Consider the following 263,344-nt stretch of genomic DNA (forward strand, 5'->3'; position numbering starts at 1 on the left):
GCCCCCACATTACTGGAGAGTAGAGGAAGTTCCTGCATTGGGCTGATATGTGAAAAGTGCCCTCTCTGGGGCACGCATGCCACATCTTCATCAGCATGCCTCTAGTAGCTTATTCTGCTGTGGGAACCACATATCTTTCTGGACGTGGGGGCTCGTTAATAATCTTACAAATGTTATTTGCCCACATCTACAAGTATCTCCACAGCAAGCCTGGGAGGTAGGTCCTTATTTTGTAGATGAAGCTTGAGGCCCAGAGGACTTCAGTGATCTAGAGCTAGCAAGCCCTATGATGAGATGAGAACCTGTGTTTTTCCAAATCCAAGTTGCCCTTCCTAAGGCCTTACTTCTATTTGGATAAAGTGGTTTATTTTTTTAATCTTTGACCCTCATAAACTCCCTGTGAGGTGGAATGCAGAATCGCAGTATAACTATTTTTGTCCTTATTTTATAAGGGTAGAAAATGAAATCTGAGAAAAGTGAGAGGTTAGGAAGAGGGGGTGCCCCTGAGCCTCCAGAGCCTTCCTCACAGCCCTCTATCACCTGGTACCTGGTATTGGGGGGAGGGGTGGGGCCAACCCTAACCAAGCAACTCCCCCCCCACCCGACCTTTTGATTTGATTAGATTTTTGAAAATGTTTTCCTTCCATGGCTCATGTTCTCCCTCCCCACCTCCCAGAGTGGACAAGCCAGTCCACTGGCTTATACATATATTTGAGAACTAACTCAACTACCTTATAAGAAGAAAACGATCTTTCCTGAGCCCAGAGTCACCCACCAAGTTCCCTTAGTTTGAGGAGATGACCCGAACCTCCTCAGGGGAAGCCCTCAGACAGTCTCTCCCCACTTGGCATCTGCTGCAGAGCCATTCGGCCCCCGGGGACACTGGTGGCCGCAGTGCCCATTTCCTTCCTAATACATGATCTCAGTTTCCACTTAGGAACAAATAGTCAAGTCCTTGTAGCCTTCCATCAATCCTGGTTGCCTCTTGAGCAAGTTCTGATTTCATGCACAAGCCAGCACTTGTCCCACCTTTCAGCCCGTGTAGTAATGGACCCCTTGGCTCCCTGACTCCACCCTGCCCCTCAGAGCCTTGGTTTGGGCCAGTCCCATCGACCCCTGGCAGGCCCAGAATTGCTGAAGCACAAACGGCTCTCTAGGTTGTCTTCTTGGAGCAGAGAGCTGAAGGGACTTGACCACGGTCACCTCTTCTGTGTACCCAGCAGTCTTTGAGCAGGCTTTTAAGGCAGAAACAGCTTGCTCCATTAGAGAGAGTACTGCACCTTTGTGACCCTGGCTTTACATCTGCAGCCCTCAGAGAATTGGGCCACAAAGGGCAGAAGAGAGCAGGGACAGAGCCAAGTGAGGAGATGGGACAAGAAGAGGCCTGGGTAAGGAGTAAGGCCACAGAGAGGGTCCCCATAAAAAGTCCTCAGTTGAGAAATTAGGTTAAGCCTAGAGCTGGAAGGGAGCTCCAAGCCCGTCCTAGTTCAAGGCCCTTCCCCTGTTTACAGACGAGGAAACTGAGGCCCAAAGGAGCCTTGTTTTGCTTACAAGATCTCACAAGCCAGTGTCACGGGTGGGTTTTATCCTAGGACCTTCCCTCCTTTGGGCAGCTAGGTGGGACCATCGTGCACAGATTGCAGGGCCTGGAGCCAAGAAGACTCATCCTCATAAGTTCAAATCCAGCCTCAGACCCATCCTAGCTGGGTGACTTGGACAATGCACTTAAACCTGTTTGTCTCAGTTTCCTCATCAGTTAAATGGGCTGGAGAAGGAAATGACCGGAAAACCCCAAATGGGGTCCTAAGAGTCGGACACGACTGAACAAAAACAACCCTCCTCGTTTTACAGGTGAGGAAACTGAGGCCCAGGCAAATGGATTTATCTGAGGGAACACCGAAAGCGTCTTCTCCACTGACTGGGGGGGGAGTGGGGTCCAAAGGACGCTTCTTCCAACAAGAACCTCCAACCCAACCCTACAGCACATTGGGCGGGGCGCCTGCCTAGGAGCCACGTGGGGCCTGCGAGAAAGCCGCGGTCCCACCCCTGCCGCCGGTCTTCGGATCTACCAATGGGCAACTGCCCCGCCTGTCCCTTCTGCGTCTCCATGGCGGCTCGGGCGCTTGGCCTCTGATTGGCCACCCCTGGAGGGGTGTGGCACAGTAGCGTGATGACGTCACTGTCGTGCCACGTAGGCGCCCGACGATTGGCAGGGAGATGCCCGGACATGGGTGGGCCTCGGCTCCCGGCCCCTCCCCTTCCACCGGAGCGGCCGCTTGCGGCCTGTCACAGGCCTCGGACCCGAGGGGGTGGCCGTGGGCGGGGGCGGGGCTGGAGCCCGAGCCCGAACCCGATCCGGACCTGGAGCCGGAGGTAAAGCGGAAGCCGGAGCCGGAACCGCGGCCGGTGAGGTGGTAGAGAGGGGAGCTGGGGCCTGGGAGGGGAGGGAGGGAGGGAAGCCGGGCCGAGCTTGGGGTGGATGGGTGGGGGCGCCCGCTGAATCCCGGTCTCCCTCCCTGGCTTCAGGGCCCTGCACGGGCGCGATGAAGGCTCTGATCCTGGTGGGCGGCTACGGCACCCGGCTGCGGCCCCTGACCCTAAGCACACCCAAGCCGCTGGTGGACTTCTGCAACAAGCCCATCCTGCTGCACCAAGTGGAGGCACTGGTGAAGGTGAGCGCGGGGGGCGCCCCCAGGCCGGCCCAGCCCGGCCCGACGCGTTTTCTGTTCCCCAAGTCCCGGGCGCCTCAGCCACAAACATCATTCTGGCGTCTTTGGCCAGGAGGGGCCAGAAAGAGGTGAAGGCTTGACCTCGAGGCTCTGGCCCAGACTCAGGATTGGGAGGGCTGGGTGGGAAGCGACTGCCCAGTGACCGCCCCAGCAGAGGGACCACTTTGGTGCTGTCTTCTATAGGCAGGAGTGAACCATGTGATCCTGGCTGTGAGCTACATGTCTGAGATGTTGGAGAAGGAAATGAAGGAACAGGAGCTAAGGGTGAGGATCTGGAAGCCCTGGGTTCCGGGGAATGGGGGTAGGTGGGGGTGTCCTCACCCACTTAGCTGCCTAGGGCCCCACCTGGAAAGGGTTTGTGGGGTAACATTCTTTTCTGGGAGGATTGGGATTGCGGAAGCATTCCTAGAGCTCCTACTATGTGCCAGGCGTGGTGCTAAGGACTTTTACAAATATTTGAAGTAGGAGGGAAGGCCTGGCACCCAACCAGTCCCAGAGACACTAGAGGAAGGACTGGGTGGGGAGTTGAATACTGGAGAGACTTCCCCCTCTTGACCCAGGCTGCTCTGACTTTTCAGCTAGGGATTCGAATCTCCTTGTCCCATGAACAGGAGCCTCTGGGAACAGGTCAGTGGGAGACACCTGGAAGGTAGAGGCTTTGCTGGGGGGTGCCTGAGTGGGAAGGATGGTGGGTGAGGACGGGTCTGGGGGCTGAGGACGGAGCTCACCCTGAGCGTCTGGTGCCCTATGTCCCTGCAGCGGGGCCCCTGGCACTGGCCAGGGAGCTGCTCACAGAGAATTCGGATCCCTTCTTCGTTCTCAACAGTGACATTATCTGTGACTTCCCCTTTGCTGCGATGGTGCAGTTCCATCAGCATCATGGGCAGGAGGGGACCATCGTGGTGAGACATCCCCTGCCCCCCCCAACTCCCCTCCATGGTAAGGAGTGGGTAGTGACATGAACCCAGCCTCCTTACCTTTGCCCCTGCTGGCTCGCCTGCTTCAGCCCCACCCAGCCCAGCCAGTCATTTCCCTTCTCCAGAAAGTGCCTCTGACTCCAGTGTGGGTGGTGTTGGTCGGCCGCCCCCTGCCTCGCCTGTACACCCTCTTGGTGTGTTTGCCTAGATCTAGACCTGCTTCCTGGTCTCTTCTCGCTGCAGGGCCCCCACTCGAGAGCAATGCCGAGAGACCCCGAGAATGTGCCGGGTTAGCGTTATCCCTCCTCCTCCTCTCCCAATGCAGGTGACCAAAGTGGAGGAGCCCTCCAAGTACGGCGTGGTGGTGAGCGAAGCGGACACGGGCCGCATCCACCGATTTGTGGAGAAGCCGCAGGTGTTCGTGTCCAATAAGATCAACGCCGGCATGTACATCTTTGGGCCCAGTGTGTTACGGCGCATTCAGGTGGGCCGACAGGGTGGGATGTGGTGGGAATGGTCAATGCCAGGCCAGACTCCCAGGGCACAGGGCAGGGCTGAGCCTCTCCATCCCCGCAGCTACAGCCCACGTCCATCGAGAAGGAAATCTTCCCGGTGATGGCCAAGGAGGGGCAGCTGTATGCCATGGAGCTCCCAGGTAAATGCAGGGCTGGCCTGGGCAAGGTGGGACGTGGTGGGACAGCCTGGTCAGGCTCCCTGTACCTGTGCCCTTAGGTTTCTGGATGGACATCGGGCAGCCCAAGGACTTCTTGACAGGGATGTGCCTCTTTCTGCAGTCGCTGAGGCAGACACAGCCCGAGAGGCTCTGCTCTGGCCCAGGCATCGTGGGCAATGTGCTGGTGGTGAGTGGGAGGCCCATTGGAGCACCTTCTCCCTGACTCAGGCCTAGAGGCTGGCCAAGGCTGAATGGATTTGATCCTGGAACTAATGGTGGAGCCCAGGCGGTCCTTTCTGGCCACTTCTGTGCCCCCTGCCTGGTTCAGGCTCTCCTCCGCTACTGTGAGGCTGTTTCCTTCTGGGTTCCCCACTAGACAATGATCACACAGCTCATCTACAGGCCCAACAGCGGAATCCGCACTCATCAGCTCGGCATTCGAGGCCCCCACAGTTTAGTTGCAGCTTACCCTTCAGGCTTTATTGCTCACTTTCCCTTCATGCATCGTTGTCCAGCCAGACTCCTCTCTTCCTCCCCCTGGATGTTTGCTGCGCAGTCCCGGTGCCTCCCCCGAGCACTCAGTGAGGCTCTTCTTTGCTCCCTTCCCTCTGGCCGGGCCCGGGTCACTTTTCGTCAGTGTAGCGGGAGAGCTGAGCCCGGGAGGAGGCATTTAATAAGTGCTGCTGAGTCCATGAAAGCAATGGAGCTCCCAGTAAGTCAGGCCTGCGGCTCTCTGCTCCCCCCAGGATCCCAGCACCAGGATTGGCCAGAACTGTAGCATTGGGCCCAACGTCAGCCTGGGCCCAGGCGTGGTGGTGGAGGATGGCGTGTGCATCAAGCGCTGCACGGTGCTCCGCGGGGCCCACATCCGCTCCCATTCGTGGCTTGATTCCTGCATTGTGGGTTGGAGCTCCCGTGTGGGCCAGTGGGTGAGCGAGGGGCGGGGGGAAGGCGGGGGGGGGGGGGGGGAGGGGCGGGGAGGCGAGCTCCCTTCTGAGGCCGCCCCCTCCCCAGGTGCGCATGGAGAACGTGACAGTCCTGGGAGAAGACGTCATCGTGGGCGATGAGCTCTACCTCAACGGGGCCAGCGTGCTGCCCCACAAGTCCATCGGCGAGTCGGTGCCTGAGCCTCGAATCATCATGTGAACGAGGGGTGCGAGGCGCGAGGCTCTCCGGGGCGCCTCGGGCTGCGTGAGGGGAGGGAGCGGGCCCAGCGGGGAGGGGGAGGCCCTGTAAATAGCTCTGTTTATAATGTAAGAGTTTAAACAAAGCTGGAGTTATATTGTTTAACAAACCCTGGCTGTGTGCTGCTGACAAACGGGGAGGCAGGGCTGTACGGAATAATAATTTAATCTCACACCTGTAGCGGGCCCTCCCCACCCACCCTGGGAGGACCCCCGGCCTCTCCACACTGGGAAGGGCAGCGGCAGCGGCAGCCGCCCCTCGCAGGCTTCCTCCCTCCCGCCCCGGCTCGGCTCGGCACGGCAGGCCCTGGCTGGTGAAGGAGCTGCCCACAAAGGGAGGTGTATAAATAGGGACGGGCTTGGCCCAGCTCCCCAGCCGAGGCCCTGCAGGGCGCCCTCCGCCAAGGGGCCTAGGACGAGGAGGCTGGCTTCTCGTAGTCGTCCACGCCGGTGATGGTGGCTTTGCAGAAAAAACAGTCTTTGTTGTTCATCAGGTGCTGGTTGATGCAGGCTCTGGCGGGAGAAGGGAAGGAAGGGGCTCAGGGCCAGTCCAGGTCCTCCCAGCAGCCCGGCCCAGCCTCCGCCCACCCCCGGTCCAGCCTGGGAGAAGGCAGGCCCCATACTCACTTGCAGGACTTGTGGCCACAGGGCCGGAACAGGGCAGAAATGGGGTGGGCATAGCAGATGGGGCACAGGTCCTCCTCACTGGTGGGCTAGTGGGGAGAGCCGGGTGTCAGAGGGCCCCCAGTGGGTCCATGATCCGCCCCAACATCTATTCTCCCGGCTCTCCAGCCCAGGGGCCCCAGGAGGCCGGCAGGCTCACTCACCAGAGTGGAGGCGGCCGCCTGCTTGGACTCCTCACTCAGATGGCCCAGCATCTGGTCCACTTTGGCCAGCTCCTCCCGGCTGATGTAATCCGTATCTGGGGAGAGGGAGGGCAAGTCTGGGCTGTGTCCCTACTACCCTGGCCAGCATCTTTGCTCTCCTCCCCAGCCCAGGAAAGGGGGGCCCTGCTGTCACTCTCCGAGGCATCAGAGCTTAGCTCTTCCCCTGGCCAAGGTCTGGAACGGGGGCAGGTGGTGAGGCTTCTCCCAGAGCCTGGGGAAGGGAGCGAGGCAAGAGCTGGGCAGCCTGAGGAGGCCTGGGACAGGCGGTTTACAAGATTCTTCTCTCACAACTCTGAGGCAGACACAGCCAGGGCTGTTATCCTTTACTTTGACAGCTGAGGAAACTGAGGCTCTCGAGAGCCCAGTCTGCTGAAACCCTTCCTGAGGCCGGAGCTGGATTCCCACCCAGGGCTGCTTCCTTTGGGCCACTGGAGCCCGTACTCACAGCTCTGCAGGGAGAAGTGCTTCCTCTCTGAAGGGGGTGGTGTGGCCCCAGGGGCAGGGGCTTCTGGCTGGCCCAGGAGGTACTGGATGGAGCGGAGCTGGAAGCAAGGGTCTGCCAAGAGCACTTCGGTGGCTCGCTTGTTACTGGTGGGAGTAGAGGCACAGTCAGGACTTGCACTCACCCCCGACTACTGTCTGCCCTGACCTCACTGCCTCCCCCTGGAGTTGGGGTGAAGGGAGGATGCATGGTGGCAGCAAGTCCTCGTGTGCCAAGGAGGCCAAGACACTGAGAAGCCAGAGAAAATGTGGTTCGGCACCAGGACGCAGACAATTCTCAGCACACTGGCCCCAGGTCCCCCAGTCTAATCCAGAAGGCCCAGGGCCTTTAGAAATCACCTCTAGGGAAAGGATTTGCCCAGGGTCACACAAAGCACTAGTAGTGGCTGCCTAGGGGGTAGTGCTACAGTAGTCTGAGGCAGAGAAGCACAGACCTTGGACAGAGCCCAGAGTCCCCAGCTTCCAGCCTCTGCTGCTCTCTCTTTCCCACTCAGAAATCAGGCTCTGCCCTCCAGAAAGCCCACAGGGCGGGCAATTTTCCTGCTGGCTCACTCTCTTCCCCTGGGAAAGCCTCTACTAGAGCTGGAGAGGACAAAAACAGTTATATTCTTCCATACCTGGACCCAGAAACCCATTTGAGGGCAGCTCAGCAGAGCTGAAACAAAGTTGAGGCCTTTGTTGCCCAGAACTTCCAGAGGCCACTTGGGAGGTAGACTGGGAGCTCCATGACCTCTTTGTGTCCCAGGCACTTAGAGCAGTACCTGGCATGTAGCAGACCCTTAAAGCTTTCTGGACTGACCAGAAGAGGAAGACGGGCATGCCAGGGGAAGGCAGATGTGTTTCAAAAGCCATAGAAGCCTCAGGGATGTACATGGTGCTCTGGGCAGACCAAACATGGAATGACATTTTCAATTCTGGAAGTTACACTACAGGAAGGATGTTCACAAGCTGAAATGTACCCCAGAAGAGGGCAGCCAGGATGCCAAGGGGCACACAATCCTGGATGGATTAGAAGTGCTCAGCCTGCCAAAGCAAAGACTGGGAGGCAGTGAGGGAAAGAAGACCAAGAGAAAGAAGTCATAAAAGACTGCTGTCATAAGAAAAGCTTTAGGGGCCTGCTTAGCCCCAGGGGGCAGACCTAGAAGCAGTGGATCACAGGGAGGAAGTTTTGTCTCCAGGGAAGAAAAACTTGCCAAGATGGAAGCAGCTGGCTTGATAGGTAGTTTTCATTCATGGGGATCTTTCAACAGAAATTGGATTAGTATTTATCTGTCCAGGGATAGGTTTGTGCCTCCATGACTCATGAAGGCCTTTCCAACTCTGAGAATGGATGAAGATTAACAGTTGGTCCCAGGGCACCAGCAAGTTGGCATTCCAGCTCCTGGGGCTAGCTACTCTTTTCCAGCCTAACCTATCGCTTTCTCCCTCTGGGCTAAATAATATTCTGCCTCCAAACAAAGCCTTCATCCCTTCCAACCTAGACTAGCAATCTCTCCAGGATTCAATGAATAAAGAACCAAATGGGAGGACCCCTTGGTCAAAGGGACATGCCTAGCTGCCCAGAGATACATCAGGACAAAGCCTTTGATTTCAAACAAAGTGAGAGCCAAATATCATTCCTGGCCTCCCCAGAGAAGTGTTCCAGGGATACACCTATCTGAGACCATAGCAGTGATGGTGAACCTTTCAGAGACATGCCATGTCTTGACCTGCCCCAGGCTGAGTGCAAGTGCCCCTCCCCCTTACCCCACACAGGGGAGGGAGAAAGGGCTCCCATTGGGCTGCTGGGTGGGGGGTCAGGTAATGTGAATAGTTTGTCAGGTGTGGTGGAGGGGATGGGGAGCAGCTCCACCCAAGTTGCTCTGCCTTTCTAGTAAGGAACTCTGGTAGGCAACTGCTCATGTGCCCTTTTTTTGAACATGTGCCATAGGTTCGCCATCACAGATATAGAGTATACCCCCCTGCTCTCATTGTCACACTGAATTACAGATGGAAGTAGGCCATATAGGGGAAAAGGGAGACAGACAGGAGGTCTGAAGGCAGGCTGCTCAGCTCTGGGCACATGGAGCGCTGAAGGAGGTGGTCTCCCAACCAACTTGAGGGCATTCATTATCTCTGGAAGCTTAAGGGCCAGTGTGCCCAGGTGCTGCTCTTGGCAGCAGGAAGAAGAGATATGGCAAATCAATATGGCAAAGTTACCAGCAATAAGCTGTGACCTCAAGAACGTCTTTCAACTCCCATCAAGCTAAGAGGGAGCAAAATTGGAGGTGGAGGGCACTGACCAAGAGATTCAGCCTGAGCAGTTCATGCTTAGAAGATTAATCAGAAATGGCTCTCAGGTTATCCGAGTCACACAGTATTCCAGATTATTTTCTTAGGGACAGGTTTGAACTGGGATCCATAAAGCAAAGAGAAAGTAAAAGGGAATGGAGGGTAGGAAAGGCAGCTAGGTGGTTCAGTGGATTGAGAGTTGGGCCTAGAGATAGGAGGTCCTGGGTTCAAATTTGGATTCAGACACTTCTTGCTGTGTGACCTGGGCAAGTCACTTAACCTCCATTACCTAGCCCCTTACCACTTTTCTGCCTTGGAAAGTATGAATTAAAAAAAAGTGGGGGGGGGGGATAAGGGCATCACAAAGGATCCTCTTTTAACCAAGGGGGGCAAGGATGAGGTGTTCATAGGATCCCAAAGGCTCAGAGTTGGCAAGCAGCTTTGACATCCAACTTCTCCACTAAGGCAAGAATCCTCTCTTCAGACTCCTTGCCCAGGGAACTCCAGGGACAGAGACACAAACATGGTAGAACTTGGGCCATCAAACATTTTCAGGCAGCTCTGTTAGTAAATTCTTCCTTCTCTTGGGCCAAAACTAGCTATCTCCCCCACCCCCACTCCCAGCTCCATTGGTCCTAGTTCAGTTCTCTGGGGCCCCCAGAACAAGTCTCTAATTGGTGGCAGCCCTTCCTTCCAAAGCTTGGGGGTAGGACTGTCCTCCTCGAGTCTCCTCTTCTTCGGGAAGTCTCCAGTTCCTGAGACTGCCCCCTTTCTGCCTCCCAGCCTGGTGCATTTTGATTGAGAAGCCCTGGTTGGGGATTTCCAGTGCGCCTTGGCCAAGGTGTTGCGTTCCCCCCCTTTAGCTCGCCTCCCCTCATTTCCCTAAGTACAGACAGTAAAATACTGTCATCACCAGGGACTATTCCGCAGAACCAATGAAATAATGTACACAAAGCAGCTGCTAAACCCTAATGAAATATGGAAATACTAATGAGGGCCATCATCCTGGTTGCCTTCCCGACACACCCCGCCAGTGTGGTGTCCCGAAATGGACCCAAAAGCCCGTGCGTGGTCTGCCGGGCCAGCAGGGCCCCTTTCCCTCTGCCCCCTACCATCTCCCTTCCCCATAAAGCTGCCAAAGTCAAATTTGCACTGTCCTATGAAAGGAAGATGCTGGACTCAAGCCCAGGGAGCCTTGCGGGCTCCTGCTGTCCTCTGGCGGCCAGCCGGAAATTGCAAGCCATTCATTAATTTCCTCCTCCTCCTCCTCTTCCTTCCCCTCCCCTCCCCTGCCCAGGACCAATCGGAGGCCCGGTAGCCCCACCTCCTCACCCTACCCAGCTGGGCCGCCAGTGTAAATACCAACAGACCGAGCAAGGGAGAGACAGCTTGAGAGAGCAAGGAGCAAGCGCTAAGGCAGCTGAGAGCTGAGACCCCGCATGCGAGCAGGGTGCAAGATCACATCCTGCACCCGGCAGCTGCTCCGACCTGGCCAGGAGGTGAGGCCAAGGGGTTCACTGGCCCAGCCGTCCGTCGGGCTGGCATGATGCTGGGGGACAGGGTGGGGGCCGTTCCCTGTCGTGAAGGCTGAGCGCAGCTGCTCCCGGCTAGGCTGGGACGGGATGGCACTGTTGAGAGCCGGGTGCACTCGGCTGAGGGAACAGCCAGCATCCCTCTGATGCCTGGGTTTGCCCCAGGGGATCGCACTTTCCCTGGCTTTTGTGGGTCCGCCAAGCACAGCTAGCTCACGGGACATTTTGTATCAAAGTCGTGGAAGCCACGCCGGGAGGATTTGTTCCTCTTCCCACTTCGAAGGTTGCCAGGAACCCCCAGGCCAACTCCTGGGGTGAGGGTGGGATCTGCTGTCCCGGGGGCTGGCTACCCCCATCCCCACCCCGCTATGGCCTCTCTGGCATTGGTCGGGATGCTGTGGGCGTGGCTCCAGACGGTCCACGGGAACTACGGGGACAACGTGTCCCATGCCCTGCACCACTGCCCCAAGGTGTGCATCTGTGCCTCGGACCTGCTCAGCTGCTCCAACCGAAACCTCCACGTCGTGCCTGCGCCCCTGCCCGTCATGACCACCACGCTGGACCTCAGCTACAACATGCTCCCCCACCTCCACCCCGGCTGGCTGGCCGCCCTGCCCCGCCTGCGCAAACTCCGCCTGGCCCACAACCAGCTGAGGAGTCTGGCCCGGGGCACCTTCCACAACGCCAGTGGGCTCCGCTGCCTCGACCTGTCCTCCAACGGCCTCCACGCCGTGGGCCGCCATGACTTTGAGGGGCTCCTGGAGCTGGAGGAGCTGCTGCTCTACAACAACCACATCGGCTCTGTGGAGCGCGGTGCCTTCCGCGGGCTGGGGAGCCTCAGCCGGCTCTACCTGAGCTGCAACCGCCTCACGGAGTTCTCCTTCCGCGACCTGCACGGGCTCAGCCCCCGGAAGCTGCGGGTCCTCGACCTCTCCACCAACCGGCTGGACAGCATCCCCGTGAAGGAGGTGGTGGCCCTCCCCGCCTTCATCAAGGACGGCCTCTATCTGCACAACAACCCCATCCGCTGTGGCTGCAGCCTCTACCACATGCTTCTGCGCTGGAGGCAGCGCGGCTTCCGGTCGGTCTGCGACTACCTCGAGGAGCACGTGTGCGTGGCCTTCGAGGTGCCCTCCTCCCGGGTGCGCTTCTTCACTCACAGCAAAGTCTTCGAGAACTGCTCCTCGCTGGGCCCCAGCCCGGAGCGGCCCGACGTGCACCTGGAGGTGCAGCTGGGCCAGCCGCTGCTCATCCCCTGTGACGCGGGCGCCCCCGCCACCCGCTATGCCTGGGTCTCCCCAAGCAATGAGCTCGTCGTGTTCCCGGGCAACAAGGACAACTCCATCCGGGTGCTGAGCAACGGCAGCCTGTCCATCCGGAAGGCGCAGGCCAGCCACGCAGGGGTCTTCGTGTGCCTGGCCGCCGGGAGCCGCCTTCACCACAACCAAACCCACGAATACAACGTCACGGTGCGCCCCGCCCCGCACGAGTCGGAATCCTTCAACACGGGCTTCACCACCCTGCTGGGCTGCGTGGTCAGCCTGATCCTGGTCTTGCTCTATCTCTTCCTGACGCCCTGCTCCTGCTGTTGCCGCTGCTGCCGGCCAGGGCCGCTCATTCCGCCCCAGGAGTGCAGCGCTCAGTCCTCCATCCTAAGCTCTACCCCGCCTGCTGCCGACGGGCCCGGGCGCAAAGCCAGCACCCACAAACACGTGGTCTTCCTGGAGCCCGTCAAGGAGGGCCAGAATGGCAGGGTCAAACTGGCCGTCAGTGAGGACTTTGACCTGAGGAATCCTAAGATCCTGCAGGTCAAATCGGACTCGGAGTCCATCAGCTCCATGTTCTCCGACACGCCCATCATGTCCTAGCAGGTGTCGTGGGGGGGCAGTCCGGGCCTGGGGCGGGGGTACAGGAGGCCCACCTAGGTCCGTAGTGCTGGGGTTTCCTCTTTAGATCAATACCTCTGCTGTTCCATCTGTCAGCCTTGCCTGCAGCCCATCCCCCCTCCATTAAACACAACGCAAACTTGCCAGAAAGGAGGCCGGTAGTGGCAGCTGCCCATGGACTCAGTTTCTCATCAGGACCAGCCCAGAGGCAGGGAGAGTAGGGAAAGGTGCAGAGTGGGGCCAGAGTCCTGTCTGTCACAGCTGAGGCACCCCTCAAAGTGGGGAAGAAAAAAGGCCCAAAGATACAACTAGCTGCTGTTTCCCTGAGTTCCGGGCCAGACCATCCAGGTCAGGGCATGGGGAGAAATTGTCCCAGGAATGGGGAGGGAGCCAAGCTTCTCTCCGCGTGGCCCTGTGCTGGGGGTGGGGTGGGGACGCTCTACAAAGCACCTGCCCCTGGCCCAGCCACTGGGATGGATCTCTAAGAGTCTTCTATCCATCACCCAGAGCAAACAGTTCGGACCCCCAAACTGTCTTTCCAGACCTCTGGGGGCTGAAGCTGAATTGAAAGTTTCTCAGCTCCCAAGATGCTTCCAGGCTCTTGAGGTCACCCCCCCCCCCCACCTCTATGGCTGAAAAGAAATCCCAACAGTTCACCGGGGGGCTGGAGCTTGTCTGTACAGCCTCAGTCTGAGCACTCTGTCGGTACTCCCCCCCAAGGGCTCTCACAGACCTAGGCACCATGGAAGCCTTTGAAGTCTCCTTCAGGACAGGAATAGTTTCCTCTTAAGAACAGTCTCTGCCTTTTACAGCATTAATACCTGGGCTAGCTCGCCCTGCAAGAAACACGGGGCCCAGGAGACAGAAGGAAGAGAAACCGTCACCTAAGGGAAGCAGTGTCACCATTCCTGGGCCCTGATTGTCCAGGAATTTATCTACCGGAAAATAATCAGCCCCCAGACTGATCCAAGTAGGGGCATGGCGGGATTCCTCAAGGTCTTTCTTAAAGCTGACTTTGCATTGGACTCCCCCTGTAACCAGAACCGGAGAGGGAGAGGGAGAGGGAGAGGGAGGTGAATGAGCTGGTCCTCTGAGTACAACTCCACTCCCCAGAAAGAGAAACTTGCCCAAATTGCTGAATATTCTGGCAGCTGGTTGCAAATCCCTGAGCGAATACTCCTATTATCCCCCTTTTCCCAGTCCAGAACCTGTTCTACATTCTCTATGCTAGGTCTCCTTGATAGCTCTACAATATTTAATAAAGGACCCAAGGACAGTCACTAGGTAGCCTCTTCATTCACCATAAAGGCAACTTGAATTAAAAAGGCCTATTTTTCTAAACTTCTAGTCTGAACATCTTTCCTACCATAATCTTTGGGGGGCTAGCTGAGGGGCCCTCCTTTCTTCCTTACCTGGATCAAGGCCCAAGTAGTCACCGTCTAGGATAGCAAATGTTTGGGAGCAAATAATTTATTTTCTCTGGACTTTAACTTCTCCATCAGTAATGTGGGCAGATTATCTCCTACTCTGTAGAATAATATATAAGGTCAGTGGGAGTCTTGGGAGGTGGTAAAACCATGAGATTGCTATAGATTTTCTAAGGACTTAAAACCTCCCTTCTTGGGGTTAGTAGAGAGATACTATGTTCACTGCCAAAGGCTGGGTCTTCTTGTGGTCTGCTGGAATACTACTTGTCACCCACATGACCTAGGCCAACTCATATCCACTTTCTGACCTGGTTTCAGCATCTATAAAATGGGGGCGGGGGGCAGGGATTGGACTTGAAGGTTCTTTCCTGTTCTGAGTACAATAATCTTAATAATTACACATCCCTAGTTTGGCCTAGTTTGAGTTTTCCTCTTTCACTATCACTTCCCTGCTCTGTTCAGGGATCTGAGCCAACCTCTTGGCCCCCCAGTGCCTCTAAGCATGACTGAGGTAGAGCGATCTGGAATCAGGAAATCTAGGTTCCAATACCAGCTCTCTTGTTTAACTGTTGATGTGACCATGAGCAGACCCTTTCCCCTTTCTGGGATTCAGACCATTTATAAAATAAGTGGTTAGATGAGATGATCTCAAAGGTCACTTCCAGCTCAGATGATTTTAGCAAGAGAAAATTACTCAAAAGAAAACCTGAGTGGGAAAGTCAGGAAAAGGAAAACAAGACCCAGATGCTTAGAAATGGATGAGTTTACAGAGCACAGCCTTCTGTTCCTGCCATATCTACAGTCTGGACACAAAAAGGATTGGTTAGTATGGCCCAAGGGACAGCCTGCCCCTGTTCCTCCTCCTTCTGCAGCCTGTCACAAATTCCTCTGTAATTCATCCTCCTCCCTTCTCCCAGACTTCAGCCTGTTCACCTGGTCAGAAGAAAACTAGGTTTTAATGAGTTTATAAGACATAACAGGGGCAATGATGATATAAACATGCATATATTTCTCCATGTATGCATGTACATAAATAGGGGAATATTCCAGAGTATTATTAAACAAAGGGTCATGGGATTTAGAGCTGAAAGGTTGACATGATCACAGGCTCTTAGTTTATGCCCTGGAAGAATCCCGTGAGATCATGAGCAGCCACTCATTTTATAGATGAAGAAACTTATCCCAAGAAAGGGTAGTCATTTGCTCCAAGTCACATGGGTAGGAAGACCAGAGCTGAGACTGGAGCCCAGACCTTTGACCTTCAGAGAGAGAGGTAGTGCTCTCTCCTGTAGAACATATCTCACAGAGAACTTTTCCCCTCCAACCTTCGAGGCATCTCTCCATCTCTAGTGATTTCTCATCCAAGCAACAGTGATGGACACTCTTGACTTCCACAATGCTGTTGTCCTCTCGGACAAGTTCAGAAAGTCCTTGAAATTGGCTCCTGTCACACATGAGGAAGGAATCTTTCTGGGGCATTCTGTCTAGGAGTTTTCCCTCCCCCTCTCTTAGCTTTGTTAAACCAACCCCATGGGTTGATGTCTCTGTTGTCTGAAAGCTCCCAACTGGAGCTGCCTCAAGATAATCTACCTGAGCCAGCAGCTCCCCTATCATGCTGGGGTGGAGGCTGGAACCCTAGAGAGCAGGAGACACTCATGGAGGGCTTCTGAGTAGAAGATCTGGCAGGCAAAGGATGCCATATAGGCTAGAGAAACCATTCAGCAGGTATTGTAACCACCCTCCCTCCTGATAGTGAATGATGAAAGAGAGTCAAGGATACCCAGTGGGCAGAGCCCTCAGTCAGGTGGCTATTTCACATCCTTAGACAAATTATTTACCTTCTCTGAATGTTTGTTTTCCTGTGTATAAACTGGGGGAGATTATTCCCTTGTGGGAGTGTTAGAGCCTTGGGAAATGGGAAGAGAGTAGGTAAACCCATGTAATTACTAGAGATTCTCTAAGGGATTAAAACTGATTTTGGGGGTTTGCCAGAAAGCCTGGTGCTCACCGCCAAAGGCCAGGTCACAGGAAGGGATGCCAGGAGGGAAGATCTTTCAGCACTAAGGGAAATTTCAGGAACAAAGATGGGAAACATTTTAAAACTGAAAACCCATATTCTGGCTGCTCCTGCACCCATTAACCTTCTCTCTGTCCACTTGTCCAAACAAACTAAGGAAGAGCTGACCCATTCATTATGCCCACAGTGTGAGTGAGGTACAATAAGAAAGGGAGAACAGGACTACAACGTAAAACCACAGAATATATTCCAAAAGAAAAAGGGCATTTTCAGATCATCTCTGCCAGTTCTCAGGAACACAGAAGTTAGAGCAAAAAGGGACCTGATGTAGGAGGCTAAATAACTTGTCCAACATCATAACAGTAGTAAGTGGAAGAGCCAGAATTTTAACCCAAGACGTCTGGATCCAAATCCAGTAGTTTTACACTATCCCAAAAAGTCTTCTACCAGTACAGACAACTGAAGGCTGGCAGGGCCATAGCAATACATTTTATGACCAATAATGGAAAGAACACAAAGATGGGTTTAAAGAGGTGAGACCTGAGACCTCCACATATTCACACCTCCTAGAAAAAGAGGTGAAGAAACTGTATCTACTCTCAGTTTAAGTATTTGCAGAAGAATAGGTTTTTCCATATCTGTTTAGTAGATTTCCAGGTACCAGATGAGTCCCCACTTATCCAATACTTCGCTTCTTTTGGGAAAAGGAGTCTGGACTCCTTTCTGCCTTTGGATTCAGGAGAAAGGAAGTGAGTTTTCCAGGCCCCTGCTCTTGCCAGGGGAACATATTGCCTCCCACTTGAAGCTTTTAAATGTCAGGTGTTACACAAATACCAAGGATTATTAATAATTTAAAAACCACCCGATGAAATATGGTCACAACCAAGCATCCTGGTAGGAGCATACTGGACTGGGAGGCAATATAGCCTGATTCTGGCTCAATATTCTGCATTTAGCAAACCTAAAAATCTAGGGCAAGTCATATAAGCTCTCTGTGCCTCAGTTCTTCAATTCTATTAAAGCGCAGCCCATGCTTCCCAATGGATATGATCAGCCAATATATATGCAGTACCAGGATTTCCCTGGAATTGAGCAATTCTAAATGGGTAGTTTAAAAAAAACAAAATAAAATATAAAACTGTTTCACTCTACCATAGGGTTGGGCTGGGGACCAATAGGAACTTAGGCTAGCATCTTTCTCCCTCCCTCAGGGAGGTCAGGTCTGACATTGCTAAGTCCCTGGGATGATACTTCAAACCACACTGTCAAAGGACATAGAGTCAATGCCAGCTCTCGTGCCTTCAAGGTTCCCTTGGTCTTTGCAGTGGAATAGAGTGGCCTTCCTGGCCCCAGCCCTGCCTGTTCACTGACAGGCAGAACTCTAAAAATTTAATGAGGGTCCCTTAGGGATGCAGCAGGCTCTCTGCAGCACTGTCAGACAACCCTGCAGCTGCCCAGATCCAAGGTCTGAGTGCCCCAGGCAACAGACTGAGTGCCAAGAGCAGAGTTGAGAGGATACATGATGGTGTTCTTGAGAGCTGGGATAGGATTACCCTTCTCTTATAGTCAGTGGAAACTGGATGTTACTACTTCACTACCTGACCAATATTTGGGAAGGTGGGCTTCCCTCATGGCCAGGGCCAATTTGTGAGCAATTAAGGAGCTGAAAACAAATAGCATGGTCATGGCCAACGTTTAATTGGTTCTTTGGGGTTTTTGAGTCTCAAGGTGTGCAAACAGACAGAGTTAAACCCTGAGAAATAAGAGAAAGTGCCCAAGGGAACAAGAGCAAAACCAGGAAAGGGTGGCAGCCATAAAGAGATCATCTTAGAGGACCATCAGCTACAGGCAAGACCAGCCTCAGATATGACTTTGATGGGAAAAGGGGGAGCACTCAGCCAAGAAAGCTGTCCTGGCAGGTAGGAACAGATGGGAAAATCTGGGAAATATTCTCAAGTTCTTGGAACCAAAGCCCTTGGGCTCTGTTTTATCAGGCTATTTCTTTCCCCTCCCAATCCTTTCTGAACATTTTTGGGAACTAAGGGCAAGAAGGGGCTTATCTTCACCCAAGTTGAGAAATGTGAGGGCCTTGAGGAGCCTAGAGAGCTAGAGAGTCAATTAACTCAGCAGCTGAGACACAAGGACCTGCAATACTGCAGGGGAGTCCATAACACTCCATAACACTTTCTTCCCAACACCCTGGGAAAGAGAAAGCACAAGTGTATGTATCATTATCCTCATTCTACAGAGGAAGAAACTAAGGCTCAAGGCCACATGGCAGAGTGATAGAGCTAGGACTCCTTCTACCATAAGGTAGTATCTAGGGTGAAATATGAGTACTGTCCCCCTTCCTTCCTGAAGTATTTCTCCCCAGAACCCTTCCTTGCCTGGGCCATGTTACTGGGACAGCCTCTTCCAAATCTAAATCCTGAGACCACTGTACAGGGCACTCCTGTCCCTTAGAGAAGCCTGACTAGCCTGAGTCATCCCACTGGTGCTGGGGGGAGCCTGAGATGGCATGGCAGCTACTGCTCCCATGAGATAAGACAGCCAGTCACTCGTCTCAGTCCAAAGGACTTGCGGCCCCTGCCTCCACCTTCTGCTGCCTTTCAAGGGCATCTCTACACTTCCTGACTGTTAGTGCTTCTGACACAAAGCCTCCCCACACTCAGATCCTCTGAAGGTGACACATCTCTTCGAAATGTCTTGGCCTAAGGCCTAGATATCTGTTCCCAAGGATCTGATCGCTGGACTTCGTATGAGGCAGGCATCCATAAATGTTTGTCGAGTGAAGGGATGAGGGAATGCACAAATGCATGAACACCACATCTACACTAAAACCACAGTCTGGGAAGCTGTCCAGGCTCTCCCAGCAGAAAGGGAAGGCACACCTATGCTACCGAGGTATTGGACCAAAGAGTGAAGAGCCAGGAAGGACCTTTGGAGATAATCCCGTCTATCCGCTCATTTTGCAGATGAGAAACCAGCCCCACAGAGGGGGAATGACTTGCCCAAAGTTATGCAGTGAGTTTGTGCCAGTTCTCTGAATCCAAATCCAATGTCCTGAGCAGATGAAAAACACTCTGGCACCCTCTCTTCCCCCACATGTGTGCAGACCACACATACATGCACGCGCTCCCCTCCATATCTTGGAGAGTTCCTAGGTCATCAGTAATACAGAACAAAGGCACAGCTGGAACAACATCTACACCATAAGCCTGAGACCTACCCAGGCTGAAGACTTTCTCATCTCAGAACTGATGCTGGGGAATGCCAGCTGTGACCTGGAGACAGCAACTCAACTGGCACATCTCCTCTGGAGGGAGAGGATGGCCAAGGGCCTGTCATAGCAATCACAGAATTCAGTGCCGGAAGAGATCTTGGAAATCATTGAGTCCAACCTCTTCCGCATAGAGATGGGAAGACTGAGTCCCAAAGAGGCAAAATGTCACCATTTCCAATGTCCAATGTCACATAGCTAGTGACATGAAAAAGCTAAAATGAATCCAAATCTTTTGACTCCAAACTGAGTGCTCCTGCCTAATAAGAATAAATAGCCAAGATTATATAGCAAAGCTGTTCACATAAATGATCTCACTGAATCCCCACAACAGCCCTGTGAAGTCGGTGTTATTATCCTCATGACAGATGAGAAAACTAAGGATAAAGGATTTCCAGGGTCAAAAATCTAGAAAATGTCTGAGGCGGGATTTGAACTCTATTTTTCTGGACTCCCACATCTAGCATTCTACTCAGCTATAGCATGGGACCACATCTGCCCCTTGCTCAGTTTAGCCCAGCATCCATTGTTCTCCTGAGTGGGTCATCAAAGAACTAGCTATGCTGATGGGCCGGGGATGAGCTGGTTTGGGGCAGGGAGGGGCAAGAGTCCCTTATTTATAATTGCGTAATTCTCTGTTCTAACGAACACCAATCTGCATCAAATGATATTCCATATGCTATATGCAAACCAGAGGCCTTTCTGGTTCAATGAGTCCTGTCAAAATCAGAACCATCCAACAGTACCTGTGGTCATTCACCATTGCCCATGGAGAGTCATAAACAGTGAGAACTTCCCAGGTGAACTGTGAGTCTGTTCTGACTACAGAGAAATAAATGCCTCGGGGCCAGAAGAATGAAACCCTGGGCTTCTTGGGAGGAGGGTGAGGGATGGAGGAACAATGAGATGAATAGTACTAATGGCACATTAAGATTTACAAGGCACTCCAATTGCCTGCACTAGAAGAACTGGCCACAGTATCCCATTGAGGTGAAAGGGACATTTGAGGTCCATTTAGTCCAAGCCTCTCATTTTACAAGAGTTAAGTGGGGCCTGGAGGAAAATGAATTCCTCAAGGACATAAAACTGATAGATGACAAAGCTAAGACTCTTTCCATTGTAGGACACTGCTAAAGCCTCCTCCTCTGACCCTTCCTATGCCAGTGTGATGCCCTCCCTCACAGTGGCTGCCAATTCCTTCTCTGGTTCTCCACCTTTCATCTCCACTTCCCACTCCCTCACCCCACACTGGCCAGAGCCTTAATAATGAGATTTCAGACAAGCCCAGGGGGTGGGAAGTAACTCTCCAAGCCCCACACTTCCATGGCTTCTCCTAGTTAGAAGCCTTATAGATCGGGCTTCTGGAAGGATACTTCTCATAAAAAGAAGTCTTGTTCAACATTAGGAAAACCATCCACATAATTGACCACATCAACAAGCAAACTAGCAAGAACCACATGATTATCTCAATAGATGCAGAAAAAGCCTTTGATAAAATACAACACCCATTCCTATTAAAAACACTAGAAAGCATAGGAATAGAAGGGTCATTCCTAAAAATAATAAACAGTATATATCTAAAACCAACAGCTAATATCATCTGCAATGGGGATAAACTAGATGCATTCCCAATAAGATCAGGAGTGAAACAAGGATGCCCATTATCACCTCTACTATTTGACATTGTACTAGAAACACTAGCAGTAGCAATTAGAGAAGATAAAGGAATTGAAGGCATCAGAATAGGCAAGGAGGAGACCAAGTTATCACTCTTTGCGGATGACATGATGGTCTACTTAAAGAATCCTAGAGATTCAACCAAAAAGCTAATTGAAATAATCAACAACTTTAGCAAAGTTGCAGGATACAAAATAAACCCACATAAATCATCAGCTTTTCTATATATCTCCAACACAGCTCAGCAGCAAGAACTAGAAAGAGAAATCCCATTCAAAATCACCTTAGACAAAATAAAATACCTAGGAATCTATCTCCCGAGACAAACACAGGAACTATATGAACACAACTACAAAACACTCGCCACACAACTAAAACTAGACTTGAACAAATGGAAAAACATTAACTGCTCATGGATAGGACGAGCCAATATAATAAAAATGACCATCCTACCCAAACTTATTTATCTATTTAGTGCCATACCCATTGAACTACCAAAATACTTCTTCACTGATTTAGAAAAAACCATAACAAAGTTCATTTGGAAGAACAAAAGATCAAGGATATCCAGGGAAATAATGAAAAAAAACACATATGATGGGGGCCTTGCAGTCCCTGACCTAAAACTATATTACAAAGCAGCAGTCATCAAAACAATTTGGTACTGGCTAAGAAACAGAAAGGAAGATCAGTGGAATAGACTGGGGGAAAGCGACCTCAGCAAGACAGTATACGATAAACCCAAAGATCCCAGCTTTTGGGACAAAAATCCACTATTCGATAAAAACTGCTGGGAAAATTGGAAGACAGTGTGGGAGAGACTAGGAATAGATCAACACCTCACACGCTACACCAAGATAAATTCAAAATGGGTGAGTGACTTAAACATAAAGAAGGAAACCATAAGTAAATTGGGTAAACACAGAATAGTATACATGTCAGACCTTTGGGAGGGGAAAGGCTTTAAAACCAAGCAAGATATAGAAAGAATCACAAAATGTAAAATAAATAATTTTGACTACATCAAACTAAAAAGCTTTTGTACAAACAAAACCAATATAACTAAAATCAGAAGGGAAACAACAAATTGGGAAAAAATATTCATAGAAACCTCTGACAAAGGTTTAATTACTCATATTTATAAAGAGCTAAATCAATTGTACACAAAATCAAGCCATTCTCCAATTGATAAATGGGCAAGGGAAATGGATAGGCAGTTCTCAGATAAAGAAATCAAAACTATTAACAAGCACATGAAGAAGTGTTCTACATCTCTTATAATCAGAGAGATGCAAATCAAAACAACTCTGAGGTATCACCTCACACCTAGCAGATTGGCTAACATAACAGCAAAGGAAAGTAATGAATGCTGGAGGGGATGTGGCAAAATAGGGACATTAATTCATTGCTGGTGGAGCTGTGAACTGATCCAACCATTCTGGAGGGCAATTTGGAACTATGCCCAAAGGGTGCTAAAAGAATATCTACCCTTTGACCCAGCCATAGCACTGCTGGGTCTGTACCCCAAAGAGATAATGGACACAAAGACTTGTACAAAAATATTCATAGCTGCGCTCTTTGTGGTGGCCCAAAACTGGAAAATGAGGGGATGCCCATCAATTGGGGAATGGCTGAACAAACTGTGGTATATGTTGGTGATGGAGTACTATTGTGCTAAAAGGAATAATAAAGTGGAGAAGTTCCATGGAGACTGGAACAACCTCCAGGAAGTGATGCAGAGCGAGAGGAGCAGAACCAGGAGAACATTGGTCACAGAGACAAACACACTGTGGTATCATCGAACGTAATGGACTTCTCCATTAGTGGTGGTGTAATGTCCCTGAACAACTTGCAGGGACCCAGGAGAAAAAAACACCATTCATAAGCAAAGGATAAACTATGGGAGTGGAAACACCGAGAAAAAGCAACTGCCTGAATACAGAGGTTGAGGGGACATGACAGAGGAAAGACTCTAAATGAACACTCTAATGCAAATACTATCAACCAAGAAATGGGTTCAAATCAAGAAAACATCTAATGCCCAGTGGACTTACGCGTCGGCTATGGGGGGTGGGGGGGAGGAAAAGAAAATGATCTATGTCTTTAACGAATAATGCTTGGAAATGATCAAATAAAATATATTAAAAAAAAAAGAGCAGAAAAAAAGTCTTAACTTCCATTTCTTTTTTTTTTTTAATTTTTTTCCTTAACTCCCATTTCTGCAGTGCTTTAGGGTTTACAAACTGCTCTCCTTAACAACATCTCCAAGAAGTATGCTATTATTTTCCCCATTTTACAAATGAGGAAATTGAAGCTAGGGAAGGAAGCGATAGCCTAAGGTATTTCAAATGGAGTTGGAGCTCAGACTGAGATCCACTGGCTGCAGTGCCCCAAGCTCAGTCCTCTCTCTGTGCTCAGAAGCCCTGGACAGAGCAGCATGGAAGCATTCTTTTCCCCATAGTTCCACATTGGTCAAGTTGTGAGAGAATACTCTTACCAAACCAAAACCCCCAAATAAAAACCCCCAAGTAAAACAAAGTAAAAAACAGGCTTCAGTCTGCATTCAGGCTCCATCAGTTCTTTCTCTGAAGGTGGACAGCATTTTTCATGCTAAGTAGGAAGGACTCTTTCTAAGCCTCCAGGACCTTCCTATAGATCCTGGTGCAAAGAGGAATACCACTGGCCTCCTTCTCTCTTGCTTCACAGTAAACGATGCCATCCCCAGACCTCTTGACACTTCAAACTCCATGTGAATGTTGATGTCCACACTAATTCCTCCTGCCAGCTCAAGTGGGACTGCTCCAAGGCCAGGGATGAGTGAGTATGGGTCACCAGAAGGAAGGCCTGGGGGAGCTGCTCCTTAGTATAGGCAGACCTCACTAAAGATGAGTTCAGTAAATGCACCCAATAGGCCCGGGAGAACAAGAGGCTGCAGAAGATTTGCCAGTGAAATGACTCCATCTATTATCAAGTGTTCTCGGTAGGGTAATGAAAAATACCTAAGGGGAAAAAACTTCCTGGTAACTGATTCTGGGCCTTGGCCTTGCTTTATGGTCTGGGTAAACCCCTGAGCCTATATAAGGGGGAAGGGAATAAGCATTTACAGAGCACCTACTACATGTCAAGCACTGCACTAAGTCCTTTATGAATATTATCTCATTTGGTCCTCAAAACAACCCTGAAAGATAGGTGCTATTATTATCCCCATTTTATAGCTGAGGAAACTGAGGTAACAGAGGTTAAGTGACTTGCGAGAGGCACAAAGTTAGTAAGTGTCTCAGTTTGGACTCAGTCCTCCTGACTCCAGGCCCAGAGCTCTATCCCCGGCACCACCTTGCCTGCCTCTCTGAAAGCTAAGAGTCCAATCATCCTGGAGCCCTGTGGGAAGCCTGGCTCTAGATTACTAGGGGAAGTCAAACAGCTGCCTAATGAGACCACTGATGCTAAGGCAGGCTGGAGGCTTGTGTCAGTCTGGTCTGTGCGTAGGAGGCCCTGGAGTGCAGGGGCCATTCCTTGGGAGGCTGCCTTGATTCTTTGGACGTCTCTGTGCCCAGACAAGTTCCCCAGGAAGTGAGATGGGGGTGAGGAATCCGCCAAGACACGATTCAGATCCCCTATCAGCTTGTCATAGTCGCAGATGGCAAACAGATACTGGCCCCAACTACTCCCTTGAAACTAAACACTGTTCCTTCAACTTCTCTCTTCCATTTGGAGTCCCCAGACTTCCACTGGTTCAATGTGAAGAGTTATGTGCTTCTGTCTGCCTCAAGAGGCAAATACGAATGAAAGAGAACTCTTAGTATCCTGCAGCCAGACTGCCTGGGACATGGTTCCTTTGAAACAGTAACACAGGAGCTCTGGGTAGGGCTGCCTGAGGGTCAGTACATTCCTCTGGCCCCAGTGGCTGAATAAAGAGAAGACATCACAGAGAGCAGGTCTTATTCCCTCGGTCCAGTCAATTTGGCTAAGAGAGTAGCATGAAAGGGAGCCTCAATTTCCTGTAGCCACAGACCCTTAATCATTACTTTCACAGAAATCACAGAATTTTAGAACTGTTAGTCATCTCGTTCAGTTCATGCCCCCTGCCAAATTCCTGATATCTACCTCCACTTACAGCTCGAATGTGAGAGCCATCCAAACTGGCACCCAGAACTGAACATAATACTTCATCCGAGTAGAGAAGGACTCTCATCTCCTTCATCCTGAAAGCTGTGCCTCCCTTAAAGGAGCCCAAGATGGCCAGCACATCCTACAGCTGACATAACTAGGGTAAAGATTATTTATATGTATATCCCAGACTATTGTTAAACAGAGGGTCATGGGATTTAGAGCTGAAAGGGACTTTACTGTCACCTGATCACAGGCTCTTGAATTTAGCCCAGGAAGAGTCCTGAGAGATCATCGAGTCCAGCCACTCATTTTATAGATGAAAAAAAAACAAAACTTCATTCCAGGAAAGGGCAGTCACTTGCTCCAAGTCACAGGGGCAGAAGACCAGAACTGGGAGTGGTGCCCAGGTCTTTGGGCTTCAGAGGCAGCGCCCTCTCCTCTAGAACCCCCCCCCCCAACTTTCCTACCATCTCTGTCCAGCTCCATGGCCTCTCATTTGACATGGGGACAAGACTGCTATTTGTCTCGAGGAGCTGTGCTCCCTATTTCTGCTGCCCTCTCACAAAGGTCCATAAAGTCCCTGCAACTGGCTCCTGTCACATGCTGTTGGGGAGTCTGCCCAGGGGCTTCCTCTTCTTCTTCCCTGTGATGCTAAAGCACCACCACATGCTGAAGTCTCTGCTGCCTGAAAGTTCCCAGCTGGAGCTGGCTCTGGACAATCTGTCCCTGTCAGCAGCTCCTTTTTCATCATCTCCTTATCGAGGGGATCCAGGGCTGGAGACTCTAAGCTTGCAGTCGACTAACTTAAGGGGTGCCATAGAGTAGAGGCCCCAGCTTAGAGTCAGGAAGACCTGAATTCAAATTCAGTCTCTGATCCTTACTAGCTGTGTGATGCTGAGCAAGGGACTTTCCCCACCCTGCCTCAGTTTCTTTATCTGTAAAATGGGCATTATAATAGCACCTATCTCTCAGGGCTGTTGTGAGGATCAAATGAGCTAATATTTGTAAAGCCCTTAGCAGAGTACTTGGCACATAGGAGCATGACAAATGCTTGTTTGCTTCCTTCTTTCCTAAACCCTCCATATAGATTAAATATATATATATATATATATGATGCATATATATATATGTACATAGATGCATTAAAAAAATCCTTACCTTATGTTTACAATCAGTACTAAATATTGGTTCCAAGGAAGAAGGACAGTAAGGGCTAGTCAATCAGGGGTAAGTAACTTGTTCAGGGTCATATAGTATCTGAGAAGTATCTGAGGCCTGAGATTTTAACCCAGGACCTCCTGTCTCCAGGCCTGGCTCTCTATCCACAGAGCCACCTAGCTTCCCCCATCCATGTTTTTTTCTTTCAAGAAGCTCCAATAACTTCATACCTCCCTCAATTCTGTGTCTGTGAAGTTGTTTTTTTGGACCCAAACAGAAGACTTCACATCTATCCCTACTGACTTTTATTAGCTTTAGCTCAGTGCTGTAGCCCATCAAGCTCTTTTTGGATTCTGACCCTGTAATCCCATATGTTGGCTTGCTCTCCTTTCTTTGTATTATCTTGCAAATTTGATCAGTGTGCCATTTAAGTTTTTATCCAAGCCATTGATAAAAATGGTCCTGGCACAAATCCCTAGGACTATGTCCTTTGCTAGAATATTCTTACTAAGTTGACAGTGAGTCTCAGTTCTTCAAATGGTTCTAAATTTATATAATTGTATTGTGTTCTAGTTCACTTATTTCCACATTTTCCACAAAACAACAAGATAGCATTATCAAATGCTTTATAAAAATATAAGTAAACTCTATTGACAGCATTCACCTGATTTAACAATTTAATAGCCCAACCATAAAAGGAAATAATGTTAGTCTGGCATGATAAGTGCTTCATGATGCCTTACTAACTCTATAATCTCTGCTTCCTTTGCTACATAATGACATTTATATAGCACTTTATGGGCTATCAATAATCCATTTAATAATCCATTTATTGAACCATTTTTGAATTTTCCTAGGAATTAAAGTTCATTGACCTATATATTTTTCAGATCTGTTTTCTTTCCGTTTTTGAAAGCTAAGGCAATATTCATTCTCCAGTCCTGCAGAAGTCCTCTTGTTTACTGTAATCTTTCATAGTTCAGTGACAATGGCTCAGAAGTCACATCTGCTACTTCTTTTTGTACCTGAGGTTGTTCATCTGGGCCATGTGACTTGAATTAATTAAGGGCAGCTAGGTGTTCTCTTAATATCTTCTTACTTGTTGTGGTATCAACTCCCTGTTAGTTATTTATTCTGTCAACTCCAACACAAAGATAATTCTCCTTGGCAGGAAAAACAGAAGCATGATTAGAACTGAGCAGTTCTGAATTCTTTCTGTAGTAGGATATCTCCATTCCATCTTCAACTCTGAGCAAGGATCCTATTATCCCTTCTGTGGTCCTTTTCATTCCTCCCAGCAAGCAAAGGTAGAATTTTGTTGAGCTAAGCTTCCCTCACCAACCTCAGCTCACTGGCACTGGACACTATTTTATAGGATTCTACAATACTGTTCTATTCATTCTATTCTTGTTTCCTGTCCTTACTTCCATTTTCTGCACGTGCCTTTTAAAAAACAAACCTCTAAATGAGAGAGAAAAATCCCTGTGCAAGACTTACATTAGACTTCTCAGACAACTCTCATGGGGGACAATTTCCTCCTCAGAATTCTCATTGTTATTCTTAAGAGTTTCCCATCCCTTCAGGTCTGACTTTATCCACTGACTTTTAGCACTGAAACATTTTCAATACTTCTTAATGAACCCTCCAAAATCTGCTTTCTCCAAATCTCCAATTCATACTAGGCTATGCCCGGCTTTCTTCCTCACTATCACAAACTCTAGGAGGGAAAGGTTACTCCTTCCATTTCCCACTCCCCTCTTAGTAAGAAAGCTAGAATCATATCCAATACAGAAATTCTCTTTGTTGGTTTCTGCAATATTTTGAAGGATGCAATTAATCATTAAGGCCAGTATCTTGCTTTTGGCAGACAAAGAGTTGAAGCAGATGTCTGGATAAATGAAGTCTCCTAAGGCTGATTCTGTGCCAGGCTCGTGACCTGCTTTTCAAACTCTTTTTATCCAAATGGTCTGTGGTACACTCTGATGACAAAAATCACTTCACCCATCTTCCACTGCTCTTCACCTAAATATTTTCCACTAATCCCCTATTCATATTTTCTTGCTCTATAGCGATGCCTACCCCCATCCTGCTTCTTCTGAGGGAGATAGATCCATCTAGAGTCACTCTACCACATCTTGATGAGATCTATAAAGTAATGTTGGCTTCTTACATTAGGGCCTCTAGTTCCTCTTGCCTATTGCCTATAGTTTTGGCATTCATAAACAGATATCTGAGAAGCCCTCTGGGTGCCTCATCTGCTGTTCTTCCTTCACTGTAGCTGCTTCCTAGGTGTCTAGGGAGAGGCACTACTTGACTTCTACTACTGCCACCATTTTAGTTCCAACTCTTATCCCGTGATTTCTAGTTTATAGTCCTCTTGATTGGATTTCCAATACACCTGACAAATATCTATGTGAGTGACACATATATTGTGAGGTATACTCTATCCCTGGTAAGGAGTCTGTCCTCCCTATGTTTCAAGCTGTGATCCATCCCCAAGACCAAATCACATTATCAATCACCTTCTTAGCCAGATAATTCTTCACCAAACCAATTTTTTTCTTTTATATTTTATGTCTTTCCAAAGGCAACAGTGAGGAAAACACAATGTGTACCCCTGTGTATTTAGTTTCTTGCTCAAGAATTCAAAATCTTTGGCAATACTTTATGGGTTCCTTCTGGCAGTATCATTTGTGCCCACATGAATCACCAAAAGTGGGCAGCAGTTACATGTTTTGATGAAACTTAAGAGGTTTTGTTACATTTTAGATATATGTCCCAGGAAGACAATAGACTTCCATTATTGTTATTAGCAGGTAGACAAATAGCTATCTCAGTGCCTTTGAGCAGCCAAACAAATTTCCACATGCTTTGTAAACCCCTTCTTCCCAAAATCTGCTCCTCTCCCAACTTCTCTATTTTTGGGAATGGTCCCATCTTTATCACTATCACTCAGGCTCAGAATAATTTTTAACTCTTCCTCTTCTCACCCGTTGCCTTGTCTTATCAATTGTCTCTACTGCCCCAAATCTCTCATTATCTGTTCTACTTCTTTTCATTCCATCACCACTCTAGTTCAAAAACCTTTATCACCTCTGCCTGAATTACTATAATCCTCTAACTAGTTTCTTACTGCCATGCAATCTCTTCATATGCTTCCTTAGCAAGTTTTCTAATGTGCCATTCTGATCATGTACTTTTCTAATTTAAGAATGAAAACTTTATCCAGTGGTACTCCATTGTGTATGATCCTGGCATTCAAGGGCCTCTAAAATCAGACTCTACTTTCCCACCCTTGCCTTATATTACTCCACTCACATATTCTTCAGGTAAATTCAACAACATTTGTTAAGCACCTACCAAGAGGCACTATGGAAGAATTGGGTTCAAATCTTGCCTCTGCCCCTTAATATCTATGTGAATTTGGGCAAGACACTTAACCTCTATAAGCCTCAGTTTCCCAATCTATAAAGTGATGAGGTTAGACTATTTAGCCTCTGAGATCTGTTTTGTTTTTACATTTGTACTTTTCCTCCTATAATCTCAGTGTGGCACAGTACCTAGTCCATGGGGATACAAATACAAAAATATAAATTTGAAGGGATATAACAAATAAGACATATAAATACAAGGTAATTTGAGGAAGGAGAAAACAATAATTGGGAAAGTCATGGAAGGCTTTGTGGAGAAGGCAACACATCTGAGCTAGGTGCTTAAAAATAAGGATTCTTAGAGGCAGAGATGAAAAACACATTCTAGACAGGAAGCAGAGCTTATGCAGATGCATGGAAGTGAGAGATGGAAAACTGAGTCTGAGAAATACCCCAGAGTCTGGGTAGAACACAGAGTTTGTGAAGGAGAGTAATGTGAGATAAGGCCAAAAGATAGCTTGGAGCTAGATTGTTGAAGGTCATTTAAATGTCAGGCTAAGAAAAGGATTTTCTCCTCTGAGCAACAGGAAGCTCTTGAAGGTTTTTGAGCAAGGGAGTGGCAGAATCAATTTTATGCTTTAGGAAGATTATTTTAGCACCTGAGTGGAGGATTGATTGGAAAGAGGAGAAACCGGAAGTAGGAGGCCAATTAGGATGCTATTTCAATAGTCCTCATGAAAGATGATGAGGACCTGAACTAGGGTGATGACAGTGTGATTAAGAAGATGTTATGGAGACTTCCGGTCAAGATGGCGGTGTAGAAGCAGCTAAAGTTCAGACCTTGGAAACCCTTCCTTACTGATTGCAAACAGAGTGTTCCTAGGACACCGAAATTCAAGCTGAACAACAGGATAGACCTGGGGAACCCTCCTCCTGGACCTGGATCAAAAGGTACTGCACCCCAAAAGCCAGAACCCTAGATCACTCAGATCTAAGGGGTAGGCAGAAGGAAGGTCCCAGGACCCAACCCCCCCCAACCCAGAGTGCTGAGCCCATGGCAGCAGCAGGAACCTCAGGGCTCTGAGGACTCACCTTGAAAGCAACCTGAGCCAGTCTCCGGGGCGCCCAACACAGACGGCAGGGAAACATAGAGAGAGGGGGGAAGCCTGTAGCCCCCTGGCTGGGTCCTTCCATCTGAGTCTCAAGGGAGGTCCCAGCTTTAGGGCACCAGCTGAACCCAATCCCATCAGGAGCCCTCAGAGCTACTGAAAGGACAGAAAACTCAGGGCTGGCAAAGGGGTTGCTCCTAAGAGCCTACCTTGAAAGTAACCCAGGCCAGTCTCCCGGCATTCAACACAGACTGTGGAGGAGGAGGTTGTGTTTTTTTTCTTCCTTTTTTTTGGCTCCGGGATCATTCGGCCCACCCCACCTGAACCTAATCCCATCAGGAGCCCTCAGAGCTTCTGAAAGAACAAAACCTCAGTGCCAGTGAAGGGCTTGAAAACAACCCAGGCCAGTCTCCAGGCATTCAGCACAAATTGTGGAGGAGGAGGTTTTTTGCTTCAGGGCTCATTCAGCCCAAACCAGGTGAACCTAATCCCATCAGGAACCCTTACAGCCCAGGCAAGCCACTACCCCTCCCCCCCTTAGAGAGCAGGGTCTTCTGAAAGAACCAGCTGAACCTAATCCCATCAGGAGCCCTCAGAGCCCAGGGAGGCCATGCACCTCCCCCCTTAGAGAGCAGGGTCTTCTGAAAAAAAACAGAAACCTAGAGGCGAAGTCAAGATGGCAGCCTAGAAGGAGCATAGACCTGGCAGCCTGGCCAGAGCTTTGGAGATCCTCCATATTTGCTCCATCCGTCCAGGAAGTTTGAAACTCAGAGTAAACCTAGCCCAACTAAGCTGAACTCAATCCCATCAAAAGTCTCCAGAGGATAGGAAAGCTCAAACCCCCAACAACCCTCCCCCAGAGATTACACACCAAGAGATCTTCTGTTAAAGCTCCAAGAGGGGAGACCAATAGAAGTCCCCCCAAAAAACAAAAAAATGAGAAGAACAAGAGTACAGACAAATACGGGGAGTAAAGAAGGTGTGAATTTGAACAAACAACAGAAACAGAAGAAAGAAACTACAATAGACAGCTACTACTCAGCAAATGGAACAGAGGGGGAGAAATCAGCAAACGATAAACCAGAAATCCCAGCAAATTGGATACAGGCTGTGGAAGAACTCAAAACACAACTAAGAGAGGCTGAAGACAATTGGGAAAAGAACTTAAAAATTAAGATAAGTCATCTGGAAACAGAGGCACTTGAACGAAAACAAGAAAATAGTGTCCTGAAAGCCAAAATCATCCAGCTGGAAAATGAGGCAAAGGAGATGAAAGACGATCTTCAAAGAAAATCAGACCAGAAGGAAAAAGACAACCAAAAAGCCAGAGATGAAATCCAGTCTTTAAGAACAAGAGTAAAACAACTAGAATCAAGTGACCTCAAAAGGCAGCAGGACACTATAAAACAAAACAAAAAGAATGAAAAAATTGAGGAAAATGTGAAGCATCTCATTCCCAGATGATTTAGAAAATCGTTCAAGAAGAGACAATTTAAGAATAATTGGACTACCAGAAGACCACGACAAAAGAAAAAGCCTGGACATAATATTAGAGGAAATTATCCAGGAAAACAGTCCCGAGATCCTAGAACAAGAGGGGAAAGTGGAGATTGAAAGAATCCACAGATCACCCCCTGTATTTAATCCCCAACGGACAACACCAAGAAATGTTATAGCCAAATTAAAAAACAATCAGAAGAAAGAACAGATATTACAAGCTGCCAAGAAGAAGCTATTCAGATACCATGGAAACACGGTGAAGATAACACAGGATCTGTCTGCATCCACACTGAAGGACCGAAAGGCATGGAATACGATATTCCGGAAAGCAAGGGAACTAGGCCTACAGCCAAGAATAAAATACCCATCAAAACTGACTATATTCTTACAGGGGAAAGTATGGTCATTTAACACAACAGAAGAATTCCAAGCATTCATAAATAAAAGACCAGACCTGAACAGAAAAGTTGAAGTCCAACCACAGAACTCAAGAGAATCATCAAAAGGTAATTAAAAAAGGGGAAAAAACAACAACAACAAAAATTTTTAAAGAGACTCAATAAGTTAAAATGATATGTATCTCTATAAGAAAAGAGGTCATTGGCAACTCTTAAAAACTGTTGCTATCACCTGAGCAGCTAGAAGAACTACACTCAGAGGGAACAGTGACAAACTGTATAGGATGAAAGGACAAGACATAAATAGGTATATAGATATATGCATGCATAAATACATATACATGTGTATGTATATATATATATATATATATATATATATATATATACACACACATGACTAAAGCTAAAAAAGAAAAGAGGTTATGACCAAAAGAAATGGGAAAAGAAACAAATGGGGGTAAATTTATATGTCACAAAGAAGCTCATGGCGGGAGGGGGGAGAACATCGATACACTGGAAGGGTAAAGAGGTTGGAGATAGGAAATACTCAACTCTTATGTACTTTGAAACTGACCCAAAGAGGGAAGAACAATCCAATCCATTGGGGAAGAGAATAGATTTGCGCCCTATAGGGGAGTAGAAGGGTAAAAAACAGACTGGTGGGGAGGGAAGCAGTACAAGGGAGGGAGAGGGTGGGGGGGAAATTTTAAAAAGACTACAGGGGAAAATAAGGGAGGGAATAAGAAGGGAGGGGGGTAGAAAGGGAAATACAAGGGGGGCAAATTTAAAGTAAATCACTGGACTAAAAGGCAGAGCTGAAGAAGAAAGGTTAGAAAAAATGCCAGGGAGTCCACAAGTGACAGTCATAACTTTGAATGGGACTGGGATGAACTCACCCATAAAACGTAGATGAATAGCAGAATGGATTAGAATACAAAACCCTACCATATGTTGTCTTCAAGAAACACACATGAGGCGGGTAGACACCCACAAGGTCAGAATTAAAGGATGGAGTAAGACCTTCTAGGCCTCAACTGACAGAAAGAAGGCAGGAGCGGCAATCATGATATCTGATAAAGCCAAAGCAAAAATAGACCTGATCAAAAGGGATAGGGAAGGTAATTATATTTTGTTAAAAGGGACTTTAGATAATGAGGAAATATCACTAATCAACATGTATGCACCAAATAATATAGCACCCAAATTTCTAATGGAGAAACTAGGAGAATTGAAGGAAGAAATAGACAGTAAAACCATATTAGTGGGAGACTTGAACCAACCATTATCAAATTTAGATAAATCAAATCAAAAAATAAATAAGAAAGAGGTAAAAGAAGTGAATGAAATCTTAGAAAAATTAGAATTAATAGACATATGGAGAAAAATAAATGGGGATAAAAAGGAATACACCTTCTTCTCAGCACCACATGGCACATTCACAAAGATTGACCATACATTAGGTCACAGAAACATGGCACACAAATGCAGAAAAGCAGAAATAATAAATGCAGCCTTTTCAGACCACAAGGCAATAAAAATAATGACCAGTAATGGTACATGGAAAACCAAATCAAAAACTAATTGGAAATTAAACAATATGATACTCCAAAATTTAGAGAAGAAATCATAGAAACAATTAATAATTTCATCGAGGAAAATGACAATGGCGAGACATCCTTTCAAACCTTTTGGGATGCAGCCAAAGCGGTAATCAGAGGTAAATTCATATCCCTGAGTGCATATATTAACAAACTAGGGAGAGCAGAGATCAATCAATTGAAAATGCAAATTAAAAAACTCAAAAGCAACCAAATTAAAAGCCCCCAGCAGAAAACCAAACTAGAAATCCTAAAAATTAAGGGAGAAATTAATAAAATCAAAAGTGATAGAACTATTGATTTAATAAATAAGACAAGAAGCTGGTACTTTGAAAAAACAAACAAAATAGACAAAGTACTGGTCAATCTAATTAAAAAAAGGAAGGAAGAAAAGCAAATTAACAGCATCAAAGATGAAAAGGGGGACATTACCTCCAATGAAGAGGAAATTAAGGCAATCATTAAAAATTACTTTGCCCAATTATATGGCAATAAATACGCCAATTTAGGTGATATGGATGAATATATACAAAAATACAAACTGCCTAGACTAACAGAAGAAGAAATAGAATTCTTAAATAATCCCATATCAGAAAATGAAATCCAACAGGCCATCAAAGAACTTCCTAAGAAAAAATCCCCAGTGCCTGATGGATTCACCAGTGAATTCTATCAAACATTCAGAGAACAGTTAATCCCAATACTATACAAACTATTTGACATAATAAGCAAAGAGGGAGTTCTACCAAACTCCTTTTATGACACAAACATGGTACTGATTCCAAAACCAGGCAGGTCAAAAACAGAGAAAGAAAACTATAGACCAATCTCCCTAGTGAATATAGATGAAAAAATCTTAAATAGGATACTACAAAAAGACTCCAGCAAGTGATCAGAAGGGTCATCCACCATGATCAAGTAGGATTTATACCAGGGATGCAGGGCTGGTTCAATATTAGGAAAACCATCCACATAATTGACCATATTAACAAGCAAACTGACAGGAATCACATGATTATCTCAATAGATGCAGAAAAAGCCTTTGATAAAATACAACACCCATTCCTACTAAAAACACTAGAAAGCATAGGAATAGAAGGGTCGTTCCTAAAAATAATAAACAGTATATATCTAAAACCATCAGCTAATATCATCTGCAATGGGGATAAACTAGATGCATTCCCAATAAGATCAGGAGTGAAACAAGGATGCCCATTATCCCCTCTACTATTTGACATTGTACTAGAAACACTAGCAGTAGCAATTAGAGAAGAAAAAGAAATTGAAGGCATTAAAATAGGCAAGGAGGAGACCAAGTTATCACTCTTTGCAGATGACATGATGGTCTACTTAAAGAATCCTAGAGATTCAACCAAAAAGCTAATTGAAATAATCAACAACTTTAGCAAAGTTGCAGGATACAAAATAAACCCACATAAGTCATCAGCTTTTCTATATATCTCCAACACAGCTCAGCAGCAAAAACTAGAAAGAGAAATCCCATTCAAAATCACCTTAGACAAAATAAAATACCTAGGAATCTATCTCCCGAGACAAACACAGGAACTATATGAACACAACTACAAAACACTCTCCACACAACTAAAACTAGACATGAGCAACTGGAAAAACATTAACTGCTCATGGATAGGACGAGCCAATATAATAAAAATGATCATCTTACCCAAACTTATTTATCTATTTAGTGCCATACCCATGGAACTCCCAAAAAATTTCTTTACTGATTTAGAAAAAACCATAACAAAGTTCATTTGGAAGAACAAAAGATCAAGGATATCCAGGGAAATAATGAAAAAAAAACACAAATGAGGGGGGCCTTGCAGTCCCAGACCTCAAACTATATTACAAAGGAGCAGTCATCAAAATAATTTGGTACTGGCGAAGAGAGAGAAAGGAGGATCAGTGGAATAGACTGGGGGCAAGCGACCTCAGCAAGACAGTATACGATAAACCCAAAGATCCCAGCTTTTGGGACAAAAATCCACTATTCGATAAAAACTGTTGGGAAAATTGGAAGAGAGTGTGGGAGAGACTAGGAATAGATCAACACCTCACACCCTACACCAAGATAAATTCAAAATGGGTGAATGACTTGAACATAAAGAAGGAAACCATAAGTAAATTGGGTAAACACAGAATAGTATACATGTCAGACCTTTGGGAGGGGAAAGACTTTAAAACCAAACAAGACATAGAAAGAATCACAAATGTAAAATAAATAATTTCAACTACATCAAATTAAAAAGCTTTTGTATAAACAAAACCAATATAACTAAAATCAGAAGGTAAACAACAAATTGGGAAAAAATCTTCATAGAAACCTCTGACAAAGGTTTAATTACTCAAATTTACAAAGAGCTAAATCAATTGTACAAAAAATCAAGCCATTCTCCAATTGATAAATGGGCATTTCTCAGGCAGTTCTCAGCCAAAGAAATCAAAAATATTAATAAGCAAATGAAAAAGTGTTCTAAATCTCTTATAAACAGAGAGATGCAAATCAAAACAACTGAGGTATCACTTCACACCTAGCAGATTGGCTAACATGATAGCAAAGGAAAGTAATGAATGCTGGAGGGGATGTGGCAAAGTAGGGACATTAATTCATTGCTGGTGGAGCTGTGAACTGATCCAACCATTCTGGAGGGCAATTTGGAACTATGCCCAAAGGGCGACAAAAGAATATCTACCCTTTGATCCAGCCATAGCACTGCTGGGTTTGTACCCCAAAGAGATAATGGACAAAAAGACTTGTACAAGAATATTCATAGCAGCACTCTTTGTGGTGGCCAAAAACTGGAAAATGAGGGGATGCCCTTCAATTGGGGAATGGCTGAACAAATTGTGGTCTATGTTGGTGATGGAATACTATTGTGCAAAAAGGAATAATAAAGTGGAGGAATTCCATGGAGACTGGAATGACCTCCAGGAAGTGATGCATAGCAAGAGGAGCAGAACCAGGAGAACATTGTACACAGAGACAAACACACTGTGGTATAATCAAACGTAATGGACTTCTCCATTAGTGGCAGTGTAATGTCCCTGAACAATCTGCAGGGATCTAGGAGAAAAAACACTATTCATAAGCAGAGGACAAACTGTAGGAGTAGAAACACTGAGGAAAAGCAACTGCCTGAGCACAGCGGTTGAGGGGACAGGTCAGAGGAGAGACTCTAAACGAACACTCTAATGCAAATATTAACAACATGGCAATGGGTTCGAATCAAGAACACATGTGATACCCAGTGGAATCACGCGTTGGCTACGGGGGTTGGGGGGGAGGAAAAGAAAATTATCTTTGTCTTCAATGAATAATGCATGGAAATGATGAAATAAAATATTATAAAATTTTTAAAAAAAGAAGATGTTATGGAGATAAAAACCAAGATTTGACAATTGACTGAATGAGCGAGGTAAGGGAAAGGGAAAAGTCAAGAATGGGTCAGTAGAAGAATATTTGTTCTTTAGACAAATAAGAATTACATCTTGACAAATAAGGAAGTTTAGAGAAGGGGAAAATATGAATTCCATTTTGGACATTTTAAGTTTGAGATTCTGATGGAACATATAGATAGAGATATCCAGCAGGTAAATGATGATTTGAAACTAGAGTTTAGGAGATATGGGGAGGATATAGGAAGTTGGGAATTGTCTGCATAAAAATGATAGTTGGATTCATGGGAGCAGATGAGATCACTAAAGGAGAGAATGAAGAATGAGAAGAAGGCCCAGATATAGGAAGACACCTTGTTCAGGGGGAAGAAGCTAGGTGATGAACAATCAAGGGAAACTAAAAAGGAATAGTTAGAAAGGAGTGGAAACAGGAGAGAGCAGTGTTATGGAAGTCAAAGGAAAAGAAAATATCTAGGAGAAGTAGTGGTCAAAAGTTAATTATGTCAAAACATATAGAGATGTCAAAGGTGAAGTTTAAAAATTAAAAAAAAAAGACCACTGGATTTAGCAGTTAGGATTTATTTAGTAACTGTGGCTAGTTAACACTAGTAAACAGTGAAAGAATGAAGAGTAGAGAGAAGAGTAACAATAGATAACTAGAGTTTGACAATGAAAGGGAGAAAGAATATAGGAAACTATTTTGAGGAGCTGATAGGTTTAAAAAAATGACTAAGGGGGCAGCTGGGTAGCTCAGTGGATTGAGAGCCAGGCCTAGAGACGGGAGGTCCTAGGTTCAAATCTGGCCTCAGACACTTCCCAGCTGTGTGACCCTGGGCAAGTCACTTGACCCCCATTGCCTAGCCCTTACCACTTTTCTGCCTTGGAGCCAATACACAGTATTGACTCCAAGACTGAAGGTAAGGGTTATTAAAAAAAAATGACTAAGAGAGAGCTGATAATCAAGGTGGGATAGATCATCCAATGAATGCTGTCAAATCCCTTGCCTCCCCATTCTATGAATTAGTATTGTCTGGAAAACTCAATTCCCACCACCTGTTAAGTCTTCAAAATGAGATCCATTATACCTCAAGAGTTAGTCTAACTCTTCACATAAGAAAAATCAAGTGGATGAAAAATATTGTCTAGTCTATGACATGCAGTTCAAAGAACTGATTTAGATCTGAAAGGGACTCTAGAGGTCTCTGAGTCTAGATATAGAGACAGCTCATTGAACTCATCCATAAGTATATATATTATAGTAAATGAACAATAAGATAAGTCCAAAATTTAATAGGAAAAGAAAAGTGGGCAGGATTAGTTTTGGCAAATTATGTGATGCTTTTAAGGACTCAAAACTTCTCCCTGAAACAAAGGTCAATTTTTAAAACATTAACATAGTTCTGGGAATGCTGAATGATTGCAAGTCATGGAATACCAGTCTCCAAAGAATTAAAACTGCAGGTCACACAAAAGACAAAGAAGAAGCACATCACAGATGTGAACATGCTACAAAATATTGCCAATGACAAAATGTGTTAGATGTTATAAAAGAAATGTTATGACTATAAAAGGAGGTGGGCTGGCCATGCAGCAAAAATGAGGGATTACCAATGAACAGTCACTGGTGTCTACTCAAAATCAAAAGATCTTTAACCCCAAAAGGCAAAATCAGGAACAAATGGTAAAAGTTGTAAAGACATGAATTTAGCCTTGATGTCAAGAGAAACTTCCTAACAGAACTAAACAAAAGTGAAATGGGTTCTCTCAAGAGCTGGTGGGTTTTCTCTCCATGGAGGTCTTCAAGCATGATCATTTGTCAAGTATATATTGGATTCTTTTTTGTGTATGGACTATACTACACAGCTGCCAAAGTCCCCTCTAGGTTTCAATTTCTATGATTTGTGACTGACAGGAAAGGCCTCAGCATGTAGAGGATTTACAGGAGGGCAAAGATAATCCTCAAATGCACGGAAGAGAAAGTATTTCCCCCATTAGAATGTAAAGTTCTTGAGAGCCCAACTTTTCTTGTATCTATCTGCATATTCCTCAGTGTTTAGTACAGGAAATTATACATAGTAGATCCTTAATAAATTTCTGTTGAAGCCTTAGGTTATTTCTCTGGATGTAGAGTCTAATCTCCCTCCCTAGAATAAGAGCTCCCTGATATTAAGGATCTCTTATCCACAACATCCAATCTGAAATTTGGAAAAGGACTTGTCATGATGTCAAGAATTTCTATAAGTCAAGAATTCCCAGGCCATGAGCTTCCAAAGGGCTTCACTTTATACACAAACACCTACCACCCAACCCCATTCCCAGGTCCAGTCAGAGATATCCTTTCTGTGGTGACTTTGAGTTGCCCAAATGCAAATTACTGGACCCAAAATATTAGAGACTTGGGCAACCAGAGAGCCTGGGGATGGGCATGGAAACACAGGTACAAAGTTTATCTTGCAAGGTAAGCAGTCACAAAGGACACAATAGGATGAGAAGTAAATCACACAATATACTCACCCCTCCACATCACTGTCCACTAGGAGACGGACTAGAATGCCAGTCACAGCGACAAGAATTGGATAGTGGTCTACGCTCTCTAAGCCTAGGGATGAGAGAACTGTTAGGTCTCATCCCAGCTTCCCTTTTTGCCTTTTTTGCTTGAGAAAAAAGCCCCAATTAGCCCAAATGTTGATTTAGGTGGCCTCAGAAGTATTCCTGAATCCTGGGAGGGAATCCCTTTTCTTTAATAGCAGACACTTTAATCCCGAATTCCCCAGGTATCTCTTCAATAATCCCCTGAGGGCCTGCATAGGGAAGACATATTTGGAGTAAAATGGATAACACCAACTCCAGGTGCTCAGGATAGAGTGAAAGATGTAGGAAAACTGTGTTCCACCAGCTCCCTGCAATCTGGGAGAGCCAGAAAGTGGAACTCTGAATGGGAGCTGGGCTGAGATGAGATGCCTAGGCAAATGTCTCTGAGATGGGATTTGAGGTTTTATTTCAGATTAAATAACAGGTTAGAGAGGGGCTCACCAGGCAGCCGGAGGTTAACCACTCGGTCAAACAAGTTTCTCTCTGCTGTCACACGGTTCAGGACCTGGTTCAGTAGCTGATGGGAAGAAAGGCGGTGAGTTAGAGGGGAAGCCTTAGGCTGTGAGCTAGAGCAGCTACCCTGGGGAGCTGTCCTCTTACTGCTCCCACTAAGCAAATGAGGCTCCCTGATTTGAACCACTCCATGGTCCCTGCCCCCTACAATACAGACAGGGAATCCTCTTTTTGCTTTTTCCTACTTGGGTCATCTATCCTTGTATTTGTGAACTTCTGGCATGTTTTATGAGGCATTTTCCTCCTTTCCCTTTGTTTGGGGCCATTTTCTTAGGTAATCATGGTAACAACTCACTTCTACAGTACTTTAAGGTTTCCAAAGTGCTTTGCTCTTAACAAGCCCTTAAGGTTGGTACCACAAGTACTGTTATCTCTGTTTTACAAGTGAAGAAGTTGAGGCTCATAGGCTCCAGGACTTGTTCATGATCACACAACTACTAAGTGCTGAAAAGAATTCAAATCCAGACCTTCTGGCTCTGAGTCTAGGGCTCTTTCCACTCTAAGACTGTGCCTTGACATAGTAAATAAGTAGGGACCTAGGAGTGGAAAATCAAAAGCCTACCTGCAATCAGGAGGCTTCCTGTTTGCCTAAGAATGATACAGGGCTAGTTAGCACATGGATGAACTCAGTTCAGAATGCACAAGTGGACTACCCTAAAAACATATCAGGAAAAGAAGGTGGCAGTACACAGGAGAGGGCTACCATTCTCTTTTAGGACAGGACAGGAGCTTAATGCCAGAGAACAAAGGCTATTGGCCTAAAGAATCAGGGGAGGGGAGCTAGGAAGTTTAGTGGATAGAGAGCCAGGCCTGGAGATGGGAGGACCTATGTGACCCTAGGCAAGCCACTTAACCCCCATTGCTTAGCCCTTACTGCTCTTCTGCCTTGGAATTGATACTTAGTATTGAATCTAAGTAAGAAGGTAATGATTTAAAAAAGAAAAAAAGAAAGAATGGGGACAAGCAAGACCTGGAGCCCTTTAGCTAGAATAGCTAAGTAACTCTGGACACCATCCTGCCTGTTCTGAGTCATCTTTTGGATTACCTGCCTCCCTAGTATAAGTATGTCTGTACAATGTCACAGGGACTAAAGGATGCAAAGAGAGTTTGCAATTAAAAGTGACTTAATCTATTGAATGATGTGGTTAGCCTTGGGTTGTCCTGCTCTATGGCCAACAAGGCTGATGGGCAGAGGACTTTCCCCAAAGAGAAATGGGGTCATTTCTGATTTTTGTGATATCTGAATGATGAAGGACCCTAAATAGAAGAAATGGTTATCCAAGAGACTGTAAGTACAAAGAACATGGATCCCAAAGAGCCTCAAATGACGGCCAAGGCAGCAACAAGAAACTAAACAATCAACAAGTATTTATTGAGCACTTAAGGCTATGCATTGGGCTAGGTGCTGTGGACAGACAAAAATCAGAAGTCCATGGCCTCAAGAAGTTTACATTCTACTAGAGTCAACATGCGCATGTGTTGTATGTGCTAAATAGATATGATCTAAAAAGAAAATGATGGGAGGATCAGCAAAGACTTCATGTACAAAGTGATACTTGAGCTGTGTTGAAGGATATAAAAAAACCTTGGGAAATGAAGATGAGAAGGTGGTGCATTCCAGGCATGGAGGGATGTTAATGCAAAGACACTAGGGTGGGAGATGCTGTGTACGATGAACAGAAAGATCAATTGAATTGGGCCATGGAGTGTGTGAAGGGGAGTGATGGGTAATATACTTGGAAAGGCTATGATGCACTGTAAGGGACCAATACATGAGCTTGTATCAATTCCTACAGGTAATAAAGAACTACTGGGATTTACTGAGTAGGGAAGTCATGGGATCAGAGATGGGTTTTAGGAAAGTAATGACCACTGTGGGTTGAGGATGGCTGGAAGCAGGGAAAGACTTGAAATAGGAGGACCAATTAGGAAACTATTGAAATAGTTCAATTGAGCTTTAACTAGTGTGTGACTATGAGGATGAAGAGATCAGATATGAGAGATGTTGTGGAGGAAGACAGAGCAACCAACTGGATATATGGAAGAAGTGAGAGTGGGGATGCAAAGATAGCTCTAAGGTTGGAAAACTAAGTGACTGGAAAGATGGTTAGAAAAAGGGAAAAGGAGTGAGTTTTCAAGGAAAGATAATCAGTTCTGCTTTGGACATACCGTGTTTGAGATTGCTATAGGATATCCAGTTCAAAAAAACTACTAAACAGAGATATTCTGAAACTCGGGAAAGAGACTAGTGTTGGATACTCAGGCAAGAAGCATTTATTAAATGCCAACTATGGTCAGGCACTGTACTAAGCACAGATCTAGGAATCATCTGCACAGAGATGATAACTGAATTCCCAGAAGTGGATGAGCTCATCAGATGAGACAGTATAGAGCAAAAAGAAAAGAGGAGATCCCCACAACTAGTGGTGGGTGGGGTAGACTTAAAAGTTGCAGTCAGACAAACAGGAGAACCAGGAAAGAGCAGTGTCACAAACATCCAGAGAACTGAAAGGTTCTAGGAAAAGAGGGTGGTCAAGAAGGATGAGAAAAAAAACCCCATCAGATCTGACAACTAAGAGAATACTGACAACTTTGGACAGAGCATTTCAGTTGAGGTCAGAAGTCAGATTCCAAAGTTTTGAAAAGGGGCAAAAGAAGAAGTAAAAGCGATGGACACAGAAAGCTTTGTATAGAAGTTTGGCAATGAAAGGAGGAAGAGACAGAACAACAAAATGGGAGAGAGAGGCATGTTTGTAGGCATCAGGAAAGGAACCCTAAAAAGGGAGAGAACAAAGATGGAGGTGGGGAGGGTGGGGGGACAAAGAGAGATAACCGTGGGGAAAGAAGAACCAGACAGACCACAGCTGAACTAATGAACTCAAGTGACAATGTCCAGCCTTACCAAATTGAAGGCATATATAAAATTACACAGATCAAAATAAACATCCTTGTGGGACATCCTAAAGAAATGATTGGGTGAAATCTGGGGATAAGCAAAGCCAGCAGCCATCATGGAGACTGGAGGAGAATGGAAGGAAATTTAATGTTCACAAAAGTATTTATAGAATGTAGGCAGGCTTTTGTATCTTAGAGCAAGCCCACTCCCTATACTTAGCTGGAGCTATGGAGGCTCAAGAAAACACTGTTTGCTCTACATTCCTCTGCCACCTATTTCCGAAAGCCATATTTGGGAGAGAAGAGAAAGAAGGTAAAATCAGAAGCCAAAATACACACAGCTCAGTGAGATAACATGTACAGTGGTAAAAGCACTGGCTCTGGAGTCTGAGGACCCTCTAAATTCTACCTCTAAAGTTTATTCCCTCTATGGTTTCCTCATCTATAAAATGAGTGGCATGGATTGGGGTGGGGGGTTGGCACTCAGAATCTAAGATCTTCCAACACTTTTCCTTCATAACAAAAACATCTAAAACCTGCTTCTAATCCATAGTGAGGCAGGACGGATATTAGAAAGAGCCCTGGGTTGAGAGGCAGGGGCATGCCTTGAGTCCTAATCTGCTACTGGCTACATATGGGGCCACCCTCAGGCATGTCATTATTCCTTTCTAAGTTTCAGTATCTATATTTGTGAACGGAGGTGATTGTATCAGATGAGCTCTAATTATGTTGGAGTTAATGCCTTAGTTTATTTATTCCCATTATATTTATGTGTATATGGGTGTGTATACACATACCCAGAGAATATACACATAAACACAGATATACATGCCTATACACACACAGCTATTTGTCTCCTCCATTAGCATGCAACTGTGTATGAGTTGCAATTGTATCATTTGTTGTATTAGTATTTCAGATGTCTAGAACAGTTCTTGGCATATAGTAGGTACTTAATAAATACTTGGTGATTGACTGATTTCTAAGGTCATTTCCATTTGAAAACTAAATAATCTTATATGGGTAAAGATCTAGGGGTAATTAGCATGACAGATCGCTGAGCTTCCAAAGGCAAGAAAACCAGAGAGTTTATAGCCTTAAGCCAGGGCTTAGAATTAGCAAGATTCCTAGGACCAAAGGACAAAATTTCTTCCCAAGGAGTTCTATCCCAGGAAGCTGCCTTGGCATACAGCCCAGACTGGATCTAATAATACACTGCTCCATGGCTACATTATTCCCCCGGGTTTGACTTGGAGAGGTCAGTGAACTGTGAGGCTCCACATCCATACTATACATTCTGATGTCCAAGTCCACCAAAAGGAGGGATGGCAATGCGCAGCAGGGGAAAGACAACTGGCTTTAGAGTATGAGGAACTGGGTTTGAATGCAGTCTGCCACTGACTGACCAGCCCTAAGACTGCCACTTAATCTCCGGGAGCCCCAGTGATTGCACTACCTACCTCACAGAATTATTGTAAGGAAATGCTTTGTAAACCTTGTTTGGAAATGTGAGTGCATGTTGCTATTATGCTCGTTTCACTCTGCACTGCTAGAGTGCGGAGTCAAGAGCTGCTACCGCCTCAGCCAGGCCTTGGTAAAGCAGAGTGGCAGTTCCTAACAGTCTGTGCCAAACGTTACTACAGCTATTGTACTGGGGGTCCCGAAGAGGCTGGGAGAGAAGGACAAGGGCTCCCCCCCTCCCTCACCAACCTGTGCCAGCCTCCGGAGCAGCAGTTCAGAGGAGGGCCGGTTCCAGTCTAGGAAGATCTCGGGGGCCAGGGTGACAGTCATCTCCAGCACCCGGAGCAGGCTCACTGACAGGTCAAAGCAGGTGGCGCACACCTTCAGCTGACGACTGTCCACAAAGTTCCTTTCCAGGCGCTCGGCTGCTTGTTGAATCTGAATTCCCACCCCCACCCCCAGCCAAGGGCAGGATCAGCAGGGCCAGCTCCCTTGGTGCAGGGGCATTTAGACATCCCCCAACTCTAAGATCTCGTTTGTCCTCTCTCTCTCCCACTTCCCCAATGATATCTCCAAAGAGCTCCTCCTTGGCCTGCTCCTGTGGCTGGGTCTCCCCCAGGTTGTGTGAGGGGGTGAGGATTTGAACAGGTTTCCAGGACCTATAGCTGGGCAGACCTTAAATATCTAGTCCGACCTCCTCATTTTATACCTGGAGAAACTGAGACCCAGAGGAGGGAAAGTGCCACGTCCAAGGTAACAAAGCATATGGACATGGTCAGGACTTGACCTCAGGCCCTCTGATCCCAAATCCCATGCTCCTTCTGTGCTGGCTCACCTCCTGGATCATGCCAATGAATTCAGAGAAGGCCCAGTTGAGCTGATTGAGGACACTGTTGAGGAAGCTGGGTGCCATTTCCCGATCACTCCGCAGCAGGTCAGCCATGTGCCCCTGCAGTAAGATAGAGGGGCAGGGCTCTGCAGACAGAAGGAAAGCAGGTGGATTAGCCTCATGGACCAGCAGTACAGAGAGGGTGCATCCCAGGCCTCATCCCTTCAAAAGAAGGCTTCAGTCGGATCTCCCACCCATCCCCATCAGTCCACCAGCCTGACACAAAGAGAAGCCAGGGGCCGTCTTGCCCCACTTCCAGTGTTTGGGGCACTTCTCTGCAGGCCAGCTCCCAGCACCCTGAATATGAATGGCCTCCATGTCTTAATTCATGCCAAAGTTCAGGCCTGAGGTTTGGCCCTCATCCTGCTCTGTTCATTTTTTCCTTGCTTGCCTCTTCTACTACCATATCTGGCCAACTAAACTGGACAGCACTGGATTATAGATTTAGCACTGACAGGTCACATGATCCAGAAGAGAGTAGCCAACTGTCAAAAAAAATCATAGACTGAGAGCCAAGAAAGGACCTCAGGGGTCATCAAATCCAACTCTCTTATTTCACAGATGAGGATACTGAGGCTCAGAGGTTAAGTGATTTGCCCAGGTTCACACAGTTCGTGTATATCTGGGGTAAGATTCAAACCTAGTCTTCCTGACTCCTAGCCCAACATTCTGTCCACTATACTGTGATGCCTCTGCCTATCCTGAGCACTTTGGAATTCCCCTGGAGCCCAGGGAAGGCCCTGGGCTTCTTCCCATTTACTCTAATACTTGATAGTCTTACCACAGCAAAGTAGGGGCCCATCAGTGCCAGTACCCAGGTTGAGGGTCAAACAAAAAAGCAGGAATCTTTCCTTTGAGGTGTTTATGGTTCCTCCTTCTGGACCTTGTGAAACAGGTTTACCTCTAAAGACCAAAGGTCCCCAAGCTGGGGAGAGATAGGCTTCTCTGCCCTGGGAAGTGCCACCAGTTTGGCTGCTTCTCTCTGATGCCTTTCCTCTCCTTCTCCCCCCTCTTCCCCTCCCTTCTCCTCTTCTCTCCATCTTGCTATCCTAGCTCTTGCCATCCCTGCCACATTTTGTTTTAGGCATGCATTTGGCTCCAGGCCTGACAAGAAACTCTCTCCACAGCACAACTTCTCTATTCTGTTCCTGACCTTGAAAAACTCTCCGTCAGTCCTGCTCTGTCACACCTCATTCATCACCGGGAAGCCCTGCCTTCTTCAGCACTCTCACAGATACTCCATTTCTTCAGCCCTGCCATTTGAAAAGGCCTGTCCCAGGGTGCTAACTCTAGTGTGTTCCATCAGGGCTCTGCCAGGCCCCTAACCCCAGAGTTAGAATGGATATATTTTAGTCCTCCAAGCCCAAGGCTATACCAAGTTATCTCAGGTTCCCCCCAGTCCCAGGATCATAGCTGGGCTTCCCAGTCTACCTAGTCCTATCATTATAATGGAGGTTATTTCAACAAGGTGTTAAAAAATGATATACTTTAGTGTTGGAATAGGGCTATCTCAGTTCTTCACCTTTAAAGCCCTACTATGACTATTCTTAGTGTTCTAAAAGGATTAATACACCTCAATCCTCCAAACCCAATCATAAAACATGCTGCCCTCACTTTCCTGGGCTATATAATAGGGCTCCCCTAGGTTGGCTGCACTCAGCAAAGTTATCCCTAACCTTTGTAACCACTATAATGCCAATTTGTTTTTGTTTTTTCCCTCTGTCCTTCAGCATTAGTAGTGTAGGCTAGGACTAGGTCTGTTATGGCCCTAGGGTTAGGGCACTAGTTCTCCTGTATTCTCACACTAAACTTCTGAAGGAATTGACAAGCAGTCAAGGAACTCCCTAAGAAAAAATCCCCAGGTCTAGATGGATTCACAAGTGGATTCTATCAAACATTCAAAGAACAGCTAATCCCAATACTATACAAACTATTTGACATAATAAGCAAAGAGGGAGTTCTACCAAATTCCTTTTATGACACAAACATGGTACTGATTCCAAAACCAGACAGATCAAAAACAGAGAAAGAAAACTACAGACCAATCTCCTTAATGAACACAGATGCAAAAATCTTAAATAGCATACTAGCAAAAAGACTCCAGCAAGTGATCACAAGGATTATCGACTATGACCAGGTGAGATTTATACCAGGAATGCAAGGCTGGTTTAATATTAGGAAAACTATCTATATAATTAACCACATCAATAATCAAACCAACAAAAATCACATAATTATCTCAATAGATGCAGAAACAGCCTTTGACAAAACACACCCATTCCTATTGAAAACACGAGAAAGTATAGGAATAGATGGGCCTTTCCTAAAAATAATAAACAGTATATATTTAAAATCATCAGCAAATATAATCTGCAATGAGGATGTTAGAAGCCTTCCCAATAAAATCTGGAGTGAAGCAAGGATGCCCATTATCACTTCTATTATTTTAACATTGTACTAGAAATGCTAGCAATAGCAATTAGAGAAGAAAAAAGAAATTGAAGGGATTGAAGTAGACAATGAGGAGACTAAACTCTCACTCTTTGAAGATGATGGTCATCTTAAAGAATCCTAGAAAATCAATTAAAAAGCTAGTAGAAATAATCAACAGCTTTAGCAAAGTTGCAGGATACAAAATAAACCCACATAAATCATCAGCATTTCTATATTTCCAACACAACTCAGCAGCAAGAGTTAGAAAGTGAAATTCCATTTAAAATCACCCTAGACAATATAAAATATTTAGGAATCTATTTGCCAAGACAAACACAGGATTTACATGAACACAACAACTACTACAAAATACTTTTTCCACACAATTAAAACTAGATCTAAATAAATGGAAAAATATGAATTGTTCATAGATAGGATGAGCTAATATAATAAAAATGACAATCCTACTCAAATTAATTTACTTATTTAGTGCCATACCTATCAAACTACCAAGAAATGTTTTTATAGAATTAGAAAAAATTATAACCAAGTTCATTTGGAAGAACAAGAATATTAAGGGGAAAAAATGAAAAAAAATGAAGGAGGGGGGAGCCTAGCAGTACTAGATCTTAAACTGTACTATAAAGCAGTGGTCTTCAAAACAATATGGTACTGGCTAAGATACAGGAAGGTGGATCACTAGAAAAGACTTGGGGTAAATGACCTCAGCAAGACAGTGTGCAATAAACCCAAAGAACCTAGCTTTTGGGACAAGAGCCCACTATTTGAAAAAACTGCTGAGAAAATTGGAACACAGTATGGGAGAGATTAGGTTTAGGTCAACATTGCACACCCTATATCAAGATAAATTCAGAATGGGTAAATGACTTAAATATAAAGAGGGAAATTATAACTAAATAAAAAAATAGTTTACCTGTCAGACCTATAGGAAAGGAAAGAATTTAAGACCAAGCAAGAGATAGAGAATATTACAAAATGGAAAATAATTTTAATTGCATTAAATTTAAAAGGGTTTGTACAAACAAAACCAATGTAATGAAAATTAGAAGGGAAGCAACAAATTAGGAAAAAATCTTTATAACAAAAACCTCTAACAAAGGTCTAATTTCTCAAATTTATAAGGAGCTAAGTCAATTGTACAAAAAATCAAGCCATTCCCAATTGATAAATGCATAAGGGAACATGAATAGGCAGTTTTCAGATAAAGAAAGCAAAACTGTCAATAAGCCCATGAAAAAATATTCTAAATCTCTTATTCGAGAAATACAAATCAAAAGAACTCTGAAGTACCAACTCACACTTAGCAGATTGGCCAATATGACAGTAAAGGAAAATAATAAATGTTGGAAGAATTGTGGCAAAATTGGGACACTAATGCATTGCTGGTGGAGTTGGGAATTAATCCAGCCATTCTAGAGGGCAATTTGGAATTTTGCACAAAGCGCTTTAAAAGAATGCTTGACCTTTGATCCAGCCATACCATTGCTGGATTTGTACCCCAAAGAGATAATAGGGGAAAATACATGTACAAAAATATTCATAGCCTCACTCTTTGTGGTGGCAAAAAACTGGAAAGTGAGTGGGTGTTGTCCATCAATTGGGGAATGACTAAACAAATTGTGGTATCTGACAGTGATGGAATACTATTGTGCTCAAAGGTATAATGAACTGGAGGAATTCCATGTGAACTGGAAAGACCTCCGGGAATTGATGCAGAGTGAAAAGAGCAGAACCAGGAGAACATTGTACACAGAGACTGATACACTGTGGCACAATGGAATGTAATGAACTTCTCTACTAGCAGCAATGCAATGACCCAGGCCAATCCAGAGGAACATATGAGAAAGAAGGCTATCCACATCCAGAGAAAGAACTGTGGGAGTAAAAACGCAGAAGGAAATCAACTGCTTGATCACATGGGTCGATGGGGATATGACTGGGGTTATGATTGGGGTTTGGGCATTAAAAGATCATTCTACTGCAAATCTGAATATGGAAACAGGTTTTGAACAATGATACATGTAAAACCCAATGGAATTGCTTGTCAGCTGGTGGGGGGGGGCGGAGGGAGAGGAGATGGGGTGGGAAAGAACATGATTCTTGTAACCATAGGAAAATATTCTAAATTAATTAATTTTAAAAATATAAAAAATAATAATAAACTTCTGAAGGAACTTGGGCTTCTACAAAGCTGATACATTCATACTTGAAGTAGTTCCACTCAGTATAGCCTGAGCTATGGTCTATCCTCACTCCAATTCCAAGCCAACCCAGCCTTACTTCCTCTTCTCAATGCTCCCTGACATCCATTATTTCTACCCCTGGCTATCATAGAGATATCTTCCTTCAGCTGAAAGTTTGTCTTCCTAGCCTGTGGTCAGGGTTAGTGGGAAGAGCCCTGTCACTGTTTGGCTGAGGACAAAGATGGCACTTGGGCCTGGTCATACCCCCCTGGCAGTGACATCTGTAATCAGAGCTCCTGGTACCCTCTGTTCTGAGTGGCAACAATAGGAGAACCAGATAGCCTCTCTCCCTGGCCCCTCCCACTGAAAATCAATAGCTCCCACTGCAGCAGACTCCAGGCCCAGCATGAAGCTCACATTCCACCCTGGGGACAGGCTGGAGGCATCAAGGCTCAGGCAGAGGTTCTCATGGATGAATAATATGACCCTGCTGTTGGCACACTGGGTGACCTTAGATAAGTCATTTAATTTCCCAGTGCCTCAGCTTCCATGACTGCAAAATGGGAAAGCAACACTACTCTACCTAATCAGAATACCATCATAAAGAAAATAAAAGCAACTTATAAGGTGTACACCTTTAATGTATGCTAAACATAAACAAATGTAAATGATTTAAGAGTCACAGCAGAATTCCCAAACTACAGGGAATCCACAACTGATTTTGACTAACTTAGGGTACATTATAAAATTAGCGTCTTGTGTTTTCTGACAGTGCTTTTTTGGGAAATAGAGAGGAATGGAGAGAGAAATAAATATGCATTTTTTTTATTTTAAACATTATTTTATTTGGTCATTTCCAAACATTATTCACTGGAAACAAAGATCATTTTCTTTTCCTCCCCGCCCCGCCTCCCACCACCTTTCCCTCTCCCATAGCCGACGCACGATTCCAAGGGTTATCACATGTGTTCTTGACTAGAACCCATTTCCCTGTTGTTGATATTTGCATTAGAGTGTTCATTTAGAGTCTCTCCTCAGTCATATCCCCTCAACCCCTGTAGTCAAGCAGTTGCTTTTCATCGGTGTTTTTACTCCCACAGTTTATCCTCTGCTTGTGGATAGTATTTTTTAGATCCCTGCAGATTGTTCAGGGACACTGCATTGACACTAATGGAGAAGTCCATCACCTTCGATTGTACCACAGTGTATCAGTCTCTGTGTACAATGTTTTTCTGGTTCTGCTCCTTTCGCTCTGCATCACTTCCTGGAGGTTGTTCCAGTCTCCATGGAATTCCTCTACTTTATTATTCCTTTTAGCACAATAGTATTCCATCACCAACACAGACCACAATTTGTTGAGCCATTCCTCAATTGATGGGCATCCCCTCGTTTTCCAATTTTTGGCCACCACAAAGAGTGCAGCTATGATTATTCTTGTACAAGTCTTTTTCCTTATTGTCGCTTTGGGGTACAAACCCAGCAGTGCTATAGCTGGATCAAAGGGCAGACAGTCTTTTATCACCCTTTGGGCATAGTTCCAAATTGCCCTCCAGAATGGCTGGATCAATTCACAACTCCACCAGCAATGAATTAGTGTCCCCACTTTGCCACATCCCCTCCAGCATTCATTACTTTCCATAGCTGTCATGTTAGCCAATCTGCTAGGTGTGAGGTGATACCTCAGAGTTGTTTTGATTTGCATCTCTCTGATTATAAGAGATGTAGAGCACTTTTTCATGTGCTTATTAATAGTTTTGATTTCTTTGGCTGAGAACTGCCTGAGAAATGCCCATTTATCAATTGGAGAATGGCTTGATTTTTTGTACAATTGATTTAGTTCTTTGTAAATTTGAGTAATTAAACTTTTGTCAGAGGTTTTTATGAAGATTGTTTCCCAATTTGTTGCTACCCTTCTGATTTTGGTTACATTGGTTTTGTTTGTACAAAACCTTTTTAATTTGATGTATTCCAGATTATTTATTTTGCATTTTGTAATTCTTTCTAAGTCTTGCTTGGTTTTGAAGTCTTTCCCTTCCCAAAGGTCTGACATGTATGCTATTCTGTGTTTGTCTAATTTTCTTATAGTTTCCTTCTTTATGTTCAAGTCATTCACCCATTTTGAATTTATCTTGGTGTAGGGTGTGAGGTGTTGATCTAAACCTAATCTTTCCCACACTGTCCTCCAATTTTCCCAGCAGTTTTTATGAAATAGTGGATTTTTGTCGTATACTGTCTTGCTGAGGTCACTTGCCCCTAGTCTATTCCACTGATCCTCCTTTCTTTCTCTTAGCCAGTACCAAATTGTTTTGGTGACCACTGTTTTATAATATAGTCTGAGATCTGGGACTGCAAGGCCCCCTTCCTTTGTATCTTTTTTTCATTATTTCCCTGGATATCCTTGATCTTTTGTTATTCCAAATGAACTTTGTTATGGTTTTTTCTAAATCAGTAAAAAAAATTTTTGGAAGTTCCATGGGTATGGCACTAAATAGATAGATGAGTTTGGGTAGGATGGTCATTTTTATTATATTGGCTCGTCCTACCCATGAGCAGTTAATGTTCTTCCAATTGTTCAAGTCTAGTTTTAGTTGTGTGGAGAGTGTTTTGTAGTTGTGTTCAAATAGTTCCTGTGTTTGTCTCGGGAGATAGATTCCTAAGTATTTTATTTTGTCTAAGGTAATTTTGAATGGGATTTCTCTTTCTAGTTCTTGCTGCTGAGCTGTGTTGGAATTATATAGAAATGCTGATGACTTATGTGGGTTTATTTTATATCCTGCAACTTTGCTAAAGTTGTTGATTATTTCGATTAGCTTTTTGGTTGAATCTCTAGGATTCTTTAAGTAGACCATCATGTCATCTGCAAAGAGTGATAATTTGGTCTCCTCCTTGCCTATTTTAATGCCTTCAATTTCTTTTTCTTCTCTAATTGCTACTGCTAGTGTTTCTAATACAATGTCAAATAATAGAGGTGATAATGGGCATCCTTGTTTCACTCCTGATCTTAATGGGAATGGATTTAGTTTATCCCCATTGCAGATGATATTAGTTGATGGTTTTAGATATATACTGTTTATTATTTTTAGGAACAACCCTTCTATTCCTATGCTTTCTAGTGTTTTTAGTAGGAATGGGTGTTGTATTTTATCAAAGGCTTTTTCTGCATCTATTGAGATAATCATGTGGTTCTTGTTGGTTTGCTTGTTGATGTGGTCAATTATGTGGATAGTTTTCCTAATATTGAACCAGCCCTGCATCCCTGGTATAAATCCTACTTGATCATGGTGGATGACCCTTCTGATCACTTGCTGGAGCCTTTTTGCTAGTATCCTATTTAAGATTTTTGCAGGAGGAAAAGAAAATCTTTGTCTTTAATGAATAATGCTTGGAAATGATCAAATAAAATATTATTTTTAAAAAAAAGGTTTTTTGCATCTATATTCATTAGGGAGATTGGTCTATAATTTTCTTTCTCTGTTTTTGGCCTGCCTGGCTTTGGAATCAGTACCATGTTTGTGTCATAAAAGGAGTTTGGTAGAACTCCCTCTTTGCTTATTATGTCAAATAGTTTGTATAGTATTGGAGTTAGCTGTTCTTTGAATGTTTGATAGAATTCACTGGTGAATCCGTCAGGCCCTGGGGATTTTTTCTTAAGAAGTTCTTTGATGGCCTGTTGGGATTTCTTTTTCTGATATGGGATTATTTAAGAAATCTATTTCTTCTTCTGTTAGTCTAGGCAATTTATATTTTTGTAAATATTCATCCATATCACCTAGGTTGGTATATTTATTGCCATATAGTTGGGCAAAGTAGTTTTTAATGATTGCCTTAATTTCCTCTTCATTGGAGGTGAGATCCCCCTTTTCATCCTTGATGCTGTTAATTTGCCTTTCTTCTTTCCTTTTTCTAATTAGATTGACCAGTACTTTGTCTATTTTGTCTGTTTTTTCAAAGTACCAGCTTCTAGTCTTGTTTATTAGCTCAATAGTTCTGTCACTTTCAATTTTATTAATTTCTCCCTTAATTTTTAGGATTTCGAGTTTGGTTTTCTTCTGGGGGTTTTTAATTTGTTCGTTCTCAAGTTTTTTGATTTGCATTTCCAATTCATTGATCTCTGTCCTCCCTAATTTGTTAATATATGCACTCAGGGATATGAATTTTCCTCTAAGTACTGCCTTGGTTGCATCCCAAAAGGTTTGAAAGGATGTCTCGCCGTTGTCATTTTCCTCAACGAAATTATTGTTTCTATGATTTCTTCTCTAACCGATTTTGGAGTATCATATTATTTAATTTCCAATTAATTTTTGATTTGGCTCTCCATGTACCCTTACCGATCAATATTTTTATTGCCTTGTGATATGAAAAGGCTGCATTATTTCTGCTTTTCTGCATTTGAGTGCCATGTTTCTGTGACCTAGTGTATGATCTATTTTTGTGAATGTGCCATGTGGTGCTGAAAAGAAGGTGCATTCCTTTTTGTCCCTATTTATTTTTCTCCATATGTCTATTAACTCTAATTTTTCTAAGATTTCATTCACCTCTTTTACCTCTTTCTTGTTTATTTTTTGGTTTGATTTATCTAAATTTGATAGTGGTTGGTTCAAGTCTCCCACTAATATGGTTTTACTGTCTATTTCCTCCTTCAATTCTCCTAGTTTCTCTATTAAAAATTTGGATGCTATACCATTTGGTGCATACATGTTGATTAGTGATATTTCCTCATTGTCTATACTTCCTTTTAGCAGAATATATTTACCTTCCCTGTCCCTTTTGATCAGGTCTATTTGTACTTTGGCTTTGTCAGATATCATGATTGCAACTCCTGCCTTCTTTCTATCGGTTGAGGCCCAAAAGGTCTTACTCCAACCTTTAATTCTAACCTTGTGAGTGTCAACCCGTCTCATATGTGTTTCTTGAAGACAACAAATGGTAGGGTTTTGGGTTCTAATCCAATCTGCTATTTGTCTAAATTTTATGGGTGAGTTCATCCCATTCACGTTCAAAGTTATGATTGTCATTTGTGGATTTGCTGGCATTTTGATATCTTCCCCTAGTTCTGACCTTTCTTCTTTAGCTATCTCCTTTTGAACCAGTGATTTACTTTGGGTCAGTCCCCCTAGTCCCCTCCTTTGATATGCTTCCCTTTCTAGCCCCTCCCTTTTTATGCTCCCTTCCCCTCCCCTCTTTCCTTCCCTCCCTTTTTATACTCCCTCCCCCCTCCCCCTCCTTAATTTTCCTTTCTTTCTTGCCCTGTTGGATAAGATAGAATTCAGGATCCCACTGGATCTAGATGTTCTTCCCTCTCAGATTTTATTTCACTGAGAGTAAGGTTTAAGTAATTCCACTTCACGCTCTCTTCCTCTCCTTCTCATATGAGAGTTCTTCCCCTCCCCTTCCCATGTGTATCTTTATATGGGAAAGATTATTCTTTTAAGTCCCCCCCTATTTCTTGAAGTAAATCTTAGTGTTTTCGACGGTTCCCCCCCTCCCTTTTCCTTTCTTTGCCCCCACTTTCCCCAAATCTTCTTAATGCCCCAATCTTTCCCTATGCATGTTTCTTCTAACTACTCTTATGATGCATACAATTTTTGAGAGTTACACAAAACATTTTCCCCACATATTAATATATATAATTTGATGTAAATGTAGTTCTTATAGAAGAGAGTTTGACTTAAAGAAAAAGATAAGATTTATCTCCTTTTTCCTTTCTTTCATATTTACCTTTTCATGTTTCTCTTGCTTTCTGTGCTTGGATATCAAATTTTCCACTAAGTTCTAGTCTTTTCTTAGCAAATGCTTGGAAATCTTCTATTTTGTTGAATGCCCATACTTTCCCCTGGAAGTATATAGTCAGTTTTGCTGGGTAGTTGATTCTTGGTTGAAGACCCAGCTCTCTTGCCTTTCTAAATATCGTGTTCCATGCTTTGCGGTCTCTTAGTGTGTTAGCTGCTAAGTCATGTGTGATCCTTATGGGAGCCCCCCTATATCTGAAGCTCCTCTTCTTGGCTTCTTGTAGGATTTTCTCCTTTTCTTGGAAGCTCTTGAATTTGGCAATTACGTTCCTAGGGGTTGTCTTTTGGGGATTTAGTATAGAGGGTGTTCTATGAACCCTTTCTATTTCTATTTTGCCCCCTTGCTCCAGAACGTGTGGGCAATTTTCTTTTATAATCTCCTGTAGAATAACATAGAGTTTATTGTTTATCTCTGGTTTTTCTGGGAGACCGATAATTCAGAGGTTGTCTCTTCTTCCTCTGTTTTCTAAGTCTGTGACCTTTTCAGTGAGATATTTTATGTTTTCTTCTAATTCATTAATTTTTTGGGTTTGCTTTATTAATTCTTGCTGTTTTATTATCTCACTTTCTTCGAGTTGCTTAATTCTGGTCGTTAGGGACTGGTTTTGCTTTTCAGCTTTGTCTGCCCTTCTATTGGATGCTTCTAGCTCTTTTTCCAATTGAGCAGTCTTATCTGTCAGACTGCTGATCTCTTTCTCCCATTTTTCTTTCCAGGTTTCCATCTTTTGGGTAAGTTCCAGTTTGAGATCTTCCAGAGCTTGTTGATAGTTTCCATTTTGGGAGACATGTTCTGATTTTTTTTGGATTTCATCCTCATTCTCTTCTTTTCCTTGGGTTCTCCCACCATAAAAGTTTTCAATAGTTACCTTTTTCCCTTTCTTCCTGGAGGCTTGATTTGGGGCCATGTGAGCCATCCCTTTGGTGGTTTTATTCCCCTTTCCTTTTTGGTCTGGGGTCTGGGTGATATGGGCGGGTTTTCTGTGAATTTATGTTGCCTCAGACTAGTTCTTCCCAGCCTCCAAGGTTTCTTAGAGCACTGGGCCCCTGATCACAGCCAAACTGCCCAGGTGTTCAGCTCCGCCCAGATAATCAGTGCGTGGTCTGCCCCTGGTGTTTAGCTCCGCCCAGATGCTCAGCGCAACCGCCCCAAGTATGGCTCCCTGGGCCCCCTGTGCTCAGCGCAGGATTCTCCCGTGAAACCGCCCTGAGACGTTTTTTCCTGGCAGTCCCCAGATCCCAAGGACCCTGGAGTGCCCCACCAGACAGAGACATTCCCCACTCACTCCCTGTCCCAGTGAGCACTCCAGTAGCTCACTCTGGTTTGGTGGGGGAGGTGGGGGGGGGGGAAGGGAGGCTCAGTTCACATTTCTGTGCAAGCTTTTCCTCCTTCTTATTATAGTGTGGAAATGTTCAAACCCCACGTACCTTTGCTTCTGTGGGGTACTGGGGAGTACTGGGGAGTCCTTCTGTTCCTCCAAAGGTGATTTTTATGCTCCTTTGATGTAGTCTATTTCATTCGGTGCCAGGGAGAGGAAGCGTGTGGCGTCTAGATTGCAGCCATGATTACCCGGAAGTAAATCTGCATCTTGTATATGTATATTTATATATGTCAAAGTACTGAGCACTTGGCCCTGTTTTGCTCAATATTTTTACCAATGGCTTGGTGTAAAGACATAGATGGTATGACTGTCAAAATTTGAAGACACCTGCCATCCCTCATCCTCTTCATTTGGCTTCTACTGTCTCTTCCCAGTACACATCTACTTGGTGACAATCACCCCCATGATGTCACTGGTCCTCATTGAAAATGAAGGACAAACAACTAGACTGTTAGCTTCCTAAGTGAGCAGTGCGTTACAGCAGCCAGAGGAGCCAACTCAGTCATACACTGGGTTACCAGAGCAAGCACCTGGCGTGTTTCTAGAATGAGGTGGTGGTCCCATGGTTAGGCCCATCTACTCCACCCAGACTAGGGCTGGAAGAGTAAGTCTCGGTCTGAGCACCAACAGGGATAATTAGGACCAACATATGGAAGTTCCTAGGAGGCAGGTTTTGAGTCAATATAATGAAAAACCTTCTAACCACAAAAGCTACATTGTCCTGAGAGGTGGTAAGCTCCCCACCAAAGGCTCTTCTGATGAAGAGTGGGTGACTGACTACTGAAAAGATGCACAAGGTGATCCTGCTCTGGCTAGGGGTTGCACTCCATGACTTATGAAGTTCCTCTTAACTTGAGGTGTTATGATTCTCAGTTTTCTCAGGTTGATTTCATTCCCTGAGCTCACAGCAGGTGAGACAGGTGCCAAATGTCCCAGGACCTAAAACACTACTCCACACACAGCAGGTTTGTTGAATTAATAAATACTACAAAGGAAGAAACACTAGCTGCAGATAGTAGAGAGAAAATCCTAGCCAACACTACAATTGAACTATTTAACTTATTATTCATGGTCTGTGTCATAAAGTCTTCACTTGAGACTCCACATCTCAGCTCAACAGGGCAACCAAGGAACAGAATCCCTACAGGAGCATATAGAAGAGAGGAATCAGGGGAGGAAAAAGCTCTCTCAGCCAGAGCTGAAAGAGAAGCCAGAGTCTCAAAGTACTGAAATGTGGGAGAAAAGGATAGAAGAAAGGATAGAAAGTAGAGAGGGGAAAGAGCAATAGAGCAAAGGCTTTAGAAAAGGTCAGGTTCAGAAATGAAAACTACTACATGGGCCCTAGGCTGGGACAGTCACTGACAAAGGGCATGGGAGAGGACAAAAGGCAAACCATAAGAAACTGAGGGGAGAGAGAGGAAGAACTTAAAATAGAAAGAGAGGGGGGTGGAGGAGTAGGAGGGGAACAGAGCTGAGATGGTAAAGGAAGAGACTGGAAGGCTGCAGGGGACAGTGGCCTTCAGAAGACAATTGCAGTTCAGTGTAGTCAAGCAAGCACAGATCTTCTGGTCAAAAGAGCCGAGTTCTAGTCCTACTTCTGTAACTAAAGCACCGTGTGACCTGGGTCAAAGCACCATAAGCTCAGAACCCAAAGAGAAGGGCATGAAGCTAAGATGGAAAATCCAAAGGCTGGAATGTTTTCACCAACTCCTACAAGTTGGGGATTCCTGAAGCATGTGGTCCAAGTAGTCTCTTGGGATGGGCAGTTTGGCTGCTTTGCCAGAACCCAGCAGCCCCCAAACAGGAAGTTAAAATGATGCCAAATATTTGGCAGAAAAAATTCAGGAAGAGGCCAAGCTCCTCTGACTAAAACTGGGACCTGGGCCACCTACTACCCTTGCCCAAGAACTCTGCCCTCCCCTTTCCTCCTTTTTTGCCCTTTTGTCCCTGTCTTCAGAAGCTCCAGATGTTAGTCCTCAGGTCATAAAGGAAGGCCTTCCTATTCTCAGTCCTTAAAGATCCAGTATTCACAGGGGCTGCTAGATAGCACCCTGGGTAACTTGCCATGCCTGGAGTTGGGAGGACCTGGTTCAAATCTGGCCTCAGACACTCCCTATGCAAATCACTTAATCCCAATTGCCTAGACTTTGTTGCTTATCTGTTTTAGAACTGCTGCTAAAATTGAAGGTATGAGTTCTTAAAAAAAAAAAGGATAAAAAGATCCAGGACTCACTCTGTAAGCTGGGGAGGTTGGCATCCTCTGGTTTTGTTTTCAGCAGATGAGGCAGCCTAGTGTAGCGATACCCAAATCCGCAGCCCTGGAAGAGAAATGCTCCATGAAGGTATGTCAGGTGGGGTCTTCCTTTGTTCTCTCACCCAGGATCCAGGCCTTGCCTCCCCTACACCACTGCCTTTTTACTACCTCTGACCTCATTAACTCTCAGCCCATTGGCCATGTTTGTCCAATACTTAAGCCAACTGTCACTCAGGTCCTACACTGTGGCAACATCTCTAGACCTCTGAATACATGCCTTATACCAATATGGTACCTCCATTGTCTCAGCAGATCCCAAATCTGACCTCCCTCTCTGAAAGCCCCAGACCCAGCTCCCTTTGCTCTGCACTCAGATACCTTATCCCATTCCTTTCCACACTCTCCCTCCCCATCTTGTTCTACTTGCTCTGCCCAGCTCAGTGCCGATGGGCACGAAGAGACATTTTCAAATGTCAAACTGACTCAATTTAGAAAAGACTGATTTTGAAAACATTTGAAGAGCCAGACTTTTCCTGAGGGCAGCATGACCTACATTTCACAGCACAAGCCCTACACTCAGTAGCAAATCTAAACAACTAGCCACAGGCAGGAGTCGCACTTCCTCCTTCTTCTGCACCCTGCAAGGGGCTCTGCACTGGGGGAAGAGAGGGCCAGGATACCAGAGCTATTACCCGCCACAGCCGCACAAGGATCCAATTTGTCTGGGCCCAGGGACGCTGCTCATATGGAGCAAGAAGGTTCTTCATCATGGTGATTCGTCTGCAAAGGGGATAGGGATCATGTCAGGCACTTCTAGACATCCCCCTGAGTTTCAGGAAGGATGTAAAAGCTCCAAGGATGGACATCCTTCAAGAATCCAGGGTGAGGAGATGACTGTTACATGGGAGGGCTCAATGAAGTGTATAAAAAGAAATATATAATGAAAATAACGGGGGTGTAAGAAACAAAGGGCACTGATGCAACTTAAAAATTAAAAAAGACACAGGGAATATGGGGAAAAATGAAGTATTGGCTTGTCAGGACTTTAGCATCTAAGTTGGGCTGAGAATCCAGGTGAACAGGCTAGGAGCCTACTAGGAGCTATCAGCTCATTAGCCCAGCATAGAGATTTATACCAGGAATGCAAGGCTGGTTTAATATTAGGAAAACTATCAGCATAATTGACCATATCAATAACCAAACTAACAGAAATCACATGATTATCTCAATAGATGCAGAAAAAGCCTTTGACAAAATACAATACCCATTCCTATTGAAAACACTAGAAAGTATAATAAAAAGGCCTTTCCTCAAAATAATAAGTAATATTTATTTAAAACCAACATAGGGAAGGTAGGACACAAGTATGTCAAATCACAAGTGAAACTAGGCAGAGTGGAGGGATGGGCTGTCAGTAAAGGGACAAGGATCAATTTCCTTGCCTTGCTGCAATACAGAAGCATGGGAAGAATATCTCATGTGATCTTGAGCCATTATGCTCATTCTAGTCTTCTTGTATCTCTGCAGCAGCAGCAGCAAGCTCATTTTTCTCCCCCTCTACCTCTACTTGCCCCCATCCCCTCTCTCTGATCTCCCTCCTTCCCATTATCCCTCCCACCAGTTACACAGCATCCCAAGCAATGGGAAGGGAGGCTCCAGAACTCACTGTTCCTCAGGTATCCTCTCCACAGCACGCAATGAGTGGGGATAACAGACATAGCTGGCCAGCGCTTGCATCAGGGAATCTCGGATGTCTGAGTGGTGACAGAAATGTCTGAGGACCCAGAAAGGGAGATGGGGACTGGAAAGGGTCATCATCTGACAAGAGGCCCAAGGCCACGTTGGAGGCAAAAAACCAAGGATAGGTTTTCTCAGTATCACTAGGCTAGAAGAAAAAGGCTACAGCTCTGGTTTACCAGGCCAAACCTCATCCAGTCAAGAATGCCAGGGCCTTGTGAGGTGAAGGAGACAGCCAGACTTGAGGGTCCTTTTCTGGGAAGCCAGGGTCTAGCAGATGGGCCATTCTATGGGATATGGCAGATTAGAAGGGCATTCCTTCCTACACTCTGGACTCTGTCTGAGAGGCCAGAGTCAGAGAGCACAAATAGCACCTTGGGCCTGCTTTACACCACTGACACTTGACAGAGCTAGGTTATGTCTCCTGGGACCTCAGAGGCTCCCTATTGCTTTTAAGATAAAACACAAGCTTCTCCACCTGAGCTATATATAAAGCCCACCCTCTTCAATTTGGCTCTCACCTACTCCTTTGGCCTTATTTTACATTACTCCCCTTTACATAGTCCAGGTTCTGGCTCAGACTAGTCATTCCTCAAACCTGCCATACATTCTTCCACCTCCATGAATATGCATTAGTTGTTGCCTGTGCTAGGAATGTGCTTCCTCCTCCAGACTACTGCTCAGAATCATTATTGTCCTTTGAGGCTCAGCTTGTTGACCACTTTCTATGGGAAACCATCCCTAACTATCCAATCATTTTTCTCCCACCCACCTCCAGTTGGTTCCTCTCTCTTCAACTTAATTTATTTATATAGATGTTGTACTCTACTGCAAAAGATCCTTAAGGAAAGGGATTGCTTGGGTTTTTCTCTTCATATTATTAGCACCATACATAGCACTTTACATAGAGTAGGCATTTAAAAAGTGAGCCAGGTGGCTCAGTAGATAGAGCACCAGGCCGGAGATGGGAGGTTGTGGGTTCAAATGTGACCTCATACACTTCCTAGCTATGTGACCCTGGGCAAGTCACTTAAACCCCATTGCTTAGCCCTTATTGCTCTTCTGCCTTAGAATCAGTACTTAGTACCAATTCTAAGACAGAAGATAAGGGGTCAAAAAGAAATATAATAAAATAACTAAATCCTTGTTAAATTGGATTAAAAGACTAAAGTTACCAGGAAATCAAGCCTTGCTGGTTTGCCTGACTCTTGGTCAGTCCAGGGTCCCTGAGGCAAACATTCTCCCTTGGCCCACTCCCAATACAGTCCCCTAATAAGTGAGAAAAGTATCTCACCTGTGCCCACAATTCTTGAGTCTGCAAAGTGTTTGGCTAGAATTGCAGCAAGGCGAGTCAGTGTCTCCTCGTAACCTGTGGAGAGAAAGAATCTTGGGCTTTTCAGCTCTAGGACCCTGGAGATTCTGTGCCTATAGGGAGAGTCTAGCAGTCTCCAAATATCTCTGCAGAGTGCAATGACCATCTATCAACATGGCCTCGCAAAGTTAGCAGGCCTCACTCTGCCCAATACACAAGGGCTCCATGTATGTGCCCAATACACAAAGGGCTAAGGGAACCCTAGGGATTTCAACACAGAGAAAGATATCTGATAAAGATGTACATCCAACAGGACCCTCAGAAAGAATTATCATTATTGGGGGGCAGCTAGATGGCTCAGTGGATTGAAAGTGAGGGTCAGAGATGGGAGATCCTGGGTTCTAATCAGGATTTAGACAGGTCCTAGCTGTGTAACTCTGGATAAGGCACTTAATCCCAAATACCTAGTCCTTACCACTTTTCTGCCTGGGAAACAATACACAGTATTGATTCTAAGATGGAAGGTAAGAGTTATTTTTTTAAAAAGTCATCACTATTTAAAATAAGATCAGAGTATCTGGACAGACATCTAGAGTTCCTCAGACAGACCAGGGAATAGGGATCCTATATGCTTGGTAGGGCTTTTCACATTTAATGCTAGTGTGATATGCATTTGCTCATGGTTGTTTATCACAGATGAGAAAACAGAAGGAAGCTGGGTTCTTGGGTACAAGATAGACAATGCTCTGCAAAGGACATCAGAACAATTTATGTATCTGCCACTGGATTTGGACATCATTTTTTCTATTCCAGGGTCAGCTAGAGACAGTAAAAGCAATGACAGGTCTAAACAGCTGTGTCAGACAAAGGATCATTTTAGAGTTGTCCATTTAAAGAATCTGGTACCACCTAGGAATTTTTTTTTTTAATAGTAACACATTCTCCTCCCCTCTCAACCTTAGCACTGGGTTAAGTAAAAGGAAATGGGTGGAGGGCCAAAGGCCAAGAGTCCTGCATGATTAAATACCTACATTTAATTGCACATCATATTTACTTTCCTTGTGGGCTAGGCACTGCTGCTCCTAGGCTTACCAACATTCCCACATCAGTCATAGGCACATTTCTATCTTTCAAGGGAAGGGTGCAAGATGTAAAGACATGTGGTAGGCTAGAAAGAGTATTGGATTTGGAGTTAGAACGTTTTTGTCTGAATACTACTACTTGCCTATGTGAACTTGGGCAAGTCTTGAGCTCTCAAGGCCTGTTTCTACAACTGTAAAAAGAGAGGCTAGAACTAGATGATCACTGAGGCCTTTTTCAATTCCAAGTCCTGGGATTCCCTGACAAAAATGAAGAATAACTTCCCTTCTGAGCCAGACAATGATTAGAAAAATGACTTGCAAAATTTGGGAAGGCTTGTATGAAGTGATATAGAACAAAGTGAACAGAACTAGTTATATGGTAGGAATGGGATAGCTAGGTGGCTCAGTAGATAAAGAACCAGGTCTAGAGATGGGTTCAAATTTGACCTCAGATACCTCTTAACTATGTGACCCTGGGCAAGTCACTTATCCCTTACTGCCTAGTCCTTATTACTCTTCTTGCCTTGGAATTGATACTTATTAACAGAAAATAAAAGGTGTTTTTTTTAAAAATACATATTTGTTACCATGATTTTTTTCCAATTTTTTTTCTATTGGGGGAGTTAGAAAGATGAGAAAATTGTTTTTTGTTAATTAAAAAATTTAAGAAAAAGGAAAATGTATCTGCATGTGTATCATGTACACTATTGACTAAATTTTAAAAGACCTCAGAGATCATCTAATCCAACTCTCATTTTTCAATGGAGGAAACTGAGGTTTAGTCACTAAATCCAAGTCTCTTGACTCCTACTTGGTCTCATATTCTTTCTCTTATATAAGTGATCATATCCCTTTGCTGAGACAGATAAGAACCAGGTGACTTTTCTCTACAAACTTAGGAAACAGTTTGGGATTTTGTACGTTCAACTCTCACGTACATGAAAAAGAATCTACCTTCTCAATGGGCAATGGTACATTTCAGGACAAAGAAACAATGGGGAGGAAAAAAGAAACATGGGAAGAAATCAGGAAAGGAGACCAGGGATATAAGGGCAGAAAGGGCCTATGGAGCAAGGCCACTTTTCTGGGGGGCTTTATTCCTTCAGTATTCAAGAAGAGCTACTCCCTAAGACCTCTGAGGCCAAGGCCTAACATCAGGAAATTCAGGGATTTCCCCAACATGAGGTAAAGTATTTACAGCAATGGCAGAACTGAGCCAAGCTAGGATTCCCTGACTAGACACATGTGCATACTTCTGGCCGATCAAAAAACCCAGCACCTCACTAATTAAAGCTTTGAGGAACTTAAGGCATTGGGACAGGGTTGTCAGCCTTTGCTAAGGGGACCCAGGTGTAGTTCACACAAGAAGCATCATTACACAAAATATATGCATGTACTTTGCATATACCTACAGACAATGCAGCCTAATTCAAGTTCAACGAATTAGGTTCAAAGGCAATTAATTACCACCAACCTGCGGATCATCCTCTAAATGTTTCTTTCTTACCCTTCTCTCACATCCAACTGCACTAGCCCATCTCCCCCAATCCAGAAATGGTTAGAAGCCCCAGCAAAGGTTAGGATGAGGCAGACTGTGACAACCACACCATGGAACCCAGTTAAAAACGGGCAGGTCAGAGGAGATGAGAGGAATGAGGGAAAGCACCCAGAAATCAAATCCAAAAAGGACAAGTCTAAGAGAGTCATGTAAGAGCAGCTCTTGCCAAGGCAACTCGAAATGCCAGGAGAAGCAAATAAATTATAAGGGCAATCATAGGATCCTATCAGGTTCTGTCACGGGCAACTAGAGCTTCCTTCTCCTTCAGGATGCCATGATCCCCTCTGCTTTGATAAGGGTAAGTATAGGGATTTGGTCATGATTCTTGACATGTCAGCTTCCTTTTCCCCTTGCTGGGACCCAAAGGATTTCCTAGAAAATCAGAAATTTGAAACAGGCTCTCTGTCTCCCTTTGAAGCTTCAATTCTAGCTTTATGTCAACGAATGTCCTGATCAAACCAGCCACTGCAAGTTTGTCCTAAGGCAGTCCTGTGGTCTGTCAGAAAGAACTGCTCTAAGTGTTCCAATGACCTTTGAAGAGCAAGTCCTCTGTAACTTGGAACCTTTGAAGGTGAATCTGTACCTAGACATTCTAAGATCTCAGTTAAGAAGCCTATGCCCATGGACTGTTTATAACCCAAACCATCTCCATCCTGGCTTCAGACAAGCACAACTTTAACCACTGCCAGTGTCAGAAACCTGCTGTCCCCCTCCTTCATCCTTCCCCATCCCCTGGTTATTTTCCAGTGGGTTATATCATTCCAATCTGTATTTGTGTCCTTATTTCTGTCTCCCAAATGGGGCCCAAAGCCAGCCTTTGCTGGGCCACAGCTTGCTGGCTTGTTTCTAAGGAGAAACATTTCCGTTCCCACTAAACCAGCCATAAATCAAACTGCCAGTATACCCTCAAGGAATAGGGCCCAGTTGCTTTTCACTGCCCTGTCTCCTGCCTCTCCTTCCTTCTTAGTCCTCAGAGGCTGTGGGCCCATAAGCACAGCCCAGGAGACTTCAAGTCCAGCAGGGCCAAGGTAACATGTTGACCAGGGCCTCTAACTGGCTATGGCTTGACCTGGAGTCTCTCAAACTATTACCTGACAACCTTAGTGCTTGTAGTGAAGGACTCCCACCCAGGGTACTCCAGGAGCTAATGCACACCTTTTCTGGGTAGAGACTTATTCCCACTCCCAAATTTCTACTGTCTCCAAGACTTCAGCCTTGCTGACTGTTCTCAGGAAACTGGAAATCAGGGAATGTTGTTTGAAAAATCAGGCCCAAGGTTTTAGATGCTAGTTTGGCTGCAACTGGCTGTCTGTCCCTAGGGAAAGACCCAGTTTGCATTCTGCTCATTTGCAATTGTTTGTATGCTACTGGGAGTGTTCAAAGTCTTTCCTGTGCATACTCCATCTCCTACCCAAGTTTAAGAGCTCACAAGGGCTGAGCAATGTCCTGTCAGCCCAGCCATGCCCAGAATACAGGGGTTTGGCCTCCCCAGAGGTAGGTGCAGATCTACTTCACCGAGTTTTACACATCAACAGGCAGATGACTTTGAAAGGTATTTTTACTGTCTCCTAGTTTAGGGTGTTCTCTCCCCTCCTCCAAACCTGGACCTCACTTACCTGGCAGCTCCTCCATGCTATTGACAGGGCTGAAGTAATTTTTGAGGGCACTGTAGCTATTCATGGCAACACTTAAGTAGAACTCCGGCATAAAGGCAAAGAGGGAGCCCGTGCGGTCCCCGTGCTCTATGGTGCGGGTGCAAACCCGGAGAAGCCAGTAAATGTCCTGCATCTTTTCCTGGGAAGAGGAGAGAACAGAGAGACTAGGCCAAGCAAAATTCCCAGCAATAGCACTGATGGGCCCAAGTCCATCCTGTTAGGCCAATGCCTAACAAAATATCTGAACACTGAGACAAGGAGGTGTACCAAGTAAGTGGCCTCTTAAGACATATATATATATATGTAGTACTAATATCTGGGGGTTGGGGGGATCTAATATCCAAAAAACCCAGATAGGTTGAAGAGACGGTGCATCTGGGCTTTGGTCTTTGATCAAATGTCACATAGGAACCATGAGAGGCTGGCATAGAGTTGGTTTAATACTAGTACCCAAGCAACAAAGAGGTTTCTACACTTTGTCTTCTCCAAAAATATCCCCAAAGCTGCTAAAGATGTTTCCTCTTTGTCATATTTAATCAGTATCCAGTGGCCCACATAGATCAGATACTCTGAGTTTTTAGGCATAAAATTGGTTTGGGTTTGGGGGGGGAGGTAGAAAAGAAATGTGGAGAAGAATGGCAAGAACAGCTCAAAACGTGGTTAAAAGACAAAAATAAAAATAACAATAATAATTAAGATTTTAATAGTGATTTGAGGTTAGCAAAGTACTTTACATAACATGATCTTGATCCCATGAGGTAAGAAAAAGCCCAGTATTTGGGGTCCGAGGATCTAGGTAGTGAGGTGGCACAGTAGACAGCACACTGGACTTGGAATCAGGAAGATCTGAGTTCAGATCCCGCCTCAGACACTTATTAGTATATTAGACCCTGGACAAGTCACTTAACAACTCTGTTTGCCTCAGTATCCTCATAACAGCATCTTCCTCAAAGGTTGTAGTAAAGATCAAATGAGATCATATTTGTAAGGCACTTGGCACAGACCTAGCACAGGGTAAGCAATATATAAATGCTAGCTATTGTTATTATTTTTAGGTTGGAATCCTGGCCTGCTACTTATTACCTGTGTAAACCTTGGATAAGTCTCTCAGGTCCTCAGATTCCTCATCTATAAAAACAGGGGATTAGACAAGATGACCTCCAAGGGTCCTTCCAGGTAGGTCCAAATCCCAAGAGCCTCTGGTTGCCATGTCTAGTAGGATCCCTCTTCCTGAGCTCCACAAAACTCTACCTTCTCCAACTCACAGATTCATTGTATAGATTAGCTGGGTAAGATGTCTTAGATGACAAATGTGGGGGTGGAGAGAAGGCTCGGCTTTTTGCCCAATCCAGCCACAAGAGATCAGATTAGTGTTTGAGAAGTTTAAGGCATCAGTGGTTTGAGGGAATAGAGAGACCACCCTGATCCAAATTAAGCCCCAACCAAACAGCCCTCACCTTGGAGTAGATGGTGACATTGATCCAGGCAAGACGGCGACTCAAATGATTCAGCTTCTCAGAGAAAACCTTCTGACTTTTCATCAATTCTTCCTGAATGTCTTTCCTCTGTTGAGGTCCCCATGAGAGGAGATTCAATAAATGCATCCCTTCTCCCTCACCCTGAACCATACCCACAGGTTGTTTGGTCAGAAACCCTACAGTACACCTCAGATCGACAATTATAACCCTGTCCAGCTTAATCCTGTTGTCCATCCTCCCTTCCCAAACAACCTAATAGCTATCATTGACAGCCTCATCCCAGAGAGACTGGAGTGACAAGACCCCTAAAATGGTGGCAATAGAAGAGCCCAGGCTTTCATGAAGGTTCTAGGTGACACACCCTCAGTGCAGAGCAAGGGCCAAAAGTGAATCCTTCTCTACAGACAATTTGTAGGGAGATCTCTTTTGACTCAATGCAAAAATGACTTACACAGAAGTAGATGCTTAATAAATCTCACTGAATCAAACAATCAGAGCTTTCCAAAAGTGGGATGGGCGGTTTCAATCAGTCATCAACCATCAACCATCAACCAATCAATAAACATCAACCATGTGCCAGGCATTGTGCTAACTGTTGGGGGCTACAAAAAATAGTAAGAGACAATTCCTGCTCTTGAAGAGCTCACAATCTAATGAGAGAGACAGCATGAAAACAAATATGTACAAACAAGTGAGATACAGAATAGAAGATAATTAACAGAGGGGAAGCACTAGAATTAAGAGGGACTAGGAAAGGCTTTCTTTAAAGAGTAGGATTTTAAACTGGGACTTGAAGGAAGTCAGGGAGGCCAAGAGGTAGAGATGAGGAAGGAAAGCATTCCAGGCATGGGAGACAATCAGAAAAAAAATGCCCAGTCAGAAGTCCTACTTTCTATCTGTGTGACCCTGGACAAGTCACCTAACCCCCACTGCTCAACCCTCACTGTTCTTCTGCCTTGGAACTAATACACAGTATTGACTCTAAGAGAGAATGGAGGGGTTTTTTAAATGCCCAGTCAGGAATTTTCTTGTTCAAGGGACATCTAGGAGGGTCATTGTCACTGAATCAGAGTGCAAAGTGGGGTATAAGAAGACTGGAAAAGTGTGTGTATGGAGAGGCATATTATTAAGGGCTCTGAACATCAAGCAGAGGATTTTATATTTGATTCTGAAGGTGGCAAGAAGCCACCAGAGATTATTGAGTCAGGGGGTAGAGAGCTCAGGAAAAGGCTGGATGGCCATCTATTAGGATGTTATTGATGGGGCTCCTCCTTAGGTTATGTCTGAAGTCCCTTCCACTTCTAAGATTTGGTCAATCTCTAAACAGCTCTACTGGCCATACATACAACCTTCAATTAAGGGAGCTTAGGAGACACCAAACTACCCCTGCTCAGTCTCCCAATATAACAGGATGAGGAAAAGAAGGAAGACAGTCAGGTCAGGAGGAAAAGGTACCTGGTAGCAGTGTCCCTTTCAAAAACTCAGGGCTATGTACCCAGGAGGTACTTAATATTTGTTGCCTGAATGAAAGAAAGAAAATCCCATGGGACTCCGACTGAATAGAGTTTTTTCAGAGTGAAAGGAAGTGTATATTGCCTCTTTGGATGTTTCTGACCAAAAGTCAGTCTTAGGGCCCATTGCCCCACAGGCTGTCTGTATACTGGGGGGAAGGGAAGGCGAAGTGACAGAGAAATTTCGATCCCTTGTGTTTGGAACTCTGATGACTCAGCAAGTGATAGGCACTTTCCTTTCAGATTCATAATTGATGCTCTCCTCAAAAACAGCAGAGCAGCAGCCAGCTCTCCCAAGCACTGCTATGTGTATGAGTTCCCAGACCCACACATTAGCACTTAGATGGACTGAGAGGACTTCCCTAACAAGGTGGGGGAAGGGGCTAATAGAGTAGCTCACTGCTCAGAAGCCTTGATGGCAGCAGTGGTCTGGGCCCAACAGCTAATAAGCTCATCTAGCTCAGTCACGGGCCCAGGGAAAATGCCAAACACCAGAAGTCCAGCAAGACTGCAGGCACAGTCTAATAACAAAGAATAAGCAAGAGTTATTTTTCTAAAGCAGGTAAAGGGCGTGAAGCAGATATCAAAGGAAAAGAGGAAAAAGGAGACACAAATCTGAGAACTCTGGGATCTGTAGAAGGAAATGGAGGCAGTTTTCTAGGAACAGAACATGATGCAAAGATGTGCCCTCATGATGGGAAATTAGCACTGTTCCTTTTCTTACAGTATCTCACTCTGGAGGGAGCTATAATATTGAGACAGCATGAAGCCTATAGGGACTTCCTGGACCCAAAGCTACAAGTCTTCAATAGGCCCTACTCAATACCCCAGCACTAAGACCCAAAAGACACTGTTCTTACCCACTTTGGACACCGGCTGAGCTTCTCCTCTGTGTCTTTCAAGGCCATGGCATACTCATTCACATCATCAGAAACACCCACCATCTAGAACCAAACCAGCACAGGGAAACAACTCCTCTATTTGCCATCTCCAGGGAAGCCAAACAACCCTGATGATAGCAAGTCCAGAAACCTTTTTTCATGACCAAACCTTTCCAAACTCTGCACTTTACAGGCTCAAGGTGAACATGCCACATGAGTTATAATTGGGGGTGGGGTGGGGCAACAAATAAACATCCCTGAGATTAGTCTTGCCATACTGCATGTACACACAGATGGCTCTACAGTCAGCCCAAAGAGAAGGATAATGATTTAGGTTTTAAGGGGCCTTGGCAAAGGTGATCTTGTCTGTCCTCCCTCAGACCAAACTGCTCACATAGTCCTATCTTACCCCACCCACCAGGGCAACTCCAGCTCAAGAAATCTTTTTTCCTCAATCCCTTCCACCCCTCCCCATCTGTCTCACTTTATTTTCTAAATTAGCTACAGGTGCATGCAGACCTTCTCAGGGCATCCATAGCTCTGGTTTCCAGGTGTGGAGCAGGATCTCTACCTCAGTCCTACTTGAGCCAGATCAGGGAGTTCTTGGTTGTCAGGTACCCCACTTCCCATCAAACTGTGCCAGGCGACCCAAGTCTGAACCCTGCTGGGATCAACAGAAACCAGTCCCCTGCTCACCTTCCCCAGCTGCTGGTGAACACTCAGGTTGTACATCATGATGACCCCATCCAGGATCTCTAGTAGGGAGTTCTCCGTAAGGGGCTGATCTGGCTCCTCCGGGGGCCTGCCCAACAATAGGCCCTCATTCTCGTGGCTCCCTTCAACTGCACAGGGAAGAGAGGCTTAGGAAAACGATCAATCTTCCTTGCCCCTTCCCTAACGCAATGGAGTAAGAGGGCTTCCCACTAATCATCAGTTACCTCCTTTCAAAGGCTGGTTTAGGCCCAACACTTCGTGCCACCCATATAAGGAGAATAGGACTCCAAATGGAAACAAAGCACAGTGCAACTGAGGACAGGTTTGGGGGTTGGGGTCTTCAAGTCAGGTGGTTTGGGGAGATGGGCAGGACTACACAAAAATTACAACTTAAATGGCTGAGCCATCTCTAATAAGACTAGGCCTGGATATCTATGATGAGGGGAACCACTTGAATGAAGGCTAATATTCTCTTGCCTGCCTTATGAACAATGGCTCACATCACTTTTGAATACAATTAAATTTAATAAGTATAAATGAAACATCTTATACTTGGTTTAAAAAAAATAGGACTAGAAAGCTAATAGAAAGCAAAAGTAAAATCTGACAGCCAAATAAACTAATGCATGCTTAGGCTGCATTAAGAGAGGCAGAGCCCAGACCAAAGAAGTTAAAAGTCCTGCTGCACTCTGCTCTGGTCAGACTGTATGTACTTGGAGTGCTATCTTCTGGGCACCCTATTTTGGACAGACTAGAGTACAAGCCTGCCATGAAGGAGGCAACTGAAGGAGGTGAGGATGTTTAAATGGAAGAGAAGCCTGAGCTGCTGAGGGTCAAGGGAAGAGTGATACATAATCACAAACTTCATATATTTGAAAGCTGTGATGTGGAAGAATGAATACATCTAGTCTAATTGTCCACAGAGGGTAAAACCAGAGTAATGAGTTGTAACTACAGAGGCAGAGTGCAGTACAATGAAAAACTTCTTCACGATTAAAATTGTTCCCAAAAGGAAAGCAATTGAGTTCAGGGTTACTGGACACCTTCAAGGGGACGATGTCAGAGATGCTAGAGGGGATATTCCTGCTCACATAGTTTGGAATATATGATTTCTGAAGTCTCTTCTAATGTGGAAGTTCTGTAATTCCCTGCTGAGTCCTGTAGAGTCCTACAAGGACTGCGAGGGAAAGCCCAGGGTAGAAGTATTCTCACAAGGTCAGATCTGGGCAAAAGCATCGGGGAAGAGCTATTTTTAAAGCATCAATTTCCTCATTTCATCTCCTCACTCCTGAAGGTGCTCTTCCCAAACCCACATGCAGCCATTAGTGGTCACCCAAAGCTTGAGCAGGGCTAGGGTAGGGTCTGAGGGGACAGAATATCTGGCTGAGGTCTGCCTGGGCATCAATCCAGGCCCTTAAAGATAAGAGCCTCCTAATGACCCTCTGTCCCTTCTGGAGTCATTGGCTCCTTATCCTGACAAAATACAAATGTCAGAGGAAGCAGCATCACTTCTAGGATTCCAGAGCCAACTGACATAGCAGGGGTCTGCTATGGCTGCTTCAACTACGAAGGCAGACCTCAACATTAGCAAGGCAAGAAGAGAGGCCCAGAAAGCGACTGACCACTCTAACTGCCCCCATAAGAAACAAAGGTATCTAACTGGCAGGCCATATTCCCTGATATCTGGACAACAGAACTCTTCCTTCCGGAGGAAAAGGTTAGATCTTAGTAAGAGTCATCGGGGTCCTTTGAGACTGGTTCTGTCAAACTCCAAACCCTCTTTTGAGCAGGGACCATAACCACAATGGGATCTGCCATCCTGGGTATAGGGGAATTTTCCCAATTAATGTCCTTTGCTGTCACACCAGTTCTTATCCACTTCTAATCTCGGCACTCTATGGTCTTTTCCTTTGCATAGCTTCCAAAATAAGTTTTCTAGTATAAATTCAACTATGTCACTCCACTATTCACAAACCTTCTGTGAATTCCTACAAGATAAAAAAAAACATCAAAACAAAAATCAATGCTTGAGCCTGGCATATAATAAGACTCTTGGATTCCAACCAACCTTTGGAGCCTTATTTTACTCCACTATCCTTCAAGAATTCTATAGTTTAGAACACTAGACCCCCTCACTGTTCCCTAAATATAGTATGCCATCTCCTCCTGTTGAGGCATTCACAGAGGCTGTCCCCTGAATATGCTTAAAACAAGCTACTTCCTAACCTCCCTCTATTGAACCTATTCTCCCTCCAAGGCTCAAATAAATTATCTTCCTTGATCCTCACAACTGAAAGTGAATCTTAGAGGCTCCCAGGTGGCTCAGTGGATTGAGAGCCAGGCCTAGAGACAGGAGGTCCCAAGTTCAACTCTGGCCTCAGACACTTCCTAGCTGTGTGACCCTGGGCAAGTCACTTAATCCTTACTGCCTAACCCTTACTTCTCTTATGTCTTAGAACCAATACACAGTATTGATTCTAAGATGGAAGGTAAGGGTTTAAAGAAAAAAAGAAAGTGATTCTTCACATCTGAAACTTCCTTCTACCTTTCTCTATATCTCTTCTTTGCTCTAGCATACCTTACCTTGTATTATATATACTTATTCATGTAGAACAGCACCAAAAGATTACAAACTCATTTAAAGAATGGATTGTCTAATTTCCAGTTGTGTATTCCCAAGGGTAAGTACTTAGTAGACCTTTAAAAGATGTCTGCTGAATCCTGCTGACTTGGACTGTCCAGCAGTTACTCAGAGCAGCCCCTAAGTCCCATTACATACTATCCTCCTCTGTTCTCTGCTCCACGTTCAGCGTTCGGATTTTCACTTTTTCCATGGTGCCCAAAGGCCTCCGGGGGTTCATGAGGCTCACAGCTGCTGTGCTGAGAAAGCGGTTGGCTCGGCTCAGTGTTGGGGAGCTGAGCCAACTGGGCCTGGCCAGGGCCCCTCCAATAGCTAGAGCAGCCACAGGGCGCTGAGGAAGAAGAGAGACCAATCACACACTGAGGCCTTCCAGTATTTCTGTGTCCCCTTCCCCACAAATAACCACCAGGCAGAACTTGACTAAAAGTCTCAAGTCAGTGAGGTAACTGTGGTGCTTAAGGATCAGAAAGAACACTAAATAAACTAGGAGAAGACATGTGTTCTCACCAGCCTTAGCACTTATAAGGAGGTAAAATCTTAGACAAATCATCTTTCTGAGCCTTATCTTCCAATTTAGTTATGAAGGCAAGAACCAGGAGAACTTGACACTATCTCCTGCATCCTGCACAGCAAGAATTTATTGGGTGCTTGTTGAATGAATAAAATGAGTGCCCTGACCTGCATACCCAATAGGAACGGTGAAAAGATAAAAGAAGATAATTGCTACAGATATGTTTTATAAACAATTAAACTCTGTATAACTGTAAGGTAGCATTCTTGTTCTGTGGGAAACAAATGGGAGAGAATGAATGCTAATCTAAAGGAAGAAGGCCAAGTAAGTTCTGTTTTCATGTGAGTCTTCAAGAATTCCCTAGGTCTGAGCATAAGGAAGAGGAGACATTCAGAAGGGATACTTTGTACCCCAAAGCAGGGGTGGGAGTGATGTCATCTGCACAAGAGTTGCTCTGCATCTAAGCCCCTGCTCTGGGAGTCCAAATTGGGATGCCTGGGAGAAGTCTACTTGTAGGTGACCTAAGATACCTAGAATAGAAAAATACTTTGGGGGTAAAGCCAAGGGGATGTGAGAGGCCCAAAGAGAAGGTAAGAAAAAGTTCTTAGGGAAGGGTCACCTGTGCAGTTGATGTAGCTGACTCCTCATCCTCATCAAGGTCATCCATGGTGATGGCTTGCAGCTCTGAAGGGTCGATCAAGATGTTTGCCTTTGATGCCAGGTCATCTGGGAGAAAGGGCATGGGGATGGGGGTTGGGCTCTGCCTTTGGGATGGTGGGCAGCAAAGCCTGGCACTGGTTCTGTGGTACACAGAGCTCTGGGAGAGCTGTCCAAGGTTCCCAGAGGGTGTAGCAGCCTCCTCAGGAGGTCGGCCTGAGCCACACTGACTTAGAGCACTGGGAGAGGTACAGAGTTTCTTCTAATGCCCAACCAGCAAGAAAAAAAAAAGGCTGCATTTAAAGGGAAGCAAGTGACTGAGAATACTTTTGTTTGTGCCTCTCTAATGTCCTTATCTTATATTACTAGCAGTGTGTTACAGCTCCAGCTATCTATGTTTGTGTATTACCCCCAATAGATCATAAGCTTCACCAGAGCAAGGAGAGTCTTCTCTAAACTCTACAGACTTCCCCCAGCTGAGCAATTCAAATCAAACCATTTATAAAGCACTTCCTATGTGCCTGGCACTAGTCTAGGCATTGGGGTACAAACACAATAGAAAATAGTCCCTAGGGGCAGCTAGGTGGCTCAGTGGATAGAGTTCAGGTCTGGAGATGGACAGGGTTTAAAATAAAGCAGTACTTGTATTCTGAGGGGTGACAGGGTGGGGTGCAACAACATTTATGTGAATAAGCATATGAAAAGAGAGCAAAAATGACCTGCAACACAGTAGGGACTTAGTGCCCAGAGATATAGCAGAAAGAGCAAAAGCCTGGGCATAAGGAGAGTCTGGGGCTGGCCTGAGTTTACCATTACCCAGCTGTGTGTCTTTGGTGCCTCCATTCTGCCCAGGGCCCTGGCTCCTGCGAGCCCAAGGGCAGAGAGAGGGCTTATTGGCCAGGTTATCTTCAAAGCCCAGGCACTAACTGCTGAGCCTATGCAGATTTGTTGAACTGGACTGTTTTGCCTGACTCCTGAGAATGTTGAGAAGACCTAATGAGATAACAGATGTTTCTTAAAAAAGAATTAAAAGCCCATACAAATGCAGAGTATCCTTGCCACCAAGAAACCTCAATCAGGAAACACATTCCACTCCCAATCTGTAGACTAAACAAGATTCTCTGGCTCCCTCTGCTGCAAAGGGGCCTGTACAACATGGGCAGAGTGTGAAAAGTAGTCTGGGAATCAGGAACATAGGAGCCTGGGGGAAACCAGGGGCCATGAAGCTGGCACATCCACATGCAGCATTCAGAACTATGGGTGTCTGGCTTTAGATTTTGTCCTTTAAGGACTTCCCTTAGAAGGACCAACTATAAGTCTGCATGTGAAGCCTGACCTAAAAAGCCAGGAAGATTCACTCTGCATAAATTAATTACCTCTTCTTTTTCTGGACTCTACTGAAGGCTACACTCCTGTAGGTTACACTCCACCAATTTACCATTTACAGTCATAGGCCCCTCCGGAATTTAAACTCTCTCTCCTTCCTCTGCCCTTGCACACCACACCAAAGACCAGGATTACAGTGCTGAAGGAGACCTCAGAGGTCATCCAATCAATGACTATCTGAATAGGAATCTCTGCTATGGAATTTCCAAAAAGTGGTCACAAAGATGCTACCTGAAGACCTCCAGTAATGGGAAATTCACTACTTCACAAAGAAGCCCATCTAACTTTTGGATAACTCTATTTATTAGGGTGTTTTTCTTAGTAAATATGTTCTCCCTAAATTTTCTCTAGGTTAAACATTCTCCATCTCTTCAACTAATCCACACACGGCACTAACCACCTTCTTCTGGCCACACTCTAGTTTATCAACATCCTTCATAAGTGTGGGACCCTGAATGGAACACAATCCCCCAGACCAGGGCCTATCATCATCTGGATTTTAGAGATCAGGCCTCTTAACACAGTCTCAGATAGTATAGTATTTATTTTTGGCTGTCATGCTACACCACTGATGCATACTGAGGTTACAACCACAAAAACCCCTGGGTCCTTTTCACTGAATTGTTGTCAAACCATGTCTCCCTTGCCTTGAAGTTGTATGGGTGGGGATTTTAGCCCAAGTACAGGACTTTCAATTTACCAGGAAATTCTGTCATCTTCTATTCAGAGTATTATGCTGGCCTGTTGAAATCTTTCTGGGTTTTCATTCAAACACTGGTTATCCTTCCCAGTTTATGGCTTTGGTGCATGATTTCTGTTTTAGAAAGGTCTGAGAAATCATAGGGATCAGAGGAAATGTCTAGTCTACCATCTTGTTACTCACATGACTCAGAAGTCCTTTCCTAATTTAATATCGCTCAAAAATTTGATAATCATGTTTGTTATGCCTTCATTGATGTTACTAAGAAAAGTGAATGGAATAGCAAATGTCAGAGCCTTGGATTACTCCACTGGAGACTACCTCTTCGTAGTCATGATTGCTTCACAAACTCTCTTTGGGGTGATGCACCCAAATCAATTTTAAAACCATGCTATCCTTTCTACATGTCTCCAGCTTGCTCACAAGCATGACAAACTATGCCTGAAATTCAGTAATGGGTTTGACAATGTCTATAGGATTCTCCTGATCTCCAAAGCAGTACTGTCAAAAGAAGGAAATGAGGTTGGTGTGGTATGACTAGTTCTTGAAGAATCCATGCTGTCTCCAAGGCTCCAAGGCTCTGGTGGGCCTTGCCTGCTCAGATGTGCCCTATAAGACCTCAGACAAACATACCTTTGAGGGTTTTCTTAAGATGAGACAGGAGGCCCCCCAGTCGCTGTAGATCAAAGTAATCCACTTTCCCATTATAGAAGAGTTGTGGGGGGACGTAGGCTTCTGTAGAAAGAGCAAGAGTATCTTGTCAAGAGAGAATTTGGATATCCTTTCTCAGGCTAGCAAGGAAAGATTTTGAAAGTCATCCTGATATATGAGTTTCTACATTCATACAAAGGAAGAGAGAACTCCAGGGCTCTACTCCAGGACTCCTTAGTTCTCTATTGGCTTTATCATTAGGGGAATTAATACAGGCTAGTGGAAAGGGTGCTAGATCTGTATCAGAAGCCCTGAGTTCAGATCCTGGCTTTGCCATATATAATCTCCGTACTTTTCAGCAAGTCACCTAAACTTTCCATGCCTCAGTTTCCTCATCAATAAAATGGAAACTTTGAGCTCTAAAGCTAGGATCCTCTTTGCCACAGAATGGGGAATACAATCAATCAACATGCGTTGATAAAGTACCTACTATGCACTAGGCACACACCCCAGCTAGGTGCTGGGGATATAGAAATACAAATCATGGAACAATGCCTATTCTTAAGGGTCTTTCATTCTAAAAGGAGAAAATAAGTATATGTGTGTATGCATATATAAAATATATGCACATATGTATTTATGTACAAATATGATGAATCTTCTGAAAGTCTCGGTGCAATTTAAAGTTATTAAAGCTAAAAATTACACTGACTTTATAAAATAAATATGAAGAGACTAAATGCAAGGAAATACAAGCTAATTATGTGCCAGGTAGGTTAGAGAGATAAGGCTCTATTAGAATCTGGGCTCTGCCTTGAAGGAAGTGAGGGATTCTATGGGCCTGGAGAATAGTTCTACAAAGGCAGGGAGAGGATAGAGGGCTGGATCTGAGGAACAGGCAGAAAAACAGTTTGGATGGACGGAAGATTGTGGGAGGGGGAAGAATGTTCATTGAGGCTAAAGAGATAAGTTGAGGCCAGGTTGTAAGGGGCTCTAAAAGTTGTAAGGGGCTTCTAAAACAGAAGGGTTAAATTTTATCCTAGAAGTAATAGGGAATCAATTGGAGCTGATTGAGTAACATGATTAGATCTGAATTAAAATGCTTTGGGCTGGAACTAAGGTGGTGACTGGGTGAGAAGAAGAGTCCAATTCAGGTAATGTGGAAAAAGAAAAGAGAAGATCTGGTAAGTGACTGGATATGTGAGATAAGGAAGAATGAAGAGTCAAAGATAACACCAAGGCTATGAACCTGGGTGACTGGGGAAATGGTAATGCATTTGTAGCAAGACGTAAGTTTGTAAGAGGGGCAAGTTTGGGGGAAAAGACAGAGTTCTATTTTGAACATGCTGAATTTGAAACTTCTCAATCCTGCAGTCTTTAACATTACCAATCACCCTCTCCTCCTTGATATTCTCTTCTCTCTAGATTTTCAGGCCATCACTCATTCCTAGTTTTCCTCCTATCTGACTCTTTCTTCTCTGTCTCCTTTACTGCCTCCTCCTCCAGATATGCCCCTTAACCAGAGGTGTCCCTCAGGGTTCTGTCCAGAGCCATCTTCTCTTCTCCCTCTAAACTACTTCAGTTGGTGACCTCATCAGATCCCACAGATTTAATGACCATCTCTATGCTGATGATTCCTAAATCTATCTCTTTCCTGCCTGTGCTAATCTCTCTGCTGATTTTCAATTTTGCCCCTCCAACTACATTGTAGACTCTTGAACTGCATGCTCAATGGACATCTTAAATTCAATATGTTCAAAACAAAAAACTCATTATCTTCTCCTTAAACCTCCCCCTTCCCACCTTCCGAATTGCTGGAGAAAGCAAGACCTCCCAGTCCCTCAGACTCCCAGACTATGAGTCATTCTATTCTCATTATTTCTCACCACCCATATCCAAACTGTTGCTGATGCCTGTGGATTTCACCTCTGCAGCATCTCTTGAGTATGGTCCCTTCTCTCCTTGGTCACTGAGACCATCCTGATGCAGACCCTGATCACCTCAGGCTTGGATTACTGCAATAGTTGCTCAGGATCTGCCTGCCTCAAGTCTCTCCTCACTCCAATCTATTCTTAGCCACTAAAGTGATATTCCTAAAGCAAGGTCAAATCATGTCACTCCCTCCTCCCTCAATAAACTCCAGTGGCTCCCAGTTGTCTCCAGAAGCAAATACAAAATGCTGTTCAGCATTCAAAGCCCTTTATAACCTAGCTTCCTCCTACATGCCTCTTAACCTCACTCTGAACTAAATTCTCTCTGATCCAGTGACACTGGTCTGTCTTCTGGGTGTTCCATAAACAAGAAACTCCATCTGTTGACTCTGGGTATTTTCTCTGGCTGTCTTCCAGGTTTGGAATGTTTTTTCCCTTCTACTCTGACTACTAACCTCCCCCACTTCCTTTAAGTCCCAATTAAAGTCTTATCTCTAGGTCCTCTTAATTCTAGTGTCTTCCCTTCTTTGAGTACTTCCTATTTATCCTGTCTTAAGCTTGTTCACCTGTTGTCTCCCCCCCCCCCCCAATTAGACTGTAATCTTCTTGAAACTAGGAGCTGTCTTTTGCTTCTTTTTATATTCCCAGGGCTTAGCCCAGTGTCTGGCCCATAGTAGGCCCTTCATAAGTGTTTACTGCTTGATTGATAGGATCACAGCTAGAGGATACCCAAGAGTTGATCTAGCCTTTTCAGACTCAGAGAGATTCCCTGACTTACACAGGTCACTCAACTAGTAAGTGTGAAGGAGGATCTGAACCCACTTCTTAGTTCCCAAATCCTACACTCAATTTATTTCAAGCAGTAGATTACTCAGAAGTGACACTGATCACAGAGGAAAGAAAAGTCCAATTCAGGTAATGTTGTGGAATTCTCTAGGAGTCTTTTATTTTACATACACATAAAAACCATTTAATTTACACAAGCATTGCCTGAAGGTAAATACTGCTCCCCAAATCCTTCATTGTTAAGTTCATCTTTTTAACATTTTCTTTATAAAAGTGGTGTTTTTAATGCCTTCTCTGGACCCAGGCCAAGTGAGTCATTTCCATAAGTAAAATATCTGCTGTGTTTTGTTTGAACAATGCTAGTGGGAAGGGTAGGGTCAAAAGCTGGGTGAGGTCTCCGAGGCAGCAGGTGACATTGAAATGGAACTCAGGAGAAGACAGAGGGTGGATATAAAATAACATAAAATTATAGATCTCCAGATCTCAGAGGTCATCTATACCAACCACTCATTTTGCAGATGAGGACTAGGAAATCAAGAGAGGTTAAAGGAGCTGCCTAAAATTAAGTAGGCAGTCGGCAGCAGAGCCAGGATTAGAACCAGTGCAACCTCCCTGATGGTGAGTCATCCACTTAGAGATAAAAAAAATTCATGGGAACTGAGAGAGTCACCAAGAGAAAGAAAAGACAGAGAAAAGGGAAGAGGCCCAGAACAGAGCCTTTGGGAAAACCTACAGTTAGAGGTCATCTGATATGTGATGAGGTAGCAAAGGAGAATGAGGGGGAGTGGTCAGAGGCAAAAGTAGAGGCAGGAAACAATTGCCAGGAAAACCCAGAGAAGACAGAGGATGGTTAACAACATTCAGTGTTGCAAAAAAGGCAAGAACTGGGACTGAGAAAAGACTGACAGGTTTGGGAAACAAACGATTGTTGGGGAGAGCTAGGTGGCTCAGTGGATTGAGAGCCAGGTCTTAAAATAGGAGGTCCTGCATTCAAATATGACCTCGGACACTTCCTGGCTATGTGACTTTGGGCAAATCACTTAACCCCCACCGCCTAGCCCTTATATAATACACAGTGCTGATTCTAAGCTATAAGGTATGGATTTTTTTAAAAAGTCATTGGTAACTTTAGAAAAAGTTTCAGTTGAGTGATGAGGTCAAAAGCTAGACTGCAAAGAGCCAAGGAATGAGTGAGGGGAGGAGAAATGGAAGCAATGAGTGTGAATAGCTTTTTTAGTAAGAGTTTGCCTGAGCAAAGGAAGAGAAATAAATTGAGGGGATGGTATGATCTGGTGAAAGTTTTTTTAAGGATCAGGAAGACCTGAGCATAACAGGAAAAAAAAATCAACAGCTAGGGGAGAAAAAGAGAAGGGAGGGAAGATGGAGGTGAGGAGAAGTATGGAGGGAAGGAGAGAGGGAAGGGGAGAGAGACAGAGACAGAGGGCAAGGGCATACATAAAAAACTTGCAGAGAACAGCCATCTCATAATCAGAGGCTTAAGGAAAAAAGGACATGAAAGATACTAAGGAGTTCTAAAAGAAAGGGGGAGGAAGAAGGAGCTCTCAGTAAATGACCTCAATTTTCTCAGTAAATTATGAGGCAACATCCTCAACTGAGCAAGGAGAAGGAAAAGGAGAAAGAGGAGGTGGTGGTATCAAATAATTCAGGACAGAAGAGAAAGTTTAGAATAAGTGCTGTGGGGAGTATGATAGGGAATTAATTAGGGAGAAATAAAAGAATTGACTCGCTACAGTGAGAGGTCCAGTTGAAGTTATATAACATTAATTTATAGTTTAATTTATAAAGGTTGTGAGACTTCTTCCAACTCCATTCAGGAATATGTGAGTAGGAGAAGAAGAGGTAGATGGTGGGAGTAATCTGAGGTTAGGGTGAGAGACACCCAAAAAGAATACCTGAGTGTTTAGGGTAATTTAGGACTGCAACTAGAAGCAAACTCTAACTAAGAAGAGGAGGTTAGAGAATATATAATCCCAGGAGGGCTCTTTTATTAGGCACAAATTTGACCCCAGAAATATACCCTCCAAAATAATTTTGTTTTTTTCCCCTGGTCTGCCAGCAATAAAAACTACTTCCAGTGGACATTATGCTTTAACAGAACCTCATAGCAAAAAGGGACCTCGAAGGGCAACTACTCCAACTTGTACCTTTATAAAGATCTCTACTACATTCTCAAGAAAGGCATATCTGACCTCTACAGAAAGATTTAAGCTAATGGGGAACTTACTACCTCACAAGACAACTCACTCCACTTTGGGATATCTCTATAATTGTTAGGAAATATTTCCTAGCTTTTTTGGGCAGCTTTTAGAATAAAAGCAGCAAGTAAGTCACTGAGAAGTACTTTCTAATCCTTAAGAGAGACCAGGAAGAGCAGACCCCAAGCAGACCTAGTAATGGTAGTGAAATAGACCCTCTATTTCATTCAAGAAAATCTATGTTACTGTATTTCTTGGGAAGCCAAGAGGGTCCTATTGGAGGGAAGAATAGTGAGAAGTCTTTATTTACCTCAGAGGCCTCAAATGGCCACAACAGTAGCAAACTCTGGGTATAAGCATGGAGACTTTAGGAATAAAAGCAATTAAGAGCAAGAGCCATTGAGAAGAGAATGTTAAAAGCTGATGATCACTAACTACAATTTACAAAGTGACAGAATTTTAGTGATTACAGGGCTCCGAAATGGAAGTAATATGATTAAAAAGGGCAGCTAGGTAGCTCAGTGCACTAGAGCACCAGACCTAGAGTTAGGAGCACCTGGATTCAAATCCAGTCTCAGATACTTCTTAGCTGTGTGACTCTGGGCAAGTCTCTTATTCCTATTTGTCTAACCCTTGCCCTTCTGTCTTAGGGTTGTTACTAGGACAGAAAATAAGAGTTAAAAAAAAAAGACATTTGAGAAAGTGTGAGGAGATAGCCTGTAACTGTGTTTTAAGCTATACCAAGCGGCTACAGCATGATATAGCATAGCATCCAACCAGAAGTCAGGAGGAGACCTGGGTTCTTGTACTGACAACTCTGCAGTTCACTCTTTCTATGGCCTTGGTTTCTCTGGGCCAGTTTTCTGCTCTATAAAATGAAGAGGTTGGCCTAGAAGCTCTCTAAGGTCCCTTTCATCTCTGACATTTTTATAAATATATAAATATTTGCTGAATTAACAGAAGAATTGACATATTGGGGGTGTTAAGATGAAAATTCTCTGGAGACTTTCTTATATTATAAATATTTATTAAATAATAAAAAGCAGGCCAGAGAAAGAAAAGGGCCTCTAGCCATGTGGTGCTGATCATTCCCTTAATAAGTCTTCTCCAAGAGCTGAGCTAAGAGTGAAGCACAAAGACCTACAATGGCCTTTTCCCTCTGAATTTCCAGAAAAAAAAAAAGCTCCCACTTCCTCTCATGACTCAAATTTATGCTCTTAGTGACATTCCTTTCAAAGTGTCTCCAATTGAAGGGCTCTGACCTCACTCTGGGAAAGAGATGGGTCTTGCAGATTTGAGATATGCAGATCTCTAGTGTGGCTCCCAGCATGTTTACTCCTCTCCTCCTCCACTATTTTTTTTATTATTTTTTTAAGCCCTTACTTCTATCTTATAATCAGTACTGGGTATTGGTTTCAAGGCAGAAGAGTGGTAAGGGCTAGGCAATGGGGGTTAAGTGGCTTGATTAGGGTCACACAGTTAGGAAGTATATGAGGCTAGATTTGAACCCAAGACCTCCGGTCTCTGGGCCTGGCTCTCAATCCACTGGGCCACACAGCTGCACCCTTTTATTCACTCTCTTGATTCAGGCAGAGGGTAGGGGCAAGTTACAAATTAACCCAATCAGAGAGTGACTTCAAACTTAATTCCAAACTCACCTTTTTAAAAAATCCAAACTTAATCTTGGGGTGCCAAAGAAAAGGGTACAGAATAGTGTTAAATTCTCACAGAGGGAACTATATTCTATTCATTACTGCAGAGATGACAGATAACATTCAACCTCAGAGTGTGAGCAGGGCCAAGTGTGTGAGTTCTTGGACAACAGAATTGAGAGGTCATAGGTTCGTAGAATTTTGACTTAGAAGGACCCTTGGGGATCATGCAGTTAAGAAATTCTTAATTTAGAGTTTTAGAACTTTTTTGTTTTGTTCTGTGTGTTTGTGGAGTAGGGGAGATAGAGAGGAAGAGAGAGGAAAGGAGGGAAGGTGAGGGGAGAGGAGAAAGAGAATTATGTTTTAGCATAATTGGTTTCCTTTGTAATTATGCATTTAAAAATATTCTTCTGAAAAGGGGACCATCAGCTTCAGAAGTCGGCCAAAGAGGACGATGACATAAAAAAAGTTAAGAAATACTTAGAGAACTAAGGACAGAGAGGCACATTAGCTTGCCCTTATAGTAAACAGCAGGTCTGGGACTCAAACACATCCTCTTCTCCAAATCTAGAGTTCTTTCTACTGAACCAGAAAATCTGACCACTCTGGGCAAAACAGTCCTCTCTACTCACCATGGGCCTATGAAGTGTTACTGTAAACAACATGAAATTATACTCAATGTAATGACCTGGAAAAATAAAAATCTAGATAATCAAAAAAGCAACAATTCAGTACTTATTTGAATAAATGTTTGCTGAACTGAATTTAGAAGGCACAAAGGGCTACTTTTCTTCTGCTTTCCATCCTGCCCCTCAAAGGTCACTTCCTAACCCTTAGGATCAGACAATTAAATTTTTAAAAAATTCTTATCTTTTGTCTTAGAATCAATACTATGTAATAGTTCTAAGGCAGAAGAGTGGTAAGAGCTAGGCAAAATAGGCCAGGAAGTATCTGAGGCCTGGTTCTCAATCCAATGAGTCACCTAGCTGCCCCAGACAATTAAATTTAATGTACCCTATCCAAGCATATGCCAACTGAGAGGCTAGGAAAGGGACACAGCACAGTACCAGAAAAAGTGAAAAAGAAGAAGCCTGATGGAGATGGAGGGTCATTGGCAATCTGGGAAATTAAAGCAATAAATGCTGCTGCTTAGTCCTCAGCCTGTCCCTTTTCTTTGAAGATCCTCACTTGATGACCCTCCATCTGAGGGATCAGGCGGATCAGAGGGAAAGAGGAAAAGGCTCTGAAAGTCTCAAATGGATCTGAAAAAGGGCACTAAACTCAGTGACTCAGTTTATAGGTAGCCAGGTCTTACAGGCAGCTAGGCGACTCAGTGGATAGAGGGCCAGGCCTGGAGACAGGAGATCCTGGGTTCAAATTTGACTGAAGATGTTTACTAGCTATGTGACCCTGGGAAAGTCACCTAACTCCCATTGCCTATTCCTCCCTCACTGCTCTTCTCCCTTGGAACCAATACACAGTATTGATTCTAAGACAGATGGTAAGGGTTAAAAAAAAAAAAACAAGTGCCAGGTGCAGAATCTAGATTATCTGACTATTACCCAGGAAAAATAACTCTCAGTGGTTCTACAACACAACTTGGTTCAGAAGGTTCAAGCTCCCTGTCAGCTTACCTTCACTATATGCTGCTGTTGCATTTGAAGCTTTGTATTCATCCCAGTAGTATCTCAAAGCCGTGATCAGGCGATGCAGGAAACATACCATGTACTCCGGCGGGCAGAGAACGGTCAGGTTCTAAAGGGAAGCAGAGAAGAAAATAGCTTGCTACCAGTTCTAGTGTTTCACAAGAGCAGCTCTGGCTAACATGCTCCCCTCTCTCAGCAATCCTAAATTCTTCAGTAAGACACTTCTCACAAGCTGCCTATCTCTCCCAAGACCTGTGTGGCCAGGTGGGCAGCAATATTAAGGCTGGTCCTGTCTGTACCCAGAGAGCCCCTCCTATTGGCATGGCCAAAGGGCAAAAGGAAATAGCAGGAATGATAAAGCCCTGCCCTGGAGCTGAGTGAGATAAAGATCTACTCTCATGGAGACCCTGCCACAAGTAGGAAAGAACAGGCCTGGAAGAGAAGTAATATGTCAGGGTGTGAAGGATGCCAGGATCTGACCCACAGTTAGCTTCCCAAGACACTCATTCCTCTGTTTAGAACCAGTCCAGGGGACTTTGCCTTTGACACCATAGCTTTTACACTTAAATTCTCTTATTAAATTTCCCTGATCCCTGAAATCTCAACCAGGTCTCAAACCACCTGGGGCTTCTTGGCTCCCTGGTTCAGAAGCTTGGTGCATAGAACCTGTCCCACTCCCAGTATTTCCGGGTTCCTTTTCTTAGCATTTCCTTTCTAATTCTTTTCTTATTTATTTATACATGTGCACATTGTTTTCCCTGATAGAATGTAACCTCCTCATGTTGTTTTTATCTTAATCCCCAGCACCTAGCACAGTGCTTGGCATGTTATAGGCAATTAATGTTTATTGATCTCTATCAACATTAAACCCCCAAAGATATTCTCCAGCGTTTATTTACAGGGGAGGAAAATATATAGATTTAGAAAACAACAGTTATTATTAATCCTTGGCAGCTACGCAGCACAGTGGGTAAAGAGTGCCAGGCCTGAAGTCAGGAAGACAGATTTTCCTGACTTCAAATTTGGCCTCAGACACATACTAGCTGGGTGATCCTGGGCAAGTCTCTTAACCTTGTTTGCTTCAGTTCATCTGTCAAATGAGCTCGAGAAGGAAATGGCAAAGTATTCTAGGATTCATGCCAAGAAAATTCCAAATGAGGTCACAGAGTCAGAGATGACTAAAATAAATGAACAACTACAAAATTATTATTCCCATTGTATAGATGAAGAAACAGGGTGGTAATTCAAAATTCCTATAAAATAAATCTACCCTATCTCAGATTAGTCCTAAACTTCCCTATCTGCCCTACTGAGCCACTGAAAATATACACACAAGTAACATTTGGGATTTGCCCATATGGGCTTTCTGGATCAAGCTCAGTAACTCATTCTTTTAATCCCAGACTCGTTCTTAGCCTGAAGGCCTAGTGTGTTGGGAGGCTCCACCCATTGAATGACCAAATCCTATAGTTCTTTAAATGTTTCTCTTCCCCCAATATCTTTTTAGTTATAATTTATATAATTCCCCTCAAAGCTTTTTATAGTCCAGTGAAACTAGACTACTCTGTCCCTGAGTGCACAATGTACTCTCCTCATGCCAAGAATGCCCACCCTCCCTTCCTCTTCCTCTTAACCATTTAATTCCTACCTGATTTCTGAAGATATATTCAAATGCTACCTATTCTAGAAAAACCTTCTGTTAACTCCATCTTCACCCTGGCTGCTTATGACCATCCTCCCATGGACCTTACATAGAATTTTGTTTACCCTCTTCTAAAGCATTTTACATGGATTATTGGGGCAGCTAGGTGGCACAGTGTAACAGCTAGACCTGGAGTTGGGAGGACCCAAGTTCAAATCTAGCCTCAGACATTTTTTAGCTGTGTGACCCTAAGCAAGTCATTTAACTCTATTTGTTTAGACCTTGCCTTTCTGACTTAGAGTTGTTACTAAGACAGAAAATAAGGGTGTTTTTAAAATGTATTATTGCATATTATGGCTGTTTTTTTCTTATCCCCCTACTATGTTATAAATTTCATGAAGATAAGGACCATGTATTATCTATACTTGATCTCTCTTAACACTAAGAAATAAATTGTATTTAATACACAGCAGGCACCTAATAAATGTTTCTTACACTACATTGTACAGGTGCACAGGATATTCCTATTACCTTAAGATCAGAATGATTCAACCCAACTCACCTAGATTATCCCAAAAGTGAGACATTCTAATTTGTACCCAGAATATTAATAATAATAACCCAGATTCCAAAGGAAGAATGAAGCTTTTGTGGTACAGATTTGCATGGCAAACAAAAAGCTAGTTCCCATCTGGGTCTCTCCCACTAATGTGGCACAAAGTAGGCAGGGCCCAGGGGGAAGCTCCTGATGATGTCATCAAAGAGTGCCTCCTGCCGCACAAAGACCAGACCAACAGGACTTATCCTAGGGCAGGGAGCATGACCTCACCCTAATTTATAATGATCATAATTGCTGACTTTTTTGTAGTGCTTTGATGTTTACAAAGTACTTTACACAATGTTATTTTTTTTAATACTCATGACAACTTTATTAAGGTTCCTATTGGTATTATTATTTCCATTGTTCAGATGAAGAAACGGGTTCATTTTGACCATGATTAGAAAGCTGTGTAAGTTTCAAGAGTAGGATTTAATCGCAAGTCTGTCTGGACCCCAAGTCCAGTTTCATCCCTAATTTGCACGACAGGCCATCAAAACAAGGCTAAAACCAGGAGTGCCCAGAAGCAAGGAATGTTGGAAAGAGCTGTCCCCAGACTGGATCACATGGGACTGAATACCAGTTGTGCCACTTATTAGGGACAGGGAGAGGGACTAGGGCTCTGATTTCTAGTATGAGTCCCTCCCTGGTGAGATAAGTCTCTCTACCAACACTGCTGGCCACTTTCCCTGTAACTTAGAGTCTTAAAGGCCACTAAAGCATTCAGAGCTTAGAGCACTGAGCAGGTAAATGACTAACTCGTCCAGTGTGTATATGAGACAGGACTTGAACCCTGGCCATCCTGGCTCCAAGGCTGGCTCTCTATCCCCAAATCATGCTTCTTTATTAGCTCCATGAGCATGGGCAAATCACTACCATCTCTGGACCTCAGATGAGGACTGTGACTTCTAGTTCACAATTAGAATTCTAATATCCCCCTAAAGCCTAGCTCCTGCCTAAGTGCAGGTCTCTGGGTCCTGGACTTCAAGTTCACAAACCCCCAGTTGGTGACCAGGCCACAAGACTCTTGGGAAGAAGAAGGGCTGCTGCCCACTGCAGGCCTCTCCCTTTAAAACTCAGCTCTGCTCTGCAATCAGAAGCAGCATGGGGTAGGAGGAAGCAAGAAGACTGAAGTCAGATGATTTCTGTCCCTAACTTCCTATGCAATCCAGAGACTCAGTTTCTTTATTTGTAAAATGAGATTGTACTAGATGATCTCTGAGGTCCCTTCCAGGCCAGAAGGAAACACAGACAAGCAGAACAGCTTTGAAAATTACATGTTGAATTTATTATATACTTAAAAGGAAAAGCAGTCTCTACATAATAGAGATTCACAGTGTTAGGTACAATTTTCTTTTTCTTTTCCACTTTCTATAGAGAAATGCTCATTTTATTTATTAAGTTATGAATTTTAAAAATTTCCTACTCTAGGTCTAGGGCAATCCATGAACTACTTTCTCTTCTGACAATGGCCTCCTAAGAAGGACACAGAAGAGGAAGGAAGGAATGAGTAGGGAAGAGGAAAGCAGGGAAGGAGAGACAAGGAGGGCAGTTAGCTAGTTCTCAAGCCTATGGAGGGTAAAGTGGAATGAGAATCGGTCCTGAGTCAGGGGACACTGTATTTGAATCTCAACTTTACCATTTACCGTGTTACTTTGAGTAAATCATCTTAAACTCCTTGACCCTTGGTTTCCTCATTAATAAAGAGGATAATAACACTTGTACTGCCTATCTTGGGATGCAAGGAAAGCATTTTGCAAATTTCAGTGTGTATAAAAAATTTGATTTATGAAGTCTCTGTTGGCCACATTTAACAGCAAAGTCAAACCCTGGTATCTCTCACCCTTTAGCCTCTTCAGTGTCCCCAGGGAACCAGTTCTGTGCCAGGCATGTCTCTTCTAGGCCCAGGTAATAGCCAGAGCTGCCCAAAATGTCTTTTGGCTGGTTACCAGAGCCTGACCTAAGAATGGGAGGGCCCTCCCACAGAGATCCCTGCTCCTGAACAAACCACTCACCCCTCGACTGCTGGCATTCTCTTGCAGGAACTTTCGAAACTTGTTCAGGAAAATGTACCTGGAAGCTTCACCCTGGGAGAGAAGCAAAGCTGGACTGGCAGCAAGAAGCAGCCAGGGAAGGGGAATCGATGGTCTCCAGCCTTCCAGCCCACTTACCACTTACCCAACCCCAGAAATATATGAGGTGTTCCTTCCTACAAACTTGGGCCCAATTGCATATCCCATATACAGCTGTTAGGCTGCTCCTTGAATAACTTCTGGGTTTTATCTCTACCAAGATGTATGAACTTATGTCTTCCCATCCTGGTACTAAAGTTACAGATATTTTATACTCTTTGCCCCAGAGTCCTTCCCAGTGCTGATATTCTCCCTCGTGCAAGCCCACTTACCCCATTATGATCTTTATTATTCAACAGCAATTTCAGGATCTGAACCTGGAGATCTTCCACCACTAAAAAGGTCAAAGAGACCATTGGTCCAGATGGCCTAAGTCAAGTCCCAGGCAGAACAGAGGGCACTGGCAGCAGAAGACTCCCCACCCCTCCTAAAGTAGTCAAGCTAACCCTGCTGGGCACAAGTCCAGAAACACTCCCCAGCTCCCAGATTCCTGATGGGAAGGATGCTACAGGTGGGGACAGGACTATGGAGATGGGGGAAAAGGAGATAAAGGAAGAGGTAAAAAGTCCCTCCCAAAGGGTGGTGTCCCCTGGAGTTCCTCTAGCATCTTCCATCAGGAAAGAAAAAGGAGGTAGCAGCCAGACCTTCGATTCGTTTCTTGAGCCTTTGGCAACCTCTCTCATATGCTCGCCGTCTCAGCCGCTCGTCAGAACTCTCTTCCTTCACCTCCTTCATCTCCTTACCCTGAAGTAAGGAATGAGAGGGCCACCATCAATGACTAAGAGCTAAGTGAGGGCAGGTAAGGAGGTAGCAGCCAAACAAGATCCCTCCAGGTGAAGCAAGGAACCCAGAGGCCTTCATGCCTCTGCTGTAATGGTGCCCTAAAGTTCTGTGACTGGACTGTCTCTTTCCTGAAATATAACCAAGTTAGGGACATCAGTTGTACTGGGAACCTTCTCCCCAGTGGGGCAGCAGGCTCCTAGTTCCAGGGCTGGATACAAGATCCATAGAACTGGCCAAGGAAGACATATGAGACCTCATTCAGGGCAAAGCTTGAAAATTCTGTATTTGACTGGTCAGAGAGCTTGGCTCAGACCTAGCAAAGCTCCGTATGGACATCATGATATCCCCCTGGTGTGTCTGTTCTATAAACACAGTCTGAGACACCCTTCTCCTGCACATAGACAGAGAATAAATAGCATTTCTGTCATGATCTTCTCCTAAAAAGGCCACCTGGATTTAGTCGAAAATACTGTCTGTTTAATGTTCTATACACAATAGCAGAAAACTGACAGGGTTAGAACCTTGGCTGACAGAGCAGCACCCTTCCCTTCTCCCTCTTGGTTAGGGGAATCTCTGAAATTAAGACGGGAGACAAGGGACTAAAAGTGGCCCTCCACGTTGTACCCCCCAATTATTGAAGGTTTTGTGACTTAAAAATCTCCTCCACTCCTTTCCAGTTCCCCTGACAGAGGACTGGGGAAAGATATGACTTCCTTTCCCACCTCTTAAAGAAAATGGACTCTTCTCAGTGCCCCTCCCCCATAGTGGTCTGGGGCTCTGTGGGAAATCTTCACTTTTAAACCCTACTGGCTGGCTAGAAGACAGAAGAAGTTTAGGCCCTAGAATCTCTGGCTGGCTCGGAGGGTGGTGGGGGCCAGGATTCTCTCTGTAGCTATTTCTGTGACATACTCTCACAAGATCCCCATTTGGCCACAGAGGGCTCTGCTGTCCAGTTAGGAGCACATCTAACTCTGACCAAGGGGCAGTGGGAAAGCAACTATCTACCTCTTTGCTGAAGCGATTGGGCCACCACGTGGTGGGGATGAGTTCCTGAAGCCCAGCCTCCTCCACTCGCAATGGACTCTTGATGTAGAAGAAAACCACAGAGCGGAGCACATCGAAGCTGTAAGAAGGATGGCTAAGGCTAAGGCCGGAGTCTTATGCAGTCTGAATGTGGAGTATATGGCAACTCTCCAAGCTCAGCCCCAACAACATTGGCTCCTCCCATTTCCTCCATCCCACCCACAACTGCTCTGAGCAGGCCAAACATCATATGAACTTAGAGACACAGAGGACTACCTTAAATTAAAAAACAATTTTTCTCTCTTGGCTTGTCAGAGTATCTGAACTCTATGCATTCCAGCTTTATTCTTTTGGGTTTAAAGAGGTCATCCAGACTCGAGAGTTCCCTGATCATATTTAAATACTTGAGAAGGGTCCCACTTTAAGTCTTAATGGGCAATAATCTGATAGGATAATCAGAAACTACAGCCTGAACTCTCCATATGTTTAAAAAAAGGAAATAAATTGCCTCAAAACAAAGGAAAGCAGGAGGAACACATCCCAGTGGGGTAAGAAGAGAAACCCAGGGGGGCACGGTATTTGTGGGAACTGGTAGAAATCAGATAAGCCCAACATATCACTATGCAGTCAGAGGCAATGAAGCAGCAGAATGGGAAGAAACCCAGTCTAAGTCACTTGGCCTGGGCATTAAATGGAGAGAGGGCACAAGACCAATGTACTTCCATGTGGCCTGAGGCAGAGAGGGGGAAGAAAGGGGGATCAGTTCAGCCTAATCCACTTAGGAAGGGTAGCAAAGGCAGCACAGACATGAGAACAACAAATTTCCATGTAGCCTGAGGCAGCAAAGTGGCAGGACAGGGATCAATCCAGCCTAAGTCACTCACCACAGGTAGTGAGGGCAGGGTGGGCATGAGTTCAGTGTACTTCTATATGGCCCATAGCAATAAAGCTGCAGAGCTAAGTAGCAGAACCCAACCCAAAAGACAACAGGGGAACTGATAGTACCAAAAGCTGAATTTAGTTGGAAAAAACAGCTGCAAGCCTCCTCCCAGCAAGCCAACAGGGCTACCCCCTCAACAGACACATACACAAAACAAAAGCAGCTGGGATTTCCCTAAGCATCAGAGAAGAGCACTCTACAAGCATGGAACAGTATACCCTCTACCCTAGGAACTGAGAAGAACCTCAACAAGTAGATAAGAAAATGGAACTCTCTCTCTCTCTCTCTCTCTCTCTCTCTCTCTCTCTCTCTCTCTCTCTCTCTCTCTCTCTCTCATATATATATATATATATATATATATATATACACACATGTATATATATATATATATGTATACATATATATATAGCCAGAAAAATGAGCAAAAGCAAAGGAAAAAACCTGACTTTAGAAAGTTACTTTAGTGACAGAGAAGATCAAAATATGAACTCATAAGATGGTAACAAGGAAACACATGAAACCTCAAAGAAAAATGTGAAAGGATATCAAGCCCCAAAAGAACCCCTGGAAGAACTTGAATAGAAGTTGAATAAAATAACAAGAGAATTGATAGACTCAATACCTGGGGGGAAATTCACTGAAGAAATCAACTCCCTAAAAACTAGAATTAGGCCAAAAGGAAATGGAGGCACAAAATACACTGAAGAAAACAATTCCCTAAAGACCAGAATAAACCAAATGGAAATGAAAACAAAAAGAAAAGTGAACAAAAAAGCTAAAGAAAATACCTTCTTAAATAGGATTAGCCAAATGGAAAAAGAAACATAAAAACTCAAGGAAGAAATAATTGGGTAAATAGAAGCTAATGAATCCATAAGACATAAGGAAACAAGAAAACAAAATCAAAAGAATGAAGAAACTGAAGAAAATCTGAAATACCTTACTAAAAAAACAACTGACCTGCTCCAGGAGAAATAATCTATGAATCATCAGAATACTTGAAAGCCATGATTAAAAAAAGAGAGAGAGAGCCTATATACCACATTACAAGAAATCATCAGGAAAAACTACCCTGATATCCTTGAAAAAGAAGAAAAAATAGAAATTGAAAGAATCTACCAATCATCTCCTGAAAGAGACCCCAAAATATCCCAATGCTATTATAGTCAAATTCTAGAACTCCCAGGCCAAGGAAAAAGTACTACAAGGAGCCAGAAGGAAATAATCCAAATCTCATGGACCCATAGTCAGGATTACACAGGACCTAGCATCTTCTAAAAATAAAGGACCAGAAGGCATGGATTATGATATTCAAAAAGGCAAGAATTACATACCCAGCAAAACTGAGCATACTTAAGGGGAAAAATTGATATTTAAGGAAGTAGAGGACTTCCAGACTTTCCTACCAAAAAACCAGAGCTAAAAAGAAAATTCAGTGAGCAAATATGACACTCGGGAGAAGAATGAAAAGACTTATAAAGTGAAAACTTAAGGGATTCAATAAGCTTGAATTAAGTATATTCGTACCTGGGAAGGTAACACTTGAGATGCTTAAGATATTTATGATATATTTGAAATACTTAAGGTAGTTAAAGAACTGAATATACCTAAAGTAATTAAGAACTTTATCACTACTGAAGCAATGAGGAATATACATAAAAAGAAAGGAGTATACTGAATAGGATGGGCTGATCCAAAAAAGAAAAAAAAATTAGGGATAGGAGAGAGGAACACATGGGGAGAAGATAAAAGGAGAAATAGGAGGAGGTAAACTAATTCTCACAAAGAGGTACATAAAAGTCAATACAGTGGAGAAGATAGGGAAGAGCTGCAGGCAATGCTTGAATCTTACTCAGATTTACCTCAACATGGGAATAACACCCATACTCAGTTAGCTATAGAAACCTACATTACTCTATAGAGAAGTAGGAGGGAGGGGGTAATAAGAGAAGGGGAAGGGGAAAGGACAAAGAGGAGGGCAAAATGGGGGAGGTGATGATCAAAAATGAAACATCTATGAATAAAAAAAGGCTGGTAGGAGAGAGAAGGATATACGGGGAAAATAAGGAGGGAAACATACAATTAGCAATCATAACTATGAATGTAAATGGGATGAACTCACCCATAAAATGGAAAAGGATAGCAGAGTGGTTTACAATTTGGTTACATAGGGTCCTGATTCCTATTTGCCCAACCAGGAACCCTAAACTCTCCTCATTCTCCCCAAATAAACCTTCACTCACTTTTGCACAAGTTTTCACAGCCATTATATCTCCCTAATTATCTTCACAGTAATCCTGGGAAACTGGTAGGGCATGTATTAATCACCCCCATTTCATAAATGAAGAAACGCAAGAGTTAGAGAAGTAATCCAAAGGTCATCTCCTAGAAGCTATACCCATAGGAGTTTCAAGTTAAGGTGAATTCTACTAAACTGGAAGAATGTGACTGCAATTACAGATTGTATTTGGTCATCAACAGCTGGCCAGCCATCAGCATGGGAAGCAGAAATCCAGGAAACAAAGAAAAATATAAAATGGCTGAGTGTTCTGTACAATCCCATTCTAAGTAAGTGTCAGAGTAGGAGGAAAAGAAAGCTAGCAGTGCTCAGTAATTTTGCAGACTGTCTAGAAACAAGAATTTCAGATGGTACTGTATGTGTTAAGAGATTTGCCCAAATAATAATAAACTCACATTCAAAGAATGTTTTTCTAAAGCACTTAAGGATCTGACCAGACCTGATTCTAATCTTTATCTCTTGAGTCTTTCCATTTATACTCTGTTGCCTTCTTCCACTCCACCAATCTATAGCTCCTTTTCCAGTCTTAATTTCTTTCCACAGTGCCAATGAAACCATCCATTACAACTAGCTATCTACCTGATAAGCAGAGCTTAGGAGGGTAGAGGGGAGCAGAGACATTCAGGAGAGTACAACCCGAAGTCAGTGCACCAATGACACTAATGTTCTCTCCCACTGAGTAGAACTTTGAGCTAATCCACTGTTTAAACCAAACAGAGATGGTGTCTGAAAGTTGTTTAGTTCTTTTGAGTTTCTCAATGGGACTTATGTTTTTTTGTGTGTGTTTTGTCAGAGGCTGCTGGAGACCCTGGAAGAGGCTAAGCAGAAAGATTGATTAAATAGACCAACCAAGAAATAGACCAACCAAGTGAGGGTCCATCTTCAAGAATTCCATTAGCCTGCCTGAGATCCAGAGCTTGGCAGGCAGCCACCTAGGATGGCAGAGCACAGGTCTGACTTCTGGTAACACTTTGTTCTGCTCTTTTCTAACGAAGTCATCCTGAAACACTGTCTTATCCTTATATGCAGCCACAAACTCCACAAACTCCAAAGAACCATAACATCTAAATTTTTCATTTTCCTCAGCACCTATCATATATACACAGTAAGGACGTCATAAATATTTGTTGAATGAATGAACAAATGAATGGAACACATGTGTACTGACATCAGGAAACTCCTGGCTGAGTCCCTGTTCCTCGATTGGGAAAGGCTGAACAAATTTTGGTATATGATGGTGAGGGAATGCTACTGTGCTGTAAGGAATGATAAACTGAAGGATTTCTATATGAACTGGAAGAACCTCCATGAACTGATGCAGAATGAAATGAGTAGAACCAAGAGAGTATTGTACACAGAAAGTGAAACATGTGGAACAATGCAATGTAATGGACTTTGCTAATACAAGACAATCCCAAGGAATTTATTAGAAAGAATGCTATCCACATCAGAAGAACTGTGGGAGTAGAAACAGAAGAAAAAACAAATGACTTATCATTTGTTTAAATGGATATATGATTTGGGGTTTTGGTTTTAAAAGATTATTCTATTGCAAAAAATTAATCATATGGAAATAGGTATAAGTGATAACATTTGTATAACTCAGTGGAAGTGCTTATTGGAACCAGGAGGGGGGAGAAGAGGGAAGAAAATGAAATATATAAACATGGGGAAATATTTTTAAAATGAAAAAAATTTTTAAAGAAAAACAAATAAAATTTTAAAAGACTAAACAACATTTTCTCATACACATCCCTAAACAATGTTAATTGGGGCAGTATGTAACTTAAATGCACGGTAGGGGGAAAAAAACTCAAAAAGAGGAAACAAAGTATAAGTCTCCAAATCCAAAATGAAAATGGTCAGTTTTTTAAGCCAAAAAATTAAAAATAAATCAACCATAGGATATCTTGTCCACTGACATTTTATGATTTATGCCCTAAAGTTCCTGCTAGTCATAACACTCTGTTATCCAGGCAACTCCTCATTCTCTCCTATTTTAAGGATGGCACTAGACCCTTGGAAAACAATTAGGAACCCAGCCTGACCTTCTGCTTCCCCTTTTTCCATCCAAACACAAATCTCCAACTTTGCACCTAGAGAAGAAGGTTGCTTCCTGAGAGTATGAACCCAGCTTGTGGCTCAGTGGCTTTAGCCCAGGTGGTTCCCACTGTTTATACTCAAAGAATCTAATGAGTGAGTAAAAAAACAAGGATACAGGACATTGTTAAGCAGAAACTTCCTGGACTTCTCATGCTTCAGTATGGCAATGGTAAGTCGAAGATAGTGCATCTAGAAATCAAAAGAAAATAAAAGATATAAAATTAGGGGCTGCTAAGTGGTAAAGTAGATAAAGAACCAGGCCTGGAGTCAGGAAGATCTAAGTTCAAATCTGGCCGCAGACACTTTTGGGCTATGTGACTGTGGGCAAGTCACTTTAAAATCTGTCTCTCACTCTAAATCTCACTCTAGTGCAAATGTAAAACCCGGTAGAATTGTATTGGGGGGGGGGGGTGGAGTGTGGGAGGAGGGAAGGGAAAGAACATGAATCATGTAACCTTGGGAAAATATTCTAAATTAATTAATTAAAAATTTTCAAATTAAAAAAAAATCTATCTGTCTCAGTTTCCTTATCTGTAAAATCTAGGTAATAATATGTCTAGGTAAAATCTAGGTAAAAATAGCTTTTGCCTCTCACGGTTATTGTGAGGATCAAATGAGATAATAATTGTAAAGTATTTGGCACAGTGCCTGGCACATATTATGACTGTCATCATCATTTTTATTGCTAAGTTTGGCTAGCAGGTGGAGAAAAAGGTAGTAGAGGTCATTAGGGAAAGAAATTTGGGGCTCAAATTTGGAGGGAATGATAACCCAGACTATAACCCAGGCTATAGATATCAATACTCAATGCCAGGGCAGCTAGGTAATGCCAGGCCTTGAGTGAGGAGGACCTGGTTCATATCCGAACTCAAATACTTCCTATCTGTGTGACTTGGGAAGTCACTTAACCCTAACTGCCTAGCCTTTGCTGCTCCTTCTATCCTAGAATTGATACTAAGATAGAAGATAAGCATTTAACAGAAAAATACTCAATGCTATCCATCTCTGCATCCTCATAGACCTGGCACTAGCCTAGTCAAAAGCCTGGTTTATCCCTAAGAAACATCGGGAAATTCTCATTGGGCCTCAGGGCTAGTTTCTGTGCCTACTCACCTGTAAGCTCAGGTCTGGAATGATGGGGGAAAACCTGTAGGCTCGGAGTAAAGACATCATCAGTTGCTTGAGGCACTCCTGTACCTCATAATCCTGAGGGGAGAAAAAAAACAAGGTGGAGCCCAGGGAGGGCTTAAGTGATGACCCAGAGCCTGATGAACCCAGCTATTGCTATCTGTCCATTGGACCATGATCATAATGAAGGGCTCTAGAAGAATTGTCTTGTTTTTACCACTGCCACCACCAACGATAAACACAGATTGGAGGCTCAGGGTCAAAGGATAGTCATATCCATTGATGGGATATTCAGACTTTCCAAATTCAGCCCCTCCAACTCGGGTTAAAGACCACACCAGAAAGAACTAGAAAGGAGGGCTCTACAGAGTCTAATGGTTTCTGGCTAAATACATTTGTGAACATGTTATCATTTTTCAACCTGCATTTATATGGAATTATCTCAGACTTCTGTAAATTGGTACCCTTACCCTTTGGAGCCCTATTCCTCATGTCAAAATCTTCAACTTTCACTACAGGAAAATCTGGCTAATTCTCTAGCAGGAGTCAGGACTAAGGTATTTTCTCAATTATGCTATATCCATAACAATAATTTCTCTCCTGCTTGTTCCCTGGTTGAGGGTTGTAAAGATCGAGACGAAGAAGTTTAAAAATACCTCATGGAAAATGTGGTCCTTCAAGAGAAGTGGGGGTTAGTGAATAGAATATCAAAAAATCTCATAAGATCTGGTTCTGAGACCTGGTTCTGCTACTTCCTGTGTGACCTGGGAAGAAAGGTCCTTCCCCACTCTTTAATACTTCTGCTTTCTTCTCTATTGAATGAATGGATTAGACTCAGCTATCTCTAAGATCCCTTTCCAGCTCTAACATTCTATAATGTTATAACTCACCTCCATGAGAAGCCACATAAGATCCAGGAGTTGCTGGATGAGTGGGAAAGACTCCACTGGCCCATCTTTCTCCAAGATGTCTAGTAGAAATTTCATGAGAACATCTTCCACCAAGTATACTTTACACTATATATAACAAAGAACAAGAGGTTGATGTTGATTGATGATGAACTAAATACTGAGATCCCAGCAGCAATTATGCCTCAAGGAGATGGCTTCTTATATTCCTGAGTAACAGGCTTCTATTTGCCTGAGTCAGACATTTATTGAAGTGCCTAGTATGTGCTCAACCCTGTCAGGAACTTAAAAAGATAAAAAGAAATATAAGAAACAGCCTCTGACCCCTAAAAACTTAAAAAACTAGTTGGAAAAACAACAAAAATATTAAGTTATCAGGGGGCAGCTGGGTAGCTCAGTGGATTGAGAGCCAGTCCTAGAGACGGGAGGTCCTGGGTTCAAATCTGGCCTCAGACACTTCCCAGCTGTGTGACCCTGGGCAAGTCACTTAACCCCCATCGCCTAGCCCTTACCACTCTTCTGCCTTGGAGCCAATACACAGTATTTACTCTAAGACAGAAGGTAAGGGTTTAAAATATATATATATTAAGTTATTTCCAAAGTTTTTTTTTTTGCCAATGGACATAATTTAGTCTTTCCATGGTCATTTTTCTCTTTTAAAAAATATTATTCATTTTAACAATTTTTTCTTGATTTCCAAATTCTCTCTGGCCCCTCCCCCACCTGCTGAGAAAACAATGTTATCAACTTTTGCAAAAATTTCCATATTAGCTATATCATAAAAGAAGCAAGAAAAATAAAGTGAGAAAATTATACTTTATTTTGCATGCAAGAATTCATCAGTTCTCACTCTTGAAATGGATAGCATATTTTATTAGTCCCTTGGAATTAGCTATTTTCTTTCACAGTTGATCATCATTACAATATTACTGCTACTACATACAATGTTCTACTTCTGTTCACTTCACTTCGTATCAATTCATATGTCTTCCAACGTTCTCTGGAATCATTTCTTATGGCAACAATAGTATTTCATCATAATCATACACCACAATTTGTATATTGCCAAACTGAAGGGCATCTCTCAATTTCCAAATCCTTCCCACCACAAGAAGAGCTTTTATAAATTGTTTTTTTAACTTATATGTCCCTTTTCTTTGATCTCTTGGGGATACAAATCTAGGGATGGTACTACTGAATCAAAGGATGTGTATGTACAGTTTTTCATAGTCCTTTGGCACAGTTTCAAATTTTCTCCAGTATGGTTAGATCAGTCCATCAATACTGTATTAGTATCCCAATTTCTCCATATCCCCTATAGCATGCCATTTTCCTTATCTGTCCAGTTAACTAATCTGATAGGTGTGAGGTGATATATCAGTTACTTTAATTTGCACTTCTCTAACCAATAACAGCTTTGATTTCTTCTACTGAAAACTGTTTGTTCATATCCTTGTTTTATTATCAATTAGGGGAATGGTTCTTATTTTTATAAATTTGATTCAGTTCCCTATATATTTGAGAAAGGAAGCCATTCATTGTCTATGATTACTTTTAGCAAAATGTAGTTTCACTGATTATCTCTTTTAATTACGTCTATTTTTGCTTTTGCTTTATCTGAGATTGTGATTGCTACTCCTGACTTTTTTAACTTCAGCTGAGGCACAAGAGATTCAGCTCCAGCCCCTTATTTTAATTCTGTGTGTTTTTCTTTATGTTTAACATTTGTCTCTTGTAAGCAACTTATTGCTGGATTTTTTTTGTTTCTAATTCATCATGCTATCTCCTTCCATTTCATGAGTGTGTTCATCCTATTCACATTTTAAAAGATTTGTGATTTTATTAATGGGGATACTATACCACCAATACAAAGCACAATCCTCCACACTTCAACAGACAGTTTTATAAGTTGCTATAGGGGGGCAGCTAGGTGGCTCAGTGGATGTAGAGCCAGGCCTAGAAATGGAAGATCTTAGGTTCAAATCTGGCCTCAGACACTACCCAACTGTATGACCCTGGGTAAGTCATTTGACTTCCACTGCTGAGTCCTTACCATTTTTCTGCCTTGGAACAAAAACACAATATTGATCCTAAGATGGAAGGTAAAGGGTTTTTTTTTTTTTAATGAAAATAAATTAAGTTGCTGTAGCCTTCCCTCCTCTTCCAAAAAAAACCCTTCGGTGAGAAGTTTACAAATTTTGCTAGACTGGTCCTTAGATAACAAGCAGAACATCACCTGCCTCATATATATGAAGCCCTTATAGTTTGTCAGGTCCCACCAATCTGGCATAAACTTTGAGAACTTGAAGTCACCCCCATGATGAGATAGGTATCAGGGTGGGTCTTCAGTGGAGAAAGTGGATGAGACTATGAGGACTAGAACTGTCATTTTTGTATCCTTGATGTATAGCTCAGTGCCTTAATAAATATTTGTTAATATGTATTGATAATAAGCAAGAGAAAACAAAATATACAATGATCACAATGTATACGAGAAGGGAAAAAATGAAACACAATGTTGTATAATGATAATTATCAAGCTTATTTCTGAAGATGGCCTGAGTTAATGCATCTCCTCTCTTTCTCTGAAGAGATGAGAGACTATGGTTATGGTACTGCATATACTATTAGACAGTTGATATAGAGAGATTGGTTTTGCAGAAAATAAATCAGTCAAAAAACATTTTATCAAATATCTACTATGTCCCTGATATATGTGCCATAGGGAGACAACGTGTGTGTGTATGTACATATAAGAATTCAAAAATAAAAGGCAAAATTGGGAGAATCAGTAGAGGCTTCCTCTAGGAGGTTCACAAGCTAAGCATCAAATGAAGCTAGGGATTCTTCAAGGCAAAAAATGAGGGAAAAAACACCACTTATGCATACAAGACAGTTTGTGAAAAGGTAGGGAAATGTGATATAGTGTTGTATACGAAGAATAGCAAGAAGGCTAGTTTAGCTGGATTATAAAATGTGCTAAGATGAGCAATGTATAAGCCTGGAAAAAAATGGCTGGGGCCAGGGATCATGAAGGGCTGTCAAAGCCAGAGGAGTTTATGTCTTATCCTGGAGTAGTAAGAAATCACTAGAAGTGACTGAGCAGGGGAGTGACAGTCATGCCTGTGCAGACCTGACCACAGCTTCACCCACCACCAGCCTATGATGTGATGACATAAACTACTTTCTGCAGTAGATGAAGGAGGAACAGAAAAAGAAGCCCAGCAAAGTGGAGAGTGCTAACTACGAAGTCAGAGGATATGGGTGTCCTGGACACTTGCCTCTTCTGTCTACTATTTGTGTTACCCTGGGTAAATCAGTTATCCTCCAACAACTGTAAAACAAAAGGGCTGGACTAGAAGGCCCCTCAAGTCCCTTCTGGTTCTGGAGATATAATCCTACAATCTGTGATTTTATAAACCTACCGAAAAATGGAAGGACTAAGTACACTTGACTAACAATTCATTTCAATGTTTCTTAAACAACATCTATGATGTTGGGCCCCAGGGATACCAAGACCAAACAAAACAGTCCTGGCCCTCAAGGAGCTTATACTCTATAGGAAGAAATGAGGTAGAAGTAGGTTTCAATACTTCTTGAGAAGAAGTTCCCTGTCCACACCCCCTCAGATCCCAAGCCAATATCTTAAACTGAGTGTGCAGTCAAGTCAAGTTCAGGATGAAGGGACCTCCAGCAAGAGGGAAAGGTCTGAAAGCTTGTGGCACTCACCATGAGTGGAGCAAAGTGGTTGAAGATGTGTGCTATGGTGATTAGCACTGTGGGTTCTCCCCGAAGCTGCCATGTTGAACTTTCCCTCTCCACCAGCTTCCCTTCCTGCAAAGAAGGCAGCTTATAAAGAAGTAAAAAAGATGGACCCTTAGCCCTCATCCTTTTATCTCATCTTAGTCTAATCCCTTACTTGAAAATAAATCTGGCTTTCTCAAGGTAAATGCTTCAGAGAAAGATCATCCCATCCCCTGGTCCAAAGACTCACCGCTGGGTCCAACCCCAAGTGTAGGACATTCTTCAGATAACCAAGAAGTTTATGAGCCTTGACCAAATCAGTAGTAGGGGCATCTTGTAGGGGTCGATAATCCTCCATTGGATATGTAGCAGGGAGTTAAGTGGGAAACACCAATCTGTACACAAGGTTGAAAGATGAGGACCCCAAACCCTCTTCTAGCCAAGCCAGGAAATGACCTGGGACTGGAAGTCTTGGGTCCAGATGTTCAGCAGATACCCTAAGAGCTTCAAACCTTTTGCAACAACAAGAAACTCAAGGTTGTGGCTGGAGGAGTCCCTAATTTGCTGTTGTGGCTTTTTGCTTGTTTGTTTGTTTTAAAGGATATCGCAGTGGCCGGCTGCCAAAGTTGAATGCAACAGACTCTTTGAAAGAGAGGCTGATAGCTGGAAAATAGGCCATTCCAGAGCCCCTGGTGATGTTGTCAAAAGCAGTTCCCAGAGAGACACCATTCCTGGGGCAGAACAATAAAAACAAGCATTTTTAAAGTATCTACTATGTGTAGAGCACTAGATTAGTTATCAGGGGAGACACAAAATTTAAATAAGACACAGTTCCTACTCACAATGATCTTAGAGAACAGAAGCAATTGCAAGTGTGAAACAGACAACCCCACTGGGCAAATTGTACCCAGTTAGAGGAAAGCAGAAAGAAAAAGGTGGAAGGCTGGGCAAAATGGGATAATCACAGAGATATCAGGGGCCCTGAAAAATGTAGGATTATACCTGAGAACCTCAGACTAAATCATACATGGGAAAAAATGGATATTATAAGGACAGCTGTTTGCCTCTCAATAGAGCATGATGTAATCCCTCTCAGGGTTTTGGGTCTATATCTCATATTGAATAAATATTTCTTTGAAGCTTCTGAGCTAAAGAAATGAATTGTGGTGTGGTAAGAACACTTGTCTAAGAGTCCTCAGACTTGGGCTCTAGCATTGGCTCTCTAACACTTAAACTTCTGAGACTTGGTTTCCTCATTTTACAAATTTACTTACTACCTCACAGGAGCATTATGAAGAGTTCTGTAAAGCTGAAAATGTCATAGATACATGAGCTCTTATTACCAACAGTTGGCACAGAGCCTTGCCTATGTTAAGTACCTCAGAAATGCCTGTCTAATGAATGAGTAAATGAACAGAAGCATATATGGATGAGTGAACAACACAAAAGACATATGTCATGGGCCTGGAGGATATTAGTGGACAAATGCTTCTCAGCACATCAAGGATACAAGATGTTGGGTACTCATGAGCCAAAAGGTCAAGGCAGCAAGAACACTGCCCCAGGCAGCTCTGTGCTAAAAAGGGCAGGTCAAACTTCCACACATCCAATATGGGCTAACTACTCTTTTCTTTAGGATCTATGGTCCACCTTGTCCTGCTCCTCCCAAAGTTCATTCAGGCTTTTCCTAAGAGTAAAGGTAAGGGTAAATGAAATTAATTCTAGCCATTCTTACTTATTCTTAGGCTAAGGAATTATCAGTAAGATAGTACAAACTCATGGCTCAATGATGCCTACCAATTGCTTAGAATACCCAAGAAAGTTTTAGGAGAGACTCCCATCTATTCCATTATAGCTCAGTAAAAATGTCACTGGCCTTGCTCAGGCTGTAATAATCAGGGGTCTTATAAGCAAAATCCAGTGGTTCTATTGCTCCATAGGAAAATGGTAGTCTACAGACTCTCAGATCTAGAGGGGCCTTATCTTACCTCTACAGGAATACTCACACATAAAATCATAAAACCATTAAAACTATTAAAATAATAAAAATCCGGGGTAGATGGATGGCTCAGTGGATTGAGAGCCAGGTCTATGGACAGGAGATCTCGAATCTGGCCTCAGACACTTCCTAGCTGTATGATCCTGGACAAGTCACTTAACCCCCATTGCCCAGTCCTTACCACTCTTCTGCCTTGGAACCAATACACAGTATTGATTCTAAGATGAAAGGTAAGGGTTTTTTAATAAATAAATAAAACAAATAAAATAAAATAATAAAAATCATTAAAACCTGAGTCAGAAGGAACTTATTTAGCCTGCTAGAAGCATAGCTCAACAGTCTGATATGGCAGGGAGCCCAGTATCTCCCCCACTTCTATCCAGGAAGGAATCTTAGCTTCAGGTGTAGAAAAGTACACAGTCTCTGAATCAAAAGTTTAAGATGCAAAAAGACTTACAGACAAAAAGAGATGATGCCCTCATCCAGGTCAATCAGACAACTCACAATGTCTCCAGCTGCCCAGGACTGTTCAGAGAAGGAAGAGATCATTGGTTAGATAGTCACATTTCAGAGGCTCACAAAAATATAGCCTATTTGAAACAATAGCACAAGCCAGGCTGGATAGTCAATGAAAAATAGTTTTTCACAACTCTACAGTAGAGCCCCAAGTTTCAAAACAGGGAAGGATTCTGATGCTTTCTAGGCCTATGCTTAGGATAAGTCTATCAATAAACACACCCTAGGTCCAAAGAAAAGCTGATACAAAGCCAAGGAACTAAGGGAACTCCCAACACCTGTAAATAAGACCTACTTTCTTGCCTAGAATCAATTCTCTACCCTCAGGTCCAAGAGCAGCAATGCACTAGTTCCCCCAATTTGTCCTCTATGGCATATGTTGAAATCTCAGGACAGAAGAGATGGGGAGTTATGGGGAGAAAGAAGGATGCAATAGACAAATGAGGGGCTGACTCAAAAACATTTGAGGGGCAGGGAGGAAGGTGGGAGCTAAAGTCATTGTTTAAACCCAGAAGTCAAGGTGGGATACTTCTCCAGAGGAGTCTGACAGATCCATAGCAGGACCTACTTTCCTCAGCTTCCAGGGGAATACTCACTTTTCCATAGTTAGTTGTGGTCACATTCCACTTACGCACTCTGTTACCATCATAAGCATAAGAGTCAGGTGTGTCTCCAACGCCCTCCTGAGAAGAAAAAAACAAACAATGAAAACATGAGACTTCACTCCTCCCCCACAACACAACAAACATTTCTTCAGTGTTTTCTGTGTGCAGGAGATCTGCTTTACAGGAGCACATTAGATTGGAAGTGGGATAAGATATCAATGTGGCTACAATACTCACTTACAGGATAAGTGCATTAGAAAATTACAAAATTACAAAAGAAAGTCACAAGTAGTCCCAGGATCTGCAGCCACCAGTTCTGCAGTTCAAGGACATGGAAACTGAATCACTGAGAATTCTGCTGCCTCAAGAAAGTAGGCCTCTTTCACAAATTATCCATTCCTACTGCTGCTCCAGTCACATATGTCCCACTATAAAGTCATTATTGACTCTTCGCTTTCTCTCAACCCTCAAATCCAATCAGATGCCAACTATGGTTGATTCTCAAAATGCTCTCTCCCCTCCATCCCCTTCTCCACACTCAAAATGGTGACCACTATCCTTCTCCAGGCCTTCATCATCACCTCTTGCCCAAACTGCTGATTAAAAATAGAAACCTGATTTGTGTTGTTTCCAAGCTTCTTCCCTCCCTGCCTATCCTCCACATGGTTTCTAAACTTATATACCCAAAGCACAAGGCTGAACATCTTACCTTCTTCTCAAGAGGCTTTGTGGAGTTCCTATTTGCCTCTAGAATAAGCACAAATTATCCTGTTTGATATTCTAAATCCTTCAAAATCTGACTCCAACCCTTTCTTTTCATAATTATTTCACTCTACTCTCCTAAGGCAGCTAGGTATTGGTGGACAGAGTGCTGGGTCTGGAGTCAAGAAGACTTAAGTTCAAATCTAGACTCAGTCATTTACTTGCTGTACAACTCTGGTCAAGTCATGTTGCTTTGGTTTCCTCAATTCTAAAATGAGAATAACCACAGCTACCTTCAAGGGCTGTTGTGAGGATCAAATGAGATAATATCTGTAAAGTGCTTAACACAGTACCTGGGTACATAGTAGATGCTATATAAATATATATTCTCTCCCCTCTCCCCTTCTACTTTGCCCTTCACATATTCTTTGGACTAACCAAGTTAATAAAAAACAGTCCATCTCCTACCTCCATATATTTGCCCTGAATTCTTTCCCTTTTAAAAAAAGATGCAGAAGTGTCACTTCCTCTGCTAAGTCCTTTCTAATCCCTTCAGGTGTTAATAACTCTCTCCCAACACCTCCCAACTATTTTGTATATTTTTGTGTATTTTGTATATTATTGTATATTTTGTATATCTTTTATATTTACTTATGAATTATTTTCCCCAAGTAGAATATAAGTTCCTGGAGGGTCAGACAGCTTTATTTTTATGTGGGAACCCTCAGAGTCAGGATGTCAATGCTTACTGATGAAAGGACAGAAAGGAAAGGTAGTGTGAACTTGGACTCATAGGTCCTGAGTTCCAATAGGAATTCTCACACTTTACCTATTTGTGTTACCTCAAACAAGTCATGTAAACAAATCATGTAAGAGGAGGGATTGGACAGAATGAGCTCTAGGGTGTCTTAAAAATGTAGATCTCTCAGGGAATGAAGTATGGAACAATGGAAGGTGCAGTGAACTTGGAGTGCTGAATGTAGAATTATGGGGAAGTCACTTAATCCTGCCTCTGGAAGTCACTTAATCTCTTAACTTTCCTCATCTATGAAATGAGAGATTGGACTAGATGACCTTTTAAATCCCTTCCAATTCTAAATTGATATTCTTATGAATGCCAGAATTGGTCTAATATATACCCTAGAGGCTGTTTCAAAGGGTTCAGAAAAAGGATGGGAAAGATCCTGTGACTTAAGATCATAGAGAAAAAACCTGCCAAGGAAATCTCAAAAACATCTGAAGGCATGAAGAGAAATAATTCCTAAAGAAACCAATATAGTTACACAAGGAACTTGCCAATAAATGTATGTTTGTTAAAGATAGGTGCAGAAGGTTTTAGAAGAGTACATAACAAGAAAACAAACACAAAGATGTAGCATAATTGTCCTAGATTAGTTCAAGTCACTGGGCCCCAAAATAACCATATTCTAAGATACTAGAGGGAAAAAAATAAAAGTTAAGTTGTGAATATTAAACCAGAATCAGTGAGCTCTGAAAGATCAAGGAGAATGGGGGAAGCACTAGATAACTTTAAAAGGGCAAAGGCTGTCATTTTTTTTTAAAGGAAAATGAGCTAAAGTCTACAAATTAAAGGTCAGTGAGCTTTTATTTGAATCCTGGCAAAATTCTAAAAGAGATGGTTAGTGAATACCATAAAAGCAATAATCATTAAAATCGTTTGGTAAAAAAATGGGAAAATTGATCAATGGTCCAGATTAGACAAGATCCAGAAGCAATTAAACATAATAGTTCAGTGTTAACTAGATCCACCTTTTTGTTCTCTATGTATTAAAATGTTTGATATTGATTATTATGTTCATAATAAAAAGCAGATTTTTTAAAAAGTTTAAAGGAAACAAGAATCATAAAATGCCAGCATGGCTCCACTTAAACAACTGCTTAGACTAGAATCTTATATTATGTACATGAGTACCAATTAGATACATGGCCTAAGTAGAAAAGGTTATATAATTTTTTTAAAGTAGAAGAGATGACTTTCTGTTAAGCAGGATAATTTTTCTTTTTAAAATTTTTCATTGATTTTTTAATACCCTAGTCATTTTCTCAATATATCTTCAAAATTAATTCCTCCCTTACAACAAAGGAAATGAGGGAGGCAGAGCCAATGTATCACTTCACAACTAGCAGATTGGTTAACATGACAGCAAAGGAAAGTAATAAATGTTGAAGGGAATATGGCAAAATTGAGACATTAATGCATTGCTGGTGGAGTTGTGAATTGATTCAACCATTCTAGAAGGCAATTTGGATCTACACCCAAAAGGCTTTAAAAGACTGCCTACCCTTCGATCCAGTCTTACCACTTCTGGGTTTATGCCCCAAAAAGATAATAAGGAAAAAGACTTATACAAAAATATTTATAGTTGCACTCCTTGTGGTAGCAAAAGATTGGAAAATGCGGGGGTGCTCTTTGATTGGGGAATAGCTAAACAAATTGTGGTATATGTTGGTGATGGAATACTATTGTGCTCAAAGAAACAATGAACTCCAGGAACTCCATACAAACTGGAACAGGAATTGATGCAGAGTGAAAGGAGCAAAACCAGGAGAACTTTATACACATATACAGATGGATATACTGTGGCACAATCAAATGTAATGGACTTCTCTACTAGCAGTAATGCAATGATCCAGGACAATTCTGAGGTCTTATGAGAAAGAACACTATCCACATTCAGAGGAAGAACTGTGGGAGTAGAAACACAGAAGGAAAACAACTGCTTGATCACATGGGTTGATGGAGATATGATTGGGGATGTAGACTCCATCACCCTAGTGCAATGTGAAGATTGGATTTGGCTATCTCCTGATTGTAACAATGAAGATACTTAGCTCTTCCTTTATTGTGAAAATTGAATTGTAATCCCCTATCTATTTTTAGATTTTAATCCCCAAAAGTGTTAACTCAGTATTTAAAGTAGATATAACCATTTTAACCAGGAAAAGGTATTAACTAACCACTAAAGGTATGAACTAACTACAAAAAGTGTGATCTAACCAAAAAAAGTATGATCTAACCAAAAAAGGTGTGAACACCCATTTCATACATTGAGTGGTTCTGGAGAGGAGCATCACTGTGATCAGTAGATGTGAAATTTAGGGGAGGTGACACAAGAGAAAAAGGTCTTTAAATAGAGGAAACAAAGACTGAAGAGAATCAGGTTTGGAGTGAAGGATCAGTTACTTGGAGCTGGAGGGAAGACAGACACTTGAGGAGAGACTGGAAGACAGACACTCCTGGAGGAGCTCATGCAGGAGATCTCGGACTGCTTTCTTTTTAGATGGTCACAGTGGGGAGTGTAAAGGCTGACTTAGTTCCTTGCCCTTTCTGGAGGTGTGAACCTCCAAAAAAGGCCCATCATCTTGAGACTCCTTTTCCTTGATTAGGGTCTTAGAATTTCTTCCTGGCTCAGAGGAAGCCAGAGTTTTCTCTCTCTCTCTCATTCCTTAATATCTTCCCTCTATTGTAAATAAAACTACCATAAATTCCATTCTACTTTAGTAATTCATTTTGGGATTTAGAAAATAAATCCCTGGCAACCACCAATTTAATAACAAGTCCAACCAAATAAAAATTTAACAGCAAATATCAATAATATGGAGTCTTGATCAATGTCACATGTAAAACCCAATAGAATTGCGCACTGGCTACGGGAGGGAGTTGGGAGGAAGGGAAGAAAAGAACATGAATCATGTAACCATGGAAAAATTTTCTTAATTAATCAATTAAATAAAATTTTAAAAATAAAAATGAAAAAGATGTACTATATTTCACATAATTTCTTCATATTTCTTTTGTTTATTCAAACTCTCTTTCACAAAGAGATGAATATGGAAAGATGTTACACTATTACATATGTAAAACCTATATCAAATTACTTGCGATCTCAGGGAAGAGGGTGGGTGAGAATTTAGCTCAAACTTAAAGAAAATGGTTAAAAAAATTTTTTATGTAATTGAGCTAAAAATAAAATCTTAGTAAATTTAAAAAAGAAACACACATATATATACTGGGGCAACTGGATGGTTCAGTGGATAAAGAGGCAGGTCTAGAGACAAGAGGTCCTGGGTTTAAATCTGGTTGCAGGCACTTGCTAGCTCTGTGACTGCCTAGCCCTTACCACTTTTCTGCCTTAGAATCAATACTTAGTATTAATTATAAGATGTAAGGAAAGGATTTAAAAAAAATACATACCAACACACTAATTCACTGGCCTGTCCATCCAGCTGCATGCACCATCTATTCCTTCTCTATCTAGTTCTTTCTACATGGACTATTAGGCAAGCTGATCAGGGACTTCATTGAGGAGGTCCTGTAGTAATTAAGGGTTTGGTGTATTTGACATACTATCAATGAGGGCAGAGGCATCCTCACCAACTTTAGGAATTCCTCCCATCTGGAGTATGTGCAGATATCTTCCAAGATAGAATCAAACACTTTTGGCAAGCATACATCTTCCTATTCTATGTCTCACTTGATATTAGTATCTCACTTGATTAGAATGTGAATGAATCACATTCTCTCTATGATAGCATCAATCAAGAAATCTTGCATGATGGTGATACATGTTTGAAAATCATCAAGGGACAGGAAGAGAATTTTTAAGGCAACATTTTGCTTCATTAAAATCAAGTACTTTTAAAAAAATGAGCAAAGTGAACACTTATTAGTCAACCTATATGACTGCGAAAATATGGTGCCAACCTCACATTTTCATCAGTGATGTCATAAAGATTTTCTAGCAATGAGAACATAGGCATATATGCTAATAGTTATTTATATCCTCCTGATCACTTTTTTCCTTTTGAAATAATGCTGTGATTTCCTCCCTCCCCCCTCAATTATTTGGCATTTTCCTCCTCTTTCAAATATCTTGAAAAATCAATTCTTTTATGCTTTCAAAACTGTCACCTCCAACAATTTTCTTCTCTACTCTGGTCTTACTATCTGAGATGACAAAAAAATAAGTCTCTAATGGCGGATTGGTGGCATTTTTTGACTGTTTTTTCTCCTCCCAATTTCACCTATAAATGTTCTTGGGATAACCTGACTTTTTACAGACTCATTTTTTCCTTCCATTGCTCTTCCCTATTTTCTCAGGTTGTACTCACAAACAATCTCCTCTTAACATTTGATAAATTGATACATTCTAGGTTTTCTATTTCAGCTCCTCTTGGACAGAAAATCACATGTTAGCTGCCTGAGAAAGCTTAAGGCCTCCTCACTGTGATGGTTACTTACACTGGGTAAACTTCTATAGGTAAGAGCAACAGTCATTTCCTTTATCCTTAATTATTGATCATCTGTAAGCTTTGAGGCAGCTAGGTGGCTGGGCCTGTCATTAGGAAGACCTGCATTCAAATCTGGCCTCTGACACTTCCTATCTGTTTGACCTTGGACAAATCACTTTAACTGTTTGCTTCAGTTTCCTCATCTGTAAAATGAACTAGGAAAGGAAATGGCAAACCAGTCCATATCTTTGTCATGAAAACCCCAAATGGGGTCACCAAGAGTTGGACACAACTGAAACAAGTGGAACAAGTTATTTATGTGTTTACCATATCCTGGAAACTCCATGAGGGACTAGTGGTCATATCTCGGATAAGCTTTCTAACCCTTATGGAAGCCAAAACAGGACTTTCCGCCATTAGATACTTAATAAATGGTTGTCATCTCAGACAATGTGATATGATACTATTTTCTCACAGACTGCTCCAGCTCTGGGAAGAGAGAGGGCAGAGTAAGTTAGGATAAAGTCAGACTATGTCTATGAGGGGAAGACAGAGGGCCTATTGCTATAACTTTAACTTGGCTTTTCTCAGGTAAAAGGGTCTTTGCCCTGGGGGCACTCCCAGGTATTTCCTCAACTCTGGAATTTGTGCACAGGCCTCTGTACTCATCAAGTCAAGTAAGCCCCAGTGAGGTTCTATAGGACAAGAGGAAAGTCTGAATACAAACACACCAAGTTAACTTACCTCCTGGTTGAATCGGCAATTGAGGGTGCACCAGCCGATTTGCATGAGGCCCTGGGAGGAGATGAGTACCTCATAGATCCATTTCCCTGGAAGAAAGTTGGACACATGTTGCTCCATTACTGAGGAGCTATTATTATGCCTCTGGTAAACACCACACTAAGAATCTCACCATGTTGCACTGAGAAAGGCTTCATTTCTCATTGGCAAGCCTCACTCCACAGAGACTGCAGGAGATTTCCAAGTCCTGCTTCCCCTTCATTTGATATGTTTAATTTGGCATTCAATAACCCCACACTAGCACATGGCACCTAAGACCTCAAAGCTCACAGAAAGATCAGCACACAGGACAAAACATTCCTTCATCTTTCTCTGTGGAGACCCTGTGAAAGCCTCTGCCCCAATCACATTCTCCCCAATCAGCTGAAGGTACTTACCTTTATATACACAGGTGGTGGCCCGGATGGAGCCAAAATTACTGTGTCCAATAACCTAAGCCAAGGAAGGAAAGGGATTTGGGTGCCCAGGATAAATCCCTAGCCACACTCCTTTCTGAAACAGACAATTATTGTTCCCCTTCAGAACTACTTAAAAAAAGAGAAGGAAAAAGTCTCTCCTGGACAAGAGAAGGGGTCCCAAAGCATCATCTCAATGAGAGCTGGTCAAAACCCTCATTATTCTTTCCCCTAATCACCATGCTCAAGAGTAGCAGAGATCTAGCCAGGTCCCTCCAGGTTAAGGAGGATTAGCATTACCATGGAACTTGTTTCTTTGGTTCATTAACTTCTTCAGGAAGGCCCAAACCATAAAAGGTTAACTCAATCCCCTGTGTACTAACCCTTAGGTTACATGCACCTTTCCCAAATGAATCATATATTCAAGGCACAAAGGTCAAAAGTAGCAAATTGCAGCATAGCAAAAATTAGGACAGCCATTACCCAAGGATTTCTACAGCCCTCCCTAACATTGACAGAGGTTATCCTATCTCCCCATTTCATAACCACCCCCAAACTCACACCAAGAAGGTCATCATCCACCAAGAGTAACCCCTCAAAGCCACTTGTGTGATCCAGGACCACAGTGGATGGCCCAAGCCGCCCTTCTACAACTTGTTCTGAAATAGAAAAGAAATAAGATGGTCAGCTGAAATCATCTAAAGCAAAACCAAAGATCTGAATGGACAAAAGACTGAGCTGTGATATCAGTGAGAAGGCTCTCTCTTGTGGTCAGTCACAAACCACCTCACCTGATAGGCTAAAATCAGACTGATTTTCTTAAGACATGTTTCAAAATCTCAGCTTTTCACAATATATGATGGGGGTAATTACCTATTTGGATTCCAGCAATATTCCCAGCCTAGGCTTTCTCCCTAAAACTAAAGCTGTCCAAAGTTTCTGTTAACAGCTTCCTCTTTTCTAAATCCCCTGTGAAACCCAAAACAAGTCCTGAGGTCTAACAAATAAGAAAGAAGCTATAAGAGGAGTATCTTGGGTTGAGAGATCCAGGTCTGTTCTGGGGGGCCTTTGTTGGGAAGGAAAAAATTTCAAGAGGCAGACATAGTTATTCCATAAATGCATAATACTCCAGGGATCCCAAGAGGCCCCATAGCCCCCCTTCCCATTTTAAGAGAACAGGGTGGCTCCATTAGCATTTTGCTCATAAAAGGTCCCAGTCTTTCAGGGCCCCAGCTCCTGTTTCATTCTAAAAGCTCTCATCTACTCCTATGCCTGTGAACACAGTGCCAAACTAATTCTCAGTCATCACCACCACAAGAGCATGAGTTTCAGACCCCTCAAAGACACTCTCTACCTTCACTCTCTTCAGCCTCCTCCTCCTCCTTCAGCAGCTGGTGCAGATGCTCCTGTAGGTTCTGAAAAGTCAGGAGTGTTCTGGGAAAAGAGGGTAAAAGGGAGACTCACTTCATCTATTCTAGGCAATGGGAGTTTATTGAGCCATATTTCCCAAACCCTGAAGAAATTGCAAAACACTAACAAGAGTCAAGGAAACCAGGGTTATTCCTCACTAATGGAGCCACATGTCCTGGTACTATAGGATATAAGCTCACTGTACATGGAAGGATTAAGAACAATGGCAATAAGTCCCAAAGCCATACAAATAGAATTTTAAAATAGCAGAATTAGAAGAGATTTTATCTATTCCACAAAATGGGTAACATGGAAAAATGTCTTATGTGATGGCACATACAAAATCTATATCAGATCGCTTCTTTCTGGGAAAGAGGGAGGGAGAGAAGCTCAGAAAATGGAAAAAAATTTGGAACTCAAAACTTAAATGAATGTAAAAAAATTATTTTACATATAATAGGGGAAAATTTTTTAAAAGATCTCAGAGGTCATACAATCCTACTCATATATTTTGATTTGATGTAAGAAAAACTTCCTAATACTTATAGCTGTTCAGTGGTGGAATAAGATTCCTTTGGAAGTAATTAGTTCTTGGAATCTTAAAAAAAAAAAGCAAGAGAGCTGCTATCTACTTGACAGTGATGTTGTAGAGGGGATTATTGCTTAGATATAGGCTGGACTAGATGTAGCTTCTGTGGGTCCTATCCACTCTGAGACATTGGGATCTTTGAAGAAGAATCCCCAACAAGTAATCAGCCAGCCTCTCACTTGAAGACAGTCAGTGATGGATGGTGAATCCACTACCTCTTAGGCTCACTCTTCTTCCACTGGACATTTGGATCATCTAAGCCAGTTTTCCAAGTACTTCCCCTCTTAGTCTTATCCTCTGTAGCCAAGAAAGCATCAGAGACTTAGAACATGAGCTAATCACTAGCTTGAAGGGTCCCAAGGCCAATGTCAGACTAAAAACTGAGTTAAATTAGAGAAATGAGTAGATTTAATCTACCCCACACAAACAACTGTCTAGGCTATTCTCAAAAGGTTTATTAAGGAGAACAAGAGGCTAGATTCTACTAGGTCACTCAGTTCTATAGCTAAAGTCAGAAAATCAAGGAAGGTAAACATGCATAGGGTAAAATTAAGAGGATGGAGTAAAATCTATTAGGCATCAACTGATAAAAAGAAGGCAGGAGTCACAATCATGATATCTGACAAAGCCAAAGTAAAAACAGATCTAGTCAAGAGATAGGGAAGGTAATTATGTCCTGATAAAAGGCAGTATAGACAATGAAGAAATATCAGTACTCAACATGTATGCACCAAATGGCATAGCATGCAAATTTATAAAGGAGAAACTAGTGGAGCTCAAGGATGAAATAGAAAAACTATACTAGTGGGAGACCTAAACCTTCCTCTATCAGAACTAGATAAATCAAACCAAAAAATAAATAAGAGGTGAGAAGTGAATGAAATCTTAGAAAAATTAGAGTTAGTAGATATGTGGAGAAAAATAAATAGGGACAAAAAGGAATACACCTTCTTTTCAGCAGCACATGGTACATTCACAAAGATTGACCATGTACTAAGGCATAAAAACATTGCAAAGAAGTGCAAAAGAGCATAAATAATAAATGCAACCTTCTCAGATCACAATGCAATGAAAATAATAATAAGTAAGGGTACATGGAGAGGCAAATAAAAAATTAATTGGAAATTAAAAAATACAATTCTCCAAAATCGGGTAGCTAAAGAAACAATTAATAATTTCATTGAAGAAAATGACAATGATGAGACATCCTTTCAAAATCTATGGGATGCAGCCAAAGCAGTACTCAGGGGGAAATTTATATACTAATTAGAAAGGGCAGAGGTCAATGAATTGGGCATGCAAATTAAAAATTAAAAAACTAGAAAGTGAACAAATTAAAAATCCTCAGATGAAGACTAAATTAGAGATCCTAAAAATCAAAAGAGAAATTAATAAAATTGAAAAGTCAAAGAACTATTTATTTAAGAAATAAGACTAGAAGCTGGTACTTTGAAAAAAACAAATAAAATAGACAAAGTACTGGTCAATCTAATTAAAAAAGGAAAGAAGAAAAGCAAATTAACAGCATCAAAGATGAAAAGGGGGATCTCACCTCCAATGAAGAGGAAATTAAGGCAATCATTAAAAACTACTTTGCCCAATTATATGGCAATAAATATACCAATCTAGGCAATATGGATGAATATTTACAAAAATATAAACTGCCTAGACTAACAGAAGAAGAAATAGAATTCCTAAATAATCCCATATCAGAAAAAGAAATCCAACAGGCCATCAAAGAACTCCCTAAGAAAAAATCCCCAGGTCCAGATGGATCCACAAATGAATTCTATCAAACATTCAAAGAACAACTAATTCCAATATTATACAAACTACTTGACAGAATAAGCAAAGGAGGAGTTCTACCAAATTCCTTTTACGATACAAATATGGTACTAATTCCAAAGCCAGACAGGTCAAAAACAGAGAAAGAAAACTATAGGCCAATCTCCTTAATGAATATAGATGCAAAAATCTTAAATAGGATACTAGCAAAATGACTCCAGCAAGTGATCATGAGGGTTATTCACTATGACTGGTAGGATTCATACCAAGAATACAAGGATGGTTCAATATTAGGAAAACCATCCACATAATTGACCATATTAACAAGCAAACCAACAAGAATCACATGATTATCTCAATAGATGCAGAAAAAGCCTTTGACAAAATATAACACTCATTCCTATTGAAAACACTAGAAAGTATAGGAATAGAAGGGTCGTTCCTAAAAATAATAAACAGTATTAAAATATTTAGTAGTACTAAAACCATCAGCTAACATCATCTGCAATGGGGATAAACTAGATGCATTCCCAATAAGATCAGGAGTGAAACAAGGATGTCCATTATCACCTCTATTATTTAACATTGTACTAGAAACACTAGCTGTAGCAATTAGGGAAGAAAAAGAAATTGAAGGTATTAAAACAGGCAATGAAAAGACCAAGCTATCACTCTTTGCAGATGATATGATGGTCTACTTAGAGAATCCTAGAAAATCAATCAAAAATCTAGTTGAAATAATCAACAATTTTAGCAAAGTTTCAGGATACAAAATAAACCCACATAAGTCATCAGCATTTCTATATATGTCCAACACATCTCAGCAGCAAGAATTAGAAAGAGAAATTCCATTGAAAATCATCCTAGACAATATAAAATACTTAGGAATCTATCTGCTGAGACAAACACAGGAACTATTTGAACACAACTACAAAACACTCTCCACACAATTAAAACGAGATCTAAAGAATTGGAAAGGCATAGATTGCTCATGGGTAGGACGAGCTAACATAATAAAAATTACAATCCTACCCAACTTAATTTACTTATTTAGTGCCATACCCATTAAACTACCAAAAACCTTTTTACTGAATTAGAGAAAACCATAACAAAGTTCATTTGGAAGAACAAAAGATCAAGGATATCCAGGGAAATCATGAAAAAAAAAATGCAGTCCCAGATCTCAAACTATACTATAAAACAGTGGTCATAAAAATAATATGGTACTGGCTAAGAAACAGAAAGGAGGATCAGTGGAATAGACTTGGGGTAAATGACCTCAGCAAGACAGTCTATGATAAGCCCAAAGATACCAGCTTTCAGGACCAAAACCTGCTATTTGATAAAAACTGCTGGGAAAATTGGAAGACAGTATGGGAGAGATTAGGTTTGGATCAACACCTCACACCCTACACCAAGATAAACTCAGAAGGGGTGAATGACTTTAATATAAAGAAGGAAACTATAAGCAAATTAAGTGAACACAGAATAGTATACATGTCAGATCTTTGGGAAAGGAAAGACTTTAAAACCAAGCAAGAGCTAGAAAAAAACACAAAATATAAAATCAATAATTTTGATTACATCAAATTAAAAATGTTTTGTACAAATAAAACCAATGCAACCAAAATTAGAAGGGAAGCAGAAAATTGGGAAACAATCTTCATAACAAAAACCTCTGACAAAGGTCTAATTACTCAAATTTATAAAGAGCTAAATCAATTGTACAAAAAATCATGCCATTCTCCGATTGATAAATGGACAAGGGACATGAATAGGCAATTTTCAGTTAAAGAAATAAAAACTATTAATAAGCACATGAAAAAGTATTCTAAATCTCTTATAATCAGAGAGATGCAAATCAAAACAACTCTGAGGTATCACCTCACACCTAGCAGATTGGCTAACATGACAGCAATGGAAAGTAATGAATGTTGGAGGGGATGTGGCAAAGTCAGGACATTAATGCATTGCTGGTGGAATTGTGAATTAATCCAACCATTCTGGAGGGCAATTTGGAACTATGCCCAAAGGGTGCTAAAAGACTGTCTGCCCTCTGATCCAGCCATAGCACTGCTGGGTTTGTACCCTAAAGAGATAATAAGAAAAAAGACTTATACAAGAATATTCATAGCTGTGCTCTGTGGTGGCCAAAAATTGGAAAATGAGGGGATGCCCTTCAATTGGGGAATGGCTGAACAAATTGTGGTATATGTTGGTGATGGAATACTATTGTGCTCAAAGGAATAATAACCTGGAGGAATTCCATGTGAACTGGAATGACCTCCAGGAATTGATGCAGAGTGAAAGGAGCAGAACCAGGAAAACATTGTACACAGAGACTGATACACTGTGGTACAATTGAATGTAATGGACTTCTCCATTAGTGGCAATGCAGTGATTCTGAACAACTTGAAGGGATCTACAAGAAAAAACACTATCTATATTCAGAGGAAAAACTGTGGGAGTAGAAACACAGAAGAAAAAGAACTGCTTGAATACATGGGTTGAGGGGATATGGTTGGGGATGTAGACTCTAAATGAACATCCTAGTGCAAACATCAACAACATGGAAATAGGTTCTGATCAAGGACACAAGTAATACCCAGTGAAATTGGGTGTCAGCTACAGGAAGGGGAGGGGCAGGGGAGGGAGGGAGATAATATGATTCTTATAACCAAGGAATAATGTTCTAAATTGACTAAATAAATTAAATTAAATTAAAAAAATAAAGTCAGAAAATCCTGTTTACATATAGAAGCTATATTTCCCCTTTGTTTCTGGGAAAAACTGATCTGATCTATAATACAGTTGGAAATGTCATGCCAATCCCTAACTTTGGCTAGATATAAAAATGGTAAAGGAAGAACAAACATCTCTCCCCACTACCTATCCTTGAATCAACCCCAAAAGATATAGCAGACCCTCCAACTCAAAGCTACCATGTACTATTCTACAGCATGTGTGAATCTTAAAATATAAAGGCAGATAATGCATGATGTCACCAACAGTCCCTCATCTCAGGGCAAAGGTAACCTCTGCTTTCCTTCCTGTCCACTGTAACCTTAACTGATTTCCCAAGAGTAAAAAGGTCTTGGTGTTATTCTTAGCTTCCCTGGCTGCTCTGACATGAGCTCAGCACCTAAGAATAGAGGAAGGAATGTAACTTTAGCAGGGTTTAGGCAATGTATTCCTGGGCATCATTCCCCCAAACAACTCTCCACAGAGCCCTAGGGCCCTACCCCTAGTAGCAAAAAATACCAGTCACTTTGGACTTACTGCAAGCCCAGCAATAGCAAATACCTGTCTGCAGTTTTTCCCTTTCTCCAGCTATCTAACTTGGCCTCATCAAACAGGAAAACCTGCCTGCAACACATTCTCAGGTGGTCCTTTTCTATAGCACAATTTTCATCCAATTGCCCTTTTATTACTAAAGCAAAAGGAGGGTTGTGGGATGGGGAACAACTCTCTACATTTCTATATTAGCTTCACAAGAAGGCAGCAGAGAGGCACTTGGACCCAGCAATTCTAAGCTTCATCCTGTATCTGGCTTCCATTACCCAGAAAGTAAGCTGCAGGAGGAAGCCAGGTATGATGACCCAACTATAACTTCCCTGCTGGCATGGTAGCCTGGCAGTGACTACTACCTGGGATTGCCACTCACCTACCCATTTGTTAGGTATAAGGGGAAGCTTCCTTTAAGTAAACCCAATACGGGAAAGTCTAGGCTCTTCATGCATAAGAAATTCACTTTCCAAAATAATCTCTCCAGCTGAAAATAATCTCTCCTTTCTCATATTTAATAGAGCACTCTGGCTCTCTCCTTTGCCTCTAGAACCTTCTCTCTTGCATCATATTTATCTATGAACACTGTACCTCATCCATTCTCAGCCTCCCCCCCCCAATTTTAAATTTCTTAAAAGCAGAGGCAATGTAATTATCTTGGATCCTGAGCACCAAATACATAGCAGGCACTTAAAAATGACTCTTGGGGCAGCTAGGTGGCTCAGTAGATTGAGAGCCAAGCCTACAGATGGGAGGTCTTGGGCTCAAAACTGGCCTCAGACACTTGCTAGTCTGTGTGACCCTGGGCAAATCACTTAATCCCCACTGCCCAGTCCTTACAGCTCTTCTGCCTGGAACCAATACAAAGTATTGATTCTAAGACAGAAGATAAGGGTTGTGTTGCTGTTGTTATTTTTAATGACTCTTCACTTTCCAAAACAAATTGCCTTTAAATAGTAGTGTGACATGGGAGAAAAAAGATTGGATTTAAAGTCAAGAGATTCAGGATGGAGGTCTGGCTCTGACAATAGCTCCATCCCTTTGAGCTCTTAAGCAAATTATTATTTCCGCTCTCTGAGCCTCAGCTTCCTCATCAGTAAAATGGAGATAACACTTATAAAGTATTGACCTCAGTGGATAAAATGAACTCATATACATTAAGTACTTTATAAACCATAAGTTATTTTGTAAATGTAAGGTAATAAATAGCAATAATAACTTATCAGTTATTATTATCAGCTAGGGGGGACAGTGGATAAAGAGCCAGACCTAGAAACTAGAGAAACTGGGTTCAAATCTGGCCTCAGATACTTCCCAGCTCTGTGACCCTGAGCAAGTCACTTAACCCCCATTGCCTAGTTCTTACCACTCTTCTGTCCTGCTTAGTACTGATTCTAAACAGAGGTAAGAGTTTTTTTTAAAATAGCTTCTTGATTAATTCCTATCAAGATGGTTATCCACTTACATGAGGCTACTCGCTAGCTGCTTGGCAAACAGCTGGAGAAGAAGAGGGCTTCCCATGACTCCAGCTGGCATTCTGACCCCACTATAAGGTCTGGCCTTGGATATCTCTAGGGTCCCCCTGACCCCCAGCCTACAATGAGACCTTTCTTTCTACTGAACTCTTAAAGCACTTACAGACTACATTGTTCCTTGATCATTTACTTTTGCTGCATTGCCCTGAATGTATCTTTTTACAGTGAGCATGCCAGATTATCCTATACAGCCTGGAAATTTAAAAGAAGGTAGGGGATATGTTTTCTATCATATTAACATCAGTAAAAGCCAACCTTTTTTCCCTCTGCTCTTGACTGTTAGAGAACATAAGTACCAGCTTAAAATGGTATTCTTTTTCAGTATCTACTCTATATTGCTTTTCATTTCAGCAAGATCTCAATTTAGAGGTACAACTCATACCTATCAATGACATATTCAGGCCCCTAAGAACCTTTTCTGTCTTCCTAAGACAGCTATAGCGCTCTACACATAGAAGGTACTAAATATTTATTAATCTTTTGTTATTGACAGAAAACCAGCTGACCAACCCCTACCCCACATGAAAGGATAGGTCCCAACAGCAGCAGCAGCTCTGGTATGATCTCCCCCAAACCAGCCTCATATTTGCTAGAGAAAGAGGGCCACTGTACCTGCTAGCAGTGGTAGAGGGGATCTCATCCAGACTAGGAAAGATATGCTGGAGGTAGTCATTCAGTAAGTCTTCATTGACAATACCTGTAGCACATGAAACCAAATGGGAAAAAGACAAGGGAATGGAAGTCATATGCTTAACAAGGTGCTAGGTCAACTGTGCAGTATTTAGTTACAACCTAGCTGAGCTAGGGGAATACTCAAGAAAGAAAGCCATATTGTGCAGGAAAGAGTTGGAGAAAAGGGAAACACTAAAGGACTGTTACTCAGGGAGTAGGGGACTAATTTATTAATAGCTGGGCCTTTTGATTCTTCTCCTTAAGACACTTTTTCAGCCTAAATGACTGTATTATTAAGTGCTAGCAACATGATCACAAATACTCCAGAGTTCCCTCCTCCATGGCTCCCCCTGGTTCTTGCCCAGGTCTCTTACCTGTGACTTTGGGCTTCTCAGAATCAGAGGTCAGTCTGTAACTCTTTTGGGTTAAAGATGTGCCTGACCCTTTTGACGACATTCTTCATTTCTCAGTGAACAGTCAGTGATCCTGGGGATGGGAGCACGAAATAGAGATTTTCTTGCACAACCATTACAACTCAAATTTGGTTTGTTTGGCTACATTTATTTGTTACAAAGGAGAATTTCCTGGAGGGGTGGGGAAGGATGATGCAGGCAAAGAACGAGTGGAAGTATTATATTATGGGGGTATAGGGATAGTGATAGTGATGTAAAAAAAAAGAAAGAGAAGAACATCAAAGTAACATTTTAAAAATACACAAAAGGGAGCAGAAGGAAGTTCAAAAGGCAATGAAGACAAGCAGGGCAGAGCTGGCATTACCAGGGTAAAAGGAATACATACTTTCAAACAATAGATTGCTCATAATAGCTTCATCATTTTCTAAACAGTCCTTTTTTCATGTCTTTTATATATGGAAATGCCTATGTCAGTTGATGCCAGTCAGTTTCATAAGAGAGAGTGTGTGTATATATACAAAACTCCTACTTTCTTTATTAGTATCAGTTCTAAGACAGAAGAGCAACAAGAGCTAGGCAATGAGGGTTAAGTGATTTGTCCAGGGTCACACAGCTAGGATATATCTGAGGTCACACTTGAACCCAGGACCTCTTGACTCCTGGCCTGGCCTTCTATTCACTTTCCTACCTAGCCACCCCGCTATAAGTATATATAGATATATAGATATTTTTTTTTCAAAAGAGTAGAAGCTAGGGGGCAGCTAGAGGGCTCAGTGGATTGAGAGCTAGGCCTAGAGAGGTCCTGGGTTCAGACACTGCCTAGTCATGGGACCCTGAGCAAGTTACTAACCCCCCCCCCCCCCTACCATTGCCTAATCCTTACCACTCTTCTGCCTTGGAGCCAATACACAGATGGATGGTGAGGGTTTAATAAGAAGATGGAAGGTATGCGTTTTAAAAAAATAGCAGAAGCTGCTTGCAAATAGTAGCAACAGTATATGTTGGCAACCAAAACAGGAGACTGCTTCTCACAGCCCTTGCCACTGCTTCTGCTTTCTGTGTTTTCCCCTGAGCATGATGGACTAAAAAGTAATGGAGAGAAATAGACTTCCAAGTCTACTGACTACTTGGGAGTTCAGGAATTCCTGGGTTCCTCAGTCAGTGCCAGCTGTCCTATTGGAGGCACTCCCTAAAACTACAATTTCTTGTAGGACATGACAAACAACTAGGTTGGCCAAAAGAAGAGGGGTCTTGAGCAAGCTTCTCAGAGAAAAGAGACAACTTTATGCCTTAAGTTTTTGTCGGGGCAAACCTCTGAGTCTTTTGTGTTAAAGGAAATAAATAGCTATCTGGTTCAAAAGAGAAAAAGAAGAGGGGGGCAGCTGGGTAGCTCAGTGGATTGAGAGCCAGAACCAGAGATGGGAGGTCCTAGGTTCAAATTTGGCCTCAGACACTTCCTAGGTGTGTGACCCTGGGCAAGTCACTTGACCCCCATTGCCTAGCCCTTACCACTCTTCTACCTTGGAGCCAATACACAGCATTGACTCTAAGACTGAAGGTAAGGGTTTTTAAATAAAAAAAGAGAAAAAGGCAATGTTCCTTGGTGCTGTTCCTCTGAGAGTGTAGAGAAAAAAGAAAAGGGAAGCTAGGACAGAGCCTTCAGTTACACCTAGCATTTCCAGCTAGGGTGTGGAGCCACTTTCCCTCTTTTGTTGTTATTCAATTGTTTCAGTTGTCTGACTCTCCATGACCCCATTTGAGGTTTTCTTGGCAAAGATACTGGAGTGGTTTGCCATTTCCTTCTCTGGCTCATTTTACAGAAGAAGAAGCTGAGGCAAACAGGGTTAAGTTACTTGCCCAGGGTCACACAGCTACTAAGGATATGAGATCAAATTTGAAATCAGGAAGATGAGTCTCCCTGACTTCAGACTCAATGCTCTATCCACTGTGTCACCTCACTCCTACTCCCTAACTCTAGGTGTAACTGAAGATACTACACTATTTCAGTGATCTCATTAATTCCCAGGAGTTTAACTATTATCTCCCTGCAGATTACTCTCAAATATACATCTCTAAGTCTACAGAAATAAATATCTAACTTTAGTTTCTCTCCTGAGTACCAGTCTCATAATATCACCAACTTCTTCCTAGACATTTCAAACCAGATGTTCTATAGGTACCCTAAATACATGTCCAAAACAAAAACCATCATCTTTCCTCTAAAACAACTGTTCCCAAACACCCTATTTCTGTCTAGGGCATCACTATTCTTCTAGTTACCCAGGTCTTCAGTTTTAACACTCTCAACCCCTCACTCTCCAGATCCTATCAGTCATCAATTTTCCCTTCTCTTCATTCCAATAACCACAACCCTAGTAGATTCCTAATTGGCCTCTCTGCCACACCTTTTCCCTTTCTATTCCATCACCTAAAGAACTAGGAAGACCATAATGCTAAAGCACAATTCTGATGGTGTCATTCTCCTGCACAATCAACTGTAGTTGATCAACTACACAATCAACCTCTAAGATCAGGTAAAAAATTCCTCTGCCTGGCATCTAAAGTCCTTTATAACCTAACTCCAAACTACTTTTTCATACATTATTCCCCTTCGCCACTCTGTCATATAAAACTGGTCTTTTTGCTATTCAGATATGCATTCTCCCCTTTCCATGCCTTTGTACTAGCTGGCCCCAACACCTGGAATGTACTCTTTCATCTCACCTCCATCTCTTCAATGTCTTAGTTTTCCTTAAAGCTCAGCTTACCCTAATATTAGCTATATGACTGGGCAAGTCACTTAACTGCTCTCTGCCTCAGTTTCCTTATCTGTAATATGAAGATAATAACAGCACCTACATCTCAGGGTTGTTGTGAGGTTCAAATGAGATAACATTAAAGTGTTTTATAAACACTAGCTACTGTGATTATCAATATATATTTTATTGTTTTCTTCACTCAGGCACTTTAAACCTCCCCATATTCCTTTTTATCTTCTACCTGTTATTTCTTATTTGCTATAATTTATTATGTTCATATGCCAGTTTCTTCAGTTGTTCCTCAATCTCTGGACATGTAGGTTGTTTAAAATTTTTGTTCTCACTGTGTGACCCTAGCTGTGTGACCCTAGGCAAGTCACTTAACCCCCATTGCCCTTACCATTCTTCTGCCTTGGAGCCAATACACAATATTGATTCCAAGATGGAAGGTAAGGTATTTTGTTTGTTTTTTGTTAAAGACCTTATTTCCTTTTTTTTTAATTTTTTTAGTCAATTTAGAACATTATTCCTTGGTTACAAGAATCATATTCCTTCCCTCCCTCCCCTCCCCCCACCAGGTAAGGTTTTGTTTTTTTTTTTAATTAAAAAATATTTTTTGTTCTCAATAAAACTCCTAGGAATATAAAAATAATAAACAATAATTTTCTTTTAAAGTTCAGCTTAAGTGCTACCTTCTACATTGTGCTACTGCCACCTGTGAAGTTTTACTTTGTATTTAGTTTGTGTGTGTGTGTATGTATGTGTATGTGTGTGTGTGTATGCAAATATTTTCAACAAGTTCTAAAATTATACACATGGGCATCTATGTGTATATGTGTAGTCTTCTCCAAACAAAATGTAAAATTGCTTAAAGGCAGAGACTGTTTCATTTTTATTTCTGCAAAGTGCCTGAAACAAAATCTTGATAACTGACTGTTTCCATTGTATTACTATGAATTACTATATTTTGGTTATCATAGGGTCTCCTTGGGACCTCTTGGGCACATATGCCCAGCAGTAGAATGTCTAGTCAAAGGGTATAAACAGTTCACTGAATTTCACTGCCTAATTTGAAATTAATTTCAAGAATGGACAGAACAATTCACAGCTCCTCAAACATGGGACTATTTCTGTATTTTGTCATCATCATTCACAATTTGCTAGATGAGGTAAATCTCAAAACTGTTTTAATTTGCATTTCTCTTTTGACTGATTTGAAACAATTTTTACATGATAGCTGGCAGATTGCATTCTTCTTTTGAAAATTTAAGTCTTTTAACCACCTGAATGTGTTCTTGGTTTTAAAATGTTCATATAAATTCTCTATATGTCTTGAATATAGGAATTTTATCAGAAAAAAATGATGCAAAGATATTTTTTCCACTTTGTAATTTACTTCTCATTCTAGGGGCAATGTTTTTATTTTATGCAAACATTTTAAAATTTTGTAGATTTCTCTTTTCTTGTTTGATTAGGAATTCTCCTAGTCATAAATTACCTTCTTCTAATTCTAATTTTATCACAACATGACCTTTTATTTTAGGTCATATATTCATTTGGAAATTATTGTGGCATATTTTATAAAATCTTGGTCTAAATAATGAGATACTATTATCAATACTGGAATACTATGTTTCATTGTTTCTGGATCTTGCTGACCAAGTCTGTCTTGCTGATTTTTATGTTTTAACTAGTAACAAATAGTTCTGATAGCTTACCCACCATGAAATAGTTTGAAGACAATATTATCCTTCATTCCTAATTTCATTATTTTTCTTAGAAATTTATGCCTTTTATCTTTTAAATGAACTTTGTTATTATTAGTTCTATAGTTGTATTAATTGTAAAACACTGTTCCTCTGATTAGCATAACACTAAACATACATTGAACATCATCATTTATATTTTATTAGTGAAACCTAAATGGAGACAATGAATATCCCTCAACTTGATTCTTTTTTTTTTTAATCCTTATTTTCCATCTTAGAATCAATACTGTGTATTGGTTCCAAGGCAGAAGAGCAGTAAGGGATAGGTAATGGGAGTTAAGTGATTTGTCCAGGGACATTTAACTAGGAAATGTCTGAGGACAGATTTGAACCAGGATCTCCTGTTTCTAGGCCTGGCTCTCAATCCACTGAGCCACCTAACTGCCCCTAAACTTATTTCTCTAAAATGTATCTGTATTTTTCTATAAGTTTTCAGTATTGTCTTATTAGTTGATACAAATATTTCATGCCTTTTGTAGTTATTCTAAATGAAATTTCTCTGTCATTTCCTTCTAGTTTTTGTTATTGCTACATAGAAATAGTACTTGTGGATTTCTTTTTGTATCCTATTTTACTGAAGCTACTAATAGTAAGCTTCCCTATTCTCTATAGTATTTTAAGTAGAGTATCAGGTCTAAAGATAGGGGTAACTTTTTATCTATTTTTCTGGTTTCTGCTTTTTATTTTTCATCTTATTTTACTAGTAATTCTAAAATCATCAGTGAGGAAAATATTAAACAGTACATATTCTTTGATCCAATAATCCCACTATGAGATTTATGTACCAAAGACATAAAAGAAATAAACATAAAAATATTTATGGCAACATTTTTGTGTTGGAAAAAAAAATACTGAGTAGGTGCCTATAAATTGGGTAATGGCTAAACATGTTATAGTATCTGAATGTGATGGAATACTATTGTGCTTTAAGAAATGGAATTTCAGAGAAACCTGGGAAGACTTATGTGAAATGTGCGGAACCAGAACAGTTTATACAATAACCACAATATTGTAAAGACAAATAACTCTGAAAGACTCAGGAACCTTGATCAATGCAACAATTAGCTCATGATTCTAGAGGACTCATGGTGAAATAGCAGGAGGTGAAATCTCCTGAGAGAGGGGTGACAGTCTCAAAGTACAAACTGAGACTTGTTAGTCAGTGTGAAAATGTTTTTTGCTTGACTATATAGGTTTGTAAAAGAGATTTTGTTTTCTTTGTTTCTCAATGGAGGAAGGAAAAGGAAAAGAAGGCATGTTTTTGTTGGTTGAAAAAAAATTCTACTCTACTATTATTTTGCCACTGAACCAGGTATCTTTTCCCTCCACTCCCAACTTTCCCCATTTCCTTTAGTGTGTCTTCTTTCTCCATTAGACTATAAGTTCCTTGAGGACAGGGGTGGTCCTTTTCTTATTTGTATCTTGAGTGTTTGGTCCAATCCCTAGAACACAGTAGGCACTTAATAAATGTTTATTATATTCTGGAGGAGACAAGAAGGTCCATACAATGCCAAAGTTGGGGACAGGGGGTCAGATCCAGTGCCATTTACACTGCACCTGGTTGAGTCTCTTTCCCAAAAATATCTCACCTTGACTTTTCTTCAAATTGCAAGATGAAAGAAATGACAGTTAGATGCATGGTCAATATGAAATGTCTTTTTTACAGTGATACAGAGATTTAAAAAGAAAAAAAGGACTGCTACTTCTATCCAAGATGTAATCAGAGAATCATAGAATTTGGAGTTGGAAGAGATCTCATAAGTCATTTTTTATAAATTCATTTTAAAGATGAAGAAACTGGGAGGCCAGAGATGCTACACGGGTGACCTTGGGCAAGCAGAATGCAGGTTTGAACCTGAGCTCACCCTTTAAATCCTCCTTCCACTTCAACACACTTTGCAGCAAGGCAGAAATAGTAAACTATGCTGCACTGAAATTTACTGTCTTCTGAATGAAATGTTCTAAGATAAGAGTTCTTAACCTGGAGACCATGGGCTTGTTTGTTCAGGGTTTTTTAGTAGTTTGGTAACTGTTTCAACATTGTTGGTTTCCTCTATAATGCTCTGTATTTTATCACTTACATTTTAAAAACAAGATTTTAAAACAAAGGCTTCACCAAACTGCCAAAGAATGTGTGGTGCAAAAAACAAAACAAAAAAAAAAACCATATTTATCAGCAAGAAAGAAAACGAAAGACAAGAAATCAGGAAGATCCTGGAACTCATGTTGGAAATTCATTCATTTAGCCAACTAAAAGAGAAGAAATCAAAGAGCATAAATAAGCAAAAAAGTCTTGGCAGAGACAAGAAAGGATTCTTAGTAGGAAAAGTCTAAATATTAATACTTGCTACATTCCAAAACAAAAATGAGCTCAGAAGAAATTATCTAGGAATTCCAAGTCACCTAAAAAACTCTTATCTAATCCCTAGATGTACTCACTGAGGGATAGTAGTTGCTTAAAGAAGGCATAAATGCTAGAGAAGTAGGGGTGCTGGGGGTCCTAAGAAAACTTGTGTTTCCCCTCCTTTTTGGTAGGAGAAAAACAAGAACAGGTCACCACCTAGACAAGGAGAATAAAAAGATCTGTTCATAGTCTGTCCTAGATAAGCTTAGCCAGAAAGAACTTTCCAGCACATTATAACCTGTTTATATCCCAAAGTTTCTCCTACACTTATCTTGTCTCCTCAAATAGAATATAAGACTATCTTCAATTTCTATCTCCCCCAAGTGCACACTGCAGGTATTTGATAAATAATTGTTAACTCTAATCTGCTTGGGAAGTATGGGCAGTAACATCAGTGCTCAGCTTCAAAATAACACATCAGTACTTGCTGCCAAGGAATAGCCATTGAAAATTCCCAAATGCTAGAGGCAGTGAGGAAAAGGCAGTGAGGCTACCAAATAAATATAAGGTTTTTAATCTGGTATTCAAGACTTCCTGAATCTGCTCCTAATTTGTGTTTCCAGCCTTCACTAATCCCTTCTATGTCAATACAAAGCCACCATTCCCTAAGACTGTCCTGCCCTATTCCCTTTCTAGACATTTGAACATACTACCTTCTATACCTGAGAGACTCTCTAGCAATCTCCTTCAAAGCCCAGTTCAGAGGCCACCTCTTCTGTGACATTTCCCCTGATTTCCTCAGCCAAGAAATGATCTCTCCCCTTCTTAAATCTACTTAATTTCAACTATTTAATTAAATCATGGATATAGGGCAAGACCTAGATCCATGATTTCATTGCTAAAGCAACGTTCTGAACGAGGAAACTCTCTCCCCTAATACAAGTCAATATCTTCTCTTTAACTCTGGGTCTTAGAGAGTTGGCTGGGCTACTAAAAGTTAAGTGACTTGCCCAGTCACAGAAACAGTGCATGTCAGAAGCAAAATGTAAAACCAGGCCACTATGCCACATTGCCTCTCATGATATTACTTATACTACTGAAGAAAGCTGCCTGGTATAGTGGGGAAAAAGCCAGTCTTGGAGTCAGAAAGAGCCAAGTTCAAATCTTGCCTCAAACACTAGTAACATGGCCATGAGCAAGTCACTTAACCTCTCAAATTCATTTTCTTCATTCATAAAACGGGCATGACAATAGAACCTACTTCAGAGTTATAAAGATCAAGACACATGACATGTCATATCATTAGCAAAGTACTATGTAAATGTTAAGTTACTATTAAACCTGTTGAGAAAGTTATCTGGTATCATCCTCACCTCTTTAGGTTTTTATGATGGTATTCTCTTCTAGTTCTTTCTACCTGCTTGTCTGCTCTTTTTTCTCCTCTGCTGGACTCCTTTGTCTCCTTTCATCTAGGACACCCTTCCTAACCATGGGTAATACCCAAATGTCTGCCTTAAGTCCTCTTATCTCCCTTGATACTATTTCACTTGGTGATCTCATCAGTTCCCATGGGTTCAATTATCAACTTTATGAAGATGATTCCCAGATCTCTATATTCAATCTTAGTCTCTCAATACTTTATCACTCGCTGCCTTTTGGACTGTTCAGACTACTATCTCATAGGCACCTCAACCTCCACATGTCAAACACGGTACTCAATATATTTCCCCAAAGCTCTTCCCAATTCCCCTATTACTGGCAAAAGCAGCATTATGTTCCAGGTCATGCAGGCTCATAATCTTGGTGTCATATTCAACTCTTCACTCGATTCCATATCCAACTGAGTCTTGTAGTTCCTACCTTCAAAACATCTCTCATGTATATCCTCTTCTCTCCACTCACACAGCTCTATCACCACCATGCTGATGCAGGCCTTTGTCAATAAGCTCTTGGTTGGTTTCTCTACTTCAAGTCTCTCCCCAATCTAATCAAACATCCACTGGGCTGCCAAAGTAATGTTCTTAATGACTGTGTCTGACTATATATAATAATACAATATAATATATACAATAAACTCTGGCAATTCCTAACTGTCTGGAGGATTCAAATATAAACCCTCTGTTTAGCATTTAAAGCCCTTCACGATCTGGTCCCTTCCTATCTTTCTAGTCTCCCCTATTTGTCCTTGACAGTATATCAACCAACTTGATGCCTTTTCACTGGCTGTCTACCCTCCATACCTGGAATTTCTTCCTCCTTCCTCTCTTGGCCTCCTTAAAAACTCAGCTCACATCCTCATTTCTGTGATCTTTTTTAGCCCTTCTCATTGCTACTCCCATTTATGCTGTATATATTTCATGTGTAAAAAGGAATTCACATATTTTCCTACACAAGGACATAAGCTCTTTTGAGAGTACAGATTATTTTTTCCTTTCTTTGTAATTCCAGCAGTTAGCACAGTGCCTGACACATAGTAAGTATTTAATACATTCTTTTTAATTGGTAGCAAGTGCTGATGTATTATTTTGAAGCTTATAGCAGTTTGAACCCTGATGTTACTGTCCACATTCCCAGCATCTGAAGCATTGTAAACAAGAGGTGCTCAACAAATGCTTGTAGTTGTTAAACTGAGAGAGAGATAGAGAAATGTCAGATCTTTCACATAAGCAAGTTGAGAATAGACCCCAATGAATAAAGTGGTCCAGAATTCCACCAGTGAGACAGAATTTATGCACACACAAACATACCAAGGAAACCACTGCCTTCTGCAGCCTTTCCACAGGATCATAGAGCTGAAAGAACCCTAAGAGCTCTTCTGGCCTACTCACTTCTCCAGCCTCAGGTCAGTGAGGCATAGATGGTGAATTACTACTTGCTCCTCAGCTGTCCACTCACTGTTACAGTCCCACTGGGATAAGAATTAATTCTTATTCCCATCTCAAATTTTTCCTGTTTTAATTTAAATCAGTTTCCTCCTATATGGTCCCCCCAGCACACAGGGAACCACTCCTAAGCTTTTTTCCTCATGTGTCATTCAAGTATTTAAAGGCAGCAGAGTTGATTCTAAAGTTTCTATCCTAACAACTCTAAACTCTTTAACCAGTCTTTTAAGGCCAACTCTTCTCTGGACCTTCTCCAAAGGATCTTCAACTACAGCACTAACATCTTCTGCTTCCTTTTCAGATGTGATCCTGAGAAACCTCTCAGTCCTTTGCCTTTTCCTCAGGCAGGGAGTCCTTTGGACAGAGAGTTTCAGAAGCCAGTGGACTCCACATAGTTTTTTGAGTAATTTTATTATTATACATTTAATGACCACCAAAAAACAAATATCCAAGTAATCGATGAAAAAAAATCATTCACATAAAACCTTAAACTTAAAAAACTCTTCAGAACTCCCTGGGTTTTTTAAGTGTTTATTTTCACACTAGCAAAATAAAAACAATATTGTCTTTGTCTCCTCACAATCTCTTCTTCTGTGGGTACACATTTGTTACTGGAGGTCTGGGCTCTACCCATTTTAGATCAAAATGATTTCCTAAGAGTTTTACTGTGTCAATTTTACAACCTCCCCAACTACCATCCAACTACCACCCTGGGCGTTCTAGGAACAACAGATGGGGGGAAAAATACTTGTGTTGGCAGAGTTTAACTTAATGAAGCCTGGGCAGTGTTAAGTAAACTCATGCTAGACCTTCCCATTTACTTGTCTCCAGCACTAGGTGTGTCTAAAACATTACATCTGACAGCTTGGCGCAAAAATGAACTCCACCCTAAGTAACAGATGTGTATTTATGGGACAAAGAATGAATAGTTTTGGCTCCTCTTAAAGTTCCCAATCCCCAGTGATGTGACCTAAAAAGCAGTGCAGGTATGTATGTGTTTATGCTGCCTCAACACAGAAGGAATTAGAAAGTCAGAACATAAGATCACTAGTAATTCCTCTGGAAACAATGTTTGGCCCAGGGGCCTTCTCATAGTTCATAGAGTTCCTACTATCAATCCTCATTCCCCAGAAAGTACTGTTTGGGTGAGAGGAGAAGGAAGATGAGTCACACAGGAGTACAACACCAAGCCCTGGTGGAGCCCTGCTTCTCAACCAAAGTGCCTTAGATTTTCACTTGGATCTGTTATTGTCTGCTTATTAGCCAAACTTAAGTTAGGACGCTAAAAACACACCTGAAACCCATTATCCCCAAACCAGGACTAATAGTGCCTTCAAAGACTGAACCTGCTGAAATAAAGGGTCAGAACTGGGTTCCAAGGAATAGGACAACAGATTTGAAATATCAAAATTCAGGAACTTGGGAGGTGGTTCGAGGAGAAAAGATCAGGAAGGAATAGAGGAGAAAGAATCTAAGGTCTGAAGAAAACAGGGGTAAAGTCCCACAAAACATTGTAGAAAAATTGGGGGAATACAGTTAAGTGTAGGTAAAACTCGAGTGTCAATGGAACCAGATTAAAATATAATTGACTAATATTTAACAAAATAAATAAAATATAAATAACATTACATTTAAAAACTAAGTCAATATGCAGGCTGCAAGGATCCTGATGTATAGATTACCAAATCCAGTTTCTATTCCAGTTTGACAATACTAGAATAGGCAATGAGAGATTACCTGGGAGACATCACACTGAAGGACAAGGTATTGCAAGGGATTAGACCAACTGGAGGATGTCACAATAGTGCCATTAGGGGTGAGGGAATGTAGATGAGTCAGAGTAAGGTTTTATAAAGAGGGTGATGGGGCCAGATAGAAAGAAATGGTTTGGGGGACATCATAGCAAAAAGTTTAGAGCTTTGGGGAGGTTACTTGTAAGGCAGTTGTAGAGTGTGGAAGGGCCAGAGCAGTCACAGGGTGGTAGGTGTAAAGAGGAATGAAGGTGATGTGGGTGACTCCCGAGACCCCACCCTACAGATAAGAGGGTCACTCCCCACTGCCCTCATCATCCCTTTCACATACACTTCACCATATTGTGAAAGGAATAAGACCCTGGAGAGGATGTTCAAGGTTGGGGAGATCATGAGAGCAGTGGGGGGAATGGTGAGAGTTACAGGGGCCCTAAGGGGGGGAGAGGACGACTATAATTTAGTCTAAACAATTGAGTTACAGAGAGTTATTGTGAAAGATGGAGGGTCCCAAGCGGGAAGGGTCATAGAGAGCTGCAGGGGGTTTAGTCATAATAGCTCAGGGGTCACAGTGCTGAGTGTGTAAAGGGATATAAAGAGAGAAAGAGGAGGGAGAGGAGGAGGATGGTGAGGGGGCTGCGGCGAGGATGAGAAAGAAATGTGGGAGGGACACAGCGTTCACAACTAAAGGTGCGAGAAGATGAAGGGTGTGAAGAAGGGGAATGAGGGAGCCAAGGGACAACTGCCAAGGTGTCTGAGAGGGAGGTGCATACAGTAAAAGGGTCCCAGGGGAGGAGGTGGGGTCCCCACTAAGACCGGGTAACAAGGGGAGGGAAGGTAAGTTACGTGAGGAGGGGCAAAGTTAGGGGGATGGGCAACGTAGAGGAGGCTCCCAGAGAGAAGGGCAGGATGACAAGATAGGGATTTGGGGTGAGAAGTCACCGCTGGGGGGGATACAGTGCGGGTGAAATGGGGAGAACCCCCGGTCAAGGGGAGAGGGAATGGGAGGTCCTGCCGAAGGGACACAGAACGGGGAGCGGAGGCCCCCCCGCGCTGGGGACAAGAGCGAGGGGAGAAGGGCACCTCGAGGTGGACATCCCGAGAGGAGGGGGCGACACCACCCCGTCCTCCCCTGGCTGACCGACGACTGTATCCTGGCCGGTCTAGGGAGCCCGCAGACCCCGCCTCCCCGGCTCTGGGGCCTCCCCGGGTCTCCGCGCCCATCCCAGCAGCCACACTCACCCTTCGCCTCGGCGCCTCACATAACATCCGCCCGGCCGCTACGGCTACGGATCCTGGCTCAGACCAAACTGCCTCCACAAGCGAAGCAAGCGTTGAGCCGCGCGCTTCGAAGCCACGCCTTTCATCCATCTCCTACCTCCCGCCACGCCTTCCTCGTCCCGCCCCCTGTCTCCCCCCCGCCCTCCGCTCCATAAATCACGCCCCATCCAATCCCCACCTCCTGTCTCCGACCAGCTGAAGCCACGCCCACCCCTCCCTCCTCTCTTGAGCAGGAACCCAAGTGACTATCCTGCCCCTTCTCCCTCCCCTGTCCTCCTCGCCCCGAAGCCACGCCCCAACCCTGCCCATTTCCCCCACCCCCACCCCGCCGACTTAGACAGGAGCTCGCGCCTTCTTTCTTCTGTGTGCTCTCTTGATAACTTTCAGCGGTTTCCATGTATTTGACTATCAGATGACCTTACAGACAGGCACACACATTTGTTTATATAAATATGTTCTTATAGTGTGCAGCACACATGGTGTCCCAAAAGTGTCAGTGCACTTCGCCTCCTTTCTATGTCTTTGCACAGGTCGTCCCACGTTCCCGACAGGTCCTTTCCCCTTTTCTCAGCTTGCTAGTCTCGGTGTAAGATAACAGTTCAGGCACTACCCTCTGTCTCCGGAACTTCCTTATATGCAACCACTTTGTACCTGTTCACTTCATGCTTATTGATTTGTGTGTGTGTTACATTAGACCCTAAGCAGCTTGAGGGCAGGGACTGACTTTCTTAGTAGGCCTTTAATATTAAATTGAATTTCATTCTTTTTCTTTTTTTAAATCCTTACTTTCTGTCTTATAACCAAAACTATGTACATTATCTGCACAGCAGTCAGTGGGGCTGCTGAAGGGGTCTTGGGACTCCTTTCCTTGTATTTTGTGTGTTCTTTTGTAATTTAGCTTTGACCTGGTATTGGAAAATGGATTAGGCTTTTGTACTTTTTGTAAAATTTGTAGCATGACAATCAACCAGTATAAATAGAATAAAACTGACTGGTGTAAAAAAAATTTTTTTAAAGGCAGAAGTGCAGTAAGGACTAGGGAATGGGAGTTAAATGATTTGCTCAGGGTCACACAATTAGGAAGTCTGAGGTGGATTTCATTCTTTTTTTTTTTAAACCCTTTCCTTCTATCTTAGACTCTATACTGTGTATTGGTTCCAAGGCAGAAAAGTGGTAAGGGCTAGGCAATGGGGGTTAAGTGACTCGACCAGGGTCACACAGCTGGGAAGTGTCAGAGGCTATCAGATTCCATTCATTGTCCTTTTATCCTTAGCACCTACTCCAAGGCCTGATATAGCAGAAATGTAATAAATGCTTGTTGACTGACTGGTTGATATCAAAAGCTCTACAGCTTGGAGAGGTGAGTTGCCCATTTGGGGACCACACATGCCCCAAAGTCAAAGCCTGTCCCTTAATGGCAGGGGTTCTCTGTGCGTGTATTCTTGCCCCTCTTGGTATATTCTCTGTATGTATGGCTTTCTTAACCTGTGGGAGAGTGTACCCATGTGCATGGAGAGAAGGCTCTTTTCCCATCATTTTATTCATCGGGCCATTTGATTAAATGGCTTTTGCTTTAAACTAATGCACCCTCTGGTTAGCTAGTCAAAGTAAATCCATCAATGGGGGCTTGTGAAGTATGGTTTTGGGTGGCTGCTCACCCTGTGACTTGAGGCAACTCATTTGTGAAGGGGGTGCCATGTGCAACATTAGACTCTCCTTCCTGGAACACTGAAGATGGAGATCGGGTCTGGGTCAGCAGTTCTGTCCACAGAAGCATAGGATGACAGGTAGGTGGTGCCATAGTACACAGAGAACTGGACCTGAAGTCAGGAAGCCATAAGTTCAAATTCAAACTCAGATACTTATTAGCTATGTGGCCCTGCCAAGTCACTCACCCTGTTGACCTCAGTTTCCATAAAATGAACTAGAAAAGGAAATGGCAAACCATCTCAATATCTTTGCCCAGAAAATCCCAGATGGGGCCAGGAAGAGAGACACGACTGAAACCACTGAACAAGAAGAATTTCAGACCCAGGAGTCATTTTATAAAAAACACAGAACAGAAAAGCATAGACTCTTAGGATGTGGACCTAAATGGGACCTCAGAGGTCACCCTGATTAATGTTCTTATATTACAAATGAAGAAACTGAAGCAAAATGGTGATGTGACTTGCCTCAGATCACCCAGCTAGGAAGTGTCTGAGTCCAGATTTGAACTCAGGAAAAAGAATCTGACTTCAGACCTGGCCCTCTATCCACTGTACCATCTAGCTGCCCCCTTGCCTAGAATAGGAACTTAATAAATATTGGTTAACCAGTGGAACTGCTTGTTGGCTACAGGAGAACGGTCAGAGGAGGGGAGGAAAAGAACATGGATCATGTAACCATGGAAAAATATTCTAAGTTAATTAATTAACTAACTAAACTTAAAAAAATAAATATTGGCTAAATTTAATCACATTCAATAGAATTAGAGTGAGGGCAGGGAGGGAACAGTTATGTTGCAGGGGATGAGCTTTGATCTGTTGAGAGTCTGAGGGAGAGAAGCATGTAGGGTAGGTATAAGGGAAGAGGGCCCTGGGTTCCTCTGTGGGTCTAGCCCTACCCATCATCTGGCAGCTGATAAGACTGAAGACATAGGATGATGATAAGGTCCTTGGGTCCTATGGTTAGCTGGTATGGCTGAGGCAGGAGGAACATCCAGTAGAGAAGACAAGGCAAATTAACACAAACATCTGTTATTTTTATTTATTTATTTATAAACACAAACATTTATTTTATTTTATTATTTACTGTATTTGTTATTTTATTTATTTATATATAATTTATTCTATTTATTTTATTTGTTTGTTTATAAACACAAACATTTATTAATTACCTACTGTGTGTAAAGCATTTGTGCTAAATGCTGGAGATTCAAAGAGAACCAGAAATAGGATCCTTGCCCTTAAGGAACTCATAGTCTAACAGGGAGGACTAGGTATATAAGGGAAGCTAGGTATCTCAGTGGATAGAGTCCCAGTCCTGGAGTCTGGTAGACCTAGGTTCAAAACTGGCCTCAGACATTTACTAGCTATGTGACCCTGGACAAGTCACTTTGTGTTGTTTGCCTCAATTTCCTCATCTGTAAGATGGGCATAACAATAGTACAAAGAGCAAATGAGATATTTGTAAAGTATTTAGCAATAGTACCTGGTACCTAGAAGTTAATATATAAGTGATATGTAGAGATATATAAATATGGCTATTTGTTATATAAACACTAGCAATTATTATCATTCTTTTCCAACATTTTTTTTCTTTTTTTCCCAATTAATGTAGAAAAAAATTTTAACAACTGTTTTCTGACATGTTTTTGGTTCCAATTCTCTCTCTTGCTTTCCTTCCCCCATCTCTGAGATGGTAAATAATCTGAATGATTACTATCATTCTTAATCACCGAGGTCTCAGTCTGTCAGAGGCTGGACGACCACTCACCCTGGGGCCAAAAAGGGTATTTCTTCTCTGGTACAGTGACAGAAGTAAACTTCTGAATTCTTTTTCAGCCCTGAGAATTTTCAGCCACCCAGACTGACTTCTGCTTGTCCAAGTCCAAATCTAGACCTGTTAGTCTCATGTGGAAAAGTCAGAGAATTTTGTGATTGAAAGAGATCTGAGAAATCATTTAGTCTGGCCCCTCATTTTGCAGAGAAGAAAGTTGAGGCATAGGATCACATATCCTGGAAATTTAAGAGCAGGCTCTCTGACAATGAGTTCAATCTTCTTGTCATTGTCATTAAAATGACAAGTCATGGAGAAAGCTGGGTGGTTCAGTGGATGGAGAACCAGGCCCAGAGAAGGGAGGTCCTAGGTTCAAATCAGGCCTCTTCCCAGCTGTGTGACCCTGGGCAAGTCACTTAACCCCCATTGCCCAACCCTTACCACTTTTATGCCTTGGAATCAACACATAGCACTGATTCCAAGATGGAAGGTAAGGGTTTAAAAACAAAAAAAATTTGTAATTAAAAAACAAAATGACAAGTCACTAGAGAAATCAGGAAGCTTCTAGCAGCAAGGGGTTCCAGCCTGGAGGACCTTTTTATCCTTCAATAGAGTTACATGGAGGAGACCTGGACCCTAGCCCTGAATCTTCCACTAAATCCCAGTGTAATGCTGAGTGAGTCCTTCTTCTCTCATCATCTATTTTCTCCTCCATGTAAAAAGGAAATTAGTATATATGCTTGTCAGTCAATAAATATTATTATTTTGTGCCAGGCTCTAAATGTTAGTACAACCCGGGGCTCAAGCCTATTTGCATAAGATTACTCATGAATGGATTGTTGTTTAGTTGTTTCTGACTCTCCATGACCCCATTTGGAGTTTTCTTAGCAGAGATCCTGGAGTGGTTGGCCATTTCCTTCTCCAGCTCATTTTACAGATGGAGAAACTGAGGCAAATAGAGTGGAAGTGGATTGCACAGGGTTTGGTCTAAAGCCAGATTTGAACTCAAAGATGAATCTGACTCCAGGCCTGGTGCTCTGTGCAATATTGGCACCATCTAGTTGCCCTTCATTCATGGAGAATGACTGACACAACCTTTGTGCCTCCTTGAGGGGTAGAGTGGTTGAGAACTTGGGAAAGGAGAGATCTTAGTTCTTTAGCTTCTAGAATAGGGGATAGGAGACACCCAGGTCTATTTTCTCTTCAGGAAAAGACCCCTGAAGGGAAAGAAAGACTTCAGGAAAGAGTCACTTATAGAGGAGCCAGTGCCTCAATCTTGTCCCTGTCCCAGCTTACCATGCTAGAGTCTTAGGAGAATTTCCTCTTGAGTGAAGACCTCTATCTCTTTCTCTTATGATCAAGCTAAGATATCTCTTTGCAGGGGAGGGGAGAGAATTCATTCATTCTATGTATTTAGGTTTATTTGCCATGCACTTTAAATGAAGTGATTTATTTGTTACATGGCAGTTAGATGGAGCAGCGGGTAGAGCACCAAACCTGAAGTTGGGAGGACTCTTCTTCCTGAGTTCAACTCTGACCTCAGATACTTACTAAGCTATGTGACCCTGGGCAAGTCACTTAATCCTGTTGGCTTCAGTTTCCTCATCTGCAAAATGAACTGGAGAAGGAAATGACAAACCACTCCAGGATCTTTGCAAGAAAACCCCAAATGGGGTCATGAAGAGTCAGACATGACTGATCAGCAACATGTGATGGTTTTCATGGAACTGGGCAGGGAGTCAAGACTTGCAATATATAACTTAGAACACTCCTTCCTCATTAAAAGTAGAGTAGCTTGAACTTATTAACTATTTCCCCTAGACCAGTAGTTCTTAAAATGTGATCCCCAGAGTTGGGAGTCCCCGAGACACTCTGGGGATCTAAGAAATAAAAACTATTTTAATAATACTAATTTTTTGCCTATTAAAATACCTCTCCCTTTTCCAACTATATCTGTGTGCAGCTAGATTTTCTTCATATAACCATAACATATAGCAACAGACTGAATGAAGAAGCAGTTACAAGAATCCAGCTGTCTTCTGTTAAAAGAAACATTAAAGAGATCTGCAAAAATATATAAGACAGCCCCACTTCTCACTAGACTGTTTTTGTTTTGAAAAATATAATTACTTTTCATAAAAAAACATGTTATTTATGTTTATATGTAACTGGTTTGGTATTTTTAAATTAATCAAATATTCTTACATGATCACTTTTCATTTCTAATGTAAATATCAATAGATAAAACCCACAGAAACAAGAGTTCATTAGGGTCCTTGAGAATGTGGAGCAGGGAGTGAGGTTGTATAGCTAGGTGGCTCAAGTGGATAGAGCACCAGACCTAGAGCCAGGAGGTCCTGGGTTCAAATGTGTCCCCAAGGTATTTCCTAGCTGTATGACCCTAGGCAAGTCACTTAACCCTACTTGCTTAGACCTTACTGCTTGTCTTTAATTGGTTCTTAGATAGAAGGTAAAGGTTAAAAAAAAAAGAAGGTAAAGGGATCCTGAGACCAAATATTTAAGAACCTCTAACTGGACTAGCAATATTATATAGATAGATGCAATTGCTGTGCCCCCCTTACCACTTAACTAATATTCTGCTCTCCTCCTAACTAGAATCAGCCACCCTTGGAGAGGGATAGGTGGAGGAGACTAGGGCCCTCTATTCGCACATCTATTTGAATCCCTTCTGTCACATCTGGACAGAGTCACAGGGATACACCCACAATACAACACACCCTATAGCAGCTTCACAAAGAAAGACAAGAACAGCTCCTCTCCCCAGGAGCACACATTCTAATGGGGGAAGAAGCATGTATGCAAAACACAGTGAATTGGAGGTATGAAAGATGAAGACATTAGCAGCTGGGGTGGGGGTGATGGGGACAGGAAAGACCTCCTGATGAAGGTGTAACATGAGCTGAGTTTAATGAACAAGGAAACCAAGAAGTGGGGTGAGAAGGGGGATCATTCTAGAGATGGGAGATGGAGGTTTTTGTGACAGCTTGAGCCTAGAGGCAGTACAGTGTATAGACAAAGAATGCAGAACTAGGAGGGCAGCCAGGTCCAGAGATGGGAGGTCCAAGATTCAAATCTGGCCTCAGGCACTTGCTAGCTGTGTGATCCTGGGCAAGTCACTTAACCCCCATTGCCTAGCCCTTATCACACTTCTGCTTTGGAACCAATACACAGTATTGATTCTAAGATGGAAGGTAAGGGTTAAAAAAAAAACAAACAGAAAAAAAAGAATACGGGACTTGGAAAATCAGAAGACCTGGACTGAAATCCCTGGCTCTTCCACTTCCAATCTGTGAGCAATCTTTCAATCTACCTGAGTCTGCTTTATCATCTCTAAAACAGGGATGATTACACTGCAAACTTTTGTTATTCAGTCGTTTTAGTTGTGTCTGACTCTTCATGACATTATTTGGGGTTTTCCTGGCAAAGATTCTGGAGTGGTCTGCCATTTCCTTCTCCAACACTACCAACCACATGGGGTTATGAGTTAAGCATTTTTAACCCTAAAATGAAATGGGAATTGGGGTTATTCTTAGTCTCAGCAGCCAACTTGCTATGTAAAAACCAGTTCATTGACTTTGTCTTTCTAAACCTTGGTTTTCTCCACTGTAAAATGAGGACAATAATACTTATACAGTCATCACAGGGGAGGGGGGGGGGAGTGTTAACTCCCAAACACTATTTGCACAGGTGAGACAGCTAGATGGAGGGCCAGACCTAGAGACTGAAGGTTCTGGTTTCAAATCTGGCCTTAGATAAGTCCTGTGTGGGCACCCCCACTGCTTAGCCCTTCCCACTCTTCAGCTTAAGAACTAGTACACAGTATTGATTCTAAGACAGAAGGTAAGGGTTTAAAAAACAAAAACACTATAAGCTAGGTGCTACTGTGGATACAGCATCAGGCCCAGAGTTGGGAGGGTTTGGGTTCAAATCTGGTCTCAGACACTTCCTAGCTGTGTGACCCATTGCCTAGCCCTTGTCCTTCGGTTTTAGAGATGTTACTAGGATGGAAAGTAAGTAATCCAACAACTATAAAATAGTCAGAATCATTCCTAATGTAAGGATGGGGGCAGGGAAGATTTGGAACCCTGACATGAGGACTGAGACAGAGCCAGTGGCAGTTGGAGAGAAGGGGCTTCTGGGAAGAAAAAAACTGACCTGAGGGATTTCTGAGGAGCCTCTGGGCTTCTGATCTGGGAACTGGAATCACCGAAGCCATCTGAGAGGATCCTATTTCTACCTTCAAGCCTATAATTGATCTTCCTTCAAAGAAACATCTTTTCCTCAGATGAGGGGTGGTTGGAGACATCTCAGACCCTAAGGGGGTTGGGGGGGGTGGACTCGCAGAAAGAAGAGCATAGCTCCCTTCCTGCACCTATTCCTTTTATAGTCTCTTAGGCCAAATAGATAGTAAAGTTGTAGAGGGATTGTTGTAGCTGGGACGGGACAGAGCAAGATTACATCCTTTCAGACCAAGGACCGTGTAGGAAACAACAGGGCAGCCTCTTCCCTCCTCCAGTCTACCTGAGATTCAATAGGAAACCCTTCACAAAGCAGGCAGATATTCGTCAAGCCTCTCAATACAATTTGAAAGGGGAAACTTCAAGAAGGACGGTCAGATCTCGCAGAGTTCCTGAGGCCGGAAGACCCCTTGTTGGGGCCCCCCTCGGGATCCTCTCTGACGGGTGTCATCACATCCCCCTCAGCCATTTCCTCCAGACAGCTGGCCGCCTTTTATCCCTGGGGAAGAGAGGCAGCGGCTCTCCCTCCACCGCCCCGTTCCCAAAGCCCGCTCCATGCTTCCCCGACACTCCACCCTGGTCAGGGGAGGAGAACCGTTATTATAACATCGAGAATATCCCTTTTCGCACCAATTGGGCTTCCACGCAACAAAAGCCCTGGCTAAGCTACAAGCACTGTGTGGGGACCGTTTGAGATCTACAACCCCGTCCACCGACCGAGAAAGCAAATAGACGAAACGGGATCATTTAATCACAACAGAACAGCAGCAAAGTAAAGAGCAACTAAGCGGCGGGGCAGACACGGTGCGGAGGGAGGCGGCCGTGGGCAGGGAGGGACCCTCACGTCCGGAACGCTCGTGGCTCGCGCCAGTTAGCACGAGTTACGCATAAATCTGCAGTTTCGGCATAAATGGCAGAATCTGTGCTCTTCGTCAGGGAACCATCCCGAATGGCTGGCCACCGGCTCTGTGAACCTTTGGGCCATACTGTGGTTCCCAGCGTTGGGCTGCTCTGCATTATGAATTGCTTATATTGTTCTGGATTTACCTTTGTTCTGAACTGCTAAGCGTTATTCATCACTTATAGCGGTTGTCTACTGTACAGTAACCCCTCCCCACCGTGTTCCCATTCCAGAAGAGCAGGGAGACCTCTCCGACACTGACAAAGGATGACGAGTGGGACAATGGGGGGGGGGGGACGGACATGCGTTCTAAGAGCTCTGGCAAGCCAGGGGACACCCCCCCCCCATCTGTGTATGCTCCTTACTCCCTTTCTGGTGTCTCTAAGTTCACCTATGACCTGTCAGACCCCAAATCATACCTGGAAAGCCCGAAATGCCCAGAGGTGGGCTATTCTGAGAAAAGGTCCCAGACCCTCAATAAATAAGCCCACCGTGATCCACACAGGAATTGCTGCTGCTATGCCCCGGGGCTATCCTGCCTGTTCCCAGGCTACTCTTTTAAACACCAAGCTATTCTATCATTCCACCATATTGTTTTAAAACTTTTCAAATAAAATTCTTTTCTTACTTCTGAATTAAAAGGAGTTTGAGCCTCCCATTCTTGGAGTGAGACTCTATTAGAAACTTGGGTTTGTTTCTCCCAAGACAATGGCTGACCTGGAGTCTGGAAGACTCATGTTTCTGAGTTCAAATCTAGTCTCAGACACAGTCTAGCTGTGTGACCCTGGGCAAGTCACTTACCTTGTTTATTTCAGTTTCCTCATCTGAAAAATAAGCTAGAGAAGGAAATGGCAAATCACTCCAGTATCTTTGCTAAGACAACCCCAAATGAGGTCATGAAGCCACAACTGAAAAGACTGAACAATAGCAAAACAATAAGGGGAAAATCAATTAGTAATCATTCTTTGTTCCCATTTCCACATGGATGGGAACTCAAACAGTGCCTAGACAAGCCACACTCCTGGTATTGACTCAAAAAAAGCTTCAGCATGATTCTATTTCTCAGCAGAACTGATATTGCCATCTGCTGGAGGTGTCATTTACTGCCGGAGTTTCTGGGAAGGAAACAGCATCAAATTTGGGGGAGGGGGGGATGACTACTCAATCAGCATGCCTAAGGGATAATTAATACCACCCCCCATAAGCTCTTAAGTTTGTCAGGCCCACAGCTGCATTCCATATAATCGGGGGCCCTTTAAAAGGCAGCAGTTAACAGTTTCTCTCTTTCCCTGCCATCCTTGTCCTTCCCTTCAACTGGAAGGCTCCTGACTCCCTCTGATTAGGATCAACTCCCATTCTGCCCCTGGAGGCTAGTTCGCCAGGACCTTCCAGAATCCAGACTTAGAAACTTTGACAAGCCCCAAAGAGGCTCAACAACCCCAGAGCCTTTCCTCCCCCTGCAAATGGGACCCTTTGCCCTGCATTCCTCCGTTCCCACAAACAGTATTTTCAAGAACTCTTTTTAGGGTTAACATTCTTGGAGGGGAAAGGAAGAGAGGGAGGAGCTCTGGGGGGCAGTCCATGAGTCCTGGACCTTTCCTAAATCTCGTGCTGCCTGGTAGATAGCCCGATCGGAGATTCCCATAGACAGATTTCACAATTTTGCTTCCCGGAGTAGGGGTGGGGAAGGCACCTCCAGGGAACTGTTTGTAGAGTGAGAGCAGAGGCCAAGTTATCTGGGACAGCTCCTATAGCTGGATGGATTGGGAAGGGATGGATGCTGGGATCCCTTCCCACTAGCCCCAGCCCCAGTGGATCTTTTCCCTCAAGAATCCTCCCTAGTCCCTCCCCTTTCCTTGGCCCAAGATAGGGAGCTGTTCTGGGTGGGGCTTGTCAGCAGAGGCAAGTACATTCTGAGATTGAACAGTGCGGGCTAAGGAGAAGAGACTCCGGGGACTTGATACAGCCTCTCCAGGGTTGAAGGAAGTGGGTGAGAGGGGCAGAAAGGTGCCCATGGTCAGCCTGATCCAGGAAATCCTAAAACAGGGAGAATGTGGCCCCTCGTGGTCCTCCTGCTCTCGAACCTGTGTGCCAGCACTTCAGGTGAGCTTCTTTCCTCTAATTCCTCGGGTGTGGGTAAAGGGAGGAAGGGAGGCCCCCAATACAAATGCCTCTGCCCTCTTCTCCAAGACTCTGGTACCTCATTTTGGCTCCTGCCTTAGTCCCTGTCTCCCTCTCTGTCCCTTTTTCTGCTCCTGCCTGCAGCAACTGGTAGGCACAGGCATGCATGCACATACAGTGTCTTGCCTCTCCTCCCTGGTTCCCTTCAACAATGGAATTGGGCCACCACTTATTCTATCCAACCCCAAGGGACCAGGCCACTACCACCACCTATGGCTCCAAGATGAGCCTCATAAATACACCTGAGCTAATAACAGGGATGTGTGCTCACACACACACACAGACACATACAGAGCTTAAGTAGGAAAACTCTAGGAAATTGTTGGACTTGGTACAAGCACCACAAACTTTGCTAGGGCTATGGGCACAAAAGATATCCTCAAAGAAAGGGAGATGGGAAACAGGGTCTTAGGACACCAACTTGGTGTCCTGCTTTGCGTCACATTTGATAGCTTCCTATTTAAACAAATTCCTGATCATTAGGAGCTAAGGTCAGTGGTTTCTTCATTCTGAGTGTCTGGGGAGTCTAGGGAAGTGGTAAAACTTTAGAGCAAACAGAAGGATGTTTTGGGAGAGCTCTGTTGAAAAAGAGCTTGGTGCTAACTCTCCCTAAGGTCCCCACACAATAAAACTCAAATCAACAAAACCTCTCTGAGCATCCTGTTAGCACTGGAAAAGACCTCCTAGAGTCTAGCTCAGTTTATTCTCTTTGTAAAAGGTCCTGTTTTCCTCCTTTATCAAATGAGACACTTGGTTTAGGGGACAACTAAGTTTCCTTCCAGTTCTAAATCTATAATCCTATGAGCCTTAGTTTTGCAGAAGAGGAAACTGAGGAGAAGTGACTCATTCAACTCTTTCTAAAATTGAGTGGACATGGATGGAGTCCAACTGTAAGAGAGTCATAGACTATCAAGAGATGGAAAGGACCTCAGAAAGAATGGTTAATCAACCCTCCCATTTTATAAAGGTGAAAACAGAGAAAACTAGAATGTATCAGGACAGAGGTTCTCCAGTTCTCCAACCATTAAAAAAATGTTGCTTTCTCATGGGAGCAGAAGGGTCCTTGGATCTTGCAGACCAGGGAGTTCTGTTCTCATGGCTCAAGCAACTCAGTAGAAAGTAGCAGATGACTATAACTAACAGATGTTTCTGATCTTTAGAAGCCTCTTGGCACATCATCATGATGCCCAGGAAGAGAGGGCAGCTTCTGGGAACAGCATCAGGCTAGGAAGGGCCCTACTTCCCTTCCTCCCCTACTCTCCATGACTGGACTTCAGGGGAAAGAAATCCTCCCCTGTGAATGTTGGCCCCAAACTCATCACCTACCAACCTAGTTCTTCTCCAAGGGCATTTAAGTAACAGGATGGTAAACTTTTGAGGGAGAGAAAATCAAAGGACTGGGGGATGGCAGAGGCATTTCCAGGAATGCATGGACCTCCAGCTGGAGGCTAAACAGGTAGTCCTCTCCCTGGCTTTCCTGATCTAGGAGCAGAGCCCATTGATCTACTTGTGGTATAAGACCATATTGAGAGCTCCTAGGCTTCAGGAATCATTTTCTTACCCAAAGCAGCCCTACAGGGACTCCTACTCTATCATCATGGGGGAGTCAACCATACTTTCAGTCGTTTCCCTGTCTCCTTGGCACCAGGACTTGGGACAGTTTGATAAGCCTGGGAAGGCAAACACTAGGGGATAGGAAAGTTTCCCAGGATCCCAAGTGTGGATCCTCCAGCAAGACGAGAGATCCTATTTCCTTTCCCCTGCTTTGGCCCTCATATTGAAGAGTCTCTCCCCCAAAGTTCAATCATGGAGAGGAGGACAGGAGGAGAAGAAAGGTAGGACCCTTCCTAGCCTGATACTTCCAGAGGCTGCTCCTTCTTCCATGGCATCTTGACAATATGCCAAGAGGTCTCTGAAGACATGACACATCTAGCAACCAGTCACTAGCATTTTTAACCCCTTATGTTCTGTCTTAGAATTGATACTAAGTATTGGTTCCAAGGTTCTAAGGCAGAAGAGTGATAAGGCCTAGGCAAATGAGGTTAAATGACTTAACTTGGATCACATAGCTAGGAAGTATCTGAAGTCAGATTTGAGCCCAAAACCTCCAATCTTCAGGCCTGATTCTCCATCCACAAAACCACTAAGCTACCCTAGTTACTAGCATTATTAAGCACTGTAAAAGAGAGAAAAGACAGGCAGTAGCTTTTGCAAAAGTCTGGTGCAAGACTGCAGAAGAGGGCTGTCACATGCATGGAACTAAAAGAGAGGTTCCAGAGTGTGAGGAAGATATAAAAGGAAGTTCAAAGAAAGTCAAAGACTCCTCCCAAAAAGCTTATAGTGTAATGTTGATAAGTTGTCCCTGTCAAATCATTCACAGGTCCCCAAGTAGGGGAAAAGGAAATGAAAGAAAATAAATGAGAACAAAGCAGGGATCAGGAGGGCTGAAAAAGCACATATACATCACATACAAACAATCACATATACAATGAAAGGTAATGATTTACAAGATAGTACTATGGATCTGGTTTACCCATCAAATCTAGACAGAGTTTTCTATAGGCTAATCAATCAATATGTAACCATCTAACCCAAATTCCCAAAGAACATATATATATATATATATCAGTGATTTTACAGGAACATTCAGTTACAGAGGGAGGGATTTGAGACCTCAGGTGGGGAGTGAACTATGTGTCTAACTTCAGCTGAGCTATGGCCTCAGTTTTTCTGAGAGTCTGTGTTTCCCAGAGTTTTGCATCATGGGGGGTTTTTCAGGCTTTGTCAAATCATCTGTGATTCCCTGTTTGCTGATTCCCAGGGCTGGAGTCTGGTCAGAGCTTGAGTTCTGTCCCACTGGCCCCACAAGACAAACTGTTCCCTCCCTCAGTCTCACTAGGCTATGGTTGGCTTCACTTGTCCACAACCATCATCCTATGCCTGGTGTCTACTTCTTTAACTTAAAGGAGTTCCAGGTCTCTTGGCCCATAAACCTTTCCATCTTGCAGAAATTTTCTTACTCCTTGGCAATTCCCCAGTCCTGAGACAGTTTTAATCACTCTTCCCTGCATGGCTTCTCCTGCAGACTTAGTCACATATATACAGATATTCCTATGAACATATGCATATATTATCAACAAGTGAAGGGACTAAGGGGCCTGCCTGACTGTCCCTCTCCATGGCCTCCAGGGACAAGGTCACCACTCAATGACTTCCAGTCTTTAAGTGCCATGGAACTGCACCACCCATCCCACCGAGTGGAGGCCTGGAAGACTGTGATGAATGTGGAAGAATGTGCACAGCACTGTAACCAACACCTGGACTGCCGGTGAGAAAAGATGGGAAAAGGAGAGGAAGAAAGAGACTAGAAGGGCCCTTGCCTCTCTCCTCAGGCTCCTAGGTAGATCCTTAGCTCCTTGTTCATCAATATCTTCCCCTCCCCACTTTACCTCTGAAAAGGAACTGGCCCTGGATTGAGGTCTTGGTGCCTGAACAGATGCAGGGATCTTTTGGCCTTTGGCCTCACGGCTTTCTCCTTTTCTAAGTTCTAAACTCCCCAGATCACCTTATCCCAAACCAGGTATTGAACCCCAAGGGTCATAAGATCATAGATGTAGAGCCAGAAGGGACCTTAGAGGCTACTGACTCCCTTCATTTTACAGATAAGGAGACAGACCAGAGGCTAAAGGATTCCAGGACATACAGCTGGGTCCTTCTGACTCAGAGTCTAGTGTGCTCCATACTGTTCCACAAGCTGCCTTCCCTGTTGGTCCCTGAGCCTACTGGGTTTCTTGGACTCAGATAGCAGCTACCCTTGCTTTGGAATGATTTTTTCTTTTTCTCTTGCCCCTTCCTAGACGTCCAAGTCTGGCTTCTGGACCCTCCTTCCTTTCTAGCCTATGTCCACCTACTCTATACCACTGGGGTGGGGCTTTCTAAGGTTTGCTTACCAGGCCAGAGAGAATTTGTGTGTTCAGAAACCATATACTAGAGGAAACTCATCTCAGATGACTGTGGAAGAAAATTACCCTATCATAGACTGGATATTAATAATAGCAATAATAACATATTCTGTACCACTTTTTTTTTAAACCCTTACCTTGGGGGCAGCTGGGTAACTTAGTGGATTGAAAGCCAGGCCCAGAGACAGGAGCCTGTGTTCAAACCTGTGTTCAAAGCTTTGAGCTAGGAAGTATCTGAAGTCAGATTTGAACACAGGCTCCTGAGAGTGGAACCAATACTAGGAACCAAAGCTAGGAAGTATCTGAAGTCAGATTTGAACACAGGCTCCTGAGAGTGGAACCAATACTAGGAACCAAAGCTAGGAAGTATCTGAAGTCAGATTTGAACACAGGCTCCTGTCTCTGGGCCTGGCTTTCAATCCACTAAGTTACCCAGCTGCCCCCTAGCCTTCACCACTTTAAGGTAAATCTAATACTTTCCTCATAGCAACCCTGAGGTAAGTAGAGTATGTATTATTACATGCATTTTATAGATAAGTAAATTTGGGCAGAGGAGATTTTTCTTGGTAAATATATTTTATCAATTACATGTAATATCAAATTTCTGCATGTTTTCCAAAATTATAGATCCAAATTGTCTTCCTCCCTTTCTTCCCTCCCCCTTCCCAGAGATGGCAAGCAATTCAATCTGGCTTATACATGTATCATCAGGCAAAACATATTCCCATATTGTTCATGTTTGTAAAAGAATAATCATATAAAACCAAAAACCCAAATAAACCAAAGTGAAAAATAGTATGCTTTGATCTACATTCTGACTCAAACAGTTTTTTCTCTGGAGGTGGGATAGCATCCTTTGTCATAAGTCCCTCAGATTGTCCTGCATCATTGCATTGCTGATCATTTCACAATATTGTAGTTCCAGTGTACAATGTTTTCCTGGTTCTACTTATTCTACTCTGCATCAGTTCATGTAGGTCTTTCCAGTTCTTTCTGCAATCATCTTGTTCATTTCTTATAGTAGACTAGTATTCTAATATCAATATGTACCACAGTTTATTCAACCATTCTCCAATTGATGGATATTCCTTTAATTTCCAATTCTTTGCCACTACAAAAAGAGCTGTTAAAAATATTTTTGTACAAGTAAGTCCTTTCCCCTTTTTCCCTTTATCTCTTTGGCAGAAGACATTTAGTGACCAGCCTAGGGTCACAGAGTTAGTATGTGTCTGAGACTAGATTTTGGCCTCAGGTTTTCTGAACTCCAGTGCCGGATCCATTGGGCCACTGATCTGCCAACTTCTCTATGTTCACTTAGCTAATAAAGTTTGATCCCCCAAATGTAATTTGATATAACAACCAACTAATCCTGCAAGCTTGTAAGAGAGACCCTTCTGATACTGATTGTCATTATAGCTAAAGACATTTCAGACTGCTCTGAGTTCAGTCATTGAGAACTCTAAAGAAATTCTGCCTCATAACTAACTGTAGTCTCTGTCTCACTTTTTTTTTTTTGCCCATGTAAGCCACTGACATACTAGCCATACCCCTCACCATAGTCATCTCCCTGGATTTAGTTAGAACCAAGAAAACTAGAAGAAGTAAATTCCAACATAGGGAAGATGAAAGAAGGAAGACCCTAGATTCAGAAATTAGTCCAATGAGGTATGAGAAAAGCCTAAAGAGATATCCTCCTCTAAACCTCGGTTTGAGGATCCAGGGACCAGTATGGGATTGTTTCTTTTTCTCTCCCTTGGTTGGTCCTCCAAGGGTTTCTCAAACTTGTTGCTCTCAGACAAATCAATACTATCTGGATTGGAAGTAGGAGCTCCAAGAATCTGTCACCAGGGCAAAAAATTGGAAAATGAGATGCCCCTCGATTGGGGGAATGGTTGAACAAATTGTGGTATATGATAGTGATGGGATACTATTGTGCTATAAGGAATGGTGAATCACTTGATTTCTATAAAAGCTGGAAGGACCTCCATGAACTGATGCACAGTGAAATGAGCAGAACCAGGAGAATATTGTACACAGAAAGTGGAACATTGTGGAATGATCAAATGTAATGGACTTTGCTACTAATAGCAATGCAATGATCCCAGGACAATCCTGAGGGACGTATGAGAAAGAACACTATCCACATCTAGAGAGAACTGTGGGAGTAGAAACACAGAAGAAAAACATGTGATTTGTCACTTGTTTACATGAGTATATGATTTGGGGTTTTGGTTTTAAAAGATTACTCTCTTATAAAGATGAATAATATGGAAATAGGTTTTGAGCGCTAATACATGTATAATTCAGTGGAATTGTTTGTCAGCTTCAGGAGGGGGCAGGGAAGAGGGGAAGGAGAGAACATGAATCATGTAACCATGGAAAATATTTTTTTAAAATAAGATTATATTTGAAAAAAAAAGAACCTGTTACTACATTCCTAGGTCCATGTATCAGGGGAAAGGGAGAGAGAAAAATGTTTCTGGGGCTTTCATCTAATGACTTACGACCATTCCCCCCCAGTGCTTTCCACTTTACCCCAAGGAACCAGGGATGCCAACTATTGTCTTGGACCCAACACTCTGATCAGACCCAGCTCCAGAAGAATGTGGAGTATGACCTTTACCAGAAGAAAGGTAAGTCCAGCTTAGGGACAGAGCTGGAAGGAAGCTTTGGGAGTCTGGAAACAGAGAAGAGAAAAGCCAGAGACCTGGGCCCCCTGTTGCAGACCACCTACCTCCCTAGATGTCAGGGAGAAATAATAAAGTCCACCAGAGGGCATTGCATAGGGTTATTTGCTGGGAATAGAATTCAGCTAAATAGAAGAAAATCAGGGGCTGCTGATGGACAACTCCTCCTCCCATTTATTCCCCTCCTCTGGGTCCTCTTGGATGCCCCAGCCCTTACTTCCTTGCACAGTGTTACTTATCTTTACATGCTCACTGAATTACTGGGCCTTCAATTGAATTTATAAAGCATTTTATAGTGCCAGCTTTGTTTGAAGAGCTGTCCTTGGTGCTAGTGACACAAAGCCATATAAAACCTTGCCCTTGGGCTCTTCTTTTTCTATTTTGTCAAAAATTTATAGAAAGGGGGGCAGCTGGGTAGCTCAGTGGATTGAGAGCCAGGCCTAGAGACGGGAGGTCCTAGGTTCAAATCCGGCCTCAGACACTTCCCAGCTGTGTGACCCTGGGCAAGTCACTTGACCCCCATTGCCTAGCCCTTACCACTCTTCTGCCTTGGAGCCAATACACAGTATTGACTCCAAGACGGAAGGTAAGGGTTTAAAAAAAAAATTTATAGAAAGAAGTTAAGTTTATTTCTAATAGTTACACATATACATACATGTATATAAAATGTATTTATGTGTGTATATACTTGAATAAGTATATGTATACACACATACATGAGTATGGTTAGTTGGTTGTTGTCCTTTGTACTCAAATAGGACCAAAATGACATTACCATGTAAGGATCATATATTGAGTATATGTGTATATTCACACATATTAATTATGGAAGAGTTAATAAAGGGTAAGCCAATCTTAGAATTATGAAGATCTGGGTTAAAAGCCTGATTCTGACAAATACTGGCCAAATAACCATTACTCTTACACTCTTAAGGAGTTTACAGTCTAATGGGGTTGGTGAATAGAAGAGAACCTGACATAAAAAGTAATGTGTTACAGTGAAAAGAGCTTGGAGTAAGAAGACCTGGACTCAAATCCCACCTGGATCATTTACTATTCATGAGATCTTGGGCAAGACTCTTAGACTCGTTGGGTCTCAATTTTCTCATTTGCTAAATGAAGGAATTAAACTAAATGACCTCTGAGGCCCCTCCCTAATCCATAACCACGATCCTGTATACAAAAATAGCCATAATACAAAGAGTAAAGAAGTAAAGGCAAAGAGGCAGCTAGATGGCTCAATGAACTGAGAGCCAAGACTAGAGATGGGACATCCTGGGTTTAAATCTGGTCTCAGACACTTTATAGCTCTGTAACCCTGGGCAAGTCACTTAATCTCCATTGCCCAGTTCTTACTGATCTTCTGTCTTGGGGCCAATACCCAGTATTGACTCTAAGAGAAAAGGAAAGGGGAAGGAAGGAAGGAAGGAAGGAAGGAAGGAAGGAAGGAAGGAAGGAAGGAAGGAAGGAAGGAAGGAAGGAAGGAAGGAAGGAAGGAAGGAAGGAAGAGAGGGATACAGAGAGGGAGAGGAAGGAAAGTAAAAAAGAGAAGAATGAGATCATTTTTGGCAGTAAAGAAGTGTCAAGGAAGACTTCATAAAGGAGCTAGACCCTCACATAAGCCTTAAAGGAAGGATGGAATTTCAGCAGAAAAGTGTTGGGGGAAGGAGGAGAGAGGAAATCTATTCCAAGCAAGGAGGGCAGTGTGAGTACCACTTAGATGTAGGATGGGAGAGAATAAGATGAGAATTATGGGGTAGCACTGTGAGTGGCCCATTTTGACTTGAGTGAGTAAAGTAGAGCATTATGGTCAGGATGAATAGATAATTTGGAGCCCAATTGCCAAGGACTTTTTTCCTCATCAAGATCAGGAATTTTAAACACTGGTAGGCAATAGGAAACAATACTTTAAAGATTTTCTAATTGTGATTTGGCGGGGGAGAACAAACCAAAGATGACTTGGAAAGCCTGTATGGAATAGGTTATGTCAGATAGAAGCAGGACAGGGAATGGGTTAGGCAGTTATTCCAATCAATGACACTCCAATTTGTTGAGTTGTAGGGTGGACCCAGCTTCTTGGAGCCAAACCTCTGAGTATTTGACTCTGTGGTAATGGGGTATTTCCCACAGATTATGTGCGGGATTGCATCGTGAACAACGGGATCAGTTACCGGGGCACTGTTTCGACCACTATTGGTGGCATCTCCTGTCAACACTGGAACCAAAAATTCCCGGCAGACCACAAGTTTGAGAGCTCTTCTGGACTTTGGGCTGGGGGGAAAAGAGGAGGGAGGGTGTTAGGGCAAGAGTCTGCTATTTCTCCACTCCCTCAAAAGGTCAACCCTTGGGCAGATGATGGCTGTGTGTGCTTTTCCCTTGAGAAAGGGCATCTGTATTCATTACTTAATTAGACAGAAGAGGTGAAGCCAGGACTGGAGTGGTAGAGCAAAATGGTCTTTGGAGAAGTTAGATCTGGTAGATAAAAAAACAAACAAACCAGGAAGAGGATCCTCCCCACTTCTACTCCTAATACCTCTAAGCCTGGGCTGTGTCCATGCTACCCTGGCCCTAGGGTTTCTATAAACAACTTCCCTTTTCAGAGGATCCCTGGGGTTTCAGGAGACACCCTCACATATACTATAAAATCCACTTTCCCTAGAGCCCTTCTTAATTCCTCTTTCCTTCTACCTTTGCCATGAGTAGGAACAGAATACAGAGACTTGGTGCCCCCTAAGCTGCCCTTCCTTTGGGGAATTGACCACAGAAGGTCAGGATTGGCAGGGATCTAAGGGATCCCTTAAGTCCTAAAGAGTAATTACCTTCCCAGCATCCCCAATAAGAGACCATCCAGGGCTCCAGTGATGGGCAGTTTATTAAACTCTAAGGCAACTAATCCATTCCACTTTCAGACATCTAATTGCCAGGAAATTTTTCCTTATGTTGAAGCCAAATCTGACTTCTTGAACCTTCTGTTCCCTGCTCCTAGGAAGTCCTTTGAGCTCTTTGGGGCCAAGCAGAACAAGCTTAATCTTTCCTCCCCGTAATGGTTCTTCACCCTTTTCCCTCCTCAGATATACTCCAAATTCCCAAAATGGCCTGGAGAAGAACTATTGTCGCAACCCTGACAGTGACCAGCAGGGCCCCTGGTGTTATACCACCAACCCCAAGATCCGATTTCAGACTTGTGGTATCAAGACTTGTCAGAAGGGTGAGTCCCAGGTACTTTCCTTTGTATCCCCACCACGCTAAGCCAGGGTGTCTGCTCCCTCTTCCCATTCCACCCCCAACATGTAATGGACTCCCTCAGAGCATCCATCTCCCATTGCTTCTAGGACAGGATAGAAGATGTAGCATCTTTAAGGTAAAAATAATTACTTGGATATAAACTCTCAGGACTCCCCCATGGCCCTGAAAAAGCCCTGGGGGGGACATCTTGAGAAATATATCATAATCATTCATGGATGAAGAGTGTGGTCTTGGGGAAAGAGCTGTAGACCTGGAATTAGAAGACCTGCGTTCAAATCTTGCCTCTGCTACTTAGTAGCTGCATGACCTTGAGTAAGTCATTTTACTCAGTGTTCCCAGGAACTCTAAGATTCTAAATTGCAGAGCAGGTGCTGGTCTACATTGGAAATGGGGGTTTCTTTACGTGGGAGTTTGCTAAAAATAAACACATAGGCCTGATGGCCCAGTCCTGGTACTATCTAGCACTCAGGGTGGCTGATAAGAAAACCCTATAAAAACGCGAGTCATTCTAATTATGTGACCCTGTCTCCACAGCTACCTGCTTCACCTGTAATGGGGAGGATTATCGAGGTTCTCTAGATTACACAGAGTCAGGTCAAGAGTGTCAGCGCTGGGATCTCCAGTATCCTCATAGGCATCCCTACAATCCCAACAAGTAGGATTCTGGGCTGGGAGGGGGAGTTGGGTACCAAGTGGCACTTCTGGGCAGTATGGGGGCAGGGAGTAGGAGGACAAGTCCTTTGGGTTCCTAGGTATGTATGCATGTCAGGGAGCCATCTGAGGCCCAGGGGAAGCTTAGCCTCATTGACACCATCAGCAGGTTCCCCCTTTCTCTCTGTCCTTCCTCCCCATCCCTACTAGAAGATGGGGGAAGACAGCAGGGATCATGGGATGGGCTCATTCTCTGCTCTCCTTCTTTGGAGCAGGGTGAGGGGTTCCTAAGACAACCATTACTCTTGCCTGCCCCAGGTATCCAGACAAGAACCTAGATGATAACTACTGTCGAAACCCAGACAGCTCAGAGCGCCCCTGGTGTTACACCACAGACCCACAGCGTGAACGAGAATTCTGCAGCATCCCCAGATGCGGTGAGTGAGCAATGTGTGTAGAGGAGAGAATCCTGACCATGGGGAAGGCTAAGCTATTGGGGGGAAGCCCATAGCTACCTCCACCTCCCCCTACAAGAAGGTACGGTGTATCTAGACTCTACCCGGTTCCTTAGAGCCGAGGGGTTAAAATGGCAGCTGGGGCTTGGGACCTTGGGTATATAGACTCATTGGCTTTAGAATTGGAGAGCGTCTTAAAGTCATCTTATAGAGGAGGAAACTGATACTGACAAGGGGAATGGGATCACCTAGGTAGTAAGTGATTGGGCATAGGATTTGGATGGAGATTTTCTGACTCTAAATTCCACAATCCTTTCCACCTCACTGTGATGTGTCTTGTCTGCAAGGCTTCACAGAGTACCTTTCCTGGGTCCATCCTTAGGAGGCCTGGCCCTAGGCTAAGGAAGGAATAAGACAAGAAGCCAAGAGAAAAGGAGGAGATTGAGATTGTTCCAATGAGTCAGCGAGGGTCCACAGAGGCCTGTGACCTCCCTGGAGGGGACTGGCATCAGGTCTCACTCTAAGCCCTTGCATCTGTCTGTTCAGGGCAAAAACGGCGACAGTCACCACCCAAGCACACCACCCACAACTGCTTCAAGGGAAAAGGGGAGAACTATCGAGGAACGGCCAATACCACGGCTACAGGGATCCCCTGCCAGCGCTGGGATGCCCAGACCCCTCACCAGCATCACTTTTTGCCTGAGAACTATGAATGCAAGTGAGTCTTGGAAAAGAACCAGACAGACAAACAGAAGCAGGGAGAGAGAGATAGAGATGGAGACAAGGAAAACAGAAACAGAACAAGACAGAGACAAGACAGAGAAGGATGAGTTGGAGTCAGACAGAGACAGAAAGAATGAGATAGAAAAGATGAGAGAGATGGAGACAGAGAGAAGACAGAGATAGATGTGCATACACACGCATGTGAATGTGAAAGTGTGTGATTGTTTATTCACACATAGTTGGAACAGCCAGACACTGGGCTCCCCCTCACTCCAACAGCTTCCTTGTTGCAGTGTGATCTTTTTATTCACATTTTATCCTTCCCCACCATACTCCATGCAGCAGTTGTTCTAAACCTTTTCTTCAAACCCCCAAATCTCCTCCCACATGACACCCTTCTGTAGACGACTTCCTCTCCTAATTTCCTGGAAAGGGTGAGGTTCTCTGTAGGATTTAGAGCTGACAAGGACTTTGGAGAAAACAAGTCCATCCCTGTCATTTAAGAACAGAGGGAGCTCAGATACTTCTGAGCTGTATGATCCTGGGCAAGCCACTTGATCCCCATTGCCAAGCCCTTACTGATCTTCTGCCTTAGAACCAATAGACAATATTGATTCTAAGATGGAAGGTAAGAGTTTGGGGGGAAAAAAAGAACAGGGAGGGAAGAGAGGACTTGCCCAAGTTACCTGGACAATAAGTAGCTAAAGCTTGGATTCAAACCCTGGTCCATGGACTGCACACCCAGCATTCTGGTCATTCTGCCAAGCTGATGGGAATGCTTTTACCACCTCTCTTCCACTCATCAATGTCTCTGTAATCTCTCTATGTTCTGGATGACTTTCTCCCTACCCCAGTCTCCAAAGAAGTAGCCTTGCCTCTAGAGGTGGTCCTGATTCCATTCTTGCCCATCTCCTGGACTTTGCCTTGTCAATCATCCCCTCCTTGTGTTCAGGGATCTCTCCCTCTCTGTTGGTTCCTGCCCTTCTGCTTACAAGTATGCTTGCATTTCCACCCTTGTCCTAAAAACTCATTCCTTCCATGCTTTCATACACTCCATCACTGACTGCCCAGTTGATGAACAAGTATTTATTACTCACCTCGGATATGGAGAGAAGATGAAGCAGCAGACTCCTTTTTGGATAAGATCATTCCTTGCTTCCTGGGCTGAACTTTGGGATCTTCCTCACTCTCCCCTGTCCTCAGCTGTAACTAGGGTGGGTAACTGGGACTTGGACTTGGGGCTCAAAATTTTAAGGGATGCTGGAGCACTTGTACTTTCTTCAACAGGCAGAAACAAATAAATTTCGTGTGCAGAGAGCAAGAATAATTGGTCACCAAATGGTCCACTTCCTTTCCTGCCCCAGCTCTTCCCTGTCCCCTTCCCTGACTCTTCCCTTCCCTCTTAGTAATTCATGGCCCTTAGTATCCCAGGATCTCTTTTCTCTCCCCTTCTCTTCCTGTATTAGGAGTATTATATTGTGAGTTCTCTTTCTCCACTGGAATTGTCGAACAAGTTGATCTTAAGATGCCTTTTGTGCTTCTTGCCCTAGGTGCAAGAATTTTTAGTTATTTATGTCTCCATCCCCAGGGACTTACGGGAAAATTTCTGTCGGAATCCAGATGGTTCAGAGGCCCCATGGTGCTTCACTTCTCGGCCTGGCATGCGTGTGGCCTTCTGTTTCCAAATCAAGCGCTGTCCTGATGACATCAAGATAGAAGGTGAGGCAGCACTCCAGCAAGGGCTTGGGATTGGCTGGAGGGCTCTAAGTGTCCCTATTCCTCCCCCTCCCTTCACCCCCCTCCCAGGCTGGTCACTTGGAGGACGGTGAACCTCTCTTCTTTGCCTTGATTCTACAGAGTGTTACTATGAAAATGGGGAGCAGTACCGGGGCTCTGTTAATAAGACCCGGAAAGGGATTATCTGCCAGCACTGGTCCCAGGAGACGCCTCACAAGCCTCAGTGAGTCCTGGGGCAGAGGGAAGGAAGGGTGTCACTTCTGGCTTCTTCCACACCCACCCTGCTTAAGCTTAGTCCCTACCTTGGGACCGACTGTCTAGTCTTTTCTCATCTCTGCCCATGGCTCTATCTGAGGATCTGAAGGGATGATGAAGGTCTTTGAGACCAAGAGAACTCTGGAGACAGATTGGGGGTGGGGAAGGCTCCAAGGGTCTGGAAGGGTGATTGGAATCTCCCTCTCCACCCCCCTACCCCCCATCTCAAGGTTCACGCCTACCACCCATCCACAGTTGGAAGAGAATTTCTGTCGGAACCCAGATGGAGACAGATATGGTCCCTGGTGCTACACTATGGATCCTGGAACCCCGTTTGACTACTGTGCCCTCAAGCCGTGCAGTGAGTCCCCCTGTATCCAATCCTAGCCTCAAACAGGCCATCCCATTTCCTTTTTTGTTTTAAACCCTTAGTTTCTGTTTCAGTAACAGCTCTAAGAGAAGGACAAGGGCTTGGCAAACGAGGTTTGGTGACTTGCCCAGGATCCCAACTAGGAGGTGTCTGAGGCCAGATTTGAACTTGGGTCCTCCTGACTCCAGACTTGGTGCCCTATCCACTGTGCCACCTAGCTGTGCCCCTCCTTCCACTTTCTTTATTGGTTTGCGAGGAGCAGAATATTTTTATGCATGAACCAACAGCAGGCATTTTATGGAACTTTGTGCCCAAGAAACACATCTAAAAGCTGGTCCTTGCCTTCACAAAGCTTATGGTCCCACAGGGAAAGTAAGACTCCCTACTAGAGACAAGATAAGGGAAAACTAAGACCCCATGACTGTGATCTGGAAGAGACCCCAGAGGGTAACCATTTTGTTTTATAGTTGAGAAAATTGAAGTAGGATGCAAACCCAGATCCTCTGACTAACTCTTGACCTGCTCACTATTCCATACTGCCTTTCAAGGACTGAGTTCTCTCCAAAGGGGGAAGAGATCCTGGTGGGCTGCTGGGGGTGGCGTGGGATGGGGATGGGGGAAGGTTTTGCTGCAGGGACTTTCCTTTCCCCTCAAACCAGAGGATAACCTGGGACTGGAATTTCTCACTGCCCTTGGAGCAGAATTTGACTGAGCTATTGCCTTTGCGACCTACTTTGATGTGATGACTTCTGGTCTTACCTTCCTTTTTTCAGGTAATGATCCAAAGACATCCATCCTGGCAACCTCAGGTGACTCAGGACCTGCCCACCCACCTGCCTACTGGGCGTTGTGAGGGCTAGAAGACTCTCGCCTCCAAGGACAGGCAGCAGGGAGCTGCTGAGAGCTGCAGAGAGCTCCCATCCCTATTCCCTCCCCACTTCCCCTGCTGCTTCTTTTAATTCTTACTTTCTGTCTTAGTAACAACTCTAATACCCAAGGGCCAGGGCTAGGCCACTGGGGTCACTTGGTCACTGGGCTGGGAAATGTCGGAGGCCAGATTTGAACCCAGGTTCTCCAGATCCAAGCCTGGCACTCTATCCACTGAGCCACCGTTACCCCTTTTCACTTCACTTCCCAAGGGGGGTCTTAGCCCTCTTACCCTGCTTACCCTCAACCCTCTTACCCATCCCTATTCCCTTCTGACTCCCCCCGCTTCTTAGGGTACCAGAGCCCCTTCCCCATCCCTGTCTCTTTTCCCTAACCCCTCATCTCTCTGCCTCCCTAACTCTGAGGGCAGCCAGGACTCCTCCTCCCCCAGGCCCAGCTCCCAACACTTTTCTCCTCTTTCCCTCCCTGCTCCCAGACCCAGTGCTCTTTCAGGAGTGTGGCAAGAGAGAGGAGAGGAGATCTAGGCTGTTGCGGGTTGTGGGGGGCCATCCTGGAAACTCACCCTGGACCGTCAGCCTGAGGAACCGGTGAGTTTGACCCCCCAAACATGTTGGAAGCTGTCATTGTTGGCTCTAGAAATGTGACTTGGCATCTTCTCTTCAACTTACAGCTTAAGAGTTGCTTAATGGTTCAATGACTTGCCCAGGGTCACATTGTCAGAGGTAGGGCTTGAACCTGGGTCTTTCTGCTTCTAAGTCAAGTCAATAAGCATTGATTAAGGAGAAGCTAGGTGGCACAGTGGACAGAATGTTAAGCCCAGAGTTGTGAGGACCTGGGTTCAAATCTGGCCTCAGATGTGTCTTAGTTGTGTGACCCTGGGCAAGTCACTTAACTAACCCTGTCTTTCTGTCTTAGAGTTACTAAGAAAGAAAGTAGGGGTTTAAAAAACTCTATTTATTAGGTGCCTACTGTGTGCCAGGCACTATATTTTAGGAGCTGACTCTATGGTCATTCTTTCATGCTACCTTTGTGGAAAAGGCTTCTGACCTTGTAGAAGACCATGGACCCAAGTCCTTTGGGAGAGCACCTTTGGGTGATCTAAGCCACTGTGTGAGGGGTTGGAGGGTGGAGTATGTTCTTCCACCTGCATTGATGACTCTGCCCCAACCCACCCACCTATTGTATCCTAGGCAAGGCCAGCACTTCTGTGGCGGGTCTCTGGTGAAGGACCAGTGGGTGGTCTCAGCTCTCCAGTGCTTCCCATCCTGGTAAGGGACCTTTTCTGCTTTTCAAGGAATCACAGGGCACTTGGTTTAGGGCTCTGTCCGAGGTACCTTGCCCACCCTTAGCCCAAACCCACCTGATTCATCTGCCTACTTTTATACGCCAAATGTAAAACCAATTCCAGTTTTAACCTTGGGTCTACTCAACCCATTTCCCAAGCCAATTCTTTTCTCCTGATCACATTTCCCCCCTTTTACAAGGACTTATTTCCCTCCAGTCCACGTGTTTCTTACTCATCTCCCTCACCAGACTTGGAAGCTCCCTAATGATAAGGGTGGGGAAGGAGGAATGTGTTTGCTCTGGCTTCAGAGAATCAGTGAATATCCCAATTCTTTACCTCCAGTCATGCCTCCCTCACTGGCTACGAGGCCTGGCTGGGCACACTTTTTAAGAACCCTCAGTCTAGTGATCCTGGACTACAAAAGATCCCCCTGATGAAGATGGTGTGTGGTCCTCCGGGCTCCCAGCTCATCATGATCAAGCTAGAAAGGTACCTGTGGGTGGGGGAAGAATGTTAGCAAAAAGGTTGGCCAACATGTATTATTTTTTTGTCTTAAAAACATTTCATTTCATTAATTAATATAGAATATTTTTCCATGGTTACATGATTCATGTTCTTTTCCTCCCCCCATCCTGTAGCCAATGAGCAATTCCACAGGGTTTTACATGTGTCATTGATCAAGACCCATTTCCATATCGCTTAGTCTACATCCCCAATCATATCCCCATTGACCTGTGTGATCACGCAGTTGTTTTTCTTCTGCGTTTCTACTCCTACAGTTCTTGATTGTGGATAATGTTCCTTCTCATAAGTCCCTCAGAATTGTCCTGGATCACTGCATTGCTGCTAGTAGAGAAGTCCATTACATTCAATTGTACCACAGTGTATCAGTCTCTGTGTATAAGGTTCTCCTGGTTCTGCTCCTTTCACTTTCCTGGAGGTTGTTCCAGTTCACATGGAATTCCTCCAGTTTATTATTCCTTTGAGCATAATAGTATTCCATCACCAACAGATACCACAGTTTGTTCAGCCATTCCCCAATCGAAGGGCATCCCCTCATTTTCTAATTTTTTGCCACCACAAAGAGCACAGCTATGAATATTCTTGTACAAGTCTTTTTCCTTATGATCTCTTTGGGGGAAGTAGTGTGACTGGGTCAAAGATGTAAAAATTAAAATTAGATCTCAATAATAAAAATATTTATTTTTAGGAGATTTATTAATGATCATTAGAAATCAAGGAATAGAGGATACAAAATAAAGACCACATATCCATGGCTGATTAGCCCATTTAAAATCTCTGAACTTAAGTTACTACCACCACCATGTTTGCTGCAAGCCAAAGAGGGAGAGCAGGATGGCCCACTGAATATTTATACCCTGTCTACAGGAAGTACATAATGACAGGAAGTCAGTGGGCTCCTGGGAATTGTAGTTCTTTTTTAGGGTAACAGATTTTCAATTATACAAAGGGCAGGCAGTCAATTAAAGCCCTTTGGGCATAATTCCAAATTGCCATCCAGAATGGGTCAACACATATTATTACCTAGATTGAAGTGCTTGTCGGCTCTGGGAAGGAGGAGGGAAGAAGAGAGGGAGACCATATGGATCATATAGCTTTGGAAAACTCATGCAGAAATGTGTTATTATAAATACATAAACAAACAAATAACTAAATAAAGTTGGCCTGCCTCAAAGGACCTGCTAACTGGGATGGCCAGTGTCCTTGGAAGGGAGGGAATGTGGCCGCAGCCTCACAGCTGCTCTTGTTACTAGGCTGAAGTACTCTGATTCTGGTGACAGGGAAAACTACAGACCTGTTGTTTTTCTTCAATAGGGTTAAGTCAGTTAGCTAAGAAAGGCAGTTACATAGGAAGGTAGGCAGAAGGTCCACAGCAGGCTAGGTCTACATGAAAAATGCACAGGCCTTCAATTTCAGTTTCTTAAAAATAACAGCTCATCTCCTTAGAGTTGGCCTAAGGGAAACTAGCCTTTGGCCAACTGGTCTTTCCCTTCTTTTGCCCTGTTGCTAGCTAAACAAGAATGTTTTTTAAGACTTGGACACAAAGTTAGTGAGAAGACGGGTGTCCAGAAGTAATAGAACAGGGCAAAGGAATTTGAGAAATTTTAAAAATAAAAAACAGGGAGTGGTGATTTGCCCAGTCCTAAATGATTCAAGCCAGAAGAGCTAAGTGTGGTGGATATAGTAGCAGGTACTTGGAAGACTCATCTTGAATTCAAATCTGGTCTTAGATATTCACTAACTGTGTGACCCTGGGCAAACAATTTAACGCTGTTTGCTTCCATTCCTTCATTTGTAAAGTGAGCTGGAGAAGGAAATGTCAAACCACTCCAGTATCTTTGCCAAGAAAACCTCAAATAAAGAATTGGGCTCAACAGAAATGATGAACAAGTTAGCTATTCTATCTGGCTTTTGTCCCCTAAGCCCACTATGGATTGGTCTGATTCCGGCTAGTTTGGAGAATCTCAAATCCTCCTGACTGTGGTATCTACCAGTGAGGATATACCCAGAAGTCCCTATATAAAAACTTATATAAAAATATATCCCGAATACATATGAAATAAATATGAGGTCACGGGAAAGGGAGGGCAAAAGGAAGGTCATTAGAAGCTGGTGAAATCAGTAAAGGCTTCCTGGAGATGGCACTTGTGCCAAGTTTTCAAAGAAACTCAAAGGGTTTTAAGTCAGGGGTGAGGAGGGAATGGATTCTAGGTATAGGAAATGGGTAAATTCAGGGTGACTGGAGATGAAGTATTGGGTGTGAAAACTAGTGAGACCACTGGTTTGGTCAAGTATGATAAGGGGATGAGTGTAGAAGCCTGGAAAGGTGCTGGGTTCATGTTGGATCTTGGAGGCAACAGGGAGTCATCGCTTACTGTATGGGAGGACTGACTGGTCAGACCATCACTGGCAAAATCACTTAAGCAGCTTGTGGAGAATGACTTGGAGCAGATGAGGCAAAGAGACCAAGGAGGGAGCTATTGGGAAATCCCAGGGGGGCAGTGATGAGGGACAGAGAGCCTGAAAAAACCACAGAGGCTGGTGGCAGGAATGAGAGAGAGGTAGAGATTATAAGATTTAATGACTGACTTGGAGGATGAGAGAGACTACGGAGTGGAGGATAAAGTGTTGAACTTCAGTAACTGGAAAGATAGTGGGGTCCCTGCCCGAAATGGGGATGTTCTGGAGACAGAAGATGGTTTAGGGTGGGGGGGGAAGATGAGTTCTGATTTAGAGATAGTTGGGTAATGAATGTCTACTTTGAAATGTCTAATAGGCAATTGGAGTTGTATGACTAACTCTAGAAAGAGATTGGCTCTTTCCATTCTAAAAACTCATATTTATAAAGAATACTAAAGTTTGCAAAGTACTTTATCTCTCATTTGAGCCTCATGATCACTGTGTGAGGTGGGTTCGTATTATTATTATCAATCCCATTTCACAGGTAAGGAAACTGAGGCTCTGAGAAATAAGCAACTTGCTCAATGTCGAACAGATAGCTAGCAAGTGTCTGAGGTGGCATTTAGATCCAGGTCTTCCTGTCACCTTGGTATGAGATTCTATCCTCTGGGTCACCTGGCCTCTCACCCATTCTCCAACTACATTCATGGCACACACGGATCCCCTGATTTGAGGGACATTTCACCCCCCACACACACTAGTTTCTGTGCAGTAACTGAGGCACTACTGAATTTTCCTGAGACCAGGCTCTATTTGTTATTACAGAAATGGACTTTGATTTGAATATTTCCCCCCCTCTCTTTTGTGTTGTCCCTACAGACCTGCAGTGCTTAACAACCGTGTGGCCCTTATTTGTCTACCCCCTGAAAGCTACATGGTGCCAGATAATACCCAGTGTGAGATTGCTGGCTGGGGAGAGACCAATGGTAACGTTAACCCATGTCTTCATCCATCCATAGACCCTTCTAAGGCCACTCTTTGATGGGATCTCCTTCCTTTCTGCTGTTGTTTAAATGCAGGCACTGCCTGAGGCTCATGACTTAGGCTCCTTTCCTCTTTCTACTTTCTGCATGTTGTCAGCCTCATCCACTCTAGCGCCTTCAATAACCCACCCCTGTGTTGATGACTTTGAAATATCTTCTGAGTTCAAGCTCATTCTCTCCAGAACTTACAGGTCATCTCCATCTAGATGTCCCACTGCCGCCTCAAACTCCACAAGATTTGAACTAAAAACTCATCATTTCCCCAAATCAGTCTCTCTTCCTACTTTCCCCATTCTCTCTATCTATCTGATAAATTATGCGGATGGTTTTTCCTATTAAACTAGCCTTGCATTCTTGGTATAAATTCACCATAGAGGATAATCCTTATGATATATTGCTCTAGTCTCTTTGCTAGCATTTTGTTTAAGATTTTTGCATTCATATTCATTATGGAAATTGGCCTATACTTTTCTGTCTTTGTTTTTGATCTTCCTGGCTTAGGTGTCAGCACCATATTTGTGTCATAAAAAGAATTTGGTTTGAACTCCTTTTTCTATTTTGACAAATAGTTTTTATAGTATTGGGATTAATTGTTCTTTAAATGTTTGATAGAATTCACTTTTGAATCCATCTGGTCCTGGGGATTTTTTCTTAGGGAGTTCTTTTGATGGCTTTTTCAATTACTTTTTCTGAGATGAGATTATTTATTTAAGTATTCTATTTCCTCTTTTGTTAATCTGGGCGATTTATATTTTTGTAAAAAATCATCCATTTCACCCAGATTGTCATATTTATTGTTATAATACTGAGCAAAATAAGTCCTAATGATTGCTTTAATTTCTTCTTCATTGGTGGTGAATTCACTCTTTTCATTTTTTAATACTGGTAATTTGAATTTTCTTCTTTCCTTCTTTAAATCAAATTAACCAATGCTCTGTCTACTTTGTTTTTTTTTAATACTCCTAGTCTTATTTGTAGTTCAATAGTTCTTTTACTTTTAATTTTAACTAATTTTTCCTTTGATTTTTAGGATTTCTAATTTAGTCTTTAATTGGGGATTTCTATTTTGTTCTTTTCCTAATTTTCTTAACTGCATGTCCAATTCATTGATATTTTTCTCTTTTATTGATGCAAGCATTCAGAGATTTAAAATTTCCCTAAGTATTATTTTGTCTGTATTGCATAAATTTTGATATATTGCCTCCTTATTGTCACTGTCTTGAATTAAATTATTATTTCCATAATTTGTTCTTTGGCCCACCTTTTTTTTAGAATAATTCAGTTTCCAATGAATTTTTATCTTTTCATACACTTATTATGATTTTTATTACATTAATCTGAAACAGATGCATTTATTATTTCTGCTTTTCTGTATTTGGTTGTAAAGTTTTTATGCTTTAGTATATGGTCAGTTTTTGTGTATGTGCTATGTACTGGGGAAAATAAGGCATATTCCCTTTTATCCCCATTTAAATTTTCTCCAGAGATGTATTAAATCTAACTTTTCTAAAATTTCATTCACTTCCTTTACTTCTTTCTTGATTATTTTTTGGTTAGATTTATCTAATTCTGAGAGGGGAAGGTTGAGGTCCCCTACAAATATAGCTTTATTGTCTATTTCCTCCTGAAGCTCCTTTAAGTTTCCCTTTAAAATTTTGGAGCCTTTATCATTTGGTGCATATATGTTTAGTATTGATATCACTTCATTGTCTATAGCACCTTTTATCAAGATGCATTCTTCCTTCCTTATCTTTTAATTAGATCTATTTTCATTTTAGCTTTGAGATAACAATTGCTACTTCTTTTTACTTCAGATGATGCACGTCCTAAACAGCTTACTCCCACACCTTCAGTCTATGTATACTCCTTCTAACTGCTCTGATAATGAAAAAAAAACATTTAAAGAATTACAAATAATCATTTTTTCATGTTGGAATATAGACAGTTAAACTTTATTGAATCCCTTAAATGTTCTCTTTTTTAATAGTAGTTCTTTATGTTTCCCTTAAGTCTTGCATGTGGACATCAAATTTTGTGTTTAGATCTGGTCTCTTTATCAGAAATACTTGGAAACCTTCTATTTCATTCAATGATCATTTTTTCCACTGAAAGAATATACTTAGTTTTGATGGGTAGATGATTCTTGGTTGTGAACCTAGTTCCTTCACCTTTCAGAATATCATATTCCAAGCATTCCAATCCTTTAATTTTAAAAAAATTATTTAATTAATTTAGAATATTTTTCCATGGTTACATGATTCATGTTCTTTCCCTCCCTCCCTTCTTCCTCCCCCTTCCCATATCCAATGAGCAATTCCACTGGGTTTTACATGTCTCATTGATCAAGACTTATTTCCATATTATTAATATTTGCAATAGAGTGATCATGTAGAGTCTACATCCCCAATCATGCCCCCATCAAACCATGTGATCAAGCAGATGTTTTTCTTTTGTATTTCTACTCCCACAGTTCTTTCTTTGGATGTGGATAGTGTTCTTTCTCATAAATCCCTCAGAATTCGCCTGGGTCATTCTGCTAGTAGAGACTTTGAATCCTTTAAAATAGAAGTTGCTATGTCTTATGTAATCCTGACTATGATTTCATGATATTTTCTCCTTGGCCTCAGAGCTCTTTAATTTAGCCATAATATTCCTGGGAATTGTCATTTGGGGATTTATTTCAGAAGGTGATTGGTGGATTCTTTCAATTTCTATTTCTATTTTATTTTCTTGATCAAGAATATCAAGGCTGAATGGGTTCTGATCAAGGACACATGTAATAATCAGTGGAATTGTGCCATCGGCTATGGGAGGGGTGGGGGAAAGGGAGGGAGGAATAGAATGATTTTTGTAACCAAGGAATAATCTTTGAAATTGACCAAATAAAAATAAAAAATGAAAAAAAAAAAAGACTATCAAGGCTATTTTCTTATAATATGATGTCTAGGCTTTTTTTTTTTTTTTAAATCATGACTTTTAGGTAGTTCAGTAATACTTAGATACCTTTCCTGGAACTATTTTCCAGGTCAATTTTTTTCAATATTTCATATTTACTTCAAGTTTTTCATTCTTTTTATTTGATTTTGTTGTTTCTTGATGGCTTATAAAGTCATTATCTTCTATTTGACCAATTCTATTTTTGAGAAATTATTTTCTTCTGTGAGCTTCTGAACCTCTTTTTCCATTTGGCCAAATATCTTAAGAAACTCTTTTCTTCATTGAATTTTTGTACCTCTTTTTCTATTTGGCAAATTCTCCTTTTAAAACTGGTTCTTCTTCTTGCATTACTTTCATTTCTCTTCTCCATTTTTCTTTTGCTTTATATTTGAGTTTTGAATTCTTTTTTGAGCTCTTCCAGAGCTTGAGACCAAGTCCCATTTTTCTTTGAAGTTTTGTGTGTGACTACTTTGATCTCACTGTCCCCTTCTGAGTCTGTACCTTGCTCATCTTTGTCTCCACAATAATTTTTTATGGTTTTGTGTGTTTGTTTTATTTTTGTTTTGATTTTTGCTTATTTGCTCATTTTTCCAGTTAACTTTACTTTTATCTCAAAGGTGGGCTCTGTTCTCAGGGTAATGGAGGCACTGTCTTAAACTTTAGTTTTTCCTTGCTGTTACTCTCAGCTCTAATTCTGGGTTTCTGCAAGTCTCAGTTCTTTCAAGGTAATATGAAGGCCTGTGGGTTGGGAGCTCTGAACATCATTTCCCACTGCTGATTCAATCTCCTCTAGGGATTTCTGATGGCTTGCAGGGCTCAGAGCACTGAGAGCTACCTTTTTTGCTGGGGCTCAGGGCCTCACCTCAAGCCTAGGCAGGGGCTCTGGGCCTCACTCTGGGCTTACACAGGCCAAGTAAGTTTCAGACTGCCTTGCATTATGGCTTGGGGCCTCAGAGCAGGCTTGGGCAATGCTCTGGGCCTCCCCTTAGGCTAGCATTAGCCAGGCACACTGCAAGTAGACTGCCTTGAACTGGCATTGTGCTGGGGTTGGAGTCTTCATTGCCAGTTTGGGCAGAGACTTGGAACCTCACTCTGGGCTTACACCAGTCCAGTGCACTATAGACTGTCCTGTGTACCTTCCAAGTAATTTTCTGCACCCTGTCCCCTTGTTGGCTCTGTCACTTCAATATTTGTTTTGAGGCATTATTTTTTAATTTGATTTTTAAAAATTAAATTATGTATTTAGAATATTTTCCCATGGTTACATGATTCATATTCCTTCCCTCCCCTCTTCTCTCCCACTTCCCAGAGCTGACAAGCAATTCTACTGGGTTATACATGTATCATTGTTCAAAACCCATTTCCATATTTCCAATAGAGTGATCATTTAAAAGCCAAAACCCCAATCATATCTCCATAAAAGTTATGATCAATCATATATTTTTTCTTCTGTGCTTCTACTCCCACAGCTCTTTATCTGGATATGGATAATGTTCTTTCTCATAAGTCCCCCTTTCTCATAAGTCATAAGAATTCTCCTGGATCATTATATTGCTACTAGTAGAAGTCTGTTACATTTGATTGTGTTGAGGCATTATTTTAAGGTTGGTTTGAGAGAATCCTCATAGCAGTTCCAGCTTTCTGTCCTTTTATTCCACCACCTTGGCTTCATCCTCTCCCTCCTGCCACAGGTGAAATTCCAAATTCTTTGGCCTAGTTTAACATTCAGGATTCTGCAGGATCTGGCCCCTCTTACTTCTCCAAACTTGACCATTATCCTTCTCCACATCTTTGTTTAAAAGGGTTCTCTGTAAATGGGACCCCCCTCCCTTCCCTTGCTTATCTAAGTCCTATCCACCCATTCATCCTCATTCCTTATCCTTCCCACATGTTGAAAGATTTCTCTGGATCACTCCTAGAAGAGACCAATGAGTCATCTCAGGTGACTCAGGCCAAACCTAAGTCTTGTTGAATCCTTGAGCTGGTGGTCATTTTCTTTTTGTTCTTAATTTTTTTTTCTATTTTCTCTTCTACTTCTGCCTCACTGGGAAAAAATAATAATAAAATCTTTGTAACAAATATGCATAGAGGCAAAACAAATTCTCATATTGGTGATGTCCAAAAAAATGTTCCTCATTCAAAGGTGAGTAGAATTCCTCTAAAATTGTAGTTAGTCAGAGTTCTTAATTCTTTCAAAGTTATGTCTTTATAATATTCTTATTGCATAAATTGTTCTCCAGGTTCTGCTCATTTCCCTCTGCATCAGTTAAAAAAATACCCAGGATTCTCTGAACCATACCTTTCATTATTTTTTATAGCACAAAACAAAATTATAGCATAATTTGTTTAGCCATTTCCTAATTGATAGGCACATCTTTATCATTTCCAGTCCTTTGCCACCAAAAAGCTTCTAGAAACATTTTCATACATATGGGTCTGTTTTCTCTTTTATTGACCTCTTTGGAGCAAAGGCCCAATAGTGGTTTTGTTGGGTAAAAGGGTATAGAGGTTGGAGGCCTTTTTCTAGAATGTCTTAATGGTTCTTTTCCCTTCTATTTCTGCTCATCCTGAATCCGGGAGGCAATGGATTGTAGGGCCTTTCATTGGCTATGTGGTGTTGGGATGGTACCCAACTATTCTATTTTTCTCCAGGAACTGGCAATGACACAGTCTTGAATGTAGCCAGGCTTCGAGTCATCACCAATGAAGAGTGCAATATCAAGCATCGGGGCAAAGTGAAAAAGAATGAATTGTGTACCATGAGCCCCATGGTTCCAGTAGGGGCCTGTGAGGTATGGTGAGGTGGAGCTTTGGGAGCTAGGGGAAGGGTAGGAGCTGCCCTACAGAATTCCCTTACTTAGATGATACTCAGGCCCCAAGCAGGGTTGACTTTGGATTGACAGCAGAATACCAAGTCCCACTGGCCATGGAGTTTATGCCTGGGAAGGATCCTACCCCACAGGTCCTTTCTTGAGGCATGAAAAGCAGAAGGACAGTTAGCTTGAGCCCCAGATTTCCACCCGTGCCTTGTATGCCAAGAATGAACCTGGATGAATCTCAGAAATTCGGTTCCACCCTATTCAAGCCCCCTATAGTGAGATCCAAAGATCACAGGTTTGAAGCTGTAAGATAAGGCCATCTAGTCCAACTCATTTTATAGAGGAGGTAAGTGAAGGCCAGAGAGCTTGCGACTAGCCTACAGGTGGGCTTGGAAGCAGGGTCTTCATGACTCCAAGTCTGGCATTGTCCACTACGCCATGCTGTTCCAGGGATGGGGAAGTTGAGGCCTTGTCCCTTTAACAGAGCTGCAGTCTGTCCATTGGGCAGTGGAGGCCCTTGATTTTCCCTTCTTAGCATTCCCCAAACTTGAAGTCTTCACTTGTGCCATTTCTTCTCCTTCCAGGGGGACTATGGAGGCCCACTGGCCTGCTACACTCACGACTGTTGGGTCTTAGAGGGAATCATAATCCCAAACCGCGTCTGTGCCCGCCCTGGATGGCCCGCTATCTTCCTGCGGATCTCCATGTATGTTGACTGGATAAACAAAGTCATAAAACTGAGCTGAAGAAGGTGGAGAGGAAATGGCCTCTCTGGCGACCCGCCCACCATGTTGTTGGCCTGTCTTGTCTCCACCCATCTTGGGCTCTTCTTACTGGTCCTCACCTGAGCCAGGTGTTCTGGCTTCCTGTCAGATGCAGCTCCAACAGCACCTTCTCCAGGCCTGTCCTGGGGTTTCCAGAGGGTGAGGCCACCCCTCGAAGGTTACCTTCTGCCTACTCTGTATTGATATTCCGGTTTACATATGCTGCCCACCCTGTTAGAACGTAAGCTCCAGGAGGGGAGGGGCAGTTTTTGCTTACTTTATATCTTTTGGCTTTGGCCAGTGCCTGTTATATAGGACACACTTAATAAATGCTTGCTGAGAGCCCTTCCTGCTGTCAGTGTCGAGGCTTGGGGATGTGGAGGGAGGAGGGCGTTATTGTAGGACAAGCATAAGATCTTGCTGAATCTTTTCTAGTCCCCACATTTCAGGGGCCTCAAGCCAGACCCCCAATCCCTCATCCCTGCTGTGGAGAAGGCTGAGCCAGTTTGGTGCTGGCAGGCTCTTGTGGGCTCCAGTGGGGAGCCTCTTCCCAAGTGGGACAAGCTTCAGCCTTCACCAATTGCTCTGGAGGAGGAGAGCTGCCGCTGCTCTCACAAGCAATGTGGGAGAAAAGAAGCCAAGAAACCCATCTTCTCACCAGTGTTATGTTTATTGGCACTTGTCTCTGCTGGGCACTGTCGGGATCTGTGGTCCAAACAGGCCTCATACCTAGTCTCGGGGGCCAGCTCGTCAGTCATGGGATGCGAGAATCAGAACTGGAAGGCCTCTTGGAGATTTAGTTGAACCCCTTCATTAAGCAGTGGTGGGAACAAGCCAAATGCTCTTTTGTTTCCTTAAAAATCATCCCCTAATCTAAGTCCAAGACTATAAGCCCAGCCCTACGGTTAGTTGGGTTTTGATCACGTGGAAGGGGCTTGCAGAAAATGCCCAAATTCTATACCAAAGACCAGCTTTTCAGGTTACCAATGGGGACATCAAGATGCCTGCCACGGTCCCCTTCCCGCCCTCACTGCCCTCTGGGGTCCTGGAGAAGCCTGTGCAGGAGGTACAGACAGCTCCTCGCTGGTCCAGCTAAAGGACTGGGCCTCCTCCTTGGCTCTCCTCTAAAGACAGGCCGGATAGGGAATAAGGGAGCTCTCTCCTCTCCCCCGCCCGGGAAGGCGTGCAAGCCCCGAAGGACCCTCGTCTTTAGTTTGTCATGAATCCTTGTTAAGACAGCTTGGCAAACAGAAATGTCAGTACTGCGTTATCCTGGCAAGGCCGGAGAGCGCGGGGCAAGGGGGGACAAATGGCAGGTGCCGCGGCCCTGGCCGGCTGCTCAGCATCCCAGGTGTGAGTACAGCCAGAGCACGGCATTCATGAAGCTGTCAGACTCCACCTCGACCTCAGACAGAGAGTGGTTGCTCTTGGGATACAGCAGGAACCTGGAGAACACGGGCGTCGCACAGATCCATCCTTCCTCCCTCCCTGGCCCTCCAGCCTTCCCCAGCCCATGGCTTTCTGAGAGGAGATGCAGGTGCCGCTACTCACCGCACAGGGACCTTCCTGGCCACAAGAGCCCGGTAGTACTCCATACCCTGCTTGAAAGGAACACGCTTGTCTTCTTGGCCGAGCATGAGGAGAAGAGGCGTCTTGACCTGGAGAGGAGGAGAGAGAGTGCCACTGCCCTAGGGCCGGCTCCCCCCGGGGAAGGCACAGAGGGAGGCCAGAGAGAGCTGCCGTACCTGCGACATGTACTTGATTGGCGACTTGTTCAGCATCTCTGCCCAGGCGGAGGGGTCAGGGAGGCAGTCAGAAGAATAGAGGAAGCCCGCTTCTACCATGCACCTGTGGAGAGGCCAGACCAAGCACTGCCTTCACCTCCTCGGCCTTCTTACGTACGGAGCAGGCGGGAGCGAAAGGTGGGCAGCTGCCGCCTGCTCTCTGCCCCGGCCTCGAAGGAGACCAGCCCGGGGCCTCTGGGCTCGGATTGGCCCCCAGCTTCCCTGGCCTGGCCCTCGGGCGCAGGGTGCACTCACCAGTCGGGAATGTCAGTGGAGCAGAACATGGATGCCACGTTGATGACAGGATTCCTAACTACACAGGCACCGTAGGTGTCTGGATACTGAGCAATGAGGTGGCAGGACAGGAAGCCGCCGTGCGATCCGCCCATGAGTGCCACTCGGCCCTCGTCAAACACTTCCTCCTGGAGGATCTGCTCCACGGCAAACTGCAAGAGCACGGAAGGAGGAGCACCGTGGCGCGCCTTCCCTGGGCTTTCTTCCCTTCCGGGAGGAGGGCTGAGCCCCGGGGAAAAGAGCAAGGCTGCGTCTGTCTCTGAGGGCTCAGGGAGGAAGTGACCAAGGGACACGAGCTGGGCGGAGGACGAGGGAACACACCCCAGCACCAGGGACAGGCTGCTAGTCTAATGGCTGCCGAGGGAACCTGGGGGACGGAGCAGATTGCTCTGATGGGCCTGGCAGACAGCAGGCCTCAGACGCTGCTGGACGAGGGAGCAAGGAACAAAGCCAAGGGGATGCTGAGGTGCTCCACCGAACGGGGGTCAAAGGCGGTGAGCGAGCTGTCAAAGCGCAGGCCCCTGATGCGTCTGGTCAGGATCTACAGGCCAGGGCTCACAGGCATCTCCCTGCTTTTTGCCCGTGGGGACAAACTCCCCCTGAGGCTGCCTGGGGGCTGAGGAACCAGGTTTTCATTCCCTACCAAGGACAAAGGGCCCTCCCTGCTCCCCCAAACCTGAACGTCCTTCACGTCCTGGTCTCCTACATTCCCAGGAAGGGAATAGATGCTGTCCTGCCCGAAGCCTGTGGAACCTCGATAGTTCACTGCAAACAGATTGAGAGACTGGAGAGGTGAGCGGGGTAATAGCCTTGTTGACGATGCACAAAGTGGGGCCTGCATTTTGAGTGGTGTCATTGTCCCCTCAAGGTTCTCGTGCTGCCTATGCACACAAGAACTGACTGATTTCGGAAGGGCTAATGCCCATAAAGAATGGTGGGCTCAGAATTTGTCATCAGACAAATAGAACTGGTCTTGGAGCCAGAGGACAAGGGTGTGAATGGTTTAACTCTGGCGCCTCCAGGGAAGTTGGGAAAAGCTGCATTTCTGCTAGGAGAGATGCCGTACTGCCGGCCTATGAGGGCTTCTCCCCAGTCTGGCCCGGCCTCCCCCAGGCCCTTACTCACCCAGCAGGACAGCAAAGCCTATCTTACAGAGAACAGCAGGGAAGAGCATCCAGCTTGCTACAAAAGATGAATGGGGTCCCCCTACAAGACAGGGTGAAATCACGTGTGAGGAGCCCCAAAGGGGAGTTGGGCATGGGGGCAGTGTCAGAAGGTCTGGGAAGCCTACCATGAGGCATGACCACAAGTGGGATCTTTGACTTCGTTGCTGGGCTGTAGGGCTGAAGGAGAATCACTTCAAAGTCAAGGCCAGCTAAAAGAGAGAAAAAAAAAAGTCAGGTGGAGAAATCTCAGGGTTTCAAAGGATTTTCTTAGAAATCGTAAGTTTGTTGGGCCAAGGGACAGGCTTCCACTAAAAGGATCCCTCCTGTGGAATGCCACCCTATCCCCTGGGGCTCTCTCCAACATACAAGCCCCTGATGCCCTTCCCTGGACAACTCCTGCTCAGACTCACGGTACTTTGGGTTCTCTTGCTCAGGAGGAGGTTTCAGGACACGAATGGCCCAGCTGATTTCTGGGATGGCCTCTGCCTCTTCCAGGGTTACCCAGTGGATCTCTTGTTCCTTCCCTGAAGGAGGCAGGAACCCTACTTTCTACCAAGGGGAGAAAATCTGTTACAGAAGAACCTGCTGGTTTTACTGGCTTCTTCACTCCCATCTTTCTCTTAAAAAATGCATTTTGAAGTCTAAAATTTACCATTGCACTGGAGGAATGTATTCTTGTATGGAATGTATGGTTACATTGTGGCTCTGTTTAAGGACATGATGCTGTATAAAATGTAAAACTTCAATCTCAACAATGTACAACTTGATCAGATCACTAGAATCAAACTGACGAATCATTTGTGACTTCTCAAGTTTGAAATGAATTCGTAGGGGGCAGCAAAATAGCATAGTGGCTAGCACGCCAGGCCTGGAGTCAGAAAGACCCACCTTAAAATCTGGCCTCAGACACTTTCTAGCTGTATGACCTTGGGCAAGTCAATTAACCCCAATTGCCCAGGCCTTGTTCTTTTGTCTTTGTTACTAGGACAGAAAGTAAAAGTTAATAAAAAAAAGAAAGAAAGAAAGAAATGAATTGGAGTGAGGTGAACAATAAGCATGTGAAAAGCATTTCATAATAAGGTCAGAGGAAAAAGTTTATGTCTAAACTTGTTGGATGTGTCTCCTTGGTTTTAACCTTAAGGTGTGACTAAAAACTTAACCATAAGGATGATGACTGTGAAAGCCTTAGCTACTCCCAGCAATTAAACAATCAGGGACAATTCTGGGGGACTTGGAACAAAGAATGCCCAGAGAAAGAACTTGTTGGGGCCAGATGCAGATCAAAGCAGACTATTTCATGTTCGTTTATTTGTGGTTTTATTTGAAGTTTTGGTTTTATGCAAGTATTCTCTTACAACAATGACCAATAGGGATGTATGTTTTGCATGATAATACATGTATAATCCAGATCAAATAGCTTACCAACTCTGAGAGGCAGAGGGAAGGGAGGGAAGGAGACAATTTATCATTTCAGAAAACTTACTTTGAAAATTATCACATGTAATTGGGAAAATAAAACATCTTTGAATTAAAAAAAACAAAAAAAACTTAAACATATACTAGAGGGCAGATCTGTGACCTGACAATCTGATTCTGAGATCTTTCCAGTCCCCTGTTTCTCCCCTGAACTTCAGTCCCACAATATTGTCTGCCTATTAGACACTCCAAACAGGCTGTGCTGGCAACATCTTGAACTGGACAAGCCTCTGCCAGGTAAGTGAAACTGGCCATGCCTGACATCGCCAACAATGTCCCAACCAAGCCCCTCCCACTTTTGTTCTGAAAGGGGGGAGCCTGCCACATCTGGCAAAAGGGAAAAATCCCCATCGGCCATTGTCCCTTCCACCAAGAAAAACCAGCTGGGCTGAAATGGGAATGATACAGGTCTCTCCACATAAGGGCCCAACTACCCCACAGACCTGGATGGGTGTTATTAAAATCTAATGGGCCTATCCTGGCACTTGCTACATCTTCCAATGGAGAAACCAAAAAAAGGTGAAAATGGAGGGCTGGAGCAGTAAGTTCCTGATTTAATATAAAACTGGCCTAAGCTTCCAGGCTCAATCCTTCCCAAGAATCCTGCTTAGATGGACGTGACCCAGTTTTTCCTCAGTTTCAAAGGCAATTTAAAGTACTTACCAAAGGGCAGCTGGGTGGCTCAGTGGGAAGAGAGCCAGGCCTAGAGATGGAAGGTTCTGGGTTTAAATCTGGCCTGAGACACTTCCTAGCAATATGATTGTGGGTGAGTCACTTAAAGCATATTGCCCAGCCCTTACCCCTCTTCTGCCTTGGAACCAGTACTTAGTACTAGATTCAAAAAGAAGGTTTAAAGTGTTTTTTTTTTAACTACTTACCAAGCTTGGTGGTTGATTAGGAGTGGAAAACTGAACTACCATGAGGTCTTGGTCAATTGTGAGCAGCTTCCAGCTTCCCAAAGGCAACCCTAGAATGCAGCAAACAGGGTACTGAGGGACCCTATTAGACACAAATCCCTCACCATTCCTCTATCCCTGAGCAAAACAGAGTCCCACTAAACAGACCCTCCAAACGTACTGAGTTCTAGGTGTCCTAGGTACGTTTCCCCTACCCTCAACGCCATGACGATGTTGCTGGGGGTAAGGCAAACAGTCTGTATTAAATAATTCACTCCTTAATTGCTTTGTCAGATACTGTTAGCTGGTTTTCTTGTTTTGCTAGTTTTCCCAAACAGGTTGTGAATGTATAAAGCAAAGCCCAAATCTCACATTTGTATGGACTTCAATTGGCTAGCACAGGGTTGGGGATGCACAGGTGTTCAATGAATGCTAACATTTTTCTACATGGCCATTTGGGGAATTTGTTTTCCTTGGCAATACATTTTCCTTAAAAATAAACAAACAAAAAAACTCCTTAGTTTCTGTTTTAGTATTAATTCTAAGACAAGAGTGGTAAGGGCTAGGCAATTTGAGTTGAATGACTTGCCCAGGGTCACACAGCTAGGATGTGTCTGAGGCCATATTTGAACCCATGTGAGTCCCAACTCCAGGCCTGGCGCTTCATCCACTGTGCTACTTAGCTGCCCTTTATTTTTCTTTTTTGAATGGGAGGTGGGTGGGAGGGAGAGAAAAGAGATTTTTAAAAACTGAAAAATTAAAAAAATTAATCCCCCCAAATTCTGATTGATACACATGAAGACTGATTTGCCCCAAAGAAAAGGGGGCTTGAAAGGCTGATGCAGGGCTTATAAAAGTCCAGCATGTGTGGGAACAACTCAGATTGCCCCCTTTATACCCAGGGGTTACGGTGCCTCAGAGGGCACTGAGCTAGCACATTCCCTTGCCATTCCATACCTGCTGTCAGGGAGGTCACACTGCCTGTTTGAGTATTCACTGCAAACAGATCCTGTAAGAGAAAGGGAGGCAAAGGATAGCCCCAGGTTAGAGCACTAGCTCAGCACCGAATGAGTACTTCTTACAATGAGGTTTTGTATTTGTCGGGTTCTTCATGATCTCAAGGGACACAATCTCCATGGCTCACATCAGTATCTTTCACTGTCCTCAAATGGGCAGTTGCTTCTATGTTCCTAGATGCTGAAATCTAAGGCCACACTTCAGTGACTTGTGTAATGGAAAGAACTCTGTATCTGGACCCAGGAGGCCTGGGCAACTCTAGCACCTCCTTCCTACCTGTGTGACAGTGGGCAAGCTGCTTCATTTTTCTGGGCCTTTTAACATCTGTAAAATGTGACCGTTAAGTAGTCCTACCTCCCTCTGGCTGTCTTGGTCTCTGACTCTGACTTCTGAATCCTATCATCACCACCACTGTCCAGGGGCTGGCAAATCCAGAGAAGAATGGGATATTTACCTAATGGCCTATGGGAAGTACTAGCAGCTTTTTCAAGAAGATAAAGCCTGAGGGAGGAAGGAGGCTGATAACTTCTCACTGGTTAAAGCCTTCTTCTGCCTCACCCAGAAGGCAGCAAAGTGGGATATCTTAGGAAACACATTCCCCAAGTCCTAACACCGGGAACTCAGGACCAGGAACAAAGACAGGGCTATAGATGGGCTCCCTTCTCTTTTCTCATTCCCTCTTAAAATGATAAATCATAACTTACAAGAGCTGGCTAAGAATGGCTTAATTATCAATCAAGTCTTTGGCAAGGATTAGTTGAGAATCAACCAAAGAGAAAAAGAGTTTGGTAAAGAGAGAAAAGAGGGTAGGGGTAAGAGAGACAAAGGACCCCAAAGCCACCATTTTGCCCTGGCCATGCCACTAAATGTGCCACTTCTGATATGCATGCCAAATCCTTGGTGGGGCCTCTACTTTCCTAAGGAGGTCAGGAGGACATTCTCTGCCTGTCTTGATTTTCTAAGGGAGGAACCATAAGTTTTCTGTGTCAATGGTCAAGGCAGTTGTAAACCAGAGTTTCAAGGCTATATGAATAGCTATCTCCCTGGGAAGGGCAAATATTGCACGTTGTCTGGTACTAAATGTAATTTGAAGTAAGTGGTGCCCATTTTCCTCACCTGTCGGCTCCGCAGGCCAGAATCGAAGACAACCCTCTCACTGTCCGCTGACCAACATCCCAAAGGCAACAGGTTACAATAGATCCCAGAAAAGTTACCTAAAGAAAAGAGTCAGATCTGTAATAGAATCTCAGAAAACACATGACCTACAATAGCTTTTTCACCACCCAAAGAACAAAGGTTTACGCCTTCAAGAAGGAAGTCTGTGACCCAGAAGTGGAGAGCAAGGGTCACTTGGATATTCTGTCTAAGTGTTTCATTGCTCAGAAAGGAATAAGAAAGGCAAGAGAACAAGAAAGTGAATGCTGCTTCCATCACATCTCTTTGGAACCAAGACTGGCAGTAGAGGTGAATGTGGAAAATGGTCAGTCCTGCAGCATTAAAAAGCTAAACCAGGGAGAGAAAGAGAAGGGCTTTAGGGCTAGAATTAACCTCTTGATAAGAGAAAAGAGGGACCATTAAGGCCAAGGAAAAAGTCTTCAAAGGTTTCTTGGAAATCTGGCTGAAAACTATCAGAACCCTAAGGTTTTTAAGGGTTTTAAGCAGGGGTGGTGGGGAGACCTAAGTGAAATATCTTCACTGAAAAGCATGAGAAGAGTGTAAACAGTTCTGACTGTTTGCTTAGGGAAAGAAGCCTCCTATTGGACTATCAAATGAATTCTGACAGGTTTATCCCTTTAAAATCAGTTTTCTCATTTGTAAAGTTGACACTAAGCATAGATTCCAGAGTAGTTAAGAAAAACCTTATTAAAATAACTGTAAAGGGGCAGCTAGGTGGCTCAGTAGATAAGAGAGCCAGGCCTGGAGTCAGAAGAACGTGGCTCAAATCTGATCTCAGATCATTCCTTGCTGTGTGAGTTATTTAACCCTAATGGCCTAACCCTTACCATTCATCTGCCTTGGAATCAATAATTGGACTGGTCCTAAGACAAAAGAGTTAAAAAAACTATGTAGAAGGCTGGACATAAAATAGAGTCTAAAAACACAAGTCTATGTGGCACAATTGAATGTAATGGACTTCTCTACTAGCAGCAATGCAATGATCCAGGACAATTCTGAGGGACTTATGAGAAAGATGCTATCCACACCCAGAGAAAGAACTGGGAGTAGAAACACAGAAGAAAAACAACTGCTTGATCACATGGTTTGATGGGGACATGATCAGGGATGTAAACTCTAAATGATCACCCTAGTGCAAATATTAATAATATGGAAATAGGTCTTGATCAATTACACATATAAAACCCAGTGGAATTGGGTGTTGGCTATGGGAGGGGGGATGGAGGAATGGAGAGCATAAATCTGTAACCTGGGAAAAATATTCTAAATTAATTATTTTTAAAAATAAAAACACGTCTATGGGGGCGTCCTATGACTTAAGAATTATATTTACTAACTTGTAACTATTTACTAACTAAATTGCAATTACTTACTGATTCCTCTACATTTGGAATTTAGCTCCTTTCTAAGTGTGTAACTTGGGTACATCACTTCCCTTGTGTGTCTGTTTCATCTTCTATGAATTGGGGATACTAATGCCTTTGCAGAAAGCACTTGACAGGCCTTAAAGCACTGTGTTGGTACTTTTTGGTTGTGGGTGAGTGCCCTTGTTACTGATTCTCTTTGGACAGCTAAGACCTGAGCTCTACAACTAGGCCCAGAATATGGGTATCACTGGAGCACAAGTTCCACTTAATCCTTCTGATGTCAAAGATGCGCATTTATACCAAAAAGTCTTCTTAAAGTAACTTAGGACATGCCTGTAACATGTAGGGCATAAAAAAAATCAAGATACAGATTGACTGTGTATGTAAAATCACATCTTACATACATATGACGTGTGTATGGAAGAGAGGCAGCTTGAGGTGGTGGCTAGCAAACATTGGGCCTTGAATTAGGAAAACCTGGCTTCATAGATGGCCTCAGAGACATACTAGCTGGATCGACCCAGGCAAGCCACCTAGCCTCTGCCTTCTTCAGTTTCTTCAACTACAAAATGGGAATAAGAATAGCCCCTACCTCACAAGGTTAGTGTGAGGATCAGATGAAATATTTGTAGGTGCTTAATAAATGCTTATCCCTTCCTCCCCTGCATTAGCAGAGGGAGATGCCCCACCAGTCTCTGTGGTTCTACTGTTTATGGCCTCAGCTGCATATACTAGAAAAGTAAGGTGTTGACCTGGGGCACACCCAGGATCACCAGGTAATTCTGGGATGGTGCCAAGAAAGCTCTGTTGCACAGGAGGTGAGGGGCTGGACAGGGTTCCATGGTGTTGGTGCTCCAAGGCAGCAAGAGGACTTCTTTTCTGCAGAGAAGGACTTTGGGTTCCTGGAGAAGCTTCGCATTACAGAGACGTAATGCTGCTTTTGGTCCCAAAGGGGAGGGCTCACCGACCCCCTGAGCTGGCCGTCCAAAGAGCATCCAGGCCCCAAGCCCAGCAAAGCCTCGTCCTGATGTACCTCTTCTGTCCCAGGGATCAGACTATTTCTAGTCACAACAGCAGCTAAGCTGCTGAGGCCCAGCTGGGTCTAACTAGGCCTGACTAACCCTGTTGCTCCTTCTAGGTGTCAGTTGCTGCTTGTTTCAGATTTGTCAATCATTTTTCTAGGAAAGGACAGCTTAAATGGATAATGGCCACAAAAGGGCTTTCTTTTCATCTGGGAAAGTAATTTGTAATCTTTGAACCAACATCTCCACTTCTTCCAATTTTGAAGCAGTTTGATTAGGGGAGTCCTCAGGGAGGGAGATGCTCCTCTTCATGTTTCCTCCCTCCTTGTGGCTCAGAGACAAGAATAGCAGCAGCAGTCTCTGCTAACATTTGCCAAGTGCTTTTCTCATAATCGCCCTGTAAGGTAAGTCTCTACAAATGGGAAAACTGAGGCTCAGAGTGGGTAAGCACCATGGCATACGGATAGGAAGGTCCACCTGAGTGCAATGCTTTTTTTAAAGTCAGATGCCTCTGAAAACGTACCAAATCCACCCAAATCTAAGGAAGGTAAGAAAATTCTAGCATAAGGTCTGAGCTGATACATATAAATTAAAGGCCTCTAACCAATGAAGCCGCCTTCCCTACGGGGACAGCAAGCCCTGGGCCTGCCCTGAAGTAGCTGTGCTGGTGGCTAGAGTAGGGAGGGGAAGACCTTGCCAACCTCTTTCCTGAGGAAGACAGAGGGAGGTGGCGCACTCCTTACCCCTGGGAAGGGGAAGAAGCCTTAATGCCCACCGACACACGAAGCCTGTAAAATGACTTGTTTCCCGATTAGAGGAGGTTTCCTTAAAAAGTGAGTCGACACGGGGACGGCAGCCAGTTCTCGAACGTATAATCCCTGCTCAAGCTCTATGCTGTGCTGTAGAACAATCCCCCAGACTGTGCTTGGCAGGAGCTGCCCTGTAGCATGGCTCTCCCTGTTTATGACCCTGGCGGTACTACTGCAGGCTTCACAAAACATGGGGATTTCCAAGGACCCTCCTTAGGAAGGGAAGACTTCGGCATACACTTACAGCTGCTTAGCAGCAATGCCTCAGAGGGCTCACGTGGAGGCACGGTGCCTCAAGCTGGGGACGCTGTGCCAATGCCACTCATTCCAGCTGCGCCAAGTCTGCGTGGTCCACCACTGTCGGGCTCCAACTCCCTTTTCCAGGCCGACACCAGGTTACTCCCCTTCTGGCATTCCTCTCTGTTTCAGCTAAACTGAACTACTGCTATTCCACAAACTGAACACGTGCCATTTCCCGGGTGCCCTTTCCCACAAAATATCCCTTCTTTCTGGAATGCAAAACCTTTTGGAACTTTTGCTTCTATCAGCCAGTGTCACCCCCACATGAAGACCCTCCCAAACCCCCAAAGGTATTAATGACCTCAACCTCCTCAAATTACCTTGTATTATATGTATGTGTGTGTCCTCCCTCCAGGAGAATGGAAGCTTGCTGGGGGCAGGGACTATTTAGTTTTGTCTTGGTAGCCTAGAACCTAACATGGTGTTTGTGCTAAATAGAACTGTATAAAGCATGGGGATTCTGCACCAAAATTCAGGTCCCGAAGGGCAGCACCGTCTAATAGAAACAAAACTACGTTTAAAACCAAAAGATCTGAGGCCTGCACGCTGGCTCTGCTCCTTCCTCCTTGTGTGACCGTGGGCAAATCTCTTCTTATTCCTAGGACTCTTTCCCTATCTAGAAGGGGGAGGGACTAGATGGGCCTGTCTAGTTTCAAATCTTAGAGCCACCCATTTATTGTAGCAGCAAGTTTGAAAATAACATCTGTTGACTGGACTTGTGCTGGGAACAGCTGGGATGAACCAATTATTGGGGCCTAGTTTCTTCTCACCAAAGGAATCATGAGAGGAGAGGAGGGAAGCTTTAGTCCTGTCCAAGGCCTGGGAAAATATAGATCTATAGAGGCAAATGGTTGACGAGGATTTGTCAGAGATTGACAAATGGGATATAGAAGTTATGACTATAGCCTATGACAAGGGCCTCCAAGGCGGGGGGAGTTCCTGGGAACAAGCAGCAATTTAAAAAAGAAGAAAGTCTAATTAAGTTCTGCTATCAGGAGATAAGGAGAATATATGGTTCAAGAGAGAATTATGGCTGAGACATAAAGGCATGATGAGAATTCTGGCCTGGGGATGAGATGGCAGCATATGACCAGGTGTAAGGCAGAGATGAGAAGGGAAAGTCCAAGGATGAAGACAGATGTCACTATCCTGAGATCTTAAAACATGTCCTGTGTTCAAGACGATACCAGATACTGGCCAGCTGGTTGTGCCCAACAAGTCACAGTCCTCAAACAAGTGTCACCCGGATCTCACCTTCCAGCTGTCGGGGCACAACGTCCACCACGACGGAGGTGACCTTCGTGTACCAGTCGTACTGAAAGAAAGTGTCAAATCGGTCACATTTCAAATGATGGAGTTTCTCATGCTGACCCAGCGGGCTGCCAGCCAAACTCCACCTAAGCCTTGGGGAGTCGGGCCATGGAAACCAGAGTCTGACCTTCATCTGGCTCAGAAATGCCTCAGGAGTTAGGGAGGAATCCTCTAACAGCATCTGCCTGCCCACAACCCCGACAGATCCTTCCCACTATACCCAGATGAGATGATAATACAGGCTGAGGAAGGTAGACCCACATTAGGAGATCACTTTCTGGTGGTGACCCAAATAAAAAGGCAGAACCCCCAATGGAATTGGGTTAGTGAGATCTCCAACCTAGCAGACAAGAATCTCCAGTGTAAAGAGAAGATATATGGATCCGTTCCAGGATAGGCCAAAATCAATCCATTTGCGTTTGTTAAGCATCTACTATGCCCACAGCACTATGATACAAATGTAATCAATGAATCAATTCCTACTCACAAGGAGTTTACATTAAAGAAGGAAAAGCTAGGACATATATTAATATAGGCAGAATAATACCAAATGTCTATGGCTACTACAGTCCCAGCTCAGTTGGCAGGATTGTGCAGAACGCCATGGCCCACCACTGCCTCTCACTAAGCAACAAAGCTAAGAGAGCTAAATGGTCATTTACCAATAGGGATAGTAAGGTCCAAGGCACATAAAATGCTCAGACAGCCTACAGGAAGGGGAGATTGGCCTGTCAGGGGCATTCTCTGACTCCCTCAGCCCAATCTTAGCCCAGCAAGACTCAATGGCAGGCGTGCTGCAGACTCACCAGGCACAATTGGCTGCACTGTTGATGGGGGCTGAGGTTTGTATTCCGCAAATAGACAATACGACATTGATCCGGACTCAGTCGGGGAGAGCACATGGCCATGGAGTCATCTGAGAGGAGCTCTGGGACAGAAATAAGGTATGAGAAAGGGCACATCCCATCCAACACTGGACTCTAACCTTTCAACCACTAGGGCAAAATTTAAAAGATAGGGACAGTTGCATAATTGTGACATGTTTTGTTTTTATACTGATTAACTGCTTCGGGAATTAGGAGTATGTTTTTGCATGTATGACTTAGTCTGTGAATCACGTAACTGATAATGGTTGCATTTTTGAGAACTTTGTGAAAGGTCTCCAATAGTAAATATTTTAATTTCCCATTCCGTTTAAGGGTTCAAGTTTTTAACAAATTAAGAAAGAAATCTGTATTGGCAGGACCAAAGAAAGCTAGATAAATAGACAAATACAGAGGACACAAGAAGTAGATCTCTTACCACATTTGCCACCAGTGAGGTCTACGTAGAACAGAGCCGACCTGGAACCACCAGAGAGATTCTAAATTCCCCAGCTTGGAGCCTTTCTATCCCCACTGTTCCTTCACCCCCTTAACAAAACATTGGAGGAGAGAGGACAGGCAACTACAAGAATACAGAAGACCCAGGCCCCTGGCTTCTAATTCAGAGCAAATAGCCAAGCCAAGTATAGAGAATATAAAGAGAAGTTCGACCAGCTTTGCCCAATCAATCTATTCCCATTCTTCTCACCTGCGGTTGGTACAAAAACGCATTCCTAGTCGGAACGGCTCATGCCACCAGCCCACAAACACCACACCAGTGTCACCAGGAGACCAGAATGCCTATGTGACACATAAAACCAAACTCAGAGCAATGGGTCAACTGGCACGAGCCAGGGGAAGCATGGCCAGAACTAGAGGGTCCTCCCTAAAAGGCTAGGATTCACTGAGGTCTGTTTTTCTCTCACACACACAGACAGACACAGACACAGACACACACGCACGCACACATGCACACACGTGCATGCACTCTCTCTAAGGGAGGAATCTTGCATCTCATTAACACTAAGGAGACACAGAGTATGGGGGCAGACCCTGCTTCAGGGTGAATTCCAGATTCACTGAAAGACCCCAAGCTTTTATTGTTGAAAGGGTCCATACCCTCAGCTGGTCATCCTCAGAAGGACTACTTCTTTGTTCTGGTCAGGAACAAGAGAAAGCTGTGCTAACCTGTCCAGGGGAGACATTCTCTGGGACTCCCTCTAGCACTGAGATGTTCCCACTTTCAATATCCAGAACACAGAGGACAGGGATGCTTTTGGAAACCAAATTTTCTCCCCAGTCTTCGTGAAATATATACTGATCCCCCTGAAAAAACAAACAAACACACCCTCAAAACCTAGAAACCACAAAAAGGCTCTCAAACTAATTTTGATCAGGTCTGTAATATTCTCAAACCCCATCAGCTTTTCCAAGCAATCCCTTCTTAACTACTGTCTTAAAGTTATCATATTGAATGTTGGTTATCGTCACAGTAAAGATGGGTTAAGAGATACTCCCTTAAGTCAAGAAAATGCAGTTATAAAGGATCAGAGCAAAACCCAGGCTGCACCTTGACTGCTTGGTCCTGTTTCTTTGGCTTGGTTATCTCTTCATCATTCAACTCTAAGGCTTTGGTTTCGAAGAAAGATTCTGTCTTGGGGCGTTTCTTCTCAGCCACGTAGAGAAGGTGGGTCTCTGAGTGTGACCAGGCCAAGCACCCAAAACAATCTAGGAGGGAGAAGAAAGTACCTGAATCTTGCCTGGCTGTGGGTTATTATAGTCATTCCCCATCTCCATCCTTACTGGTCCTTTCTCAAGGCTCTGGATAAGGCTGACTTTCAATTTATGACAACAAAGTGGTATGTTAGTGTGAGTGATTCTTCATATTATCACTCTCACAGAGTCTCACCATCCTCATACACAATTCCATGCTTCTCCAGTGCTGTCAGGTTGATACTCTTTAGCTTCCGATTCTTCTCCCAAACCTGAAGTGGAGACAATGTGAAAGCTCCAGCTAGTTCCCTTCCATCCATCCTACTTGCAGATCCCTCTTTTTCTCCCAAAGCAGGTCTATCCATTTTTTCCCAGCTTAATCATCTTCTATGACAAGGTGAGGTCCCCACACTACCTCTTCCACCCATTTCCAAATACATGCCTTATCTATTAGACTTATCTCATTCTGGTCCTCCAGGAGAACCCTCCGCCTGGCCAGAGATAAAGCCTAGTCCTGCTACCAGGCTCTAGAGACCACACCCGGTGGCAAAGGTGGCAATTAGCCAAACTCCAGACCCAGTACCAGGGTCACTGAGAGACTTGCCTCTAGGAACTGTTTCTCTTCCCCAATCTTTGAACTCCCAGTCTTTCGAAGCACAGCCTTCAGTGCCCCTGAGGGGGAATCTCTGCTCAGCAGCCTGTGGGAACATCATGACTAGTGACTCCTGGGCCTGCCCAAAGCTAATTCTGTCCGTGGGGAGATGCCAGGTCACAAGCTCTTATCAAAAAAGAATTCGTGAATTTTGCTTAATTATGCACATTTGTTGCAAGGATTTTAGTTTCTTTTTCCTTTTTTCCCCCAGTGGTAGGTAGGGAGAGAAAATAGATTTTTGTTCATAAAAAAAAATAAAATTTGATTTTTAAAAAAGTAACTCTTAAAAAAATAAAAATAAAAAAGTAACTCTTATTGTTGGGCTGGGCCTTCTCATAAACACGATATGAATTCAGACAAAAATCTAAATCCTACCCAACCTTCAAATCCCAACTCCTTCAACTACTCTGATATCCAAGGATATCTCCCTTCTCTGAAATGCTTGTCCATTTACAATCTATGTCACCCAATTGGTTAGTAAGAGAATAAGTGAATTCAGAAGTTTGGGGTACTAATGAAAACAGTAATGATATTATTGATCCTGGAGTAGAAGGTAGAAAGGAAAGTAGATTGGGAGATCAGGGAGGAGTTGAAGCCCAGAGATCCTAATAAGAGCAAAAGAACAGTTCAGTCAATGTGAGGGAGTTTTCAAAATGGAAGGCAAGGACACTAGCTGGAAGTCAGAAAAGGATAACTCCTTGGAGAGATGACAGTTTTGAATGGCAATGACTTCAAGACTCCAGAAGATAAGGAGAGGTCTGGAAAAATTTAAGGAACAGGAAAAAGTCAGTTCTAAACATTTCAGCATTGATTTTTCTCAAATTCTTTCATCTTTTAAAATTTGGTCTCTTAATAAATTGTAAACTCTGGGAGGGGAGACTTACCTCTCACAGAAAGGTTCTACATTCAGTAAATTCAGTAAATATTTTAGGAATAAAACTATAAGATGCATTAGGTCATAGGAAAATACTAGGAGAAAATAAAAGTGGAACCTGCTAACTTCTTCAAGAGTCTACTGTGACACATCCCAGAAATGAACCCTTGGGAAAAGTAGTATTAGCAACCTCTGAATAAGTATATCTATAGATGGAGGAGGCACTGGGGCTATTTCTCTAACACTTACTCCCCCTTGGTTTCAATGCTGTTGCCCGCAGGTCCAGAAAACACCACAGAGCCGCCATCGTGGAACACAAGATATTGGCGGCAGAACCGGATGCTTTCCATCCGGTCCAGGTCTCGTTGATTCCATTCTGTAAGGGGAAGCCCAAAATCTGCAGCCCCAGCTCATCCAGATTCTTCATCCAAGTTTCCCAGCCCAACCTCATCTCTATTCTTCCCATGGTAGTAAATTACTTCACTTCCTCCTTTCGGGAAGGCCCCTAGGAACATTGTGAATTTTGAGTCACGCCTAATAAAGCAATTAGAATTGAAGGAGAATTTAGTTTCCGCTGGTACAACTCCATTATTTTACAGAGGTGCAAAAACTGGGGTCCAAACAAGGGGAATAACTTGTTTGAAAGTCATCCAGAAAAGCTAGAAGTCATTGGAAGTCAGGTCTCCTACCTCCCAAAGTTAAAACTCCTCGTACATCCCAGGGGCCTCCTTGTCTTCTCCATGGCCATCACCCCAAACCCAACCTCCTGGGGACCCGGTCCTGCCTCGGGGTTCTTTTAAGTCAGTCAGCACACATTCCCTCCCCACCACGATTAGAATCCCCCCCAGGAGTCTTTCTCTGGCGTGTCATGATCCCCCAGCTTCCCACAGCATCCTTCGGTCCTAGGATTCCCACCTCCAAGAAATTCCGTCCCCTTCCATGCATGCATGCACCCATGCGGGCGCGCGCACACACACACACACACAACACACACACTTGTACTCTGCCATCCAGACCAGTGAGAGATCTGCAGTTCCAAGTCTGCGCCCGGCCCCGAGTCCCGAGGCATCCTTTCCCTCCGTCCCTCCCCCGCTCCCCGCCACGCCCGTCGGATCTCCCGCCGCGGCACCTGTGTGCACCGTGCGGTACTTGCCGCCGTACTGGGTGGTGACCTCGGGGCCCAGGCCAGCAGTGACCAGCACGGGGTGGCAGCTCAGCGCTCGGTACAGCGCTGTTGCCTCGTCCAGCTCTTTTTTCAGCACCTGCGCGGAGGGAACACACAGGTCAGGCCGCGGCCGCCGAGCGGGGGAGGACCGAGCCGAAGCCGGGGCCAGAACCGGAGTCCGGGCTGAAGTGCACCGAACCCGTACCTGTCGCTCCATGGAAGCGGCTCCTGGAGTCCGGGGGCGGGGGCCTACTTCATACCGGAAGGACCTGGAAAGCCTCGGGGCGGGGCTCAGAGATCAATTTCCGCCACGCCTGAGGGCAAAGATCTAGGGATGGACCTGCCCCCTCCATAGTGAAGCCCTATAGGAAGGCTGATGTGGATGGGTGGAGGAGGGGGAGGGGATGCGGCCTAGGGGAGGCGGGATTGAACTGCTTTCTCACCAATCTCCACCTCTCTCTGTATGCAGAGGCCCCACCCCATCTAAAGACACGCCCCCTCCACGGCGCCGTGGGGGGGCGGGGCATCAGGGATTAGGTTCTGGTTGGTGGGAGTTGGTAGAGAGCTACACTTTTTCTTCAATGTGTGCTCATCCCAATAGTCCCTCACCTGTCTCTATCTTTCCATGTTTATCTTGGAGTTTAGTTTGACCCGTCCAGGTGCAAACAACGAACCAGCATCTACTCAACAAGTTTTTGTTTAAGCGCCTGTTATGTGCGCCAGGCATTGTGCTACGTATTGGGAATACACAGACTAAAATACTAAACAATTCCTCTCCTCCCTTCCTCGTGAAGTTAATCTTGTAATTCACATAAAGCTGTCTCTTACAAGGACTTACAAAGTGCCTACTATGGGTCAGGTTCTGTGCTAAGCACAGAAGAAACTAACAAATGTGGAAACAATCCTATGGAGTTGTTAGCCTAATAGAAAAGACAAGACACAACCAGCTAGGTACAAGATATAGACAGGATAAAATAGGGGAGGGAGTAGTCTCAGAGGGAAGGGTTGCATAGGATAGGGAAAGGAATTTTGGCTGAGAGTAGAAGGAAGATAAGGGAATGTAGGAGGCAATGATAAGGAATCAATCTACTTATTTTCATATTCTTATCAAGAAATAAGCATTTTAGATCAAGGTTTCAAATTTCTTCCATACTTGGAAAGAGCCATGATTTTATCTTTGGGTGAATTCCCTTCACCCGGCAGGCTCTTTCCAGGATCATAAGATATTAAAATTATAATGGAATTCTACAAACATTTTGTTAACTCTCATTTTACAGAGGTTGAATCAGGCAAACACCTTGAAAACTTAGTGATTTTATTATTATGGTGATTCTTTCCAGTGAGTCCAGAGCCCCTCTCAGCTTTCCTTAGCAGATCACTCTTGATATGTTGGTCTTTCCTCTTTCCTTCCCCCCACAACCCCCCCCCCCCAAATCTATCCTGAAGTTGTAGGGCCATAGATTCAGAGCTAGAAGAGGTCAGTTCAATTCCAGCCTCTTTATTCAGACTTGTTAAGTGATGTCCTATGGGACCCTGGGCTTTGACTGATGAGCATTCATTTACCTTTTACGTAGCCCTACATCACCAAGTCAATTCAGGGCATTTCCAAGCCATGCTGTATTTCTAACTATTTCTCTTCCTTACAACTTTTTTGTTGTCTTCAATTACAATTCGGACAGCTTTGCTTGCTTGTCCTTGTATTCTGGTTGCTTATCACATTGCCTGGCACATAGGAGGTGATCAGTAAATGCTTTTTCATTCGTTCATTCATTCCCCAAGTATTTTTCACTCATTTTAGTTGTGTCTGACTCTTCATGATCTCATTTGGAGTTTTCTTGACAAAAGCGGTTTGTCATTTCCTCCTCAAGTTCATTTTACAGATGAAGAAACTGAGATAAACAGGGTGAAGTGACTTGCTCAGAGTCACCCAGCTAGTATGTGTCTAAGGTCAGATTTGAACTCAGGAAGAGGACTATTCCTGAATCCAAGCCCAGTCTTCTAAACAAAATGCCTCAGTTTCTTCAACTGCAAAATGGGGATAATAATACTCACCCTCATAGGAGTGTTGTGAGAGGAGTACTTTGTATATCTTAAAGTGATACAGAAATGATATCATTAAATCTTTAAGGGACAGTTAAGTAGCACAGTGAATAGAGAGCCAGGTCTGGAGTAGGGAAGACCTGAGTTCAAATATGGTCTCAGACCCTTCTTAGTTGTATGACCCAGGGTAAGTCACCTAGCCCTAACTGTCTAATCCTTGCTACTTTTCTTAGAACTGATAATGGGGGGAAGGGGGAGAGACAGCTGGGTGGCTCAGTGGATTGAGAGTCAGGTCTAGTGATGGGAGGTCCTAGGTTCAAATCTGGCCTCAGGTATTTCCCAGCTGTGTGACCCTGGGCAAGTCACTTAACCCTCATTGCCTAGTCCTTACCACTCTTCTGCCTTGGAGTCAATATTGACTCCAAGATGGAAGATAAGGGCTTAAAAAAATAAAAGAACTGATACTAGGACAGAAGGTAAGGGTAAAAAAATCTTTAAGGGTGTGGTGCTGCTATGGACAGATATGAAGGTATACCTGTGAGTGGAAGCATTGGGGAGGAATGAGGGTTTGCGCTGTGTTGGCAAGTTGGGAGGCTGGGCTGTGGCCTGGTAGAAAGATGCTAACTGCCCATTCTCACCAGCTTTAAGACCTGGTGAGACCCTATACCAAGATAATTTCAGAATGGGTGAATGACTTGAATATAAAGAAGGAAAGTATAAGTAAATTAGGTAAACATAGAATACTATGCCTGTCAGATTTATGGGAAAGGAAAGATTATAAGACCAAGCAAGAGTTATAAAATATTACAAAATATAAAATGAATAATTTTGATTACATTAAATTAAAAAGGTTTTATACAAACAAAACCAATGCAATCAAAATTAGAAGGGAAACAACAAAGTGGGAAAAAATCTTTATAACAAAAACCTCCAAATTTATAAGGAGATAAATCAATTGTACAAAGAGCAAGCCATTGTCCAATTGATAAATGGGCAAGGGACACGAATAGGCAATTTTTAGATAAAGAAATCAAAACTATCAATAAGCATGTGAAAACGTGTTCTAAATCTCTTATAATCATAGAGATGCAAATCAAAACAACTCTGAGGTATCACCCCACACCTAGCAGATTGGCTAACATGACAGCAAAGGAAAGTAATAAATGTTGGAGGGGATGTGGCAAAATTGGGACATTAATGCATTGCTGGTGGAGTTGTGAATTAATCCAACCATTCTGGATGGCAATTTGGAACTGTGCCCAAAAGGCTCTAAAAGACTGTCTGCCCTTTGACCCAGCCATACCACTGCTGGGTTTATACCCCAAAGAGATCATAAGGAAAAAGACTTGTATAAAAATATTTATAGCTGTGCTCCTTGTGGTAACAAAAAATTCGAAAATGAAGGGATGCCCTTCGATTGGGGAATGGTTGAACAAATTGTGGTATCTGTTGGTGATGGAATATTATTGTGCTCAAAGGAATAATGAACTGGAGAAATTCCATGTGAACTGGAATGACCTCCAGGAATTGATGCAGAGTAAAAAGGAGCAAAACCAAGAGAACATTGTACACAGAGACTGATACACTGTGGTATAATTGAATGTAATGGACTTCTCTACTAGCAGCAATGCAATGATCCAGGACAATTTTGAGGTACTTATGAGAAAGAACACTATCCACATCCAGAGGAAGAACTGTGGGAGTAGAAACACAGAAGAAGAACATCTGCTTGATCACATGAGTCGATAGGGATATGATTGGGGTTGTACACTCTAAATGATCACCTTAGTGCAAATAATAATATGGAAATAGGTCTTGATCAATGACATATGTAAAACCCAGTGGAATTGTAAGTTGGCTATGGAGGGGGGTGGGAGGAAGAAAGGGAAAGAACATGAATCATGTAATCATGGAAAAATATTCTAAATTAATTAATTAAATAAAATTCTTTTAAACAAACAACAACAAAAAAAAACCCTAGTGAGGATGGCTTCTTGTTTTTCTTAAAGGAAAGTGAATGATGGGAATAATTAGAAAACCTGATGTAATTGACCAATGTCAAATTTGTTTTAAGAACTAACTTGATCATATGTTAAAAAAATCTTTTTAACAGCATTTTTTTGGAAGCAAAGTGGCCACCTATTAGTTGGGAAATGTATGAACAAATTATTGCATATGAGTATATATATATATATATATTGGGTTGTAAGAAATGAGAAAAGGAGTAGATTCAGAGAAACCTGAGAGGATTCTATTAACTGATGAAGAGTAAACATAACCAGGAGAATTTTTAAAACAATAGCAAAACTTTAAAACAAACAAAACAATTTAAAACACTGAGAAAAACAGCTTTAGAAGATAACTATAATGACCACAATCACTAAACCCAGCTTCAGAAGGCTAGTGATGAAACAAAGTTCCCATCTCTTCACAGAGAGGTGATGAACTAGTGGCACAAAATGGGACATGCATTTTCATACTTTGTATGGGCTTGTTTGCATGATTACACTAATTTGTTACAGGCAGAGAGGCCTTAATGATGGAGGGAGAACTGTAGCAGTAGTTAGAGGGATAATGATAATGATTCCAAAAAAGGAAAAAAAAAGAGTAGAAGAAAATTCAGAGTGGGGACACAGGACAGCTAAGTGGCAGAGTAGATAGAGCACCTAACTGGGAGTCAGAAAGACTCATTTTTCTGAGTTCAAATCCAGCCTCAGAACCTTAACAACTGTGTGACCCTGGGCAAATCACTTAATCCTATTTGCCTCAGTTTCCTCATCTCAAAAATAAGCAACAACAACAACAACAACAAAAACACTTCTAAATTAGTGTCCTGGCCACTTGTAAAGGACAGTTAGGTAGCACAGTAGATAAAGCACCAGGCTTAGAGCTGGGAGGACTTGAATTCAAGCCTGACCTCAGACACTTCCTAGTTGTGTGACCCTGGGCAAGTCACTTAACTCCAATTGCCTAGCCCTTACCAAGCCTCAGAACTGATACTCAGTATACATTTTGAGACAGAAGGTAAGGGGTTAAAAAAGAAAGAAAAAGAAGGGGACACATAAACAGGGCAGTTTGGAAGAATAATAGCACCATCATGCTAGATTTGAGACTGATTCTAAAACCCAAGCTGTAAACACTGGATATGCATGGTTTCACGTGTACTTGTCTTTTTCTGTTCTTCTTTGTATAGAATAATATTTATGCTTGTCAAGTTCATAAAAAAAAAACACAACAAGAAAACACCTTAACTGAAAACAAAAACAACCCTGAGCTGCCTCAATGGCCAGCTTTCTGCTTCCCGAGATCTCCGCTGTGGCTCTTGGGTTTCCTACGTAGGGAGAGCCCCCAAACTGGACCTTGACCTTGTAAAAAGCATTTGGGGAGTTGTAGGCTTGAGTCTACGCTTCAATGAATCCTACATGACACAAGCTAGCTGAAGGCTTCATTTCATTAAAGGTTAGCAGTCAGCTTCCTGGTCTTCAGCAAGGAAACAGAATTTAAAGGGAACTTTCCAAGGTCCTCTAGTTCAATCCTGGTCCCTGTGGCAACATATTCTGTAGGTGTCTTGTATGTTTCTAATTATTATTATTAAAAAAAAACCAACCTTTGTATTGGTTCCAGGGCAGATGAGCATTAAGGGCTAAGCAATGGGAGTTAAGTGACTTGCCCAGGGTCATACAGCTAGGACGTATCTAAGGTCAGATTTGAACTTGGGACCTCTAGTCTTCAGGCTTGGCTCTCTATGCACTGAACCACCCAGTTGCCCTGTACATACCCAGTTGCTGACATGTCTCAAAGGGCAGGAACAGGTTTTGCCTTTCTTTGTATTCCCAGCACTCAGTATAGTTACATGGTAACATGGTACATAGTAACAATAATAATAGCTGACATTTATGTAACGCTTTAAAGTTTGCTAAGTGCCTTACAGATATTATTTCATTCAATCCTCCCCAAACCTTGGGAGATAGGTGCTATTAGTGTGTCCATTTCACAGAGGAGGAAACTGGGGCAAACAGATTCGGTGCATCAGTTTGCTCATGGTTACTGAGCTAGTGAGTATCTGAAGCAGGATTTGAACTCAGGGCTTCCTGACTCCAAGTCTAGCATTCTATCCACTAAGCCAACTAGCTTCCTCATAGTAAGTGCTTTATTAATGTTTGTGAATTGATATACAGACAAGCAAATACTAATGATAGCTAACATCTATATAGCACTTACTGTGGGGTAGGCACCATACTAAGTGCTTTACAAATATTATCTCATTTGCTCCTCACAGCAACCTTGGGAGGGTAGATGTTATGATCATCCCCATTTTACAGATGAGGAAATTGGGGCCAAAAAGTTAAGTGATTTGCCCCAGGCCCAAAGATAGCAAGTGTCTGAGGCAGGATTTAAATTCAGATCTTTATGACTATAGGTTTAGCAGTCTATCCACTTCGCCACCTGGTAGGTACCTTAGAGCAGCAAAGTGGCACAGTGTATGAAGAGCTTGGCCTGGAGTCAGGAAGACCTACGTTCTGATCTGGCCTCAAAGACTAACTAGCTGTGTGACCCTAGGCAAGTCACTTCACCCTCTTGCCCTCAGTTTCTCACCTGCTGCTACATGAGCTGGAGAAGGAAATGGCCAACTTCTTCAGCATCTTTGCCAAGAGACCCTCAATGAGGGCACAAAGAACTGAGCAACCACAAGAGCAAAGGGATTTTAGCATCATCTGAGTCAAATCCAGGATTTTGGACTCCAAATCTAGTGATGGAAGATGCCTCCTGAGACTACCCACTGCTCTTCTGGACAGTTTGGTTGTCAATAAGTTTTTCTTGCTATCCGTCCCAAATCTGTCTGCTTGTATATTCTATCTATTATTCCTCTAGGATTAAAGAAAATAGGTCCAGGGGTAACTAGGTGGCTCAATGGAGAGCAAGGAAGGCTTGGAGATGGGAGGTCCTGGGTTCAAATTTGACCTCATATACTTCCTAACTGGGTGACCCTGGACAAGTCACTTATCCCCAATTGCCTAGCCCCTACCACTCTTCTGCCTTGGAACTGATCTGTAATACTGATTCTAAAGCAGAATGTAAGGGCTAATAAAAAAAAAGAAAAATGAAAGAAAATAGGTCCAATCCTTCTTCCTCATGACAGTCCTTTGAATATCAGAGGATAGATATCCTGTTCTCCCTGAACCTTTCCTTCTCCTAGCTAACATCTCTAGTACAAGTGTGGGTAGAGAATGGGCCCCAAGTGCTGGCCTAGCCTAGGGGCATTGGGACAATGGGAAGGTTTCCCCAGGGCATGCTAGTCCTCCTGGTCCCCATGCATGCCTAGGATCTTCTTTCTGTCTCTCTCTTCCTCTCTGTCTCTGTCTCCATCTGTCTTAACTTCTTAGTATCAGTTCTAAGACAGAAGAGCAGTAAGGGCTAGGCAATCAGGGCTAAGTGACTTGCCCAGGGTCACACAGCTAGGAAGTGTCTGAGGTCAGATTTGAACCCAAGACCTCCTGTCTCCAGGCCTGGCATTCTATCCACTGAGCCACCCAGCTGCCCTGATCCCCACTTTCTATAACAAAACCTCATATGGCATGATTTCTACTCTCCTCCCTTATCCTTTATTAAACACATTACAGCTTATCAAAGACCTTCCTAAAATGCAAGACCTAGAATTGAATGCAATATTCTATATGTCGTCTGACCAGTGGAGGGGACAGGAAGACTCCAAATCTCTAGACACAACACTTTATTCAGCATGGCACAGCAGAAAGTCCATTGGCTCTGAAGCCAAAGAACCTGAGTTGGAATTTTCTTTCCTTTCTTCCTTCCTTCTGTATTAGAATAGGATAATCTAAATAAATAAATAAATAATAATAATAACCCCAGAGTATCCCTTCTAGTAGCATTTCTCTATCTCTCAGAAGTATTTCTATCTCCATTATAACTAGGCACCCTCAGGTTCCCCTAGTATCTCTCTTGTCAGCCAGAGTATATCCTTTATTACAACTAGAAATATCTCCCACAGTATCCTATTTCTAATACACTTCCTTCCTTCCTTCCTTCCTTCCTTCCTTCCTTCCTTCCTTCCTTCCTTCCTTCCTTCCTTTCTCTTTCTTTCTTTCTTTCTTTCTTTCTTTCTTTCTTTCTTTCTTTCTTTCTTTCTTTCTTTCTTTCTTTCTTTCTTTCTTTCTTTCTTTCTTTCTTTCTTTCTTTCTTTCTTTCTTTCTTTCTTTCTTTCTTTCTTTCTTTCTTTCCCTTACCTTGCACCTTAGAATACCAATACTCATGACTGATTCTAAGGTGGAAGGTAAGAGTTTTTATTTAAAAAAAACTTTTTTTAATACTATATATTGGTTCCAAGGCAGAAGAGCAATAAGGGATAGGGAATGAGGGTTAAGTAACTTGCCTAGGATCATACAGCTAGGAAGTGTCTGAGATCACATTTGAACCCAGGACCTTCTATCCCTGGACCTAGCTCTTAATCCACTGAGCTACCCAGCTGCCCCTTCAAGTCCTATTCCTCATGCCTACTACCTGTGTGAGCTTGGCTAAGGGAGTGAACCTCCCTGGGGCCTTGGTATTCTCATCTGTAAGGGAGGGGATTGGACTAGATGGCCTTCCAAGTCCCTTCCACTTCCAGATTTATGACCTTACAATCTATGAAACATGTAAAAAATTTCTGGCGATTGATTCATTTGGTCCTTGTTGTTTGGTCAGTTTAGTCCTGCCTGATTCTTTGTGACTCCATTTGGGGTTTTCTTGGTCAAGACCCTGGAACTGTTTGCTCTACTATCTGGTCTTTAGAGCCCTTGAACAATTCCCGGGTCTTTTCATGTGAAGTGTAATGACCCACATTTCTTTCCCATTCTGTACCTACAGTTGATTTTTGGAACCCAAATGTAGAACTTTACATTGATTCCAACTAAGTGTTCGGTCTCTATTGGATTCATCCCCTGCTCCTACCTATCAAGATTTTTTTTGTACACTAAGGCAGTATCTTTGCCAAGAAAACCCCAAATGGAACCCCAAAGAGCAGGGACACAGCTGAAACAACTGAACAGTAAGAGATTGCCTGTGTAGCTAGAATGACTGAGAAATGGAAAGCACCAAGAGTTCAACCTGCCCCAGGGCATATCCTTATCAAGCATTCTAAGGACTGGCATATCCCAAAGTGCTGGAGCCCAAGAACCCTAAGCTAGCGAGTGCATGTGCAAAGGAGACAAATTTCCCTCTGTTTACTCCTGAGCATACCATAAGCCCTGATATTCAAGAGTCACCCCACAATTCAATTCAGGGTATTGAAGGAACATTTGTTAAGTGCCTTTTAGTCCCAAGGCACAGTGCTAGGCACTAAGCTTCTCCTTGTTCTGCTATCTTGGGGGTTACAAAGAAAGACTCTGAAGCGGCTATGTCTCAGACTGGCACGTAAACCGTGCCATCTTCTTTCAATAATGCCAAACAGGCAAGTTTCCTGGGATTGTGCTGCATCCTTAAATTTCCTCAAATTCAGAAACAGAAGGTTACAGATTTGGAACAATCTTGTAAGTATGCCAGATATGCTTTAAAAATAAATAACCCTTACTTTCTGTTGTGGACAATTCTAAGACAGAAGGGCAAGGGCTAGGTAGATAGGTTTAACGGCTTACCCAGAGTCCCATTAAGGAAGTGCCCAAGGCCAGATTTGAGCGTAAGGCCTCCGGAATTCAGGACTGGCACTTTACGCACACTTTACTTGCTACCCTCCAGATATGCTCTTATTTAAGTAATTGATAAAAATATTGACTGGCATAGGGCCAAGGACAGAACTTTTCTATTGTTGCCCACTTTTCTCCTTTACTCCCCTTATTAATGGATCCAGTTTGGATTTTTGGATTAATCATTTCATTAATCATAGATCTGGCGGTGGAGAGGAATGACTCATGGAGCTACATCTTGGGGAGCTATAGATCAGACCTTCTGGGTGTCTTGGAGAAGCCATCGTAAGTTTACCAAGGCAAATCACTGAACCCATTAGGCTGTATTCTAAGGCTTCTCTGTTGAGGTCTCTGTGGCTTGGAGCTTTTCTTTGGGGGTCAATAAATAAACCAGCCAATAAGCATTTTTAATCCCTACTGTTTGCCAGGCACTGTGGTAAGTGCTGGGAAAATAAAGGTAAAAGTATATCAGAGTTTGAGGAATGGAGACAAATACAGATAGATACACACAAAATATACACACGATAGATACAAAACTATATTAGGAGGAAAGCATTGGTAGGCAGGGGATCAGGAAAGGCTTCAGTAGAATGTGGCTTGAGCTGAGAGTGAGTTGGGGTGAATCCGAGTTACTGGAAGGATGGCGGCATCCTTAAGTTTGCTGAAGAAGCTAGGGATTCTAAGGATCAAAGGTAATAATAATAATAATGATAACAGCTACTGCTATGTGCCAGGCACTATGCTAAGCATTTTACATATATCTCAATTTATCTTCAAAACAACCTTGGGAAGTGTATCCCCATTTTGTAGTTAAGGAAACTGAGGCAAACAGAGAGGGTTAAGTAATTTGCCTAAGGTCACATAGCTGCTAAGTGTCTGAAGTTGGATTTGAGCTCTGGATTTCTTTTTTTATTAAAATTTTTTTAAATTAGTTACTTAATTAACAATATTTTTTCCATGGTTCCATGATTCATGTTCTTTCCCTCCCCTCCTCTCTCCCCACTCTTGTAGCCAATGAGCAACTTAACTGGGTTTTACATGTATCATAGATCAAGACCTATTTCCATATTATTGATATTGATAGGGTGATTCGAGTCTATATATATCCCCAATCATATCCCCATCAACCCATGTGATCAAGCAGTTGTTTTTCTTCTGTGTTTCTGCTCCCAGTTCTTTCTCTGAATGTGGATAGCGTTCTTTCTGATAAATCCCTCCAAATTGTCCTGGATCATTGCATTGCTGCTAGTAGAGAAGTCCATTACATTCGATTGTACCACAGTGTATCAGTCTCTGTGTACAATGTTCTCCTGGTTCTGTTCCTCTCACTCTGCATCACTTCCTGGAGGTCATTCCAGTTCACATGGAACTCCTCCAGTTCATTATTCCTTTGAGCACAATAGTATTCCATCACCAACATATACCACAATTTGTTCAGCCATTCCCCAATTGAAGGGCATCCCCTCATTTTCCAATTTTTTGCCACCACAAAGAGCGCAGCTATGAATATTCTTGTACAAGTCTTTTTCCTTATTATCTCTTTGGGGTATAACCCCAGCAGTGGTATGGCTGGATCAAAGGGCAGACAGTCTTTTAGCACCCTTTGGGCATAGTTTCAAATTGCCCTCCAGAATGGTTGGATCAATTCACAACTCCACTAGCAATGAATTAATGTCCCAACTTTGTCACATCCCCTCCAGCATTCATTACTTTCCTTTGCTGTCATGTTAGCCAATCTGCTGGGTATGAGGTGAACCTCTTGACTCCAAGTCCAATGCTCTCTCCACTGGGCCACTTAGCTTTGGGGGAGACAGCCTGTTCAAAGGCATAGAGTTAGTTGGGAGCTAGTATATCATGCATGAGGAGGTGATGGACCATGTCTCCAAAGGAGGGTTTGGATGGTTGGGGGTGTATGCGAAGGGGGGTAATGAGTAATAAAACTAAAAAATCAAGATAGATCCAGATTGTGAAGGGATTTAAATACCAAGCAAAGGAGTGTAGATTTGCTTCTCCAGGTAAGAGGGAACCAGCCACTTGAGTTTACTGGATAGATTGGCGCAATCACACCTGAGATTTGGGAAAAATCACTTTGGCAACAGTGTGGAAGATGGACTAGATTGGGGAGAAGTTGAAGGTAGGGGGACCACTTAGGAGGCTCCGGCAACAGTCCAGGTGAGATGATAACGGCCTGAAGTAGGTTAGTGCTGGTGTGAATAGAGAGAAGGGAATGGATGCAGAAGATGTTGTAGGGGTTAGAAATGGTAAGATCTGGCACTCTGAGGGAGGACTAGAAGATGACACTAAAGTGGTGAACCCAAGTTACTGGAAATATGGTGGCATCCTTAAGAGAAAGGGAGGAGTCTGGAAGAGGGGCAGGCTTAGGTAGGAAAGAGAATGAGCTGAGTTCTAGACAAGTTGAATGTCAGATCCCTACAGAACATGGGATGAAATGTCCCATGGGCAGTTTAAGCCAACATAGCCTCTTTGGATCCACAGAACAAACGACTCTCTGGGACTGTTGTGTTTGCCACTCTTAATTACTCTTGTAAATGGCCTCTGGGACCTCAGTAAAACAGGAACAATGCAGGAGCCCACACATGCTTTATATCAAGTCCTTTTATTCTGTTATCACAGAAATACCTTGTAGGGGCAATTTCTCATACTGAGTCACAATACAGAAGGTGGTACGTTGAAATACTACAAGTTCTCACAGGGCGTAGCAGGACAGACACACAATTTACAATGTTCAGATAGAGGACATAGGTCATTGCACTTACAACTGTAAACTTGTTGGTTTGACTTTGTACAACCCCCCACCCCCGCCCCTTCAACAACAACAACAACAGAAAAATAAAACCCACCCCCAAATGGAATAGCCCAAGAAAGGCATGGAAGCCACCAGGTGGAAGGGGCTGGGAAAACCATAAGAATTCTACAGATGACTACTATACCTTGGGGAAGAGAGAGGAGGGAGAAGAGAAGAGTGGAGGGAAGAGAGGGAAAGGTTGGGGGAAGGCAGAAGAGGTGTGGGTTTCAAGCCCAAGGGTTAAATGAGGCAGTCTCTCTCTCTCTCTCTCTCTCTCTCTCTCTCTCTCTCTCTCTCTCTCTCTCTCTGTCTCTTTCTCTCTCTCTGTCACATACACACACACACTCACTCACTTACACACACACACACACACCTATTAAAGTATTGGCTTTCTCTTTTTGTACATCAAAGCAAAAGGTGTGCCAGTGTTGGGATGCGAATCCCCCAACGCAAGTTTCAGTTTGAGATTTGTTCTCCTTGCCATATGAGATTTACACACTGTACAATGTATTTACATGCCAGGAATGGAGAGAGCAGGTCATGGCCACCCCAAAAGAGATGACCCAAGGGGGAACAGGGCCTGGGAGGATGTCAGACTGTATGCACTTGTCACACCAGTGGCTCTCTGGGAATTACTGGCCATTCTGGGAGAGCCTGAAGGGGAGACCACTGCTATTGGAGAACCTAGAGACAAAGAATATATACTTAGGGAATGAAGATCTCCTCTAGACATCCTCAATTCCTCCGCTTTCGCTTGGTTCTCAATGCTATTAAAGGATCAGATAGCCTACCTTCCCAGGGCAAGAACTGATCACAGAAATTTAATATGGAGCTCTCATTGTCTTCCCTCTCTGAGGCAGTGTGGTATGTGTACTATGAGCTGGGAAGTCAGGGGCCCTGGGTTCTAGTTCCAAGTCTTCCACCAGCTTATTTCATGATCTAGGATCACTCATCTCAGCTCTCTTGGCCTCAGTTTCCTGTCTACAAAATGAAAGCATTGGATTAGAGGATGTTTAGGGCCCCTTCCAGATTTAAGGTCCTGTGATTGTCTCTGGAGCTGGGGGGGCAACAAGAGCTATTGATAACATGGCTGTAGTGAGTGTGTGTGCTTTCTGTCCAAAGAGGAAGCTGCCTGGTGGAGGTAGCTCTTTGACAGGAATGTCAAAGGCAAAGCATGGAGAGTGTGCTAGCTTTCCACTGGTGGACGGAGCCCTCAATACAAAGAGTATGCGTGGAAAATATTAGGAAGCACCCAATGCCTGCCCCCCCATGCAGCAGAAGAGATCCAGAACCCTACTTCAGCGATATCTCCAGTACCCTTGGCTCCCTGTGGCAGACTGTCCCCTGGTGTCATTTGGGCCCTGTGCCTTAGCAGGACTTGCCTCTCTACATTTGTGCCAAGCACCTTCATCTTAACTGTCCAAGATGTTATTTTGACTTCCAGATGGATACCTACCGTTCCTTATCTCTGTCCCTAGAAAGTGCTCTAAATCAGTACCAAAGAGGTGTCCAGCCAAGAGCCTCCTCTCTGGTATCATCTGGGAGCTCAGAGGAGAGGTGGGTTTGGGTCAGACTGCTCTCACACACAGTCCAGGCTCTTAGAGGAAAAAGGGTAAGGACTTATCCCAGAAAGGAACCCTCTACTCATGCCTTGGAGTTTGGTCTTATTCAAGTAATTGAAACTCTGCCTCAGTTTCCTTATCAGGAAAACAAGGAGAGTGATATTTCCCCTTCCTTACTTTATACACATCTGGTGGACAATCAGAAAAGATCATACATGCGAGATGAGCTGAGCTTCCTTGGAAGAGGCCATGTCAGTGAGAGGTATTGTTACAAATGAGATAATATTTGTACAGCGCTCAGCACAGTGCCTGGCACATAGTAGGTGCTTATAAATGCTTATCCCATACCATTCCATACTTCAATAAGGAAGACCAATCAAAAAAAGACATTAAGAATACCAGTCCCCAACAGCAATGCAGAAGGAAGTTTGGGCTATCCCTAATACAAATGCTGACTGATCAATACCCATACTGGGAATCGTTCACCACAGATTCATTTACCATTTACTCTTAGAACTAAGGCCATCAAGGCCCTTCTTGTCCATATGAAGACATGAGGAAAGCAGTCCCCTTTCCCCACTGTCTTCCCACATATCGTTTTCAGTCTAATACCATCTCATTCATTCTCATTAAGAAGTGCTTCTCTTGGCCATTTGTCTCTGGAGGGTAGGATGGTCCTCTCCACTCAAATGGCAGCTAAGAAACACAGCCCTTTAAGATGGGTTGAACCCTCCAGCGGTTCTTGGGATAGTCTATCAAGGCTCTTCTGGACTCAGATAGAGGGACCAGGATATATCCTGGAGGCAAACCAGACCAAAGTGAGGCTCTAGGCAAGGAGGCTTCATTCAAGGTCTGGAGACAAGTGACAGGGAGAGATGTTTCCCCTCCTAAGTCCTAGAGCTGCTAAGAAACAGGATCTCCTAAGAAACACATGGCACAACCTGAAGAGCTTTACAAGAAGGCTAGGCCTTGGGCTCCTTGCCTGTGGACCCCCTGAGGACTTCCCAAGGCATGGTAGAAGTCAGTGCTGCCTTGGAGATAGTGTTCCAGGGAAACAGGCTAGAAAGAAACCATCGAGTCCCTCCCAACCAGACAATGCCAACCTCCAAAGGTCAGCAGCTCCAACAATGGTTTTCATAAACACCAAAGGATTATTTCTCCCCTCCCTACTCCCCACACCCATTCTATGCCCTTTTCTTTCTAGAGCCTTTGAAAATGTTTTGTTTTGTTTTTAAGCTTCAAATATGGGCCGAGGTTCCTGGGAAGTCTCTCTTTGATGGAGTGGAAAGCTAAGAAAGACCTCCAAATCCTGAGTCCTAGCCCTTCCTCCTGCGGGAGGGGAACAAGTGGAGGTTTTCCACTCCCTCTAGCTCCTTAGCTGCTCTAGCCCCTTTTAGGGATGGCCTGCTTTAGTCAAGACGTGGTAGCACAGGTAAAACCAAGGTATAACAAACCTCTCCACAATGGAACGACCAACCCCTGCTCCCAACCTTTCGTGCCCTAACCCAGAGCCCATTGGTATCAAAACCATTTTTTTTTTAAAATGAGGTTCCAGGCCTCCCTAAAGCCTTGAGCAGCTCTATTGGGGTTTGAGCTTCACAGGGGGCAAAGGTTCCAGTTTCCTATGTACAGTCCGTTTTTGAAGCCCTAGTCATAGTGCTTGGGGGATTCTCACAACGGGGGCCAAATAAGCAAGCTTAAAGAAAGAAATTCTATAGTAGACTTCTAGGATTGCTCAAACTCTCTTCTGACTTATTTTTTATCTTCTCCATCTCAGGGTTGATGGTACTCTCTCTGCTCCAGGCATTGGGGTATAGAGTCTGTATGTGGAGGTGGCGGTAATGGTGGTTCTTTGGGAAAACTAATAGAATGAGAAAGGCATTAGAGGACCCCAATTCAAATCCCAGCTGTCCTATTTGCTTCCTGTGTGAAGGTACTGCCTCCTCTCTCTGGCCCACAGCTAATACATCAATAGAACAAGGGGGCTGGATGAGATATTCTCAAAGACCCTTTCCCGTTCTAATTCCTATGATCCACTGGAGGGGGCCACATTGGGCATGGGGGCTCAAGGCTGGGTGGCTCATTTCCCTGTGGGGATGGAGATCTGTAGAAAGGAGACGGTAAGGGGGCAAATCCTCAGGAGGTCAGCGTGGGTGGGAGTGCTCGGGACCTCTCTCTGGACCAGAGGCATCGACCTCTCCCATGAGAGCACAGACAATCCTTCAATAACAAGTGCATATGTCAACGAGAAGCATTTGAGTATAGGCGAGGGACTGAGGCAAAAAGAACCCCGAGCAAAGTACAGCAAGCATTTAAAGTAGATGAATTCGTGCAAAGAGGTAGCAAGCCATGCTCTACTCTAGAACAGGAGACAGTCACAGCAGCATGGTCACCCTTTGGCAACGACGTGTCCTTCAAATGGGTCGAACATGCCACAAATTGGAAACTTCACACACACGGGTGGTAGCTAGAAACATATCCATCCAGTTTCTCCATAGCACATTTGCAATTAAATTCTTATACGTAACATTTAGTTTATTAAATATTAACAGGTGTAGTGTGTTCTGTTTTTTTAATTTTTTTTTTTGTATTTCATTGCATAGAACGTTAGAAATGAGACTTGTTGCTGCTGCTCAGGTCGAAGGGAAGCTCCAATGTATGGGACCATCAGGTTGGTTGTCTGGAACACTGTTGAGGCGAGAGCGGCTGGCTTGACGCAGTCATCCCGGTGACCGCCAGGACACCCCTACCCTGGGCTCACCAGCTGCTGACCGCGGTGGCTCCCTCTCACTTCCCATGCCAGAGGTTCTAGGAACTTCGTGGAGGCAACTCAAAACACATGGGCTTCATTTTGTTTTTGTTTTTTTACATTTCTGAGCACGCCCACCGGTAATGGCTTAAGAAAGACTTGAATTGCACAGTAAGAGGAAGGAGAACGGCAGAGGCGACCTCTCCTGATGTCATCCCACCTCGTGGGGCTCTTGTAGCCTACTGCACTCTATTGCTTCTACAGAGAACACCCCATGATAACCAGGTACAGAGTAAATGGGAAAGGAGTTTCCAAAAAAAAAAAGTATAGTGGGGTGGGATGGGAGGGGGAATAAGGAAAGAGGAGGAAAGAAAAATGAAAGAAAAATGCTTATGAGGTATACAAGTAAAGAAAATTGGAATGGTTAAGGCTGCGTTTGAAATAAAAAGAAATCTTCAGGCATAGGTAAAAGAAGGAGATGGTTGGTATGAAAGCATTGCCACTTGGATGTTTTACAATGGCTAGGTGATGGCTTCAAGGTGGCTGGCAGACACACTTGGCCTGCCACCATCTGTCTGGGGAAAAGTCAGCCAGTGTACATGCTGCCTTGCAGAGTCCTATGGCCTCGTATTTCAATAAAGAAACAGTGTTAGGTCCTAGTGTTTTTTTTTTTAGTTTTCTAAATCCCACAAGTCCCTCGCTGCACACGTTCCGTCACCAAGGACAGGGTGCCCGCAGAGGGAGATGTGGGGCCAACTGGAATGTGAAGGAAATGGAGCGCTCAGCTCCCAGCCCTCGACTCAAAGCCCATCTCCAAGGCTGTGGAAAAACCTTTGAAGGCCCCAGAGTGAAGAGGTCCCAGTCGGCAGGAGCTGGAACTCTGTGTATAACCCTGAAGGAAGGGCCCCTGAACCCTGCTCCAGTCTCCACTTGGCAAGGGGGAGCCCTGGGCAGGGGCACTGCCTTTGGAGGTTCAAAAGTCTTCTCCAAGGGCAAAGTGGGAACCCCAAGCTTCTGGACAGTCCTAAGCAGGACCTTTGGCAAGTTTTCCTCAAGAAAAGTCTCCCCGAGAATGATTGTGGCTTGTTCTAGCCACTGCTCACCAGAGAGGAGGATGAGTCACTATGGACACTGTCTTTAGGGAGCACTTCTGAGGGAGACACTCCTTGGGGGGCTTCCGGGCAGATGCCTCACTCTGGTGACTCCAGCTGGAAAAGCATCCACTGTGTCCTGTTTGTGTCACTGAGCCTAGGGTTTGCCATGAGTTCAGATGCTTGGAAGAGAAAAAGGGAAAGGAGGGAGGGAAGGAGGCAAGAAAGGAAGGAAGGAAAGAAAGAAAGAGGGAAGGAAGGAAAGAAGGAAGGTTGGTTAATTTGGCAAGAACAGTGGATGGTTACTATTCATTTGTGCCCATTCTTTTTTGCTCCCTTAGAGATCAGTTCCCCTCATGCACGACTTCATTTTACTATGTCTCCAAGAATGGCATTGCTTTAGGATTTTCAAGTTTACATGAAAAGAGAATTAGTCACTCATAGAAAAAGTAGAAATCACAGAGAAACAGCGTGGTTCGTGCTTGTCCTTGTGGAGTAGCCACCCTTCTAAGAAACTATTTCCCTCTAAAACCTTCCTGGTAACAAGCATCTATTTGCATAGTGTCTGAAAAGAAAGGGATCCAAAGAGGCTACTGAGTCAATGTTACTTCTTTTGAGAAGGACCCTCCCTCCTTTGGCCTGCCACTGGTTGGACTCCCATCTACTGCTCATGGATATGAGATTTCCCTCCTGGTTCAGAAAAGACAGTACGTGGAGTGGAGAGAATTTACTGCTGGAGCCTGCCCCAAATTGATTGTGGGCCCTCATATTTCCCAGATGATAGCAGGGCTTAGAGCAGGCTGAGAGAGCCATTCTGAGTCCACTGCTCTTGGCCTCACTGAATGACCATGGTTGGAAATGTTTGAGAGCAGAAAGGCAGGGTTTTCCAGACACACATTCATGTACAGCCTCCCTACCTTCAAACACATTGGACAGGAAAGTGTGTATGTATACATGCGCAGAAGCCACCCCCCTCTTCTCACTATCATTACTGCCATTCTTTTTGTCAGGAACTGATAATTCAGAGGGGAGAGGAAAGAAAGGATAGATATTAAAGACACATTAAGAACCTCTTTAAGCCTTGGACTTATCATATGCCCCCAACCCCTACAGAGGAGCCAGGAACCTTGAAATTTGGCCACACCGAGACTCTTACTAGGAAGCTGGGGCAGAGGCTGACTGTGTTGGGCAAACTGCCCGTAGAAAAATACTCTGTGCTCTCCCCCCAGGGGTGGGCTAAGGAGAATCAATTGTTCAATTTTCAATGTGAGCATTTACATCTTAGAAACTGGAAAATGTTACCAATCTGGGCTCAATTTATTTTGTTGATTGTCTAGGCAAAAAAAAAAGTTATAGACAAAATGTTAATGCAAATTTAACTTAAAAGTCTGTAGTGGACACATTTTTTTTTTAATCCAGAGAACTTGTTGTTAAATATTTTACTAGCATCCTCCTTCATATACATAGTTCTGTTTGGTGCTACATGCTAGGTAGCCCATAGATACAGTCCTAATGCCCTTATTAAAATAAGGGGGGGTTTAACCAAAGAGACTTTTGCATCAGTCCAGGAAGTAGGTGTGGGGGCCAGTTTGGCAGATTCTGTTTCAGGCTCTCTGTCCCCTTCTATATTCCTCCACCATGATAAGAACTTTCTAGTGAAATCTCAGAGAAAACTGCTTCCTGGGGACTTTCTGGCTGGCCTGTCCCTAGAGGCTCCTTTTCTGTCATTCCACATCCAGTGGAAGCCATTTCTCCCAAGATACCAGGGACGGTCCCATAACCCCAGTCCAGTGTTCTTCTTAGCTGCCTTCACTGTCAATAGACCTAGCAGAGTTCTTAGAAGTCACCGAGATGCCAGGAACTCAAGCTGCTTTGGGGACTGGGCTGATGCCAAAGTACCCTTGGTCAAAGCACCTTGATATGCATCAGGATTATGTCCAAGAGCTGCCTGACCAGAGTACTGGCCAGAGAACTATGTATACAGGAATGTGCTGGTAAAATGTTTTTTTAATAACTGAATCTCTGAGGGAGAAAGGACCTTCTGCTTTCTGCACTGGGGGTGCTTTAGTTGGGGGAACCGAGGCACCCTCTACCCCAGTGGCTCTCTGGGAATGGAGAGGGGTTGGTGCTGCTGTCCCAAGGCTGAGTCTCTGAAAAGGCTTGATATGCAAGGAACTTCCAACCTATGGCTTCACCGCCTGTTCTAATGGATTTGTCTCTATACTCCAGTCTATTTCTAGTTAGGTTTCCTTTGTTATTCTCTTTCTCCATCACATTTCCCTCGAGGTGTTCAGCCCAAAAACGTTACTAAAATAACATACAACAACAAATTCAACATGTGAAATACGTCTGCTCTTTTATTTTCAACTTGGCTAGTTCTGTGGCTGATCAGGCATTTCCGGTGTGCCAGGCAGGTCTGCCAATTCTGGGTGCCAGACATTCCTGTGGCTGAATGGGACGAGTACTGGATTTGGAGTCAGGATAAATGGGTTCAAATGCCAACGCTGCTATTTACGGCCTGGGTGACCATGGACAAGTTCTAACCCATTCTGGGTCTGAATTTCTTCTGCTGTAAAATGCTGGACTAGATCAGCCCTAGGATTCTTTCCAACTCTGAATATTATGAACCTATGAACTCCATCTTTGAGAACTTCATTAAGGCCTTTGCTTTCCTTGTGAATCCAATCTTTGGGTCTTTTCCCATCTCGAGGAGGAGGCTGCACGAAGAGCTCACCATCATGGCTTTCTGGCAAGAGTTGCCCCTTTATACACAAAGGTCCTGGCTTAAGATGAAGATTCCCCCATTCTAGGCCCTGCCTCAATTTCTGCTTGCTGCTCCTATGTCTGCTAATGTTCATTCTGTGGGTTGAATTTTGGCCCCATCTTGAGTCTTGGCTCTGGCACTATCTAGCCATGTGTCCATGTATCCCAGAGCCTGGTTGGAAAGGTGTCACTAGCCAGAATGGTAGGGGTGATCTTCTTTTGGAGATCTAAATAAGGAAGGCCTTTGGATGCCACTGTACATCCCCTCCCCCTTGGGCACAGGGCACACCCTAACAGGGTCCTCTGTGAGGAAGGAGATTCTCTCTTCGGTGGGGCCCAGGAAGGGGGCTTGAACTTTCACCAGTATGATGAAGCCAGAGGCCTATTGTGTGCTTATTAACAAAGCAGCCTGAGCCTTGAGGGACCGGACCCTTCCCCCTGGGCTACGCCAAGGCTTCACTGTGCTTCAAGGGTGAGTGATCCATGCCAGATGCCAGGTGTGAGGCTCCGATGGCTACTCTCTTCTCCGCAAACTCGGTGTACACCCCCATGGATCTGTGCTGGAGAAATGACTATAGCTGATCACAGGGGGGAGGGAACTCTGCCTGACTTGGGAGGCTCTGCCACAAATGCTGGGGATCCCACCCTCCCCAGAGCCCTACCAACCCTCGCTGCAAGAGAAAGATAATGGACACGAGTTCAGCTAAGCACACAGGGACTGGTAATGAAGAAAGAAGGGAAGGAGGAGAAAGAAAGAAAAGGAAGGGGAAGAAAGAACGGGAGGAAAAGAGATAGAGACAGAGGAAGAGGGAGTCAGGGAGAAGAGAAACGACTAATTAATAGTAAGCTCTCATTTGTAAGTTGAAGAAACTTCACACTGCCCAGGCAGAGGGCTGGTATCAGGCCTCAAGAAAAAATATATTGACCTTATTGGCAGTTTCCCCAACTGCCAAATTAGAGGCTGAACTAGATGATCCCCTACGAGTCTATTCAGCACCTGGCTTATGACTATTACACTGTCTGCTGGGGGGGGGGGGGAGCTGTCAATAATGGGTCAAGGCACTGGGGGTAAAGTGAGGCCTGTAACTCAGGAACAATTCCATCCTGCCCATGCTGGCATAAAGGGGGACAGGCCAATGAGTGCTCAGAACTGGGCATGTGTATGGAGGGCCCTCATGGGTGGTAGTGAGCTGGCTTCTGGGCATTCGAAATAGGAAGCTCTGCTCTCCAGCTGCCCTAAAGCAGGCTCACCAAATAGTCACACGCTCCTAAGACTAAGGCATTACTGGCCAGTCCCATTACATTGGAAAATACCACATTTTACTTGGCCTGCCGGCCAGCCCTGAATCACAGACAAGCAGATGGCCCCGCTGTAAAGGCCTCTTCTTGTACTTGTGAACTGCTCTCCCAGCTGAGGAAAGTCTCCTCCAGTGGGAGTCTACAAAGGCCATCAGACTCCTGGCTGGATATTCCTCATGAAAGCCCTCAAAGTAACCGTGTTCCTTCCTCTGCTCCAGCTCGGAGAGCCCTTCTAGTTCTGGCATTCGATGATTCTAAAAACAGGTTGTTTGAAGGAATGAATCAGATAGAAAGAGGAGCGGACTCCAGTGAGCTCCTCTCTCCTCACTCTTCCCTACAGATTGTGTGGGGCGAGGAATACTCTCTTTTCCACTGCCTCCTCATGCCATCGATGGATTCATAGTAACTGACTTACACAATTTTCATCACAACTTCTGACTTCTTAGGACCCAAAACCTCATACTCTAGGATTATTTAATGTTCTATGAATTCTCTAAGGATACTTCTTCAGATAGGTCAGGGAGGAGAACATGGAAAGAGAGGGAAGGCTAGGACAAAGGGAAGAGACAAGTATAAGAAGGTGCATAAGACCTTTTGTTCAAAAAAGAAGAGCCAGCAGATGGGGGACATCCCACTCAGCCTTATCAGAGAAGAGGGAAGCTTTATCATTTAGCCCTAAGACTTGGGGCTGTAGCCTCAGGAATTGTGTCCCCTTAGGTTGTTGTTTCTTCTTCCTGCCTGCTCAGTACCATAGGCTTGGGGAGGAATTCTCAAGGGAAGAACGTTTTCCCTTTGCGTTCTGGTCCTGTGTTCCCTGGTCTCTTACTCCATATGTCCCTGGATGGAGCTGGCCTCAAGCCTGAGCAATGGGGCTCCTAGACACAAATGGAAATTTAAAGGTTTTCTCACATTTGGCCTCTGTGGGAACTCATTACGTGAGTCTCTTTTGTTTCTATTCAAAAATTTTGTCCAACTCCCATTTTTATGTACTGCTCGTGAAAGCCCATCCTACTCATCCTAGCCTGGCAGTGCTAGTGTAGTGGCTCCACCTCAAGTCTCCTTTGCCCTTGTCAAGTCAAACTGGAGGCAGAGGGACAGTTTTCTGTCCTCCACTCTTGCCTGGCCTTCTTTCATCTTCACGCCTTTGTTCACACTGATCCCCACTTCCCCATGTCCAGCTGCTGAAGGCCAAACTCAGCTGCTATCTCCTCCTGATCCCTTCCCAATTATTCCCTAGATGAATTTCTCTCTGTCTCTGTCTCTGTCTCTCTCTCTCGTATTCTCTCTTTCTCTGTCTCTCTGAGGACTCTTTCTGGAGCTCTTCTTTGGTTTTTACATTACTTATCTCCACATTCTGGTTATTTGCTTTCCCCCTATTAGAATACAAGCTTCTTGAGAGTGCTTGGCATACAGTAGGCCTGGACTGGACTGTTTGAGAGTAGGGACAACCTAATTTTGATGCCTTCCTATTCCTGGTTCATCAGAAACAGCATGGTATCATGAAAAGAGCACTGTATCTGATTTCATAAGACCTGGGTTTGTATCCCAGATCCAACACTAGCCATGTGGCCCTTAAACAAGTTGCTTTATTCCCTCTGAAGCTCAGTTTCCTCATCTATAAAATGGGGACAAAAAGAATACCAGTACTTTCTATGTCACAGGCTTATAATGAGGAAAGCAGTTTGTAAACCCTGATGTTCTCTGGACCTGTGAGTTATTGTTCCTTCTGTTCACAAGCAGACTCCTAGAGGGTAGGATCTGTGCCACTGTCTAGCCTGAGTCTTGAGCTCAAGGCCTTCCTCCCAGAAGGTGCTTAATGCATGATTAGTAATGAATGGATTCCATGACTGCAGAGACTCATGGGACTAAAACATGCTCAGGAAGTAAAACAGCTCCAATAAAAAAAAACAAAAACAAACCCAACTCCAATCACTGGACCTTATTCAGTGAAGGAATGGAAAAGATAATGGATCGGGAGTTAGAGGAACTTGGTTTGAATGTGGCTCTGCCACTTACAATTTACAAGCCATTGAGTCTCTGTGAGCCTCAGTTTCCTCACTTGTAAAATAGGAGGGTTGGATAAGATGATATCTAAGTCCCTCCCAGCTCTATATCTAGGATCCTGGGATTCCACTACCCCAACACCACAGACCACTTACTGTTATACGCAGAGTCCTAGGCTGTGGTTAAATCCATTAGTTTCTTCATAGGTTTTTCCACAGGAATGACTTTATCTCCATTCATCTTCCAAAACATCTTCGGGGCATTAAAGAGTAGGGGACCAGGAAGGACCCAGAATCAGAGGCGGAAACAAGACAGAGATTATCCAGTAGGAAGGGATGAAGCATGGACAGGTCAGGGAGAGACAAAGATGAGGGACAAAGAGATCAGAGACAGAGAGGGGAAGGATAAAGGAAAACAGAAAAAGGTAATTAGAATCATTATAGCTTCTAGGTATTATGTTAGTTAGCTAAAGAGCCTGAAGGAAAGGGGATGTTCACAAACCCAGAACTTACAGCTGGTATCACAAATGGAGACGTTTCTTTTTTTGATAGATCCTTTCTCTTGGGGTCAGAGCTGGGGCCCTAGAAAGGCAAGCTCATTGGGGATGGCTATAGTTCCACCTGGATGTTAGGCAGGGGCTGTATTTCTCATATATGGACATGAGCTCTTTCCATAGAGGCCTGAGATAGTCTGATGTGTAAGACATGTCTGAACGGGGCTAGTGTGAAGACCTGCATGGCTTTTCCTAGCCTCTCCCCTTCTCCTATAGACAAGAGAATGGGGTCCCTTTCTTCTGCTCAGACAGATGGGCATGTTCTATTGGAGAAGAATGGGTGCCTAGAATGGGGAAGGGTTGTGTTATGCTAAGAACTCAAATTTCCCCAGATCATTGAGGCCTAGCTTGGGCAAAGGCCTAGTGAGAAGAAGAGGGTGGGAGGTCCTCAAATCATGCTCTTTCTACTTGGGGGATGATTTCAGGGACCACTCACCCTACAGTACAGATCACCAGAATGAAGAAAATTTCTTTCCAAAAGCAGACACGGCTGTGAAAAAGAAAAAAGATTTGAGGACATGAATCTGACTCCCTGAGGGGTCTCTGAGAAGAATTTAGAGTCACAGAAAGCTACTCTTCTTAGAAGGGATGAGGCCTGTGCCGCTCCCCCCGCTCCCCCCATGCTCAGCCTGGCCTTCCCATCTGTCTAACTCAACTTCCTCTGCACAACACCCAGCCTGGATTCCCTTCTCACTATCACCAAAGCTCTCTCCCCTCTTCTTAGTCTGGGCTCATACAATCCACTCAATATTTACCCAACATGCCTTCTCAGTCTGCCTGTCCTATTCCTACAGGCTTAGCTTTTTACACACACGAGAGATGTGAGCACATGCATGCACCCACATGTACACAGACACACACACGCTCTCAGCCTAACTTCCCCAAGACATGGGTTGCATGCAGAAGAAGAGTGTAGTTCTGCTCTGACAGCAGGCCTTCCTCTCCTGCTGTTCCTACTGTTGAGGCCAGAGCCAGACTATCCACATGTGGGATAGTTGAGATGGGAGAAGAGCGGGGGAAAGGGGAAAAAACCTATTCAAGACTCCGAGTCTGGCAGATTTAAGCTAGTTTTTCTGGGCCCTGACCCCCTCAGGCTAGTGGGCTATGGTATAGTTGGGGAATCCCAGGCCTACTGTCAGAGACCTGGGGAGCTTTGGGTGGTAATAGAAGAAATGGCCATAAGGTCCAGGATCAACTCTAGGAAAACTGGATCAGAGAGTGACCATGGGATAGACTGGAGGCAGCTTTTCATGACTTCTTCTGTCAAAAGCATAGATATAGCTGCTCCATTGGCTTCTTATTTGTTATACCTCTACTGAGGGAGAGAAGAGTGGAAAAAGGAACTGGATGTGGTATCAGAGGACCTAAGCTTCAGTTTCCTCATCTGTAAAATGAGGGGTTTGGATTAGGTAATTTCTAAGATTTTTTTCTAGGTCTATGTTTATGATGCTGGGTTCAAACTCTGGCTATGTTACCAACTGTGTGACTTTGAGCCAGTCATTTCCTCTCTATGGGTTATGATGAAATTGAGAGAGGTTGGGGATGTTGGGGTTAGACTCTCAGGCAATGTCTTTGAGAATCCAAGCTGTACCTTCAGTCAGTTTGCCTGCTTGTTCCGCTGCCCCTCCAGGAAGGATTTTGGAGAACACACTCTCTCCATCGGCCCCAGGCTGGCCTGTGGGGGCTCCTGATGCTGGTGGGACTCCCCCAGGCTTTGCTCCCACTTTTGTACCTGGGGAAAGAAATTCAAAACCCCAATTGACTCCAGTCTATCCGTGGACCTTGCTGGTAGGCCACACTGTCATTATCAACTCTGGATACCTCAAACAGGCCAAGTGGTCTTAGTTGGTCCTTTTCCCTCCCTGGGATCTTGAGAATCCTCAGATATTGGGGGCAGCCATGAAACTCTATGCTTCTGAATAGGATCAGATGGGGAGATGAGAATATGGAACAGGATGCCAAGAGAAGAGGAGGAAAAGAGGAAAGGAAGATAAGGGAGAGAAGAATGGAAAATATCCCAAAAGGTGAGGAGAAAATGGAGAAGTGAGGAGAGGAGGAAGGAGACTAGGGAGGAGCAAGCTCCTGAATCCCGCAGGGACAAAGCTTCTAGGCAGTTTTCTATGGAGGGTTCCTGCACTGTGCTCATTTCTGCAGGGCCAGGGCTACTTCAATAACATCTGGTCTGCTTGGGATCTCCTTAGACTCTGGGCTCCCCATTTCAGATCCATCTGTCCATAGTGAGACCTTCTCCATGAGTAGCAAATGTGCCCACAGGACAGAAGAGTCTGGCCCCTGGCCAAAGGCCCTCCCGGCCATGCACTGACAAAAGCTGGGTCTGATTCTGGTCTGACTGGAGGCATCTCCTGTTGCAGCTAGACCTGACATCGTACCTGTAGTGGTGGCCCCTTGGGGCTGGGCATGTGGGACCCTTCCCTGCTGCTGCTGCTGCTGCTGCTGCTGTTGCTGTTGCTGCTGCTGCTGCTGTTGCACTTTGGCTGTGGGTTTGGAGCTGTCCAGCTGCTCAGCTTTCAGCTGCAATATTCAACAGTTACCTTAGTTGGGACCATGCATCCAGGCACATCCTTTCCCTCTCTCCCCCTGCCCCCATCCCTTAATCATTTGGGCCGAATCAGGCCTTCACCACAAGAGTGTGGTGCCTGGGTTATAGCTAGCCAGGACATCTGTGAAGAAGAATGGGGCAAGCTTGGGCACCCCCTCCCTGAATCCCCATCTGGAAGCTCCTAAGATTGCTTAGGAGCAGAGACGAGTCGAGGGCAGGACAGGAAGACAGAGAGGTTGGCCAGGCCCACAGGCAACCACAGATGGGTTTGGACTTAGGACGACAGTGTGGGACAATTCCTGGGATAGAGAGTAGAGCGGGTACGAGCCCCATGAAGGGGAGGGCCAGGATGTCCAAGGTTGGAGTGAACTTCAGGGGAAGGATCTTCCATGCACCGAAGCAGCTGAATAAGGCCATTCCCCCGGGCTAGGGAAGTCAAGGAAGCTCTGGCCTCATCTTGATAGTAGACTCTACTGAAGAAGCCCGAGAGCCACACGAGCTGGGTCACAAACCTGAAGGGGCCTTAGCTTTCAATATGGAGGTTCATAAGTTCACAAAGTAGCTCTGGTGTGACACCATGGAGGGACCTGTTTATAAAGCTAGTCTCTCTCTGGGCCTCAGATAGAAAATGACGGGGTTGGACTGGGTAACTTTTAAAGTTCCTTCCAGCTCTAAATCTTATGAATATGTGTGATTTGAAAGCCATATCATCTTTCTGAGCCTGATTCTTCAAGTGCGAAAGGAGAGAGCTCTGAGGTCCTGTCTAGCTCTACTAGTCTATGGGAATCTATGTTTTGGGCCATGAGACACACAGGGAGAGCCTTAGGACAGGGACCTGACTAGGGTACCCTGACCCTTAAGGTATTTGTACATGACTCCCAGCATACACCTTCCATAGCAAGCAGAAGTCATTTTTTGTCCACTTTACACTGGGCCTCTTCCAGCTAATCCTGCCCACCTCTAAGACATCTTTCCTTTAGCAAGATGGCTTATCTTTGGGGTCCCATATTTAAGAAGCCAGCTGCCTCAGGACTTCTTGAATGTCCCTGGGGATGGGGTACAGCTTACACAGAGCCAAAGAAATCTGCTTGATAGGTACCCTGAATGCAAGTACCCATTGCCCCGAACTGTCTCCTTCATCCAACTTACCCCTAGGCCTCAGGGGCACCTATTACTAGCCTCAACTTCCTGGGATTCCTCGTGGCTGTGCCATACATATAGCAGCCAGGTTGGTGGAAAGGAAGAGAATAAGCACTGGCAGGGACCCCCCAGACACTGAGTCATACTCACGGGGCCTGCAGGCTGGGCACTTGCTGATGGGGGATGGCCTGGCATTGCCTTGCCAGCCTGCTGTCCACTTGGGGGTTGTTGGCCCCTGGAGGAAGGCTGCCCTGGCATGCCCTGCTGCTGCTGCTGCAGCCGAGCCTGTGATGGTGTCTGCTGTGTCTGAGACTGAGTTGGTTGTGGCCCATGGCTCATCTGCTGCTGCTGCTGTGATGGGGGCTGGCGTGATTGTTGCTGCCTGGATGACTGTGGTGGCAGCTGCTGCTGAGAAGGTCCCGACTGGGGCTGCCTGGCCTGCTGTGGCTGTGAGTGGGCCAGAGTCTCAGATTTAGGTGGCTGAGCCGGGGGGCCGGACTGCATTGACCGCTGAGCTTTCTTGGGCTCCGAGGGATGATGGTAGGCTGCTGGCTGGCGGGATGGCTGTGAGTATTCCGACTGAGAACTAGGGTAGGATGGCTGGCCTCTTGGATCAGCCTGCTGGGCCTTCTTCTGGGAAGAAGGCTGGGAGTGAGGTCTGCCTTCATGGCGGCCTGAGTCTCGGGGGTGTGGCTTCGAGACCCTCCTAGAAGGTTCCTCACCCTGGTGGCGGGAAGATGAAGACCCCGAGGAGTGGCGGCCATAGTCCCCATGGTGCCGATGCTCTTTGGAAGAATGGCGGCCCTGCGGTCCCTCATCATGTGGCCACAGATCCTCCTCAGGGGGCTCATCGTAGTCATGATAAGTATGTTTGACAGGGGGTCTTTTCTGGGAGGAGGAGGATGAGGAGTGGCCACCATGATGTCTGAGCCTTTCTGAACGGGCTTCTCTGGGCTTATCAAACCAGTCTGTCTCCTCCTGACCCAAGTGATAAGCTTCAGAAACCAAAAACAGATCACAGTCAATCTCTCGATCAGGCACCGGGAACGTAGGCCAGGCTGAAGCCATGCAATGAAATGAAAGAATGCAAGCAGCTCACCACATGCAAAACAGAAATGAGAGAGCCCCCCAAGCCTCAATCCCACCCTCTGGAGACCCAGAGAGAACATCCCCACATGGGACAGACACAGGCAGGACATGGGCAGGGCGGCCACGGAACAGGGCCAATCCTGGGCCGACCGAAGCCAACAGTGGGATGATAGCATGGCACCAGGCAGGCAAAGGGCAGGGGCCCCATATTGGTTTGGCACAAGCTCAGCTTGGAACATGCTTTGTCATAAATCCCCAAAGAGGGCCGTTACCTTCACTATCTGAAACCACACAGTGGGAATCATCCAGGATGTAGCCTTCCTCATGCTTGTAGGAATGGGTCCTTGGCACATCTTTGATGTGTTCCTGGACGTCAGGCAAGGAGTGACTGGAGCAGAATGGAGAGCAGCCGTCCCCGGCCCCTGGAGGGAGAGGCCCCCCGGAGGAGCGGGGTCCTCCCACAGACCTTCCCAGAGGACTGATGGGGCTTTCTTCTTCAGAGGCCTGGCTACGCATGGGGGGCCGTCCTCGGCTCTGAGACATGCTCAGGGATGATGGCTTTGAGCTGGTTTTCTGTAGCCTCTCCATGCTGTCTCGTTCTCGTTCTCGTTCTCGTTCATAGGACTTGCTTCGGCTGCTCATATCATGGCTGGACTTGTCGCTGCTATAACTTGTTGACGATCTGGACCTGCCGCCGCCATAGGGTCGGTCATCTTCCTCTACGAGGTCCCTGCTTGACACTCCGTAGTATTTCTGCTGTTCGTACACATTCTTCTTAAGGCCGTAGGTGATCTCATCTTGAAACTTCTTCCCTCTCGAGGACATGCTACTGCTGACTGAGGTGGTCGTGGGATAGGAGGCCAGATCGGATTCAACGTCTTTGGCTTCTTCTATGGGTGAGAACTTGGAGATCTTTTGCTCCATGCCTTGTTTCCTATGCTTGCTGCGTTTGGACGAGATGACGGCTGGGGCCAGGTTCTTAGAAGAATGCTTTGGCCCTCCCATGCTGGAGCCGTGTTTCTCCGGCCGAGATGAGTGCCTGTAGTCACTCTCCCCGTAGTAGTACGAGGACCCTCCTCCACTGCCTGACATCCTCCCATTGCTCTCGGAGCCCCGGTGGTAGCTACTTTTCCCTCGATGGTCAGTGCCATGGTGATCATAGACATCCTCCTCAGACTCTTCTTCCCCTTTGGAGTAACAGCAGGGAACGCCGGGGCCCTCGGGCTCTCCCAGGTCACTTTTGTCCTTCACATGCCGCCCGTTACTGCCTTGGGGCCGGGGCTCTGGCTTTTGACTCTCCACGGCTGACGGTGTGCTGTCCTTGGTCAGCTCACTGATGTCGTCGATCATCACATAGTTCCTGGGAATGTTCTGCTCCAGGTTGGTGTACAGCGATTCCGAAGAGTAAGCGGGTCCAGGGCTCTGGCTCACGCCACTTCGGTCACCGGCCCGGGGGGGCTCCGGAGCCTTGTACTGGTCATAGGTGCTGGTCACTGCCGGCGCACTGTACGTGGGCTCGGAAGGAGCCGAAGACATCACGGTTGGGGGGTTCGCAATCACTTCATAGTTTGTAGGAACCTTCTGTTCTAAGTCAGCTAGGGAGGTCTGCCTTGGCTTCTGGTGGGAGGCATGACTGTCAGCCGGGTCTGGGTAGAGGGCATTTTGAGGGGGTGGGTGGGCCATTTGGCCTGGGTAAGTTGTCTGGGGCTGGTAGTGGGGAGGAGCAGGGCGGAAGTTCTGTTGGCCGGGGAGACTGTGTTCAGCCGGGTAGCCTGCACTTGGAGGGTAGGCAGGGGCTGGGTATGTGCTTTGAGGTGGGTAGGCAGCTACCTGGCTGGCTTGAAAGCCATTTTGAGCAGGACCAGCAACACCCACGGGGTACTGGGGAGGCTGGAAACGGGTGTGTTGGAAGGCTGTAGGGGGAGGAGGAGGAGGACCCTGGCCTGGTGGGTACTGATAGGGAGGGTAGGAGGAGGCGGACGTGTATTGAGTGGCTGCAAAGTCAGAGTACTGATTGGTCGGAGCTGTGCTTGGCCTCACATGGACGGCGCCGCTCTCATAGCCGGCAAGTCGTAAATTGTTGAGCTCACTATCGGACATGTAGTCACGGTTTTCCCCAAGGCACTGAAGATAGGGGTAATCTCTGCCAACCCGGTCCTTCATCAGGGACCCCTTCCTCTGGGTGATTCCCAACTCCAGGTACTTGAGCTTGGCATCAATCTCCTTCTCCTCCTCATCCAGTTCTGCCTGCTTCTTCCTCAGCTTTGTGGACTCGTGCTCCACCAGCTTGAGGTCCCGATCCAGCTCCTTGAGTAGGCTGGCTTTGGTCACCTGGACAGGGGGACCCGCCAGGCCCTTCTGGAGGAGGCCAGCTAGGTACATCTGGGAGTGTGCTTGGCTTGGGAGGGGCATATGTGCTTCCTCTGGAGGGGGGCTGGGCAGCGTCCGCTTCACTTTTCGAATTAGGGTGTTAGCCTGAAATGCTGACATCTAAGAAGCAAAGGAAAGAGGCCTGGATGTAATAACTGAGAAAGTTTATGCACCAGAGATAAAAATACTTGAAGAAACTTGAGTTATTTTCATGCTAATAATAAACACCTCAGGTCTAAAAAATACCTTCCCTATCTATGAGAGGAAAGAAGGGGCAATGGGGAAAACACTGATCTAAGTGATAGGAGACCTGGGTGCTATTTCTGGCAAGTCATGTCTCTATTTCTGGGTGTCAGTTTTCCCATCTGTAAGATGAAGAAGTTATACTAAAGATATTTACAACTTTTTTCCCTTAAGACTAGAAAAATATCATTCTCATATCATAGCTATGAGGTAGATAGTGCAAGTTTTATCATCACTCACACTTTACTGATGGGTAAACTGAGGCTTAATGAAGGAAGGGTACTTGTCTAGGGTCATTTAACTAAGTAGCCAAAGGGGCAGGTAGGTGGGACATTAGATAGAGTGCCAGGCCTGGAGTCGGGAGGACCTGGGTTCAAATCTGGCCTCCGACACTTCCTAGCTTTTTGACTCTGGGCACTCCATAGTATTTCTGCTGTTCATACAAGTTCTTCTTAAGGCCATGAGTGATCTCATCTTGAAACTTCTTAACCCTGAATCTTAACCTTGAATCACTTAACCCTGAATGCCAAACCCTTGCCTTCTGTCTTAATAAGTGACTGAAACGCTATGTCCAATCTGGTCTTCTAGTCATTAATCTACTTTGCCTCTCTACAAGGCTAAGAAGTTAAAGCAGCAGAGCTGGATCAGTTGCTAAATGCCAGGGCACCATCCCTCCCTGAGCTGGCCACAAAAGAATACTGGATGGCAGTGGGATGCCCAGGCCACATTTCGCCCCTGGCCAGTAGGGAGGAAACCTGGGGCAAGGTGGGTCAGAGGAAGACGTAAAGGTGAGACTCATGGGGTAGACAGCCTGGCTCACTCCCAGTGCTCCTGGGAGATCTGCTGACAGCCATCAGCAGTGGTGACTGAGGAAGGGGTGACTGGAGGCATAGGAGCACAGACAAGGGACCATCGGGCTCCTCTCGGTGCCTGCTGCACACGGTGAGCAGTGCTAGGACAGGCCCAAGCCCAGTCACTCCGGCGGCTGTTGTGTGAGAAAGCTGTGTCTGCAGGATCTCACAGCTCCTGACTCCAACAATGAGGAACAGAGAATTGGGCCAGATAAAGCTCAGTAATGAGCATGTGATGCCTACAGAGCGGTGGTAACAGCAGAAGTGGTGGCAGTGGAGAGACCTAAACCAAGAGGGATGACTCTTAGGTCAGAAGCCCATCTCCCTCCCCTATTCCTCAGTCAGGTCCACTGGGGACCACTGCATGACGTGCTTTCCCTGAACTAAATCTTTGATGGTGGCCAGCCCAGACCATCGGCCCTGACCACTGCTGGTCATTCTCCCCAAGCCTGCTGCTCAGGTGGCCTTGGTTTACAATGAGTAGACAATGACTACTCCCCTGGTGGGGCAGCAGTCAGGAGAGGGCAGGAAGGGGGCAGTATGTAAACTGAGCAAGGAAGGGTGCTGCCAGACAGGTGGCCCTAAGCTGTTTCCCCTTATTGCCTTGGTGACAGTAGGGGTTGTGGGGAGGTAGGAGAAGGAAGGGGCCGCATGCTGAATGCCAGGTCTTCTTTCACACCAGCTGGTAAAGCCATCTACTCCTCCCACCTACTGCCTTCCTGAGTCACTGCAGAGCTAGGCGTCATCCTCCCTTGAACCCAAGCATAGTCCCAAGGCTGATTTCCCTGATTTCTCATACCCTGCTAATGACTACGGTCCCAGAGAAGCTCCTTTATCCAATCTATAACCTCAAATGTCAACTCCCCTTGGGTCTTTGGTCAGGCTAAGCAAGGCAGCGTATGAGAGCCATAGATAGGCTGTCTCTGTCTCAAAAGGAGGTATGAGTGGGAAGGAGATGTAGGAGACATCTGTTCGAGGTTTTTTTTCCATATGGAACCAGGAAAAAAATGTACCATGACTGCAGAGCTAAAATGTGTACCATTTTCAAAGTGAGAAAGCGAAAAGTAGGATTTCTTGCTGTCAATTGCTGGCAGGATCCCTTGGCCAGATCTCCTTGGACTCTCTTGCTTGGAAATATTGTCTGAGCTCCCAGTCTCTTTGAGAGAGGCCAACTAGGCAGCTGTATGGGACATGCCATACACCAGGGCCTTGTTCTAGGTTGCCTGTATTGTTGTATTCCTTGAGGGAAAAGAGTCTCTACCTTTAGCTGTTCTTCCACTCATTCTGTCTTTCTTCCCTGCTATCTCAGAGGAAGAGTTAAATAAACCTTTTCTTTCCCATGGCTATGCTTTTTTATCCCACTCCATCTCCTCTGGGACCTTGCTTTATTGATCACATATTATGTCTTTTGAATCTTCAATTTCTCTTCCCTCTCCATGGCCTGAAGACATACTCAGGCCTCTCCTGTCCTAAATAAAAACTTATATGAGAACGAACATGTTATGAAAGGGTAGCATCAATATAATATAGAGGAAAGAGCAGTTATAGTGTAGAAAGAGCCTTGGACATGAGCATCAGGAGACCTTAGTTTGAATCTTGGTTCTGTGATACACTAGCTAAGACCTGGAACAAGTTACTTAATCTTTCAAGATCTCAGTTTAATCATCTGTAAAATGGGGGTACAAGCAGTAACTATATCATGGAGTTGAAAAGTGCTTTGTCAACTGTAAAGTCCCTTAGAAATATGACTTGTTATTATTATTATGAACTGCAGAGATGAACTGGATATGAGGGGTTTTTTCTCCTAGGTCCTAGATGCAACTGTAACATCTTTTATGAAGTCTTTTTCTTCCCCCCCTGGGAAAGCAGTTACTCAGACAAGGTAGGAATGCACAGGTAGAATTCCAAAAACATCCAAACAATAAGAAAGCTTCCTAATTGGTTGAGAGTGAACTTGAGATTGTATTAAATGAATGAACTTGATCCAAAGTGTCCAGGTGGGCCACACCCCAAATGAGTGATGGAACAGGGGTGCTCTGGGTTCTCTCTTCTGGGGCCAGGGTGAAGGCAGGCTTTCCAGGCTTAGGGAATCATGGAACTGAGTTAAGTTTGGGAAACAGAAGCTAAAGAATAGCTTAGCAAGTTTGAGTTCTCTCCAATCTTGACTGGGTACAATATTTTAGTTTTCTTATCCTGGCATTTTTGAATTTATATATTCTTTCCCCTTTGTAAATAAAAGCTCTAGAAAATGCACTTTTATGGGTCTAGAGCATATGGTAGAGAGGGAGAAGAAGGATGGAGTGGGGGAATATCAGAACTAAGCCCTGAAGCAGCAGCCAGGAAGAAGACTAAAAAGAATAAAGCACAATAGAGAAAAGTTCAAGAACTTAATACCTCAGGCCAGGAGTGAAAAGTCATCAAGGTTTACTAGTGAGTAAAAGAGGACGGATTATCTGGGTTAAGAAAAGTCATCAAGGTTTACAAGAAAGTAAAAGAGGATGGATTATCTGGGTGAAGAACAAGGGTTCTCTCAAATGTAAAGTTCTAGAAAATGAGATGCTGAATATGAAAACAAAAACCATTCCAATGACAAAGAAAAGAAGCTGCTCCACAATAAGGATATGGATGCACAGGGAGCTTCCTAATCCACTCCTATTTTAAGACACATGTAGCAAGGATAGGGGATGAAGGATGACTATAAGAACACAGCACAATCCAGTAAGAACAGTATCACCACTAGGGCACTAAAGCTCAGAATGAATTGAGATTATAATGTAAGGAATGTGTAAGAGAAAGGAATCTCTTTCTTCCTCTTTTCTTTCTCTTTCCATCCCTTCTTTCCTCCATTCCTTTGTTCATTCCTTCTTCCTTTCCACTCTTTCTCTCCCTCCCTCCCTTTTTCTCTTCCTTCCTCTTTTCCTCTCTCTCCCTTCCTTCTTTCCTTTCTCCATTCTCCTCTCCCTCCCTCTCTCTTCCTCCCTCCCACCCTTCCTCTCTCCTCCTCTCTTCTTTCCTTCTTTTCTCTTTCCCTCCCTCCCTTCTTCCTTCCTTCCTTCCTTCCTCTTTTCCTCCCTCCTTTCCCTTCTTTGTTCCATTCTCCCTCTCCTTCCTTCTTTCCATCCTTTCCATCCTTTCCATCCTTCCTTCCTTCCTTCCTTCCTTCCTTCCTTCCTTCCTTCCTTCCTTCCTTCCTTCCTTCCTTCCTTCCTTCCTTCCTTCCTTCCTTCCTTCCTTCCTTCCTTCTATGTTAGGAACAGGAGGAGGATCAAATAAAAGTTAGAACCACTGCTAGGAGAGATGGGAAGATAATAATAGGAGATGGAGAAAAAGCCAAACTCTTCACATGTTTCTTTTTTTTTTTATTTCAAGGGGAATGGCCTTTGGATTGGCAAGGATAAAACAAAAATGGTTAATGAGAAATTGAAACCCAAGAATAAGTACCTAGCTAACCCCAGTCAATTCAAGTCCTCAGGCTCAGGTTATTGAAAGAAGTGGCAGATATGACTTTTGGGCTGAAGCCAATGGCCTTTGGAAGATCATGGAGAATGGAACAAGTGCCACAGAATTGGAGAAGAGAAGGGAAGGGAGTAAGTATTTACATACCACCTACTATGTGCCAAGTATAGTGCTAAGCCCTTTTTTAACAAATATTATCTCTTTTGATTTGGAGAAGGGAAAACGTTCCAATTTTGCAAAAAGGGAAAAGGGTAGCACCTACAAATGAACTTTACTTCAACTCTTGGCTATGTTTTAGAACCTATTTTTAAAAGGAATATATTATTAGAGGCAGAATGGTATAGGGCAGGGATCCTTAACCTGTTTTCTGCCTTTGGCAGAAACCCTTTGACAGTCTGGTGAGCCTATGAACCTTTTCTTAGTCTTAGTTTTGATACTAAGTATCAAGGCAGAAGTGGTAAGGGCTAGGCAATAGGGGATAAGTGACTTGCCCAAGGTCACATAGCTAGGAAGTATCTGAGGCCAGATTTGAACCTCTTATCTCCAACCTGGCTCTCTATTCACTGAGCCACCTGGCTTCCCCCAGAATCATGTTTTTAAATAATTCAAAGAAATGTTCCAGAAAGAGATAAGAGAAAAGAAGGATATCATTCCCTCATCCCATCCAAGTCCATTGAGTCTCTGAAATATATCAAAGGATCTATGGACCCCAGGTTGAAAAAAGCTCAGAGTGGTGGAGACAGTGCTGGAACTGAGAAGATCTGGGTTTGTACCCTGCCTCTGGGAAAACTGCCAGACTTCTCTATGCCTCAGGTGACTCCTTAGGATCTTTCTACTAAGTCTGAGAAGAGTATGGTCTAGGTTAATAGAGAGTATTCCTATACTAGGAATTGCTCATGCTGAAAAATCACAGACCCTTCTAGTATATTATTAAACGAATGGTTAAAGAAAAGGACTTTCTGTACCAGAAGTTCCTTGTATCAATTAAATGACAGGTACAGATCAAAATAGGGCATCTAGATGGAGCAGTGGATAAAGACTCCTTGTCCTGAGTTCAAATGTGACTTCAGACACTTACTAGCTGTGTGACCCTGGGCTAGTCACTTAACTCTCTTTGTTTCTGTTTCCTCATCTGTAAAATGAGCTGGAGAAGGAAATGGCAGGCCACTCCAGTATCTCTGACAACAAAATGCCAAATGGAGTCATGAAAAGTCCGACCTAACTGGAAAAGGGCTTAACAACAACTTAGATCAAAATAATAATATTAATTAATAGTATTAGCATTTAATAACTATTATTATACCTGCAGTCAAGTCCCAGTTTTAAACTTCTAATGGTCATAATCCTATCTTCTTCTGTCTCTTTTTGGACTTTACCTAGCATGCCCTCACTCATTCATCTTCAGTCTCTTCCTTTCTACTTAATTCTTCCATCCAGTCTAAAAATATGCTTAGGTCTTCCCAATACAAAACAACAACAGTGACAGTGACCAAAACCCTTCCCTTGGCTCTGACAAAGCTATTGAGTGATCATCCTGTATCTCTCTTCCTGTGAAAATGCAAGAAAGACTCACCAACATTTCCTCTCTCTACTTCTTCAACAACTGCTCAAATTCCTGGTTTTTGTTTTTTAAACCTTTTCCTTCCATCTTAGAATGAATACCAAGGCAGAAAAGAGCAGCAAGGGCTAAGCTATGAAGGTTAAGTGACTTGCCCAGGGTCACACAGCTAGGAAGCATCTGAGGATGAACCCAAGATTTTCTGTCTCTAGGCCTGGCTTTCAATATACTGAGCCACCTAGCTGTCCCCTGCTCAGTTTCTTATAATCTGGCTTCCCTACTACTCTGCTGAAACTTCTCTCTCCAAGGCTACAAAGGACTCCTGAATTTCCAAATCCAATCAACCAGAAAGTACTGAGATAGAGACAAAAGAATGTCAATGCTGTAGGATTATAATGGTAAAATAGGCAGGAGAGAGGACGAAATGTATTTCCTTTACTTCATTGCAGGGGCAGAGGCAGCTAGATGGTTCAGTATGAGAGCCAGTCCTAGCTCTGTGACCCTGGGCAAGTCATTTAATCCCAATTGCCTAGTCCTTATCACTCTTCTGCCTTGAAAATGATCACATCAAAGTTAAGGTTAAAAAAAAAATAGAGGCAACCAGATGATGCATTTGTATAGAGCACTTTGGCTGGGAGTCAAGAAAACCCGAGTTCAAATCCTACTTTACATGTCTACTAGCTGTGTGATCATGGACAAGTCACTTCACCTCTGTCCTCATTGGTAAGATAGGAATAATAATAGCATCTACCTCCCAGTGTTGCACAAGGTGTGTGTGTGGGTGAAAAATGTATGTAAAGAACTTTGCAAACCTTAAAGAACTACATAAATGCAAGCTACTATATTGCATATACAGTTGGCATGATGGTTGGTTTTGCTGAACTGTGTTTTCCTCTCTCTTTTTGGCTTACTGAATAAAAGAGGAGGAAAAGAAATATTCAGAAATGAGTATGATATAAAAACAAGAGACATAAATGAAAATAAGATTGAGTTAAGGGGGCAGTTGGGTGGCTCAGTGGATTGAGAGCCAGACCTAGAGACGTGAGGTCCTAGGTTCAAATCTGGTCTCAGACATTTCCCAGCTGTGTGACCCTGGGCAAGTCACTTGACCCCCATTGCCTAGCCCTTACTGCTCTTCTGCCTTGGAACCAATACACAGTATAGATCCCAAGATGGAAGGTAAGGGTTTAAAAAAAAAACCAAAAGATTAAGTTAAAAAACAATTCCAATGGACTTGACATTTGATACTATTGCCCACTTACTTCTTGATATATTCTTCTCCCTTGGCTTCTGTGACACTGTAATTCTCTTGATTCTCCAACTTGGCTGACCTTTCCTTAATCTCTCTTCTTGGTTCATCTTCCTTCTCTCTAGTTGGTGTGTCTATCTTTGGCACTCCTCTCTCTACTATCTCCCTTGATGAATTACTCAACACCCACAGCTTTGATTATCACCTCTATGCAGATGGCTTCCAAATTTTTATTTACAGGATCCCCACTCTTTTTGTTTCAAACTTAAAACTGTATTTTTTATCTTTGGGTTTTACATCACTTGTATTTTCCTCTCATTTCCCCAGAAAGCCATTTCTCATGAAGGAAGAAAGTATGAAGAAAGGAAAACGTTAAGTTCCATAAAACTAAACTATATAATAAAAAAAGTCTGGTATTATGTGCAATCTACCCCATACCTCTGGTCCCTCATTTCTGCAAAGTAGTTGGGGGGAGATGACTTTTCCTATCTCTTCTTTGAGACCAAAATGAGTCATTATAATTCTGCAGCCATTTTCAACCACCTGCAGGACACTTCTACCTGCTGTTCTACCAACAGCTCAATTTCAACATATCCCAAACAGGAATTGTCATCTCTAGCTGGCTTTCTTCCAAACTTCCCTCTTTGTCTTGATGGTAATATTAATCTTCTGCCTACTCAAGCTTGAAATCTTGGAGCTATCATTGATTTCCCTTTTCTATATCTTCCTTATTTAATTAGTCAATTTAGAACATTTTCCCTTGGTTATAAGAATCACATTCTTTCCCTCCTCTCCCCCCGCCCCCCTCTTCCCGTAGCTGACCCACTGGGTTTTTTACATGTGTCCTTGATCAGAACCTATTTCTATATTGTTGATGTTTGCACTAGGATGATCATTTAGAGTCTATATCCCCAATAGTATCCCCTCAACTCATGTAATCAAGCAGTGGTTTTTCTTCTGTGTTTCTACTCCCACAGTTTTTCCTCTGAATGTGGACAGTGTTCTTTCTCGTAAATCCCTCCAAATTGATGAATTCTACTTTTGCAATTTCTCTTGAATCTGTCTATCTACACTTCTCCACTGGTGCTATCATCACCTTGGTTCAGGCTTTTATTGCTTCTTATCTGAACTATTAAATATTTTTACAAACCTTATCTTCTGCCTTAGAATCAATAATATGTATTTGGTTCCAAGGCATCTGAGCATTAAGGGTTAAACATTTGAAGTTAAATGACTTTCTCAGGGTCACACAGCTGGGAAGTGTCTGAGGCCATATATGAACTCAGGATTTTCTTTCTCTAGACAAGGCTCTCTATTCATTGAGCCACATAACTGCCCCAATAATTCATTCTCTCTTTCCCTCTCTGTCTCTGTCTCTCTTACTTTCTGTCTTAGAATTGATAATAAGTATTGGTTCCAAGGCAGAAGAGTGGTAATACTAGGCAATGGGAATCAAGTGACTTGTCCAGGGTCACACAGCTAGTATCTGAGGCCAGATTTGAACCCAGGACCTCCTGTCTCTAAGCATGATTCTCTATCCACTGAGCCAATTGGCTGCCCCTATAATAATCTCTTAAATTGATCTCCTTGCCTCTCTTCTTTCCAATCCATCTTTCTAGTCAGATAAAAGCCTACAATAACTCTGGATGACATCTATTTTAAGATACAGACTTCTTAGTTTTGCATGTTAGGCCCTCTACAATCTAGCTTTATCCTGCCTTTTTAGCCCCTTCATACACCCAATAGTTTAGACAAACTGGGAACTAGCTGTCTCTTGATATCCTTCCATCCTCTAATCCTATGCATTTATGTAGGTCATTTATCCTCCAGGCTTAGAAAATGCTTCTTCTTCATCTCTTTTGAAACCTTTCTCTTCCTTTAAGGTCCTGACCAGATATCACTTTTTCCAAGAAGCCCTTCCCAATCTCTTCAGTTGAACTAATGTCATCCTCTTTAAGTTTTTCAAGCATTCTGCTCTCTTATCTCATTAGTCCATCCCATATAACATTCTACCTACTATCATACATATGTATGTATGTGTGTGTATATATATATATATATATATATATATATATATATATATATACACACACATGTCAGTCTTCCTTCCTCCCCCTTATACTGTACGTATCTTGAGGGTGAGGACTAGTGTTTTTAAATCTTTGTACTCTCAATGACAATCATAGGGTCATGTTAAATGGCAGCCACTCCAAGAGATGTTGATTGGGCTGAATTAGGAGAATCAAGATGGAAGTGGCCTTTGATTTTGGTCTTTAAGGATGAGTAGGATTTCAACTAAGTAAAGACAGAAAGGTAAGAAATCATGGAGTAGGCTTTGGTGAACAAGGGCTAAAGTAGGTCAGCAAAAAAGAGGTAGCAAGGTGCCCTGAATACCTTTGTTCCAGAGGAAAAAGGTTTAAATCTCATTTTTATGACACACTATAGGTGGTCTTGGTTGGGTCATTTGATCTGTCTTAGCCTCAGTTTCCTCATGTAGTGGATGAGGGACACCTTAGAGATTATCTCTGAGGTCCCTTCTAGCTCTGCCTACATGATTTTCCATCCTATGGGCATATAATCTATGGCATATAGTATTCCTAGGAGGGGGGAACAGTGAGAGATCAGGTTGACCTTAGATTATAAATGGCCTTGCATGTTAGTTTAAGGAGTTGGAGTTATTTGATGAGCAATAAGGAGCTATTGAAGAATTTTAAGCAAGAGAGAGAAAATGTCTGACAAATAGTAATTATGATAATAATTCACATTTATATATCTCTTTAAGGCTTCCAAAGCACTTTCCTCATAACAATTCCATGAGGCATGTGATACAAAGATTATTATCTTCTTGTAGTAAGATTAAAATTGATATGTATCAAAATGTGATATATGAGGTTGATGTAATACTATTATGCTATAAGGAATGATGAAGAGGATTTCAGAAAGCTGGAACTGATGCAGAGTGAAATAAGCAGAACCAGAAGAATGTTGTACAGTGAAACAGCAATATTGTGGGATGATCAACTGTGATACACTTAGCTACTCTCAGCAATGAAATGATCCGGGACAACTCTGAAGGACTTATGACAAAGAATGCTATCCACCTCCAGAGAAGGAACTGTTGGAATCAGAATGCAGATAAAAGCACATGATTTTTCCTTGTTTTCTTGGTCTTATGTTTTGGAGTTTTGGGTTTTGTAAGATTATTTGATGACAAAAATGAACAATACAGAAATATGTTTTGAGTGATAATACATGTATAACCCAGATTGAATCTCCTGCCAGCACCAGGAAGGGGAAGGGAAGGGTGGAAGGGAGATAAGTTCAGTCATATAACTTGGGAAAACTTCTGTGGAAATTTGTTATTACACATGTAATTGGTAAAAAAATAAAAAATATTTTAAAATTGGGCTATCTAATTTCCTTATTGATTTTATTTACAAATAATTGATTTTTTCTTGTGCTGTATTTTCCTGTACTGCTTAAGGTATAGTTCTTTGCCTCTGAACTTGGTTCAGATTTCAGGTGGTCTATAATGGGTTAAGTTTAGAAATCCAGCTCTCCTGCTAATCATTGATCTTTTCTGGCCTCAAAGAATTTTTTTATGGCCTGGGAGAGCATGTGAATAGGGAATTGGGCCTGATATCTTTAACTACCAAGTGATAGCTTCAACGATATCTGGTTTGCTGTCAAAAAGTCTGGGCTGTTATCTCATACCTAGACTCCAAAAAAGAGCTTCTCTTTGAACTCAAGGGAGAAGAAGGAAGGCCATTGCCAGCCTCAATGACCAAACTTCCAACCAATCATCTTGTTCCCTGTGTCTCAGCTCTATAACCTATCAATTTGTATTCAATCCCATGATGTCATCAACCCTATAAAAAGGGAACTGTGTCTGTTTGGGGTCTTTGGCATAAATGGAGACATTTGTTGACAGGTAGCATGCACCTGCTAATAAATGCTATCTTGTAGAGATCTGCCTCAGTTTTACCCTTTTCTTAGTTATATTTTAACAAGAGAAATGAGAAAACCAAGTCTCAGAGAGGGAAAAATTACTCTGGAGTCAGTTGGTTGGTGATGGGAACTGAATTCAAATCTCTTAATTTGAAGTCTAGTATTTTTCCAACGAATTATACAAATAATATTGCTTCTGTTTGCAAGTGTCATCAAATTTACTCATCTGCAAGTATGTGTATGTTTACATTCCCATATAGGTTACCAGTCTTCAGACACACAGATTGGGAACCATTCTGGACCTCTCTGTTCTATAAACAAGCCTTCCTTCCATGTGGGACCTCATACCTACCAGGTGAAGTAGAATAAGGGTAGAGGGATACTGGAGAACTGGTGGGATATGAGAGAGAGTGCTAGGAGCTATCAAAGACCACGATGTTTGACACGATCCATGTGGAAACTCGGGATTGCAAAGCAGCCCCCAGGAAGGATGAAAACACCCACTGAAACCCCCCAACTGACTTTCCTTATTACCATTCCCTTATTATTGTAATTGCTATGATTATTATTCTTACTTAGTCCCAGGAAAAATAGATGAGAGCAACATCCTTGCAGGTTAATACAGATATCCCACTCTGTCCCCCTAGCGTATCGCCAGGAGAGCCCACTTACAAAATTAAACTTAAGGATTCTTATATACCCACTTAGATAGGACCCTCTTGTCTAGGCATAAAAATTCTGGCAAATCTGTGCTCTGAATTCCTTAACCTATATCTGGGTTATGTTGATTCTACTCACTGATCCTGCCCTTAGCAATAATGTTTCATTGACTATCTCCCTAGGCTTCCTTTCTGTTGTTAGGTTCCATGGAAACATGTATGTTGAGAATGAAATTGTGCCAAGTAGATGTGTGATCAAGAGGTTATAAAATAAAGCTAGGCCTCAGCCAAGGTGGAGCACTTTATCCTGTGAAACCTATGCTATGTGAGTTGAATGTAAAAGCTGTGCCCCATCCATCATTTTGCCAACACCATCCCACCTCTAAGACCCCATCTCCTGTGGGAGGCTGGCCCACCCCACAGCAAGAAAGCACTCCATACCTCTCCTGAGTTCCCACTATGACACCTTCAAGGAAACATCACTGGCTCCTCCTATTTTCCTTCAAAGGGCATGGGTAAGGTACTATTCTTCAGCATGGTAGTGGGGTCCTACCTCCCAATTCTCTTGACCCCTTTGTATGTATAGGATTTTCTCTCTCCTCATTCCCAAGGTGCCTCCCTTACCTGACTGCCCTGGAGGACCTGCTGCTGATAGAGGGAGAACCTCTCTTTGGCTGACTCTTCGGCAGTGGGGCTGATGGGCTTGGGGTCTGACAAGGACCTCTGCATGGTTTTCATGGGGCGAGGCACGGTCTGTTGACGCTGGGTGCTGTCGGCAGTGAAATGCTTCTGTGGTGTAACGTGGGCCTTGTTCAATCTCTCGCTGGAAGCAAAGGAGGATTCCAGGAGCCGGTGGGGAGACAAAGGAGAGACAGGTGAGTAGAGAACCTGAGGGGACTTGGGTGGCTGGCGGGTTACTAGCTGGGAGAGGGACTCAGTAGGCAGATGAGACTGGTAACCAATCTCTAAAGGGTCCGGTTTCTTCTTCTCAAATTTCCCAAGCCCCTGCTGCCTGGGCTCAGTTGTGACAATCTGAATGCTGGGGGTGTAGGGAGTGATGGCTGCTGGCCCCGTGAGTTGAGGCACCACGATCCCCTGGGTCTGTGCTTCCGGTTCTGTCTGGCATGCGAGGCTTTCTCCCTTCTGAGTCTTCTCTGGAGCTGAAATGTATTTGATGATCTCCACTTTGGGGTCAGGGGTGGTGATGTGAATGGAAGGCGAGACCCTCAGTAGCTGATCGGGCTCTGTCTGCACTGAACAGTCGCTGATGGTCTGAATGCCAACGCTGGACTTGCCCCTGGGTGAGGAGGAAGAGGCCTCATGCTTGCTGTCCGAGGTTGAGTCTGAGTGGCGTGAGAAGCGCGTGCGGCGCCGGCGGACGGGCTGTTCCCACTCGGCGTTGTCTTCATCATCGGTCTGGACACTGCAGTCTGTGCTCCGTCGTGTGCGGCGCCTGCGGGACATAAAGTATCTCTCTTCTCCATCCTCCTCATCAGTCTGCACACTGCTATCTGTGATCTTCTTGACCACATAAGGCTGCTCATGGGCCTCCTCCATCTCATAGGCATCCCGGAGGCGGGGCATTGAATGCCTCTTTTTGAGGCCCCTGCCAGCCTCCCAGTGCTCATCCGTCTGCAGAGACATGTCAGAGGCTGAGTTGGTGAGGGGCCTGGGTGGCCCCGGCTCCCTTGGCTGCCCCTCTATCCCCACGGCTGCAGTGGCCATGAAGGCCTGGTTGATCGGAGGCCAGTACTGGCCGTTGGGAGCCATGGTACGCTGCATTTCCAGGGCGATCTCTGTGACAGCTTGGGGAGGCAGTCTCCCAGAGGGGTCACACACCGGGGGGAATGGGGCCTTCTGCCTTTTCTGCTCCTCCAGCTGCTGCTGCAGCTGCTGTTGTAGCTGCTGGATCTGCTCCAGTTGTAGGCGCTGCTGGGCCAGTTGCTCCCGCTGTAAGGCGAACTGGGCCTGACGCTCCTCCTGCTGTTGCTGTAAGACTTGGTGCTTGATGGTCTGCAGCTCCTGGATCTCCCTCTGTACCAGCATCTGCTCCTTCTCTCGGTGCCGCTGCAGTTCCACCCGCTCCCGCTCCAGCTCCTCATGGAGCCGCAGCTGCCGCAGCTTCTCCAGCTCCACACGCTCCCGCTCCATCTGTAGCATGTGCTCTTGTTGCTTCCTCTGTCTCTCCTCCTCCTTCTCTTCTTTCTCAGCACCCCCTGCCTTGCCCAGGAGGACTGCTGGGCTTGCTTCTGGCTGCTTCTGGCCAGGCAGGTGAACCGGGGCCGGGCCCGCCTCTTTGGCGGTCCCGGAGGCTGCTGCTGGAGGCTCTTCTCGAGCGCTTCCCACAGGCTGCTCGGTCCTCTGGAGGCCCCCGGCTGCTGCTGCCACTGCTGGCTTCCCGGTGGGCCCGGGGGGCACGCTGCTCCCAGCTATGCTGGTGGCTGGGCCTGCCTTCCCCAGGTACAAGGGGCCTTCCATCCCAGGTGCCGTTGTGAGGGCTGGGAATCTGCCTGGGGGTGGATATCGATACAGCCCCTGGGGCATGAGGGGAACCCGAGGGGCAACCACCGGGACTCGGGTCAGGCTGGCAAGAGGCACAGGGGTAATGCTACCTGGGCCATAGGGTCTATAGATGCCTCGAACCATAGGCCGGAGTACTGACGCTGGCTGGGTGGTGATGGGAAGAGTGGAGGCAATTGGTGTGTTGATGGTAGAATAAATCATTCCGTCAGCCGCGCGCACGGTGGCCGTAGAAGGGAAAAGCTGTCTGATGGCCCCTCCACCCTGCCCCGCGGCAGGGTTGTACTGGGCCAGCTTCCCAAAGCTCTGACGGCCTTCGGGGAAGTTGGGGTTCACCATCATGTTGGGTTTGAGGGCTGCCAGGCCCTGCTGGGCACCGGCTCCGGGCCCGGGCCTGGGGCCATACTGCAAGAGCTCTGGGCTGCTGCTGTGCCGGCCCCCATACTGGTCCATGGAGTTGAGAGCCGCGCACATGCGGCTGATCTCCCGGGCCGTGGTGGCGCTGTACTGAGCCAGGCTGGACTCCTGGAAGCCCGACAGGTCTCCTCGCGGCGAGTACCTATAATCGGAGTAGATGTTGGACGCTGAGCTGTACCTTCTCATGGGGAAGGGGTGGCCCATCAGGTCCGGGGGTTGTCTCAGATCTGTGAAGGAGCCATACTGCATCCCCTGGGCCAGGTAGCGGCCGTCAAAGCCGATGCTGTAGGAATGCTTCATGGTTGTGAGGTCCATGGCGGAGTCTCCCCCGGGGGGGTGGAAAAATTGGTCGCTTTTGTGTGGGTAATAATTCATCCCGGCCTCGGCCAGGTTGGTGTCAGACATGGAGGAGTAAAGCCTTCCCATAAGGCCGTGGGAATAGAGTTTCTGCTCCTCATAGAGCCTGGGGCCTGCCATGGCCTGTTCCCTGTATGGGGCCGGTTCGGGAAGGTCCTGCTCCCGGGGCCCATAGAAGGGAAGGGCGCCCTGGCTGGGCTGGGCTGTGTCCACCACGTTTTTCTCAGGCATCTTGGAGGACGGATGGAAGGTCCCTGTACAGCTGCTGCTGAAAGGAAATTTGTAGACCACATCACAGCAAGCCACTTGACTCTCGGGTTTGATTCCGGTGAGGTCCAAAGCATTGGTGGGTTCTTCTTTGACCAGTTTGGTCACGGCCCCAGCCGTCATGTCATCCATCTGCACCATCATCATGTGAGGTTTCTTCCCCGCGAGGTGCGTGGGCATGCTGTGCGCTTTGAGCTCTGCAGGCACACCCCGGTAGGCATCAGCACTCGGCTCCGCGGGGTACGGCTTGATGCTGACGTTCTGGGCGGCACTCATCTGAGTCACTAGAATGTCTTTTTTAACCAAAGGGGCCATCTGGTTGGGCAGGTTATACCGGGCAAATTTGGTTTGCTGGGGACTGCCAGCTTCTTTGGGCTTTCCCCGGGGCCCTCCTTGGTAGGGGCCAGTCTGCACGGCCTGCTCCACATGTTTAACCTGGGTCAGACACACGGGGGTTCCAGTCCCTTGCCCAAAGTCCAGCCGGTTCTGGAAAGGGTCCCCATAGATCACGGGTTGCTTTGGCTGAGACACGAGCATGGAGGAAGCCACAGTGATGCTGACGGTGGTGGAGGTGCCGATGAAGGTGTGGGTGTGCTCCTGGGCATTGAGGTTGATGATGAGAGGCTGCACCGTCGTGGACTGCCGCCCCGGAGACTGGTCTAAGGTGAGACAGTATTTCCTGGCCTCAGCAGCCAGGGAAGTCAGGTCCATGCCTTGGTCAGTGATGATGATCGGGGTGGATTTCATCGCGGTCCGCAGGTCCACCGCGGAACTAGTCGGTGGTTTGGGCCCTGGTTCCACCCGGGACGTCCCAGGGACTGAGGAGATCCTGCATAGAGAGATGTTCTCGGCAGGCAGGGAGCCCCAGCCATAGAGAGCAGCTGCCCCATCCATAGCTGGGGCCACGTGCCCCTTTGCAGCATTCATGGGGATGATGGCACTCGAAGTGGGGGTTCTCTCACTCTTGGGGAAGCCGTGCAGTGGCTGCTCCTGTTGGAACTGGGTTCCATTGACCTGTACTGACTGACTATAGCTGTGAACGGTAGGTTGCTGTCTGGTTGGAGACGAGTCTGGTGACATGGAAGAACCTGCATTGACCAACTTGGTTTGGCTGGCTGCATCTGATGCCAAGGTGATGACCATAAAAGGAGATTCTTGCGAAGACTGCTGCCTGGTGAGGCGAGGCGAGCTGGAGCGGTGTGGAGTCTGAGTGCCCTGAGCCACCATGGAGGATGGGGTGGAGGAGATGGGGCTCCTGTCAGAGGGGAGAAGTGGGCTATGGGTCTGGGTTGAGAACTCTGAAGTAGATTTGGGCCCCATTCTGCTGATCACAGAGGGGAGACCTTCCATCGGAGAGGCAGGAGAAAGGGGTGGGCTGGAGCTCTTGAAGCCGGAATAGCCTTTTGATGATGGAGCAATAATCTTGCCATCACTCACACTCTGAAGCCTATCTCTTGAAGGTAGCCCAGAGGTGTCAGGGAGGCCCTGAGCCTGGGGCATTTCTTCAGTCTGGGAGCCATAGCTTGCAGTGGTAGGGAGCGGGGGTTCTGGTCCGGCAGGGGCTGTCACGGCTGTGTAAACACGTGGTCTGCTGGCTGTACTGGAAGCCACGGTTGTGATCGAAGGGGTGCCTTTGCTGTAAGTGAAAGGAGTGGTCACTCCCTTGAGAGCAGCATTGGGAGAAGCAGGGGAGTTGAGAAGCTTGAGGGCATCCTGAGGCTCTTTTGCAAAATGCTGGGTGACTCGGACATCGGGAATAAGCCGGCTTCCCCCACCGTCTGAGGAGAAGGACATGGGGGCTGCGAGCTGTGTGGGGCTGGTGCCAGGGGTGAGAGGACCACCGTTCTGCCTCATCAGCTCACTGTAAGCACTCTCTGTGTTCAGAAACTGCTTCTCCTGGTAAGTGCCTTCTGCAGCCTTCTTCTCCTCCTGGAAAGCCAGGTCTTGGGAAGAGGCCTGGTGCATCCTGGCTATACTCTGGGATGTCTGGAGGATCTCCTCATACACGGCTCCAGCATCGGCAGCCTCGTGCTCGTAGTGAGGCTGGGAGGAGCCCAGCTGACTGGACACATAGTCATAGTCTTCGATGTACTGGTATTCAAAGCTGCCCTGGCCTCGGTCAGTGCCCCTGGAGCTGCCATAGGTGCCACTGGGCTGGGCCTGCTGGCCCTGCTGCTTCTGGAGTAGCTCAGCCTTCTTCATCATCTCCTCATAGGCCTCCTCTGCGCTCTTCAAGGGCTTGCCAGAGGAGTAGCTGGCACTGCTGGAGACCTTTTCAGTCGGGGAGTAGAGAGACATGAAGGTGGGCAGGTTGTATTCACTGCCAGACTTGTAGAGCTTGGAGGTGCCGATCTCAAAGCCCTCAGCCTCAGAGTCAAGGGAGGGCGAGGGGGAGTACTCGGAGCAGGATGAGCGGTGCAGCTCTTCCATCTCGGCGGCCTGACGCAGCTCCTCAGTGGGTGATGCATCCTCGATGGGTGACAGGTTGCTAGGGGGAGTCTTGGAGCGCTCCCGCCTCCTCTGGGCCCTCAGCTCCTCCTTGTCCCGCTTGGTTTTGCGGGCTGTGCTTCGGATGCGCTGCTGTTCCACCTCCCGCATCTTCTCTTGCTCCCGGAGCAGCTCCTCTTCTTCTCGGAGCTCCTCCTCCTCCGAGGAGTCCTCAATGGTGGGGAGCAGGGGGCCGTGGGAGCGGTGCCGGGCTTTCCTCTGCTGCTTGACCTCCTCCAGCCTCTGGCGGCGGCTGGGGCTGCTGTCACTGTCTTCCTCCAGGGAGGACAACGATGTGGGGGAGGTGCCTGAGGTATAGCTGGGGGTGGTGGCAGGCAGTGTGGAGGAATACTCTCCTCTGGACCGGTCCTCGGGGGAGCCTGTCAGGCTCTCCATCTCTAGCTCGGGCTCCCTGTCTAGGCTGATGTCTGCCTCTTGGCTCATCTCCATCTCTCGCCCATAGCTGTTGGTGCTGTTGAGCTCGATGGTCTTGAAGCGGCGCAGGCCCCCCTGCAGGGCTGCCACATCTTCAGGCTCGGGGGCACCTGTGTCCTTCAGCTCTTCCTCATAGCCCGTGGTGGCATTGTGGGGCAGCCGCCTCTTGGGGGGCGCAGGCTCTTGGCCCTGTTCTGAGCCTGGCTTGGAGCTGGTCTTCCTCAAGCTGTACTTGGCCCGGTCATATTCAGTGTCATCCTCCTCCAGGTTGTCCTCCTCAGCGCTCATCTCTAAAATCTGCCTCCTCATGAAGTCTTCGTCTGGGCCCTCGGTGTCTCTGCCTACTGGCCGTGTCGGGAGGGGAGACAGCCCACCCTCGCTGCTGTCTTCCACGTAGTCATGGCGCAGCTTGCTGCCAAAGTCATCTGAGGACTCGGCCGTGTCTCTCGGGTCTCTCTGGTTCTCCCACTCAAGAGAGTCTTCGTCCTCTTCCAAGATATCCTCCAGTTCTTCTCCAGAGTCAAATGCCTCGGGGGTGATGGAGAGGGAGCGAGGCCTCTGCCTCTGCTTTGGTTCCTCGCGCAGTGGGGGCCGGGCCTTGGCCTGCTCCCCGGGGGCACCTCCCTGGGCCTCCAGGAGGGGCCGCATGCTGCTTTCTAGTTTGTTGAGCTCGGAGGGGCTGGGTGGGCTGGGCTTGACCACCCCGGCGGTGTTCAGCTGCTCCTCGTCCTGCTGCACGAGCCCTGTGATCTCACTCTGGGAGCTGGAGATCCCATCGGACGAGTAGCCAGTGTCACTGAGGCTCTGAGGACTCCGGGACAGGTCCTGGGAATAAGGCTTGCTTGGGTCCTGCAAGGAAAACAGAAGCCATTACAAAGGAGAAGGGAGAAGAGCTGTGGCTCCTTGTGGTGGACAGAGTCCGGGATCGTGTGTGGGGAGGCCTGAATTCCAATCTTGGTCCTGTCAGTAACATTTGGGTGATTTTAGGTGAGCCCCTTCACTCTCTGGTCCTCAGTTTCCTAACACGTAAAACGAGGGGCCTACAACACAGGATCTGTAAGGCTCCTTCAGCTCTTACCTGGGGTTATCTATGCTACCGGCTTAGGGCAGGCAGGGGGAAAGGTTGGCATGGAGAGATTCCCTGTGATTCACCTCATAACCCCTCCCCACACGGGGCCCAGAGAACAGACACTGACCTCCTGCTCACTCCCTCTTGGTGCTTCAGCAATGGATACAGCTTTGCTGTCTGCAGGAAGTGGTTCTGCCCTCTTGGGCCCGTCCTTTGTCTTTGGGGCCTCGGTGATCGTAGTTGGCAGAGGAGATGGCTTCGGCACTTGTTTGGCTTCGGCTGGGCCACTGGGTTTCTTTTCTGGGGGGACGCTTGGGGGCTTGCTGGGTTCAGATGCCCTGAGATGTTTGGTCTGTAGGCTGGGAGAGGTGTGGGGGGGGCCTGTGGGCTGCTGCCCCGGGCCTGGGGCAGATGGCCCCTTCTGCTTTTGAGGGGATGGGCCAGCTTGGTGTCGTGGTGAACTTGTTGGTGTCTGCTTTGGGGTAGGCAGGGGCACGGGGGCTGGGTCACCAAGGCTTCCTTCCAGCAGCCTCTGTGTTTGGCAGTTCAGACACAGCCACTCATTTTTCTGCAAAAGAAGGACCAAATACAGGGTTTACAGGGCAGAATTACTTGGCCTCCCTCTATCTCAGTTTCCTCATCTGTAGAATGAGGATAAGAAAAGACCCAGGACTGTTGTGAGGCTCAAAAGAGATAATAACTGTAGCTGAGCACAGTGGCTGACATATAAAAGGTACTATATAAATGTTAGCTATTATTATTATTATTATTCCTTTGGCCTAGTAAATGCTTTTCCCCTTCCTTCCCCATCTAGTCTCTACTTGAAGACTACCAGGGAGGAGGACTCCATGACCTCCCAGATTAGTTCATCCTGCTCTAAAATACCTCTGGCTGTTAGCACGTTTTCCCTTGTATCAAACCAAGATCTGCCTCCACTCCTATTCCTTATTGCTTCTCATTCTGCCCCTCTGAGGCCAACTAGAACAAATCCAATCTCTTCCAAATGACAGCCCTTCAAATATTTGAGTAAGGGGATGCCTAGGTGACTCAGTGGATTGAGAGCCAGGCCCAGAGTCAGGAGGTCCTAGGTTCAAATCTGGTCCAGATACCTCCTACATGTGTGACCCTGGATAAGTCACTTAACCTCAACTGCCTACACTTTGGCTCTCCTGCCTTGGAACCAATATACAGCATTAATTCTAAGATGGAAGGTAAGGATTTAAAATAACCCAACCTAAGAGGAATCCACCTATTTTCCTAATAGTGTTCATCCTGAGTACCACCTCATCTCTCCCAGTCTTTTTTCTGCAGAACAAGTAGTCCCAGTTCCTTCAACTAATTCCTCTATGGCCTGGTTTTTTTTAAAATAATATTTTATTTGATCATTTCCAAGCATTATTCATTAAAGACATAGATCATTTTCTTTTCCTCCCCCCCACCCCCCCACAGCCGACGCGTAAATCCACTGGGTGTCACATGTGTTCTTGATTCAAACCCATTTCTATGTTGTCAATATTTGCATTAGAGTTTCATTTAGAGTCTCTCCTCTGTCATGTCCCCTCAACCGCTGTAGTCAGTATGGCCTGGTTTTAATCCCTCAATTGCAATTTGCAGTTAGACTTGAGTCCAGGAGGGTACTTGCCTTGAGCAGGGAGCCCCTGCTTGCCCATCTCTCTGTGGAAGGCCCAACTACTAAACAGGACTTGTTTCCAGCAAAGAACAACCATTCAGGATTCTCCTGTTGCCCAGAGGGCCTTGGGTCATATATCCTGCTACCATCGCCTGTTCCTCCCCTTTCAGCCCTCAAATAGAATAGGAAGCATTAGGATATTTGAACCTGAGTAGTGGGCCTGGCCCAGGTCAGGTAGGATATGGCATAAAGTGAGGTCTTATGTCCCTGGGGAAAGCTTAAACCCAACCATGGGGACTAGCAAAGAGGTCCAGAACCCAAAGCCCAGAGCCTGGCTGTGAACAGAGAGCACAGCCCAGTCTGAACCCCGAGCCCAGTGAGAGACAGCCCAAAGACCCCAGCCCCAAATTCAGATCCCAGCCTTAGAATGAAATAATCCAAAGCCCAGCCCAGAGTTGTCGGAGCCCAGCCCTGGGCAAGAGAGCCTAGAGCCTACCTGATCTAGAGCCCAGGGCCCACAGCTCAGAGTTTTAAGCCCAGTGCCAGGGTGAGAGTTGTCACAGCAGCCTAGCCCTGACCCCTGAGTCCAGCCCCAGGGAGAGAGAGAGAGAGAGAGAAAGCCTAGGGCCAGCCCCAGGCAAAAGAAACCAGAGTGTAGCCCAGCCTCAGGGAGAAAGAGTCAGGGCCCAGGGCCCAGGGCAAGAGAGTCCAGAACCCAGCCCCAGGGAGAGAGCAAGAGCTGCAAGTAGAGATCAGGGGCCCATGCCAGGCAAGAAGAGCTATTTTTATCTCCCCTGAGTGGCCAGAAATAGAAAGATTTCTCAGGCTGCTATTTCCTTCTGTCTCTCAGCTTTCAGGCTTTAAATCTTGTTGCTTCTCTTTTGATGGCGCAGTGAAGGTACTTCATTCCTGCTAGGCCAAGCTGGCATCCTCAAGTTCAATATTCCATTTGAGAGCTTCTCTAACTCCCATACCCTTTGGTCTAGCTCCTTTAGTTTACAGATGAGGAAACTGAGGCCAAAAGAGGTCAAGCGCACGGGACTGTAAATTCACAGTGCTCTTTCTTCTGTACCCCAGTACCCTTTGGGGCTCTCTTACTTGCTAGTCATTTAACCCTGTTTGCCTTAGTTTCCTCATCTGTAAAGCAAGTTGGAGAAGAAAACTGTAAACCACTACAGTGTCTTTGCCAAGAAAACTCCAAATGAGGTCATGAAGAGTCAGAGGTGATTGAAATGACTCAACAACAACAAGAGTCTGTGGTTTAGCATCTTGCCACCTGGGCCAGAGAAACAGTCAGGAGGGGGATCACTCCCTGGACACCTCTGGACTCACAACAGGGTAGAATTAGAATTGGACCTTTAAGACCTTGGATTTAGAACTGAGTGGGACCTTAGAGAACATTTGGAGTCTGACTTTAAATCCAGCTTCTCTGACTCCAAATTCAAGGCTCCTTGTCCTATGTGGATGCTTCTCATGAGCAGACACAGAGTTTTAGGAATTAGAGTTGGAGAAGGCCTTAGAGCTCAACTAGTCTAAATGCCTCACTTTACAGTTGAGGAAATCAAGGCCAAGAGAGGGGAAGGTACTTGCTTAAGATCATAAAGGGAGTTAATTCCTCTACTAAGGGCCATCAGGATTTCTGACCATCTGGGATTTCAAGAGCCCCCTTAGGAGGCTGGAATGCCTCTCCTTATTCAACTGTTCAACCTTTGAGGAGTGTTCTAATCTTGTCAGTGCCTGCTGGGCAGGATACACAGAGGCTTAGATGCTACTGTGGTGCCCATCAGGGATTCCTCACTAATGGAACTACCTCAAGAGCCTTCAGCAGTATTCTCTAAACAAAGGTCTGGCTTGGGCAACAGGAGGGCATCAATTATGCACACTCATGTTACAAACTCAAGGACAAGGAAGCTCTAGGAATGGAGCAGGAGCCCAGAGGGGACTCAAGCTCTGAGAACAAGTTGGGGAGAGACAGACAGACAGAGACAGACAGACCCAGAGACAAAGAGACAGAGAAGAGAAGAGAGAGACAGGTGGGGGGGGGTGTTTTCCTTCTGGGGGCTACCAGTTCATCACCAACTAGGCCCCAGTTTCTCCCCCTTCTACTATGGTACCTTAAGCTCCTGTAAAAGCTTTTTCTAAGTTGTTGGGGTTTTTTAATTGCCTGAGAGAAAAGAGTCATTTCATTGTTGATTCCCTCTCCAGACCATCATTTTAGGAAGGACCCCAGCCATGTTTAACCTCACTCTGACTTGGGCTCTCTTTGGCCTCCTTTTCCTCAACCACCAAATCTATATATCTAGCCCCAATCTCTTCATTCATTGTCAGTAGTTTATTTCCAGATGCCTGAGGGACACCATTTGCTTAAAATTGAACTCATTTCCCCCACCAAACTGACCTCTCCTCCAGATTACTTTTAGTCTTTCTGATGGCACCATCATCTTCTCAGTTGCCCACACTTTAAAAACAGTCCCTTCTATTTATAGGATAAAATACAAACTCCTTAGAGGGTATTCATAACCCTTTAAAATCAGACTCCCTTATTTTTCCAGCTTTATCTCATAGTATTTCTCTTCATGTGCTCTATGATACAGTCAAACTAGCTAAATAGCAGTCCTTGATACACTGTGGCACAATCGAATTGTAGTGGACTTCTCTACTAGCAGCAATGCAATGACCCAGGAAAATTCTGAGGGACTTATGAGAAAGAACTGTGGGAGTAGAAACACAAAAGAAAAAAAAAACATTTCCTTGACCACATGGGTTGATGGGAATATGATTGGGGATGTAGACTCTAAATGATCACCCTAGTGCAAATATTAATAATATTGAAATAGGTCTTGATCAATGATACCTATGGGGGTGGGAGGGAGAGAAAGAATATGAATCATGTAACCATGGAAAAATATTCTAAATTAATTAAATAAAAAATTTCAATTAAAAAAATAAATAGGAGTCCTTCTAGGATTACCTGAGAGGCATGACAGGGTGGGAAAAGCATTGAATATTTGATTAGAGGACCTGGCTTCAAAGCCCACCTCCCATTTAGGAATCTTGGGCAAGTCACTTAGCCTCAGTTTCCTCATCTGAAGAATGGAGGGCATAGGATTAAATGACCAATAAGGGCACTTCCAACTCTAAAGCTGTGATCCTTCTAGCCCCAAATCTATGATTCTATATCTTCCCTGTTCAAATCTGACCTCAGATACTTCCTAGCTGGGTGACCCTAGGTAAATCAATTAATTCCCATTGCTTAGTCCTTATTGCTCTTCTGCCTTGGAACCAATATGCACTTAGGTAGAAAGGAGGGAAGAAGGGGGTGGAAGGAAGGGGGGGGGGGAGAGAGAGAGAGAGAGAGAGAGAGAGAGAGAGAGAGAGAGAGAGAGAGAGAGAGAGAGAGAGAGAGAGAGAGAGAGAAAGAAGAAGAAGAAGAAGAAGAAGAAGAAGAAGAAGAAGAAGAAGAAGAAGAAGAAGAAGAGAAAAAGATGAAGGGAGAAAGAAAGGAAGGAAGGAAAACTAAGTATTGTTTCTAAGGCAGAAGGGTGGTAAGAGCTAGTAGGCAAATGGGATTAAGTGATTTGACTAGAGTCACACAGCTAGCAAGTGTTTGAGGTAAGATTTGAATCCAAGACCTCCAGTCTCCAGGTCTGGCTCTCTATCCACAGAGCCATTTAGTTGCTTAGATATTAATTTTAGATACATAAAATAAAATGCATAGGATTAGGAAGGAAACCAATTATACTAGAATATAGTTAACAAATATATATTTTAAAAAACTAGTTCACAATCCTTGGTTTAAAAACTTCTGACCTAGTCCAACCCCCTATTTTTACAAATGAGAACTACAGAAAGGGAATGACTTGTCCAAGGTCACAGAAGAAGTAGCAGAAATAGAATTCAGATTCAGATTCAGATCCGATGCTTATGAGGCAGCTAAGTGGCACAGTGGATAGAGCACCTGGCCTGGAATCAGGAAGACCTTAGTTCAAATGTGACCTTGGCCACTTATTAACTGTGTGACCCTGGACAAGTCATCCTGTTTGCCTCCACTTCCTCCTCTGTAAAATGAGCTTTAGAAGAAGTGGCAAACCACTTCAGTGTCTATGCCAAGAAAACCTCCAGTGGGGTCATGAAGAGTCAGAAATGACTGAACTGACTAAACAACAATCTTTCCCTTCAATTCTAGTCGTCTTTCTGCAACACCTTCTAATTGTATTTATCTGCTCTTGAGAAGAAAGCCATGATAGGATTTATGTTTTCTTCATAATGGATCCAGTTCACTAGAGGGCAGGAAACTAACACAAATCAAATGCCTAGGAGCCCTTATTCTATCCTAGTTTAGTCCTCAAGCAGGTTTCAGTGAAGTGGAACTAGTTTTGCTCTGGAGCTTCTTGATGCTAAATCTGGGCTTTCCTCTTCCCTATTCCTCTAGCAACAGAATTGACCTTGGCCAAATCCCTCCCTCTCTCCAGGTCTCTTTCCATGTCTAAAAATGAAGGCTGAATCTTGGCCTAGCGATTTCTGAGGCTCTTTCCAGCTCCAACCTACTATGGAAGAATTCTGTCTTCAGACTCCGAAACTATTCTTTCTGTTTCATTACACTGACAGCTCCAGGAAAGGCAGAAGAAATAGTTGTTGAATGAATAAATGAATGAAAATAACAGAGGAGGAAATGGATTTGGATAGGTTCCCAGTGTAATCAACAAAAGAGGATTCAGGAAAAGTTGGTTCCATTAAAAAAAAATTCTTCTAGCCTTTGGCAGAGCAAGGAATGAAGGAGACACTTTGTATCTGAAGTTGTTTCTAGGAAATGAAGGAAGAGACCTGTGGAAGGAGCATAGAAGCTGGACCTCAAAGGACAAATAAAATAGTCATAGCAATTGCCAGAACAAATCTTCTATATGCTGGAGAGCACCCTGACTCCAAACAGCTGGGGCCCCCAACCCAGACCTCTCCTTATCTCCAAGATGCTTATCACAGCTAAGGTCTGGCTAATCAACCCATAAGGATTTCTTAAATGCCTAAGGTAGGGGTCTCCAAACTTTTTACACAGGGGGCCAGCTCAATGTCCTCAGACTGTTGGAGGGCCGGACTATAAAAACCTAACTCTAACCCTAGCCCTAACCCTAACCCTAACCCTAAGAGGGCAGCAGTATACACAGTGCTGAATCCCCTCCCCCAGATCGCCGCTCACATGCTTATGTCTTCCATTGTGCAGCCACATAATCCTTTGCTTGGAGCTTCTTTCTAAGGTACCAGCAAAGGATTATGTAACTGGAAGTAGTATTGCATGTGAGCAACACTCCTCTCACTGGCCATCAATGAAAGAGGTGCCCCTTCCAGAAGTGCGGTGGGGGCCGGATACATGGCCTCAGGGGCCACATATGGCTCATGGGTTGTAGTTTGGGGACTCCTGGCCCAAGGCATACTAAGTACACCGTGCAAGGTTGTGGGGATACAAAGACAAAAGTGAGAACTGTTCTTGTCCTCAAAGAGCTTATATTCTACTGGCAGTGGGGATGGGGATACAACACTGTTCATAGAAAAGTAAATACAGGATAGATACAAAATAAATACTCTGTGATGGGGGGCTGAAACTGGGGAAATCAGAGTGAAAGTCTCTTGAAGGAGATGTCATTTGAGCTAAGCCTTGATGATAGCTGGGTGGAGGTGAGGAGGAAGGATATTCCAGGCATGAGGAAAGTGTAAATACAAATATATAGAAGCAGGAGATGGAATGTCCTGTAGCTGGAACAGCAAGTAGAATAATGTGTAATCAGTCTGGCAAAACAGGCAGGAGCCATACTGTGAAAATCTTTAAATGTTAAATTTATATTTTATATTTTATTGTAGAGGTAATAGGGAGTTACTGAGGCTTTTTGAGCAGGGGAGTCACATGGTTAGACTTGTATTTTAGGAACACGAATCTTTTTGCTATGTGGCAAATAGATAAAAGGGCTCAAACCTTGAGGTAGGAAGCCCAATTAGAAGACTCTGGCAAATAGTTCAGTTGCAAGGTAAAAACTGATGGGGCATCGGGCTGATCAAGATTGAAGGTGACTCCTGAAAAACTGGGTACCTTAAAGGGTGGTGATGCTCCCAACAGAAATAGGAAAGTGAAGAAGAAAGGTAAGGATTAAGGGAAAAGATCATGAATTATCCTTTGGACTTGTTGAGTTTGAATTATCTGAGGGGCACTGTGATAGAGATGGAGGACTGGGCCAAAGAAGAGATGAGAGCAAGATGATACGTGTGTGTGTGTGTGTGTGTGTGTGTGTGTGTAATAATCTGCATGGAGATGATAGTTGAAACCTTGGAAACTGATATCAGGAGAGTATAAAAGAAGGACCGAGAAATGAGGCACATTTTTGCAGAAGAGGTGAGATATGACTGATGATTCTGCAGGAGACTGAAGGCTGGCTCAACAGATTAAGAAGGGAACCAGAAGAGGATTGTCACGAAAACCCAACAAGGAGAGAACATTGAGCAGGAGGGGACTGTCAATGGTATCATACATGCCAAAGGATTTTAAAAAATGAGAACTGAGAAAATGCCAAAGAGAATGGGCTTTTCCCCACCATTGGAGGTTTTTCTTTAGAATTAGAAAAGTTAGCAAGAGAGAGCTGTTTTTTTTTTTTGCTTATAGGAGTGGGGGTTGGCAGACACATCCCTCTGGCTCAGGTTTCCTGAACTGAACTCAAATCAATGTAAGTAAACATTTGTATAGACTATGTTCAAAGACCTTTTCTAGTGCTAGGTATAAAGGGGAAGGAAGGGAGGAAGGATGGAAAGGAGGAAGGAAAGGAGAAAGGAAGGAAGGAAGGAAGGAAGGAAGGAAGGAAGGAAGGAAGGAAGGAAGGAAGGAAGGAAGGAAGGAAGGAAGGAAGGAAGGAAGGAAGGAAGGAAGAAGGGAGAAAAAGAAAGAATAGCTGCCTTCAAGGAGGTTACATTATAAAGAGAAAAGATTAGTTTGCACAAAATTAAGGTGGCTCCTTCTGGGTCACAGGGGCTATGTGGCCCATGAATTAGGAACATTTGGGCTGGCTAGGGCCTTAGTTTAATCCTTGGGTCAACTATATTGCACAACTATATTCCACATAGCATTTAGAATTAGTGATGATGAGGAGTAAGATCATAGAGTTTTGAGCTGGAAGAGACAGAGATCTGATCTCCTCATTTTGCAGATGAGGAAATCAAGACTTCAAGCTCATAAACATGTGGTGCTTCCTATAGACAAAATCTGCTTTACAGCCTTGATCCCACTCTCATCTCCTCCAGCAGTTTGCTATACAAGTCATCTCCTCTTATTCTAACATTTTAACTTTTCCTCTATCTCCTTGCTCCTTCAGTGTTGCTCCTGAATGTGCTCCTGCTCTCTTAAAAAACCTTCGCTTGACTCTCAAGCTATTGTGGGTCTCTCCTCCTGAATCTCTCCTCCCAGCAAAACTAGAAAAAACTCTCTATACTCATAACCTCCATAAGTTGTCTTCACACTGAATTTTTTCTTAACTCTTACTTTCTGTCCTAGTAACAGCTCTAAGACAGAAAGGCATGGGCTAGGCAGAGTTAAATTACTTTCCCAGGGTCACATAGCTAGGAAGAGTCTAATCCAAGTCCTCCCAACTCCAGGCCTGGTGCTCTATCCAGTAAGCTACACTGATTTAATTCCTTCCTTCCTTCCTTCCTTCCTTCCTTCCTTCCTTCCTTCCTTCCTTCCTTCCTTCCTTCCTTCCTTCCTTCCTTCCTTCCTTCCTTCCTTCCTTCCTTCCTTCCTTCCTTCCCTCCCTCTTCCCCCCCCCCCCTTACCTTCCATCTTAGAATCAATACTGTGTATTAGTTCTTGCTGGGTTTGTACCCCAAAGAGATAATAAGGAAAAAGACTTGTACAAGAATATTCATAGCTGTACTCTTTGTGGTGGCCAAAAATTGGAAAATGAGGGGATGCCCTTCAATTGGAGAATGGTTGAACAAATTGTGGTATATGTTGGTGATGGAATACTATTGTGCTAAAAGGAATAATAAAATGGAGGAATTCCATGGAGACTGGAACAACCTCCAGGAAATGATGCAGAGCGAAAGGAGCAGAACCAGGAAAACATTGTACACAGAGACTGATACATTGTGGTACAATTGAACGTAATGGAATACTCATTAGTGTCAATGCAATGTCCCTAAACAATCTGCAGGAATCTAGGAGAAAAAAAACACTATCCACAAGCAGAGGATAAACTATGGGAGTAAAAACACCGAGGAAAAGCAACTGCTTGACTACAGGAGTGGAGGGGATATGACTGAGGAGAGACTCTAAATGAACACTCTAATGCAAATACCAACAACACGGAAATGGGTTCAAATCAAGAACACATATGATACCCAGTGGAATTGTGCGTGGGCTATGGGAGAGGTGGTGGGAAGGGGGGAGAAAATGATCTTTGTCTCCAATGAATAATGTTTGTAAATGACCAAATAAAATAATGTTTTTAAAAAAATACTGTGTATTAGTTCCAAGACAGAAAATCCAAGACAGAAAAGTGGCTTTCAGCCCACTGAGCCACCTAGCTGCCCCCACATAGATTTTTTTTCAACCTCTCATGATGACGTTGGAAATCATAGGAAGCTACTGGAATTTATTAAGGGGGTCAGACCTGTACCATAGGAAAATCTCCCTGGCTGCCGTGTGGAGGATGAATCAGAGGAGAGCAATCAGAAAGTTATGGCAATAATCTAGGCATGAGGCGTTGAAGGCCTGCTCTAGGGAAGGGGCTATGTGAGCCAAGAGAAGGGGACGTAGATGAGATATGCTGTGAAGGTGGTATCGACGAGACTTGCCAACAGATTGGACATGTGGGTTATTGCAAGTGAGTTAGATCATTTCTTTTGCTGATGGACCATTAAATACACTCTTGTCATGGCAGAATCGGGGGCCCCCTCCTCTGTGTAACTTTCTACTCCACCCTCTTTCGCAGACACAAAAGGGGGGTTCAGTTTATGAAGGCTTCTTAGAGGGTGGGAATATGAAGCAGAGTTGGTCAGTCAATAAGTATTTATTTTTGTTGTTCAATCATTCATTTTCCAGTGGTTTTGACTTTTTGTAACCCCATTTCAAGTTTTCTTGGCAAAGGTACTAGAGTGGTTTGCCATTTCCTTCTTCAGCTCATTTGATAGATGAGGAAACTGAGGCAAATAGGGTTAAGTGACTTGCCCAGAGTCACACAGTTAGTATCTGAAACCATATTTGAACTCAGGTCTTCCTGACTGCAGGCTCAGGACTCTGGGCCATCTAGCTACTCAAAAGTTTTAAAATACTTAATAAAAGTATTCATTGAGCAGCTAATTATGCAGGCCAAGGGAGGAGAAAGGGAGATTCATGGTTCAGTGGGAAAGAGTATCAGAGTGACAAGAGTACCTGAAGGTTTGTCAAGTGGAAGAGGGATGAGTCTTGCTCTGCTTGGCCTCAGAGCAGTGGAAGGTGCAAAGAAGCCAGGTTTAGACTTGATATCAGGGAAACTTTCCTACCAATTAGTGTTATCCCCAAGGAGAAGGGGCCATCCTGGCAGGAAGTGGGCCCCCTTAGAGGCATTCAAACATTGGATGGCCACTTGTTGGTGACACTGTAGGAGGATTCCTGTGTCGGTGGCGAGGTGACCACCATCTCCCACTAACCCAGGCCATCAACCTTAAGTGTCATTCCTCCCTTATATAACCCACGCGTCCAGGCTGGTGGCAGGTCTTGTCGATTCCACCTTCATGACATCTCTCAAACATACTCCCTTCTTTCCACTCACACAGCCCCTTCCATGATGGACTAAACAAGTTGGACTTTATAGTTTCTAAAGGGCAGCTGGGTGGTAGGGTGGAGCCCTTGGCCTTGAGTCAGGAAGCCCTAAGCTCAGTCAGATCCAGCCTCAGATACTTTCTAGCTGAGTGACCCTGGGCAAGTCACTTAACCCCGTTGGCCTCAGTTTCCTGATCTATAAGATGAGCTGGAGAAATGAATGGCAAATCACTCCAGTATCTCTGTCAAGAAAACCCCAAATGGGGCCACAAAGAGTTGGACATGACTGAAATGACTAACAATAACAACAGGATCCTGACATGTGAAACTCACATTAGGGCTCCTGGATAGCCTCGCCTCCTGTTGACATCTCTGTATCCCGTGTATAACCACCGTCTCCCCCTCCCACAGTGCCTAGAAGTCTGAGCACCGGCTACTAAAACTGAAATTTAAAAGTGGGTGGGCTGAAGCTGTTACAGAAAAGAGTGCAACAACACTCATGACCACCAGAGGGAGCAACGCAGCCAGCCATGAGCACATCCTGCCCTGGGGATGCTCAGCAGAGATGGGATGTTGGAGCCTTTCTCTCCATTCAACTAAACATACAAATATTAAACATCTTCTCTCCTGTGCCAGTAGTGTTCAGGGCACGTGACCCAGACCTTGGCTGCTCTTGGGGGGTTTGAAAGGTCTGTCTCTGTGGTCAAACTCCAAGCTTCTAGACCTTACAGGAAGAGAAGTGGGTTCTAAAATCTGGGGCTGAGGGTTTGAATCCTGGTCCCGCTATTTATTCCCCGGGGGCTGTGGGGAAGCCCTCATCCCTCTCCCTGAGCCACAGCTGTTTTCATCTATAAAATGCCAGCTCCCTTTAGCTCCAGATCCAGTGATCTTGAGACCTGGCACCATTTGTATGGATGGGACCCAGTTCCCTCGTGAAGGGCAGAGACCCTGGGCTGTGGGCGCTGGACCAGAGAGGTGCACAGCAGACAAAGCAGGGAGCTAGAAGGAGTGGCCAAGGCCCCTCTGGGGATCCAGAGCCCTCCTCCCCATCTTTGGAGGCCGCTGACCATGAATCTTACTTTTTTTGGAGAGGCAGCAGCTTTTGTGGTTCAGTCGTGTCTGACTCTCCATGACCCCATTTGGGCTTTTCTTGGCAGAGATGCCAGAGTGGTTGGCCATTTCCTTCTCCAGCTCATTTTACAGATCAGGAAACTGGGGCCAACAGAGTTTAAGTGACTTGCCCAGGGTCACCCAGTGAGTAAGTGAGGCTGGATATGAACCTGATTCTGAGCCTAGGCTTAGCTATCCCCTATACCACCCGGCAGCTTCATATAGTAGGAAGGAGTCAGGAGACTAAGGCTCAGATCTGGATTTTGATGTGTGACTGTGCTTCTCTGGGCCTTAATTTCCTTCTCTACAAAATAAGGATAAATATTTATGATTCTTATCTCATAGAACTTTTGTGAAAAAAAATGTGTTAAAGAGATGGCAGTTATTACTATTTATGTACTGTGGGCCTGTTCTTATTCATTCATTGGTCTGGTGAATGAGTACCAAATTCCTACCCATACTTTAAAATCCAACTCAAATGTCACTTGCTTCAGGAAGCCTTCCTTGATGCCCCCCAAAAGTAACACATTTTTTTCTACTCAGATCTCAAAGAGCATCTTCCCTTTACCTCTCAAAGGCACTTAGGATGCAATACTGTGTATTATAGTTATCCGTATATGTTTCTCCCTCCTAGACTGGCAACTCCATGAAGGTAAAGACCTTTCTTTGTCTTACCTAGTTTTCCCTCTTTTTTTTTTTTTAATAAACCCTTACCTTCTGTCTTGGAGTCAATACTGTGTATTGGCTCCAAGGCAGAAGAGTGGTAAGGGCTAGGCAATGGGGGTCAAGTGACTTGCCCAGGGTCACACAGCTGGGAAGTGTCTGAGGTCAGATTTGAACCCAGGACCTCCCATCTGTAGGTCTAGGTTTCAATCCACTGAGCCACCCAGCTGCCCCCCCCCCCATATTTCCCTCTTAACCGAGCACAGGTTTCTGAACACAGAGGTCTTATTAAATAATGGTTAAATGAATGGAGGAGGGAGAATAAACTTTTATTAAGCAACTACTATGTGCCAGGCACAGTGCTAAGCACTTTAAAGATACCTCATTTGATCTTCACAACAACTCTGTGAGATAGACGTTATTACTATCTTAATTTTACAGTTGAAAAAGCTGAGCAAAGTGTTTTATAAGAGCCATATTAATGGGGAGTTATAATGAATATACCGGAATTAGGTCTCTCCTTGGTCCCTGAGTTTCCTGGGAATATCACTTGAACTTCTATAAGGTTAATATAAGAAGAAATTGGAAACCTAACTCTGCTAATCCCAGACCCACCACTTTTCTTGCAAATTCTTTATTTTGGATAGGAAGCAAATTAAAAATTAAGCTTGAGTGTATTATTATCCTTCAAAAAATAAACAAGGTAGTGAATTTGGAAGCAACAACTCTTAATTATGAAATGACTCACTAAAGAGCTCTATGTTTATATTTTTCCAAAAGAGGAGGTTCTGACAGGGAATGGAAATTCAATTTAACCATCCCTTCTGTACTGAAGACTCATTGCCCAGGAAGATGGGGATGGGGTGGGGAGCGAGGGGGGCAGGGAGGGGGAACAAACTTTTTTGGTGACAGATGTGGTTCAGAGAATCCCAGAAGCATTTTAACTGATAGCCAAGAAGGCTGCATCCTGGCATAGGCCAAGGAGAGAAAAGGGCCTCTCTCCAGATTAATGGGCTAAAATCTCTTTCTCTTCTTCAGAAATACTTACTCATTCATTACTTATTCAATTCAATGAAACTACTGTGTACAAAGGTCTGAGCTTAGAGTGGGAAGAGATAAAAGTGAGCCTCTGCCTCCATGGGACTCAAAGCTCAGAAGGGGGATAAGGCAAACACACAGATCACTATAATATATAATATGCCATATATGCACTACATAGATACAAATAGAAATCTCTTTTGAGTTTCAAGATGGAAGGTTATTATCAGTATTGGATGAGGGTGGGTTAGGGAGACTGATCAATAAACTAGAATTTAGCACCTAATCTGTGCTAGGCATTATGCTAAATGTTGAGGAAGACCAGAAAGACCATTTGATGAAGGACTAACTAAAGTTAGACTTTAAAGAATGAGTAGGAATTCCAAAGGCCAAGAGAGGCAAGAAAGGCATTCCAAGGTTAGAGAACAAGATGAGAAAAAGCATAGAAGTACAAAGTGTGTTAGAAGCCTCAGTCATCCATTTTGTCTGGAGTGCAAAGTGTGTGGATGGCAGTGAGATGAAATAAGACAGACAAGAAGAATGGCAAATCACTGAATGCCGGGTGAAGGACCACTGGATTGTGTGAACTCCTTTAGTCCAGGGAATATCTTATGTCTCTCACTTCTTTTAATTTAAAAATTTTATTTAATTAATTAATTTTGAATATTTTTCCATGGTTACATGATTCATGTTCTTTCCCTCTCCCCCTATAGCCGACATGCAATTCCACTGGTTTTACATGTGTCCTTGATCAAGACCCATTTCCCTATTATTGATAATTGCACCAGGGTGATCATTTAGAGTCAATATCCCCAATCATATCCCCATCATTATGTCTCTTTTTTTCTATCCCCCAGTGCTTACTTAGCATAGTGCCTGGAACACAGTAGGTGCTTAAGAAATGTCTCTTGATTGATATTGATTAGCCCACTGAAGATGACATATTACTCAGTAGGTAATGTGTTTTTCAAGAAGAATGACATGACCAGATCTTTGCAGAAGAAAGATTATCTGGTAATGTTATAAATGTCAGAATGGATGGAACAGAAAATGAAGATGGGAAAATTTATTAGGAGGTCACTGCAACCTAATAGGTGAGTTCCTGTGCTATAGAAAGAGACAGCAAGGGACAATTTCAGAAATATATTAGAGGTAAAACCAATAGGATTTAGCAATTGAAAATGAAAGAAGTGGGAAGAAACAGATGAATCCCTAGAAAAACCAAAAGTTAAATATTGCATATTGGGTAAATGGTGGTATCACAGACAAAAATGCTATCATAATGAAATCATAAAGAATAGGTATAAGGGGAAGGATTTTTAAAAAAGCAGGTAAGTTACTGTCTCAGAAAAATCATTTCATGGGGTATTTGGTCATCTCATATTGAGGTGTTCGTCATTCGTATTTACAAAAGCCACCATTAAAGAAATTATTGCTTATCCAACATATGTTGCAGAAGATGAAGAAGTTAAAGAAATATTGTGAAATACTGGATGATACTCTTCTACTTAAATCGATGGGTGATACTTGGTGTCTTTAATGAAAAATTGGGCATAGGTGAGGTTAACAGACATTTGCTAGAAAATATGGCTTAGGAATAAGTAATGAGTGGCAAGTACTCTAGACCATACACATCACAAATGCTTTCTCTGAAAAAAGGATCTGAAGGTGAAAGACATGGTGAGCATCGAATCACATCACAAAAAAAAGAATGAAATTTAATGAATAGGAAGTGACTCATTAGTGATGTAGAAGATATTTATGAATCAGCCATGTTCAGTCAGACCACCAACTCATCAGAGCAGAGATCAAAATTAAAATGAAGCTAGAAGAACAAAAATAAGAAAAAGCAGTGATATACAATTAAAATGACTTCAGCCTGACCAATTTTTTTTAATTGGCATAGAAAAATGGGAAAAAAATAACACCAATTATAAATTTCGTAGAGAAGTTTAATTGATATGAAACTATCTCCTTAACAATGAGGACAAAAGAACCTAAAATTTATCTTAGTCAGCAAATACATGACCCATTTGCCAAATGAAAAAATATGGTAGACAAGGGTCATTTTGGTTTAGAATATAAACTCGTTTGTAATATTTTATAGAGAGTGGTAGAAGATTATGAGCAGTATCAGCTTAATATAGTGAGAAATACTGAAGGAGAAAATAAATATAAAGAAAGCTAGGCAAGAGACAACTAAGTAATAATTTGAAGAGATTTAAGAATCAAAGTGGTGGACAGCTAGGTGGAAAAGTGGATAGTCAGGCCTAGAGCAGGAAGTCCTGGGTTCAAAACTGGCCGCAGACACTTCCTTACTGTGTGACTCTGGGCAAGTCACTGAACCCCTATTGCCTAGCTCTTACTTGCTCTTCTGCCTTGGAACCAATGCACAGAATTAATTCTAAGAAAGAATGTAAGGATTTTAAAAAATGAAAGTGGGAAGAAGATAACAAATGGTAGAAATGTAGAAAAGATCTGTAAAGTTTGTGTTTTTTTTTTTTTTAAATAACAAACCCTTTTCACTCCAAAGGATAGTGGAGGAGCCATGTTTAGATTCCAAGTTCATGGTCCTAGATGTGTTTCTAGAGGAAGTAGAAATGATAGGCTTGACCAAACATACACAAAAGACATTCAAGCTGGAAGCACTAACCTTTTTTTCTTTCTAAATCCTTACCTCCCATCTTAAGAGTAAGGGTTAGGTGATGAAGGTTAAGTGACTTGCCCATGGTCACACACCTAAAAAAAGTATCTGAGGCCAGATTTGAACCCAGGAACTCCCATCTCTAGGCCTGGCTCTTAATCCACTGAGCCACCTAATTGCCCAAAGCAATTTTTGAAGAACACTGAGGTTAGGTTCTCAAAGTATCTGAAAAAGAGGAAGATGGCAAAGATGTAGAACTATTTTTGGACTTTATTACAAAAAAAATGACTAAGAATATCAATAACTCTAACCTATATGCCTACTTTCCTATTTATATAAAATTTTTATAAGTCGAATTGACATACATCAAGAAAATCCTCAATAAAGATGACAGAAGGAAGCAGACAGAATTTCATATTCAATATTCCACAAGAGACCACATCTTTACTATCACAAAATAAGACTGAAAGACATATAGAATACATACTTCCACTACACTTATTGCTTGTTGGCTATTTTTTGAAAGCACTTTATTTGGTAAAGCAAAATACTGCCTTAAAGGCAAGTATTTCTCAAGAGTACTGAAATCTTATAAGATTCCTTGAAAGATACAACAACTGAAATAACCTTTTCTACAACACTGTGATCACTGATATAAACAGAGGCATAAAACAGGAGCCCTATGCTCACCAGAGATGATGTTTGCCACTGTCATGGAAGAGAACCAGCTCACACACCATTTGGAAAAGGGATTTTCTACAGATGGATAAATTCTCCAGATGCTTCTGTTTGATGTTTCTCCTAATTGAATCAAGCCCTGAGACACTATAAAAGCCTTCTAAATGAAGTTCCTAAACAATCATTTGAAAGTATTTGGTCTTACTATCCACAGAGGAAAAACCAGATAAATGAAGAATGCCTATTGTTCAGACCATGATATAAAGCTGGATGAATATCCTATTGAGATTATTCAATGACCTGTATGTAAGGCAGAAACCCCAAATGGACAATGAGCAGGGTCCAAAGTTTAATAGGAATAGGAGAAAAAAATTGGATTGCCACTGGAAAATGGCACACTTTTTTCCAATGATCTAAAATTTCCCTGAATAGGGCCCAGTTTTTTCTTTTTTAAAAATATTTTACTTTCCCAATTAAATTATATATAACAACAATTTTCAATACATATTTTCCAAAACTACAAGAATCAAACTGCTTCCTTCTCCCTTTCTAGAGAGAGTAACTAATCTGATCTGGATTATGTTTGTATTATTATCATGCAAAATGTATTTCCCTGTCCATTATTATTGGGGAGAATACGCCTATAAAACCAAAAATCCACAATAAAAATGCAAATAAACTAAAGTGAAAAATAGCATGTCTTGATCTTCATTCTGCCTCCAACAGTTCTTTCTCTGGGGGTGGATAGCATTCTTTATCTTAAGCCCTTCAGAATTATCTTGGATCATTGGATTGCTGAGACGGACTAACTCTTTCACAGTTGATCACTGTACAATATTGCAGTTACTGTGTACAATATTCTCAAGGTTCTGCTTACTTCACATTGCAGCAGTTTATGTAGGTCTTTCCATTCTTTTCTGAAAATAACCTATTCATCATTTCTTATGACATAATAGCATTCCATTACAATCATATAACACAATTTGTTCAGCCATTTCCGACTAATGGACACATCCCCTCAATTTCCAATTCTTTGCCACTACAAAAAAAGCTGCTATAAATGTTTTTGTACAAATAAGTCCTCCCTCCCTCTCCATCTTTTTTTAAAAATCTGTTTGGGAGACAGACCTAGTAGTGGTACAGGATCAAAGGGTATGCACAGTTATTTATTTTTAAGATTTATACTCTATTTATTATTTTCTTATATAATGTTGCAAGAAATACAGATAATAAGGGTGTAAAAAGTCAATATCATTTGTAAAATACTTTGTAAAACTTAAAGCACAATATAATGATAGCTGCTGCTGATGATAATGGAATGCTGACTATAACTACATACCAATTACCTTTCTTCTTAAATTAGTTCAGATTCCTACATATGAAATTTTATATTTGCATAGTTCTTTTTAGTCTATGGAGTATGCACAGTTTTATAGCCCTTTGGACATAGTTGCAAAATGCCCTACAAAATGGTGGGAGCAATTCACAACTCCACTAACAATGCATTAGTGTCTCAATTTTCCCACAACCACTCCAACATTTTTCATTCTCTTTTGCTGTTGTATTGACCAATCTCATAGGTATGAAGAGATACCTCAGAGCTGTTTTAATTTGCATTTCTCTAGTCAATAGTGATCTAGGACTTTTTTCAAATGATTATTGATGACTTTGGTTTCTTTATCTCGGAAATGCTTGCTCATATCCTTTGACCATTTGTCAATTGAGGTCCATTTTTTAAATACTATGATTCATCTGGTTATATTATATGACTGCAAACTATAGGATATCATGATCTTTGAAGAACTGAAGATCCTCCAAAAGGCAATGATAACTCATGGTGGGTGTGGACAGGCTATAACACATTTCAAATGAGGAACTATATAGGAAAAATGTTTTAAATGATGTCATTCAAGAAATGTATGAACAATTTCTCCTAGGATCATAGGGGAATTTTAATAAGTCATTTTTCTGAGTTTGTTTGGATCTCAGGAAATCCCTATGAAGGCTAGAGACACTAGAGCTGCAGACAACTTATTTCATATTGTGGTGGGTAGGGTGAAAATCAAGAGAAGAACTGAGTACGGTACTAGTACCTCCCCAAAGGAAGACAGGGCAAATTCCCATGATATGAAACTACTATTCAGTATCAAGGAGCTTGGCCTTCAGATATGGATAAAACTAAATGGTTCCTGAGGTGTGTTCTAGGCCTGAGATTTTGTGAAAAAAGATGCGTTGGTCACTTGGTTGAAAGGGAGAAATGAACAGACTGTGCATTTCATTTGTAATGTCAAGAGAATTCAAAGAAGACCTCCAGCTCATTGGATAGACCCCTTGAGTGG

General features: G+C 44.0%; 6 protein-coding genes and 2 long non-coding RNA genes across 20 annotated transcripts in view; 5 read left to right on the top strand and 3 right to left on the bottom strand.

Moving 5' to 3' along the window:
* Positions 1 to 2,213: 2,213 nt before the first annotated feature.
* Positions 2,214 to 5,613, top strand: GMPPB (GDP-mannose pyrophosphorylase B). Of its 3 annotated transcripts, none has more exons than XM_001378131.5 (10): positions 2,214 to 2,406; positions 2,527 to 2,672; positions 2,913 to 2,993; positions 3,308 to 3,356; positions 3,489 to 3,631; positions 3,972 to 4,130; positions 4,223 to 4,301; positions 4,379 to 4,506; positions 5,066 to 5,248; positions 5,334 to 5,613. In XM_001378131.5, the coding sequence occupies exons 2-10, from the start codon at positions 2,544 to 2,546 to the stop codon at positions 5,463 to 5,465; spliced, it is 1,083 nt and encodes a 360-aa protein (XP_001378168.2). In that variant the 5' UTR covers positions 2,214 to 2,406; positions 2,527 to 2,543; the 3' UTR covers positions 5,466 to 5,613. The 3 variants fall into 3 exon arrangements, with proteins under 3 accessions (XP_001378168.2, XP_056661036.1, XP_056661035.1); XM_056805058.1 differs by having other exon boundaries at positions 2,228 to 2,373; XM_056805057.1 differs by having other exon boundaries at positions 2,234 to 2,411.
* Positions 5,614 to 5,651: 38 nt separating this feature from the next.
* Positions 5,652 to 161,003, bottom strand: RNF123 (ring finger protein 123). 6 transcript variants are annotated; one of them, XM_056805050.1, is made up of 39 exons: positions 160,439 to 161,003; positions 123,975 to 124,086; positions 123,541 to 123,625; positions 115,679 to 115,758; positions 114,886 to 114,983; positions 114,307 to 114,361; positions 113,873 to 113,958; positions 107,165 to 107,251; positions 106,510 to 106,577; positions 104,653 to 104,784; positions 104,304 to 104,412; positions 104,039 to 104,143; positions 100,292 to 100,417; positions 99,387 to 99,479; positions 98,389 to 98,462; positions 92,914 to 93,031; positions 91,770 to 91,869; positions 91,398 to 91,459; positions 91,009 to 91,080; positions 86,742 to 86,862; positions 78,505 to 78,606; positions 75,748 to 75,854; positions 74,756 to 74,948; positions 71,959 to 72,104; positions 71,242 to 71,325; positions 68,850 to 68,957; positions 67,354 to 67,531; positions 63,080 to 63,154; positions 61,715 to 61,802; positions 60,741 to 60,828; positions 60,028 to 60,112; positions 45,936 to 46,075; positions 45,350 to 45,538; positions 40,673 to 40,748; positions 40,154 to 40,238; positions 6,836 to 6,978; positions 6,331 to 6,425; positions 6,131 to 6,216; positions 5,652 to 6,016 (listed from the first exon to the last, which is right to left on the bottom strand). In XM_056805050.1, exons 2-39 carry the CDS (start codon positions 124,054 to 124,056, stop codon positions 5,914 to 5,916), a joined length of 3,924 nt encoding a protein of 1,307 aa, XP_056661028.1. In that variant the 5' UTR covers positions 124,057 to 124,086; positions 160,439 to 161,003; the 3' UTR covers positions 5,652 to 5,913. The 6 variants fall into 6 exon arrangements, with proteins under 6 accessions (XP_056661028.1, XP_056661027.1, XP_056661029.1 ...); XM_056805049.1 differs by lacking the exon at positions 160,439 to 161,003 and adding an exon at positions 136,758 to 136,893; XM_056805051.1 differs by lacking the exon at positions 160,439 to 161,003 and adding an exon at positions 136,599 to 136,714.
* On the top strand, positions 10,362 to 13,921 carry AMIGO3 (adhesion molecule with Ig like domain 3). Its single transcript, XM_007499857.3, has one exon. The coding sequence runs from the start codon at positions 11,063 to 11,065 to the stop codon at positions 12,560 to 12,562; it is 1,500 nt and encodes a 499-aa protein (XP_007499919.2). The 5' UTR covers positions 10,362 to 11,062; the 3' UTR covers positions 12,563 to 13,921.
* LOC107649680 (uncharacterized) lies at positions 135,487 to 137,271 on the top strand. The gene is made up of 2 exons (XR_008913471.1): positions 135,487 to 136,265; positions 136,683 to 137,271. It is a non-coding gene; the product is annotated as an uncharacterized LOC107649680 (long non-coding RNA).
* Positions 147,024 to 174,708, top strand: MST1 (macrophage stimulating 1). Its single transcript, XM_007499861.3, has 18 exons — positions 147,024 to 147,539; positions 150,807 to 150,945; positions 154,100 to 154,212; positions 156,397 to 156,511; positions 157,338 to 157,474; positions 158,047 to 158,167; positions 158,482 to 158,600; positions 159,165 to 159,336; positions 160,930 to 161,060; positions 161,199 to 161,301; positions 161,564 to 161,694; positions 162,477 to 162,512; positions 163,067 to 163,178; positions 163,782 to 163,859; positions 164,219 to 164,365; positions 167,678 to 167,784; positions 173,431 to 173,570; positions 174,182 to 174,708. Exons 1-18 carry the CDS (start codon positions 147,488 to 147,490, stop codon positions 174,341 to 174,343), a joined length of 2,115 nt encoding a protein of 704 aa, XP_007499923.2. The 5' UTR covers positions 147,024 to 147,487; the 3' UTR covers positions 174,344 to 174,708.
* A 304-nt stretch (positions 174,709 to 175,012) lies between these two features.
* Positions 175,013 to 192,645, bottom strand: APEH (acylaminoacyl-peptide hydrolase). Its single transcript, XM_001378074.4, has 22 exons — positions 192,452 to 192,645; positions 192,211 to 192,343; positions 191,331 to 191,457; positions 190,160 to 190,253; positions 189,752 to 189,827; positions 189,413 to 189,570; positions 189,031 to 189,168; positions 188,552 to 188,643; positions 188,282 to 188,322; positions 187,786 to 187,907; positions 186,923 to 186,983; positions 182,111 to 182,208; positions 180,935 to 180,986; positions 179,960 to 180,048; positions 178,016 to 178,154; positions 177,731 to 177,814; positions 177,565 to 177,645; positions 177,116 to 177,204; positions 176,401 to 176,591; positions 176,107 to 176,209; positions 175,913 to 176,019; positions 175,013 to 175,806 (listed from the first exon to the last, which is right to left on the bottom strand). The coding sequence occupies exons 1-22, from the start codon at positions 192,461 to 192,463 to the stop codon at positions 175,701 to 175,703; spliced, it is 2,193 nt and encodes a 730-aa protein (XP_001378111.1). The 5' UTR covers positions 192,464 to 192,645; the 3' UTR covers positions 175,013 to 175,700.
* Positions 192,646 to 204,563: 11,918 nt separating this feature from the next.
* The window catches only part of BSN (bassoon presynaptic cytomatrix protein), a 240,072-nt gene continuing 181,291 nt past the window's right edge, over positions 204,564 to 263,344 (bottom strand). For 2 of the 4 annotated variants that reach the window (XM_056805059.1, XM_056805062.1), the window contains 9 exons: positions 243,595 to 244,035; positions 236,540 to 243,247; positions 221,854 to 224,071; positions 220,643 to 221,550; positions 219,183 to 219,324; positions 218,384 to 218,524; positions 217,229 to 217,282; positions 216,395 to 216,491; positions 204,564 to 210,355 (listed from right to left, as the gene is read on the bottom strand). In XM_056805059.1, the coding sequence (XP_056661037.1) occupies positions 217,242 to 217,282; positions 218,384 to 218,524; positions 219,183 to 219,324; positions 220,643 to 221,550; positions 221,854 to 224,071; positions 236,540 to 243,247; positions 243,595 to 244,035 (10,599 nt within the window). In that variant the 3' untranslated portion in view covers positions 204,564 to 210,355; positions 216,395 to 216,491; positions 217,229 to 217,241. Of the gene's footprint in view, positions 210,356 to 212,510; positions 215,111 to 216,394; positions 216,492 to 217,228; positions 217,283 to 218,383; positions 218,525 to 219,182; positions 219,325 to 220,642; positions 221,551 to 221,853; positions 224,072 to 236,539; positions 243,248 to 243,594; positions 244,036 to 263,344 lie in introns of those variants that run through there. The other 2 variants (XM_007499946.3, XM_056805060.1) reach the window with 2 other exon arrangements.
* Positions 224,796 to 234,715, top strand: LOC103097964 (uncharacterized). 3 transcript variants are annotated; one of them, XR_008913473.1, is made up of 4 exons: positions 224,796 to 224,982; positions 226,854 to 226,927; positions 228,415 to 228,632; positions 234,227 to 234,715. It is a non-coding gene; the product is annotated as an uncharacterized LOC103097964 (long non-coding RNA). The 3 variants fall into 3 exon arrangements; XR_008913472.1 differs by lacking the exon at positions 226,854 to 226,927; XR_008913474.1 differs by lacking the exons at positions 226,854 to 226,927; positions 234,227 to 234,715 and adding an exon at positions 231,636 to 231,743.

The sequence above is a fragment of the Monodelphis domestica genome, chromosome 7 (genome assembly GCF_027887165.1).
Source record: "Monodelphis domestica isolate mMonDom1 chromosome 7, mMonDom1.pri, whole genome shotgun sequence".
Lineage (NCBI taxonomy): Eukaryota > Metazoa > Chordata > Mammalia > Didelphimorphia > Didelphidae > Monodelphis > Monodelphis domestica.

Coding starts and splice junctions, on each gene's coding strand:
- RNF123 (XM_056805050.1), bottom strand. CDS start 124,056: ATGTCGTCAAAAGGGTCAGGCACATCTTTAACCCAAAAGAGTTACAGA. Junction 91,870..92,913: donor CCAATCGCTTCAGCAAAGAG/GTAGATAGTTGC, acceptor TCCTTACTTCAG/GGTAAGGAGATGAAGGAGGT. Junction 86,863..91,008: donor AGAATGCCAGCAGTCGAGGG/GTGAGTGGTTTG, acceptor GCTTCCCTTTAG/AACCTGACCGTTCTCTGCCC.
- APEH (XM_001378074.4), bottom strand. Junction 189,571..189,751: donor TGGAATTGTGTATGAGGATG/GTGAGACTCTGT, acceptor TCTCCCTCCTAG/ATTGTTTTGGGTGCTTGGCC. Junction 176,020..176,106: donor CAATCAAGTACATGTCGCAG/GTACGGCAGCTC, acceptor CCTCCTCTCCAG/GTCAAGACGCCTCTTCTCCT.
- MST1 (XM_007499861.3), top strand. CDS start 147,488: ATGTGGCCCCTCGTGGTCCTCCTGCTCTCGAACCTGTGTGCCAGCACT. Junction 158,168..158,481: donor CATCCCTACAATCCCAACAA/GTAGGATTCTGG, acceptor TGCCTGCCCCAG/GTATCCAGACAAGAACCTAG. Junction 159,337..160,929: donor CCTGAGAACTATGAATGCAA/GTGAGTCTTGGA, acceptor CTCCATCCCCAG/GGACTTACGGGAAAATTTCT.
- GMPPB (XM_001378131.5), top strand. CDS start 2,544: ATGAAGGCTCTGATCCTGGTGGGCGGCTACGGCACCCGGCTGCGGCCC. Junction 2,673..2,912: donor AAGTGGAGGCACTGGTGAAG/GTGAGCGCGGGG, acceptor TGTCTTCTATAG/GCAGGAGTGAACCATGTGAT. Junction 2,994..3,307: donor TGAAGGAACAGGAGCTAAGG/GTGAGGATCTGG, acceptor CTGACTTTTCAG/CTAGGGATTCGAATCTCCTT.
- AMIGO3 (XM_007499857.3), top strand. CDS start 11,063: ATGGCCTCTCTGGCATTGGTCGGGATGCTGTGGGCGTGGCTCCAGACG.